Raw genomic sequence first — 246172 nt, 5'->3', positions numbered from 1 at the left:
AGTTTTCATTCAGTGATCATTGCAGAGCAAAGTTTTCATTCAGTGATTCATGATTATAGCATTTCACATTAAACATGGTTGGCATAATCTTGGTACTTAAACTTTCTGTGTTTCTATTCTTCAAGCATATGTCTCATACATAGGCCTTATTTGGGCTCGGCTGTCTGTTTGCTGGACATCTGTGCACTCTTAACTTAGCCTCAGTGCAGAAGCCACTTTTAGCGGGACTTGCCAGACTCACTGTCTTGTTCTGATCTAAAGTTGCACTTAGAACCCTTAGAGCAGCATCTTGCTCTGATCTAAAGTTGCACTTTGAGCAGCATGCCAGACCCTCTGTCTCTTTTCTGCAGCATACCAAACTTTTTTAGACTTTTAAAGCAAGACCTTTATTCAATGTGAAAGACATGTATATATTTTAATCATTGGTGCACATTAATTCCCTACAGTGTCATGATGGGTACTCTAAGAGTGACCCAATTATGCAGAACACCACTGACGGACACAGGAATAAAAGTTCAACAAGTTTATTTGGTCACAAGCACACTGATAATACTGGTTCTGGTTCGGGCCTGGATACTGGTTCACCGGAGTCTGCGTGAGAGACAGTTCAGTTAGCGATGCACGTTGGAGCTTGCTTTCTTGATAGTTACTGATTGTACCTTGAGGGTTCTTGTGGTTAGCTTTGGGAGGGTCTCTGTTGGATCTGGAGAGGAGTTGATCAGCAGAGTCCGTTTGCTGCTTCAGCGTCTCACTTCTAGTATTGGGCAGACCTTGGCTTTGGGTCTTCCAGCTCTTAGTCCAGAGCTGCATGGAAGTTCACTGAGGTTCTTCGGGTTTGGCTCTGAGGGTCGGCTCGGCAGGTTAGCTCTTCCTGAGCTCCACAGAGGAGAAACTGGTTTCCTGGAAGACAGAGACAACGGTTAGAATCCAGGCTGGATTCAAAGTCACAAAGATTCACTGAGAGTCTAGGCTTAGGCGCTGACCAACTGGATCAACACTGCGGCGTTGAGGCAAGGTCTGAAGACAGCTTATATAGTGGATCCTCTGATGATCTGATGGGCTGCAGCTGTGAAGGAGGCTCACTCAGAAGGATCCACGGCGGACTCTGCTGGAGAAAGGTGGAACTTCTCCAGCTCCCAACAGCTGGTAGGATAACCAGCACCTTCTCACACCGATCCCTTCATAGCAAAGCCTTTTATTAACAGTTTACAACATCAAACAGGCGGGCCTAAAACAGAAGAGCCAGTAATGATTGTCTGGGAGGATGCAGGTAACAAGATAGTGTGAATTGACCAACTGGCTGGATGGAAGTCACACAACCGTGTGATTCTGACTGGAGGTCATAAAAGTTTATGACCCTTCTGGTTGATTCACAGCATAGAAATGTAACATCCTCTTTCTTTCAATGTTTCATATGTCCACACAATAATTTTATAATTATCACTCTAACAGGTGGCTACCTCCCTCAGTCAATAATCAAGAAGTGCTGTGGTGCTTTCTAGCCTGTGAGGAAAAGCCAGAGTACCCAGAGAAACCCCATCTATAAACAGGAAGAACTCTCAAACTTCCATGGAGAGATGTTTTCTTGCCTCAAGGAAACAGGCCAGGGACCTTTTCCAGTCAGTGAAATAATATAACAATTGAACTTTATTGATCTCACATTGCAGAATGTTACCTTTAATTTAACCCATCCCATTGAGCAGCAGGGGGCTGCCATCGTGGGGTCCCTGGAGAGCAGAGTGTGGGGTTAAAGGTCTTGCTCAGAGAGCCGGTGTGGGTTTCAAACCCACGACCTCAGGATTCCAAGCTCTATGCCCTAACCACCAGGCCAACATTCCTAATAAGATGGTCAGATGTGGGATTAGGATGTATCTTACCAGTGGGAATTCCAATCTTGCACTGATAAATAAAACCAGTTGATAAAGTTTAGTTCTTCAGTATAATATAATATAAAAGTTTTTTTTACGTGAGACCTATTCTTCCCTTCCTGTTGAATCTAAGCCAGAGTGACGATTGGGCCAAACCGCCCCCTGGTTCTGGTTCGGGCCTGGATACTGGTTCACCGGAGTCTGCGTGAGAGGCAGTTCAGTTAGCGATGCACGTTGGAGCTTGCTTTCTTGATAGTTACTGATTGTACCTTGAGGGTTCTTGTGGTTAGCTTTGGGAGGGTCTCTGTTGGATCTGGAGAGGAGTTGATCAGCAGAGTCCGTTTGCTGCTTCAGCGTCTCACTTCTAGTGTTGGGCAGACCTTGGCTTTGGGTCTTCCAGCTCTTAGTCCAGAGCTGGATGGAAGTTCACTGAGGTTCTTCGGGTTTGGCTCTGAGGGTCGGCTCGGCAGGTTAGCTCTTCCTGAGCTCCACAGAGGAGAAACTGGTTTCCTGGAAGACAGAGACAACGGTTAGAATCCAGGCTGGATTCAAAGTCACAAAGATTCACTGAGAGTCTAGGCTTAGGCGCTGACCAACTGGATCAACACTGCGGCGTTGAGGCAAGGTCTGAAGACAGCTTATATAGTGGATCCTCTGATGATCTGATGGGCTGCAGCTGTGCAGGAGGCTCACTCAGAAGGATCCACGGCGGACTCTGCTGGAGAAAGGTGGAACTTCTCCAGCTCCCAACAGTACCCCCCCCTCAACGACCGCCCCTTGGCGGTGGGGAAGAGGTCGAAGGGCAGGAACGCTCGTACTCCTCGATTAGGGCAGGGTCGAGGATGTACGAGCCCGGAACCCACTGGCGATCCTCCGGTCCGTAGCCCTCCCAGTCGACGAGGTACTGCCAGCCACGACCTCGTCGACGGGAGTCCACGATGCGTCGAACGGTGAAGGCAGGGTGACCATCGACCTCCAGGGCGGGTGGTGGGGAGTCGGAAGGCGGGCACAGAGAACTCGAGATGACAGGTTTAACTTGGGAAACATGGAAGGTTGGGTGAATCCGGAGAGACTGAGGCAGTTGGAGACGGACGGCAGATGGATTGATGACTCGGGAAATCTTGTAGGGACCTATAAATTTGGGCGAGAGTTTTCGAGACATCCCCTTGAGGGGAATGTCTCGAGTGGACAGCCATACCTCCTGGCCTTCAGAGTACTCGGGGGCGGGACGTCTCCTGGAGTCAGCGAAGCGTTTGTTGATCTCAGAAGATCGGTTGAGGGTGGCGATGGTTTCTCTCCAGATCTTCTGGCAGCGTCTGATGTGGTGATTGACTGACTGGACTGAAATCTCTCTCTCGTCTGCGGGGAAAAGTGGAGGTTGATAACCGAGACTGACCTGAAAGGGAGATTGTCCAGTGGAAGCGGATTTGAGGGAGTTGTGTGCATATTCGATCCATGTAAGATATTGGCTCCAGTCGACGGGATTGTTGGATGTGAGGCAACGAAGGGTTGATTCAAGCTGCTGGTTCATCCTCTCTGTTTGTCCATTGGATTGAGGATGGTAACCTGAAGTCAGAGAGGGTTTACAGCCGAGTGCAGAACAGAATGCCTTCCAAACCTGGGATACGAACTGAGGACCCCGATCCGAGAGGATATCCTGGGGGATGCCATGTAGGCGGAAGACGTGCTTAACTAGGAGCTGGGCAGTCTGGAAGGCCGTAGGATTTTTCCTAAGGGGAATGAGATGGCAGGCCTTCGAAAAACGGTCAACAATGGTGAGGATAATGGACATACCTCGAGAAATAGGGAGGCCGGTGACGAAGTCAATCGCTATAAGGGACCATGGACGCGAGGGAACCGGAAGTGGCTGTAGCAGGCCAGAAGGTGGTTGATGTGAGGCCTTATTTCGGGCACATGTGGATCAAGCCAACACATACTCCTTGACATCTCTATGGAGGGTTGGCCACCAGAAGCGTCTTGAGATCAAGGCGACGGTTCTACTGACCCCCGGATGGGCAGAAAACTTGGCTGCATGCATCCATTGGATGAGACGGGACCTGACAGAAGATGGCACATAGGTTCGGTTAGCTGGACCGTTACCTGGATCGGGTTCAGTAGCCAGGGCGGAATTGATAAGATCAGTGATCTCCCAGTTAACCACTCCTACAGTGCAGGAAGCCGGAAGGACTGGTTCAGGTGTCTCAGGATGATCGACGGAGTAAAGACGAGAGAGAGAATCGGGTTTGACATTCTTGGATCCGGGTCTGTAGGAAATGATGAGATTAAACCGTGAGAAAAAGATGGACCACCTGGATTGACGGGGATTGGCTTGCTTGGTTGACTGGATGTAGGCCAGGTTCTTGTGATCAGTCCACACAAGAACCGGGTGCTCAGCTCCCTCAAGCCAATGTCTCCATTCCTCCAGCGCCAATTTGATTGCCAACAGCTCACGGTCTCCCACATCATAGTTCTGCTCTGCGGATGAAAGTCTACGGGAGAAAAAATGCGCATGGATGGATCTTTTGATCCGTGTCCAGTCTCTGGGATAGGACCGCTCCAACACCAGAATCTGAAGCGTCCACCTCGAGGATAAACTGTTTAGCAGGGTCAGGCTGCATTAACACTGGTGCTCTGGAAAATAAAGATTTCAATTTATCAAATGCAGATTGTGCCTCGGGAGTCCACTGAAAAGTGCGTTTGACAGTGGTCAGAGAAGTTAAGGGAAGGGCAGTTTGGCTATAGTTCCTGATGAACCGACGATAAAAATTTTCAAAGCCCAGGAATCTCTGTAGCTGTTTGCGGTTCTCTGGAACTGGCCATTCCAACACGGCTTTTATTTTGTCCTCAGATGGTTTTACCTGGCCGCCCTCGAGCACAAACCCCAAAAAGGTGACTGAAGACTGATGAAATTCGCACTTCTCTGCTTTAACGAACAGCTTGTTCTCCAGTAGTCTCTGTAACACAAGACGGACATGCCTTTTATGTTCAGAAAGGTTCCTCGAGTAGATGAGTATGTCGTCAATATAGACGAACACAAACACATTTAAAAAGTCTCTGAGGACATCGTTCACGAGGGCTTGGAAACAGGCTGGAGCGTTAGTTAAACCAAAAGGCAACACCAAATATTCGAATTGACCCAAGGGAGTTTTGAAGGCTGTTTTCCATTCATCTCCATCTCGGATCCTAAGAAGATAAGCATTCCTTAAGTCCAGTTTTGTGAAGACTGTGGCTCCTTGTACAGGTTCAAATGCTGAGGCGAGTAGAGGAAGTGGGTACTTATTCTTTATTGTGATTTGGTTCAAACCTCGGTAATCAATACATGGTCTCAAGAAATCCGTCTTTCTTACCAACAAAGAAGAACCCGGCGCCCAGTGGAGAGGAAGATGGGCGGATTATTCCAGCAGCTAAGGATTCCTTTATGTACTTCTCCATGGTCTCTCGTTCAGGTTTGGAAATGTTGTACAACCTGCTGCTAGGTAGTGGAGCTCCAGGTAATAGCTCAATGGCGCAGTCATATGGTCTGTGTGGAGGTAGGGACGTAGCACTGACCTTACTGAAGACAGGAGCCAGGTCATGGTACTCGGAAGGAACAGAAGAAAGGTCAGGAGAGTCCATCTCCCCCCCACCTCTAGGAGGCCCCACCAAGGGGGCAGCCGAACGGAGGCATGTTTCATGGCAAGCAGTAGACCATGATTCCAGGTGACGATCAGTCCAATTTATGTGTGGATTATGCTTCTCCAACCATTCGAAACCAAGCACCAGGGGAGAGCATGCAGAAGGAAAAACAAAAAATGTTATTGTCTCTCGGTGGTTACCTGAAAGAAGTAGCTTGAGGGGTTGAGTTTGATGGGTAACTTGGTGAAGTCTCTTCCCGTCAATGGCAGAAACACTAAGAGATTGAGTCAGAGGAATGGTTTCTATTTGAAGTTGTTGGACGAGATTCGAATCGATTAAGTTCCGTTCACAGCCTGAATCGATGAATGCAGAAAAGGAGAGGCTTTGGTTAGCACAAAACAACGTGGCAGGAAGCAACAATCGAGGAGATTTCTTAGTGTTAATTTGGCCCGCCAGACTCCTCAGATCCTCTGGCGGGCCCAGGCTTTTGATTTAGCCGGACAGGAAGCGATGAAGTGTCCACTCTCACCACAGTAAATGCATAATTTACTCAGAAAACGTCTTTGTCTTTCCTCAGGGGTGAGCCTGGTGTGTCCCACCTGCATGGGTTCGACATCTCTTTCACCAGAATGAGAGGCCTGAATAGGCAGAGGGTGAGACTGGGCCTTAGGTCTCTGTATGGGCAGCTGCTCTGTGGGGGAAGAACAAACAGTCACGTTGTGTGAGGCAGAGGAAAGTGTCCCCTGATTTCTCGATCTAGAATTGTTTCTGGCACGGATTCAATTATCCAATCTGATCGTCAAACGAATTAATTCTTCGAGGGTAGCAGGCTCATTGAGAGTTGCGAGTTCATCCTTAATGTGCTCATTTAGTGCCATAAAATAGGCTCCCTTCAAAGCATTTTGGTTCCATCCAGAAGCTGCCGCTTTAACCCGGAAGTTGATGGAAAATTCTGCCACAGAAGAATTTCCCTGCTTTAAATTGAAAAGAGCTCGAGAGTCAATAGTTTGATCTGTTTCTTGATTGAAAACCTGGGTAAATTCGGAGATGAAGTCAGACTAATAGCAATTAAGGCTATCGTCAGTGGCAAATCTTGCCTGAGCCCACCCCAAGGCTCTTCCTGCTGGCTGAGAAAGGATGAAGGTTATCTTTTTATAATCTGTGGAAAAGCTGCCTGGAGAGCTCTGGAAAATCAAACGACACTGAAATAAAAATCCTTTGCAATCTTTCATGTTACCAGAAAATCTCTCTGGAAGACTTGGGCGGAAATCAGATGACGTCACTGCTGGTGACCTCGGAGGTGGAACTGGACCCGGAAATGGTTGAGGAACCGGTGCTGCATTAGCGCTGTTCAAGTAGCTAGCGTAGCTCTGAAGCATATGATGATGAGTATCAACCAAGCGATATAACTCACGGAGCGTTTGGGTTTGTCCTTGAATTTGGGCATCCTGCTCCTCCAAGCGCCGGGTGAGGTGATCTGCTGGGCCTTGAGTTTGGCCGCAGTGTTCTGTCATGATGGGTACTCTAAGAGTGACCCAATTATGCAGAACACCACTGACGGACACAGGAATAAAAGTTCAACAAGTTTATTTGGTCACAAGCACACTGATAATACTGGTTCTGGTTCGGGCCTGGATACTGGTTCACCGGAGTCTGCGTGAGAGACAGTTCAGTTAGCGATGCACGTTGGAGCTTGCTTTCTTGATAGTTACTGATTGTACCTTGAGGGTTCTTGTGGTTAGCTTTGGGAGGGTCTCTGTTGGATCTGGAGAGGAGTTGATCAGCAGAGTCCGTTTGCTGCTTCAGCGTCTCACTTCTAGTATTGGGCAGACCTTGGCTTTGGGTCTTCCAGCTCTTAGTCCAGAGCTGCATGGAAGTTCACTGAGGTTCTTCGGGTTTGGCTCTGAGGGTCGGCTCGGCAGGTTAGCTCTTCCTGAGCTCCACAGAGGAGAAACTGGTTTCCTGGAAGACAGAGACAACGGTTAGAATCCAGGCTGGATTCAAAGTCACAAAGATTCACTGAGAGTCTAGGCTTAGGCGCTGACCAACTGGATCAACACTGCTGCGTTGAGGCAAGGTCTGAAGACAGCTTATATAGTGGATCCTCTGATGATCTGATGGGCTGCAGCTGTGAAGGAGGCTCACTCAGAAGGATCCACGGCGGACTCTGCTGGAGAAAGGTGGAACTTCTCCAGCTCCCAACAGCTGGTAGGATAACCAGCACCTTCTCACACCGATCCCTTCATAGCAAAGCCTTTTATTAACAGTTTACAACATCAAACAGGCGGGCCCAAAACAGAAGAGCCAGTAATGATTGTCTGGGAGGATGCAGGTAACAAGATAGTGTGAATTGACCAACTGGCTGGATGGAAGTCACACAACCGTGTGATTCTGACTGGAGGTCATAAAAGTTTATGACCCTTCTGGTTGATTCACAGCATAGAAATGTAACATCCTCTTTCTTTCAATGTTTCATATGTCCACACAATAATTTTATAATTAGCACTCTAACAGGTGGCTACCTCCCTCAGTCAATAATCAAGAAGTGCTGTGGTGCTTTCTAGCCTGTGAGGAAAAGCCAGAGTACCCAGAGAAAACCCATCTATAAACAGGAAGAACTCTCAAACTTCCATGGAGAGATGTTTTCTTGCCTCAAGGAAACAGGCCAGGGACCTTTTCCAGTCAGTGAAATAATATAACAATTGAACTTTATTGATCTCACATTGCAGAATGTTACCTTTAATTTAACCCATCCCATTGAGCAGCAGGGGGCTGCCATCGTGGGGTCCCTGGAGAGCAGAGTGTGGGGTTAAAGGTCTTGCTCAGAGAGCCGGTGTGGGTTTCAAACCCACGACCTCAGGATTCCAAGCTCTATGCCCTAACCACCAGGCCAACATTCCTAATAAGATGGTCAGATGTAGGATTAGGATGTATCTTACCAGTGGGAATTCCAATCTTGCACGGATAAATAAAACCAGTTGATAAAGTTTAGTTCTTCAGTATAATATAATATAAAAGTTTTTTTTACGTGAGACCTATTCTTCCCTTCCTGTTGAATCTAAGCCAGAGTGACGATTGGGCCAAACCGCCCCCTAAGCACTATCAAGTGTCACTCCCAATGAAGTCTTACTCCTAGCTGTGTAAGGGACCTTGATTAAAAGTGGGGGCTATATACAAAATGGGATGGCTTCTATCCCCCCATGGAAAAGTGAAGCAGTCCCCACTATGGCAACACAGTGTCGCCCCATGTGCATGGCTGTAGCTCTGTGGCTACATTTGCCGCTTTCTTAGAACAAACGAATACGGTCAAATAAAACTATTTCAGAGGAACTTCCATTTTGGAATTTGTTACGTTTTTTTTTCATCCACTAACTTGTGATTTTCTGTAAGTGTGACAAAGATGGAGCAAACTAGCGAAGTTAACATTTGGAGGAACGGGCTTCCTCCTCCATCAAGCCGCTGTTACACCTGCTGTAGAATTCTAGCAAGCCTGCAACTGACACAGGATCTGTTCGAATTCATGGGCTGCATCCTCCAAGGACGCGGCCTACCTGGACTGGATCCTTCCAGGTCCTTGAAAATAAGACCGGAAGAGTTTTGGCTGTGAATTCAGACAGGTCTACCCTTCAGTGGCTTTCACCACCTGTCGCTTAGCAACCATGACAGTTGACACAAAAAGCAGAAAAAAGAATGGATAACGAACTTTTGAAAACTGTTTCTTTTTCATTTTTTTTTTTATTGTAAAGTGAACAAAGTTTGCACTCATGTGAATCCAGAGTGGAATAAAGATGAAACCATCGTGAGCAGGAACAAATAAAAGCAAATGTAATGATAGAAACCTTAGTCAGTTAAATAACATGCTGCTGTCATTCTGCACATCTCTGATGTTTCTGCTATTTTCAAATGTCCATTACTGTAAAAATGTCCATAGCTGGATATTGGTTATTTATTCTCTAGGTGCACAATTTGATATTTTAAAAAAAAAACTTTACAGTACAGTATATTATTGTTTATTTTTCAACTCTTCACTATTATCTTATTCTTAAACATTTTTCTAAGGTCCACATTTGTGTGACCATTTTATTATATGATCTTTCTGCTGCTGTAAATTTGCCCATTGTGGGACAAGAAAGAAATTTTATATTCTATTCTATTCTATTCTACAAAAGGGGTAGAAGTATATATGTAAATCTAAACAACATATGTATAAAAAATATATCTGCAAAATATATTATATTCAACGACAAAAAATATTTTTAAGCAAATTGTGCAAAACAGCAATGGAAAAATAAAAATATCAGATTTATAGTCCCCATGCTGCAGATATATTAGAATCTGTCCTTAAATTACAGCCAAACTCATTTACACAGTAACTGATAAAAACCTTTAGATAAATTAAACATTACCGCCACATATCGGACTCAATACTATTAAGGAAACTATTCATACTTGTATTATATTAAATTGAACTTCCAATATTCACCACTGTTCGGCGTCAAGTATTATTTCCTCTGATCACGGAGCAGCCAGCTTGCTCGGTCTCGCAATGAATCCTATTATCAGTTCGCATGAAATCGTACGAAAAGTTATGCACACTATTTCGTACATTTTGGATGTTTTTCCTCAAAAAAACAGATCAGTGCGCATGCGCAGGCAGACAGACAATAAAGCAGATCCGCGGATGGACGTAAAACTGGGGAAAACAGTGCAATAATCACTTCATGTCTCTAACTACGTGGCTTGCTGTTTTAGATCGTAGGGTTAGGGTCAGGGTTAGGGTTAATTGTATATTAAATTCTATGTTCTTGAATGGTGCGTAAGATGCGCATGCACATATGACGAAAAAAACGTCCAAAACGTACGAAATTACGGTGCACAACTTTTCGTACGATTTCATACGAACTCATAACGAGAATACACTTATACTGGGATATCCACGGATAGCGAGGATACATCGGACCCGTCCTTGAAATTTATGAGGTTCCATTTGTGTCAAAAATAAGCAGATGTAAAATGTCTAGATGTTACTGTTGCTGCATACATATGCTGAATCTACATATGCAGCATCTACATATGCAACATACACATATGCAGAATCTACATATGCAGCATAGGCATATGCAGCATCTACATATGCAACAAATACATGTGAAACTTAGACATATGCAGACAACACATATGCAACAACAGCACAACATCTAGACATTTTACATCTGCTTATTTTTGACACAAATGGAACCTCATAGAAATTGGGCAAAAAGAAGGACGCATTTGTAGGGGGCATAACGAGAAGTCTTGGAATCTGACCAGACCTCGGCGCCGTGCTATTACGTAAACGTCCTTCGAATCTGGCCTTCGGAGGACGCAGCCCATGAATTTTAACAGAGCAACAGACTCACTATTTAAGGACTGAACTCACTACAGGGTTTGGGATGTCACTTAAAGGAATATTGTAGGATGTTCTTTTTATGGGTGGATCGTCAAAATAAGTGGTCCTCCTGATTGTCAATCATTCTGGCGATATGTTTATGTAAGGCCATCCTACACGTGTCTGACCTAGAAAAATTGCACATCTTCTTTTGGAGAGTAAGCTTGTGTGAGCGATGCAAACAGCAACTTTTAAATATAGCGTGCACCGGTAGAAATGTGTTTAATTAGGCGTTCCCTCTCAGGAGCAGGTACAGAGTTGTGAATGTGCATTTCTTTTTTCTTTAAGTGGAGAGCGCGTGTCTTTGCATAAAATCACGAAAAACCTCCACTATAATGAGGCGGACCCTCCGCGGGGACGCGCAAACGGGGGGTTGGCGTTTAGGGGTTGGTTTGGGATTGAGTCCTCTCTCACTCGGCTTCCTTTTGTGGTTGATCTTAGTCAGAGTGAGACCTCCTGTCAGATCCGCTTAGTGTCGGCGCTGCTCTCTGCTGCCCCCTTCTGGTAAAACTGAACATCTGAGGGAATTTCCACTGGGGAAGGAACTCCAATCTCTTAATTCTCGGTGTCACCTGGAGGATTCAGTTTTGCGTAGATTCGACTGGATTAAACATCTCAGTCCACTGTGACCAGCGATGGTTTCGTGGAGCTGAAATCAGTCTGTGAGAGTGAGTCTGCGGATTCTGCGTGTAGAGGAAATAATGACGGACATGCGTGAACTAAAGTGAAGCGGAACGAGCCCCAACTGTCACACTTCAAACTGACTTCCACCTGAGCGAGCTGACAAGGTAACATCATGTTTACTACACATTAACAACAGTGAGCAGACCAACCGGCTCTCTACTTTGTCAGAACCGCGCCTTGGACCGGACCGGACTGGTACAGCTCCGCTTGCTTTGTTGTGTTGCTTACTTCCTTATTAGCCAGGTAACTTTGACTGAGGACACAATGGGGTTCCTTTAATAAAACCCAGAAAATGATTACAACGCTCAACACAGCTCTAAAAACATTTTTTAAAGCTGTGATATTTGACATTTAATCCGGCTCGTATTTTAAGAAAATTAAGTATTTATTTTAGCCTAAACTCTGGAGTCTTAGTATGTGTGAAATCTGTCTTGTCCTTAGTGACAAATGAATTTATTAGTGAGAAAATAAGAAAATAAAAAATGCTGCTATCATTATAACTGCCAAATTGATGGGCTCCTTATTCTATTTATATTGGTGGTAGAAAACAATCTGCAGTCATTACGTATGAACTGGAATCGTGAGGTTTTTATAAATTGGGGTGATTTTTAAACGGAGTCTCGTAGGAACCTGAGGCGCGCTCCCGGTGGCAGCGGGCACAGGTAGCGTTAGCAACCGCGACAGGACCTTGAGGGACTCGGTTAGGCTCGAACACCAGAACCGAGAGCTTATTCGCGATGCTGCTGCTTCTGTGTCCGTTTTTAAAAGTGATTTACAATTTACCTCCGCGAAGCAACAGCAGTAGTACCACGGGTGGGATGTTAGCTTTTAGCTCGGAAGCTAACTGACAAGGAAGCGCGTTCACAGTGGATATGATGCGGGGACGTGCGCTGTTCCACAGCATCAGGTGTCAGGAGAGTAAAATATAAATAAAACAAATCAAACAATACTGTTGATTGGTAATTATGAAAGACTAGGGACACAGTGTAATTATGAAAGACCAGGGACAACAATAATTATTATTTACAATAATAATTATTGTTTTGAAAATAAATATTAAGTTTTTTATAATGTAAAAAATATGTGATCATAGAGCGTTTATTACATCTAAGATAGGTAATTGACAGCTTTGCTGCTAGAATAACTCAAATATATCGAAAAAACTAAAGTTTCTAACTGGTTTCTTTTTTTAAATGTATAGTAATTAGTTGTAGTGCATTTCTGCTGCAAACCAATGGCTTTAACAGCTGTGTCTGCATTTAATGTTGGGGAACCGCAACGCTCCATTCTTTGTCCCCTGATCTTCCTAGTGTATTTTCGTTTTCATTTAGACCCACTTTTGAGATGTATAGTATTGAATTTTATTCATCTGAAAATCCGGATGTACCAAGCAGACATTCTTTGTTCAATTTTCAGAGAAAGGCCATAACATGGATGGAGATGGACATCCTAAACAAAAGCAAAATGAATATTTTTAATTATCCTGGCGTTTTTTTATTTACCATTTGCACGAACATATCCCTGATTTTTCTGGTAATACATTTTTGCCTCTGCAGCTTTGTGACTTCCATTCCAGGTCTCGAAATCAAATGAATCTAATTAAATCGTTTTTATATCTTCTTTATAGTAGATATTTATTCAGAGCTGACAAAATTGCATAAAACTTTGCACAGATATTTTCTTTTTGTGCAACTAGACTTTGTATGGATATCTATCAGTAAAGATTCTCATAATGTTGTTAAAAATATGCATCTAGAATAAAATGTAGTTAAAACTGGAGTTGTTTTATATCAGCTGCTGTTACAGCCATTAATATCTGGAACATTTATGCTTAGGATTTAGTATTTTCAACCCTAACGGCAGTCAGTAATTACATGTAATAGGAAACACAAATCAGGGGAAGTTACAGATTGAATTTGTCCACAGACTTTTAAAAACATTATTGGTATTTTTTAACTTCACAATATTGGAGGATTTCTTTGATCAAAATCTTAACTTCAATGTTGATCAAGTTTTCATTTGTTTTTTTTTTTGTTTTTTCAAACTGTTAGTGTAACTGGGGCGCTTTGTGTGATATCTGCAGACACGATGGCTGCTGACGACCACTATCTTCATGCTACCAGCCAGGTGAGCTCACCTGTGTTCTGCTATACGATCCAGCTGGATGTTAAACAGCTGCCAGAAGCTTCCTGAACACAGAAATGATGAATTTAGATTTCTGGAAATACCCATTTTAAATTAAACCCTAAAAGCAGAGAGGTTTTAGAAGGGCCCAAACCACACTAAACAAATAACTATCCCATTTGTTTAATTTTTGTTTGTAATTCATCCATTCCTGAGTTGTTGTACTGCAGGACGTTGTGTTTGTGATAACTGTGAAAGCTGAAATCAGGTGTGTTCTCCATGGTGGAAGGACTTATAAGGTGATGGGAGAAAGAATAAGAGTTTTGCAGAGTATGAGCAATGTTCCCTCCAGGAGTGGAGAGACGCCTCAGGTAGAGAAGCTGGAGTGAGTGATGGAGCATCAGGAGGAACCAGCTGTGTCATCACAGCTGGTGTCTGCTTAGAGGTTTACATGTAGACAGAGACCTAATGGAGGGACTTTATATCCCTTCTTATTTGAAGCCACAGCTGGAGTAAGGCAGAAAATGGATTGGAGCAGACTCTATTGTTTTGTCTTCAAATGTCTGACAGGAATTGAATATAATGTTCTGCTATAAGCTCCTGGTGTTCCATTAGAACCCAGAGAGGTTCTGTCCTGCTGAAACACGAATGATGTTCCACAGCTTTTTGTCCGTTGCAGATTTTCGACACCATGTTGAACGACCCATCCTGGGAGCTCCCGCACTTTGCAGCGATGCCTCATACCCCATCCCTGCAGTCAGGTGAGTACTTTCACCTTCCTCACCTTCATGGATCTATTTGTGTTTGTTCTCCAGAGCTGCTCGGCGTGGCCACGGCCACCTACGAACCATCAGGTAGTTCAAGCAACAGGTTCTGATTATTTTCTTGCCTCGGGAAGACAGATAATTCTGTTGGTCCGAGGACAGGTTGGCTAGCAGAACCTTTTCTTTTGGTCTACCTTGGCGCTAACACTGCTACTCTTCTGTTAATTTGAGGTTTGGCTTCACTGTTTCCTGTTTGGATCCGCCCATCCACATGAAACTGCTCTGATGTTTGGGTTTTTGGTTGAACCTCACTCCCTGCTTGATATTCCCTCTTTCACAGAGTAGAACTTGTACAGGTTCTGGCTAAAGGCTGAGGAAGGGTGGTGAGGTCTTATGGTTCTGGTCATGATGGTTCTGGTTTAGCAGAGACTCTTAGGCTGAGCCCATAAAGACATTTGAAGTTTAATCACTTTAATAATAATCAGGTGTAGATTATAAACTAGAGGGTTCTAGTCCTGGTTCTAGTGTGGTAGAACATGTTTTCCTCTGAGCTCTGACAGTTACTGGTCTCACTAATGCTTCGTTGTTTTCTATGCAAACTAAGCTGCTTCCAATAGGGCCCATCCATGGAGCCCCAATGGTCCCAGATCTTTATCTTTTGGTCATTTAAGCTATCCAGAAAAGGATTAAAATATTAATGTTTCTAAAGTAATAAGAAGTTCGCAGAGTTTACATTTATTTATCTATCTTGTTTTTTTAACATAATATATTACATTTTATTAAGAATGTAGATTTATTATTGATTGATTGATTGCCTGACTATATTGATCTCACAGTGGAGAAATGTACTCGTTACATCAGCTCAATAGTCAAAAAGAGGAAGAATTTAATATGTTTAAAGTGTTTTCTTTATTTACATTTTAACTCAATTTATTTATCTGGACTTTTAATTGCACAATTTTCATTTCTTTTTTCAAAACGTTTCGGTTCTTATATATGCTAATAATTTTATAGTATATGCTAGTATTCACAGCATTCCAAGTATTGTATTTTTTTTGTATTTTTTTTCTATTTATCTTGGTTAAATAAAAAGTTAAATTTTTAACATTGGTATGTAACGTTTTTTTAATACCTTAAATAGTATTTATAATTAAATGTATGTCGTGGTTCTTTGTGCACGACAAATTGATAAAGCTTTTTATGTCTATTTTAGATATTTGTTTATCTACTTATAAGAGTATTTTAAAACTCTTAGTTTTCTTGAAATTTTAGTTTTTTTAGTTTAAGTAGAATAGAACAAACCAAATGAAGGTGCAGCCTACTACCACTCGTAAAGCTAATAGCCAATCACAGACAGGCAGCGCAAGGCTGCGTTTACATCCAAGCTGTTGGCAGATATGAAGGACAGAATACAGCACACATAAATCCAGGCCTCTAGGAGCGTTTGATCAAACCTGATCCGATCATTTATAACCCTCCTCCTCTTTCCTCTATTTGCTTTTTAAGCTCAGCTTGTAAAACAGGTAAATTTGGGGGTTCCCTGCAAACTTGAAGCATCAAATCAGATTTGCTTTAGAAGAAATTCTCTATATTTTTTGCTTGACTGAGGGTAAACCAACAAATCATAGAAATAAAGATTACTTATCATAATTTTCAGTTTGCGGTATGCTTGAAAGGTGTAGAATGGCCTGATTTGACTTGGTTACTTCAGACAACAGCAGCCCTTGTTAGTCCCACGAAGGAATGAATGAAATGTCTGTTCAGCTGATGGTTGGCTGTTAAAACACAAAAGAGCCAGCAATGGTCAAATGCATGAAGTAGGGATTGAAATCGATGTTTCTGCTTCACAGCTGTAGGGCAGGAAAGACTAACAGAGAGTTTCTGTTTGGATAAACGAAATAACAGGGGAAAGGAATGAAAGCAAAGTGAAAGGGTAGTTTCGTGACGCGCCGTCTCTGTTCTCGCTTCCTCTTTCCCGTGGCTGTGAAGTAAAGAAGAAGCAGCAGACCTAATCTGAAGCTCTTGGTGTTGAAACTTCTTTCTACTGTGTGCAGACGAGTCGTGGGAACATTTCCGAGGTTTTTGGGATCAAATCTATGAAGTTTCTGCTCGGAGCACACAGGAGTCTCACAGAAACAGACTTCTCCCCATTTTCCTGCCTTTCCTCACTGTGGTGCTGATGTACTCACACACACCTGCTTCTTACCTGCAGCTGAAGCTCTTACCTTATAAGTCTTTGTTGAGCAATAGTTTAATGCAGCTCATGAAGCTTTTCTTTGGAAAGAATTGTTGCTGAAAGACGGTCACTGCAGATTTGCTCATGTGTTGTAGCCTTGTTAGATTGATGGAGGAATGGCAGATGGACTCTGTTTACATATGTGACATCAGTGACTGGAATCCCGCAGTAATTTGACCACATATGGACTTTATGGTCGACAAAAAAATGTCACTTCTCAGATGATATGTTTAAAAATCAGCAGAAGAATCAGCAAAGCATGTCATTTTTAACAGTTAGAAATAGCAGCTGGGTAGTTAACACGAGGATATTTTAATATCCCTACTGTTTTCTCTTTCTTGTTACCATATTAGTTACGGTTTCTCACTGGGTTTTAAGGGTTTTTTTTCTATCATGAAATAAATATATCGTTTTAGAGATGACATCATGTTTATAGCTTATCTGAGCTAATGGAGATCCGTGCGGTTATTTTACTAAACTACTCTCTTCAGGAATAACCCCATGTATGCAAAATGAGTCCTATTTCCATTATGAATCAGCTAAAACGGAATGGGACTGACTCTGGTTCAGAGGGGAACAAAAAAGCCAAGGTGAAACTGTTTCCTTGTTGAGTTTTCTGTTCAATGTTGACACAACAGCTCATCCCGTGAGTATAGGGGCTTTTTTCTGCTTTCTAGTTGCCACATCGTGGCTGTTCTTCTCCAAAACTCATCAAGTTGTATCCTCTATGTCCTTTAATACAGACTCATTGTTATAGCTCTGCTTCTGATGGGATGTTGGAGGGTTCAGATTCAGGATAAAGAATTTACTGATAAGAAGAACTGTTTGGATGGGACTGTTCCATCTACATGTTGACAAAGCAGAAAACAAAGAGAAATAAAAAAAAAAATAGTAACATTTCAGGTCTGAAACTAAAAGAAAAATCTGACTCAGAACATGTTTTTGTTTCTTTTAGTGGACGCACCGTACTTGCAGATCTTGGAGCAGCCAAAGCAGGTGAAAACCCACCCAGTCATGCACCCTCTCATTTCACAGCCGTCATCCTTCAATCACAAACAGAAGACCTTAGAGAGAGAAAGGAAGTCGTCTGTTTGTGGTTCTGGTTGTTGTTTTTTTTTTTTTTGTTTGTTTGAGGAGGATTATTCTGCAGACACATCTTATGCTAGACTCAAATTTGAATGAATCCACCTTCTTTTAAAGATATTTAATTTGATCAAGCTATTTATAATCTGTGCTTATTCTGTCAATGTAAAGAGGTTCAGGTTAAGAAAGATGGGGAGACATCATCAGTGACTTTCTAGATGGAACCGTCTGAAACTAGGGTTAGACTGTCTGAAGTCCATCAGTTAAAGCATCACTGAAGCCATCAGAAAGGAGGAATGATTATCAGGACCACGGTTAGCTAAGCTAGTAGACCTCTGGGAAAGTATCCTCTGAGGGTGGAGACGTAGGACCATGATGGACTCAAACATGTTTGGAGGAAACCAGAAACAGCAGATCAGAACAAACACTCTACACCTATTATGAAGCACAGTGGTGGCGGGATGATGATTTGGGCCAGTATAAATATACATTGAGTAAACAACCTAGACCTAAATATTCCAGAAACAAATTTGACTCTATCTCTTTAGCAGATGACCCAAACAGGGTCATAGCAGCTCCATGATCCTAATGTTCTCCATTTGCGCTATAATATTTGTTATTTAGGAGGTCATGTAACAATGTTGACATGAAACTTTCCATTCAGTGTTGTTCTCTTCACTGTGTGGGTTTCTCTGTTTTGCAGCGCGGCTTCAGGTTCAGGTACGGCTGTGAAGGTCCGTCTCACGGCGGTCTACCAGGAGCCTCTAGTGAGAAGAACAGGAAGACATACCCGAGCGTGAAGGTAGCCCTAACGTCTGTCTGCTTTCTGTGTTTGAACTGGGTGAGCTTTGAATGGAGGACGGTGCAGACGGAGCCAATCTGGCTGCACCGAGCCTCACATGCAGCTAGAAGCTGTGAGCATGAGAGGAAACACTTCCTGAAAACACTGAGCTGACTTTATCTCTGCTCAGCGCCTCTGTGGTGTAAAGGTGTCGACAATGAGGTCTGCTCTCAGCGCAAAGTTTCGTATTCACAGATCACCAAAAATGATCCAACATAAAATATGAATGATAGGAAAATCAAGCACTTATTTACATTTTAAAGCAACTTCTTTACGTACTTTCACTTTTTGCATAAATGTTACCCTGACATTAACATGAAGAAGGCCAACAGCATGTTACCGTATTGGGAATTTTGTTAGCTTACGGTTCTGTATGAAACTTATTTCAGTCTGCCAACATCAAATATAAGCATATATATGATGAAATATTGTCTTTGCCACTGTGGAGTATTCCTATTATGAAAGTGTTTCTTCCAAACCAGAAGGAAGATGTTTGATCTATTGTGGCACTTCTGTCTGAAGGCTCTACTTTTGGAAGTCTTAACAAAGTCAGAGGGATCTCACGGCCATGAGATCAGCTATAAAAGAACAGTTGCTTCCCTGTGCATGCTAGCTGCTAAATTAGATCGTTTGTCTCAACTTAGGACAGAAATTATCATGCTCTGCCACACATCACCAGAGAAACCAGGGGTGTTGTTTACTGGTGTGAAGGTAGTACTTCCTGGAGGGGGAGGGTAATGACAGCTCTACGCAGACCTGTCTTGTTTTTCCAGGACAGGGAGGAGCAGAATTCATCAGGATTACTCAGACATTTTTAACTCCTTTCATGAAATAGACCCTTTAAAGTGAGGGGAACCTAATATAGGTGAAGCTAAACATTCTGCTAACAGTTTCCAACATTAAGCTTGAAAGTTAAACTGCTGAACGAGAACACTGCTATTAGCTGTTAGCGAACATGCAAAAGTGTGCTCAGCACTCTTCATCATTATAACTGAATGGCCTAAGGGTGTTTAGTGAGATGTTTTTGTTCTCATGGCGCCTATATGCTCTGCATGCTCTGTTTCTATGGTCGTAGTGAAGTATAACGGAACAGGAAACGTCCAGCAACTGGAGCTTCCTCCAGACATGATGAAGAGACATGCGGGCCCAGACCCAGGTCCAAAAAATCCTTCTGTCCTGCATGTTTTTCTTGCAATGTTCCAGTCAAGTTCTTAAACAGGGAGCTACAGAGGACTGGATAACAGAGTGGAAAGGTTCACTGTGCAGTTTTCATTGCACCAATTCTGTCTTCAGACATTTTGCCTCATTTGCTGCTTTAATCAAAGTATTTTTACATGAGATTTCTTTTTTAAGTGTCAACGGTTAATTTAATACCAATCAACGAGTCGCCTCCTCCAATATGGCCGCTCATCATGGCACCAGATGGCCATCTGAATCAAAAGAGCTTCAGTTTGGATTGTGATGGAACCAGGTTTCTGCAAATCCTTCATGTTTGAGTTTTATTTCCTCTTGAACAGAGCAGGTTAAATGGGTTTATTGTGTTTTTAATTTATCCTGGAGTGGGCGTGCTCACCTTATCCAGACAGCCAGTACCAGCCGGGCTTTCTGTACGGATGTTCTGAGGGATTGAACTTGGTTTTGTATGATGAAGAACAGAAATAACACCTTTAGGTGGCGCTATGCAGGGCTAAACATGTAATCTGTAAGGTTTTAAATCAAAACCGTCCATCTCTCCTCTGTTAGATCTTTGATGCCTTCTGGACCAAAATATTTCTGTTTTCTGCTGATGTTTGGACTCTGAAACTCCCACGTTTGGAGGAAATCCCCAGATTCCTGTTGCTGCCTCTTTTTGTTTTTTTTTTTCCTTTTACTGTAAAAATCCAAACGTTGTGTGATTAATGGGATCTACATGCCCCAACACACACTCCGCTCACCTGCCCGAACATCTGCTGATCAACACGGAACAGGCTCTGATCCAATGCAGGTCAGCTATTTTAAGGGAGGAAGTTCCTGGATCATCTGTCTCGTTTTTCCGGGCCGGGATTTGACTGAGGACTTGTCGGGATGATTCTCAGGTCTGTTTACAGAGACCTGTTTTTCAGGAACACTTGACCCTGTGGGGTGGTGTCAGGTCATGTTCTGCTCCTGTGTTTTCTGTTTTATCAAGAATGTGATGATGAAGTCACAGAACCAAAGCAGGAAGCGGTGTTCCTCTGCAGGCTGGTGCTGCTGAGGCGTGTTTGCATGCCAAGGCTGTGGAGCGGGAAAACCCCTGTGCCCCGTGGGACAGCAGTGCCGATGGTTCTTACTCGTCCCTTTTGTTTTCTCTTAGTTACATCTTCTCCTTATCAGCCCAGATTTTCAGCTTCTGCACTAAGTTTCCTTGACTTTTGGATTTTTAACTCATCTTGATCTTTTTCATTTCTTGTTTTCTGGGAATAATCTGGAGAAAAAAACATCATCTGCTGCTTCCTTGTATCAATGAGAACCCTGATCAGTTTTATTAATGCATGCAAGTTAAAGCATCTGGCAAACTTCATCCAAATAGTATCACTAAGCAGGTTCAGGATCAAAGCTGTCATCTTGTGGAGACGAGTTGGTCTCAAAGAACCATCTGAGCCTTAAGGAAGAATTTCCAAACCTGAGTTTTCTCAGTTCTGACTTGGTTGGGGAGCTATGCTGCTGAACGGAAGCAATGTTCCATGTGTTCCTGCAGTGCACCCTCTAGAACTAACAGAGGGTCTACTTACTTTTTACCTTTATTCACTAATCCATCCATCCATTTTCCGTCACACCTATCCCAAGCGGGGTCGTGAGGGGTGCTGGTGCCTATATCCAGCTGACTAAGAGTGATTAACAAATGTCTGAGAAAATAGATCTCAGGCAATGTCGCAGTCGCTGTAACACATACCTCTACAGGAGCCCTTTCCTGCCCACAGCCAGAACCAGCTACTCCTCATTCAGCAACATTTAATTATTATTAGATTACTTTTAAATTGCTTTTTGCTGCTGAGAGTCTGAACCAGTGTTTATGCTTCCATGATGACTTATGTCATCAGTTCACCTGAAGAACCTTCCAGAATGTTTCTCCGACTTTTCATCCTTACACCTTTTTTTTTTGTGTAGTCCAAAAAGACTGATCCCTCTGGAAGGTCAGAATCCTTTTCGGGCTCGCTGTCTGTCTGTCGCTCTCGGCAACCTCTGATCCGAACAGAGCTGGCCCGGACCTGTCCGACAAGGAGCCTGTTCTAAAACCGCACACGCCTCTGCAGCTTTCATGTCTGTCGGGAATTTCCTCCTCACGACACCCACCGCTAATTACAAGGAAGCAGCGCTGCGTCACAGACAGGAAAGGTGCAGAGTTTCAACTTTGAGGTGAGAGCGCGGTGTCAGTGCCGGCACCCACTCAGGCCCAGAAGCACTGACACAGTTAACCCCTCGCTCGTGCTGCAGTGGCTCGTCACACCAACAGATCATGGGCTTCAGCCAGGCCGGAAAACGTCCACATCTGAGTCCAACCTGCATCTACTTCACTCAGAGCTTCCATGCAAAGCTACCAACTACTTAAACACCAAAGAAGAGCAGAATTGCTGTTTGATTCTCAGCCATCATTCTTGTAGGAGCTGCCCGTTCTTTTCTTTTGTGTGTGTGTGTGTGTGCTCCGGTGTATTAGTAGAATAAAAGCACAAACGATCAGAATGCTGTTCAGCCTCCAAGAACTCCAACAACATGGCATTCTATTTAAAATGCTTCATGATGTCATGGAAAACCAGTTTCACAAGCTATTTTCAGCTGAGTGAAAAATCCCAGGCTGCTTCAGAGCCCAACATGGCTCTGGCTCAGCACCTTTAAAGGTTTTATCTACAGATATTTCAGCAGCGTTCTGTGCATTAGGGGACTTTAATCTTGGAACCCCAAATTCACCGATGGAGTCCCACAGGGACCTGTTCCTGGTTCGGTTGGCTTCTCTCTGATTCGGTTCAAGTTCAGACAATTATCTATCTAGCCATCAGAAGTAGGCTTTGAAGGTCCAATCCAACGGTTCTGATGGTAACATTGTCCTACTGAAGGACCCTTACTGCTCCAGTTAGTGCTGATCTTAACCTTTAGACACATTTTTAAAATGTCTTAAAGTTTTTCACAATCTGCACCAGTTGTTGATTTTTATGATCAGCGTCTACATCATAGGAACCAGACCACATCTGACATGTTTTCCTCGCCCTTCCTCTGCCTCCTGGTCCGTTTACGGTTGATTGTTTTATTAGATTTTGAAAGCTTTGAACTGAATTGCAGCTGGATTTCTGATTGCAGGCCAGGAGTCCAGGTGAGCAGAAGCTGCTGGATGTGTCAGAGGAGCAGATTGAAGCTCCTCAGGTTTCAATAATTATTAGTAGAACAAACATTTGTAAGGAAAGGATTAAGGAAGCAGGTTCTAAAAAGATGTAAAGATGGTGACATAATTTGGTAGAAGTTATTCAATACAGTATAAAACAAGCTGCAGAAGAGAAAGCTCATTAGAGATGTTATGTTAGCATAATTAAGAAATAAGCTGCTTTTTGGAATGAAACCAAAACAAAACCTAAACCAGAGTCAAAACTCAGGTCTGCTGATGTCAGATAGAACCAGATGCTCCTGACATGGCCACTCCCACCTCATCTAATGCACAGAATGTCTAAGCAGGTGGTTGTCGTCACATTTTGGATAAAACTGGTGATCCTGCAGGTTCTGCTCAGGAAACTGGCCCTTATAATCCTAATAGTAAACGTGTTACGTGGAAGTACAGTCTGTGCATTATTACCATTACTGGGAGGAGGATTAAGCAGGATTTTAGATATTTATCTTTGTTCTGCAAGGTAGATTTTTCATGAGCTGTGGTTTTAGTGAAGCTCAGACAGAAACAAAGGGAATGTGCATCATTTTTACATGTTTTTCTAGACTTGTGTAGCCATTCTTGGATCTAAGAGAGAGTTTCTAAAACCTTGTGTAGAGCAGGTCGGGGACTGAGAGCTTCTCTGTGGGTCATTAGTTCTTCAGCTTCCTGTTTAACAGTTTCAGGTCAGTCTGGGTCTTTTTTTTGACAAATTCAGGCGCGTCATTTCCCTTTCAGTCTCATAGTGTTTAAAACTACTCCGTATTGAATCTAGCAAAGTGAAACAGGCAAATGTTTTTGGCTCTAAATTGAAGGAGCGCTGTCCACCTCAGTTGGCTGAGTGGAATCATCCTCTTATTGAAGTCAGTCTATCACCAGAACCTTGTGTTGATGACTGGATTGCTTTAAATGCTCTCTAGAACACCCCACAGCTCTGTGTCCAACGGTCCCTGAACATCTCTGTGTCGGCCTGATGTTTTGGATGATGAAGTACAGATAAAAGGATCTTTAGATTCCAACACTGCCCCCTACAGGCTACACTTCCAGCACAACATGGAAGGAACATCATTTGGAGGTGGAACAGGATGAGTCAGAACCTCTGATCTCCTTCCATGCAGGACTAAACCATGGGTTTTAATCCTTTTCTGATCTGCAGCAGCTCCTCTTTACGTTAGAAATCTTAGAGCCTCCAACATTAATCATTGCTGTTAGTTTTAATGTCAACGTTCTTTATCTTGGTTTTTGTTCATTTGTTCTGTTCCTTCAACCCGATGAAACCATTGCAGATGTTTTAATGACTTTCTTCCTTTGAATCAACACCTGGAGAGAAAGAGAGCTCAAAGTGCAGCAGGTTAGATTCCAGCTTCTGTTTCGACCTGTAGCAGCTGTCAGGTAGCGCTGACTTACCATGTGAACAAGCCAGGAAACCCTCAAACTGCAGCTCTCGCTCTGATTCTAGGAACCACACTCGTCTGATTCTTCGCTTTGAGTGGCCGACAGAACCAGGAAGAGGAAGTGGGCTCGGCTTTATTTATTGCAGCAGTTGCAATGTTCCTGCAGGCAAATGTCTGCAGCGGCACGGCTGCTGACACACAGAGAGCAGAATCAGAAAGAGTTTCTCATGTGGTTGCACACAGAGATAACGAAAATTAACATCTGAGAAATCCCTGAAAGATAAAACAAAAGGAGCCTATCAGCATTTGTCTTTTTTTAGGGCCTTTAGTGTTAGATTGCCTGTGTGCTGGAAGAAAAAAATGATTTACTTGGTGTAGATCCCCAGTCATGCATGCCAATTCAGTCAAAAGTGTTTATCCAGTTACTCGCTCCGTGATGTTTTTTTTATTATCCTGGATTGGTAATTCCAGGTTCATGGAAAGGACTCGCGAATAAAACCGTTAAAGCCAGAGGAATCACTGGTCCACCTCCCAGTGAGATATCTCAGCCGTCTTCAGTCAAACCTACCCACCTTCTTACTGACGCAAGCATTTCCAACGGTTAGAATGCAAAGAATGGGAACTGTGATAGATCCTTGGGGATCAGCAGACTGGAGCATCTCTCTGTAAACACAATGCAGACCCTCTTCCCTGTGAACCAAACACCATCTCTGGAGTTCTTTCAAGAAAGCACTACAGATATTTCTCTTCGATTTAATTTATCACAGTGTGTAGAAATATTAACTGATAGTGGTTGTGATGAAATCCCATAAATATATATATTAACTATAAATATTATATTATATATAAAGTACTGGAAATGATCATGTTTGGCATTTCTTTAAAATCTCATGACCTATTATTCTAATCTCTGCTTTAAAGTTAGCATAAAATATACTCAAAATTCACATTTTAAACTGGTATTGTTCTCATTATTTGTAGATCCAAAAGAAATATGAAGTGTTTAGAAATAACGTCCAATAAAGCTACTGTTGGTTTTTTAAAAACTTTACCTTTATTCCTTCCATGTAGCTAACGCTGCTATCCTGCCTTGAGCCATTCTCCCACATGACAACTGATGCGGTTGCAAGTAGATGAAGGTTAAAAAAAAAGAAAGTTAAACAATATATTTTATGGTGAAAATAACAGTGATCGCTTGGGAAAGGTGTTTTTTTTTTACCCAAATTAAAATAAGATACAAATATATCTTTCAAGCACATTATTTTCCCTTAAAATAGGGAGTTAAACTGTTGAATCAAATTAGATTTTTGTTTCATGAGGGACAGAGAGTCCAAAACCTGGCCAAGGGACAAAGCTCATATTGCAAAATCCATCCATCCATCCATCCATCCATTTTCAGTAACACTTATACCTAGGGGGGTACCGAGGGGTGCTGGTGCCTAAACTCCAGCTGTCTACGGCAAGTTACGGAGAGTAGCCAATATAAAACCATATTTAATATAATGAAAATAGTAATTATATCTGGGCTCCCTAAGGGGAGCTGCTGCTTCTTGTCATAAAAGGGGGTCACCTTTGGTGGCTGATTTAATCAGAATGGCCTCTAAATGTGTGTCCTACCGGGAAGAGATCCCGAAGGTAGACATCTGAACTCTGTAGATTGAATGCATATCGCATCATGACTAAGAAAACCTCAGATTCTCTAAAAGGAACCAGAAAGAGTCACTGGGAGCTCCAGGATCTCTAGACTGTAGTCCTGGACCTGCAAGGGTTGATGGATAATATTTGGAAACCATGAAGTTGGAATATTAATTAACTCAGATTTTCCTCTTCATTTTCTCAATGTCTCTTTGATCCTCTCTAAGCTTCAGCATCTAGATGACTCAAATCTTTACCCGTGTGGGCAGAAAGGAAAGTCCATCTGACTGAGATGGTTGGCATGTAAATTTAAGAAGAAAGACTCTTTATGATTGCAGATTATAGACCTGGTTTAATGGGATTATTGCTCTGACTTCTTTTGAACACAGCCATCACTGCTCAGTCTGAAACTTTGCTCTGATCGTCTATCTGAATCACAAAACATCTGCTGATCTTTTTTCAAACTGTAAGAAAGGTGGACTGTTTTCAGCTCATCTTGCTTCACATCTGGGCGGCCTAAATTCATTACCTCAGATATCACTTATGTCAATGGAGGTAAGAAGTTTCAGTGAGTCATCTGTACCAGGAGAAAGTTTCTCTGAACCACCACAGATAGACTGAAAAAGTCCAAAGGTCTGAGTCTGTGTGACTCATCTGTGAAGCTCAGAAACCTCATTCTGTCTGATTTCACCACTCATCATCGAATATTTGCAGCCAGCAGCTTCCTCTTTCCACAGCGTCCTCCTCGTTTTTCTAATTCTCTGTTTTCCCTGAGGGCCCAGCCTGCGTTAACGCCGGCGTTCTGCTCTGTGTATTTCAGATCTGTCACTACCAGGGTCAAGCCCGGGTCGTGGTCCAGTTGGTGACGGCGCAGACCCAGCTGCCTCAGCTCCACGCACACAGTCTGGTGGGGAAGCAGTGCGATAAAGGCATCTGCATCGCTGACCTGCAGTCCAAAGACTCCATCATCAGGTCTGAACCCTGCATGTTTCTTAGGGGTGATGGTGTCACAACCTGATCCTTCCAGGAAGCACGATCCCTACCATCAGCTCGTTTGCGCATGCGCAAAAGATATGCATCCGGGCCCTCGATTTATTTATAGTTATTATTTAAAAATAATAACCGTACTAAACTATAATGTGTTATTTGTTAATTATATATTTACTGGGAAAATAAATGCCTTAAAATCCTGTTTTATCAGTCATCTGTGCCCGATCTGCACCGGAAATGGGATCCTATGCTACTTCCGGGAGCTAACTTCTTTGACTTTGGATTTAAACATAAATCTCGTCTTTTTGAGTTTTGTTTTCCTTTCGTGTTGCCATTAGGGTATATTGCACTTAATATAAAGAAAGAAACAACTAAAATGCAGATGAACATGGTTTAATCATATGTAGCTGGACTACACTAAGCATGCCTGATGATGACATCAGACAAGCTGTTTTAAAAAAGAAAATGTAAAAAGCATCAAAATTGTCTCAGAAAAATCCTAAAACATTTTTTTAAAGGTGTGTATTGGCATTCTTTAGTAAGTAGATTATTTTAGTACCATAATTAAATGAATTATGGAAACTGCGCAGAGCTGATGGTACGAATCGGGCTTCCTGGATGAATCGAATAGTGACAGGTGGGCTTGGAGTAACTCCGCCCACTTCACACATTCTGTTTTCTCAGTCAGACTTTAAATTGCTGATATAGAATAATCAGTTTAAAATTAACTTGATTGTTAACATCCTCCATAAAACATCTCAGCCTTTATTCTGACATCATTCAGATTAGACTCTTTACTTTAAACCAAAAGCCCAGATGATGTCACAGCTTTGTAAGCCTCTGATGAGTCCGTAACTCATGAGTTCTTCGGAGGATCACACCTACTGCTTCCTTGTTTGACATCCTGGAACCATCTACATAAATCAGCCCAAATTTTAGGAAGAGGAAGATGGACCTCCTCCAGTCATCATCAGTTCATCCTTCAGTCTGAATTCCTGATTGCTGAAAATTCCACCTTCATCTGTTCCAGTAGAACCATGATGGAATATCCAGCCATCAGCTGAACACCTTTTAAAGATGCTTATGAGGCATGGAGAGAGTCCTTGTCTGAGGTGAAACATGTCCAGAATAAACATGGACTGAAGGACCACTCAGAAATGAAGAAGCTGCTATCCCAACATCAGCATAAAAAGACTATATTAAGATTATATTTTGCGAAGGAACTCAGAGATTAAGAGCTACCTACTAGTAATCTGTGTTCTGATGATGGTAAAACCAAAAATGTTTGGATCTAATGGTCGTCTTTCAATTTGTAAAAAACCCCTAACATCCTCCCAGCTGTAATGTAGAGAGGTGGCAACCTCATGCTGTGGGGTTGTTTTCCTGCAGATTGTATCATGAGGGAACATAATTTTGTCAAATCATTTAAGCAAAATGTGAAGACTTCAGACAGGAAGCTGAAGCTTCGACTCAGACATGTTTTCTAGAAGGACGTTCCTTAGCCTACGATTACAGATGGGTTAGTTTACACATTAGTCTGCAGTATGAGTAAAATAAACTTAGAAATATTAGAAATATTAGACAAAGAAATGAGCACATTTACTGATGGAACTAAATCTGAGATAAGCTCAACGATTTTCTTTAATTTTTTTTTTTTTTCTGTGTTAACATTTTCTGCTGCAAGAAGTGAAGCAAGAAGAAGGCATCAGTTAGTGAGAGAAACAGGCTGGGTTTGGATCTGGTCTTCCTCAATAGGACAAATTCTTACTCTGCTTACTGCTTACTTTGCAGTTTTCCCAACCTGGGGATTCTCCACGTGACCAAGAAGAACGTGGCAAAGACCCTGGAGGAGCGGATGATCGAAGCCTTCAGGATGGGTTACAACTGCGGGATCTCCATCCACCCGGAGATTGACGCCCAGCAGGGAGAGGTCAGAGTCCCACGGGACCTTACAGGTCAGTGATCCTGATATATATAGTCTGAACGGACCCATCAGAACCAATCGGGGGTGTTTAATCTCTAATGTAAATATAGGACTAAAATGTGCTGCTAATCCAGTTTCCTTCTGGGATCCAGATCTTTTTATGATCACAGTAGTCCGGTTCTCCAAGTTTCTTTTCTTTTTTTTTTCACTAATTTTGAATCCTTTACCCGATCGTTTTCAAACATATGGAGCATTTTCAATTGAAAAAACCTTCCATCAATTATCAAAACTTATTTTACTGTCAGTTGATGTTTTTTATTGATTTTTATAATGAAAGTAAAACATTCTTGTCTGAAGATTTTATCATTCATCAGTGCAGTCATTGTTGGTATTTGTTTATAAACGTAAATGTTTTTTTTTCTTTTATGAAAAGCCTCTGTATGGGTTCTGAGGATGCGTTGGCTCTCCTCTCTCCATCCTGGTTCTTTTGTCAGCTTTCTTTGTCTTGTGTGTTCAGAGCACCAGCGTAGCGTAATAAGCAGCGCAGCAGCCAACCAGGCCAAGGAGATGGACCTCAGCGTGGTCCGCCTCATGTTCACCGCGTTCCTCCCTGACAGCGACGGCGGTTTCTCTAGACGACTGGAGCCGGTGGTGTCCGATCCCATCTACGACAGCAGTGAGTCCAAACGTCCACGTGCAAAAACATTTTAAGTGGCTTGAATTACAGATTCCTGTACCAATTTTTATTTTTATTTTTTTGAAGATGTAGCTCCTAAACCAGAACACAATTCACATTCTGCAGTCCTCTGTACAGAATAAAATAGATAGTATGTTGTTATTTTTGTACCAAACATATTCTAATAAAAGGTCATGCTTATTAACGGGGAAAGGTTATTTAACCTGTCTTTAGTAAACTTCACTGTTGTTTTATCAGTGCTATGAAACCTGACTGAACTTCAAACGTGTCATCACAGAGGAAACACTTAGAAACGGTTTGGATAACAACCGTCAGGGTGATTTTCACACCTGAGGTGTTGAGTCAGTTTAAAATGATCTCTGCGTGTTATGTGGTTGTGTTGATGTAAACATGGGTCTGGAACAAATCAACCTGTCTCAGCTAAAAGCTGTTTCCCCCTTTCTACTGTTGGGTGTGCATTGTATGGTGGGATGTCGTAGACCAAAGAAACACATGAAAAATGGTTGCTTGTCTTCTTCAAGCATGGATCTCCTTGCATCTTTCAGAACCATCAGGTCTGCTCCTCAGATCATCTTACCTGGAATCTTAGAACCCAAAAGGAAGCTGGTTGAAGCTGGTCTCTGCTTGTTTCCCGCTTCCTCTTGTTAAGTTAATATACAGCTGCTTGTTAGGTTCTCTTTGAATTTCTCTATTCAATCTGATGCTTTTTAGCTCTTCATTATGGAAACTAGAGGCGAGTTCATGTGTGGATGATGAAATCGGCTCTGCTGTCCTCAGCAAGGTTCACTGTTTCTCTTCTTTAGCGCCTCCTGCTCTCATTTCCTTCCCTATGATCAGGTTTCAGAACTCTGCAGCATTTCTCTGAGTTCCAAGCTTCTTAACCAAAACAGGGCTCAGATTGTCAGAATCACCAGTTCTCCTAAATCTTAACTCCACCGTTGTTGTCATTAATGGAGGTGTCCTACTGGGGGTCAGTCTTTCTCGGCTGGGAATCTGGGTTTTAAAATGAGCAGTTCTTCAGACCAGAATCTTAGAGTTTTCCTCCAATTTAAAATAGTATCTGAAAAAGATTCTCGGGTGACAAAAGAGATCTGGCGAGTTTGGATCTGCCTTTCCTGGTCCGGGAGTCATTGTTATCAGAGGGACCATCTTCCTCTCGATGTGGAGAAGCAGCAGCATCACTCCAGGCTTTCACTGCTTTTATCATTGCTGCCTTTATCCAGAGCATAGATGGAGCCGGAAACCCAGAGCTTCACCTTTTGTTTCAGCTGCCTTTCGTCCGGATGATCACAGCAGCTTGGTCGCCATGCTGGTGGACAGAAACGAGGACTTGGGTTCCCTTTTCTCTCCCTGAAGACCTTTTTAGTTTAAAATAAGGCTTCAACTAACAACTAGTTTTCTAATCGATTAAATTATCAAGTTTTTTTGTTTTTTTATTGATAATCGAATAGCAAAAGGTTCCTTTAAGAAGATTTTTTACAGAATTAAACCATATGAAACGAAAACTTTTCTATGTGAGGAGTTCTGGATAGAGCATATTTACAAAACAAAAATATATATATGTTTTAATTATGGTATAATTACTGCTCTATGTGGGTCGCTCTGTCACCTAAAGGCAAGTCTTAGAGTCTCTATTCTCCAGTTAACGATTAATCGATTACTAAATTAGCTGACAATTATTTCAATAAACCATTAATCCGAATAATTTTTTCAGCCCTAATGTAATTAAAAAGGGGAAAAAAATATATATTTTTTTCATTCAATATGTATTTAAAGAGTGTCCTTCTTTCCTCAGAGGCTCCCAACGCCTCAAACCTGAAGATTGTAAGGATGGACCGGACCGCTGGCTGTGTGACAGGAGGAGAGGAGGTCTACCTGCTCTGTGACAAAGTCCAAAAAGGTGAGCATGGTGGTTCTGATCAGTGGATTAACATTTATTTAGGAATAAATGCCCTGAAGTACAAACCTGCAGGCAGTTATTGAGGAGAGAGCAGCTGGAGGCTTTTCCTGGTTGGTTTTTACAGGTTTGTTGTGTTGGAGGAAGTCCAACTTCTGGGGTTTTCCCCTCTTATATGCAAATCCCAGATAGGGAAGAGGCTCCAGCTCTATGAGGCCCTTTTTCCTGCTTCAAACTTTGCTTTAGTTCGGCTCTTATTAATGTTCAGGACTCAGATCATTCATGGTGTGTGTGTGTGTGTTTGTAGATGATATCCAGGTACGGTTCTATGAGGAAGATGAGTCGGGGCTGATCTGGGAGGCTCTGGGAGATTTCTCCCCCACTGATGTCCACAGACAGGTCAGTGTTATCACTAACAGCGGCGGCTATCTCAACAACAGGCAAAGTCCAAACGGCAGGAACCGTTCCAGGGCTGTGCTTCCTGCTCTGGCGTGAACCTGGGGCTGTAAAGCTGCTGCAGGATCAGAGGGTCAGCAGATGACATCAGCCTCACCTGCTGCCCGTCTCACTGAACATCTGTGGTTCTGCAGCCGCTTAGCTTTTAGATTCGATTAGACCCGAACAACGCTTCAGCATTTCCCACAATGCTTTGTGAAGAAAATTTGACCTTAGGTTACGATGGTACTTTGAGTTCTTTTTTAACTTCATATCACTTTGATATTTTTTTCTTTTTTTTTTGCCATAATGTTGCCATGACGACAGTTTGCGATCGTCTTCAAGACCCCAAAGTATCGAGACCAGAACCTGCAGAAGCCGACATCTGTGTTTGTCCAGTTAAAGAGGAAGTCTGATAACGAGACCAGCGAGCCCAAACCCTTCACCTACCATCCTCAGATTATAGGTTTGTCACCTGACTCTGCACCCAAACCTGATTAGATTTGTTCTAGTTCTGTTCTAGGAGGCCCTCTGGATCCGGTTCAGGTAGTAAAAGACTAATTTTGTGTTTTCAGATAAAGAGGAGGTGCAGAGGAAGAGACAGAAGACGTTGCCCAACTTTCAGGACTTCAGTGGACATGGAGGAGGAGGAGGACTGTACCGAGGAGGTCCTGCGACAGGAGGAGGACCAGGCTCGGCAGGAGGAGGAGGTGAAGTCTAAGTATTTAACATAAAACATGTTGGAATATGTTCATTTGGGATTTTAGTTTAGAAAGTGTTTGTTGTCTTCTGCAGGATACTATCAGGGTTACACCTCCTACAACTATGGAGGAGGGGGAGGAGGTGGAGGATTCTCCACAGCTTACTCAACTGGACTTGGAGGAGGAGGCGGCATGAAGCACAGTGAGAAACACTGAAGATATATTGGTTGTCCATATTTAAGGATTCAAGCTGTTTATCTACAACTCCAGTGTTTCATGGATCTAGAAATAATAAAGCTGATCTGGGTTCCCAGGTTCTAAGATATTTAAATCCATCCTGAAAAAACAAACAACAGAACCAAACATGTTCAACACTCATTATTCACTGAGCTGTGAGACCCAGGAACCCAGTGTCCATTATGGTCAAACATCTCTATTACGATCTCACCTGTCCCATAAATCTTGTTCTTTAACCAGATGCAGCTTAACTAACCCAGGTCAATATGTAGAAAAAGAAGGAGTTCTCCCTCAACATGTCCAGAAAGACAGTCAGGTTCAGGAACATGACCTTTAAACTTTAACCTGCTAACTGAGACCTATGGAGTCTCAGGTGAGGCTCGTGGATTTCGAATCATTTCTCTGAGCTTCACGCTCTGATCTCTGACTGAATCTGCTGAGACGTCCACTACTGGAAGATGTGCAGCTGTGCGACACGTTCTCTCAGGAATAATCGTCTCTCTGCTAAATGATTGACTTCACATGGATTGGAAATGACCTCTGACCTTTCCCAGGTAGCCTGGGGGGCAGCAGTTTCTGCTCTAAGATCATTGCTGATGCTGTTCCATCCTGGCGTTGAGTGAACAAACACCTGGATGCTCAACGATCTGGTCAGCAGGTCCTGACGGTTACCGAAGTTCAGGAACCCTCTTAGGATGAGCTGGTTTTAACTCATGGCTTTGGTTCTGCTATTCCTAGCTAATGGATGGAGCACAGAACCTGGAAAGACTAGAGCTTTAATCACAAAGCAGATGACTGGAGTCTAGATTTTAACTGTTATTTTAATGTCACTACAGCTCAGTTAAATTTTTTTTTTTTTGTTTATGAAATAAGTTTTTTTTATATATATATATAGAAATATAAAAAAATCTAAAAGACGGAACCCTGAGATCCTGAGTGTGTTCTTATGGTTCATCAGTGTTCATCAGCTGCATGGCGACACAAAGCAGTTCAGGGGTAACTGGCTCAGACTGGTTTTTGTTTTAAAGCTTTGCAGGGTGGCGGTGTGGACGACAGCGATGACGACAGCGACCCAGACGATGACCCGACAGCCGGGGCTGTGCTGCTCGGCCCTGTCCAGTCAGAGGGCCCCGAGGACGGGGATAGGAGTAAGGATGGAGCGGTCAGCTTGAAGCCTGGAGCAGGTTTGTTTCTTACATGCAGACGACACCATGATGAGAGATTTCATCACTTCTGTTTCTGGTAACATTTCAACATCTTTGCTGCAGAAGATCTACTGATGGAGGCGACCCACAGGCAGCTCGACGCTCTCTTCCGATACTCTGTCACAGGCGATTCAGCATACCTGCTGGCTCCACAGCGCCCCCTGATGACGGCACAGGATGAGGATGGCGACACGTCAGTACAGACACATACAGACAGACGTGTGACCGTGACTGTTGCTCAATAATGCTCTGCTCTCTTGACAGGGGGCTGCATCTAGCAGTTCTCCACAGCCAGCAGGAGGCGCTGATGAGCCTGACGCAGGTAGTGTCTGCTCTCACTGGAGAGGAGGTGCTCAACATGAGGAACCACCTGCACCAGGTAATGGGGTTCTCCAGGAATCAGAGGTACCTGTAACCTGGATCCACTCTAATGGTCTGTTACCTTTACCAGACTCCTCTGCACCTGGCAGTTATCACCCAGCAGAAGAAGGCGGCAGAAGCGCTGCTGCTGGCTGGCGCTGACCCGACTTTGACGGATCGTCATGGCAACACAGTTCTTCACCTGGCAGCGCAGCAGGAAGGATGTGGGATGGTGGAGCTTTTGATGCAACACAAAGAGCTAAGAAAGCTGATGGAGTCCAGCAACACAGCAGGTTATGACACAAACACATATAATCGTCTTGCTATATGTAGTGAGGACCATGTGGTAACTCCCACTCATTCTAGTCATTATCAACCCTTTGTTTGCCCTAACCCTTACAATAAACCTAACATTACCAGTGCATACCAAACATTAAGCTTACCTCAGGTAACTTCTTTATCTTAATCGTAAACGTTAGAAAAAAAGAACCAGCAAAATGTCCTAGCTTTGATGGTAAAATTGGATAAACTGTCCTTACCCTGATGAAAACAGGAGCACACACAAACATCCTGCAGCTCACGCTCTCTGCCTCCACCTTCACAGGTCTGTGTGCCATACACCTGGCAGTTCTGGCAAATCGGCTGCAGGCTCTCAGAGAGCTGCTAGTAGGCGGAGCCAACGTCAACGCCCAGGAGTGTAGCTATGGGCGGACCGCCCTCCACCTCGCCACAGAGACTGACAACGTGTCGCTGGCCGGATGCCTGCTGCTGGAGGTAAGCAGCGATCAGTCAGAGAGGGGATGGACACCTGCAGCCATCTCTGTCAATTGCTACTAAGGCTGACATTTTTGTTCTTCTGTTGCCAGGGAAACGCCAAGGTGGACTGCTGTACCTTCAACGGCTCCACCCCTCTCCACATTGCTGCAGGGCGCGGCTCCGTCAAGCTGACAGCTCTCCTCATGGCTGCAGGTAGGGGTCGCCAGAATCAGGTGTTCATGCTTATTTTTCAGACCTGAACGTTGGTCCAGCTAAGAGTAAAGCACATGAAGAACCGGGACTATTCCTCCCCCCGATGGTGGGCGGCTTCCTGTGTGTTAACATGATCATCTGTTATTCCTATTTTCTTAGTCAGACCAACACAGACTGGGTCAGAAATGAGGCATATGCAATAAGATGTCAGTAGTAAAAGAAACAGCAAAAATGTTTTTTAGAAATGAAGATATAAAAAGTGAGGCGTGCTTCTGTGGTCAGCCGACCTGTCGCAGAACTCTTTAGAACCTCCTCTGGCTGCAGGTCCAGGTGTTCTGGAGTTTTTGAACATATACAGACTTTGTTTATTTATTCTATTCATTTCAAACTCCTTAGGTTTGATGGAGAACATCTGAGAACACCAGTTTTCTGATCGTGCCACAGATTCTCAGATTAAGGTCTGGACTTTGACTAGGCCATTCAAACCCATTATTCTGCTTGGGTCTAACCCGTCCTTTATATCTCTAGCATGATTTTCAGGATAGTTCTCCTGCTGGAAGATTAACTTTCACTTAAGTCTCCCCATAGATTTTCCCACAGCATGATGCTGTCACCACCATGCTTTACTTTGATCTCTGTTTACCTGTTTCTTCATGGTTTGTTTTAAACTTCAGAAATTATGCTTCAGTGAAGGTCAGATTGAAGTTGTCTGGATATCTTTCTAGTTTCTCTTACGTTTCCTGCCTTTTGTTTTAGGTGCTGACCCTCAGAGGGAGAACTTTGAGCCACTCTTCTTCTCCGAGGAGGAGGAGGAATGTGAAGAAGACAGGGAGGATGACGATGATGAAGGCTACGTACCCGGAACAACTCCAGTCAACATGGCCACCTCGTCTGAGGTACATCTACACCAACACGTGTGTGAAATCAGAACTGAACCAGAATCCTGACTGTGTGTGTGTGTGATCAGGTGCTGGACCTTCTCAACGGTAAAGAGTACGAATCAAAGAGCCAGCGAGCCTTTGTCGCTCCCCAGGGTGATCTGTCCAGCCTGGACGTGGAGGTGAAGCGTGCCGTCTGCGGAGCCCTGGAAACTGAAGGATGCTGGGAGAACCTGGCTCACAGCCTTGGCCTCGGCATCCTGAATACCGCCTTCAGGATGAGTCCTTTTCCGGCCAAAACCCTGCTGGACAGCTACGAGGTAACGCAGACCAGTTACCATGGTTATAAGCCAGCACATTGAGTCCTCGTCTCCATGTTCGGTCCTGTCCAAAGTGGTGAGGAGGACTTTTAAAGGGCTCTTCCTAGGTTCTCCAGGCTCCCTGAAGTCTTCCAGAGGTGGTTTATGGGTTCTGGCTGCGGCTCACGTTCCTACCTGAACATGACAGCAGTTTCTGCAAAGACCTGAAAAAAGAGCTGGGGGATCCCCCGTCATTCACTCTCATTGCAGCATAAACAAATAACTGGTTCACTTTTCTTGTGTTTGTGTATTTTAAGTCTGATATTTCTGGACTTTTTGGAGTCTGATGCTGAAGCTGTGAATGGTCACTGCTGCCACCCTCTGGTTTAGGGGGAAACTGTTTGCACTGCCATATAATGTTAAAGAATCCTTTAAAAATCACCTGTATCCAGATAACCATCGGGATCACACATTTTAATCAAAAAACCAAATTTGATGGATTGTTCCTTGTCATGAGGAGCACCTCTGACAAAACTGTCCTGCTAACAGACAAACAAGCAGCTTCTGGGTGGAGGTCATGACCTTTGAATTATCTTCTTTGAGCCTTTTTTTTTTTTATGATGGGAAAGGAAAGGCAGCAGAGAGGATGGCCTGGTGTAACACAAACTCCCTTTTCTTCACCTCCTTAGAAAATTAGTAGGAAAGTGGGAAAAAGTTATTTTCCTTATTAGAATTGGGTTCTGCCAGTTTCTTTGTCACATGGTTTGGTCCCTTTTTCTGATTGGCCTAATAAAGTAAATGTGACAACACTCACTGTTACCAGAACCAGGTATTTGATTGGCAGGACAGGATTCTTCATTTCTGGATTTAAATCAACCTGTTAGTTTTGGGCTGAGTTTTAGGTGACCTCAGCTGTTAACCCAGTCTGTTTCAATCAGCTGGTTCTGATCTCTTCTGTTTATTCCACAGGTTTCAGGGGGAACCATCTCTGATCTGCTGGCTGCTCTCAGGTCAGCGGGGGAGTGCAGGGCACTCCGCATCCTGGAGGAGGCGCTTTGTCAGAACCAGGAGCAGAGCGATGATCCGGCAGCTGAAGCTCTGTGCCCTCAGGTTCAGAACCTGAAGCTGGAAGCTCAGATTGACAGCGGGGTGTGTGACAGCGGGGTGGAGCTCTCCACAGCGTAGCCGTGTGATTGGTCCAGATTTCACCTCCTCATCATGACTCATCAAGGCTTAAAGTTTCTTAATATTTGAGCAGAACTGTTGATCCGATTGGACGACCAACCTCTGATTTTTACTGACAGGAAGAGAACCGGTGCTGCAGCTTCACTTCCAGTTTCTAAACAGCTCCCTGAAGCTCAAACATGAAGAGCAAGATGCACTAGGTCCTGATGAAGCTGAGGCATAATGGTGCTAGAGGTTCTGATCCGATACAAACAGGTCTGAATATTGGACATCTGTGGTCCCGGGAGTGGTTCTGCTCTGGATGAACAAAATATCAGTAGGAGAAAAATCACAACCTGTTCAGGACCTACTCAGACCCAAATATCAGAACTTTAACTGCTAATGGTTCACGGCAGATGATTGGGTCAGAACCATGTGATCAGCAGGAAGCAGCAGAACCTGTGGAAAACATTTGGACTCAGCCTCCAGGGAAGTCGATTCATTCAGATTAGGCCATAGTTGTCAGCAGAACATTTTGGACTCAGTTTTTCAAGCAGCCGCTGATGAACCCGGCAAGAGTGGATCTTAGCCGAACCGGGCCAGAACCAGCACCAGGCATTAGGTGGACTAAAGGCTGGACTGGTTACCGGTCCATCACAGGACAATTCAAACATTTATGTTGGACGTGGAAGCAGTTGTTAAAGGGCCTTGGTTCGTGACCCCAGAATGTTCTGCTGTAACGAGCTGAATGATCTCCGCTGTGTTGCTGTAATTCCAGATGTTTACAGGATTGGTACCCAGCAGCCTCCCTCCTTTTCCACCAGTACCTGAACCTTCTGCTCTCTGCAGGTTTAAATTTCTCTCATGAACTGAAATTTATGAGCTTGATGAGAAGATTGGTGCCTTCCAATACAAAGAAAGCCACAGAGGATTATGGGAACTGTACAGGTGCTGGTCATAAAATTAGAATATCATGAAAAAGTAGATTGATTTCAGTAATTCCATTTAAAAAGTGAAACTTGTATATTATATTCATACATTACATACAAACTCATATATTTCAGATGTTTATTTTGGTTTAATTTTGATGATTACAAATGACAACAAATGAAAATCTCAAATTCATCATATCAGAAAATTAGAATATTGTGAAAAGGTTCAAAATTGATGGCCCCTGGTGCCACACTCTAATCAGCTAATTAACTCAAACCACCTGCAAAAGCCTTTAAATGGTCTTTCAGTCTAGTTCTATAGGCTACACAATCATGGGGAAGACTGCTGACTTGACAGTTGTCCAAAAGACGACCATCGACACCTTGCACAAGGAGGGCAAGACACAAAAGGTCATCGCTAAAGAGGCTGGCTGTTCACAGAGCTCAGTGTCTAAGCACATTAATAGAGAGGCGAAGGGAAGGAAAAGATGTGGTCGAAAAAAGTGTACAAGCAAGAGAGATAACCGCACCCTGGAGAGGATTGTGAAACAAAACCCATTCAAAAATGTGGGGGAGATTCACAAAGAGTGGACTGCAGCTGGAGTGAGTGCTTCAAGAACCACCACACACAGACATATGAAAGACATGGGTTTCTGCTGTCGCATTCCTTGTGTCAAGCCACTCTTGAACCACAGACAGCGTCAGAAGCGTCTTGCCTGGGCTAAAGAGAAACAGGACTGGACTGCTGGTGAGTGGTCCAAAGTCATGTTCTCTGATGAAAGTAAATTTTGCATTTCCTTTGGAAATCAAGGTCCCAGAGTCTGGAGGAAAAGAAGAGAGGCACTTCATCCACGTTGCTTGAAGTCCAGTGTAAAGTTTCCACAGTCAGTGATGGTTTGGGGTGCCATGTCATCTGCTGGTGTTGGTCCATTGTGTTTTCTGAGGTCCAGGGTCAACGCAGCCACATACCAGGAAGTTTTAGAGCACTTCATGCTTCCTGCAGCTGACCAACTTTTTGGAGATGCAGATTTCATTTTCCAACAGGACTTGGCACCTGCACACAGTGCCAAAGCTACCAGTACCTGGTTGAAGGACCATGGTATCCCTGTTCTTAATTGGCCAGCAAACTCTCCTGACCTTAACCCCATAGAAAATCTATGGGGTATTGTGAAGAAGAAGATGCAATACACCAGACCCAACAATTCAGAAGAGCTAAAAGCCACTATTAGAGCAACCTGGGCTATCATAACACCTGAGCAGTGCCACAGACTGATCGACTCCATGCCACGCCGCATTGCTGCAGTAATACAGGCCAAAGGAGGCCCAACTAAATACTGAGTGCTGTACATGCTCATACTTTTCATGTTCATACTTTTCAGTTGGCCAACATTTCTATAAATCCTTTGTTTTTATTGGTCTTCAGTAATATTCTAATTTTCTGATATGATGAATTTGAGATTTTCATTTGTTGTCATTTGTAATCATCAAAATTAAACAAAATAAACATCTGAAATATATGAGTTTGTATGTAATGTATGAATATAATATACAAGTTTCACTTTTTAAATGGAATTACTGAAATCAATCTACTTTTTCATGATATTCTAATTTTATGACCAGCACCTGTAGTCCAGGCGCTGTTAGGCAACCATGTTTCACATATTTATGTCCTTCCTGCTCTGTACAGTTCATCTTTAACTGGTTGTTTTTTTTTTAATAAAGTCATTTTTATATTTTGAGACTCATGTTTATTTTTTAGCCCTTACTCTAACAGAGTAAGAGTTTGTATTAAACCATTCTGTTCTGGTTCAGAACCTGAACAGACCTGAGGATAGATCGTTCTCCGACTAAATGAAACCAAGACCAGCTTCCATTTGTTCATCTTTATTGAGAAAAACCATCACAGAGCGCTTAGTTGACCGGTCCGCCGCCGCAGGTCGGATCTTTTCCAGTGCAAAAACAGGAGAACGGAGTCGGATGATGGATGAACTAACGGCTCTCGTCTAAAATCGCAAAACAAACTACAAACTTAAACAGCTTTTCTCCTTTAAAACGTGGACACAGTTCAGAGCAGCACATGGACCAATCACTGACATGCATGAAGGAGCGAGTGGGTCCAGTTCGGCTCTGACGCCATGGTAACCAGCGGGCTCCGGTCTCCAGCAGACAGACAGACAGACGGGCTTTAACAGCATCACAGTTCAGAATGAGATGAATGAAAATGCCAACAGATTGCAGGGAAAGGGGGCGGGGCAAGGTGCAGCTCACGCAGTTCACATGGCGTATTTCTGGGTCCAGTCCTGAGCTGTCTTGTTGTACCTGCAGGAGAGAAAAATGACACGGCGAAGCATCAAAATCCAGGTTCAAACTGCAGGTGCTCCAAGCAGAACAGAACAGAACTCTCCTCATTGTCCACTACAGGCTAAATTCAGACGTCCTCTGACTCTAGCAGAGGGGGGAACAGATTCAGAGCAGAACTATTAAAGTTCTACTAGCTGGTTTTGTACTTCAAACAGATCTTTTTTTATTCCAACCTCGTAATGCTGATCATGTTTCTGCTTTCTTATCCTGTTTTTCAGAAGTGACTAGTCTTCATTTGAAAACTATAACACTTATTTTCAGCCACAGTAACAGAGAGCAGCTGTTAGCATTGAGCTAACAGCTACAGATCAGAATCTTCCATCTTCTGTTCATTATCTAGACTCCTGTCACACTCCAGCCTTTACAGATCCAAAGTCTGTGCCACGTTTTCACCTCCAACAGTTCAGCTTTTCTCCCAGAACCAGCTAGAGTCCAGTTCATCATCCTGGTTCCATTTCTGTGTGTGTCAAACTCACCTGACGGGATCTGTTTTGTAGATGCGGGCGATCTCTGGCACTAATGGGTCGTCAGGATTTGGGTCACATAACAGAGAACAAATGGACAAAAGGACTGTAGAGAGAAAATAGAGACCGGTTCAGAATCTGCTTTGGATCAGAACATGGATCATTTTAACCACTGGTTCCTCCATGTCTGCTGACCTAGTAGTATTCACAGTCTGAGGGTCAAGCTAACAGCACCAGCTATGGCTCAAATCATTAATAATCTTGAGTCTGACACTAAAATACTGTCCTGGTTCTTGGCAGCGGATCAGATCCGATATATCTGGGAAAATATATACATTTCTGAGCACATGTAAACCCTCCTGACTTCCTGCTCCTCTGATGATGAACACAGCATCTATTTTTGTGCAACTGAGTGATTATTAAAATCGTCTGTAGGACAAACATCACTTTATGTAGATGAAGGATTTTCAAGACCATCTGTTGGAACAATCGCTGACGATCCCATGCTCCGATAATTATCCCAAATATTAGAGCTTCACTGATTTTTAAGTTAAGCTAGTGCTTCTTTTTTACTCTTCAATAACAATCACATTCTTCTATAACTAATCTGACTTAAACTCTGAATGTTTATCATCTTAAGCCCCTGTCACACCTTTATGATTTATCCAGAGTATGCCTGACCCAGAATCTCCTAAAACGCTGGCATACGCTGAATTTTCTGTTTTTTCAATTTATGAGTCAAGAATTTATGTCCATCGACAGCCTAACTTATGCATAACGCACGGTAGAGTAATGCCCATGAAATGTTACAACCAGTGTCCTGAAAGGGGCAGCGATGCGCCTGGCCTGCTTAAAAAGATTTTTTTATTGCTGTATTAACCTAGCTGTTTACCACCTGCCAAATAAAAAAAGAATAATAAAGAAAGGTAGAAAGTAAGTTATGCACACGTTTCTCATAGGTTTTGGATAAGCTGGACACCATGACTTATGAGTAACTTACACTTAACGTATGTCGATGATCAAATAACTTACCTGCAACTTATGCCCCACGTATGAGCATACGCTGGCATACGTTGGGAAATTTTATGCACACTCAAAATTTCTCAACGTACTTGAAGTATGTCGACGTGTGCCAGCGTGTTTCAGCGCGCTCATAACTTATACAAAACTGACCCATAACTTATCCAACGTATCCCAGCGTTTTTGACAGATTTTTCAGGCATATGCTCATCTAAATGGTCAAGGTGTGACAGGGACTTTAGAAAGGAAAATATTACCTTTCACTTTGAAAAATAACAGTTAATTATTTTCCATTTTTTTCCAAATCCATTTATTTCAGTTTAATGAACACATGTACTAATATCAGCTACATTTGTTTAATGAAAAAAAAACTACTACAGCAAAAACAAAAGTTGATGAAGCAAAACAATTTGACACTTTGATTTTTATTTTGAAAGGCTTAAATTAATTTGTCTGTATGGATTTGTGAGGGTCCCTTATGGCCCCCCCAAGCTTCACAATGGAGACACCCTTGGTTCATCAAACATTCTAGAGTAAATCTGTCAATGCATGGTAGATCTACTTCAGAACCCTGAAGGTTACAAATTCTACCTTTCTTCAACTCTAAAAGCTAAATAAAAACCAGCATGCAGCTGGTTCTGGTCGGACCTGGTTACCTTTAGAGATGGTTAACGCTGGAGACCACTGAGACCGTAAAATATCCAGACAGATGCTGCCGTTACTGTTAATGTTAGGGTGATAAATTCTGGTTGTGAAGGCGACCTGAACACAGAAACAGCATCAACAGATCAGAACAGAGGCCATACTGCGATCTGGACCGGGAATGTTTCAGAACGTCACTGACCTTGGGTGGCTTGAATGGATAATCAGTGGGAAAATGAATAGTGAGGAAGAACACACCGCCCTGATACGGACTGTCGGGCTAAAACAGAAACAGAAGGATTCAGGTTAGACAAAGATTATTTTGGATCAGGACCATTTCTAGAATCACACGGATCGGAACGGTTCAGCTGATGAAAGCAGGTCCATGTTCTGTTTGTGGTAGTCATTTCAACCTCAGAACGTTTAGAAGTGTTCACACGCCATAAAGGTCTCTACATTTGGCCCGATCTGACTCGACGGACCAATGTAGCATGAGCTGTGAAGCAGAGGGCAAATCATAGATGGCTTTCCTCTGTAGGAGCTGCTCTGGTTCTACGCCGAGGTGTTTGTCTCCTCCAGCTTTTAATGTCTGCTAACGTTTTTTTTTTTTTATATATATATAAATAAAAAACCCAGCTCAGTTCATCTGGACGGAGAACAGCTGAAAACATCAGTTTTCAAATCTCTCACAGATTCTTCATTGGATTCAGATCTGGGCTTTGACTAGGCCATTCTAACTCATCAATCAGCTCTAAACCATCCGCTGTACCTCCAGCTGGGTGTGCAAGGTGGTTCTCCTGCTGGAAGGTCATCCTCCACACAAACAGGTTTTTCCTCAGTATGGTTATAGATTTAGCTCCATCTATTTATGCACAGCATGACACTACCACCACCATGCTTCACAGTTGTGACACTGTCCAGACTTAGGCTACGTTCACACTGCAGGCCTTGATGCTCAATTCCGATTTTTTTTTTTTTTTGTGAAATCCAGTTTTTTTTTGCTTTGCTGTTCACATTTCCAATTATATGCGACTTGTATGTGATCTCCTGTGTGAAGTGCAGTCATACAACGTAAGTGTCCCGCATGCGCAGTAGAGGACGCAATGAGATCACAGGCCAGCGTGCTCTGTGTTTACGGAAGTAAACATGGATGTTAGTGCTGAAGCGCATCTATTGATCTTTCCCAACCATAAAAAGACAATCTTTTCAATTGGTTAAACATAAATACTGCTCTCTACATCATCGTCTGCCATGGTTGTTGTTTTTCTTGTCGCTTTTGCGTAGCAAGACGCAGAATAGTGACCTTTGTCAGGTATTAATGACGTTCAGGTCGGATGAATGCGACCTGGCCGTTCACACACAGGTCGCATTTGAAAAGATCAGATTTATATCGGATTCAGGACCACATAGCCAAGTGGTCTGGGTCACATTGGAAGAAAAATCGGATCTCTGTTGTTCAGACTGCCATGAAAAGATCAGATCCAGGTCGCATAAGGGCCAAAAAATCGAATCTGGGTCACTTCAGGCTGCTGTGTGAACGTAGCCTTAGAGTTTGTATTTAGGCCCAAACTTTGGTTATATCAGAGTTAACCATCTGCATGGTTTCCAACTCTTGACTATTGCGAATGCGATATTTTGTCTTGACTGGTCTTTCATTGGATCGGGTCAAAACCTAGAGAACATCAAAGGGTGTGAATACTTTAATTAAAGTACAGAACATTCTGGGTTTCTGCCTCAGACTCTGCTGGTTTGGATAAGGTGATGTGGTTCTGGTGCAGCTTGGTACTTACCGGACCCATTATCGTTGCCTGCCAATGAAACACTGGAAAACAACAGAGATAGTTAGCAAAGTTGGCTGCTACCTGGATGCATGTAAAGAAAATCAAAGGGTCATCTTACTGTCTTCTCCGACAGGTCCGGCCGAGCACTGAGCCGGTGGGTCCCTGGAAAGGTCTGTTAGTTCCTAGAGGAAGCAGAAGCAGAGGTCAGAGATTGGGGGCAGAGTTCTTTCTCTCAGTATCGCTCTCTAACGGTCAGTAGGGATTCATAGGACCGTAGTCACATACATAACTTTTGTCTTCAGTCACAACCTGCTGTTGCAAATCTAACAGGCTGACTTACATGCTTATTTCAAAACTCCCAAAACAAATGATTTGTCTTTGGCTTTTAACTCAATCTGATCAACTGTTTTAATATTTTATTTGATCCATCTTGTATTTGTTTTATTGTTCTGTGTTTTAATCAGTTTTCATCAAACAGCATTCTGGTTGACGGTGTTGTTTTTAATGTTTGTTTTTTTTTAATACGGTTGTGTTTTTTTTTATATTGGTGATTTCTATTATTTTAAAGTTCAATAAAAATCATCCATTTTCCCTTCTCCGAACAGTGACGGTGTGCCGGACACAAACTCCAAGCCAGAATTTTGTGGGAACCCAACAGTAAGAGTTTGTTCCTGTAAATCAGAGGATTCAAACAGAACCCAAGATCAGCAAACCCATGATGAGCAGCTAGTCAGGCTTCAGGACCATTACAGTTTCTATGGTTTCTGGAGGTTCTGGAGCCTCAGAACCTGGCCTGTGGGTGGAACTGATGAAGTCATGAAGGAGGTTTTTCTGTCCATCTTGTTTTTCTATATTTCCAGTGTTTAGAACATCTGCTTAGGGTTGTAAATTAAAGAGAAAAATTAAATTCTGTGTGGGAAAAAAAAGGTGTTGGACAGTCAGTCCTAAGGACCGGCCCACTAGAGCAGGGTTCCTCCATTCCTGTCCTCAAAGTTCAATGTCCTGCTCCTATTACATGCGTCTCTGCTTCTGCACACCTGAGTCAAAAGCAGAACTTTGGAGAACTGGACTGCAGACCGAGGAGGTTATTTAACCATTTAGTTCAGGTATGTAAAAGCAGAGATATCTAGAATTTCGGGGGGGGGGGGGGGGGGGGACTAAATATGGAGAAGCAGCACCCCGGTTTACAAATATATGGTTTAAAACATAATTTTACATTATAGGTATACATTTTATAGCAGGTAGACACCACAGAGAGCTCCTAATCCAGAGGTTTGGCTGTTTTAATTTAACCATTAAGGGGTCTGAGATACCACAGCCAGTGCCAAGCACAGCTCTGCCTGCTGATTTGGACGGCATTGTAAACGGTGCTTTGCATGGACCAATTATGGCTGAATGTGGGCGTATAGCAGCCGAACATGAGGTGGAGCCTTCTGCACAAACTCTGGGGTACAGCTGTGATCTATAAACGGTAATTACTTGGTTTCGTGTGTGAGCATGGTTTGTAAATACCATTGTGTTTTGTTTTGTTTTTTTCTTCATACATACTCTTTTAGTAAGCATCCTACATAATGTTTTTATAAATGAGACCCCAGAACCATAACTCCATGTTCTGTAACTCATGCAAACTTAAAACCTGGAAGTTCTGCTCCATCTGAACTTTAGGAACCATACAGTCGGTACTGATGTGTAAGCAGAGAGGCTATTTTAAGGGTCTAGACAGAAGGGGCCGGACCAGGACAGAGCAGCGGTGTCAGACACATGGCTGCTTATAGAACCGGGTGGGGTGGGGGGTTGGATTTCCAGCATGAAGCTAAAGTGCCTCGGAGTGTGTGTGTGTGTGTGTGTGTGTGTGGTTGTCGGTATGTGACACACAGGACCAGAACATGCAGCTCATCTTTCAGGTTGGACTGAGTTTAGGAGGGAAAGATCCAGTTAAGTGGGAAGGGGACTTTCCCCTCAGGAATCTCTGAACATCTCAGCTGAATATTCTCTCAAATTCTGCTGAGGACTAAATCTGACTGAACAGTTTTAAACATGTTGGTTCAAATGTATAGAAAAGGCCAGACTCGGCTGGAATGAGACGTGTTTTAGCCAATCCTAAAATGTCCCGATTCCTTTCCCAGCCATATGAATCCAGCTCTACATATTCGGACTGATCCATTATCACTGTCTAGGTTCTTTAGCTCCTCTGAGAACAAGCTGCAGGTTCTCAAGTCCTCCAGGAGGATCCTGAGCTGTTCTCAACCCAGAAAGGGTATTTAGTTCCTCCAAATGGTTCTGGATCGATCCCATGATGTCCTCCCAGTGGGGATCTCGTATCTCCTGCTTTCCATCTCAAACCATACAGGAGGGTTGGAGTGTCAATGGAGCAAAACAAAGACCTTGTTCCAGCAGATGACCATGGCCTCAGGTGCAGATGAGGGTCTCAGCTTGAAGAGTCCCAAAAAAACCTCAAACCCTGTGGGTTTCTGCAAAGCTAAATGTTGCTCTTGTTTGAGTTCCACCAGAAACTGAGCGTGTGGTCATGAGGTTTGTCCCTGGGTTTACTTGTTCCCTTTAGTTTCTATTAACCTGTTACACCTGCTAAGGAACTCATCTCTGATTGGTGCATTGATCCAAACACCAGAAAGTGGGCGGACCAAAAAGAACCATGACTGTAGATCAAATGCAGATGTTTCCTATAGTCCACTAAATCACTGAGGGAAAACCGAACGGGGCCAAGGCTTGAAATAATGAAACGTTTAAAGAATAAAGGCTATTTATTGAATTGGGACATTATCAGAACAGTTGAGGTAGATCAGGATGAACAGAACCACCGAACCCTTAACTCCAATACAGATGTGGTCCAGATTTGGACCTCTCCAGGGGAGGCCGGTTGGAAGAGCAAGCTCACATCAGATAAAGACCTGAAACCGAACAGGAGGAATCTGCTAACAGCAGCTATGAGAGCTTAGTGAAAGAGTCTGAAGTTCGTGTCTGATTCACCGCATCATTTAAAGGCGTATTCCGCCGTTTTTTAAAAAAACATTATGCAGTCCTGGTTCTGATTTCACTGAAACAAGTCAAACATAAATATTCTGACCTTCTTTAAACACAGTTATTAGTCTAGATGACATTATATCTGACTGAGAGATAAACAACAGACTGGGTCCTGTTCCACAGCTGAAGCAAATGCTTTTAGTCTTATGTTTGTATTTTGCATGAGGTCTACTGATCAGGTCCACAATACATTTGGTCAGATAACAGGATTGTTTTATGATAACATCACCCTTTAACGTGCAGGTTAGGATCTCTTAGTCAAATATTTTATTCAAGAGGATTTTCTTAAATGGCCAAATTAGATCCAAGGAAGTTTTCTTCTGTTTCTGTGAACTGATGATACATTAAACGACAAAAAACTACAACAAATCTATTTCTTCGTTTTCACCAGCAGGGTGAAGATGTAACAAAATGTGTTTTAAACATGTACAGTGTTGATTAGAGTGTTAAAGATCGGCCTGGACCTTTAAAAACTTGGGAATGGTCCTTTAGTGAAGCTGCGAATCAGAAGCTAGTTTCAACTGCTGACTCCGATGCTAATGATAAAGCTAAAACAAGCCGTGAGCGAGTTACCTTAGAAATCCGTTTTAAAGCCATTGTTTCTGTCAGGAGGGACCAGCTGTCGAGGAGGAGGTGGCGGAGGAGGAGAAGGAGGAGGAGGAAGAGGAGGGCAGGCCAGCTAGCTAACGCTAACTAACTAGCATCTAGATCTCTGCTAGCTCCCGGGATTCGTTGCACATCTGGCGGTTAGACTTCACCGTGTTTCCGTTAAATTGGATCCTGCTTTACCGACCAGCAGTCCGTTAGCCCCGAACTCAGAATGAGACCCCACAAACAAACCGGACCGACCCCAGCGGCTCAAAATGTCGTCCGTGACACACAAGGGCTGTGAGAGCACCTGGACAGGAGGTCTCACTCTGATTGAGATTCAGAGCACCGGGAACAGGAAGTCTCACCCTGACTGATTTACATCACAGAGAAGTCTGCCCTCTACAATAAGAGGAACGAGTCTGACTAATCCTGTCTTCTATTTCCTCCTTTTCCATCTACATAAGCATATTGCAAAATACAAACAAGAACCAAGAAAAGAAACATTAAATGATAGTGGCTAAGTAGATTAAATATGAAAAATCTTTATAGAGACATAAGTGGAAAATATTGGTACAGCCAAATGTTAAGTTTACAATAAAATCAAGAATGGAAATATTTATGAAAGTTAGTAAATGTATCACTCCAATAACAATCTGTAAAGTAGATTTATGGGGAGTGGTGGCCTATTGGTTACCCTTAGCAAAAATAGTTTATTCAAGTATACTAAAAGTGCACTACCGTAATTTCATACTTAAAATCAGGCAGTGCATTTAAAGTTTACTTATTCTAAACTATATTTCATATACTTAACAATACTATAGTCAAGTGTTCTTAACTATACTATTGTTTACTTTATTGTTTACTAAAGTATACTTTAAGTATGCTTTAGTAAACTTAGAAATGTCCCAATTTAGTTTGAAGAAGTATTACTTTAGTAATACTTCAAGTACACTAAAAGTACATTGTTCGGTATACTTTCTAAGCTTATACTTAAGTATTCTTAATAGAATTTACTTCAAATATACTACTTTTTGCTAAGGGTAGAGTAGAGCTTGGAATCCTGAGATTCTGAGTTCAAGCTCCACTCCCGCAGACTGCCACTTTGTCCCTGAGTGAGACTCTTAAACCCTGATTGCTCCCTGGGTGCTGCACAATGGCAGCCCACTGCTCCCCGAGAGTTTGGGTTAAATGCAGAGGTACATTCCCCTAATGTGAGATCAATAAAATTCAATTATTAGATTTACTTTTTATCTGGCTACTGTCCAGGGCTAGAGCTAGAAAACATGTAGCCAATCATTGGCCACCCCTACCATTTTTTCTCTCTAATACAGATGGTGGCAGCAGTAATACTCTCAAGTGGAATATTCAAAACATTTAAATGTTTTGTGGTTAATTATACACATCAATTTACTAACATCAAAGATTATAAATACAGATTTCATGCTCTTTTCAGAACTAGATTTTGTGTTTTATGGGGTAAAGAGAAAACGTGTCTCTAGTCATCTAGGAGACTTCAGGGAAATGATAGATAAATAACTATTTTAATAAAAACTTATCAAATAATCAATGTATAGATATTAGTGCTTGTAAATATCAATTTTATGCAGAATGTTTATTGATACAAGTAGGTAAGTAATGACGATGGAAAAGATTTACGCCCCAGATCTCAAAACTGAATTGTATCCACTATACCTTTTATTTAGAAAGCACAGATGTTGAAATATATGCATTTACTTGTTAGCAAAGGCTGTAGGAAAGTATAGTTTGTCTTTATTTAGAAAATATGGATGTTTTGCTTGTTAATTTTCCTGTTGGAACAGTTTAGATTGACCCTGAGGGTCTGGCACCTCTCCGCTTTCGGCCAACCCCTCAGTGTACATTGGTTATTGCCTGGCCACCCTTATAAAAATGTTCTGACTACGCCTCTGCTACTGTTCCAAAAACTGCTCTATCCTGCCACAGCTGGTTGGTCCAACCCATTCTTTGTTTCACCCACTTACTGAGGATTTGTTCATTCTGAGGGGTTCAAAGACAACCTGGACTTTGTTCCTGATCCTGAGGTCTCCAATGAGTTGAGGACAGACTCAACTCAAGGTCCTGATTCAGAATCTTTGGTCTCAAGCTCCAGCCCACTGATCATCAGGCCCATCTCCAAAGATTTATTGTTGGCCTCTTCTACCTTGTGACTGGGCTCCTGCTTTCCACAGTGGCCTCCACACTTTATCTCATGGCTCCTGTGAAGTTCTCCTTCCTAAGAGTTCTGTTGTGGGTTCCTGCATCCTCCTGGCTTCCCCCTGGGCAACCTTTCTGCAGAATGCAAAGCCCCTCAGCCCCCTCTCTCCTCTGATGGTGACCAGTCGGCCTACCACAATCCATCCATCAATGTTTCATCACAGTCACTTAATTTATCTGTGATAATAAATATTATGAAAGTACATATTCCAACATCCTGATCCCTTCATTGTTTTTCTGGAAGTCTGTCATCATTATTTAATATTTTAGTTACACTGCTGCTTCTGGTTTGTCTGTGCTTGAGTTAAAAAAGCAAAACTCTAATGACATTAACATATTTTAAAGAATGTGTTTCAATAAGGTTTTTCTTTCTAGAAAACATGAAAAAGCTGTCTGTTACTCTACTTCAAATTTAAGCGAAAGGCTGGAATACTGGAATTAACATTATGCTCTTAACATCAAGATTAATCCTACTTAATCTGGAAAATAAATTATATTTGAATAGGAAAATAATTCACAATTCTACAAAAGCACAATATTTGTTGTGGTGGAGGACTAGAATAATCTTAGGCTTATATTTAGTACATATACACCTGTCTATAACTTTCCATATGGATGTCGAACATGAACATTAGAGCAACCATTCAAGGGGACATATACATGTTTCTCCCTAGAAATGAGTGAAACATTCAGAGGAAAAAGATGTATTTATTGATTAAAAGATGCATGAAAAAGGTTTACAGAAAAATGAAAACTTAAAGACATTTCTAAAGCAGCATTTATCAAATAGGAGCACAGATGGCTGCATGTACTAGTGTACATGTTTGAATGCTAAAGGCTAAAAGCTACATTCCATCATAATCCACATGGGTGTGGTGACATTAAGGATGGCGTCATCTGAAAATGTTCTGATGAGGTCATCTTCAGCATGGTCCGTCCACTACGATCATAATGTCAGCGTTTTTTTCCCTGTAGAAAAAAAAAAAACATTTTTATTTCACTCTTATGTTAATAAGCTGTCATAATATTGTATTTCTCTGTAAGATCAGGACAATGATGCAATTGAAACTAAAATAAATCTTATCAAAGAACTTTTGATTGTTTTGATATAATTTGATCTTTATTCTGTTAAGGTTTTGTCTCTACTATAAATCTTTATTGTTCTAAATGTCTTTGAACATCTTTTTTTGTTCTCCTCTAATAGAGAAAATTATCTGTAACATGCTAAAATTTGTTTCTGCTTAAAGTTGAAGATCCTCCTCTGAACAGATCTATTAGCATCATCCTCTCCAAACTGCTCTCTGTGATCAGATTGTTTGGGATCAAAAACCAATCAGATTCATGAACACTTTGGGATCTGGATGGAAAATAATGAAGTAAAATTTTTTACTAGCGCCCCCTGTTGGACTGAATGTTTTTATTATATTTTTGCAGATATAATTAGATGTTCTATTATGTCCTCCAGTCTGTTATACAATGGAACCTGTCATAATTAAATATTAGACATGTTCATGGTTTACAAATTCGCTGACAACCATAGACAGAAATGTGCACATCCTCTGGTATTTCGTTTATCAGTAGATTTCTTTCAGCCTCATAATGGTAAACACTCCTCTTATGCAGACTAAAACTGTTTACTTTCACACAAATCAGTAAACTGCAGTTAACGTTCTCCTGTTAACCAGCAGGGTTGGAGTGTTGATGTTTGACTTATTAACTCAGACTACAGACAGTTGCTAGGTATGTTTATCCTGATTTGTGGTGCGGGTCCCTAGACCCTGGCTTTCTAACAAGCTGGATGTGTGAAAACATTTGAGTTTGGGGAAACTCTAGGTCTGTGTCCGAATGTCCAGCCTATTCATTATATAGGGCACCATATAGTGGTTACACCATTGAATGTTTGAACGTCTAGTGGATGAAAAAATTGTGGACTTGAAATTTCCTACAATGCACCTTGAAAAGTGTGAATTGTGCATTCCCACACTGCTCCCCCCGGCGCCACACAATGGCAGCCCGATGTTCCCCAAGGAGATGGGTCAAATGCAGAGTGAATTTCCCCATTGTGAGACAATAAAGGGATTTACAAAACATATTTAGATAAGAAAAGCAGCCAGTAATTTATTCACGTTTAGGACCCTTTTGCTGCAAGTTCCATTGAATTGGCTACAAAGAATATTTAAACTTCTACAGAATAAGGAAACATCTACACACTGCTCCTGTTTCACGAAGCTTCATGTACTCACAGTCGGTGGACGCACAGCGAGCATTCGTTGGGATAAGTGATGCCGTCGCTGCCACACACCGGGGAGTAATTCAGAGGACATGCCTGAGTGACGCTCATCCCCACACAGGAGGGCTGCAGGACAGACCATTCACAAGTTTACAAACTCACATTCACACCTGTTTTAACAGTTTTTAATATCATAAATCAGGAACTAAACTCAGGAGACTGTTTTAGAGACCACAGGATCAGTAGCCTATGTGTGACCCTGGAGGCAGGAGATCAAAAGGTCCAGGGTCCATGGTCTGTACACTATGAAGGGTATACGATTTTATTTTTTTCTAGTATGCACATTCATCTTTCCATCATCCATAAATATAATTTGAGTAAAATAGGAGATAGGGGTGGGGATTTCTATCTTTAGAAGGACAGGCCTCCCTGTGCTGCTCGCAAAGTTAACTCCAGGCTGCTCAATCAGGAGCCTCCAGAAGTGACAAAAAAAAAATCCTAGATTTCAAAATGTATTTATAAAAAATTAGTGATTTGCCTTATGTTTTTTGTACATAATGACATGATTCCAACTTTGAAGTATGGGGCGGAAGGATTATGCTGTTGGTTTTAATGCAGGAGCGGCAAGGAAAGGAAAAATATTAGCATATTATTTAAGCAACATCTCAGGACATCAAGCATGACATTTTTAGCTTTGGGAAAAATGGGTCCTCTAAATGGACTCTGTCCCTCAACACCTTTTAACCTCAGCAAAAAGGTGGCTTAAGGACAATGACATCCATCCGTTGAAGAGGCAGTCTAAAGTTCTGATCTAAAAGGTCTGGAAAAACGATGTGAGAGCAACCTGATCAATCACACAGTTTATAGCTACCAGTGAGGAAAGGCATACAAAGTTCAGAATCATAAAAAGATGATACAATTATTTCTGAAAAAATTCAGTTTGTCTCAGTTTTCTAAAATTGAACAAATAAAAACAGTTTTGATGAAGTCTTTTCTAAGTCATTGTCAGACTGAAAGAAATACACCGAATATACTGTATGTATTACGTGCATCTTTTTCTTCCTTTGGCACTTTCTTCTCCTTGGACTATTTGAGCTGATGTAACTAGTACATTTCTCCACTGTTAGATCAATAAAGGAAATCAATCAATTAACAAGGTGTATGTAAATGTCTGGTTTGATCTCTAAAGCCAGACAATAACAGGATGGAGGAAGCTGACAGAAAGTTACATGATGATGAAAACGCCTCACTCCAACTATGAAACTGCTTCCTGTAATTTTTAAACTTATTTTAAACTCTCTGATTTAGTTTTTTTAGCTTCTTACCCTCCTATAGAGTCTTGATTTGTCCTCAGCACCTGGAAAACATATTTGAAGAATGGATTAATTGCCACATTATGATAAATTAGTTTGCTTAATTTTATGAATAGAATTACCTGTGCAGAAGAAAAGGGTCAGGAAGATGAGCACTAGAGTCCTCAGAAACATCTTGGATGAAAGTTTCTCCTGAAATAAGCGAATATGTTGTCTCATTGCCTGCTTTGGTTTATCTGTGAGCAGGTCTGGCTGCTCCGGCCTTTTACGGGGTCCATGTTGTTGTGTGAAACAATGTGAGCTTCTGTTGTTGTGACGGCTGCTGCGGCCTTTTGTTCCAGACATAATCTGTGGATCAACATTCTGTCTGCGTTGAAATGTCGCTGACAAAGTGCAAAAATGTCCGAAGATTGGAGGAGTCACAGAAAAACAAGTCTGGCTCAAATCGGGACAGAAACTGGTGGAAAACTTTACTTTAAAAAACGTGAAATAAATATTTCTTCTTCAGGCTAATCAAAAAAAAAACATATATGCAAAGAAAACAACACTAAAATGTTATTTTCTTTTCTTTATACTACCGGTAACTAAGCTAAACTGGAGAAGAGAAGGTCAGTATGATCAGTGTTTATTGACATAAGGATATGCTTTAAAATGTTAACTTTTCCAATTGTATTTATTTTATCACCAGAAAAAGATGAGATCTGTGATAGTTTTTTTTTTTTACAGAATATATTAAAGACAAAAATATATACTATTAAGGTTTTTCAATTAAACATCCAGAATTAATTTTAGAGAGGTGAGCAGAAGACTCATAGATGTCCTCCTATTGTGAATACAGACAGGTTAGGGGTTTCCACCCTTCATGAAAAGCACATTGCTTTTCACAGACATCATTTTCTTGACTTTATTTTCATTTGTATATTTTTTGTTTTCATTTTAAACTTTCATTGATCACCTTGAAATTGGATTTTTATTGCTTTGATTGTGACTAATTGATCACATAATCATCAGATAAATTTATTGATAATCCAACTGTTTCAAGCACATGGCATCCTGTGGTGAGTGAAGCATCTGACTGCTGGAGATTAGTCATTTTATTATTGAGTTTTTCCTGCAATATTTGACTCTTGGTTGCATTGATTTTCTTGGAGTGATGCCCGTGTCCAGTGCACATAGTGTGCCGGGGTCAGCACTGTTTATCAGCTATGAATGCTACAGTGCTACACCTATTGGTTAGTGATGTCAGAGCCTTGTTTTTGCTGCCATGTCTTTCCTCATCACTCAACAAAACACCAATTTGCAACAATTTCAGCAGGAAGTAGCTAACAATCTGAGGTTCTAAATATTTACACAAACATCGTGACTCTGTTGATTTGACATTGGAGTTGTTTATTAATTGCACAAGGCAACAAAATTTAATCTAAATTAGTCTCAATATTAAAGCCCAACACATTTGTATAATGCATTGATTTCATTAATGTTCTCTGTTCTTTAAAAACATAAACTTAATACAGGCCAAACTTGAATGACAGAGGATTTTATCAAGACTTAGAAATGATTATGATTTGTACAGGTAGCCATAAACGTGCTTGCAGATGCGTGAAATAACCAAAACTGCTGGTGATGTTCAACAAAAGTGTAGAAAAATTGAAGTATAAAAAAAAGAACAAGAGAGAAAAACAGAGACATTATTTAAGTAAAAACTTCAGGACTAGATGGTAGCAGTACCAGAGCAGAATGTGGAGAGGTCACTATAAAGACAAATCAAAACAAGACAGAAGACAGCAAGAAACACAAGAACTGATTTAACTGCCTTCTGGAAGACACACTTTAACCATCTGACAGTTCATAACACAGGAGATAATGAGACAGTATTGGAATGGACCATTTTGGGGATCATAATAAATCAAAACTGTAGTTTGAAACCAGGTATAGGTCACATCAAGCTGAAGCTGGCAAGGAGTATTGGAATAGTAGGAGAAATAAAGCAAATTTTAAACCATAAAACCCAATCCAAAGAAACATCTTTAAAACTAAGCTTCAACTGTTTTACATTCTGTAAAAATATACGATTAGGATGATAAACCATGATATATTATACATGTTTACAATTTGTTTTGTAAATCAGGATTAATTAGTATAAACTGAAACTGTACACATTATATTTCCGTAAAAAGATCAGCATATGTACACAGAGATCGGCATATCTACACATTATAGCAAAGAACAAGTTACTCTCTGACAAACTCAGAGTATGTTTAAGGAAAGAGAGAAAATATCTGAGCTAAGAGGGAAATTTTACTTCAAATAACAAATCACAGCACTTCTGTTGTTAGACTTAAGAATTTCCGCAGTTTCCATTCTATTCTAATTTGTTTCTATGCTATTCTACTCTATACGTATTCTACGAGTTCCTGGTACACTGAAACCATAAACAGTTTAACTGAAATTAAAAATAAAAAGGAAGTTATATACAAAATGAAAAGCTTCAGCCTATCTTCTCAGCCTGTTTAATACTATTAAATCAAATAAGAATTAATGAATGTATTTGAATGTTAACTGATGTCTATCTACAATAATTTGTGAGGAATACCATAAAACTTTACCATCATCATCAGTGTTAACAACTACTCCAAGTACTTATTAACAAAGACAGAAAATAATGCAATATATAATGAGAATAATTTTTATAATACATTTCTTTGTAGTAATGGCATGAATATATTGTCCAATAAAATATCACCGGGGATATTTTAGAGCATCCTACTTATGCAATGTATTGCTTGAAACTGGCCTTTTCACAGGAAAAAAAAACAACTAAAAGAGTTAGAGCCTCCATTCAAATCTGGCAAAAGAAGGCACTTCACAAACTACCGAACTTTTTAGGAGATTTTATACTGATGTTTTTTAACCTAAAAGTATTTAAGTATAACTGAGAAGGGAACAGATATTTAATTCCTACTTGTGTTATTGCACTCTAGCAATCAAACCAAATGTACATGCAAAAAAAAAAGTTTGTTAAGTGGTTGGGATATTGTTAGATTTTGTGGTGGGGAGGCCCCAAATGTTTGTCAGTTCATAACTCAAACTATCAATTTGTAACGGTGAATAAGACCCTTATCCCAGAATGCTCTGTAAGCGCTGCCCAGCATGGCAGACAGCACATTGCTCCCTGAGGAGATGGGTTATATGCAGAGGACAATTTATCCCAATGTGAGAAATTCTAAGGATACCAGCATAAAATAATACATAAAAATAAATAAAAAGGAAAAGGCAGTAGATTGTGATTTTAAAGCATTTTCACTCCATATGAACTGAATATGCAAGAGGAATTCCACAGAGGTCTGTAATCAGGCTTATTTTTTATTGTTTTTATAACATTGATGACATAAAAATTTTATTAAAAAATGAACTGATAAAAAAACGTAATAAAAAAAAATAATAATAATAACTGTTATAGTAAACGGGCAGAGTTGAGCTGGATAATCCAGGCCCAGAAATACTGAAAAGCTTCTTCACGCATTGCGCCATCTGATCAGCAGGTGGCGCCATCGATGGTTAGAGGCTCCACTAAGAAGGTTTAGCTACTGAAGAAGAAGACGCCGCGCCAGCCGACGTGCCTGTATTGTCAGTTTAAAAGTGTAACAGGTTCGGTTCTGGATCACAGTTCGGGGGTCTTACTCTGAAAAGAAGCTGAAACATGTACGACCAGGACGAAGGTAAGCCCTCGAGAACCTATTGGAGCAGGAAGTGAACAAGACGTCAAAACAAACTTTTTTTTAAAACCATTAAGCTAGCTAATGCTAACGTTAGCATCAATGCGCAGGAAAATTAACCTGATTTACAAGATATCCTCATCACCAACTCTGATTAAACATGATCGTTTAGCACGAGAGTCTGTAGGGCTTTAATCTGTTGTCTTCTACGAGCTTAAAAAAATCTCATTGTAATTATTTGAAGCGAACCGCAGCTAATGCTAGAAGGGGCTAAGGAGAAGAAGAGGCTTTATTGTTTCTCTTACCGGGTAATTTTGTTTGGCATCATAATTCTTCAAACAAAACCAAATACTAACTGTGTTAATGAGGGTCACTGTAGATAGCAAACGCAAGCTAAGTCTAGTTCAGTACCAGATCATTACTACACTGCTGATTGATTGATTGACTGACTGACTTTATTGATCTCACACTGGAGAAATTTACTTCAGTAAATTAAACAGTCAATAGAGAAGAAGAAGGTGGCAAAGGAAGAATAAGGGGCATAGGCTATATACAGTATATACAGTGCCTCCACATATGACAGCTTTTTAATGTATTTATTTATTTATCATTATACAGGGTTATTGTACAGGGCATTTATATAGATGGATATTCATATATATAGTTATTACACTCGGTATCAGATATAGAGAAACAGGTTATTGCACAGGGTATTAAATAGTAATTGCACATTATACATTGCACAAGTTAATGTCCTTGTAGTGTCGCATTGTAGAGTCTGGTTGCAGCAGGGATGAATGATCTGCTTTAGGTCCTCTATAGTCTGATGCAGGCGGTGGAAGGTGTTATCCATGATGGATCTATGCTTGGACAGCATCATCCAATGGTGTCGTCGTATATATTTCATGTTTTTTATTCGGTGTGAACTGAAGAATGAATTGATGGATGTAATTACATTCTCTGGAAATGGTTGTTCTGCTTCCAAACCTCAAAAGGAACAGCCCTCTGAGCCTGACTGTAAAGTGGATACACAGGGCGACAGCTTAACGGCATCAACCAGTAATGAATGCTGAGAGCAAGTCAGGTTTTCGATTTGTTAATTAGATTTATATAATATATTGGATTTTACCATGTTCATAAAATGAAATTTTCTGTCTAAGGGGAATTCACCCCACATTTCATAATCTGAGATCCCCAGAAGTGTCCTGGGTGAAACTTAGGGAACCTAATTTTCATTTAATGCTTATATAACAATACTTATAAAAAAGCTACAACAACAAAAAGCTAATACTGGATAAAAATATCAGACACCTAATGGATCAGTTTATCTCTAGTCTGTATGTCCCTCACACATTGACAGTGAAAAAGATAGACACTTTCTGCTGCATCTATGTCTAGGTTATTTTTTTCCTGAACTTTTATGATAACGACATCAAAATGACAAAAGCTGCTCCCATTCCCCTGTACCGTGCCTCAAAGAGTCAAAGCTTACAGATATTTTCAGCTGTATATCCAGGGCCTCATGCATCAAAGTGCACAGCTTTCATTCTAAAGGTTATTGGAGAGGAGAAATCTTTAAACGTATATTGTCCGAAATCTTAGATCTATAAAACCGTGTGTGCAGACAGCTTCCTTCTGTACCATTGACAGCTTTCCTTCATGAGATGATTTCAGAAATGCTCTGTGCAGAATAACAGGCAACAGATTTTCCAAAGACCGAAGGACATACCCTGACAACAATAGATACTGATCACATGTTTTGTTCTTGATTTTCATTTTGCCAGATAACCAGTATGATGAAGATGATGATGAAATCACCCCTGATCTGTGGCAGGAAGCCTGTTGGATCGTCATCAGGTAACGTCCCCTGATTGTGTGATCATTTGTTACCATTGTGTATAGAAACATTAATGGTTAGTTAACGGAAATGGAAGTTCATTCTGGTTAAGCCACTGCAAAGGTTCTGTTTCAATCGAAGATTTGAAAGGACTCTTTAATCTTTCCTGCCTCTTATTTTGATCGCTCTCTCTTTTAGCTCTTATTTTGACGAGAAGGGCCTGGTGCGGCAGCAGCTGGATTCGTTCGATGAGTTCATCCAGATGTCTGTTCAGAGGATCGTGGAGGATGCTCCACCCATTGATCTCCAGGCTGAGGCCCAGCACACTTCAGGGGAGGTGGAGGAGCCGGTGAGTTGAGGACCAGAACCAGTTTCTGCGATCAGAACCTAGTTTAGGCGGGGCTGGGTTTTGGTATTTTTCAAGCTGTTTTATTTAGCTGTACAAAAACAAACCCTGGTCTGGACCAAACACCGTTCCAAGACCCACTTTATCACGTATTCTCAGTTCTCTTCCAAACAGACTCTGGTGTGGTTTTGGACTTAATAGATGCATAACAGACAAATCTATCTGGACCTAAAGCTCCATGATTGTAGTAAACATGACACTGAAATCTTCCTGATGTGCCATCTCTCATTTAGCAGTGCTGCTTCCTTTGACTTGTTGGAAATATTCTCCCACTCTGTTTCAAAATGAGACGTAAAAGGAGCAGAATAAGCTGCTTTTTAAGGTCTGAACACCCCGGTTGCGTAGGACTTTTTAATTTCCGATCCAGTTTTTTTCCATTTCACACTGACTGCTTATAGAGAGGCTCTGACTAGGCAGGGTGAGCTTTTCACTTCTGTCTCTGTGCTACACACAATTTAAAACAATTTTCCACATTTGACTTGGACAGATGAGGAAAAGTTATAAAAAAAAAATAATAAATAAATAAAACACTAGCACATTCTATAAAGCAAAGCCCCACTTAATGACTGTGCAGCACCTCAAACCAGAAAAGATAGAGAATGTTCCTATGCCTATATTAACAACATAATGAGATAAAAATACACAATAAACACCATGAGGCGGTTTATATACTGACTGAGGCAGAGAGGTGATTCTCAGAGAGAGATCTGAGAATTTTATTGGTTTTCTTTTTTTTTTTTTATAAATAGTGGAGAGATACGCCTGGTTTACCTCCTCTGTCTGCACCTTGTTATTTTATTTTTTTGAGAGGCTCAAAGACAACTTTACTAAATCAATTTTTTGATGAGATTGATAAATTGAGCTTCTCTCCCTCATTTTTGTGAGGCTCAGAGAGGATCACTACTTAATCCGTTTTCTGTCCTCCTAAGCTCCTATCATGAGAAAAGTATTATATTTATAGATGTTTTAATGAAAATCGTGTCAGGTGGGATCATCCCCGCTGACAATCATCATCACGTGACTGGTATTGTTCCAGGTTATAGTTCATTTTATAAAAATGTGAAAGGGCACCTTACAAATGTGGTCCAAACCAAAAAAGCTGACTTAGAGACTCCGGAGGTGAATTGACCCTGAGATGAGCTTCACTGAGGCGTCACTATGTGTGTTTCAGCCTCGGTACCTGCTGAAGTTTGAGCAGATCTACCTGTCCAAACCCACCCACTGGGAGAGGGATGGAGCTCCGTCTCCAATGATGCCCAACGAAGCTCGACTGAGGAACCTAACGTGAGTCTGACCTGGAGAAATATCACAAGCTGCTCTGCGCTGTCACATGGTTCTGACTCATCCATCCTCTGCGCCCCCCCCCCCCCCCCCCCCCCTCCTCCAGGTACTCTGCCCCACTTTATGTTGACATCACAAAGACCATAATAAAGGAGGGCGAGGACCAGCTGCAGACGCAGCACCAGAAAACTTTTATTGGTAAAATTCCCATCATGCTCCGCTCCACCTATTGCCTTCTGAGCGGCCTGACCGACAGAGACCTGTGTGAGCTCAACGAGTGTCCGCTGGACCCTGGAGGTTATTTCATCATCAACGGCTCTGAGAAGGTACTCCGACGTCTCTGCTCCCTGCTGATTCCCCTGATGCATTGCTGAGCAGCACCAGAACCTGAACTGTTGGTACTTTCAGGTGCTGATTGCGCAGGAGAAGATGGCCACCAATACAGTTTACGTTTTTGCCAAGAAGGACTCCAAGTACGCTTACACAGGCGAATGTCGGTCCTGCTTGGAGAACTCATCCCGTCCCACCAGCACCATCTGGGTCAGCATGATGGCCCGAGGAGGGCAGGTGAGTTCTGCTCCGGGTTGGACCCTTTGTTCTGCTGGTTGATCGCTGATTAGCGGCCTTTCCCTCTCAGGGAGTGAAGAAAAGCGCCATCGGGCAGAGGATCGTGTCCACGCTGCCGTACATCAGACAGGAGGTTCCCATCATCATCGTGTTTCGAGCGTTGGGCTTCGTGTCCGACAGAGACATCCTGGAACACATCATCTATGACTTTGACGACCCTGAGATGATGGAGATGGTAACAACATAATAGTTGGTTATCTTCCCCTCTGTCATCATGGTGAGCAGGTAGGGGGATATAAATCCACCCTCTCTGTTGCTATTGTGCTTCTAGGTGAAGCCATCTTTGGACGAAGCCTTCGTGATCCAGGAGCAGAATGTGGCGCTGAACTTCATCGGGTCCAGAGGAGCCAAACCTGGAGTGACGAAGGAGCGGCGAATCAAGTACGCCAAAGAAGTTCTGCAGAAAGAGATGCTGCCGCACGTCGGAGTCAGCGACTTCTGTGAGACCAAGAAGGCCTACTTCTTAGGGTGAGTCCATTACTAAGCTCTGCGTTTACAGTTGTGAGAGAGAGATCAGTTCTGACCAGTATGCTGCCATGTTGCAGGTACATGGTCCACCGGCTGCTCCTCGCTGCTCTTGGTCGGAGGGAGCTAGATGACAGGGATCACTATGGAAACAAGAGGCTGGATCTGGCCGGACCCCTGCTGGCCTTCCTGTTCAGAGGGTGGGCTACTCACCTCACCTCACTGTATCTGCTGGAGCCTGCACACGTGTACAGAGTACCCGCTCTCACAGATACAGACACTCCGAAGGGGTTTCTAGTGTGGTTCTGTGATACATAGACATGTTCTGAGTGGAACAGCGTCATATTTATTCTGGATTCTCTGATATATCCCCACTTAGCCCACTTCTTTCCTGTTCTTGAACTCTAATTTTTCTCTATGTAATGCAGTTTCCTTCTTTTTGTTCAGGATGTTTAAGAATCTGCTGAAAGAGATCCGCATCTATGCCCAGAAGTTCATCGATCGAGGGAAAGACTTTAACCTGGAACTCGCCATCAAAACTCGCATCATCTCCGATGGGCTAAAGTACTCTCTGGCCACTGGAAACTGGGGCGACGTGAAGAAAGCCCATCAGGCTCGAGCAGGCGTGTCCCAGGTTAGAGCTCCTGTTGATAATTTTCCCCTTCACAGTGACTGTAAGGCTCCCGGATAACACCGGAACTCACCTGGAGACCTCTTATTGTCCTGTTCCAGGTGTTGAACCGGCTCACCTTTGCCTCCACGCTGTCTCACCTTCGCAGAGTCAACTCGCCCATCGGCAGGGACGGAAAACTGGCCAAGCCTCGACAGCTGCACAACACCCTGTGGGGGATGGTGTGTCCTGCTGAGACCCCCGAGGTACAAACCAAACTGGATCGATGTTTGTTCAGATTCACTGATGAAGATTGATCTTTTAGTCTTATTGGTTTTATGTGACACTTGCAGGGCCATGCAGTGGGTCTGGTGAAGAACCTGGCCCTGATGGCCTACATCTCTGTGGGCTCACAGCCTTCTCCCATCCTGGAGTTTCTGGAGGAGTGGAGTATGGAGAACCTGGAGGAGATCTCCCCTGCTGCCATAGCAGAGTCAGTTACATTTTGCTTTAATTTGAACGCCTCTGTTCCCTTTATGTTTCTGATCCAAGTCTTAATTCATCATCTGGTTCTACTGTCTCAGTGCCACTAAGATCTTTGTCAACGGCTGCTGGGTTGGAATCCACAAAGATCCAGAACAGCTGATGAACACTTTGAGGAAACTCCGCAGACAGATGGACATCATCGTTTCAGAGGTGAGTTCCACCTTTCCCAGCAACCGCAGCATCTGAACCGACCGTTATGTCTCTGCCGATGGAAGGAACAAACTCTCTGAAGCATTGATTTGTCTCCGATGAAGATTTCATTCAGTGTAGAGAAGAGACGGGTCGTTGAGTGATCCTGTTGGTTCTGGTTGTTCCAGGTGTCAATGATCCGAGACATTAGAGAACGAGAGATCAGGATCTATACTGACGCTGGAAGGATCTGTAGACCGCTGCTTATTGTGGAGAAACAGAAACTCCTGCTGAAGAGGAGACACATCGACCAGTTAAAGGAGCGGGAATACAACAACTACAGGTGAGCCCAGTGAGATACTAGTAGGTGTGTAGATATTAGGATGTTTTGTTTGTTTTTGTTTTTTCCTGTTTCAGTATCAGCATATTCATCCATGCGTGCATTTTCCAATTAGATCAGGTGGCAGCACATATCGGCGATCAGTTTAACTGACTCACATCTAAATAATCAACATCGGCTTAATTTAAAAATAAAAAAACTTTTGGTGGATCTGTAGAGTGTACATTGGTCTAAACCAGGTAGTTTTTTTTGTTTTATTGTACCACTGAACTGTGATGTTCTCTCTGGCGTTCAGCTGGCAGGACCTGGTGGCGAGCGGCGTGGTGGAGTACATCGATACCCTGGAGGAGGAAACAGTCATGCTTGCCATGACTCCTGATGACCTTCAGGAAAAGGGTGTGGCCTACTGCTCTACATACACCCACTGTGAGATCCACCCATCCATGATCCTGGGAGTGTGTGCGTCTATCATCCCCTTCCCAGACCACAACCAGGTAGCCTGTGATACTAGAGGTTTCATGATTGTTATGTTATTTTTTTTACCTCAAACCTCCCAATCTGAATTGATTTTGTTTTTTGTCCTAAATTCAGAAGTTAATCGTTTTGTAAAGAGAGAAACTGTCTTCAATGACTTTCACACAATCAGATATTCCTGTTCCTTATACCCATTTACACTACGCTTTTGAAACCGTGTCTAGAGCGGTCTGAGCACGGTAACAGAGTAACTGTTGGGTATAAATGCCAAGCAAAACTGAACCGGACCACACCAGACACAACTGAACCGCGCTAAACTGATACTAGTTCATCAGTAGGGCTCGACACAGTTCAGTTCTGGCTCAGTTGTCAGATAACAAAGAGCGCATGAGCAGACCGCGTCATCCCCCTTATAGTCAGCCTCCGTAATCATTACATTTCATACATTCATAAAAATACTAGCTTCCCTACCTGCCACACAATTTCCAGGGATGATTCTGCTTAGTAGAATGTGATGAACCTCAAGGTCTGTCGTTGTTTCCTGTGTCTGTAAGCCCTGATTATCTGTCGTATTCACTTCCCAGAATCTGACTGTCAAGTAAATTCACCAAAGGCTGCCTTCTTCACCTGACTCTCCTCAAATAACATAATATCACAATTATAAGCAAACTTCCTGAATGTTACGGGCGCAGCCATGTTGATTTTTTTGATTCCCTCTAGAGGGTATCGTGGAGCGCCGATAGCAGGCGAGGTGCGTTATGTGTAAGCAGCCATAAGGAACCGAGCTCGGTACATTTAACTGATCCAAGCTCGGTCCAAACTCTGTTTCAGAGGAGTAGTGTAAATGGGGCTATAGTGATCCAACTTGGTTCTTTGAGAGATCACAAGTGTCTATTCATAATGAAATCTGATTTTTTGAAGGTTGTGTCGTTGGAACATTTTTTATCTTCTGAATTGTTCATCCTCTTCTTTAAGCAAGCCTGGTCTGGGGATTCTGAGATGTTCTGATCAGTTTTTCCATGTTTGGTTTTATTCCCCTCAGTCTCCCAGGAATACATACCAGTCTGCTATGGGAAAACAGGCCATGGGCGTCTACATCACCAACTTCCATGTGAGAATGGATACGCTGGCTCATGTCTTGTACTACCCTCAGAAACCGCTGGTAACCACCCGATCCATGGAGTACCTGCGCTTCCGGGAGCTGCCAGCAGGTGACGCTCTTACTCACTGATAGACAAGCTGTTTAAAGGCAGGAAATGTCCAGAAAAATTTGAATCAAACCTTCCTTCTGAAGCTTTGGAAGGTTCTTCTTTTAACAGAATGTCCAATTTCCTGAAACCTGCATTATTTGTTGAATGTTTGTCCTTCAGGTCCACAAACGCCTCTTAGCAGTTTTCTCCTTGTCTTTTCAGGAATCAACTCAATCGTTGCCATTGCCTCCTATACGGGGTACAACCAGGAGGACTCTGTGATCATGAACCGTTCAGCTGTGGACCGAGGCTTCTTCAGGTAAGGAACGAAGGGAAAAATCTCTGATTTGGTCCCAACGTTTGTTTCCTTTCTGAAGGATGCCTTTCCGCTCCAGGTCTGTGTTCTACCGCTCCTACAAGGAGCAGGAGTCCAAGAAGGGATTTGATCAGGAGGAAATCTTTGAGAAGCCGACCCGTGAGACGTGTCAGGGTGAGCACGTTTCCACACTCTGGAACATCTCAAACACATCTTTCAAAAGTTAATCCTGGGACTGACGGAACGATTTCCATCCATAGGTATGAGACACGCCATCTATGACAAGCTGGATGACGACGGACTCATTGCGCCTGGCGTCCGCGTGTCTGGAGAGGACGTGATTATTGGTAAGACGGTGACTCTGCCAGAAAACGAGGATGAGCTCGACAGCACCAACCGGCGCTACACCAAGAGGGACTGCAGCACCTTCCTGAGGACCAGCGAGACCGGCATTGTGGATCAGGTCATGGTGACGCTGAACCAGGAGGGCTACAAGTTCTGCAAGATCAGGGTGAGGGCAGCAGTGACCCGTGAGGGCCAAATGGATCATTATAAACGTGTTTTGGTTGAGACAAACCTAAATGTTAGTTCTCACTCAGCATATTGGTTATGGAAAAAAAAATGGTGATGCAAACTTTCCTGCACCATTTGCAAAAATGTAAACTTCACTACTTCCTTTAAAACCGTTAGCTGTAGACATTTAATTCATATGCAGTTTGCTATGGTGGCTGCAGGGGACAGTATAGCCCCGAGTCTCCAGTGATCGGTAAAAAACCCTGTCAAACAACTGCAGCTCTAAGCAGAGAGCAATAAGACTGAGAAGTTTTATCAATTCCACCTTTTTTGACATAAAATGAACTTCAGAATGTGGCATCAGATGGCATCAAAATGCTATCGTTCAGCATATTTCAGCTTCAGTTTCATTGGTCACCAAAATTAATGGTAGGGATCAAAGTGAAGCAGGCATAACAGGATAGTTTTATTTAACTTTAATATCTTGCTGGTGCCATCGAGATTTTATTTTAAATGAATAATTTGTTCAACTTTATTTTTTACTGTTATGTAGAAATTTGCCTAATTAAAAAGAACAGCAGAACATGTAGATATGCTGCACTTTGTTCACTATGATTAAAAAAATGGTGACTCACCTCAACTTTTCTGTACATAAACTTTATAAACCTTGTGCTTCAATATGTCACATATGTTTAGGCAGAACTTACTCTTTTACTGGCCCTACCCTAGTGTAATTTAGGAGTAAGTTATGGTTCTGACCCATGCTCTTGGACCAGAACGTCAGTCGATTCTAAACCTACTGCTCCTCAGCAGCTTGCAGTCCAAAGGTTACAGATGATAGAACCAGACCCACGCCATCACAATAGGTTACTATGGTGATTTAGCAGGTTAAACTTTTAATTTAGACACCATGATCCGTTATTAATCCTTGTGTCCTGCAGGTCCGCTCAGTTCGGATTCCTCAGATCGGAGACAAGTTCGCCAGCCGTCACGGACAGAAGGGAACCTGTGGGATCCAGTACAGGCAGGAGGTGAGCAGAACTCTTGTCAGCAAACTGTTCTCAGATCAGCTACAGCATGGTGTTCATTCATCAGCAGCCCGTTAGCTGCAACATTGATTTTATAGTATTAAAAAAAATTGAACTTTTGCTCAACACAGCTCTCAGTGATGCTACAGCTAAAAGATCCAGTTTTTTTTCCAGGAGAGTTTTCGGGATGATATACTCACAGTTTTCCCAGTAACAGCATGAAGAGCAGTGAAGAGAGAACTGAAGTAAAAACGACTGCAGCCTGAATGTGGCACTGCTAACTGAAATGCTAATCTGAGCTGATTAAAATCTAATTAAGACCTGAGCCAATGCAATAAAGTGAGTCTGAAATCAAATTGCTGATGGATCAGAAAACAGAGGAGCAGATAGTTTTCAGGACAGGGTTGGTGCAGCTGCAGGCAGGTGGGAGGTTCTGAACAATTGCTGCTCACAGAAGCTGGTCTGAGGTCAGTTTGTCTAGATACGAGTTCCTGTTTTAAGGGATCACAATGTAACGATCAAACTGTTTTGTTTTAAAGGACATGCCGTTCACCTGTGAAGGCATCACACCTGACATCATCATCAATCCTCACGCCATCCCGTCCAGAATGACTGTGGGCCATTTGATCGAGTGTCTGCAGGGCAAGGTGCACCTCTAATGACCTCACCGCTGTGTTCCTTACTGCTGAAGCTAATCAACAACCAATCAGTGAAATCATAGAACACATCTTTGGGTTTGAAGCCCTGAGTTTGGACTAACAGACTGTTATGTTTCTTTCAGGTGTCGGCCAACAAAGGCGAGATCGGCGATGCCACGCCGTTTAACGACGCTGTTAACGTGCAGAAAGTCTCCAACCTGCTGTCTGAGTACGGCTACCACCTAAGAGGAAATGAGGTCAGAGGGCCCAGCACTTCCTGGCTGTTGATCTGTTGCATTGTGGGATGTTGTTATCTAACATTTAACAGCTCAGTTCATGCTGAAGTTGTTGTGATGTCATTGTGACATCACGGTTACTAGCCAGATTATGATCAGCTATACAATTAAAAAGGGACATCATCATTACTGTTCCCTAGGGCTGGGTATTGTTCAAAAATTTTCGGTGCCGGTACCAATACCGATACCTTCACTTCGATACCGGTTACTGAACGATACTTTTTTCTATACCAGTTTTATATCAATTCAAAGAAAAAGAAAATTACTCAACATAATAAAGTACAAATCTTGAGTTTTATTTTAAGCTCTGATTTTTCCATTTACATTTTTCCTCTTACATAAAAAAAATTTTCAGTGAAGAACAGTTGCAAGCAAGTAAGTGTCTAATATTCACTGTTACATTTTGAGGACCTTTTTACTTAGCAGTTTTTCTTTAGAAAAATTAACATGTCTGCATTCTCAGGAGACAAACAAGCCTGTTGAATGGGATCCTACTGACAGCGCACCGCTGGTATGTGGGGTCTGAGCGGCTCCGACAGAGATAATATTGGAAGGCCGGATGGTAATCTGGATGAACTGACTACACTGATTAAGTTTTCAGGTGTATTTTCTCACTTAAAAACATAATAAAACTACTTTATTCCCACTGATCACAGCAAATATAGCTGCAAGGCAGAGAAAGGATAGAGTAGCTCCGCCCAACGCGCGTCAGAGAGCCAGAGCCGCAAAGCTGCTTCAGCCACACGTCAGAACCTGGTACAAGCAGCAAAAAGGAAGCAGCAAAAATGAAGCAGCAGACGTGTGAAAGCAGCATGATTCACTCCGCTCTGGCTTTGCTCTGCCCACGGGCTGCTGAGAGGAGGATGGTCGCGCCGGCTGCGGTCCGCTCTTCTTGCAGTCAAACACCGAGCAACTTTCTGCTCTTGAACTGTTTCCGTGCACGATGTATTGCATTGCGCACTATTGGCATCAGTCTTAATAAAGTGAAGCCACACTTTTGACCTGGGGGGCATTTTAAAGGGGTTCCATGACACTCGCAACCAGTTCACAACAGATACACATGAACCCCGGCTGTAGGCGTGACCACCTGTGTATTTTTCCTGGATGACGCAATCACGTTAAGTGTTACAGCCAATCACCGAAACTTGGCACCGAAAGACGAGGCATGTTTTGATACTCTGTAGAACCGAAGCATTTCGGTCGGTACCATAAAAGAACCGATGTTCGGTACCCAGCCCTACTGTTCCCTGACTAGTTATTTATCAGACAGAGCTTTGATCTGAGTACAGCGGTTAGTCGTTCAGTTGTCTGATTGTTGTTCTGTGGTCAGGTTCTGTACAACGGCTTCACTGGGAGGAAGCTGACATCTCAGATCTTCATTGGACCCACCTATTATCAGCGCCTGAAGCACATGGTGGATGATAAGATCCACTCCAGGGCCCGAGGCCCCGTACAGATCCTGAACCGGCAGCCCATGGAGGGACGTTCTCGGTGAGTGACACAACATGTCAGACTCACAGGCGTGATGGATTTGAGTTAAGGTAATGGTTGATCCAAACTGTCCCCATCAGTGATGGCGGCCTTCGTTTTGGAGAGATGGAGCGGGACTGTCAAATTGCTCATGGAGCGGCTCAGTTCCTCAGAGAGCGTCTGTTTGAGGCGTCAGACCCTTATCAGGTTCACGTCTGCAACCTGTGTGGACTGATGGCCATTGCCAACACCAGAACGCACACTTACGAGTGTCGGGGGTGTCGCAACAAGACACAGGTAAACACCATCCATAAGCGCCTGCTCATTATCATGCTGAAGTTCTAGACTGATTGATTTGTCTTTGGTTTGATCAGATCTCTCTGGTCCGGATGCCGTATGCCTGCAAGCTGCTTTTCCAGGAACTGATGTCCATGAGCATTGCTCCTCGTATGATGACATCATAAAATGGTCTAGTCAATCAGCTGCTAGCCTGCAAACCATGAAGTGACATCATCGTGCAGAGAAATTAGATCTGTTTATTTTGAATGTTTGTTTTTTTTTTGTGAATAAATGTTTTTTCCTAATGTTTGTGGTTCGTTCTGATTGGTTAAAACTGTATAAGCTTGATTTTGGTTCTGACCAGTTTCCTACCTCACAACCTGATAGTGGGTCTGGCCCAGGTACATCCGCTGTCTCAGAAAGATTTCATTCATAACAGGATTTCCAGTTTTTAGGTGTCTGTCTTTGAAGGCACGCACAGGACCAGTAGGAATGTCCGGTTAGTGTCAACGCTCCCCAATAGATTAGCAATTGCAAGTCTCGCTTCAAAGGAGGCCCGCCCTCTTTACACCTTTTTTTTGTTTTGTTTTTAAAGTTTTTGGTTATTAAATCATAGAGGTAAATTCACACCAAACACAATTTTTTTAGCTAGATTGGATAACTCCAATAGATTCCCACAGATATGGAGCGAAACAAAGCAGAGCGAGGAAAAGGTGATGATTTTAGGAAGCTGAATGACGCAATTGTGGCAAAATTTGATCAAATCTATCAATTGTCCACAGCTATTGATAATGAGAATGATTTGTGCTCCAGAGGACTATTTTTAAGATATAGAGCTAGAATTCTAAACCCTTAAAAACCTGCTAGTCTGCCTTCAAAATGTCCACCCCCACTCAATTATCCTAAATTAGATGCACCTGTTTGAGGTCGTCAGCTGCATAAAGACACCTGTCCTCCCCATACAATCAACTACCAACATGGCCAAGTCCAAAGAGCTGTCCAAAGATGCCAGAGACAAGATTGTACACCTCCACAAGGCTGGAGAGGGCTAAGGGTAAATTACCAAGCAGCTTGGTGAAAAAGGGTCCACTGCTGCAGCAGTCATTAGAAAATGGAAGAAGCTAAACATGACTGTCAAACTCACTCAGACTGCGGCTCCATGTAAGATATCACCTCATTGGGTCTCAATGATCCTAAAGAAATGTGAGAAATCAGCCCAGAACTTCACGGAAGGAGCTGGTCAATGACCTGAAAAGAGTTGGGACCACTCTTTTCAGGTCCAAACCAATGTTTTTTTGGAGGGGGACAGGGCCACTGCACTATATTTAGGAGAGGATGACCCCTCATGTCTGTCACAGTGGACATGCACCTACGATGACAATTTCAGACCCCTACATGATTTCTAAGCGGGATAACTTAAAAATAGCAGGGTTTCCCAATACTTATTTCTCACTTTGTAGTGATCTTTTGACCTTCAAAATTTAAAGAAGTTTATGGTGAATCGCATGTAGTTCCCACTTGTGTCACATTAGAGTATGACCAGTGATTAAATATTGTGTAACACCAGGATTGAGCAAGCCTGGTGCCATCATGGAATATGGTGAAACCGGCACCAGGATTGAGCAAGCCTGGCTGGTAATCTGGTCTAGAGAAGTTTAGCTGCTCAGAATAAATCACTTTGTTAACTTCTGTGTTACTGTTTTAATTAAACTGAGTTAAGGTTTAATTAAGCCAGGGTATTCAGACAAATCCAGACTGAGTTTTTGATCAATTGAAATAAAAGGTCTGTATTGATTATTTCTATAGATCATGAACTGGTAGAGACATTAGAAGTGAGTTTATGAATGAACTACTTGATTAATTTCTTCTGAAGGCTCAGCCTGAGGCAGGGCTGCTGACAGTCCTTTACAAGCTATTCCATGGTGCATAAGAAGGGCCAAGAGAGGATCATCATCACCGCCCAGAGGATCTTGAGGCACCAGCTATCCTATGAGGGACCTCTTCAGAACAAGCTCTCTAAAGAGGGCATGCAGCATTCAGAGGGACTTTCCTCACCCAGGAGGACCCTAGGGCAGGGGTCTGCAACCTGCGGCTCCAGAGCCACATATGGCTCTTTGGACCCTCTCCAGCGGCTCTTAATAGCGGCTAAAATGTACATAAAGAGCTAAATAATTTACTGTAATATATACCGGTATCAATAGCTTTAGCGTTTTTTATAAGATGGAAAAGAATGAGATTAAAAGAACCAGAAATATGTTTTAAGAGACATTTTTCTATGAATTAGCTTGAAAATTATACGTTTTAACATAAAAAATAGATGAATTGATTGTTTGAGATGGCAACAACTAATGTACTATACAAGATTTAAAAAAAAAAAAGGTTTTCTAGTTAAAGTCATGGTATATTTTGCCGCTCTAAACAGCTTTTATTTGGTCGTACTCTGGGCAAAACGGCTCTTTGGATATGAAAGGGTACAGACCCCTGCCCTAGGGGCTGGTTTCATAGTGCCCACTTACGAATAACTAAGACAACAGCGCTAAAACACTAATAATACACAACTTTCAGATTTATAGCCCTACTATTTATGCACTGTATTTTATTATTCACAGTGCTCCTCACACAGGTTGGTGGACCAATCTGTGCTGTGATACACATACCGGTAATTGGTAAAATGGTTTAGAAATAATATAATTAGTAAGAAACAAAACAAAACTGTTCTAGATTTAAAAGAAACCATTAACCTTTCAATTGCAACTCTAGCTTAAGGCTGATCCTAAGGCCCAGCTATGCTATAGCTATGCTATTAGAGGTTAACCCTTTTAAAATAAAATAACAAGCAAGCCCATCCTATATTAGCGATAACATCAGGGGTGGAGCTAGATGGGGGGCAAGGGGTGGCCATGGCCACCCTTAGCCAATCATTGACCACCCCTGCCATTTATTTCCCTCTAATACAGATGGTGGCAGAAGTAATACTCTAAAGTGGAATATTCAAAACATTTTATTTTTTTGTGGTTAATCATACACATCAATATACCAACATCAAAGATGATAAATACATAATTCATGCTCTTTTCAGAACTACATTTAGTCTTATATGGGGTAAAGAGAAAATGTGTCTCTGCAAGTCATCTAGGAGTCTTTCAGTGAAATCAAAGATAAATAACAATTTTGATAAAAACTTATCAAATAATCAATTGATGTAGATATACGTGCTTGTAAATATCAATTTTATGCAGAATGTTTATTGATACAAGTAGTTAAGTAATGACAATGATGATTGATTTACGCCCCAGAACTCAAAACTGAGTTTTATCCATCCATCCATCCATCCATCCATTATCTGACACGCTTGTCCCAATTGGCGTCGTGAGGGGTACTGGTTCCTATTTCCAGCTGTTAATGGGCGAGAGGTTGGGTACACCCTGGACGGGTCCCCAGTCCATCGCAGGAGTTTTATCCATTATACCTTTTATTCAGAAATTACGGATGTTTGAATATATGCGTCTATTTGTTAGCAAAGGCTGTAGGAAATTATAGTTAGTCTTTATTTAGAGAATAGTTAGTGTTTATTTAGAGAATTAATATGTTCTTTAATAAATTAAAGAACATGTTCATTTATTTTCTCAATTCAAGTGAAAAGATTTATTTGAGTTCATATTTCCAGTGTTCAAAACATTTATATATACAGGTTAAAATATGTGTACAGGATGATTAGCCTTTTATTGGTTGTTCACTGGGGATTCAGGTGTTCTTTGGCTTCATTCATACAGGGGAGTGGAACTACATTGTTTTTTTTAACCTCTTTCATTTTACTCTTCGTATTGTTTACTCTTTATTATGTAATTGATTTTTTAATGTTTGGAACTGCTGAACCTGACTGAAAAGACCAAGTTTTATTAATTTATTTTTGTTTTGTTTTTGCTTTTGTGGATATTAAGGGGATTGCAAGAGGATTGCAACACTTCCTCATTTGTGGTTTGATTGTGTCAGAGGACTTTCAACACTGATTTGAATTGTTGTATTCCAGGTTTTGTTGGTCAAATTCTGTTATGTATGATCTTTAGTTTTACTCAGGGCTGCTGCAACATGCAGACGGAGCTCCATAGTGTGAAGTACCAATGTCTGCTGCTCATTCTGATGGATTCTTAAAGGCCCTTTGAAGCAAATGTACACTCACCGGCCACTTTATTAGGTACCCCATGCTAGTAACAGGTTGGACCCCCTTTTGCCTTCAGAACTGCCTCAATTCTTCGTGGCATAGATTCAACAAGGTGCTGGAAGCATTCCTCAGGGAGTTTGGTCCATATTGACATGATGGCATCACACAGTTGCCGCAGATTTGTCAGCTGCACATCCATGATGCGAATCTCCCGTTCCACCACATCCCAAAGATGCTCTATTGGATTGAGATCTGGTGACTGTGGAGGCCATTTGAGTACAGTGAATTCATTGTCATGTTCAAGAAACCAGTCTGAGATGATTCCAGCTTTATGACATGGCGCATTATCCTGCTGAAAGTAGCCATCAGAAGTTGGGTACATTGTGGTAATAAAGGGATGGACATGGTCAGCAACAATACTCCGGTAGGCTGTGGCGTTGCAACGATGCTCAATTGGTACCAAGGGGCCCAAAGAGTGCCAAGAAAATGTTCCCCACACCATGACACCACCACCACCAGCCTGAACCGTTGATACAAGGCAGGATGGATCCAGGCTTTCATGTTGTAGGCGCCAAATTCTGACCCTACCATCCGAATGTCGCAGCAGAAATTGAGACTCATCAGACCAGGCAACGTTTTTCCAATCTTCTATTGTCCAATTTCGATGAGCTTGTGCAAATTGTAGCCTCAGTTTCCTGTTCTTAGCTGAAAGGAGTGGCACCCGGTGTGGTCTTCTGCTGCTGTAGCACATCTGCCTCAAAGTTCGACGTACTGTGCGTTCAGAGATGCTCTTCTGCCCACCTTGGTTGTAACAGGTGGTTATTTGAGTCACTGTTGCCCTTCTATCAGCTCAAACCAGTCTGGCCATTCTCCTCTGACCTCTGGCATCAACAAGGCATTTCCGCCCACAGAACTGCCGCTCACTGGATGTTTCTTCTTTTTCGGACCATTCTCTGTAAACCCTAGAGATGGTTTTGCGTGAAAATCCCAGTAGATCAGCAGTTTCTGAAATACTCAGACCAGCCCTTCTGGCACCAACAATCATGCCACGTTCAAAGTCACTCAAATCACCTTTCTTCCCCATACTGATGCTCGGTTTGAACTGCAGGAGATTGTCTTGACCATGTCTACATGCCTAAATGCACTGAGTTGCCGCCATGTGATTGGCTGCTTAGAAATTAAGTGTTAACGAGCAGTTGGACAGGTGTACCAAATAAAGTGGCCGGTGAGTGTATACCAAAGCAACCATGATACATGTTTAGGCCTGCAGCCTGTATGTAAAGAACATGCATACACACATTGGGCCTCATGCAAGAAGACACATTTTGTCTTAAATGGTTTTGCACAACTTATTTAATAGAAAATGCCACATGCACAACTATTTTTTTTTATCTTCTCAGGCACAAACAAATTTTACAAGTGCTCTAGACTTAATATAGGAGTCTTGCACAAACTGTCTGCTGTTATCCAAACCTGTTGTTTTTTTTTTTAAACAAAATTACAAAATGTGTTACATTTAGAAGCAATTGTCCAAGTTATATTGTGCAATTCTTCAATTATAAATTTTATTTTGAAATCGATGATGACAGAACTATCGGGTCACTACAACTGCAGCTAGCATGTCAGTATCCAGGGGACACTGGTTTAATTTTATGTAATTTCATCAAAAGAACAGTCAGTGAGCTCTTTATGGGATCAAACTACTATTGAAATCACATCTTGATCAGAAAATCTGGAAGTCGTAGCCATATATGGAATTAACAGGGCAGTAATTATGCAGATTTGCAATTCTCATAAAGCGCACTGAGTTTTGTACAGGCACCTGAAGATACCAGTTTGCTGAATATGATATGGGGCTCTTGAAGGAGCGCACAGTAGGAGAAAAAGTAAGAGAAATTTAGGAAAATACAAAAATGTTGTTGCAAGTTCTCCAATGTTTTTTATTGAGTTTTCTGTCTGAACATGTCTGCCTCAAATCATATTTGTTGATTTGTTAAAAGAAAAAAAAAAAAAATCTCACACGGTTATTTATTTAATTTCCCTTTGGGATTAATAAAGTATTTTTGGATTTGTGTTCCACTAACAGCATAACAGTTAGCCTTAGAGTTTTTGCAACAGTTTTCAGTTGATACATTCAGCAAAAATATAAAGGCAATGCTTTTGGTTTGCTCCCATTTCTCAAAGATCTAAATTTGCCTCAAGCAATGCAACACATCTCCTTCTCATAGAGTTGATCAGGTCGTCAAATGTGGCCTGTGGAATGTATGTCAACTCCTCGTCAATGGCTGTGCGAAGTCGCTGGATACTGGCAGTACATGCTGTCATATGAGCTGATCCAGAGAATCCCAAATATGCTCAATGGGTGATATGACATGTCCGGTGAATATGCCGGCCATGCAAGAACTGGGATGTTTCCAGCCAAGAATCGTGTACAGATCCTTGCAACATGGGGGTGTGCATTATCCTTCTGCAACGGGAGGTGATGTTCTTGGATGTATGGCACAAAAATGAGCCTCAGGATCTAGTTCATTTAAAATTCCATCAATGAAATGCACCTGTGTTCTTCATCCATAACAGATGCCTGCACATACCATGACCCCACCGCCACCAAGGGCCACTCAATCCACAACACTGACATCAGAAAACTGCTTACCCACACTACTCTGCACATGCTATCTGCCATCTGCCCTGAACAGTGTAAACGGAATTCATCCATGAAGGGAGCCCCTCTCCCACGTGCCAGATCGCAACGAATTTAAAGATTTGTCCACTGAAGTCAGGTACGACGACATACCAGAGTCAGGTGGCTGTCAGTGGCTGGAGGGGATAAACAGTTGTCATTATACACCTGAAGAAGGCGGGGACTGTGTTTTGAGATGGGAACTGTTCGCTGTTTTGCGTTTTCCAGGGTGAAAGTTTATACCTCAAAGCTGATGATGCATTGTGTGTCGAAATCATGTGTAATGCCCAATTTCCTTGATTATTCTTAGAAATGGAAGATTAAAATTCTTCAGAAATACACCCCCCCCCCCCCACCCCCCGTTTTACAAGTTTTAAAAGACGAACCAAACATCTTCCTGTTATGCAGAGACTGTTGGTAAAAGAAAAACCCCTGTTTCTGCTTCATATTCCTTTATAACAAGGTGTCACCTATTTCAGGTAAGGAAACTGATCTCTGTATCGACAGAGACAGACAGAGAAGAGAGGGACTGGTGGGGTTATTCTTTTTCTGGTTTCTTACTTTTAATTTGCATAAAGGCCTGAACTGACTGAAGCTACAAGTTCAGCTGATGAAAAAGCCCTTAGCCAGTTCAAACAGATGAAGTCTACCAGATGACATGAAGCAGAGATGATTTTACTGTTGAGGATATTTATGTGTGAATCATGGTATTTAAAACTTACTTTACAAATTTTCTCTGAGTTTACAGGTTTCGCCATCCTTTTTAATCCACTTCAGATTTCCTGTGCTGAGCTCAAGAACATAATCCACCTCCATCCATCTTCATAAAGCGTGAGCAGAATCAAGAGGATTTCCCCACTGTGTTTGTGGTTTCATAGCGAGCTAAGAGAGAATCTGAGAGAGATGGGTCCTCTGTTTGCTATTCCCATCCTTGCTGCAGTGAATGGCATCGCCGGCATTTGGGCCGTGTGAGTTTTTATCCTCTTCCTCATCCATTCATTTTTTTCCTCTAATCAGAAGTTTCAGATTTTACAGAAAATAAATTTTTTAGATATTTTTCACGATATAAAGGTTACAAAAATTAATGAGTTAATCTACGAATATACAGGTGCTGGTCATAAAATTAGAATATCATGAAAAAGTAGATTGATTTCAGTAATTCCATTTAAAAAGTGAAACTTGTATATTATATTCATACATTACATACAAACTCATATATTTCAGATGTTTATTTTGTTTAATTTTGATGATTACAAATGACAACAAATGAAAATCTCAAATTCATCATATCAGAAAATTAGAATATTGTGAAAAGGTTCAAAATTGATGGCCCCTGGTGCCACACTCTAATCAGCTAATTAACTCAAACCACCTGCAAAAGCCTTTAAATGGTCTTTCAGTCTAGTTCTATAGGCTACACAATCATGGGGAAGACTGCTGACTTGACAGTTGTCCAAAAGACGACCATCGACACCTTGCACAAGGAGGGCAAGACACAAAAGGTCATCGCTAAAGAGGCTGGCTGTTCACAGAGCTCAGTGTCCAAGCACATTAATAGAGAGGCGAAGGGAAGGAAAAGATGTGGTCGAAAAAAGTGTACAAGCAAGAGAGATAACCGCACCCTGGAGAGGATTGTGAAACAAAACCCATTCAAAAATGTGGGGGAGATTCACAAAGAGTGGACTGCAGCTGGAGTGAGTGCTTCAAGAACCACCACACACAGACGTATGAAAGACATGGGTTTCTGCTGTCGCATTCCTTGTGTCAAGCCACTCTTGAACCACAGACAGCGTCAGAAGCGTCTTGCCTGGGCTAAAGAGAAACAGGACTGGACTGCTGGTGAGTGGTCCAAAGTCATGTTCTCTGATGAAAGTAAATTTTGCATTTCCTTTGGAAATCAAGGTCCCAGAGTCTGGAGGAAAAGAAGAGAGGCACTTCATCCACGTTGCTTGAAGTCCAGTGTAAAGTTTCCACAGTCAGTGATGGTTTGGGGTGCCATGTCATCTGCTGGTGTTGGTCCATTGTGTTTTCTGAGGTCCAGGGTCAACGCAGCCACATACCAGGAAGTTTTAGAGCACTTCATGCTTCCTGCAGCTGACCAACTTTTTGGAGATGCAGATTTCATTTTCCAACAGGACTTGGCACCTGCACACAGTGCCAAAGCTACCAGTACCTGGTTGAAGGACCATGGTATCCCTGTTCTTAATTGGCCAGCAAACTCTCCTGACCTTAACCCCATAGAAAATCTATGGGGTATTGTGAAGAAGAAGATGCAATACACCAGACCCAACAATTCAGAAGAGCTAAAAGCCACTATTAGAGCAACCTGGGCTATCATAACACCTGAGCAGTGCCACAGACTGATCGACTCCATGCCACGCCGCATTGCTGCAGTAATACAGGCCAAAGGAGGCCCAACTAAATACTGAGTGCTGTACATGCTCATACTTTTCATGTTCATACTTTTCAGTTGGCCAACATTTCTATAAATCCTTTGTTTTTATTGGTCTTCAGTGATATTCTAATTTTCTGATATGATGAATTTGAGATTTTCATTTGTAATCATCAAAATTAAACAAAATAAACATCTGAAATATATGAGTTTGTATGTAATGTATGAATATAATATACAAGTTTCACTTTTTAAATGGAATTGCTGAAATCAATCTACTTTTTCATGATATTCTAATTTTATGACCAGCACCTGTAATGTCTCCTGTGAAAAACATCTCAGGAGACTTCCTGATCAAATAACTAAATAAGCAGTAAGAGTTTCCCAAATGATTGCTTTGCATTTTTCAGAGCTGGATTGTTATTCAGTTTGTTTATAAATCAAAATTAAAGCCAAATTTAGACCCCTTTCAAGAGAGAACGAGTCCAGTTCATTTCCAATTCATAAAATTAGTTTGGTTCTTTAATTAAATCTGATCAAATCAGATCATACAATGACCTTTAGATCCAATCCTCTCTCCATCTGTTCTATTGGCACAGATTTGATCTTTTTCTGGACATAAGCTGACGTTTCATTTAGTTCTATGATTAGTTTACAAATTCCCCCATTTCTTCTTTTGAGATCTCAACTGAGTTTCTTGGACCCAGACAGTTCAAAGATTTGAAAACACTTGTAGCTGAACCCTGATCCCAGCCTGCAGGAAAAGCAGTTAATTTTAATTATCAAAAGTCCCACAGTATTTTGACATGTGTATGTTGATATTGAGAATTAGGGGACACCTTTTCAACATCTGTTAATCTGCTGGATTTATGATGTGAGGTTTTGTTTTCATCCTACAGGTATGGAATAGCTTTGCATAATGGAACAGTAAATCTGACGGACCACTTTCCTTACATAAGGTCTGTAAGAAAACAAGATTTACTCTAAGAAAAGTTATGTTTATGGATTTAAATGAGTTAAATCTGACATCAATTCAACTAAAATCTGCTAGAAGAAGAGTCTGTGTTACAAAATAGATGATCAATGATGATGTCTGTTCCTTTTATCAGTCACTGTGGGGCAAAACCTCCAGCCAGCTGCTGGTTCTCTCAGGTCTGCAACAACGGCTGCATTCTAGGTAAGAAAGGCAGCTTTATGTATCTGCATCCAGTTAATAGAGAACACAGCCAAGATCACCTACATTAAGACTAATTCTGGCTGATTTATGTTTCAACAAGCAGTCTCAGGACACATTACCAAAAGAAGGTTAACAGGTGAAACCAGAGAATTTCCTCTTGATATGGTTTGTAAAAAAAAACAAAAAAAAAACAGCAGGTTGAATCCAACTACATGTAACCTTGAATGAGTTATTCAACCTCATCAGAAGACAAATAAAAAAAAAAAGGATAACCTTTATTCCCCATGAGCCTTCTGACTAAAAGTATTTCTTATGAGCGCCAGCACTTTCTCACGATGGGTAAAAGTTCTTCTTAATGTTCCCTAGACCTTCAGAGAGCTCTGAAAGTGAAAACAGTTGATTGTCTATCCCTTTAGTTTACCCATTTATTTTTGTATGTAAAATAAACTTTAAACTACCTCTAACGAGCGTTTATCCCTTTAGTCATGTACAAAGAAATCTATTTACTTTTTGGTGTTTTTTGAAAAGGATGATGATCTCACCTTAAATTGCTTTTTTTGTACATGATTGAAGGGATACACGCCAATTGAGGTAGTTTAAAGTCTATTTTTCGCACAAAACTAAAGGAATAAACGCAAATCTGATGACTTGCGCATGTTTATTGACTATGGGTATGCTGGTCTGATGGGTTATGCTCATCTGACAGAACACTGTCTCACCTACTCTCTGTTGTCCGGGTACACAAAGTATACCAATGTTAAAGTTGGTCCAAACGTTCTTAGCTTTGCTACGTGTAGGGCAGTATTGCTAGGTATACGGTAATTGGAATAGAATAGAATAGAATTAAACTTTTATCGTATATTCAACAATTATCGTATATATGCAACAATTTTGCTCTCTGTATGATCAATAATCCCAAAAAAGGGCTAAATGTAAGATAATTTGATTATTCCATAAGGGCCCGACGTCCTCTAGTGGGCCCTGTGCTCACTGCCCGGCACCGTGGAGTTCGATTGGCATTTGCAGCAGAACACCGGAATTGGCAAGTCTGCCACTGGCTCCCTGTGCTTTTCACAGATGAGAGCAGGTTCACCCTGAGCAGGTGTGACAGACGTGAAAGGGTCTGGAGAAGCCGTGGAGAACGTTATGCTGCCTGTAACATCGTTCAGTATGACCGGTTTGGTAGTGGGTCAGTGATGGTCTGGGGAGGCATATCCATGGAGGGACGCACAGACCTATACAGGCTAGAAAACTGCAACGACTTCCATTAGGTATCGGGACGAAATCCTTGCACCCTTTGTCAGACCCTATGCCGGTGCAGTGGGTCCTGGTTTCCTCCTTGTGCACGACATTGCCCGGCCTCATGTGGCGAGAGTATGCAGGCAGTTCCTGGAGGATGAAGGAATTGATACCATTGACTGGCCCCCACGCACGCCTGACCTAAATCCAATAGAACACCTCTGGAGCATTATGTTTCGATACATCCAACGCCGCCAGGTTGCATCTCAGACTGTCCAGGAGCCCAGTGATGCCCTGGTCCAGATCTGGGAGGAGATACTCCAGGACGCGATTGTCTCATTATGAGCATGGCCCGATGTTATCAGGCAGGCATACACGCACTTGGGGGTCATACAAAGTACTGAATACCATTTTGAGTTGCTGCAATGAAATTTCAGCAAAATCATTGTATTTGTATTTTTTCACTGTAATTTTTGGGGTGTCTTTGAATTCAGCCCTATGTAGGTTGATAATTTTCATTTCCATCAAATGATGTGGCATCCTTTTGTTCCTAACACATCACCCAGTCTATATCAGTATAATTAAACAGCATGATTTTTTCCCCCATTGAGATCTGATGTGTTTTCAAAGTGTTCCTTTAATTTTTTTGAGCAGTGTATTTAATTCTCTGTGAAATAGCGCTGACCATTCTTTAATAAGATCCTCCTCAAACGGACATCATATGTTTGTTTTTAAAACCTAATGTGTTTAACGAACCCAGAGAATGATATATATACATTTTTTCATGTACAAATCTACGACAAAAATTTAACTAACTCAGGAAATAAAACAGCGAGATCTGCTGTAAGGACCAGGTTAGATCTGGGGAGAATGTTACTACGGTGACTGAAACAGAGGTTGAGTTTTCCATAAACCTGCTTTGTGATGCTGACCCCAGATATAATAAACCCAAACCAGAACCAGAATTCCAAAAGCTACATTTGAAAAAAAAAACAACACTGATTGTGAATCATTGAATTTATTATATAGGTTCAAGGTTTGGGTAAAACCTTTTAGGCTTCTGTTAGAAAGTTGAAAGCTTCTAGCTGTGTTCTAGAAACTAATCCTACCCAGAACTATACAGTGGAACTAAAACCTTCTTTCTTTCTCCAACAGCTCTGATATTCGACACTGTGCGTTTCCTCGCTGTTAAAAACCATTCAAAAAACAGAGGGTATAACATTGCTAGCTTTGTACTGGGAATCTTCTCAGCTGTGGGGTTGTCCATCACCGGAAACTTCCAGGTAGCAGACACACTAGTAACCTATCAGAAACGTGCTTGGTTCTGATTAAAATCTACTTCTTATGTCTGTTCTGTTTCAGGTCTCAAACAATGTTTCTCTTCATTACATTGGTGCTGTTCTGGCATTCTTTGGGGGCCTGGTCTACCTCTGGTTTCAACTGTTTCTTATCAGCGACAAGATCGTGAAGTACATTGGGTATGTTGTGTGCTCCATCTGCACCATCCTGATCATCTGCAGTATCCTTTATAAACGGAATAACAGGTCATAGACAGCAGGTAAAATAAGTATTGAACACAGCACCATTTTTCTCAGTAAATATATTTCTAGAGGTGCTATTGACTTGACATTTTCAACAGAACAAGCCATGTAATCCACATATACAAAAAAAAATGTCCAGAAATTAAATTATTTGCAATAAAGTGAAATGGCACCGGGAAAAAGTATTGAACACTCTTGCTGAAATTTATATACGCATTTGTTCCAAAAGCCTCTGTTGTCAATGGCAGCTTCAAGATGCCTCCTGCATGGAGAAACTAGTTGTATGCATTGCTTATGTGTGATTTTGGCCCATTCTCCCAGACAGTCTTCAAGTCTTGAAGGTTCCGTGCGCCTCTTCTATGAACTCTGATCTTTAGTTATTTCCATAGATTTTCTATTTGGTTCAAGTCAGGTGATTGGCTGCACCGTTCTAGCAGCTTTATTTTTTCGTTCTCTGCAAACAATTTAGAGTTTCCTTAACTGTGTGTTTGGGGTCATTGCCTTGCTAAAATTTCCACCCACATCTTTGTCATCCTGGTAGCTGGCAGCAGATTTTTAGCAAGAAGGTCTTTGTATATTTTTCCATTCTTCCTTCCTCCAGTTATTTGAAGTTTGCCAGTACCCTATGCCATGTTGTTCTCACCTCCAAACTTCACTGTGGGTATTGTGTTTTTGGGTTGGTTTGCAGTGCCCTTTGACTTCCAAACATGGCAGTATTATTCAGTTCAACAATGGTCTCAACTGGCCAGATTATATTGTCCTAGTATTTCACAGGCTTGTATAAATATTGTCCAGCAAACTTTAAACAAGCTTCAACATACTTTTTCTTCAGCAATGGAGTCCTGCATGGTGAGCATGATTACAGGCCATGGCGTTTGAGTGAATTACTTATTGTTTTCTTTGAAACAATTGTTCCTGCTACTTCCAGGTCTTTCTGAAGCTCTCAAGTGTTTTTTGTCTCTTGGACAATTCCTCTTACCATTCTTTGCACTCTGTCATAAATTTTGCGAGGAGCACCTGGTCATGGTCAGTATATGGTAAAATCAAGTTCTTTCCACTTGGTCCCAACAGTGTTCACTAGAACATTCAGAAGTTTAGAAATCCTTCTGTAACCAATGCCATCATTATGATTTTCAACAATAAGGTTGTGTAGGTATTGGGAAAGCTCTTGCCCATCATGAGATGTTTCTCGTTTGATACCAGACACACCTTATTATAGGCCATCATTTGGGACTGAACCAGCTGATATTAATTTGCAATGACAAGAGGCAGGATTACTTTCTAATTACTGAGAGATTTCAGCTGGTGTCTTGCCTTTCCATTCCTTTTCGCTCTTTCCCGTCTTCACGTGATCAATACTTTTCCCCTTTGCCATTCCACATTATTACACATAACTTATTTCTGGACATCTATGGTTTGATTTCTTTGTATCTGTGGATTGCATGAATTGTTACCGACATCTATATAGCACCTCTAGAAATACGTGAACTGAGAACAATGATGGTGGGGCGTTCAATACTTATTTTAACTGCTGATGGAATTCCAGAGGCCACAGCCAACAAAAAAACCCTTAAAAAATCCAACAAAAAAACATAGCATCCTATCACATCTGCTTTATCAGAATCTGTGTCTTTAAAAGAAGAACAGCAAGAGCATTAAAAGCATAAGCTGTTGTGCTTTCTCATAGCCTCTACTGCCATTTAATTTGTTACCCAGATTGGCTAAAACCACACTTGGTTGGTCAGGTCACTTTGCCTAATCAACTCAAAAAGCTCTGCTGGATATCTCCCATTTCCCCAAACAGATTCGATGACAGCAGTCCCAGATTGATAATGTGTAGAACTAAACCTGAGAGCTAAACATTATCAGTCTAAATTGGCAGGTTAAGAAAAAGCCACATGGAGTATAAATGCTGCAAACACTGTGATAGAGGATTCATAAAGTATAAACCAGCCTTTACCTGACCAGGTGGAGCCAATGATCCAGGTGCTGAGATCAGACCTTAATTGAAGCACTGATTCATTGGTTGTTGCTGCACAGGTTCCTTTCTTTTTTTGTAAGTAGATTTTATATATTTACACCTATTCTTTTTATTTATATATATTATATCTATGTATGTCTATATCTATAATTTATATGATAGATAATGACATACAGTCATAAAATGTTATTAAAGAGTTGAGTTCAGTTATTTTAGTCAATCATAGAACTTACATTGAGACAGATCATGGGACAGGGATGTTCCTTTTTACTACTGTTTCTATGCTGTTACACTTGTTGTCCTTAACTATTCTCTCCTTCAGTGACTGTTTTCCATTTCTGTGAATTTCTTACTTATACTGCAATCTGTGAGTGGACCCTGGCCACATCATTCTTCCTGCTCTATCCTCTGTTTGTGTTTGAGTTTTCAGATATCGACCTCAAATTTACCATAAACACCAAAGGCTCCGCCTCTGCAAGCGGCGACCAACCACTTAAAGATTACTAGAGGTCACTCTGTTGTCACGGAGACAGATCAAAGCTGATGTTACTGCTGATGAATCTGAAACAAATAAAATCTCAGGAAAACTTCCTGGTTATTTGTATTACTAAGATCTTGTTGTCTGTGAAACTGGTTACTATGGTAGCAGTCTGAACCACTGTCCTGCTAAGTGTGGAAACTGGACTACAGCATCTTCAAAGCAAGTTCTGTTCAGAGGACCAGTTGTTCACAATGAGAAAAACCCAATCCAATCAAATCAAAATTTATTTAAAAAACTCTTTTAGAACAAACAGCTAGACCAAATTTATGTAGGGATTACATTTAGTTAAAAATAAAATGATACATATATAACCCATTATAAAACCTGCCAGAAAAGATGTAATTTGTTTATTTTATAAAAAAAAAGCTTTAAAACCAGCTGCCTAATGCAGGATCAACCTGTGGGACCAGAGTATTTTAGGAAATTTAATTTATCAGGAAAACTGATATCAGGTATCAGGACGTTATGGAGGTCTGTTTTAAAATTCTGGTAAATCTTTACCAGCAGGGCAGATATTTTAGTTTAAACAAAGCAACATTCTTGCCGAAAATCTTCTTCAAAGTTATTTTTTGTGTCTTATAAAGGAAAATATTTTGACTTATGGGAAATGGAGGACCATGAAGGTCTCCCTTCCCTCTACTTTGGCTTCATTTGTGTTTTGTTAAGTTGCCTTCAGATTATGAAGTTGCAAAAAATATAAAATATTACCATATAGAATAAACTTAAACTGACCATGGGTGTAGTTATGAGCCCAAACTGTTTGACATCTTCCTCATCTGCTAATGTCCCAAATTGGTGACGTAATTGCTTCTTTTTCATCTTTATACACAGTTGGTCAAAACAAGCAGGGCATCAAATTGGCACCCGCTCACACACCAAATGCCCGGTAACTTTTGTGATTGGCGGGTGAAACTATCAATCTGCTTTCCATATTGGTAGGCCGCCAAAAGTACACACACAAAAAAAAGTACACACACAACACTAAGCGTTGTATTGTATTGTTGACCAATCACCTACGCTATTGTTTTTTTTAAGAAAGCCCCACTTTTTTTTTTTTTTTTTACTAAATCGGGCACAAAACGGCAGCCGTTTAACCGCTACAACAGTTAAAATCGCTATCAGGATGCAGTAACTTCTTTTTCTGAGCTTTCTTTGAACGCACCATGGCCATACGTGCCTGTTTAAATTGTCATCCAGGTCATGGCAACCACAAAACCAGCCTAATTTGTAAGGCAACTGAACTTTGGCTCAATTTTGTCTGCTGGCTTGCACCTGACTCTTGTGGCAGTTGGCAGAATTAACAAAGAGTCCCGGAGAGGTGTTGAAAAATCTTCAAAAAAACTGAGCCAAAGTCCAATTACCTTCCAGTTTAAGCTTGTTTTGTGGTAGGTCTATTAAAACCTTTTCAGCTAATGGAGTACACCCTTTAGGACTGAACTCAACCAAACATAGGAAACTTCAATTGCAGATTTGTTTAGACAGTTAGAGCTAAATGTTTAGTCATAGAGCCTTAAAAGGACCTCTTGAACCTGCTCCACATTTTTAATCGTTAACAACACAAACTTCTATAGATACCTGTACGTTCGGTTCAATTTACATGCTTTTTAAGCCAAAACAAAGCTTTGTTTTTGGTCCACTCCATAAAACCTCGAACTCAATGCTATACATTTTGAATTGAAAAAGCTTCCTGGATGAGAAGCGAAACATCTTCAAACTTGGAAACAAAGTCCAGTGTTTTTTTTTACTTTTTTGGAATGATTATGACCTGGATGACTGAGAATCTTTACAAACATAGATTGTAGCTACTTGTTAATCCATCATTAAATACTGAATTATAAAAATGTTTTTTAAAATCCTCCCAGAGGAAAACTTTTTTGCTCAGGATAGTCTTTTCTTGATCTCTCAAGACAGTACGGAGATCTCAATTGAATATCTTTATGAGATTTCTTCAATCTGAATTGTGTATCTTTTTGAGATCACCTCAATCTGAATTATTGCTCCTAAACCCCCCCTTAGGAGCAAAATTGAGATATTGTGAGAATGACTTTTTGAGACTTGTAGGAGAAATGATAGTCATAGATAAGATCTCATCATTGCATCTTTTTTATTTCATTCATGTCTTGCTTATTGCTCCTAAAAAGCCGGTTGGAGCACTAAAGAGTTAAAATACAGATCTCAATTGCCTGTCTTCTTGAGATCACCTCAATCTGAATTATTGCTCCTAAATCACACCTTGGAGAAAAACTGAGATCATAGGAGATCTCAGGATTCCATCTTTATGATCTCATTCATGTCTTACTTATTGCTCCTAAAAAGCCAGGAGGAGCACTAAAGAGTTGTGAGATGGAGCTCAATTGCTTCTCTTCTTGAGATCACCTCAATCTGAATTATTGCTCCTAAACCCCTCCCCTTAGGAGAAAAACTGAGATAATGTCAGAATGACTTTGAGACTAAGGTAAGAGAAAATTAAGATTAAAATGGAAGAAATAAGAAACAACTGTGAATGAACTGCAGCATCATTTATTTTGCATTAATTCAACACGCATACCAGTGTGCATACCATTTTACAAGAGTGAACCAGGCCATACATTGTAAAAGTGACAGCAATCACATTATCCCAATTGACAACCACTGGTGTAACAACATGTCAATAAACGGTGAAAAAATTCACAATTGCTGAACAAGAGGGCACACTGGTGAACAAGGGGCTGTTGTAAACATTATGCCTGTAAAGCCAGTCACTGTACTGACCTGTGACAGCATTTATTTATGAGGGCCTTTTTAAGCTTGGCCTCCTCTACTGGTTTCCAGTTCTCCATCGTTGCGCACCGCCTCACATAGGCTGCAAAAAAAAAAAAAAAAAAAAAAAAAACGGAGAAAAGAGACTTAAATTAGTTTGATATTTTCCTAGCATATTTTAATACATTATTATGTTCATTCAACTATCTGTAAAATGACATTTCTATATAGCAATGGTTCCATCTAAGTGTATAATGTTTTTGATTATTAACATAAGAGGAAATAATGACTAGTGGCAAAGAAAACATTTAATATTAGGAATATTAAATGATGAAATAAATTGATTTTAAAAGATATGGCAAAGAAACACTCAGCTATGCATGACACAAGTACAGGTAATTTTTGGTCCATCTTGTGCATTAGAATGGGTTTGCAGTGCCAGTGTATCAAAGGGTTAAAATAAAGGACTGTTTATATCCATCTTAGCCTTCCTGTGCATCTCTCAACACACCAGGAGCTACATTCAGTATCATTCAATTTCTTATTTGACTTTTACGATGGCCGACAAGGGTCAAACGGACAGCAACGGCCCAATACGTCTCAGTTTGAGAAAACAGCTTCAAGTACAGAAACGATGCAAAATCACAAACTCAAACACAAGTCTAAACGAGGTACAAAACTTTAACTTCTAACAGGTACACTGCAAATGGAGAAACGATCTGTAAACCGACAAACGATCTGCAAACGAAAAACGCTGCATGCTCCAAACCTGCAGGGGGAGCCCTCAGCGTAACAGCTCAATAGAGAGATACACGGGATGGAGAGAGACAGAACAGCTGACTAAATCACAACAGTGTATGAAAATACAGCAGGAACGGTAATGTGACTTTTACTTGATTTTATATATATATGTATATACATGTTTGCATGTAGATTAGCCTACTTGATATAAAACACCCGCTTTAAAAATACATTAAAAAGCCCTCTTTTCACAGTCTCCCATACCTATATCAAGCAGGCTAATCTACATGCAAACATATATAAACATATATATAAAATCAAGTAAAAGTCATATTACCGTTCCTGCTGTACAGTGAAAACCGCTTATAGTGATCACGTTGGTCTGGAGTCAATATGATCACAATAAGCAGTTGATTACTATAACTGAATTTTTATTGTTTCACTTAATTTTTTATGCAGAACATCATCTAAATGCCATTCGTATCGTTTTTCAATGAGAAAAATGGAAATAGACAGCTTCAGCATTGACTGAATTTTATTCTGATTTTAAACTCAGTCGTTTCAAATGCTTCTTTTGAGAAGCATCATGCAAGTTTAATTACTTTTGCCTAACACCAAGTTCACTTCTTTTTCAAAACCATGTAAAAGGTCAAAGTTTTTAAAACCAACATGCAGGAGACCTTTAAAATGTGAACTGCATTCCTCAGCTCTGGATGGGACAGCTGCACTATGTCCTGCTGCGAGTAAAAAATTAAATACACGTAGTTTTAAAATAGTTTTTGCATGTTTTCATTCATAAAATTCCCAAAAATGAAACTATAAGTGGATTTCTTGATCACTATAACCAAATTATTTAAACAGCATTTGTATAGAAATGATTCTGTCCTCTGGATCCTAAAGCAGCTGATTACTATATCCGTGATCACTATAAGCGGTTCCTGCTATTCCTGCTATTTTCATACACCGTTGTGATTTAGTCAGCTGTTCTGTCTCTCTCCATCCCGTGTGTCTCTCTATTGAGCTGTTACGCTGAGGGCTCCCCCTGCAGGTTTGGAGCATGCAGCATTTTTCGTTTGCAGATCTTTTCTCGGTTTACAGATCGTTTCTCCATTTGCAGTGCGTTTGATGGTGATGCATTTTTGATGATGCGTTTTTTCATTTGCAACACGTTCCTCGTTTTGTACCTCGTTTAGACTTGTGTTTGATTTTGTGATTTTGCTTCGTTTCTGTACTTGAAGCTGTTTTCTCAAACTAAGACGTATTGGGTCGTTGCTGTCCGTTTGACCCTTGTCGGCCACTGTAGACTTTCATAATCTAATCATATTAAAAATATATTTACTCAAAAAAAACAACAACAATCAAGTAACTAGTGTACAACAAATCAAGCAAGCAAAATGCTAGAAAGTAGCTAGAACATTGCAGTCATTACACCAGAAAAACTACTCACTCAGAATTCCATCAACTTTGCTTTGGTCAAGCAGCTGCTTCCCCTCTGGTATCTTGCCATGTCGTCCGAAAGCCACTGCATTGGTGCACTCCTCTGCGGTGAAGAAGTGTTCAAAAAGGAGATGGAAAAGTCGAAGGCTGTCATGGTCACATTGGTGCATTATGGAGGCAAGCTTGAAGGATGACAGGAACAAGCCACTATTGGGAAAGAGCTCCTGAAGAGCCTTCTGTGACGGGTGGATCAAGGCTGCAGAGCTCTCCTGGTACAGAGCAACATTTTTAAGAAATCCTCGAGCCACTCTGATGTCTTCTGGCTCTGAAAAACAAAAAGGATAAAAGAAGTGTTGATGTATGTGCTTATCATATGATAATCATTTAGTAATGTGCATTTCACAATATGTAGTGTATTAGCCCGGGAACAGTAAATCTATATCTATTATAGTATTATTTATTTGTTGGTACTTGTTGTGGCCATTCCCCCCCCAATAATAATTTTCTGGTGCCGCTGCTGCTTGACAGTGAATTAAGACACATCTTGAGTCTAGCAGCTAAATATATATTATTATATATTAAATATATATATTAATTGATTGTGCAATTTTTAAAGTGTGAAAAGGTGCTGATACAATTTTAAGGATTTCTAACAAGACAATTTAATGTTTCTGTGGAAAGACCATAGTAGACTCAAATTATTATTCAAGTAGTTTATACTGTATACAGTTTAGCATGTAGGGGATCTTTAAAAATCAGCTATTCTACTTATACTTTCCTTTAATTACCAATTGATAAGTTAAAAGTAAAAAATAACAGTAAATAAATTAACAATAACTCACCAGCTGCCTCCTCTTCCTCTTCAGTTCCCAGCTGTACATGATCTTTCATTTTGGTTGAAGGTAACCTCTGTCTTTTTGAGTTGGAACCAGATGTCATTCTGTAAATGGCAGTTTAAAAAGCATGATGTTAGCAATCTAATGCTTTCATATATCACATACAAGATAAGAAATATGATTTCATGCAAAGTGCAGCAACAGTGAAAATTACAAACACTACATATACATACATTTACGTATATATATAGTCAGTCCACATTGGGTTTATTAAACTAAACATGTCTTCTTCAGATCATGTTTCCTCAAATAACTAAACTGTCTTTACTCATCAATAAAAGACTCTACTTCTAGATGTCTTGTGCTGTTGAACGTAACCGCTGTGAACCAATCATAAACTGACGTCTTATTGATCTGATTCACCGGCTTTCTTACAGTCACCGCTGTTAATGACCATGGTGAAGTTAGTTTCAGGTTGATTAGTCAGACATACTGTAGTCGCGTACAGTAGATTCAGCGGTGTCGAATATCCAACCTGAAACTGACTTCACCATGGTCACAAGCTTTTATACAGAACAGAGAAATGTATTATATTTTTTTCAGCGTGAAAAATCAAATACATGGCGTGGCGGGAGTGCGTGGCAAAAAGACAGAAAACTGGTGACGCAGCAGAGTCTCTATTTTCATATGACACCTTGTTTGTGTGGTTAGCATCATTTTGGTATGCTACATGTTAGCTTACTAGCTTCCTAATGATCGTCTATGCAGCAAGCATCTCACGCAGCCCTTTGTACAGTGGGCGCTCTTACTTAAAAGGTTAATTTATATGGACATTTTCACAAACACAACATTGATACCAACTTCCAAGTCTGCTAAAAATCAAAGGAAACCATGCTACTTGTAATGTTAGTAGCTAGCTTGATTTGAGACTGCATGGTCGTTCAAAATTCACCGCCCAAAATTAAAATAAATTGACTACTGATATCCGTGCATTTTTATCAAGTTATCAATGTATAATGCTGTCGACGGTTACAAAACTAACTTATATGTAAGAAGTTTAAAACTTACCTTCACTCCAGACAACTTCCACTGCACAATGTCAACAGGTGCCACTTCAGAGACTGCAGACCTAATTGGTCCCGACTGGACTGTCCCGCTCAAAGTGTCAGTTTGAAATTCAAACCTCCAATCAGCTGCTCTAGACGTCCGACCCATCCCGCTCTCGTCTTTGGCCCAGTGAATATTTTATTTCCATTATTACTACCTTACTTACAAATTATTTGAAATATAGTTCATTCTCACTGTATGTGCACTGAGGATTCATGTTTCTTAACCACATTTTTTTTTTCTTTTTTCTGTATGATTTCTGTACAGTACTGACATGCATCCTTAAAGAATTTGCATTAATCTCTAAATATAATACTGAAACGGTTGGTTGTCTAGTTATGTTGATTTTTATTATTTTATTAATAAATTGGAAAACTTGGAATTTAAAAGTGCATTATTTTCTGTCTTGTTTTCTTGTAAGTTACAAGGTAATGAACTTACAGTAATATAATACAATAATTACAATGCAGAATTTGAAATGTAGTATGTAGTATGTAAAATCAAAATACTCATGCAAGTAACTCTATTTATGAGATTTCATGGAGCTTCTCTTATCCATGTACGGGAGAATTAAATGAGACTTATTTAATACCATTTAGAGATCTCTTCTTTTGATCAGAGTAAGACACACTCTGGTTGTTTATTCTGAGGTCACTATGAGAAAACTGAGACATATTTGAGAAGAATAATGAGATCTTGGGAGTCATAGCTGAGTTTTCTTTGAGTTCTTTCTTTGATCTCATGGTCTCATGTTTAGGAGGCTGAAATTAGACATATTTCAGATCATATAGAGATCTCTTGTTTTGATCAAACATGAGATTATATGTGATTGTTTCTCCTGAGTTGAATTTGAGAAGCAGGAGAAAAAACCTTTGGTCTCACCTTAGTATCAAAAATAGCTCATTTGTGTCTAGGAGAAATGAAAGAAACAACAACGAGATCTCTTCTTGGATTTTGCTTTCCTATGGGCTATTTCTTAATGGAAATGTAAAAAACAAATTTATAAATCTGATTATAAATAGCTTTCCTAATAACAAATTTAAAAATGATTCCTTATTGAATTTATTTTTCATACTTGCATTTTAAAATCTTTTTGAAATTCCATTTACCTACCTATAACACAACGGAAAACAGTTGAACTTTTATTGGTTAAACTGCCAGACTTCATTAACAAAATCACCAATGAAGGAGCTGGTACCATCAGATGAGCAACTGTGATTGGTTAAACTGGTTTCCAGCATGCTCAAGTCACAGAAAAGATAAATGGAGCAGGTAAATACAGGTAAGTTTATTGATATCACATTGGAGAAATCTACCTCTGAATTTAACTCATCCCCTTGGAGAGCAGTGGGTTGCCCTTGTGCGGCGCCCGGGGAGCAGTGTGGGATTAAGCGTCTTGCTCAGGGGGTCAGAGTGCAGGCCGTGGGGATCGAACCAGGTACTTGCAACCCTTTCATAGCACAAGAACACTGCTCTCCCCTTGTGCACACAAACTTATATTGTGTAAACAAGTTAACTGCATACAGTTCAATTGAGAATTCATCATGCTGTTATTCATTTTATAAAGTCATCCTCCTTCAGCCACTTAATTATTACAGGATTTTGCTTGCATCCAACCAGCAGCATCATGGTCCCATCAAAATCAGACCTACAGAGGAAATAAAAGTTGCTACATCTGAGACTGTTAGGTAAACCCGTGTTCACAACTGAAGGCTTTGTGTTCACCAATCCAATCCTGTAGTTCAGTGTATGCAGCATGCATATAGATGCATTTGTCTAAATGCAACATGTTAAATGAAGTTGTTAATATCAGTGTAATGAAAGCACACTGTTGAGATTTTAGATACGTTTTCTTGGGTCTGTGCGCCGGTTGGATTTGAAACTCATGGCCTGAAAAATGTTCTCAGCAAAAAACTGATGGGAAGTTATTGCTGATGGATCTAAAATCTCAGAAGAAAACCTCCTGGTTATCTGTCCTAAGACCAGGTTCTCAATCTCAGACCCAACCGGGCTTGTTGTCTGTAAAAGAGGTTAATATGATAACAGTCTTAACCTCTGTCATGGTAAACTTGGAAAATGAACTGCAGCCTCTTCAAAGCAGATTCTGTTTTAAGCTGCAGTTGTTCCCAAAGAGAAAAGCCCCCAATCCTATCCAACTTTATTTACAATGCACTTTTAAAACAAAAACCTAGGACAAAGTGCTGTATGGATTACATTTACTTAAAATAAAATGATACACATATACAAACCTGCCAAACAATAGTCCTTTATTTATTTAAAAATCCTGAACACCAGCTCTCTGGTGTGCAGGATAAAGGAATGGGACCAGAGGTAGCCTTATGCCTGCATTGGCTGGCAAGGCTAGACCAGAAGAACAGGTGTTTATATTAAGCTCTGGTGCCCCCTGCTGGCCTCTAATGCAGACGTTAGTCTCTTTCTGCTGTTTAAAAAAAAAAGGAAATAATTCTAGTTAACATATCTAGAGAAAAACTGCAACTGGGGAAAGGTATAGAAACAGAGTCTGATTTGGCTACAATCTGATTTATACACTTTATTTTCTATATCAACAGGAAAGAAAAGTATCAGCTTTCAGAAAAAAAAAACATTTTTGATGAAAGATCATGTCTTGTTTTTATTTCACAACAGAAACGAATTTTCTCACAAAATGTTTTGCAGGAGAAGAAAGTTAAATGGGTGGAAAACAACCTCTCTTTAGACATACATCATAGCCCTTTAAGCAAAGAGTAAAAAAGGATTATAACATTTTTAATTCAAAGAAAAAAGATAAAAAGAAGAAACAGAAATGTGTTTTTTAGTTTCCTGTAATGTTTGTTGGACCCGCTGATCACAGCTCATCCTCCTTGAGCCCTGAAATAAAGAAGTCTCCAGTCAGAGATTTACACACTGATTGCACACAGCTTTCTGGATACAAGTACATGAACAGAAGGCATTGATGTGGAACATTAGAAGCCTAAGGAGAACACATGCAAAAGTAAAAATGGTTCAAAGAACTTTCAGTTCTGAGTTCCTCTCTGACCCGGTGTTCTAAGGCAGGGGTTCCCTACCTTTTCTGACTTCTGTACCCCCTTGATCATTTAATCATGTTGATTATTTTCCAAAAGTAGAAAGTAAAACTGATTTTAAAATGAAATAATTTTAATTAATTTCTTTAACTTGAACATTTAATGATCAGACATTTCATACTTTTCAATTAGAATAAAAATAACATAAATATGTTTCATGGAAATTTAATTAGTACTGAAATCCTTATAGAGCAAAACCCACCCCTATTTTGTTGTATTTATTTACCTGGAAAGTAAAATATTAAATATTTTGACATAACCCCTGCAATGCATGGCAGATTTCCAACCAGGGGTACTAGTACCCCTGGTTGGAAATCACTCTTCTAAGGTATCAGTTTCTGCTCTGAGAACAGCAGCTGAAGCACATAGAGCCATGTATGTGGCAGAAATCTATTTGTCTTAGCAACTGAGAAGTCCTGGTAGCTCTATTGCGTCTCCTTAATTCCATCAGTCCAGGTTAGACAGAATATTTGACTATTTAACAAATAAATGAGCCATGTTTTGTTCTCAGTGTGAGAAACAAACCTGTCGGATCATCACCCTGGTGATGGTGCTTTCTGAATTAGGAACTATATGTAGACCTTTTCTTCACGTCAGATCCTGTCAGAAGCTATTTGTCAGAGACATGTCTCTCCTCATTACTGTATCGCTATTTCCCTAAACACGGGAAATCTTCTCACAGTTCCTCATCCTGTCAGCACCAGGGAGGAGAGATCAGTAGATGACTCACTGATGACCTGAATCCATCTGACAGACACAGCTTCATGTCCTAATTATACCATCTCTCCAAGATAGTGGACTGGACACATAATCAAAATTGGATAAGCATTCTTTCTATTGTTTACTGTGCTTTCCTCAGAGGACTAGATATTACACCTGCCTCCAACATCTGACTGCTGCTCAGGACTTTCCTGATCCAGGACCTGTAGAAACAGGGATTTCGCCCTAGGGATACATGGGAATCCCTATGGTTTGTTTCTGGTTTCAACTCAACTTTGAGTTGAAACCAGTTAATGTCAGAATCAATGTTATGATTAAAAGTATAGTGGAGGATTTTTGCGAATTTGATAAGACCCGTCCTTTCCACTTAAAAAAAAAAAACACATGCAAGACCCTGTACCCGCTCCAGAGAGGGAACGCCTATTCAATACGTGCGAGAGCATGCATGAGCCCATTTGTGCTCGTGCACGATCTGTTTAAATGTGGCTGTTTGCATCGCTTATACAAGCTTTCTTTCCAAAAGATTTGCGATTTTTGTCAGACTCTCCACCGGTAAGGGAAAATGGGGACAAGCACGTAGGACTGCCTTACGTAAACATATTACCACAATGATTGACAATTAGGAGGACCACTTATTTTGATGATCCACCCGGAATTAGAATGAATGGGAGTATTAACCAATAAATGTAATTGTCAGAATTATCCAAAAAAGGATCGATGTTGTGAATAGCCAATAAAAGTTCGTCAACAAAAAGGGTTAGGGGGGCAATTAAAAGCAGGTTCATGCTTGTGTTCATCTGTGGATAATGATGTCAGAGTTTTTGTTACCCGTCTTGATGTTGTTGATGGATTCGACAAGGTGGATCTCCCCAATGGCCGATGCTTCACCTTTGGAGTTGAAGGCGTGACACTCATATGATCCATCTTCTTCTTCAGTCAGAGGGGAGATCTACAATAAGACCAGCACATCTGATTGGTACAGATATGAGCTCAAGAGATTACATAATTTGACAAGAACAGGACCGCCGTGCTGGCTACCCCTAAGCTGGTGTCAGGACCGACTTCTGAGTTTTTCTAGACGGCTTAGATTGAAAGAAACCACCAGCAGCTGAAAAGCTGTTAAATGGAAAAGTAGAAACCATTCCTCACCAGAACCCATCCGGTCACTTGATGCTTTTCTGGTCCTCCTCTGGTCTGGATTGCCAGGTTGTCTCGATCTCCAGGAAGAAGCGCCGCCTTTCTCTTTCCACCAAGGACCTGAGAAAGGTACCACCAGAAGCAAAATAATCAGATCAAAGAATATTTCTCATAATCTAATTGTGTGTTCGAACTCTAGCTGTCCCCTTATTGATCTTTTTTTTTTCAGGTTAAATCAAATGACAGATGGATTCACCTTCCTCCAGGTGAGGACAGGTGTGGGCACACCCACAGCCTCACAGCTCAGGAACACCTGGGAGCCGCTGACGTTGTACACCTGACCCGGTGGAGTGACAATGACAGGAGCTGGAGGCAGACAGACAGAGTTCAACTATACGGGATGGGATCAGGACAGAGCACGCCTCATCATGGAAACGCAGTGACCTGACAGGAATGTCTTCTGAGCATGCTCAGTCAGGTCTTTTCATCTAGAATGGAATGCTGTGTTTAGAAAAGGATGAAGGGAGATTATCAGAGACACCACAGTACATTCAGAGGGAGTTACTGTCCCAAAACCACTGAGGCAGATCACTACTGAGATATGGAGCAGACAGGTAAACCCACAGAGGAACATCCATCAGAAACCTGCATAATTCCTTGAACTGTGATAAAAATCATTAACATGCAGACCAGTTAAACACTCTGACAGGGAGAAACAGACCAACGAAATATAATTATCTTATTGATAATAATAATAATAAAACTGACAGGAGTGGGTGACTTTCCCTTAAGAAGCAATGTGTCAACAAGTTTCTGAGGGACTGAAAATGACTGCTGTGTTTGCAGCAGAACCAACAAGAACAACTGAAATGGTTGTAACTTCTGAGCATGGGGAAAGATCATCATCAAAAGGCTCCACGCAGAACATTCTCCACCAGAGGACTCTAGATGACGGGGATAAAAACTGAGCTGATACAATCTGCTGGAGAGCCTCTGGTCTCCTGGGAACCTATAGAGCAAAAATCTGTCCAGATTTTATGTGAACCTTTAAACTATAAACTCGGGGTTTATACTGAATCATCAGGTTATTTTAAATAACATTTAGTCATCCTCTCTCCTGAGGTGTGTCTCTCCCAAGGGTGTAAGTTTGATCTCAACTTTGGTAGGGACACTACTGGTCTTAAAATGAATTGGTCTGATGTCATTGGTCCTACTCATTATGCATGCTCCTATTTATTTTAATGCTCGATGTATCAGGGCGCATTTCATTTAAAGAGAAAACAGCATTTTTTTTTTATACATTTATACACATTTTATAAGCACTACACACACAACATGCTGTTTATGAATGTTTGAAGCATCAGTGGCTCAGAATAATGTAAAATTGGGACAACTTAACACTTTGGAAAGGGTTACATTTGAACTTACGAGTGACTAAGACAGAGGGTAAATAAGTGCGTGCCTTTCTAACCAAATATAGTCTAAATATGTCTGTTGTTTATGTATTTATCCAAGAAATAGTATTGTGCAGGTAAACAGGTAAAACCCACTCTTATTTATTTTATCTGATATGTTGATATTCTCTGTATTGTAAAACAAAGCAAAATAACATATTCAAGGGACTGCAAATAGATTTATTGTATTTACGTGGACGCGGGAACTATAAGAGGAACTGACACTGAGCATTTGAAATATTAACTTCAAAATACAAGTTGTGAGAAAAGAAGCGCCTGCTGCAACAGCACTGTATTGTAAATTATAAACACGTTATTCACATAGAATTATTGGTAGGGACATGTCCCTATGGTCCCTATGCAAACCTACGCCCATGGTCTCACCTGAAGCGCAGCGGCCTTTGTTTAGGACACTGATGGCCTCTTTGCCCTCCTTCTGCGCTGACAGGCTCGCGCTCCTCAGCGCGCAGCCGTTCTTGTACGTTGTTCCATCGGTGCCGCAGACCTCGTAGCTGTTCTTGCACGCGCACACGCCGCTCTTGCTCTTCTTGTCGTTGTCGCTTTTGACGCACTCCAGTCCGGTGCCGCAGCGGCGCGCTGTCGCGCGGCGTCCACCGCACGGCTCTCCCTCCGCAGCGGCGCAGACCCCACAGCACCCGCAGGAGTCCTGCAGGGAGCCTGCGGGACAGCCGTCAGAAGGGAGGGGGGCGCATTGAGTCGGGTCGCAGGGAGCACAGCCCGGTCCGGCCGCCAGAACCGGGACCAGGAACAGCAGCAAGACCGGGAGCAGAGAGAAGGAACAGGGCTTCATGGCGCTTAGATGAGATCTGGACTAAGACTGAGATGTGAGAACTGATCAGCCTGCTGACTCCGCCTCACTGCCAGAACTAATCCCGGATCAGAACAAGCAAAACCTCCTGCTTCACTTGTTTGTTTTTTTAAAACTTAAACAGGATTAAATGTCAAAGGATATAAGATTATTAATTAGAAGATTATAAATGTAATTAAATAATAGATGGTTCTGATTGGAACTTCTCTCTCCACATTCCTAACATTCAGATCCAAGTTTGTTCCGGACTCCCATTCTGGGAAAACAGGAAACATTCCAGCCAAAGCCTGTGAGTGTTTTCTTCCTGTTATTGTTTAATAAACGCCCACAGACCCACATAAACCCAGATTTTCTGACCAGAACATATTCAAATGGGGACAAATAAAATACAAAAACTTAAGAAATAATTCCTGGGTTCTAATTTATTTAATGTCCTCAGAGTCAAAACAGCAGAAGATTTAAAAAGAAAACCTTGTTGGACAGAACCAAAGAAATCATCAAGAAAAAATACAGATTTTTCTACAGAAGCTTGATATCAGAGCAGGTTTCTGATCATCAGAACATTTAAAAAGTTTCACGTCAAGCTTCTCCATTAGAGCACCATCAGAACCAAGAGCGATGAGGTTTTCCGTTGAATTCAAGATTGGTACTGAATGTAAAACAAAGTAGAACCCAGACTAGTCCTAAGCTGGGGGCAGGCTTTTCCTACTTCCAGTACTTTTTGATGAAGGATGACAGCAGGTCCCTATAGGGAGTTTCTGATCGTTGAGCTGGCAGTCTGAGGGTTCTGTGGACCGTAGGCGAGCGAAGCAGGAGGTTGTGACTGAAACCAACCAGACTAGAGCAGAGCCAGTAGAGTGCCATGGACTGGAACGATAGAAACAGGATGTTAGAGGAATAAAATAACTCAAATAAAAGATTGAACACAGCAGGTCAAACAGCTGATCCAGAGAAAATACATTGAACCTGTGGATCCATTCTGATCAATGAAAATGGACCCGACAGAGAACAAGCCCATATTCTGGACCTGGTTCTGATCCAGATCTCAATTAGAAGGCCTATGCTTGGATGACCCAGCCCAGATTTCCTCCAACCTGAATGGATGAGCTGTTCTGACCCGACGGCCTGAAGGCTCGATTACTCACAGATGGGACGGAGGCGGCGATGGGGATCATTAAAACTGAGAACCCTCTGAACCCATTCAGAACCAGTTTCTGGAAGCGCGACGCCCCGACTCTCTGCAGAGAAAACACCTAAAGAAAAAGAAGAACTGCTAACTCTCTCTGATGACATCACAGCTCTGGGTTTTCCAGCTCCGCCCAAAATCTACCTCCACAATGAGCAGGTTGGTGAGTCCCAGGCAAACTGGAAGGATCCAGGTGGAGTCCGGTAGGGTGAGGTCCGGGAACCAGAGAGTGCCCCCTGCTGCCAGCTCTCTTTGGAGGGCTGCACAAAAAAACAGGTTCAGCCCAGAACCGGGACCAATACAGAATCTGTTAGGCTCAGGTTCCTACCTGATTGTACCACGCTGAGGTTCCGAAGGGCCAGAGACAGACTGACCCAGAGAGGCAGCTGGACCCATACCAGCAAACTAGCTTTAAAGGGGTGACAGTTGTCCCGGATGTAGAGCTGAGAAACCAGACGGCGTAGGTTCTTCTTGAACTGGATCCTGTTTACAGAACCAGAACAGTTTCAGACACTGAAATGCTCCCACAGAAATAAAACTCAGTTCTGTGTTCTGACAGATGGGCCTTCTGCAATCCTTACCTACTAGGGCGTCAGCTATCTATAATTTTTTATATTAACTAATCAATAGATTACTTCTTAGATTAATTGATTAATTAAAAATATATGTACTTTCAGTAAATTAAAATTGCTTGATTAAAATGGTTTGGAATTTCAGAAAAGCCTCAAAACATACAAACAGTATAGGTACATATGTACACACGGAGCAAAAAAAGTATGTGCACTTTGTTTAATGAAAGAAAAACCCACAATGGTCACAGAGTTGCATATGACAACATTAAAATAAATAACAGAAAAATCTGTGAAAATGAACAAATGAAAGTCAGACATTGCTTTTCAACCATGTTTCAACAGTATGGTTTTAAATGAAAAAATTTATAATACAGGCCTGCAAAAAATAGTGGTACCCTTGAATTAATAGAAGCTTTGTGGTTTGTTAACAGTGTGACGTGGTCCATTTCACTATAGAGTGAATTTTGTTCCACTATTGTTATTTTCTAATTTTTCTTTAAATTACTCTTTTTCCGGTTGAGTTTTTTTAATAATATTCTTTTCAAATTGCATCTGCAGCACCGTCTCTTCACTTCAAGGCTGATGAAAATGCTAACTTTTAATGCGCCAATTGACCAATAAAAATACTCCTGCTATCGTTAAGCAGACCAGAGGAAATGTTCCTAGAAGTGAAGAGAATTTGATCTGGAAAAATCTATTTTTAAAAAATGCATGAAAGTTTAATAAAAAACAAACTAATGCCTGTAAAAATAAAAACATAAAAAACTTGAATGAAAAAAAAAAATACAAAATCTGTCCCAAAAAATTATGAAAAAATATATTTTAAAAAATAAATATATTTTAAAAAAAATCTGAGAAAATTGCAAAAAAAAAAAGTTTAATTTCTGGATTTCATTGTTTTTCTCTGAGCAAGACCATTAACCCCACACTGCTCCCTGGGCGCTGCATAATAGCAGCCCACCGTTCCCAAGGGGATGGGTTAAATGCAGAGGTAAATTTCTCTGATGTGAGATCAATAAAAAAATTCTATTATTATTATAATTTTTTATTCATTTATTTAATTTTACAAAAAGTTTTTTTTCCACATTTCTTTTTACAAAATGAGTGATTTGCATGCAATAACAATGGAACAAAATTCACTCCCATTGCTGAAGACAAATGTCTGGCAGAAGCAGGTCATCGTCAATGTTTTCATTTGTAACTGAAAAAGAGTTTAAGTTTCTTTTCATTAGACAAACCAGAAGGAACTACTTTATTTTTAATTTTGGTTCTGTTCATCCAGAGAGTGAAAAATATCCTGTATGCTTTGAGGAGGAACCTTGTGAGCAGTATGATCAGGACAATAATGTAGGAACTTTTCAAGAACTCAGAGCCTGGCTCATTCTAATTGTTCTGATTCAGACTTGACCCATTTCCATTCTACATGTGCCAACCAGTTGTCATAAAAAGTTGCATGTGTTCAGAATTTATGCATGGATCTTGGTGTAATTATTCCAGGAGAACCAATTTAGGAGCTGAACTTTGTAGGATTAAATGATTAAATTGTGAGTCAGTGATGGTGACCAAGGAGTACCTGCTTGTTTATTCCTCACCTGCTCTGTTTGTCCGTCCAGCCTCTTTCTCTGCCTCGGACTGAAACCTCATAGCGAAGCCTCTTGGCCAGTTCAGAGATCTCTGCCTGGAGGGCCTCCACCTGTCCATGGTGTAGAGGTTACTATGGTTACTCTGATTGGAAGGTCTATTAAAGTGAGTCCAGCTCGTCCAAACATTGAGTTTTGTGGATTTCAACATCAGTTCTATGGACTAAGCCGGGTTGTTCTTAATTCTGATGGTTCAGTTTAATATAAAGCCTTAGTTAAAGGTAAACCCACCTTGGCGATGATGATCAGCTGGTAGGCGGCCAGTGGCAGGGTGATGAAAGTCCTGATGGACACAGTTGCCATAGCGATGCTCAGCCACCATGGCAACCCGGTCCCTTGCTGCACGCTGACCAGGAAGTTCTCACACAGGTGAACCGGAGCAGAGTCTGCCAGGCCCCCATACCATCCACCGCTGGTTCCACTCACACTAGAGGCTGCCCTAACACGTGAATCAGCTGTACAGGTGAGGGCAGGGGAAGCCCACCTGCCGAGAAACTGGTGAACACGCGACTGCAGGACTCTGCACCTCACAAGCCCCACCACAACGATCATGGTGTCCTCGAGCCTTTCGCTTTGGCTGACAGGAGCGCGCGCGTGCGCGTCTCAGCCGCCCTTTAAAACGGGTATTTACTTATTCCTCACCTTCATCGGCATTTCGGTCCATTGCAGCCGAGACAAGCGTCACATAAATATGACGTCAATATGATAACTTCGGCGCTGGGGTATGACGTATTCTATGTTACAAAATAAAAATGAAATAAAAATGTTCAGCCTTTTTTTAATTTTAGATTCAAATCTGCTATTACAAACAATTTTCCACATTATAATAAAGAATGCAAACGTACATATTATGACTGAGCGGTAATAGAAATACTGAAGAACTAGAAAAAAATCTGACAGAAGAGTGTTAGAACAACAAAACAACTGTATTGCATTTACAGAAGAACTTTCATGTTATAATTAAATTATTTATATATTTTAACACCATTTGGGCTTTCGGATTGTAACAATGGTTTAAAGCGTCTTGAAATAAAAACATTCCACTAATAAAGATGTTGAAAGAAGAAGTGATTTAAAAATAGATATTAAAAACACAGAAGGATTACACTTATTACGTATAGTTCGTTTCTTTATCACCTGTTAGAAGACCAATCATTATTATATAAGAATTTTAAAAGAGGATTTAATTCAAAAACAGAGATATTCTGTCGTCTCAAATTTCTGACTCACAAAATGCACATGAATTCATCTTAAATTGTTTGTGCAAAAAGTCATGGCGAAGGTAGACATAATACATAATTTAGAAATTAATTTTTTTATAAAATACACAAAAAATAAAACAAAACAAAAAAATAGATAAAAAGCTAAAACAACAAATATAATAATGATAATAATAATAATAATTTTTTTTTATACTGTTTTTTTTTTTTTTTTTTTTACAATATTTTTAGCTGCAGCAACCTTTCTTCATAATAAAAATCTGTTTTTTTTTCCTGATGAGTGCAGGTGAGAATATAAAGTCATTATTTAAATAAGTAACCCAACAAAAGTTTAAATATAATGAATACACTCTGAAATGTGGTATAAGTTGCATCTTAAGCGAAATATCAACAGTAAAATGAAGAAATAATTATTCTGGTTATAGGTGACCCTTTAATATGATGAGATATGAAGAGGTTGTGTTGTAACCTTAATATAAAGAAAAAGAGCTTAATTTTCTGTTTCCTGCATCTCAGTAGGAAAAAAAGACAGACCCTTATCATAATTATTAAAAAGAAACTCTAATATTTTTAAAGAAATAAGACCCCTATATCTTTTCTTTTCCCACCAAAATGAATAAATAAATTTTCAAACTTATGCATGAAGTATAAAAAACATTAATACCAATTCCTGTTTTCTCTGTGACTCATATTAAAACCGCAGAACAAGCCTTTTCATTGTAATTTTTTAAATATTTTCTTGAGAGATATTTAAAGTTTTTTCCATTTAAAATGTTACTTTTACAACTTTGGTCTAACAGCGGGATGTACTAAAACAAAGCACGCTTTTATATTCATTTTTTTTTTTTGTAAAATGGTTTTATTCAAGAAAGTGGTAAGGGGTTGCAACAACATAAACGTCCAATGTTTATTTCAATACATCAATCATTTATATTGGAAACTTGGATTTCTTTCTCTCTTTTTTTAACACAGTTTGTTTTAAAACAAATAAACAAAACAAAAAAACATAACTATAAACTCAAGCTCAGTAAATAGCGATAATGGATTTTACGTTTAGGTGCCACCCGATAAAATATAAATCCAAGAAGAAGAAAACAGTCTTATCCCGATCCACACTCCATTCCAGTAGATGGCGGTAATGCACAGTTGCTTGCCTATCGCAATTAAAAAAGACAAAGAAGAAGAACCGGTCTTTAACGGAAGTGCACTGCCTCCTGAGGTTAACAGCCGCAATAATGGCGGAGTTCGGCTCGGGCGGGTTGCTCGCCGCTCTGCTGCTGTTCACGGCCCTGACCCTGCGGGATGTTTATGTGGGTCGGACGGACCGCAAAGGCGGATTATCTTTGGATGCTGAAACGGACTCAGAGTCCGGCAAAACCCCGAAAGCAGCCATGTACTCCGGTCCTGTGCTCCGGTTCCGTTACTGGTGAGTTAGCATACAGGCTAGCAATTAGCAGGACGACGTCACGCCGATTAATTAAACATGAGTTAATGTAAAAGATGGGCTTTACTTGAAATATACTTTCTCTTTTTGGAGGAAATTAATAAAAAACAAAACAAAGATGATTACATGGTGATCAAAGGCTCGGGTTCAGAAAATAAAGGATAAATTATACAGTTATCAAGTAGTTGTGACGTAAACAACAATCAAACAAGCCGATGAGAAATTAGTTTAGTGGCAAAACTGTTTTATAAGCTGTTATATCTGAGCTACGGTAAAATAGTTCTTAATTAAAGATGTTCTATCACGTTATCAAGGGCTGAATATGAAATAGTTATTATATCTGTTTTAAATCAAATAGCTTGGTATGTGAAATGTCTTTTTGAAAGGTTCTATTTAATTTGTGGAAACGTTTTCAATGCTGACATCACATGCTGGTTGATTTGTATGTATTTTCTAGTATCTCCTGAGGTTACACTAAAGTCTTCCAGGAATACTCCCAGGCCATCAGCCAGGTGTATCCGGACATTCGCATCCAGGGCGAGAACTACCCCCCGACCCCCTTGAACAGGTCAGTGTGACGTCACTTCAGAACAGGTGCAACTCCAGCTAACCTGAACCTTTGACTCAGAGCTAGTCCTGGTACTTTATTTAGACCTCCCAAAACTAAAATCAGAAGCTTGATCCGAAAACTCCTCCTCTTCCTTCACAGGTTTCTTGGTAACTTGATATCCTATCTTAAGCTTATCTCCATCCTCATTGTCGTCAGTGGTCAGAATCCCTTTCCACTCCTCGGCATTGACACACCGGCTGCTTGGACCTGGAGTCAGAACAACAAGGTACCAGAGCCTTGCTTCCGTTACCATAACAACAGATGGTTTAGATGGTGATGGTGGTGTTTTCCATTTGTCAGATCTTCTCGTGTTTGATGGCCTTCTTCGTCTGTAACATGATGGAGACTCACTTCCTGTCTACAGGAGCCTTTGAGGTCACTCTGAACGGTAAGTGCTGACAGGTGCACCCAACATGGGTTCCTACTAAAACATGAATTAGTAACTTGTCCAAGAATGGAGAAGGTTGTTCCAGGAATCGCTGCTGATGGATAAACTGGATGAGGGCAGTTTGAGTCATGTTACTGCTGTCCTCTGATGGAAAGAACACATGTTCTGTTTTTACCGAGTTTCAAATTGCGTAGTCCTTCCAAGTCTTCATGTTCAGGTGTTCTTCAGTCTAGTTTCCTCAAAGTTTGCCTTTAGGAGTTAAAACATTTGGTTTTAGGAGAGTGTTTTGCCTCAGTTTTTGAACAAAACCGAACAGCTTTAAGGGTATGTGACCTGCTGATACCAGACTAATGTCAGATCATTGTACTATATTGCTTAGATGAGATAAATTTGTATTTATCTGATTTTTGGGCCATGGCTTCATGTGAAAGTGTTCCTTGATGTTAATGTTTTCGCTCCTCAGTTGTACTTTTCCCCTCCTCCTTTTCTGAAAAAAGAAAAAAAAAACAGTTTCTCATCATCCATGGCTGATCAGTGATGATCAGTCTGTTCATGTCACAATTTGGCCACCCTATTCTACTTTATTGGGGCTTCCTTTCCCCAAATGAAGCCTGTCGAAAAGAGGGCATAAGAGATTTCATGTTGGGATGGGCCTATATGTCCATATAGCTCCTAAGCTATAGGAATCGCCCTGCTTCCTCTTCATACATTGTTTCCCACAATACTATTCTTATTGTACTTATCATGGCATCCAAATTTCCTACTTCCACTTTGGCTTAAGTCCATACTGATTTGATGACTCCCAATGGAACCCTGGTCTTCATTTAGGAGCCACTTCCTGGTGTAACACTGTTTTTTTTTTTTTTTTTTTTTTTCCCCCACAGACGTTCCTGTTTGGTCCAAGCTGCAGTCCGGTTACGTGCCTAATATCCAGGAGATGTTCCAGATCCTCGAAACACACCTGAAGATGAACCAAGCGGATCACATGACCTTCACCTCCACTTAAAGCTAACAGAGGGATGAACTTCTACTAGGCTGTGGATTGATTGTCATCATTCTGCTGTCTTCTCAGCTGTGCTGCGTTCAGGTGTCCCTGCTCAGTGGGACGTTCAGCTGTTGGCGTTCATGAAGGTGCTGCCTTAAAGCAGGTCTGCCGGGCTGCGCCTGATCCCACACCTGATTAACATCCCACAGTGCAGTTCACCTCCTGAGGCGAAGCCATGTGGACCATGCTAATATGCTCCTTTACATGGCTCATTTATCATCTGTGATGTCAGGTTGTTTACTTTGTGCTTACGGATCCAGGCTCCCATCCACTTCTGGTACCTCTAGACCTTACTTTAGAGATCCAGCGTAAGATCTAGTTTTATTGGATCGGTTATTTTCTTCCAACAATGACCTTTGTTTTAATTTAATGTTATGAGTTTTTATTGTAGCAGATCACCTCAACAATATTGATGAAATGACTGCAACTGAAATAAAATGTGACTATTAAAATTCCTGCTGCTCTCTCCATGTTCCGTTTCATGTTCTGGTTTGGATTTGTTACATTGAAGCTTTGATCTGATAAAATTCAGATTTTAGTTTAAATCTTAAGAGGACTTGCACCTAGACAAACTTTGTTGTCATTGCGTATACACGGTGTATATAAAACGAAGTTTATTTTATGCAGCTTTCTGACAGTGAATGAGTGAAAAAGAACATTTCCATTCATAAAGTGCAGCTGTGATCAAAATGTAAACATCTTGGGAGAGACATGGTGCAAAAAGGCATTTGTGTGGAAGCTTCAGAGCAGTGCAGCCCTGAGGGGAGCCTGGGCTTAGGGTGATGACATCAGAGGTGTTCTGTCCAACCCAGACTTGATAAGGTCTGCTTTGTGAGGAAGTCTAGCAGACCATGTCAGAGTAAGAATGGCTGCTGGAATGTTTGGAACTATAGTAAAGGTTTATCAACCATAGTTCTGGTTCCTCTAACGAAGCCACAGTCTGGTTCAGCTTTCTAAATAATTAACTGTGACTTGAAATTTAAATCAAAATGCACCTTCGAGATCGGGTGAGGAGCTCGGAGTAGAGTCGTTGCTCCTCCACGTCGAAAGGAGCCAGCTGAGGTGGTCGCCTTACTCAGGAGGTGTTCCTTCCATGTCCTATTGGGAGGAGGCCTCATGGAAGGCCCACGACACACTGGAGGGACCATGTCTCTGAGCTGGCCTGGTGTTGCCTCAGGGTCTCCAAGAGCAGCTGGAGGAAGTGTGTGTGGATCAGGAGGTCTGAACATCTTTGCTTAGACTGCTGCCTCCGCGACCCAGCCCTGGATAAGCAGAAGAAAATGGATGGATGGATGAATAAGGGTTTTTATTTCCAAAGACACCTATGTAATTGTATGTTGACATACTAGTCTAATATTATATTAATGCCATCCACAAGTAAACTCAGAGTTTGCAAACCCAAAAGGAAAATAAAAACATGTCAGATCTGATAACCCAGTTGTCCGATGACTGTCCTAAACGTAATTAAAAGATCCTGTGTTCCGATTACATGATAGTAAATACACATACGATTAAAAGTTCCTTACAAAAAACAACAACTAATTAACTGCTGCTGTTATCCTGCAGAGGCTGGCAACTGTACTAAAAGGAGAAGAAAAAAACAGCGCAGGTGTCTGAGTCCTGTTGAGGTTTATATAAAATTATTCAGCAGTACTTAGAAATAATGTATGAAAATATAACACAAATATATACAGATACATCAAAAGAGGAAAATGGTAAAACATTAGTAGCAGTCAATATTCCAAATATTTATTTATTTATTTATTTTAGAAAAAGAAGAATTACAGATAATTTATCTATTTTATTAATGAGAGATGTTGGCAATTATTTTGGCATTGGAATAGGTGCTGGAGCAGAAGCCTAGTAAAGTAGTTATCTTTTCAGATTCATTGTCTTGCCTGACCAAAATAAGGGGAAAATCTGAAAGCAGTCAATATATTGTAGAATAAGTTAGTTATTTGATATATGGTATAAAGCAACAACAACAAAAAAAATAAATAAGTATTCAATTAAGATGGGTTCCAGCACATCAAATAATTTTAGGTAATGGAAAAGTAGATAAATAAAAAGCAGTTAAGGCAAGAGTAATTGAATATGATGTCCCACTAAGTAGAGCAGAAATAAAAGTAATTATTAAAGATAAAATAATATCTGGCAGGAGAAATGGAATTTAGAAGAAAGAGGAGGGCATTTACATAAAATACAGAAGAAGATAATCATAAGAAATAATAGTATAATGAATAAGAGGAAATATGGATTAACAGGTTGAGGATTTGGCATACTAGTTTAAATAGTGGTTTAAAAATATTAGAGAAACATCCATCAGGCGATTGTTGTTATTGTGGGGAAACAGAAGGAGTAGAACGTGTGTTGATTTATTGTAGAAAATATACAAAATACAGGAAATAACTGGAAAGGGTAATGGCCAATTTATTAGGGAAGCACCAATCGCATTATTTAATTCAAGCACTTACAAAATATTTGAAAGATACAAAGTTAGCTGAGATGATTTAGTATGTTTGTGAGAATATAAATATATATATAATGTAGTTATTTGATTTAAATATATATAAGAAAAAATAATTTCCTAATTACATCTCCATCCAGTAGATGGCGGTATTACACAAAATTTGCGAACTGCCAGAAAAAGCTAAAGAAGAAGAAGGAGAAGGAGAAGAAGAAGAAGAGCAGGTCGCTGGTTGTTAGTGAGGTTTTGCAACGTAACAGTGCTCAGTTCAGTTCTCCTGGTCAGATATATCGCCTATCTGACTGCAATGATCCACTCTGAGAAGGATCTGTCTCCAGGTAAGGTTAATCCCTCTGGAACACACCTGGCGTAGCTGCTAATAGTGAGCCATAGAAGCTAACGGCTAGCCGCTGGGCGACAAATGATCCTGAGAGACTCTAACTCTTCTCACACGACTAAACCAGCTGCCAGGGCCACCACTGAGGGTCCAGGTCCAGAGCTGAGTCCGGTTCCGAAGCCGTATTTAGCCAGCTGCTGGTTACCCGATCAGAACCGAGTGTTCCACACATACATTGATATTTGAACTGTTGTGGCTTAGGTAGCTGAACAGGTGCCTGATCAAAAAGGCAGCGGGGATAATGTTTAATGATATATGTGGATAGAACAATAATTAAACCCAAACAGAACCAGTCAGCAAGAACCGTGCATTTTAGGAGTGGTCCCAATATAAATGGGCCTACAATATTAATGTATGCAGACTTGGTTCTGGCGAGAAGCACTTCTGTTTGGTTCCTTCAAGTTAGCTGGTTGGGAGGCGAGGAGGTTGAAGTAGAGCTGTGGTTTATGGGAAAGCTGAACTCTGCGGCTGCGAAGGAGTGGGATCCAAAAACACTAAGGCTGGATAAAGATTGGGTCATAAAAACAGTCTATTTTATTGTGTGTTATGTTTCTTGAAGATGTTGAGGGCTGAGTCAGAAAGACTGGATTCAAATGATGGAAGATGATGACTGGTCCACTTAAGCAAGGTTAGGATATTTAAATCCCTTTTTTTTTCCACAATGGGGAGATTCACACTCTGCATTTTGACCCATCCCCTTGGGGAGCAGTGGGCTGCCATTGTGTGGCGCCCTGGGAGCAATCAGCATGGAGGTTACCGTAGTTGTGTATGCTATAACCACTTGTTATTTTAGCAGCTCCTGTTTTGGAGAGTTTTGGGACAGTTCCAGTAGAATTTAGGAGTGGGAGATTAATTATTCATTGAAGGAAATGGGTACGATTTGACCAGATCTGCAGGAAGCACATGGAGCTGGGATGTTTAGGGTTTATAGATTAGATCTGAGGTTCTGGAAGCAACTGCAGGTTAGAAACTGGAATTAAGTAATCAGAACAGAGATCCTGCTGTGGATTAGTGCATTAGAGGTGAGGGGTCTTTATTCTGGTTTCATGGCCAAATAAATACATAAGATAAAATTAAAACAAAACAGGAAGAAGGAGATTTAAGGAGACAGAAATACCAATGTCTCCACTGCTTAGACTGGTATCAGATTGCACTATGTGTGGTGTCAGTAAGTGACAAGAGAATATCTTTGCTAGAAGCATTTATACTACAAATAAAGTTATACATTGACTTTTGTAAAACAGCATGTAAGGTTTTGACTCTTTCTGTGACAAACATCTCACCCGCACTACTCCATCCTGGACATTTCAAAAGTACCCGCAAAGCATCATTATAGGTGTATAGTTCTCGTTGGAACAGATTAAGTCAGATTAGTTTGATGCTTTGCTGCAATTCATAGGCAACAAGTCTGTTTCTTTCTACAGGATCCTTCAACCTGTCGATGTTTGACTTTCATAGAATTAAGTTTAGAGGGTAAACAAAACGTCTCTCAGACCAGTTAAAGCACAGAGCATCCTAGAGGTCCTGGTTAATTCCTTCACCTTCTGTTTAGCTGCTAGTGTCTGTTCTAGGTCCCAACTTCCTCTACTTCAATCTGTACTAATATGATTCAGGTTCCTCATATTCATTAAGGATGCAGAGCAGCGGGAATAAGAGCCCAGCCAGTTCTAGTCTGAAACTCCAGAGAAAGAGATTTAATACCTCTGGTCAACACAGATGGGAGGTTAGCTTAACAATTTTGCATAGAGCTCTATAAACTGACTGATTCTCAGCAGGTATTGATTATTGATCCTAATCTGGTTTATGGTCTATGAAGATCCAATTCCTAGTTCATCAGCTCCAATCCATTAGGGTTCAGATTCTCATCTAAATCCCTTTTTTTTTTTTGTTCAGTACAGTCCTCCTTAAAATTCATCTTTAGAGGCAGATCATCTTTTCAAGGATTAGTTTTGCAATTTATTTCCCAAATTGGTTTGGAGCTTCTGTGCTGTTGTGGATGCTGGTCCAGACCATCAGCTGGACAGAGACCCACTTTGAGGTGCGCTTCACTTCTGGTGTGAACATGAAGAGCCGCTGAGCAGATTTGAAATCATGCCTGATTCCCTTTTAGCTGCTTAACATTGCTCCTACCACAGTGCTGGGTCTCCTCTTTGATAGTGTTCTAAAATTAGAAGTAGAAGGCTGCTCTTGAAAATATGCATATCAGATGACAAGCATGGCTTCTATGATAGTTTTCCTCCATTTTTGGATCTGTGGCCTAATCATTTCTGTCCAGTGGGAGCAACGATTGTCAACCAGGCTTTTAAGTTTTTGTTCTATGGCAAAATGTACAATGTGAATGCAAATGGTCAAGACCTCACAACCACACCATGGAAACTTTCCTAGTGTGAAAACACCCTAAACTACTTGACGATAATTTCAATGATCCATCAATAATGAGTCATCTAATTGGTTCAGCCTGAATTTTAGATCAGAACCCATCAGAAATGTCTTTCATGTATGCACACTAAATCTGCAGAGTTTGGATAACCGGGATCCAGGAACTGCTTTGAGCTCAAGCCGCCCTTCCTGGAGCATCTCCTGACAGTCGCCTCGACATCCCCAGTGGCTCCCAGGACATGAGCAGCTCGGTGAGTCTTCAGTTTGATCTGGAACCAAATAGGATCAGTAACACTGATTGGAGATCAGATGAATGTGATTTTGGATAATTTGCTGATCAAAAATGAGAACCCTGATTGGCTCATCTCTGGGTTCCAATGGACTGAACCTTTATCCTTCATTCTGGGCAGCTGCACAGGTGGATAAAGCTCGGTCCACTGCTGACATTATGTCCTGTGTTTCAGGCTCAGAGAAAGAGGAGGGCAGCAGGAAGTTCTCAGGTCTCCAGAACCAAGACCAGCAGAGCAACCAACAGTCGGACCTCTGCCCGCAGGATGGCTGACAACAGCAACCCTAGCAGAGAACCCATCGATGTGATGGACGGTGCGGAGGATGGTCAGTGTCATCCACCCATAGCCAAATAATCCCACGAAGCTACAGCTGGTCTAGAACCAGGCCCATGGGCTGGTTCTGTTTACTCAAGGTTCTGCAGAATTTGGATTATTTTGTCTCATGATATTCTGCTATGTTCAGGTGTGGAGGAGGTGGTGGACCTGACCTGTGAGGGATCAGAGGGTGCTGTGGTCGACCTGACGACAAACGGCGACTCTGTGCTGGTAACTGTAACCATCTATCAAACATGAAGTTACACCTTAAAAGTAAAATAATTCTTACCTGTCTTTCTCCTGCTGCTGCGCTCCAGCTTGTGGATGAAGGTAAAACTCTGATCTGCAGAAAACGGACGTCTTTGGTTTCATATTGGAGCATTAATTGAGTTTTATATTTTTCTTTCTGGGACCTTCATCCATCAGGATCTCTGACTGAGGGAGTCCCTCCAGGTGAGAGCTATGTGCTCAGCAGCGATGAAGACGAAGACACACCAACTCTCCTTCATGGGGCCATTATATCCTCTGAACACCCATCCAGGTATTACACTGATCCCTGCTGATAGACAAACAATTATCACACTACTCCCTGCTATGGCCTGCTGCTACTTGTTTACTTGCCTTTGATTTATCATTTTTATTTCCACCATTCATTTCCTGCACATGTGCTTTTAATTGTACATTTATTTTTGTTGTTGTAATGAGTATTTTAAAACTAAGATTCCTTTTAGTCCGTCGTGCGATCAGATTACAGGTTCAGCAGAGGTGTTCCTCATCAGTGTTTGTTATTGTGGGTCGGGTTCACAGTCCAGCCAGTGCTGGGGTTGGGAGACTGTGTCCATAATGGCTCTAACCTGATCACTACAAATAACTCAGCTTTTTTTATTGGTTTATTGATCCTGCCTGAAATAGTGTTTCAAATCTGGTCTGAAACAAATTTATTTATTTTCCCTTTTCCCTCCTTGGTTGTCATGACTCAAACATTAATCTTGAAAAGGTTTCAAGATGGCACCTAGCATGCAGCAGCTCGCCACGTTGGCTCTTTCTTCTCTTTTCCTACTTTCTCTCTTTTTCCCGGACTCAGTGGTTTCCCAGGACGGCGTTAAACTCATCCGTGTGGACAGGACTTTGGCCGAGTGGGAAAAAAGAGAGGAGGCTTTGCAAGTGTGGCTCATGTTAGCGTGAAGGAGCAGTTGTGCTCCACAGATGTGGTGTTAGTTACAGTGGCTGTACTATCTCCAACTTGAGTTTGGACATGTGATCGTACACACTGCTAGCGAGCGGATCCACGGTGCTGTGAACAGGCTGCAGACACAGCAACCCGGCACTCTCCTGCTCATCACCGGAGACTTCAGCCAAGCTTCCCTTGGTTCCACCCTCCCCACGCTCACCTAGAGGTGGGCAATGTATCTATTATACTCGATGTATGTTGAGTTTCCACACGCACAATAGTTAAAATGACCATCTGCGTCTATTTTACTCAGTTTTTTTTTTTTTTATATTTCGAATGCATCATAAACCCCTCCTCTAAACTGGATTATTTTCTGTGCGGCACGCACACTGCAGCAACCGCCAAACAAAATATGGTGACAGCAGGTGTTTCAGTTGAGCATTATATGGCAGTGGTTTGGATATCACACCGAGGACGTTGAACAAAAGGCATTCATTTGAAAGACGTGCCGCAAAAGCATTGCTGCAAAACGTAGCAGTACAAATTTATTTCACCATTTAAAACATCATCTGCTGCAAAATGAAGAATGTTGTAAACTCTGTATGTCAGGGTCTCCCCGCACACCAATTAAAATGTTGAATAAATCAGCTGTGAAGGCGATGATTTGGCAGGACATGGAAACTGTGGAGAGTTTCAAATACCTGGGTTTTCACATCAATAATAAACCGGACTGGACTCCTAACACTGATGCCCTGTATAAGAAGGGCCAGAGCCACTTCCCCCTCCTGGGGAGGCTGAGGTCCGTTGGAGTGTGCAGGCCCCTGCTTAAATCCTTCGCTGTCTGCTGGGTCCGAGGCAGAGCAGAGCGGGACAGAATGAGATTCAACAGAGCCACTTCTGTCCTTCTGTCTGGACTCGCTGGAGGAAGTGGCTGAGAGGAGGGTGTTATCCAAGCTTACATCCATCATGGACAACACCTTTCATTCCCTGCATCAGACTTTACAGCAGCTCCATTAGAAACAGAGTTATACGCCTTGTGTGTAAAAAGGAGCGCTACCGCAGGTCATTCATCCCCGCTGCTATAAAACTTTACAATACCACTGTACTATACTGACTCGTACAAACAGAAGGGCTCATATTGCGCCGATGAAAAGCTCTTCATTGGATCCAGTCTAAAATCCTGCTGCTGACCTTCAAGGCCTTTCACAGTCAGGCTCCCTCCTATATTAGAGTTTTTTTGTGTCCTTATACCCCCTCTCGGAGGCTGAGGTCTCAGGACCAGAACCTGCTCTTGGTCCCTCGTACTCACTAGAGGACCACAGGACATCCCTCCATTCAGTTGGTCGCGCTGGCGCTCTGGAACGATCTTCCCCTCTCCTTGCGCTTACTTGACTCTGTTGATGTTTTTAAGAGTGAACTGAAAACCTATCTGGATAAGAAAGAATTTTAATTCTAATAAATTAAGGGTTATTTTATGACCATGTCTTTTGTGACTGTAAATGTATTTTTATTTGTATTGTAATTTTGTGAAGCACTTTTTGAGCTCTGTCTGTGGAAGGTGCTGTATTATTTTTTTTTAACTTAATTACTAAACCTGGTGTAATAACACTGCAATAACATACTATTTATCTATTTAACAGACCAGAAACCACACTTTACCTGCCACCACGTTACTGTACATAAGATACTGTATATATGTCACCTTAAATCTCTCCTTATTTTTTACCATCCACTGTATATATCTGGCACCTTTGTGCCCCTTCTGTTGTTTATAAGAGCCGATTTCACAAGTAAATTTCACTATTGAGAGATCAATAAAGTTCTATTCTATTCTTTAAGACCTTGTTTGGAAATAAAATTGACACATCCATGAATTTTTCTGATAAATGCTGACACATTTCTTACAGTGATTATTTTTTATTTTTTTATTTCATTTTTATTAACTCCTTAAATGTTTAGTCAGTCAGCAGAACCCAGTAAAACTCTTCAGTTTTCCTGTGTTTCAGGTCGACTCCGGGTCTGATCAGCTGCCCTGTCTGTTTGGATCTCTACTCTGAGGTGAGAGTCTTTCTTTGGAAGACATGCATCAGAGTCCGTTTAATGCAGTTTAACCAGGGTTTATGCTATAGGGGTTCTGTGGCCTTCCATTAGCCTCAGATAAGACTTTCTGAAAAACTCCTGGTTCCAGCTCCCATCTTTAATCTGGTTCCTTCTTTCCTGCTGCTGGAATAAGGAATGTTAGGAATCTTTTAAAAACTCAACACATTTCTAGAGAAGAGAATCTTTTAGATTCTTCCTTTGTCCTTCACATCGGGTTTAAGATTCCTCTAAACATGGGGAATCTTATGGTTATGACTGTTAGTGGGTGTGGATGCTTGAAAACGCATTCTACTTTCTGATTGGCTTGTTTCCTCCACAGATCGTTGGAAGTGGCCGATTGGTTGTTTCCACAAAGTGTGGTCATGTGTTCTGCAGCCAGTGTTTGAGAGACGCCCTGACATCATCACACACCTGTCCTACCTGTAGGAAGAAGCTCACCTCTCGCCAATACCACCCTCTTTACATCTGACACCACTTGAATTCCTCGGCTGTCTGCTATTGGCTGTCCTTATTGACATCATTACTGACATTAGAGGGATTATTGCTGCAGAAATGTTAATTGTATTTTTTTTTTTCTACTTCCAAATGGGAGATTGGAGGATGTAATTATTGCTTATATATTTTTTTTTTGTTGTTTTTTGGGAAATAAATATTAATGACAAACAGATGCTGTTTGATTGGTCAAATTGTATCAGGCCCTTCCCGTCAAGATGCTGCTCATAGGTTAGTAGACCGAAGAGGACACAGCTTGAATAAAAATAATTGTTTTAATTGTTTTTTTGTTTAAAAGAAAAACTATAGACAAATGAAAAACAGTAAAATAGACTGTCCAGCAGAGGGCGTAGTGGGACTAATTAGAAATGTAATAAGGGGAAAGCTTTTATAACCAGTGGCTGCTTTCAGGTTCTGAAGTGTTCTGCTGGTTTCTCTCTTTTAACTTGATCAGAATTTGGTTGAAATTGGGTCAGAATGAGTTCAGCTTCTGCTTCTGGTTAAATCTGACCACAGAAACAACTTTCTGTTTCAGACACCATCTTTATCTGTGGGATTTCTTTACTTGGACAGTTTTAGCTGTTATTGTCTCTTCATAGCTTTATTATTAAAATGTAATTATTTGGGGGGGGAAAAGCTGTCATTTAAAGTTTTCTATACTTGATGTCTCAAGCTGTGAGAAACCTTAAGTCCAAGTCCTTGTAAATGTTGGCAAATGACGGGGAGTGTTAGTCTAGTGGTTAGAGCTGTGCACTTATGCTCTGTTGCAAGTACCCGGTTTGACCCCACAGCCTGCACTTTGGGTTTCTGAGCAAATCCTTAACCCCACACTGCTCCCCCGGTGCTACACAATGGCAGCCCACTGCTCCAAAAGGGGATGGGTCAAATGCAGGGAGTGAATTTCCCCATTCTGGGACTATTAAGAGATTTACATTTATTTTCATAGAGTGGATTCTGGATTGTACCACGCCTCTAGCCCGTAGACAGCTGGAGATGGGCACCAGGACCCCTCGCGACCCCACTTGGGATAAGCGTGATAGAAAATGGATTTATGGATGGATTCTGAATTTATTTTATGACAAGCTAAAATCTAGTTGGAAGAATGATTCTTTGTGGAAGGAGGTTTTCTGGAGCCATTTGGGGTCAGAAAGGAACAATCTGGACATCTGGAGCAAAAAGGAACATTTATCTGATGTGAGGTGGATCAGGTTATGTTACGAAACATAACAAGTAGGCTTGCTGCTCCGTCCTGTGACTCTGAGTCATCATCTGACCCACTTCCTGGTTCTATTGCTAAAAGAACAGGCAATAAGTTGCAGGCTGAAAGCCTCCAGAAACCATGGAGCCCATGTTGAGCTTGACCCACATTACGGTTCTGCTGCCAGTGTTTGTTTTAATTTCAGCCTGACATTGAATAGAAATGTTTCTAGTTTTCAAGTTAGGTTAAGCCACTTAAATGATTCTAAAAAGAAACACAAACACGTTGGCTTTGGAGTTCTGCTGCTAGGTTTAAAATGTTCTGGTAAATAAATAAGCTAAAGTTTTTCACTTGCACACCCTGAAATAAACTCTCATTAAAATTAAGTCTGTCAGAATCAGAAAAGGCTTGATTGCATTATAGTTTTTTTTTACATGTACAAGAATTTGTATTTGTTATAGCTGACAACCAAACAGTAACAGTTCTGTTATGCAGGTAAGCTTCATTTGTGGTCGGGTTTTAATCAGAGGCCGAGCTAGATAGGGGGCCAGGGGTGGCCATGGCTATTCAAATAATTTTAATGTTTCATATATTAACAATTACTTGACAATAAAAACACTGCTAATTAAGCACATTAAAGATAAGTACAGAATTCAAGCACGAAAAGATTTTGTGTTTTATGGGGTAAAGAGAAAATTATGTCATCTAGGAGTCTTCAGTGAAATCGTAGATAAATAACTATTTGAATAAAAACTTAGTAAATAATCAATTTATGTAGATAATGGAACTAAATTTTATGCAGAATGATTATTGATAAAAGTAGGTAAGTAATGACGATGGAAAAAATGTTTGCCCAGAACTCAAACCTGAAAGAATTTTATCCACTATACCTTTTATATAGAAAGCATGGATGTTTAAATATATGTGTCTGTTTGTTTGGAAAGGCTTTAGGGAAGGATGGTTTGTCTTTATTTAGAAAATATGGATGTTTTGCTGGTTAATTTTCCCGATGGAACATTGTAGATTCACCATGAGGTTTTGGTGCCTATCCACTTTCAGCCCCCCCTCAGTGTACAGTGGTTAGTGCCTGGCCACCCTTATAAAAGTTTCTGGCTACGCCTCTGGTTTTAATCACATGCTCCAGGGTTCAGAAAGGTGAGAGTATTAGAGATATTTTGCATGTTTTTTTATGTCCCTTTACAGCTGGTGCTCAGGTATTCCATGTCATGCAGGCATCAGGTGATCAGATGGGTTTGTCCCTGCAGAAAGATTACCTCTTTGCCCGGTGAGTCTGCGCATGACAGATGACGTCACCCAACGTTGCTTGGTCACCATGACTGAGGTTTTTTATCCAGGTTCACTTGGAAAAGTCACCTGGTCAGGCGGCTCCATGGAAAGTCCCGCACTGAGTCATCCTGCAGGCTGCCATCAGTCAGGGCGGGGCTCCTCGCTGGCCAATAGGAGCCCTCGTACTTTGGGCCGCGGTGACGTCTGAGACGGAAGTAAACATAAAAAGGCTGAAGATTTCAAGCTGCGTCACAGACTTTCGCACTTTGTTGTGTTCGGACAAACTCAACTCGCACTCGGTTCAGTCGTGGACATGTCGGTGACAGTGAAGGCCTACCTGCTGGGGAAGGACGAGCAGGTGAAGGAGATCCGCAGGTTCGCGGTGGATCACGAGGTTTCCTGCAGCTTCGAGTACCTGAGCAAGAAGGTGTCTGCAGTGTTCTCCAACCTCAGCTCCTCCACCTTCAATCTGTTCTATAAAGGTGAGTGTTTTCTGATGTTTAAACGTAACGCATTAAGTTTAGCCACGTCAGCAGGTGAGCTTACAGATTGTTGTTTCATGGTGAAACTGGGCCCAGTAGAACTAATCCAACCTCAGATCATGTGACCATGTTTGTTTTAACTATTCATCTTTATTTATTCACTGGATTGCTGATAGGCCCTTTGTAGCACGGGGTGGAGTGAAGCCACCGGCCGCCATATTGGTACTCCCTAGTTAGACCGGTCGCAATGTAAACAACACGTGCGCTACAGCGTCGAACAACTATGATGTCATTTTAAGGAGGTCTTAAGACTTATAAAGATAACTTCATCACTTTGATAAACTCTTGCTGTTCTATAGCATCAGTAGATTACTGTAATTTATGGTAATAATAAAAAAATAGGCACATTGCATAGTCAGTCTCTAGACCATATAATATGACTAAATGAATGTGTTAATGGAGCATAATAATACAGATGTGCCAAAAGTGCTAAATTGATTATGCACGTTATAACATGTTGTTATGGCAATTACATATTACATAGAATTTCAAGTATGTCTGTTAATCCTATAGTATAGTTTTTATATTTGCAAATTTTGCATTCATGATGGCATATCCTTTTATGCTGTGTCTGTGCATTAGCCTGTAATTTTTAGTTTTTCGTCAATATAACATGCAATGTATTTCAGCACATGATTTTTTTTTTTTTAAACGACAGCCTCAGCCACTTAAGAATTACTACATTATCATTTCACAGTGAATTATTTTTTTCTATTTATTCTGCTTTCTATTTTTTGATGTTAGACACAATGTTGATGGCTACTCAGTTAATATCTTGTCGAGTCGGTCCAAGATAGCCTGACTAATCTTACGCTACATACTATACTATGGGAAACATAAGCGTATGTATGGATTTTGTTGGTTAGTACATCCACTGACTTTGAAATTACCTGTGAAGCGTCTTCCCACAGCCGGCAAACTGCTTGTTTTTGCAGCCAAATGCTACACAATAGCATTGGGAGTACCAATATGGTGCGCAATGGCTTCACTTTTTTTCTGGCTATCATCAATCCATTGATTAAATAGAGATCAGTGGTTTTTCCTCAGTGGTGGTAGCCACGCCCCTCAGCTGATTTACCTATTTAATTCTGTGGTGTCAACACCTTGTAACCATGGTAATTGGCTCCTTTAACCTTCTGGCAATAAGTTCTGATTCCTTTCAAACTTTGCTAAGTGTTTTTTTATGTTTTTCACCTTCGATTTGTACATGTTAAACTAGTTCTTAAACCTCAGAATTTTACCGGTGGGTGTGGCCATATGGCATTTAGGCCCTGTGATTGGTTAGATTTGTTCCAGTCCTTTTAAACTGTTGTTAAAGTCCTGATATGGTTATGAATCCTTGATGATTATGATGATGGTGTTTTAGATGAAGACGGCGACCTGGTGGCGTTTTCATCCGATGATGAGCTTATGATGGGCCTGACCTTCGTCAAGGATGCCACGTTCCGCCTCTACATCAAAGGTAAGCAGATAATGCGTGTTTGTGGTAGACGTAAACTGTGTTCACTGCTTCCATCTTAAGTTCTGTTGAACTCTTACAGAGAGGAAGGAGCACCGTCGGGACTTTCCTCTTCATGCCTTCCCACCCTTTGCCTTCGGGACCCCTCCTCCTCTTGGCCCTCCTCCTCCTCCTCCTCCTCATGGACCCCCTCACATGGGGCTGCCCCCCGTCCTTCACCCAAACGTGACCTGTGATGGCTGCGAATCCTCCATAGTAGGAACTCGCTTCAAGTGCTCTGTGTGTCCCGATTATGACCTGTGCTCCACCTGTCAGGCTCAGGGGAAGCACACAGAGCACGCCCTGCTGCCCATCTGGCACCCTATGCAGGTGAGCTTGGGATGGGGCAGTTGCTCAAAACAATGTTCTTGTCTGGTATGGATCAAAGTCCAGTAAGATCTCTCCTCCTGATTGGCTAGCTGATAAGCTCTGTCCACAGTCGATATGTTTTTTTTTGTTGTTTTTTTTTCGTTCAAACATGACGTGATGCTTTATTAAAAATGGATCCTCCCACAGCACTGGTTTCCTCGGGGGAGGTGGATGAAGAGGATGAAACACTGCATGTGGAACCAGCACCTGGCCCAGAGCCAGACCAAGGACCAGGCTCAGAACCAGAATCAGAACCAGGAGCAGGAGCAAGCTGGGCCTTCCAGACCTGCAGCGGAAAACGGTGCCCCCTCTGGTGAGTGATGTGAATAGAAATCTGTTTTTTTGCCCCTACTGAAAAGTCTATCATGAAGGTGACCGAACTCTGACCTCTGTGCAGCAGCGGCATCTCAGGCCAGTGTGGATTTCCTGAAGAACATCGGGGAGGGCGTGGCTGCCATGCTGAGTCCACTAGGTGAGTGACATCAGAGCAGTAACTTGTTTCAGCTGCATTTTAATTACCTGAAGCTGCAGCTTGAGTTTAGCTTCATGATGGTAAAAGAACTGGTTCTGACCAGGTCAATTTCACTTCCTCCATCAGAACAAGTGCTCTGTATTCTATCAGGCAGTAATGCAATGCAGTAACAGAAACGGCGTTCTGTTAGGACCTCCACAGCTCAGCCATTATTCACAGTGTGAACAAACCCGCAACATACCTTTGATTCCTTTTCTAATTTTTTCACAGTTATGGTTTGAACATTTGCTTTCTAGCTTTTAACACAGATCCTTTAGTTCATATTATCATGATGGTTCTGACCCAGTGAAATATTCTGAACCTTTTATAGCCACCGTTTAATCTTCACTCTGTATATCGGCCTAGTTTCTGCCCAGCCACTATTTCTACTGCTCTTTATGGTTTGGATTGAGCATTAGCTTACAAGGTCATTTTATGATGACAGCATTCTCAAGGTTTCTTACATGGCATGTGTCCCCCTCATGAGGTAAGACCTGAACAGGAAGTGATGTCATCTCTGTGCAGGTATCGATGTGGACATTGACGTGGAGCATGAAGGCCAGAGGACCAAGGTGACTCCACCCACTCAGAATGGAGCTGGAGAGGGTGATGTAGAGATGGATGGAGAGGGCGGAGCCAGCAGCGAGGGCGGAACCAACATGGAAACCAGCACCAGCCAAGGGTCAAAGGTCAGTTAGAAAAACCAGTTATCAGTAATGTAGGTCATCTGCAGGATTTCGATAACTGTGTTAACATTAAACTAAAGAACCCTTTAGGATTTTCCAGAGCTAACTGTGCAGCAACGTTTACCTCATGCTGCAGTTTAAAGTAATCTCACTAGCTACATTTATATGGACATAAGTTATCAAAACTATTTGACGATGAGATCAGAATCATAAGCCGACTGAGAGGGGTGATTTATGCCGATTGATAATGCAAATGCATGTCAGGATCGAGCTATTCTGCTTACAGTTAGCAGAGTTGAATAGATATGTGCAACCTATGCTAATGTGACGTAGCTGTTTTAGGCACTAGATGCTATGTAAGAATACGCCTACTGGCACGTTTACAACACTTTTCCTTCCTCCCCAAATGGCTGTTTTATTCCAATTATTTGAATTCCAAATATATTTCAATAGGATTATGAAATATTGTGTATGCAAAAGTAGCTCATGTTCAATTTAAGTATAGCGCAAATTCAATTTTAAATCTGAATAGAAATTGTCAAATCAGAATCAATAAAAAGAAATGTGTAAGTATATCTAATATCTTGACAACTGTGAGATTTGGCTCTGCTGGGGCCTGTAAGCTCTTCGTTAAATGTTTTACAAGCTTCAAAATGGCATCTGGTGACTAAAACAGAATTTTAATTTTCCTGGATTTTTAGACAGCCAAAATTTAAAAGCCATGCATCCTAATTTCAGCATTTTTTCCTGGTGTGGGATTAAAAGCCAAATTGACTAAATAGACACGACTGGTAATTCAGCAATTAACCAGCCAAAAGATTGCATGGCCTGATGCATGTTCCTTTAGTTAGGTACAGGAAACACTAGAGTTTGGGGATTAGCAGACAAAAATAATGACTTGACAGTCACATGTAGGAACTTTAAAACCTCAAAGGGGAGAAACAAAAAACAAATTTCATGGAATTAAATAAACCCATAAAAATTAGCAAGTATATGTCATTTTCTACACTCCTTCAGGGATTGAAATGCAAAGGAAATCATCTTCTAATCCTATAAAAATATATCACTTCACTATAGACTTGTGCCTTGTGGGTGAAAAAATTGATTGTTTTTATTTTGCATCGATGCAACTGGATCACTGTTTATCTAATTATGTCACATCCCAGTTATTAATAAACGGCTTATTTTGCAGGTGAGCAGAGACTCTGATGAAGAGTGGACTCATCTGAGCTCCAAAGAGGTGGATCCGTCTACAGGTGAGCTGCAGTCGCTGCAGCCAGAAGGGCAGGGGACCCCATCGCCAGGGCCCTCTCTGCAGGGGCCCACAGGCCTGCGGGAGGCGGCTCTTTATCCACACCTGCCTCAAGGTGAGTGCACAGATCTGTCCTCTGAGAAGCTGTTATGAAGACCTCTGCTGTCATTAAGCTCCTCCCTCTGCCTCTCCAGAAGCTGACCCACGTCTGGTGGAGTCTCTGTCCGCGATGCTGTCAATGGGGTTCAGTGATGAAGGAGGGTGGCTGACCCACCTCCTCCAAGCCAAAAACTGCGACATTGGAGCTGCCCTGGACGCCATTCAGTACGCCAAGCAGCCCCGCCCTCGCCAGTGACATCATCTCAGCCACAGTTTTCTTTTAACCTGAGATCGAATAACATTTATCGAATAACATTTAATCAACGGCTTTACTCTGAGGTCTCTTTAACATCTTTATTTGTTCCTGTTTCTAATCTTTCCTCATCTCCAATTTCTGATCAAATGATCAATAAAGACTTGCAAAGATAATCGTGTTTGTGTCCAAATAAACAGACATTGATATAAATAAAACATCTCAGATACGAATAAACCTTTTTGATACAAAAATAAAAAAAACAACTAAAAGTTCAGAAAGTCATCAAAGTCGACCTCTTCGCCGCTTTCAAACATGGAGGACACAGGAAATTTGGTAACGAAGTGATCACTGCAGGACTTGGTAGCAGCAGCTCCTGTTTGACTCCGCCCACTAACAGAGCACTCCGCCCCCCTGCTAGCATTGAGGAAGCGACCCAGCCTGGAGACAGAACCACCTTGATCGCAGCTGGCAGCCGATGTCACTGCTGGAAGAGTCTGCTGGATAGAAGAGGAAGGATTTTACTGTTTAAATCAGATATATGGAAAAGAACTACAAAAAAAGTTGTACAAACCTTTTCCACTAGAGTGACATCAGTAAATCACTTTCTCCTCATAACTGATAAACAAGCCCAGCTGTGTGCTACCACAAGCTGTAAACATTTAGTGTTTTATATTTACGCTTGTCCTGAAACATGGCGTTACAAGTATCTTTCACAGCTTTTTTTTCGCCTTAATTTAAGGTACTGATAGCAGTAAACGTCATTTTCATTAAGAAATCTAAGCGAGGGAAAAATATTGATACAACAAATTTTGTGGGAACAAAGAAATAAAATCAGATTAGATTTTTAAGCCTTGCAGCCCACTAGGAAGCATAGTGCTTGCTTCTTACATTTAGCGCTTGGCGCTATGGCAAAGACGCATTTTGCCAGTAATGTTTGAATCCAAAGTGCTCCCACACTGCAGCTCCTGGTTTGGCTTTGAAACCAGCTCCAGTTCTCCAGATCTCACCGAGTATTTCTCCCGCCACTTCTTATGCTACACTTGTTACGCTGGGGGAACCATAAGGGGAGAGGTGAGTGAAGACTGACGCACCAGAAGAAAATCTTTTGTAATCTAGGTTCTTGAGGAAAAAGACATGGGAACGTAAACTATTAAGCTCATTTCAATGCATCATACATCGTTGCGTTCGTTTCATTAGATTGTTTAATTAGTTATTGCGATAGGGCTAGTTTAGAAACATCCAGCACGCTTAGACTCAAGTGTTGATTAATCTCTTCTGGACTATCAGGTGTCGTTACTGCTGTTAGGACACAAAGCTCCATGCACAGGAGCTCAGGAAGGTATAATCACAGGGATGTCTGAGTGTAAAGATGAAACTTTCTGAGGCCGGAGGAGCTAGACAGGCTTATGCAACAATTGTTGTTTTTCTTAATATCTTTCTGACCAACTTATAACTTTAATGCCAACAACAGTTGTACCGACCCCTGAATGTTGGGAAAGTCTAATCAGCATGTGAATTCAAACTGAACTTCTTCTTCACTAGCTCAGAAATAACTTAGCTTTACAGATGAAAGACAAGTCTTCAGTCGAACTGTTTTGATTTTAAACAATGTTTGGATTCTAAGGGGAACACAAAGATGTTCAGGTCACGTGGCACAGAGTGCTGCTGAGTGATAGATCTACCTTGGCAGGTAAACATCCATCATCTTGTCTTGCATCTGCAGGCTCCTCTGGTCTCGGTCTCTTCCTGTTAGAAAGCAGAGCATTATAATGTTTGTTCTACACTCCGATCCAAAACAATGCCAGGTCACAAAAAGAGTCCAAGCTGCCGTTACAGGTCCAGTGGCACCAAAAGAACACAGCTAGAATGGACAACCTTATAAATCTAAAATAAATAGAAGGGTCAGCAGGGATTATCCTCTGAAGAAAGTCCATAGAATCTCAATGGGTCATGCTCTGGGGGAAGCCTCTACTTAGACACTCTGAAGAGACCATAAACCTTAAGAGATGACTGGGTTTACATTAAAATTAGGCAGAGCCTGAAGACGGTTAAACTCAGTCACCTGCTGTTGTTCCCATAGAGATCATCTCCCTCCACCAAGCTTTCTTCATCCTCAGGTGTGTCTAGGTACTTGCTCCATCGACTCACCTGAGTGGGTCTCACCTGCAGTCAGACACAGAGCGCTAAGAGATTAAAGTTTTCCTTCTAAAACAACCAAAACAAACAAACAGTCTCACCTGATCATCTGTACGCTCTTCCCCCTCATCATCCCCCTCCTCTTCCTCCTCTTCCTCCTCCTGCCCACTGTAACAATCGAAAATCAGGTGAACAAACCCCGGGTTAAATGGTTCTGTAAATAAAACCCAGGCAGTGAAACTGTCCTTCTGGAAAATCATGTTCTGTGTTGTCAGGTAAAAAACAAAACTAACACCAGTGATCACAAAAGGTTCAGGCCTAGTTATCTGATAAAGGGGTAACCAGCGAGGAGGAGGTAACCCTAAATAGTAATAAATAGGTAACCAGTAACAAACAGCTAACCAGAGTAACCAAGGCCAGGCTGATGCTTCCAGGTCGGAGTCCTGCAGAAGATCTATATTATAAATATCAATGATAATCTTGCTAAAATGAAAGAAAAGAATGTAAATCCATCCATTTAAACAGCAAATCTTTAGTATGGAAATATTTCACAAATTATAAAAATGCTTTAAGACAAATTATTTTGAAAGACCTTTAAGAGACTTTAAGTGAAGACTGCACCCAAATTCCTTTACTTTGGCTTGATGGCCGACTCCGAAAGTCTGACCTGCTGCCTGATCAGAGGGACCAAGATATCAGCTATGACCAGAAGACCGGTCTTCTCTAAGCTCAGTTTAATGTGGGCAGTTTTTGAAGACCTCATGATTCTTTACAGGGGAACATTACAGCTGAGTGCCCGGCTATGGAGAGTCCAATTTGGTTTCTTCAGAAAAGGTTTGATAGAAAGATTAAATTGACAGGACCACAGACAGTTTGAAGCAACAGATGAATATTCTTCACAATGAATATGAGAATCAAGACCAAACCTTTAAGAAATGTTTTATGGTTCAGGCTAGGACTTAGCTTATCAGCAACAAACCCTCAGTTTAGGACAATGTGACACTTAAGAAGCTGTCACAAAAAACACCTCATGTCCACTGTTCAGTACAGTGGAGGTTGTGTGATGCAATGGGCCTGTTTTCCTGGGAACCTTGTAGATCCCCAGATCAAAATCGTGTAGGAAAGACGGGGCTAAGCTGATGAGAATCAGCACCAGAACTCTGGACCGTCTAGAAAAGGATGATGAGCTGTTCAACCTTTGGAAAATGCTAGAAAAGACAGAGTGATGTCATCTTGGCTACAGATAGGGTTGGACACAGTGTTGACAGAATGGAGGATAACCTGTTCTGCTTGTTTAGTTAAACAATAGCTTGTTACCATAGTGACCATCTGGCAGCCTCCTGTTCTTCCATCATGGTTCCTCTCATGGCGTTCAGCTTTTGGACATGACGACGGCAATCTGCTCCGGATCCCCGGCCATATTCCTGCAGATCAAAGCTCTGAAAGCTGTAGTTGGAGTTCTGGATACATTTAATGAGAAGAAACTGAAGAACAATTCTAAACGTTCTCAGTGTTTCCGCACTCCTACAATTGGACCAGTGGTTAAGAAACTGTGACTAAATGTTTTTCAGATGTTGTACGTCGGATAAAAGAAACAGGAAAGTATTTTTTCTCTGTAATCGTTTGGGTTTAAACACTAGAACCTGTTAGCTACAGGTTCTGTTTAATAAGAGAGCAGAACATTGAGAGAACAATCCTGAGCATTTGTTTCAGAAGTCAGTTTGTCCATAATGTTCACTAGGACTGAACAGAACTATCAAATCTCAACACCTGGAAACAGTCCTGAGATCAGGACAGAGAACAATGTACCGAAGGGACACTTTTCTAAAGAGGCTTATCTTCAGGTTTGAACAGGAGCCCAGTAAGGTGGCGTTTAGACAACAGATGAAAAAGAGAATTAAGCACAAATATTATGACAACAGCCAACGCTCCACACATGTGCAATAAATTCAAAACTTCTCTTTAAAATATATTAATTATTAATAGGTATAATTAAATTCAAACTTAAATTGAATACAGTAACTAAACTTAGCTATTAAGGGTTTAACTATAACTACTAACTAAACTGATAGGATTAAGTAAAGCTAATAAACAATGTAAAAATAGTATTAAGGGGGAGACATTACAATGGTTATAACATTACCAATAAAATGATGGAGCGGTATCCGAGTTTGAATTAATTCATTGATGGAGAAGCAAAATATATCAAATTATTATTTATAATCAGGCCAAATTAGCCGAAACACTTTATTTAAAATACAATAAAACCTCAGATAGTAATAGAATTTAGTTAATTTGGTTCAAATGACAGCTCAGTCCTAGTCTAAAGGGAAAAAATAAAAGGATAAATTGATTTAGTCTGCTGCATATGTCGATGATCTGGTTCTGACCTTCAACAGCGACTGCTTTTCTCCACACAGCTTACAGCTCCATTTCTTTACCTTCTTCACCTGGGAGGGGGAAAAAAGCAGGTAAAACATTTAATTTGGGGCTGGATGCAACTCAGTTTTAAATCTAAGAGTGTTGGAACACAAATCTGGTCAGAACCTCTGAAGTCCTGATCACTGGAACTGAGGTCAGGGTGGCCAGGTTCTTGACTAGAGGTGCGTTAGGACAGGCATCCCCAAAGTCGGTCCTCAAGGACCGCTGTCCTGTAGGTTTAAGAGGTTCCACTGCTTTAGCACAGCTGATTATAATTATTGCAGTAGACCGAAAGCCTGTTAATCAGCTTTCAATTAAAATTAGGTGTGCTGGAGAAAGGATACCTCTAAAATCTGCAGGACTGTGGCCCTCGAGGACCGAGTTTGGGGATGCCTGCGCTAGGATATATACAGCAGGGGTTCTGCTGAGTTAGCAGGTTTTCATGGTAGTTATCTTGGTAAACTACAACAAACTGGAGATTGTCTCAGACTTATTTGTTTATTTTTTTTTGTAGTTGCATTTATGTCACTGCTTTTGGAAAAACCGACTACCTGAAAGCAGCTGCAGCGTTTCCTTCTTTTTATTTCATGAGTCATAACATCAGAACTCTCCCTGAATGTTTCAGTCTCATTTTATTGAAAACACAAAAAGAAAAGAAAAAAAAAGAATTCCACACACTTAAATTTTTTTTTAACTGCATAACATAGTGCAGACTAAATGAAAAGTTTAAACCATTGAGATCAGTGGTTACAATTGATTTTACATGCAAGGATCAGCTGATCATCAAATTACCAGAAATAGGAAAACCATGGCCAACAGGTTGGTAGTCCCCTACCTCTATATCTGGAGTCTCTAGTTTTGTAAATGGCTCTGTAGTGGCCCAGCTTTGACACAATAAAAGTAGAAATCCATAAAGGCCACAGATGCACCATGGACTAATGTTACACAGGCAAAAGAAAAAATGTTCCGGGTAAACTCCTTTAGTTTGATCAGTTTATTTTCTCCTCAGGCAAGCATACAGAAAAACACTAACATTGGTAAAAAAAAAAAAAAAAAAACATACGCCCACCCCGATGCATGCTGGTCCTACAATTGATTGCCTATTTATAAATATAATTCACCCAAATTAATCATAACAAACCAAAAACAAAGGAACATAACTAAATAACCAAAAAACATAATCTCATAACAGATATCAAACAATAAAGAGAAATAAACTTATCTAGTTTATGGACAAAAACAATAAACTTTATTTATCAACAAAAAATAATTGGCTCCAACAGGCTCTGTTCCACTTACTATATCAGACCATTTTGTTTTGTGTTCTGAGGCCCTGTGGAAATTTGGTCTAGAACCTCCACTGGAGAAGAACAAAACCTTTTGGTCCTGAACTTCAATAAAAGACAGGAAGCAGTTCAGGTGCATATCTACACCTGCTGCACCCGGAAGCTAAAGCCAGAGACCAGTTTAGACACTTTATATAAATGGAGACCAAAGAAAAAGTTATTAAAGAGACCAAATGGCCCCTGTGCTGAACTTTGACAACTATAGGTATCTGCACTGATAAGGTTTTCTACAGAAGAGGATTAGGGAAACTGTAAAAAAATAAAATAAAATAGATTTTTAAATATTATTTTAGTTTAATATGGGAAAAAGTCAGATTTCAGACTTTCATCTCAGAATTCTCACTTTAATCTCAGAATTTTGGATCTTAATGTAGATGGGCACCATGAAGGAAGGGATGTGTGAGCAGTCAGCCTTACTGACAAAGATGTGAGATGTTTGGGAGGGCCAGTAACACACTGGTGGAAAATGACGTAATTAGGCGACTTTTTACATGTCCGAGGGTTCCCTGGTGATGCTATTTCATTAATGGAGGAGCAGACGGTGATTAAAAGAGAGCTAGGTTAGTCTATAAAACTGACATGGCTACGGCTTTTTGCTAACATGTTTGTTAGCTCTTAGAATTCAGTGTGAACTCGAGGGGAAAAAAAGTCTGAAATCTCGAGGAAAAAAAAAGAAAGTCTGAAATCTCGAGGAAAAAAAAGAAAGTCTGAAATCTCGAGGAAAAAAAAGAAAGTCTGAAATCTCGAGGAAAAAAAAGAAAGTCCGAACTCTCCAGGAAAAAATAGAAAGTCCGAACTCTCGAGGAAAAAATAGAAAGTCCGAACTCTCGAGGAAAAAATAGAAAGTCCGAACTCTCGAGGAAAAAATAGAAAGTCCGAACTCTCGAGGAAAAAAAAGAAAGTCCGAACTCTCGAGGAAAAAATACAAAGTCCGAACTGTCGAGGAAAAAAAAAAGAGGCCTAACTCTCGGAAAAGAAGTCAGAATTCTGAGAAAATAAAGTCAGAATTCTGGGACTAAAGTCAGAGTTCTGAGGCTAAAGTCACTTTTTTTCATGACGACCAAGCCCTATTAGGGCAGCTCCTGAACCCATCCATTCATGAACTGCATATGAGACTCCAAGGACTTGTAGCTTGGGAACTGTTTTGAAGTATAGGTGCTCACTCATCGGTGCTCCACTCATTGTTTGGAACTTCATATGGATCCAAATGATTAATAATGCTGATTTTGTCAACATACCGGTCCCTGGCTTCTCTATTTAATGTGTCCCGGTAAATTCCAGATCCTTTTCGGGATTTTAACATCTTTTTTCTCTCTACTTCTCTCTCTTCTTTCAACAACAACGTTGTGTCAGAGCTATGTTTACGTTTGCGTAGCAGTCAGTATGGCTGCGACGTCCCACAATGCAACGTGGATCCCGAGCCCAGAAATAAAACTTAAAGTTCCGTTAACTTTTTTTATTTTTTTCATTGGCCCTAATCCTATTCCGTGGTTCGCCTTTAAAACCCACTGACATATGTCAACAATTTAATCTCAGTTCCTGACTCCAGGTATTCAGAACCAACCTGATGCATTGATAACCTAAAGAATTCAGAGCGATCCAACATACAGTAGCTGCGGCCATTGTTTTTATTTAGCTTTAATCTGAGTGGTTCTTCGCTTAGATTTTATCTTCTTGTTTGTTCTTGAGCGTCTTAAAGGAAATAACCGAACAGCTGATTCTATATTAGGTTCACATTCATTATTTTGCTCTTAAACTAATAAACTTCTGACCAGAAGTTAGTCGCCAGCTACGTGGACTCTTACCTGCTGCACCTGGAAGCTCAGGCAGCGGAAACACCGGACTACATGAAACTCCTGCACCATGACAGACCTGTGTTGCCATAGACCTGGAGCTGTGGCTCTGCTTTGAGCTTTGATAATATTCGCGGTTCATGACGTCTTTAGAGAGGCAAAGTGTAACAAAATAGGATGGTTGCGCCCCCTGCCGGAGGGAGGAATTCCTGTCCCTCCAGAATGGTTCAAAATAGCTCTCTCTATTCGGCTGGTGTTTATCACTGTACAAAGTCCTGTGCAGTGATAAACACTCACTCCTGAAAGGACTTTGTAGTCAGCGATGTTGTCAATAAAGGTTTTTTTTTTCTCTTTTATAATTGTTTGGTCAAGATTATTGTTTGTCTGCTTTTAACAAAATAGTTACAGCTACATTCGTATGCTGGTTTTTCAACGTTTCTGTTTTTCTGGCTTTCTGCTATTTTGATACACGGTACACTGACCAGCTCTATGCTGTACCTTTCACTGGTCCCAGTGATTAAAGATAAAACAGGAAAGATACCCAATATTGAAAACTATAGATACATTGCATTAGCATGTGTGCCATCTAAACCTTTACAAAGAACCCTCTAGATTCCAAAAATATGTATATACCACTGATGAGCAATTAAGTTTTAAAAATAAACATCTGATATTTGTTTCTATGCTTTGAAAGAGGTAGTACACAAATACAGAAAACAGAACTCTGCTATGTTTCTTTTTTATGCTTCTAAGGCATTTGACCACATGGATGATGGCATAATATGAAATTATTTGGCTCGGGTCTTAGGTGTTTTAGTAGGCAAACTAACCATTCAAGTTAGATTGGAGAAATAAAACATCTAATCCTTTCTTTGTGAAAAAACGATGATATGTACAAAGACAGTATTGGAAATTATATGCAAAAGCAAACATGGTGACACGTACATTTCACACGTGTTCTGATTACATCAAAGTTGCTTTGTTTAGAGTCTACTGTACTCATTGTACGCTGTGGGCTAGTAACAGTGGGGCTAAAATGCATGAATTACAAGAGCTGTAATGTTCCCAATTAAAATGCTGTGATCAGAAACCTTTTGTATAGATTTATAATACATTTTCAGGACTGAAAAAAAAAAACAAAAAACTATAAAGTTTCATGATACTGCCTCCATACTATGGCCTATAACACTTGCATTCAGACCAAAACTGCTGGCACTATGGTACTGTCTAATGGCTGCATTCACATAAGAAAAAGTGGCCTGAGGTGCAAATTGCCCCAGCGGTGCCATTTTGGGCCCTCCAGTAAAAAAAGGAGCAGTCAGTAAAGGCTGGGGGTTCTTGTGTTAAACTTCAGGTTCTGGTGCTCAGGTTCTAAGTCCAATTAGCCCCTTCTTGGACTGGATTATTGCAGCAACACCAGTTGAATCTGGATAAATACTTGCTGAGCATTCAGCCCAAGGCAGATCCTCCTCTGTGTGGAGTTTTGTTCAAATACAAGTGCACCCTCTAGAGGATTCTGCAGCTGCTGAGTCATGCAACCTCAATGGAGATCAAGCTGCTGTCAAAAGCTGATGTTTGCAACCACCTCTCATGTAATCTTAACATTCATACAAGCACCACAGAAGAAGAAGGATGGTCCTTTTAGGTTTATTAGAACAGATCAATAACCAATCAATACAACAGATTTAAAAGCAGGCAGATAAACAGATAAAAAAAAAATACTGTGAAGTCACTATGGACAGGAGGTACACTGGAAACAAAAAGAACAAAGCTAAGGCATAAGAGTATGAAAAAAATACAAACACTGAACTTATTTGCTTTCCTTCAGTCATTATTTTCTTAAAATCATCTTGCTGTGATATCGCCTCTATGAAATATTCACTACAGGGTTTTTACATGCCTGTGTGTTTTGGTTCTGTAGCAGATTCAGTAACCAATAAGAGATCAACGACCAACACTTTCTGCTTTTCTTTCACAATAAAAGCCCCACAATCCCCTTCCATAAAAGCTTTTACTATGACACACATAGGAATCACATGATGATGATGATATCATAGGTCTGTCAGTGACTTCCTTGTAAAATGACTGATAACTCCAGGTCACTATCATTGTGGGTGATTCTTAGAGTCGAATGGAGGCCGTGACTGATCAGGTGACCAATCGGGGGCCCAGATGGCCGCTCGGGGGGGGCCAGGAGACCAATCACTGGGCCAGGTGACCAATCAAGGGATCAGGTGACCAATCAAGGGGTCAGGTGATTGAGTAGTGATGTGATCGGTAAAGTGGTCAGACAGGTTATCAGGAAATTAGATGCTCAGGTCAGTAAGGTGCTCAGGTGAGTCAGGAGATATGCTGGTTGAGTTCATGGTCTGACGCAGAGCTTATCTGACGCTCCACAGCACGCTGAGCCTTACAAGCGGCTATTTTGACCTGGATGTCCGTCTTCCTCTCGAAATACTCAACAAGGGCTGGCTCCGTCAATAGTGAGGCCAGCACTTGCTCGAAAGTAATTGACCAATCCGCATCCAGCGTGCTGCCCCGCCTGTGCTCTCCGCTTACCAGCACGGTGTCATCAGCGATGTCCTCGCACTGCAGAGAACCGGAGCTCACCATCGAGTACGACGACACAGATGTGTCGTCTTTCGTTTCCTCGTCGGACGTCTGCGGTGCCGGCAGCTCCAGCTGGGCATCGGCCAGAGCACGGCAGATCTGAGCCTCAGCCGAAGTTCCTTCGCCGGGCCCCTCTTCCACCTGCTGGGCAGGAGGCGGGGCCTGAGCCTCACACTTTTTGGCCCCGTTGCCAAACTTCTTGCCGACCTCTCCTATCCGCAAAAGCAGGCTGGCAACAGTGGCGATGGCGTGGTAGAGCTCCTGCTCGGATGGCTCCTCGCTGAACATGTTGTACAGGGTCTTGCACAGCTCAATAAATTGTTCCTGTAAACGGGTTAACAGATGATCATTTCTGAACATTCTCACTGTCAGAGAATGCTCACCTGCATCAGGCCTCACCTGGTTCATCCTGGGCAAGTCTTTGATGGTTTCTCTCTTGGGCTCCTTCTCTTTAGCCCACATCCTCAAGTAATACCTGTAGTCCTTCACCTCTGAAACAAGAGGGCAGGCACGTAAGAACACAAGGTAGCAGGTCAGGACAAGAAGGAGGACATAAGCAAAGGGCAGAGCAGGAGCTGTGGTTAAATCTAAGGAGCATATTCACCTTTCTTTTCCTCTTCTTCTTCTCCAGCCTTTGGTTCCTCACCTGTTAGGATGAAAGCAGATATCACCATCATCATCATCTTTACTGCACTGTAAAGTAATGAGATTACACTGTGTTATGACACACCTATAACCCACACCCAATCAGTGATGTCACCCCTACTCTGCTCGGCGGTATTTATGTTGAGGCACTAAGGTTTCAACAGAGTGGTCCCGTATTGGGTCATGTGACCTGAAGCGATCAATCAGCTAAGATAGAATAAAGATGTTCCAGCACAGTAGGCGGAGCCAAGTTCCACAGAGAACATCTGGTGAAACATCTGTTTCAGCAACAGCTGCTGTTGTCAGCGTCACCAGGATGTTAAAAAGCAGCAAGACCATCTGGGTCAGTACCGTAAACAACCTAGACTGAACCACTGCTGATTTACAGCACAGGATGAAAAATGCACTGTGACATCACCTGCTGTGGGCGGGGCTAAAAAAAAGGGGGTTTTAAAAACTCAAACAAACCTGATGCCAATTCCTGCCTCCGCACAGAGTCCAGATCAGACAGGAAGGAAGATTCTGAAAGGAGACATGAGAGGGAAGAAGAAGAAGCAGGAGGAGGAATCATGGTGTTAGTCAGAGCTGAGAGTCACAGGAGGAAACAGAACCTGCTGCAGGTGAAAGACGGCTAACCCTCCACCTGTCCATCCATTTCTGTGTGAGGTCTGGACCCGTTTCTGTCTGTTGTCAGGTCCAGCTCCTTTAGCCGCTGGCCCAAACAAAAACGCTAATGAGACGGTGGTCCAACCCTTCCTGACCATAAGCCTAGAATACTGGGCTTTACTCTGGTGTCAGTGGGTCTTTAATCGTGCTGCGGCACATCTTTATCCAGCACATTTCACCGGCTCCAAGCTCCCTTCACTGACAGGGCGTCCATTTAGGTCTCGCTCCGTTCTACAGCCCTACATTTTACTCTCAGTACCAAGAAAAAGAAAGAAGCTAAGAGAGAACCAGCCCTTCTTATGGTTAAAAGCTTTTAATACTTAGCGGGCTGTGGCTCTTTCTGAGTTTTGCATTTTCTGTTTCTAAAAGCATTATGAAGATGCTGCTTTTATGTGCTCTGAACTTTATGAACAAAGAGTGTGCTCACCTGGTTGTTGGTCCTCGGTAAAGAAGTGAGTGGCCTCCAAAGCAGACTCCGCCTCCTCAGCACACAGAGCTGCAGCAAACAAACAAACATCTGTGAGCAGATTTTGTTGTAGGAAACATGGTGCAAGCAGACACTCTTACCCCATTTACACTATCCTTGAAAAACCGATCTATGCCGAGACCAGTCCGAGCTCGGATCAGTTAACCAGGCCGAGCTTGGTTCTGAAGACCGTTTACACATCACGCTATCTTGGTCTCTCGCCTCCTCGCCTCCTAGTGACGATCTGCGGTATTACTGCCAGTATCGAAGGAGGAAATCAAGCAGTTGGAGGTGGTAATGCACCAAAAGTTATTTGCCAAACGCCATAAAACACAAGAAGAAGAAGACGAAGGAGGAGGGAATCAAGCAAATCAAATTTTGCGTGGAGAAGATTTCGATTATGATAGTTGTTCTTCTTCTTCTGTTTTGTGTTGGTTGGCAAGCAACTTCCGGAGGGGCATTACCGCCAACTACTGGAATGGAGTGTGAATCGGAATGTGCAGCCAGACGGAGATGACGCGTTCTGCTCATGCGCTCTTGGTATCAGAGTACCGAACTAGGGAAAAACCAAGCCGAGCCCACCTCTGGAACTGGTCTGCAGTTATCTCGGTTCGGTTGTGTCTATCTCGGTTCAGTTCAATTTGCTTTCAGTTTACACACGATAAGTTATCTCAGTTACTGAGCTCGGACCGGTCTCGGCACGGTTCTCAAGGGTAGTGTAAATGGGGTATATGCGGGTATAAATGTATCTAAGCAGATTTTAGGCATCCTAGTTTATGTAGAATTTAGTGAAATGTGGGATTCTCCAGCATGTATAAATAAATGTTATTCCCAGGCGAAGCACGAATGGACATGGGACGAGCTCTAAGGAAGGCCAAGTGTCTGTAAGTGGAAAATCACACACCTGAGTGGATCCGAATAATAGTGTTTTCTCAATATGTAATACTTAAAATCAAGGTGGTAAAATTTATTATGCCAAAAACATTGGCATAATGATTTTTAAATAAAACAGTTCATGTGTCTCAAACCAGGAAACTTAATCAGAACAGCTCCCCTCTGCTCTCAGGATCAGAGTCTGTCCCATGCTTTTCTATCCCTTCCTCCAATCTCACTGCCACTGGTTTAGCCCCGCCCTCCCTGCCAGCTCTAGAGGTGAGAACATGGTCTGCCATCCAGGAGCTTCTCAGAGAACAGTCATCTACGGTTCATCCGAACCATCAGTAACTTTGGCCCGAATGACGCAGCACCATTTCAGATTCTGTCACAGAGGTGGTTCAGGTACAGAGGGTCTCCTTACCTGACCTACTTTGAAGGGAAACACTACATTGTAAAGTTTTAAACTACACTACATGCACATTTTAAAGTTCCTGTATTGTTGGATCCAGACACCGCACTTAGCTTTACGTCCTCTAATAGAACACCTAGGGCCGTCAAGGTGTTTGGACCACATCAGGTAGAACCCCTGCACGGTCAGCTGGTATAGTTCTGGTTCTCATCTGTGCTCTACAGAACAGGTCAGATCTTCCAGTTCTGATCTGTGCATCAGGTGAGCTGTGGGGCGGTACCTGGAGGGAGGTGGAGCTTGTAGAGAAGCTTCAGTTTCTCCATCATGTCTCCGTGATACATCCCACCTGCAGAGACACAAAAAACTGCATGAGACCAGATCTGACATGGAGGCGGCTATTCACCAGCTCTCAGGATCAGACTCACTGAGGCCAGTGCTAAACTCTTTAAAGTTGACCAGCCCATCCTGGTTCTGGTCCAGGAGCCTGAAGAGACGGGCCGATAGCATAGCAGTGTGGCTTCCACAGACCCAGGGCGAGAGGGCAGAGAAGAGCTGAGAGAACTGGATTGGGTCGATCCGGTACTGCTCCAGGTATGGCAGGCTAGGATCGTGGCGCTCCGCTGCTGAGCTGCTGGACCCCCAGTAACAGCTGGTCATATGTTTGGACTGAATCGGATCAGAGACAGACATGTTAGACAAAGAGGATCCGAGGAGGATATGTAGACCAGAATTCCAGGCATTTAATGTTTCTGACCTTAAAGAGACAGTAAAGCTCCTCCAACTCCTCGATGCTGAATTCAGACTCTGTCATCATCGCCCTCACCTGCAGAGACAAACCTGTGAGAAGGATGTCCTCAAATCATGACATCAAATGTTCAGCCACACCCACCACACTCCTCTGTGCTGTGTCCTCCAAAGACTGGATGACCTTTAACCTCTGCTTGAACCTCATCTGCTCAATGACATCAGACCGCAGGCTGCCAAACTTCTACATGAAGAAGAAGAAGGCAGATGATCTCCCTCTGATAATGTAGGACATTTCTATGTCACAGTAGAAGAAGGTTAGCTGAGTGCGTTTCGTAGTACAGCACATCATCACACATGGTTCTGTTTGCGGGTTTCTGGCTAACTTTGTTACATGGCTCCTGTTCAGAACAAAGGTTCTGAATGCATGCTTAGATCATATTTTCTCAATGACTGACGAAAAGCTACTGAACCTTCTGCAATGACTGACTTAACAGACAGGAAGTGACATCACTCTGACCTCATAGGATGCCTTGATGAGGTCAAAGACATCAATTTCTGGGGGAGGGTCATCTCCACTGGTCAGCAGGGCGTGAAGGTGAGGGATGGGCGGAGCCACGGTCTGTTTGTTCACAACGTTATCCAGGTACCTGCAGCACAGGTGGAACTCATGGTTTGTTAAGGTTTATAACTGAGCTTAGATCTGTTCCAGCATGGCCTGGATCAAAAATATAGTGAAACATTTTTGAATTTATTTAGTTATTATTTTATATAATTTTTTACAGATTTAATTAAATATTATATATTCATATATGCTTCATCCGGGACCGGGTCATGGGGTCACCAGTATCGGTAAAGACTCCCAGACATATTTCCTCCAGCGTGCCCAGGATTGTCCCCTGGGCCTCCTCCCAGGAAGTGCCTGGAATTACTCCAGAGTGCCACCTCAGCCACCTCTTTTTGATGTAGAAGAGAAGCGGCTATACTACGAGCCCCTGCTGAATGACCAAGCTCCTAACTCTACCTCTAAGGGAGAGCCCAGCCACCCGGCGTAGAGAACTAATTTCAGTCGCGGGTATCTGGGATTTCGTTCTTTCGGTCATGATGCAGTGTTCATGACCATAGGTGAAGGTAAGAACATAGACTGACCAGTAAATCAAGAGCTTTGCCTTTCTGCTCAGCTCTCTCTTCACCACTGCAAACCGTGCTGCACCTACAATAAAGCAGCAGCTGCACCGATCCATCTCTCAATCTCCCGCTCCATTCTCCCCTCACTTGTGAATGGGTCTCCAAACATTGTGTGTGAACAAATAGTGACTTGCACAGAAGTCCAATAATACATCACTTGGGTTAAGAGCTTGGGGTCCGTTACTCATGATCATGGGGCGTTGAAGTCCTCATGTCAAATGCTGGAGTCCTTGGAGGGGTTCTAGCTACCTTTCTTTGCACCACTTTTTTTTCTCCTTCCACTTTTTGGAATTCAAGTTTTACAACACTGATTAGAAGTGTTTTAATATTTTTAACTTATAATCAACAGAACGACAAGAATTCCAGGATTAAAGTATCTGATTTATCTATAAAACAGGTTAGTTTTACTTTCCAGGAAAGAGAAATACGGAACTTTTAAGCATATTCTAATTTCTTTATAGCTCTTACATGCAGATGTGGAGAGACCTGACCTAATCATAGTCTGAATCAGTTAGGAGCTCTTACCTGCCCAGGATGGTCATAGCCTCCCCCTCATCACTGCAGGCCAGTAGAGCATCCATGTTGTCATGAAGGACAGCCAGCGCAACCTGTGGACGGATCAGGCCAGAGGTCAAAGGACAGCTCGGCAGATAATTCAATACTCCTTATAATCTCCATCTACAGGCTGGCTAGAAACCTTGAAATAGTTTACAGCTTGAACAGACTTTTCTTTAGTCAGCAGAACTCTGAAACGGATCGTTCACACCAAACTGTGATCCTGTTTAGGTTGCATACATGAACTAATGGCTTAGCCGTACTCAGAGAAGCTCACTGCTCAAGGACTGTAGGTTTGCTGATGAAGATTCTCATCAGCAAACCTACTTTTACGGAATGACTGTAGATTTGCCGTTTGCTTTTCCTCTGTAAACCGGTGACCAGTAGTCAGCAGCTAACAGGGCCGTACCTGGAAAATGACCTTGATCCCTTCATAGAAGAAGCAGTCGACCAACAGGACAGCGCTGTCAAATGGCATCACAGACAGGAACAGGGTGAGGAACCAGGACAGGCTGATGGTGGTGATCACTCCCAGGTCCTGCATGTGTTCATAGAGCTGAGGCAGGAAGGCTTGCGTCAGATCTTCAAACACTCCTTGATCGACCAGAGCTCCTGCAGAGACAAAGACCCATTGAGACATGAGCATGCCACGTAGAGAAGACAACGGCCCACGGAACCAGGTGGCGGTTTCCACCCAGAAACCCAACCCAGTCTTCTCCTAGACCCCAGCTCTGCTGATGCGTGTGATGCTCTCCCAAACCTCACCATGGATTGTATGCACTCAACTTTTGTCACTTTAAGAGGGGAATCTTCTGGAGAGAGTAAACCACCTGTGATTGGCTACTTTTCAGGAAGTCTTAAACAGGATTGCTTCAAGAGGCAGGATTTCCTGAAAGGAGCCAATCAGAGACATTTTAATTTCTATGGTTGAATCTGTCATCTAAGTGGCAAAAGTTGAAAGAAGCACACAGAAACAAGTCCACACACAAGCACCACGAGCACAGGGCCATGAGCGCAGGAAGGGATCCTGTTCACGTGCTTGTAAAATTTGGGGGGCTCATGGTATTAAAACATAAAACATTTAAAATGTGGGTGGAGAAAAGTTTACATAAATTTTCTTTAAATACCACTGCCCGTTTGAGTATTTAGTATGCATGTGCAATCCAGGCAGAATTCTGACTTCATGGGACCGGCGTTACCTACCTACGACCCGAGTGTTGTAGTAGTCGGGCAGCATGCGCTCGCACAGCGCCACCAACAGCCAGAAGGCTTCTTCCTCGGTGCTGTAGAGCAGCAGGACAGAGGTGACGATGTTCATGGCCTGGAGGAGACAAGGACTCACAATGAAACAGAACATGGCAAGGACAGAATGGGCCATGCAGAACTCTTTCATTGAAACAAACTAAAGTTTGACAATGGCACTAATCAACAAGATCCAGGTTCTCTTCTGGTCAAATCATTCTGCCTTTGTAGCTCTTTTTTTTTTTTTTTACTGTGTACATTACTTTGGCCTCTAAAAATAGAGACAGTACGGTGAGACACAATGGTATTTTAAAAAGTCTGGAAAGTCCTGATTCCTTGTGCAGTGAGCAATAAATTCTGAGAGACATCCTGTCAAGTTTTTCAACAGAAATCTTTTCACTAGATGCTCCTCAACAGCATTATAAATATTCACTAACGTTATTATATTTTTTTACTAGAAGTAGAGTCAAAAACTGGTGTATCGAGCATATTTCTTTTGGATAATCCCTGTAGAAGGTTTTCATGACTGGAATGGGCCAACGCACCATCGAAGTTTAATAGTTCCAATTGTTCCGAACAGTTGTTCAGTAGCATACTTAGAAGCCAACTTATCAGTTTTGGAAGTTATCTTGTTTCTAGATTTATCTAGGCAGTAATCTAATAGTTTGAAGGATTTCTAATGTACCTAAAGTATTCGGTAGTTTTTGGAGGAACCCAACAGTAGTTTCAGGTGCGGTTTAGAACCCACGGTAATCTTGGGTTAGCCTCAGTGCACTCCAGCAGTTTTTGGTTCAGTACCTGGCAGTAACCAATGTTTGGGTTCCGGTGGGCGTAGGCTGTGAGTACCCGGCGCAGCGCAGCAATACCCATCTCATTCTGGAAGGCTCTGTGTTCAGGCATCGAGCGATGAAGGTCTCGTTCGATCTCTTCAGTAGCCAATGAGCACAGCCCCATGGCCTGTTCCACCAGGTCGCTGTAGTAACCAGGGTGGGATGCCATTTCATTCTGAGCTCCTGTAAGTTAAGGGTGACACAGGTGAAGATGGAGGAGAAGAGCATCTCTGAAGTATACAAACTATGAATTGAACACTGACCAGAGAACAGCAACCACAGCTCCCCCCTCAGGCTTTCTGGGATCCCATTGAGGACAAGTTCTCTGGTTCTGGAGGTTCTGTACATACAGACACCTCGACCAAACTCTGAAAAATGGATGTTCCAGGCCTCCTCCTTCATCCTCTCCTTCATCTGCACGAGGGAAGAGGTGAGGAACGACTGATCAGTGTCTCCTTACCATGCACCATTCCTTCATTGGGAACCATACTTACAGCTTTGGGACCAAGGTCCTCTGGACCATCTCGATGGTATAGCTGCAGCAGACTCTGTTTTGCAGTAGGCAGACCAGGGTGGTAATGGCGCCCCTTGTGGACGGAGTCAGATCCTGTTGAAGAGGACAGGAGGACGCTGGAGGACCCCTGGGTACAAGGAGACATTAGACTGAAACATAGGATTCTGACAGTAAAATATCTCCTGAACTAAATTTAACTCACCGAGGAACCAATCAGAGACAGCGGGCCAGTGTCCCCCCATGAGCTGTCAGGTGTTCGCTGCAGGAAGTCTGAGATTCGCTGCACCAGGAAGTCTCGGTCTTTGAGGTTGGCGAAGAGAAAATTCATCTTATTCTTGGTGCTGATTGAGACGGGACACGGTAAGACACTACTGCTGTCCGCCTTCTCCACAATGGTCACCTGAGGAGCAGATAATCATGTGTAAATACATGAACAAGGAGCATTAGCTGAAATTAGTCTCGGACAAATGTCCAAATCAGCGTCCTTTTAACAAGCACTTTACTGCTGAACTACAACCTTATTAAACCTTCTGGAAATGTACTTTTATTTAGAACAACATGACCAATCAATACTGTTGCCATGGGCAACAGCTGATTCATGGAGCTCTTAGTTAAAGAAACATCCCACTTCCCTTTTTATACAAAGCAATCTTGTGGTTTTATCAGAATATTGCATGATCACGAGACTTCTGCATCCATCAGCAATCAGTTTGAACACAGATGTTGAGGACGTACATCCTTGAGGAATACCAGCTGAGGGAGAATCATTAACCTTCACCTCTTGTGACCCATTTGCTGGAACCAATAAAACCAGTTAGGGGCAAAATGTCTAGCGTTCCTGTCAGCAATACATCAATAAGTAAATGAGAATAGATGACATTGATGTAGTCTACCAACAGAATTTGGGTACAGGTGGCTGGTGATCCATTAATTTCCCCCATAAGCTTGGTTTATACTCGCCACATCGCACAAGACACAAGGATGTGTGCTCCAAGGGTGTGCTAGGTTGCGCACCTCAGAATTTTTGTAACTTGGCAAAGTCTGTGCATACCAGCCTTGTTTCAAATGGAAGGATATAAAGTTGTTCTCCATAAACAAGTTTGCCTATACTGACATCAAATGGTGCAAAAGGTTGAAGTGGAGCAGTGTGGTTAAATGCAGTGTTGTTACTGGTTATTCAGTGATTGAAAACGGCATACGCCGAGTTTATTGGCCAAACTTGTGGTACAAACAAGGATTCCATCACATACCATACAAATAAAGTCTGAAACAACTACCCATAGTATACAATGCATTCAGCTTTTATTAAGTGAAACATTCTTTTATTTATTTCATTTAAAAAAAGGTCCGTATGGGCTTCACAGGGGGGAAATGGGTTGGTTTCCACATCGTCACATCTCTCTGTGTGCAGCAGGAAAACCTATTGTTGTATTCCACCATATATTTCTGTTTAGCACACCTAGGAATCTTCAATAATCATAAATTCTTAAATAAACAATACTGCACTCAGCCATTTTGGAAATGGGAGGTCAAGAGTTTCTTGCCTTTTTTTCTTGCCTTTCTGCTTGTTGCTGATGAAGGTTCTCAGTCATCCAGGTCATAGTCATTCCGTAAAAATTCAAAAAATATCCACTGGACTTGGTTTTCAAGATTTGAAGACGTTTCGCCACCTCTCCAGGAAGCTTTCTCAATTCAAATGTCTGGATCCGCAGTGAGTTTGAGTCTTATATAGACAACGCCTTGTATCGCTTGGAAACATGCAATGGAAACCGATGAATGGGTCGTTAGTTCCATCGTTAGCCTGTAATATCTGAACCTGTCTATGATTCTAGGGGTCGGTCGTTAAAGGGGGGATTGTCATTAAGGGGGGGATTGTCTCCTGTAATACCTGAAACCTGTCTATGATTGTTAAGCGTTGGTCGTTAAGGAGGTATTGTTCACCGGCTGGAGCGGGTAGGTCCCTCGTTCCTCTGTGATGGGGTGGGGGGTTTGGTGATATCTGGAAGGGATCATGTCTATGATTGAGTTGTATGTTTTTGGAAGCTGGAATCTGAGTCCACCACCTCTGTTTAAAGTTGGTTTTTCTCTCTTAACATAGATGGCTTCCTTCACGCCCCTCTCAAACCACCTATTTTCTCTATCCAGAATATGGACATTCTGGTCCTCAAAAGAATGTCCTTTGTCCACAAGGTGTAGGTGTACTGCGGAGTCTTGTCCAGAGGTGGCCGCTCTTCTGTGTTGGGCCATGCGTCTGTGGAGAGGTTGTTTGGTTTCTCCAATATAAAGATCAGAGCATTCCTCACTGCACTGAACGGCATATACCACTCCGCTCATATTCGGTCTGGGGGTTTTATCTTTCGGATGCACTAGCCTCTGTTTAAGGGTTTGGTTTGGCTTGAAATGTACTGGGATCTTGTGTTTGGAGAAAATCCTCTTGAGCTTTTCAGACACTCCAGCAACATAAGGGATTGTGATGTTTTTGCGTTTAATTTTCCCATCGCTGTCTTCTGTTGCGTGTCTTTTGGATTTCCTTGCTGATTTGATAAAAGCCCAGTTTGGATATCCACAGTTTCGGAGAGCATCTTTGATGTGTTTCTGTTCTTTTTGCTTCCCATCTGTTATAGTAGGGACATGTTCTGCCCGGTGTTGTAAGGTTCTGATGACTGAGAGTTTGTGTTCCAGTGGGTGGTGTGAGTCAAAAAGAAGATACTGGTCTGTGTGAGTAGGTTTCCTATAAACTTCAATGTTTAGGCTTCCATCTCCTTCCATGCTCACCAGGCAGTCCAGAAAGGGTAGTTTGTTATCCTTGGCATCCTCTCTGGTGAATTTGATGTTACGGTCAACAGAGTTGATGTGTTTGGTGAAAGCTTCCACTTCTTCTAGCTGGATTTTGACGAAAGTGTCATCCACGTATCTAAACCAGTGGCTTGGTGGTATTCCATTGAAAGTGTCTAAAGCTCTCTTTTCCATTTCTTCCATGTAAAGATTTGCTACAATTGGTGATACTGGAGATCCCATCGCGCAGCCATGTTTCTGTCTGTAAAAATTACCTCTGAATTTGAAATAGGTTGTGGAAAGACAAAGGCCCAGTAGTGTGCAGATCTGGTCCGGAGTGAAATTAGTCCTGTTGTTTAAATCACTATCTTGTTCAAGACGTGTCCTGACTATTTCCACTGCCTCTGTTATAGGTATGCATGTGAAAAGTGAAGTAACATCAAACGATACCAGGGTTTCTCCTGGAGCCATCCTTAAATGTTTGGCTTTGTTGGCAAAGTCTTTGGAGTTTTCTATGTGATGTGGTGTGTTCCCCACCAAGGGAGCTAAGATATTAGTAAGCTGTTTAGCAATGTTGTATGTTACTGAGTTAATGCTGCTGACAATGGGCCTGAGTGGTGCCCCTTCTTTGTGACACAGGGCAGAAGAGATTCTTAGGAATGCGCACAAAAAGCTGCTTAGTGAGAGGATTAGACAGACTCACTTCACAATTGAAGCTATCTCGCACAAAATAGATCAGACAAGGCAGAAGCTATCCAAACTTCTCCCCGAAACCTTGTTTGAAGAAGTTGCCATTTTGGTCAATAAAGTCAAGCTTTCACAACATCATAAAACAAAAGAAAGACAAAAAGCCAAATTCAAAAGATTACAACAGAAAGCAGCATTTAAACAAGAGAGCAACATGACTCAGGAGGATAACATCAAGGTTGAAGACAAGTGGGTAAAAAACCTATCTAGCAGACCACTGACAAAACCAGAGATGGATGTACTGAGTAAAGGCCTGAATTTTGCCATTGCTCCACAAGAAGTACCCATTGTGGAACTGATCACGGCCACTGAATCGGCCATCAGGAACAACAACCTGGCTGAAACGGAGGCAGAGCAACTCAGGAGCAAACTCCAAAGACTTTGCCAACAAAGCCAAACATTTAAGGATGGCTCCAGGAGAAACCCTGGTATCGTTTGATGTTACTTCACTTTTCACATGCATACCTATAACAGAGGCAGTGGAAATAGTCAGGACACGTCTTGAACAAGATAGTGATTTAAACAACAGGACTAATTTCACTCCGGACCAGATCTGCACACTACTGGGCCTTTGTCTTTCCACAACCTATTTCAAATTCAGAGGTAATTTTTACAGACAGAAACATGGCTGCGCGATGGGATCTCCAGTATCACCAATTGTAGCAAATCTTTACATGGAAGAAATGGAAAAGAGAGCTTTAGACACTTTCAATGGAATACCACCAAGCCACTGGTTTAGATACGTGGATGACACTTTCGTCAAAATCCAGCTAGAGGAAGTGGAAGCTTTCACCAAACACATCAACTCTGTTGACCGTAACATCAAATTCACCAGAGAGGATGCCAAGGATAACAAACTACCCTTTCTGGACTGCCTGGTGAGCATGGAAGGAGATGGAAGCCTAAACATTGAAGTTTATAGGAAACCTACTCACACAGACCAGTATCTTCTTTTTGACTCACACCACCCACTGGAACACAAACTCTCAGTCATCAGAACCTTACAACACCGGGCAGAACATGTCCCTACTATAACAGATGGGAAGCAAAAAGAACAGAAACACATCAAAGATGCTCTCCGAAACTGTGGATATCCAAACTGGGCTTTTATCAAATCAGCAAGGAAATCCAAAAGACACGCAACAGAAGACAGCGATGGGAAAATTAAACGCAAAAACATCACAATCCCTTATGTTGCTGGAGTGTCTGAAAAGCTCAAGAGGATTTTCTCCAAACACAAGATCCCAGTACATTTCAAGCCAAACCAAACCCTTAAACAGAGGCTAGTGCATCCGAAAGATAAAACCCCCAGACCGAATATGAGCGGAGTGGTATATGCCGTTCAGTGCAGTGAGGAATGCTCTGATCTTTATATTGGAGAAACCAAACAACCTCTCCACAGACGCATGGCCCAACACAGAAGAGCGGCCACCTCTGGACTAGACTCCGCAGTACACCTACACCTTGTGGACAAAGGACATTCTTTTGAGGACCAGAATGTCCATATTCTGGATAGAGAAAATAGGTGGTTTGAGAGGGGCGTGAAGGAAGCCATCTATGTTAAGAGAGAAAAACCAACTTTAAACAGAGGTGGTGGACTCAGATTCCAGCTTCCAAAAACATACAACTCAATCATAGACATGATCCCTTCCAGATATCACCAAACCCCCCACCCCATCACAGAGGAACGAGGGACCTACCCGCTCCAGCCGGTGAACAATACCTCCTTAACGACCAACCCTTAACAATCATAGACAGGTTTCAGGTATTACAGGAGACAATCCCCCCCTTAATGACAATCCCCCCTTTAACGACCGACCCCTAGAATCATAGACAGGTTCAGATATTACAGGCTAACGATGGAACTAACGACCCATTCATCGGTTTCCATTGCATGTTTCCAAGCGATACAAGGCGTTGTCTATATAAGACTCAAACTCACTGCGGATCCAGACATTTGAATTGAGAAAGCTTCCGGGAGAGGTGGCGAAACGTCTTCAAATCTTGAAAACCAAGTCCAGTGGATATTTTTTTAATTTTTACGGAACTTTCTGCTTGTTATGCTGACCACTGCCCCTCTGTGGTTTTTGCAAGGACTGCAACTACACCCACGTCACCTATAAAAGAGTACAGCGCATCTTTGGGCTTGCGCATGGCACACACGGACTGACCCAACAACCCAACGTGGGAGTATGTTTCAGTCTTAAGGGGTGTTACACAGATTCTGAAAGGTGGTCAAAGACGGACTGAAGTCATTGCTATTTTGGGTTTATAATCCATGAGCAGAAGTTTATTGTTAATCCCCTCTCCTTTGAGAATCAATGGGTCTTCTTCAAGTGTTCTGGTTCCATACCACAAGAACAGGTTTCCTTCAAATATCGACTGAGTATGCCCCAATGTGTGCACTAACAGACTGGGGATTTTAGCAGGTATAACAGTTCATGGCTGTGACCTTGAACAAGATACTGCAGGGACAAGCAGACAGGTTGACCAAGACCCAGAGGAGACCTGGGCTTGGTTTCAAGCTTTGGTCTCAGTTCTGTAGATTTTAGGACTTACCTCTCTGAGTGGGATAATTAGCTGACACAGGTCTTCTTCTCTGCTGCTGAAGCAGACGTAGCTGTTAGAGATGAAGAGCTGTCCCACCACATGCATTTTGGCGAACGGCGTCCACAGCGTGCAGTCTGTGTGTCCGTCCAGCCGCTCGTCCTGTGTAAGCCGGAACATGGAGCGGTACCGCTCGTTCTTAGCTCGGGCATCAAAGTCCCTGCAGACAGAAAACAGCTGTTGATGCTTTTGACTTGGAAGGATCATTATGACACAGATAATTTCACCCTGCCAGCCCTGATCAGACTCGGTTTAAATCAGAGCGAGACCTCTTTAGAGCAGAGACGTTTTTCAGTGTCTTGCAGGGTTTGGGCAGCGATCGGTCAGCAGCGAATCCCTCATTGTCGAGCAGCTGTCGCATGGCGATGTTAGCGAGCTGCTCCATGAGCTTGAAGGTGTCATTGATGTTCAAGAACATGGAGAAGAAATGTTCTGCGTTCCGGGTGCTCACACGCACACTCTCTGGAAATACCAGGGTAGCATTCTTCTCCAGCTGGGTCACCTCGGTCCATGGCACCACCAGAGTCACTATGCGAGCAAAGATAAGTTAGTAATCACTGCAGAGTGATTTGGTTCATGTTTGTGTGTAGTTGGTTGAGGATACCTTCTTTTCCCAGCAGGAAGGAGTAGAAGCACAGATGGTTGATGGACAGGTAGAGCCAGCCCTGCCGTGGCACTCGACCCTTCCAGTAACTGCACGAGTAATAGTTCACCAGCTTCTCCTCCTCAGGCATCCCAAAGAGCTTCCTCATCTTTAGCTCTGCCTCTCGAAACTTCCCGCTGTCCTCCTCCTGGTCATCACTCTGCTTCAGCCGGTTCTCTTCCGCAATTATGCCCTGCAAGAAGTGACATTACTTGTCATAAAGAAAAAAAAACCTGGGCAAACACGTATCGTCTTAGACCTACAGAGATTTTTCCTTTGACGAAGGTGATGACATCTTCATCATTATCAAATATGGAGATTGTCTGCAGCAGATTGGATTCCAGCCAATCCCAATGCTCCGTAATCTCCTTGCGGGATGACCCTGCAAAACAAATGAGGATAAACAGACCTAAAAAAAGACCAGCATCTGGATTAAGCTCATGTTTTTTCAGTTCTTCTGCTCACCACAAGCAATGTTCCAGTAGATCTGAGAGTCTGCAGTCTGCAACAGGATTCTGTAGGGGGCCACCCTGGCACTCGAGTCCAGAACCACATCTAGAGTCCCCACAAGAAGACCTGCAGGGATGCCGGGGAACCGGGCAACACAGGAGCCATGACATGCTTAGTTCCACAAGGATCAGCCCTTGAGATTGAATCAATATACATCTACAAACCCCTCCACCGTAATTATAACTATATGTACCACTTCATCTTTTAGCTCATCTGGTGACAGTTTAACTTGAGTTAAATGATTTTCTTTATTTCATTAATTCATTTGAATGCTGGCAGAAGAGATCACACTCTCCACAACAGACTTATAGAAGACATGAAGCATATTCCTCTAAACACTGAAGGAGCTAAGCTTCCCTTAAACGTACAGTCTGCTCTTTCCCTTTTTGTAGACAGCTTCACATTTGTGTTTCCAGTCAAGTCTCTCGTCCAGAACACTTAAGTATTTATACTTCTCTACCACCAATTCTTCTCCAATTACGGTAACAACTTATGACTTGTTCCACCTTCTTCTGAAATCTACAATAATTTCCACACCATGGCACAAAGCAATTAACAAGCTGCAGTAAGCATTGGTGTCAATCTCTGATGCCCCCCAATGACTGCAAAGTCATCCGAGTAGTTCTGCAGATGACAGGACTCTGTCTGCTACTGGAAGTCTCAGGTGAACAGAGTAAAACAGATTGGTGAGAGTACCTTACCCTGTGCAGCTGACAACCTGATGATCCTACAGACTCATAAACCATGGTCTATTTTTCAGGTAATCTTTGATCCAGGCAGTTACTGAGGCCTCCACCTGGGTCTTCTGGTCTTTCCAACAGGCTGCATCTTATTAAAAGCACTGGACAAATCAAAGAGCATGATCTCACAGTGCTCTGTGTCCTGTCTAAATGACAGCAGGGAACATTTAAGCAGGTGTATGAGGGCATCTCCAACCACAATGTCATGGGATTAAGCAGACTGCAGGTAGTCCAAATAGTTTGTTTGCTTAGTAAGGTGGATCAACAGGATTTTCACCAGGACCTCCATGATGTGGGACGTAAGGGACAATGACTATGGTCATTTAGGGCTGATGGCCAAGTATTTTTCAGTACCAGAACAAGGCAGCGGGTCTTCCACATCACTGGAACCGTCTCCTAGGTCAGGTTTAGGGTGAAGAGGTGCTGTAGATTCGCTTTATTCTCATTTAGTCTCTTACACTTGCAGCTCCATCTATGATTTGGTTGATGTTATGGAGTTGTATGCATTTATGTGATTCAATATTTAAATCATATAACTTTCAGACAGTCATATGTTGTTTTGGCAACAATATTTTTAGGGCAAGTTGTTGTGGATTTTTTTTACATGTGTGCAGAGTTAACCGTGTTGCCGTAATTTACCTTTAATTACACTTTTATCTCTTGTCCTAAAACATAGCCCCTTATGTTTATGTTAGTTTAACTGATCAATTCATTTACCTACAAAAAAATTAAGATAAGTTCCTTATTAAAATGTAAATCATGAAAAAAGAAAGTACCTGTTTAGGAAAGGGGGATCAGGACAAGGAACATTCAAGCAATGATTTTCAACATTTGGTTTTTTTACCCAATGAAGACTGATGGTTTACTTACTTGAATAACTAGATAAAATTACAAATCTAAAAAAGGTGCTCAGATTTAAAGTAATGAAGGTGTGTCACAGATCTAAATGTGCTTTTTTATGTTATATTTGTTATACGTTATATTTTTATAGGTGTTGTTCACATTCTTGTTTAAAAATTACGTTTGTTAAGCTGCTTTGCCTTGAAATTAGGGAAAGCTGCATTTCCCCTGAAGCTTTGGTTCAGACTTCAAAGACTGCAAAAGTGCAAACCACTCCCATCACCAAGGGTGAAAAAAAATCCAGTCCCAGCAAACTGTTAATACTAACATTTTTTACTACTAAGATTCTCATCGCCTCAGCGTAATCCACTTTGATGGAGTTTACCTTGAACTAAATTATCATATAAGGATTCTATAGGGTATTTGGTGCTGGTCCTTAAGGTCTCTAAATAGGGTGTGCAACACTGGTTGGGCTGAAAATGACATAGTTCTATGTTGTATGCTGTTCTATGAGCCCTAATGCAAGCCTGGTTAGAAGCCCTAGAATGAAACAACAGGTTTCTTCCTTTTATGGTATGATCATGAATATTTAGATGAGCTGTGCACTGATTGGTTGGTTCACAACGAGCGAAGCTGCTGCGCAAAGACGCATCATAGCAACAAGCACTCACTAGCTAAAAATCAAAATTGTTGATTATGGTAGGGTGACCAAACGTCCTCTCTTTACCGGACATTTCCAACTTTTGATACATAAAAAAAAAAAGTCCGGGGGGAGTTTCAAAATCATCTGGGATTTTGGTCACACCGAGCACTCGAACCAAACTGTCAGCTCTGGGGCTGGCCCAGGAACCCCGGTGGATGGGGGCAGGGAGCCAGCGGCACTGTGCTTCCCCCGGCCTGCCTTACTGGCCCCCCTTCTCCGGCTGAAGACAGGCGGCTCATGGCTCTCTATTGAGGCCAGGCCCAGTAAGCGGCCCAGCAGTCCACACTTCATACCCCTCCCTCCCTTGGGCCAGTGAACCATTGGGCTGGTCTGTATGTCAATTTCGGGGCGTGACAAAAGTACAGGCCAGAACCAAATAAGGCAGCATCCCCGAATTTACGTCAATTCAGGGCTTCGTTTGGATTCACCCGTTTTATTGTGGAAGTTTAGAATTGTGAGATTTGGACAGAAAGAAGGTGTTGATGGGGTGTGAACTTCTCTGTACGTCTATTTCACCAACTGAACTATCGTTATTCATCTATGACAATGGAAACTCTGTTTGCATTTTATGACCACTTTAAAGGAATTATTGTTAGACAGAAACAGAGAAATAGAATATCAAAAGCTTTACTTTCAGAACAGATTAATGAACCCAACTTTATATCTGGGCAATTTTCATATGCTTTAATGCTAATTTTTATAAATTTTTATTGTTTCACATTCAGTAATAATGATTTTTCACGATTCTCGCATTTTGCATGATTCTTGCAAAAATGTCTACATTTCTATTTTTCTTTTCTTTTTTTTTTGCACCATGTATTTTTTCCCACACTGTTTAAATTTGATCACTGCTGCGTTTTATGGAATGGAAACGTTCTGAAAGCTGTACAAAACGAAATTTCATTTTGCATACATGACAATAAAAGTTGTCTTAGTCTAAGTCTACAATACATTTACCACCTACAGAAATTTAAAAAAAGGACATCGCTAGAACAAGGCAGGTCTGCTTTACTAAAGAGAAGACAGACATGTTTAAAAAAATAATAAAATGTCATGCTATGATGTAGCAGCTTGTCCTATCTACTACTTGTACTTCATGCAATGACAGCTAAAGAGAGGAACTTACTCTTCAACAACACTGAAAGGAGAAAGTGGAAGGGTATAGAGGACGGATGGCTGGGTGGGACATATTCAAAATTCCTGCAAATAGTTTAAGTAATATTTTAGCTTTTAAGATTAACAAAACTCCCTATGGCTGCTTTGAGTATACTCTTCAACAAATTTGTGCGGTTTCAAAAAGCCACACAGCATCTAAAACCAGAAGAAAAAAAAAAACATCCAAAAAAAGAAGCATTGAGCCACAAATGGAGAAAAAATATATTAGATTTAAAGATGCACAAATGACCTATTCCAACTTACAACCAACTTTAACAGTGCAATTCTAAAATAATCCAAAAGGTTTCCTGTCAAAACACCTCCTAAAATTGTACATTCAGTATTGTACATTACTGCAATGGAGCCTTTAAAAGAATCTAACTTATCCAAAATATTGCAGCCATAGAGTCCTGACCAACAAAACTTCCTGCTTCAAGTCATGAGATAGGAAGAGAAGAGCCAATAAAAACTGGCATTTGGATACGACTTCCTGAAAAATGGAGACGTTACAGAAACTGTTGCAATGTGTATTTTCTGTCTATGCATCACTTTATATTGGGTTGTGAACCATTGGTGTCACTGGAAACCACTGAAACTTTATAGATATAAAAAAGGAGCAAAGAATTCAGATGAACTGAACTGCTAATGCAGATCATATAAATGGTGAATGGCCTGCACTTATGCGGTGCTAAATCAGGCCTGATCACCCCAACACACTTTATCATGAACCCTTTAATTCACCAATTCACATACATTCACAAGCTGATGGTGCTAAAAAACATTGAAGCCGCAGCTCCCTGTGGCAGACCAAAAGAAGTGAGGGAACCACACAACAAGCGCCACCATGCCCTCTAACCCCCTCCATCAGAGGTGGCAGCAGTAATACTCTCAAGCAGAATATTCAAAACATTAATATGTTTTTGTGGTTAATTATACACATCAATTTACTAACATCAAAGATGATAAATACAGATTTCATTCTCTTTTCAGAACTAGATTTTGTTTTATATGGGGTAAAGAGAAAACGTGTCTTCAGTGAAATCATAGATAAATAAAAATTTTAATAAAAACTTAGAAAATAATCAATTTATGTAAATATTAGTGCTTGTAAATATAAATTTTATGCAGAATGTTTATTGATAGAAGTAAATAAGTAATGACGATCTCAAAACTGAAAGATTTTTATCCGCTATATCTTTTATTTAGAAAGCACGGATGTTTAAATATATGCGTCTACTTGTTAGCAAAGGCTGTAGGAAAGTATAAATTGTTTTTATTTAGAAAATATGGAATGTTTTGCTCGTTAATTTTCCTCTTGGAACAGTGTAGATTGACCCTGAGGTTCTGGCGCCTATCCACTTTTGGCCACCCCTTAGTGTACGATGGTTATTGCCTGGCCACCCTTATAAAAATATTCTGCCTACGCCTCTGCAGCCGCCTGATGGTGAAGGTCTAAAAGCCACATAAGAGATACAAGAAAATCTGAAAGAGAGACAACGGGACCTGCAGTTTGGGTCACAACCTTCCATTCTGAGGTCAATGCGTAAAATATTAATAACTTCCAATGTGTTAAACATCCCAACATCCATTTCCTGTTGTGGTGCAGCCATGCATTTGTCCAACAAAGGTTTCCTGAGCCTGCAGAACGTCTTCGGGTCCAAATCTTGGAACCATCAGTGCTTGTAATGCATGATAGTTCAGATTAGTTCAATCTGTCTGTATGATTAGACTGAACTGCCTTAGTTAAGTAACATGTTGGGAATTGGGGCTATAAAGTAAATGAAATTAGTCAGATGATGTTCAGATCATTCCCAGCAGATATGTGTGCACAAGTTTCACCATCATTAGGAAGGTTTAAATAGGGAAGAAGTGAAAAAGGTTGCTGGTTCCAATCCCTCCTCTGGAAACTAATTGGTTTCGGACGACCACTTTCTGTTTCCTTTAACATTTTACTGGTCTGACCCCCAACGACACAGACCCACCCCCACCTAAACCCTTGCAGGTCTCTAAGACCTTCCCCATGATGCAAACATTAATCACCTGGTTCTTTATCAGGAAGTAAACAAAGTCAGCTGAGTCTTCATGGCGTCACTCCCCTCAGACCTGAGGCCAGCCACATTTTTACCTTATTCTGGGGTTCTAGTTTTGCATCCAATTATCCAGAACTAGTTGTTCTGTTCTCAGTTTACATAACCAGAGGTGACTGTTACTGAGGTTCTGCAAGAACTGTTTCCAAAAAACCTGAACTTAGCTGGATGACCAACACCCACAATTAACTGTTCAGACTGGACCAATTCACAGAGAGAGAACAGAACATCCAACTAAAAGAATGGAACAGTTCCTTCCTACAGAGCCGAACCGAACCGAGTGGACCGTCCACCCCTTCCGCCCACATAGAGCCCAACAGAGACCCCCTCCCCCCTTAAACTCGTCAAACACAAACCAAACAGACACATCAAATTGCTTATTCACTAGTCACCCAGAGACAGACCGGACCAGACCGAACAGAACCTACCGGACAGCCCCCCTCCGCGGCCGTGCCCCCTCCTCCTCTGCAGGATGAAGAACGGATTGGCCCGCTCTGACATCCACAGAGCTCCGGCAAGAAGCACCTCCTCCGGCTCGATCCACATGGCGGACAGCTGCACTGACCCTCAACCGGGTTAACTCTGGATAAAGCCCGGAATCAGGTTTCTTCTGGTCCCGTTTCTGTTGTTTTCTGCAGGTCTGATGACTCTACATCACTTCCGTGTATGACGCATTAGACCACGCCTCTGCGTGACGCGCGTGCTGGCGTCGCAATAAAGGCTTATATAAAAATATGTCCTAAATTAATTAATTTTCAAGACTTCATTTCCTGCTTTAAACAGCGAACACATTATTTAGGCGTCTTTTTGGCGACATAACACAACCATTATGTTTAAGTACATTCTCCTATTAAGCAGATAGGCCTATTTGTTTCATCTCCTCTCAAGTTTTCATGGAATGCAAGATCTCACCTCATGGGATCTCAATGATCCTAAGAAAGTTGAGAAATCAGCCCAGAGATGCACGGGAGGAGCTGGTCAATGACCTGAAAAGAACTGGGATCACTGTTTCCAAGGTTACCGGTTATACACTAAGACCTAATGGTTTGAAATCATGCATTGCATGGAAGCTTCCCCTGCTTAATCCAGCTCATGTCAAGGCCTGTCTTAAGTTTGCCAATGACCATTTGGAGTCCATAGGAGTCACGGGAGAAAGTCTTGTGGTCAGATGAGACCAAAATAGAACTTTTTGGTCATAATTCCACTAACAGTGTTTGGAGGAACAAGAATGGTGAAGAAGCATGGGGGTGGTAGATGGTGGTAGATGACTGGGGGCGGTGTATTGTGAGATTTTGGGGAACAACCTCCTTCCCTCAGTCAGAACACTGAAGATGGGTCGAGGCTGGAACTTCCAACATGACAATGACCGAAAGCACACACAGGATAACCAAGGAGTGACTCTGTAAGAAGAATATCAAGGTTCTGGTATGGCCTAGCCAGTCTCCAGACCTAAACCCAATAGAGAACTTTTTTTAGGGAGCTCAAACTATGCGTTTCTCGGCGACAGCCAAGAAACCTGACTCATCTAGAGAAGATCTGTGTGGAGGAGTGGGCCAAAATCCCTCCTGCAGTGTGTGCAAACCCAGTGAAAAACTTTTGGAAACGTTTGACCTCTGTAATTGTAAACAAAGGCTACTGTACCAAATATTAACATTGATTTTCTCAGGTGTTCAAATACTTATTAACAGCTGTATCATGCAAAAAACAGAAATTTTTTTTTCTTTAGAATATTTCTCTCACAGTGGGCATGCACCTACGATGACAATTTCAGACCCCTCCATGATTTCTAACTTAGTGAACTTGCAAAATAGCAGGGCGTTCAAATACTTATATTCCTCACTATCCAGAGGGTTGCTGGTTTGAAGCTTCAGTTGTTATTCTGGTTCAGGTTTGGAATAGTAGCTGTAGATTCAAACCAGCAACCTTGTTGATTTGCATTTCAAGAATATAATACAAGTTCTTCAAGAAACTTTGATGTTCCAAGCGTTTGGTGTGTACCACCCAAAACATTCACTTTGGTGCTGGTCCAAGGGTATCAGCTTTTGGTGTTCAACGAAGCATCAGAAGCAGGAGATGGTTCTTTCTTCTCATGTGAGACCAAGAGGACAAACTGCCAAAGACTGCACAGTTGATGCAGCAGACTCTTTAATGACATTTAATCAGACATGATGCTGCGGCAGTAAAGACACAAAGGACCCCTCCGAATCATCATCACCCTCATCTGTCACAAAGAGACAGACGTGTATAGAGATGGACAAAAACAAATAAAAAAAATGAAATCAGACAGACATGGACAGATGTGGACAGCAGCTGAGCTTCTTCAGGTCACTTATTACTGATGAATCAGTCAGATTATAGATTGTTTAATGCTGTTTATATACTGATTATTAGTATTAATATTATTACACACTGAGTAACTCAGAATAACTTTAGAGTAGCAGTCCATCACCTAAGGGACCATTGTAAGACAGCTTCATCTGGTCCCCTCCAGTAACACTGGGAATTTTCTAGAAAATGAAGGAAAATATCCTCTTAAACAGAGCTTGGGAATCCTGCTGGACCTACACCAATGCAACCAGAAGGCTTCATGGACTAGCAAAGACAGAATCAACGTCCAGTCCATGTAGCAGGTCCATCCACTGGACTCCAGGAGACTCACTAAGATGTTCATAGTCCTTGCTCCAACTTGTTCCAGGACATCCAATTTCAGAGGAAGCGCTGATCCAGGCCATCAAGCAGAGTCCAAACTCTGAGAGACGAAACCAAACAAAACTAATAAGATCCTCAACCAGCCACTCAGCATGGGAGGTTGCCAGTACCCGGAGAAACAATGATTATGTAAGAAATGGTTCTGGGATCTAGTTCTTGGACACTGCTATAGTTCTCCTCTGAATCACTTCCTGTTTTTATACCTGACACATTGATCTTTTTTACTCTGGAAAAACTGAGCAAAAATGACAGAACCTTTTCCAGCACCTTTGAAAGTACCTGGATGAGATCCCTAAGAGCACTAAAGTTGTATAAGGACACAGAAGTTTCCTGGAACTTTGAAATTATGGTGAAAATCCAGAAATTATTCAGTTGCTTGACCCAGAATTTCTGCAAGAAGGATTTTAGTAAGCTGAATCAAACAGAACTTCGTATCATATTGAGGATTAAGAGTGTTCCAAAGCTCTCAAAGCCTTGATGACGTTTAGCAGGAAACCGGACAAGCAGAAAGAACTATAGACTGATCCAGAAAACCACTCCAATGGAGCAGAACCAGGGCTCAGTATAAGGAAGCATTTTTTTTAAATAAGAATAAGAATAAAAACCCATATCACTTCAGGCACAAAAACATTCTCAGGAACCTTATAAGGAATCCTGAGGATTTTTACAAACACATTTTGGCTTTGTGGAGTCATTTAGGTTTCAGAACCAAGTGTGGAAACCCGTAACAGATCCCAAGGTTTCATCTCCGCAGACACTAACATTCAGAAGCTACTGTATCTTTGGAAACATTGTCGCTGATCCAGGAGTACTTGAAGAACTTTAAAGGAACCCAGTAACAGTGTTTAAAATCTTGTGATTGTTTAGAAACGTCAGTAAAGTCTTTCTGTGATCAAACATCCAGACGGTCAGTATTAGACATCCCAACTGCACATCGCAACAGAAACCCCTCTGCGAGGACTTTCTGGGTCCAGTTTGTTCAACCCTCAACAGGGGGAATAATTTGGATGTGCGGTTGTAACCATGCCGACTGGTCTCAGGACTTGTTGTCATCATAGAGATCGAGTGAGGCTTGGATGTCTGGCAGCTCCATCTCAGAGACGATGTTCCGAGGAGACATGGAGTTCCTGTTGAAGAAGTGTCCTCCACCTGCAAAGACATCAGAGCACGGGAGGGGGGAATGACGTGTGAATCAGTTCAGGGTCAGGGTCAGTCTACCCTAATCACTCTGTGCAGCTTGTAATTTATGTGATGCCTTCTGCAAGACTAATTTGCTTGTGAGGAAAAGCAAGTCAGTTTTAGCAGCTACATGGTGAAGCACAACATTACCCATGGCATTCAATGGTGTCTGATCACCAAACATTAAGACAAAGACAATGGGCATTTTTTCTCATCAAGACAGTAAAGTTGTGTTGAGGCATCAACAGACAAATCAACGTTAAAGCAACACACTTTCCACAGACAGAGGAGGAATAATTATGGATACGGCCATGTTGGCTGTGAAGGAAGTTATGTCCGATGCCTTTTTCAGTTACAAAAGTGGGTGAGTGATATGGTACATTATCGAGGAACGTGAAAATGAAGACTGGATTTATCACTCTAAATATAAGCAAACAATATGACAAAAAAAATATTGATTATAGTAAATGTGAAATGTCAATTTATAGTTAATATACTAAAATATTAGTTAGGACATTCATCCTGAGAGTGCCACTGCTGCCAGTCTTAAAGTTTGTGTCTGTCTTAAAGTTTAACTGCTTGCTCCAGAGTTGAATTACGTCCACATGGTAACAACAAATGACCAGGCGAGGCTGGCCACAGCGTCAGCAGATGATTGGATAAGCATTGAATCCAATGGCGACGCCTGGCCATCACCTAGCTCTGCCCCTCTATTGAGTTATAGGATAACCTCACTGTTGCCTGCAGTGCAACTATGTATTTCAATCAGTTTTTTTCCTTGCATCAAAAGTCAATAGACATGTCTTTGAAACCCTTATTACACATGAACCTTTTTTTTTTTCAATTCACAGCAGTCTCACAAACCGGTTTGTATGTAAAATTTCATTAGTGATCACTGTTGAGTTACTTAGTTTCAGCGTAAGGTTTTGGTGCTGATTACACTGTGTGCAATTATTAGGCGAGTATTTCGACCACATCATCCTTTTCATCCATGTTGTCCTACTTCAAGCTATATAGGCTTAAAAGCCAACTACCAATTAAGTAAATCAGGTGGTGTGCATCTTTGTAATGAGAAGGGGTGTGGCCTAATGACATCAACACCCTATATAAGGTGTGCTTAATTATTAGGCAACTTCCTTTCCTTTGGCAAAATGGGTCAGAAAAAGATTTGACAGACTCTAAAAAGTCAAAAGTTGTCAGATGTCTTTTAGAGGGGTGCAGCAGTTTGGAACTTGCCAAGCTTTTGAAGTGGGATCATTGCACAATCAAGCAGTTCATGGCAAATGGCCAACAGGGGCACAAGACACGTGTTGAGAAAAAAAGACGTAAAAAACTCCTTATGAATTGAGAAGGGGTGAAAGCGTGAAGCTGCCAGGAAGCCATTAGCCACCAGTTGTGCCATATTTCATAGCTGCAACATGTCTGGAGTGCCGAGAAGCACAAGGTGCTCAATACTCAGGGACCTGGCCAAGGTAAGGAAAGCCAAAAAAAGGCCACCTTTGAACAAGACACACAAGACAAAACGTCAATATTGGGCCAAGGAATATCTGAAGACTGATTTCTCCAAGGAGTTTTGGTCTGACGAAATGAGAGTGAGTCTTGATGGGCCAGATGGATGGGCACAAGGCCATCCATCCATCCATCCATCCATCCATCCATCTTCTAAATCACTTATCCCAAATAGGGTCGCAAGGGGTGCCGTTGCCTATTTCCAGCTTTCTGCGGGCAGGAGGCGGGGTACACCCTGGACAAACAACCATTTACACACACACTCACACTTAAGGGGACTTTAGAGAAGCCAATTAACCTAACAGTCATGTTTTTGGACTGTGGAAGGAATGTTCTCACAAGGGAGAACATGCAAACTCTATGCAGAAAGACCCCAGGCAGGGAATCAAACCCAGAACCTTCTTGCTGCAAGGCAGCAGTACTACCCACTGCGCCACTGAGCAGCCCTGGGCACGAGGCTGGATCAGTAAAATGCAGTAAGTTCCTTATAGACTCAGACGCCAGCAAGGTGGAGGTGGGGTACTGGTATGGGTTGGTATCATCAAAGATGAGCTTTTGGGACCTTTTCTGGTTGATGATGGAGTCAAGATCAACTCCCAGACCTACTGCCAGTTTCTGGAAGACACCTTCTTCAAGCGGTGGTAAATCGCCATCATTCAAGAAAAACATGATATTCATGCAGGACAATGCTCCGTCACACGCGTCAAAATACACCACAACGTGGCTGGCCAGAAAAAGTCTAAAAGGAGAAAAAATAATGACATAACATGGCCCCCTTGTTCACCTGATCTGAACCCCACGGAGAACCTGTGTTCCTTCGTGAAATGTGAGATCTAAAGGGAGGGAAAACAGTCCACCTCTCTGAACAGTGTCTGGGAGGCTGTGGTGGCTGCTGCACGCAATGTGGATCGCAAACAGATCAAGACACTGACAGAATCTATGGATGGAAGGCTTTTGAGCGTCATGGTGAAGAAAGTAGCTATATTGGTCACTGATTTGTTTTTGTTTTTTTTGTGTTTTTTTGAATATTGCAAATGTTTATTTCTGAATTTTGAGTTGTTATATTGGTTTATCTTGGTAAAATAAACAAGTGAGGTGGGTATATATTCTCATATATTCATATATTCTCATAAAATGGCCAAATCTAAAAAGAAACACATCAACTTCTAAAATTATGAAACTTTAATATTAAGGAGTCTTTTGGGTTGATTAAGAACACAATTGTGGCCCAAATAAAAATAATCCTCAAAAATACAACTTGCCTAATAATTCTGCACACAGTGTAGTCTTTGATGTCTGTTGGATTTCTTATAGATAAGTTATCTAAATCTAGTTAAAGTCACTGTAAATATGGTGCACATCAGCTTAAATTTGCTATAATTACTGTAACATTACATTTGAGTAAAAGTTGTTGCACTCCAAAAGAAAGTTTATATTGAAACATTCTAAACTCGATTTATATTTTTGTAAAGGTTTAGTGATTTGGTTTATAATAGTAGTAAAGAGTTAAGTTTCATTAGATGTATATTTCAGTTTGATAAACTTGCTCAATGTGTAATAGTGCTCACAAGCATTTTTTGTGCTAAGTTTCCATATTTACAACTGTTTTTCCAGCATGTTTTACTGCTTGTATTTAGTTGAACTTGTAACTAAGGTCAACTTCCAGAATACATGATTGAAATAATTGGAAGTTTTTTTCAAAAGTAATTTTGGTCATTTGTCATTTTCATCCAACAACAACAACAAAAAAATGTAATTTATCAGATTTGGTATAATAAAATTGGCAATTTCATCTTAAAGCCAAACTGATTTTGAAGTTGTGTTTAAATGTAGTTGTACTCCAGTGTAATGTTGTCTTTACTAAATGTTAAGTTGTTGAAAGTCATTGTTAAGTTATATGGAAGAATTTATTTGTTGTGCATTATGTGAAATTATATATATTTTTTCCTCCCTTTTTTCTCTCTTCTGTAAATGGTTGCACTGCAAGAAAATTATAATTATTAATAAAGCAATTCTGATATATATGTATACATTTACATACACTTGTGTGTGTATATATATATATATATATATATATATATATATACCGTAAATTCTCTAATATTGGCCTGTATTCCATTAGTGGCCGGGTCTCTAATAATGGCCTGTCTCGCTGATGGCGGAGGTAAATAATGTCCGGTCTCTTATACAGGCCGGGGCTATAAACATTTTTTCTGGGCATACCTCAACATTATACTTATGGTAGTAACATACAAGTACCACAGCCCTGCGCTGCTGGACGACAGGCCCTGACTGCTGCCCGTCTGCGCGAGGAAGAAAACAGACACGCAGCAAAACATGAGGAGGACGAAGAGGAACTGTATGAACTTGTGATAGAGACTGGCGCGAGTGATGAGGAGAATACAGGGAGAGATGAAGAGGAGGAGGAAACTGAGGAGGAGGAAACTGAGGAGGAGGATTAAACAGAGTTGGAGGATTTTTTTTTTTTACTTCACACCAAGCGAGACAATTTGAGTGAGCGAGGAGGTGTCTAAACCTGTAAGTTGCTTTTTGTTATAAAACAGCCTAATTATCACCATGTATGGTTAAGTGTTTACATTGCACTAATTGCACTACTGGTATGTTTGCTACGTTTTTTTCCACTGGAATTTAGCCTGAATTACAGGTAGGCTATTTGTTGTTAAATTTCTGTATACCGTTATGGTAACTGTTCTTGTTCAATAAATGAACCTAGTGTTTTATAGGATCAAATAGACACAAAATTTCATTTTTTATTCATTCCACTGGTAGTCTGTTTTGCTCAAATAGCAATAGAGGCCTGTCTCTAATTCTGGGCTCCTTCCAATAAAGGCCTGGACCGCGATGCACTTGAGTGAAATAAAGGCCCGGGCCTATATTAGAGAATTTACGGTATATATACACACAGTTATACAGATTCTTCAGAAGTGCCCCACTAACTTCAATAGACCCCAGCCTCCTTAGGGGCTTGAGTCTGCTCCAAGCCATCCTGTAAACAGATCTAATTCAAAGCCATCTTATTGGTTGTTGTATGTTAATATAAAGTGTGCTTCAGTGTATATCTGTTCAAATGTACAAAGCTACAGTAAAGCTGTTGTACTTCAAATTAAAGCTGCTGTACCTTAGTGTATTGTTGTATTAGTGTAAAGTCAATGTTTGCCACTTTGCTGTCTCTCCTGTGATCTTACTTGTAATTGCCACAGTGATGTCGGCAGGTGTTCTGGGTGTGGTCTCGGAGTGGGGGGGACTGAGTGGCTCCAGGCTAATGGACGGCTGGTTTTGGTCTCTCGGGGGCGCCCTCTGGCTACCAGATGTATGGCCACCCAGACGCTCCACATCCAGCACCACAGTGTCCACACAGGGAAAGCTGGTCTGAGCAAAGAGGACAAAGGGGACACTGTCATCCTTCACACCCTCCTTAAAGCTTTTGCTGTCGGTGTCGACTTACCATGATGCCTAGGGCTTTGAGGATGTTAAGTTTACACATGGGACAGGTGCAGTGCTCGTTTAGCCACGGGTCCACACACACTTTATGAAAGACGTGTCTGCAGGAAACCCACACAGGTTATCAGTTAGTCCTGACATAGATTCAGTGATGCAGATAGGAAAATATAAGTCAGGCATTAACAGTTTTCTCTGTGCTTCACAGGTTGATGTTTTATTGGTCTAATCCTGATCTCCAGCTGGAGTCCTACTGCTATCAGCTCAGCTCAGCGCCCAGACCAATACTGCTCTGAGCCACTCCAATATCAATTTTTACATTTGGATTTGTTTTTCTAAATGGATATTTTAAATATTTCAGTTTAGCTCCCTCCGGGATGTTCTGAAATGTTCTCAGAGTCCCTCCTGATCCTGTCACCTTGTAAACACATTCATTGAGACATAGTGTTAGATTCAGACTCACTTGCAAGGCAGAATTCGGACCACGTCGTTGAGCTGGTACGCTTCGATACACACAGCACAGTGGTTAAAGTCTGGATCCGTTTCCTTTAGAAGACATGGAAAACATCAGCCTATAGTGTTGTCTAAGGTTTCCTGTTCTGTAGTCAGACTCTTTCACAAGTCCCAATAATTTACATTCAAGGGTCAAACAAGAATTAGTTCCCTTTTCACATGGAATTCGTCTAGTAAATTACTGGGTCAGCTTTTATCACACTTTAAATGATGGGATGGCTGTACCAAATATCACCTTCAGGTGGCAGTAATACAAAGGATAGAGCTTTAACTGATCAAGTCAAACACAAAAGAAGAATTTCAGACAGAATTTTGTCAAATAGCTAATTAGTAATAACAAATAATGGCTTCGGCACCAGGGGTTCTTATAGTTTTTAGTGGCATTATGGAAACTAGTGAAGAACATAATTTCCAGTTTATTTTACAGACAGAGAAGCAAATGGCTGGAAGATCTAAACAAAGACTAGAGCATGTCCTTACAGTTAGTCAACATGATGAGGCCAGGCAGTGGCATTTGTCATAGATGCTGAGGTTAACAACATGTAGCAGGAGACAAAGCTGTTGTTAGGCATCACTACAGTGGAAGATCTAGAAAAATTTTAATGGGGCGGCAAACGAGGCACAAAATGTCTAGGCAGGGGGCATAGCTGAGCCTCTTCATCCAAATACATCAGAAATTTCTTAGATGTAAAATAAATATTGACAAAACAATGCAAGAAAAAAACTATTTTACATAGTTTTTGTGCCATTTAATCTTCTAAGAAACTTAAAAGACAACTTTAAAGTAGAAGCAAACCAATAAAAAAAATTTTTAGTGAAGATTATCAGACATCCAGGTCATATTCATTCCAAAAAAGTTTTTTTTTTAAATTCACTGGACTTTGTTTCCAAGTTTGAAAACATTTCACTTCCCATCCACGAAGATTTTTCCATTCAAAATGAATTGAATTGAAAAACAAAAAACAAAAGAAATGTTTCACAAAACAATTGAGGAAATACAGAAGACAAATTCAGAAAAATAACTCTAGTCATCATGATATCAGTCATCTGGGATAAAAACGACTCACCAAAAGAGCATAATCTAAAATATCTTCTCTGGAGTTTATATCAAGAATAATTACTTTACAGCTGATCCAGTTAGAGAGGCTGGATTCCCTGGCTTGACGCCTTCATTTTTGCCTTCAACTGTTTATAAGCATTAAAAATATTATGAGTTTTATTTTGTGTAATGTAAATACAAGGACAAAACTTAGAGCAGAAAGGCTCTGCAGGTTGAGAACGGGGCTCTGGCTGTCCCGCAAAAATTAAAAAAAAGTTTGAAGATTTGGATTCTGAATCAGGGATGACCTATCCTGTCTGCACCAATCAGAAAGGTTTACTCCGATCGGTGCAGACAGCAGAGGTTATACCTGACTCAGATGTTTAAAAAAGGAACTTTTCTCCACTTCTCTATATTATTTTTAGAAGCAAAATTAGAAAAAAAGTTTTCGTTGTTGGTTTCAAGCTGAAACACAAATGAAATCTAAAAATCTTGTACTAAGGGCAGCCATTTTTTTTCTTCCATTTTATATATATCACAAATATATATTATAGTATAAATTATATATACTCCCAACATCACAACCAGTATTTGCATAAAAACACAAATGCGTGTCTTATCCAGTAATGTAATGGCTTTATTTCCACTACAGTGGTCCCGGCAGATTAGCAGGTATGATACCTGACCCTTGATCTGGTAAATCAGTTCTGGCTTTACTCACATGCAACCCTGACCCAGTAAATTAGTAGCTAATGTTGTTAGGGTGAAAGAGGCTTTATTAAAGCCCTTTGTAACATTTAAAGCAGCAGTTCCTCTGCATTTAAACTAAACAGAACATGATAAGAGAACAAAGATGTTGGTTCTGTACAGATCATTAGTCATCAATCATATACAACTGACTGCTCATATTCTCCATTTTAGGTCCTCTGTGTGAGACTGACTTTTGGAACAACCAGAAGGGACAGAAAACATCTGAAGCTATTTACCTTGTCCCCTTTCTTCACCGTCCTCGTTGTCAGCTTCCCAATGGCTCTCTTGGCTGCATCCCCAAGACGGCGCTGGCAGGCAGAGACAACAGAGTTTAGCGTCCAAGACGAAGCCTCCCAGCTTGAAGTTACAGAAAGCTCCATCCACAGAAAATGAAAAGCCTCAGAGTCCCCCCCCCCCCAAACATCAAGTTACTGCACACTTCAAACTATTACGTTTTTGTCCCACTGTGCAGTTGTGTAGCTAAACTGGAAGTGTGTTAGAACAACAAATTTAAGTGGGAATTTGAGCTACAATCATGGTCAAACAGATAATTCTGCATATAATCAATTCTAAAAATAAAAATGTATTAACAAAAAGATTAATTCAGTTAAAAACTCTTGATTAAACTAGTGAAACTCAACTAACCTAAGTTACTGTGTACACAAAGACGATGGAAAAACATGGTTGAAAACCATAATCATATACAATATCAGTTAAACATGGATTTTATGTTTGAGAACCAAAGTTTACCTTGAAGAATTTGGAATGTGATCAATAGCTTTTGACTAATTTAGAGCAGTTGGAGTGTGTTCAAACCAATTCACGATGCAAATCCAAGAGGCGTATAAAACCTTCTTTTGCAAACGAACAAAAGCAGCATTCTGATGTTCACCTCCATCTGCCTTTAGACCCACTGTGTTCTGGTCCAGGATGGGAGGATCCCAATACTGCGTTCAGGTGCAATATTATGATACCTAAATCCTGTGCTTTCCTGAGCTTGGTGTTCGCAGTGCGTGCTTAGCTCACCTGGCTGCGGTCACGGCTGCTGCTGTAGCGGATCTTCTGGATGAAGTAAAAGATGAGCCAGGCGGAGGAGATGATCATGAGGACGATGAAGGAGATGGAGACGAAGACCAGCGAACCGCGGTTCATGTTTTTGGCGGGATTACGGTAGCTCAGAGATACCAAGACTGTCTGGTTCCGTTCGAGGTGAGCCAAGATCTCCTTACCATAAGCCTCAGTGATCATCACAGCAACAATGTCGCCGGTTCCTGCACCCAGAACCACAGTCAGAAAAAGAATCAGAACCGTCCTGAAAGAAGGCACCATTTCTGTTTCGGAGGAAGTCATTCTGTCCCCCTCCATTTACTGGTCTGATACTTTCTCCTGATCCTCAGGGATTCCAGAACCCTGCTCGGAAAGTCAGTGAGATCTGGTTAATTCTTAGTTCTGGATGCTGTGACCTTCCGATCTGTAATTGAGCTGGGCCTTCTCAGAGAGGTCACAGAGAAATCCATCCTGACTGGCTAAATTTACTCTCATCGATCGTCATTAAGCTGCTGAACCCACACAGATACAACCTGCAGATACTTATCTGTAGTGAAGATTCTGACCTGGTTTGAAACAGGGTCAAATATTATTCAGGACTAATTACCAAACTTGTTCTGGCCTTATTTAAGAAGAGGTTCAGAAATTATTATTCAAAGTTTACAAAACTGAGATCAAAGACTCTAAATGAAGGATCTGACCTTCATGGCCCATCTTGACAGTCTTGTCGGTGGAGTTGTTGTAGACGAGGACTGCTGAGGCATTGTAGGCGGCTGCCTTGAGGATCTTCTCTCTGAAGGTGCAGTTACCTCTCTGCAGCAGCGCCACCCAGTGGACGCTTCGGGGAGGAACCAGGAAACGAGTGTTTGGATCGCAGCCCTGCCTGTCCACCACTGTGAAGACACAACAATGTTACCATGGTAACTGACACATGATGAAGCATCCTTTATTTACACAATAGAAATAGTTAATTGTTGCAAATATTACAACAATAATAAGGGGTAGCATTGTTTGCATACACTGCAGTTAAGTACAAAAAGAAACCTTTGTATTTCAGTACATTCAGATTCATGCAGTGAAAGCTCCCCTTAATTTGGTTAGCTAAACATAACATTAAACCTTTAAGAGTTAAAAATGGTGTGTGGTAATATGAAGTGTAAGATATCTTAAAGCCACTAATGGTGTTCCTACTCAACATCTTTTAAACCATTGACATTTATAGATCCTAACAGGACAACAAAAGATTTGGCAAAATTGCTTGCTGTATAAAGTGCAAATGTAACTCTGGCCAGTAGGAATTGGATAATCCAGCCTGCTGTTAGCAGCTAACCCCTGTGATAGTAGGAGGATGTTTCATGGTATAGGCTGGGATCAACCCCTTTTCTCTGATGGCGACATTGATTCAGAAAAGTCCAGCAGAGATTCTAAAGCAACTTCTGCTTCCTTTAAACACTTCTCAAGAGATCTCCTTAGCGACAATGTTCAAAGTCCTGACTGGGAAACAGGAGGGAACAGACAATGAAGTGACCAGTCCATAACTGAGAATGTTGAACAGTCAATAACGAACACGCTTTTGCAGGAAAATGTAGAAAATCTGACCCATGGCACTCGTCATACGTTGTAATCCTGAGGAGTAGCACCTTAAAAGGTTTGGGAAAAAAGCAATAAAAAGGTGAACCAGAAAATATATTTGACTGACTGCAAGTCCAAATAAACAAATGAGTGATGTTTTATTTGATCCAACAAAACTGCATTTATTCCTGACTGAAAATCAGAGGCGATCTGAACATGTGCAGACAGTTATAGTGCCAGGCTGATCAAAGGAACAGGTACCGGGGATATATCTATTCCAGTTTTAAAATTTCCAGTAGTTCTTCACTTCCTGTCTGCAATAACAACATTCCCCAAGGGTTAAAGAGGAAATATTCCACAGCTCTGAGTTCCTGACTGAGTTATAACTTAATTTAACACCTCAACAGCTTAATCTCAGGATGGTCAGTGTGTGTAAAGCTACAGAGCTGCTGCTCCTTCCAGCAGATCTCTGCAGTGTCCTTGGAGCGCCTGACTGTAATCTGACACTTCAGAGCAAAGAGGCTCCGTCCTTCAGTAGCCTGAAAACCTCTGCAGTGTCTCAACTGGACACTCATATTCAGGTACTGCATCCTCCAGACAAAACACACAGCTGCAACACCATCTACAAGAAGAAAAAAACAACTCCCATACAGCGGCAGCAATGTCTATGAGACAAAAAGAAACAAAAACATGGTTGGAGTAACATCTGCTAAAAAAAAAATACATAAACATAGTAGCGCATGCAAAAAAACTAAAGCAAAAACAAAGAAACGCACAGCTACAGCAGAAAACAACAAGCTAGGTTGCTGTGACAACAGCAACGTTGGGAGCTGAGCTTGCCAGTTTTGAGGTAAAATGTCTGAAGGAATCAAATGTCAAGAGGTGTAACCGAGTGAAAGCAGTCAGCTTGTAACATATTAAGAAAAGCTCCTGAGAAAAAACTTCAGTGAAGAACTGCTGGTCCAAACCATTTCACGTGCTTTTAGGATTCAGAAGCTGTTCAGAATCACAATTCGTTCGCTCAAGAATCTGTTCAGTCAGAGAGGGACGACAGCGTGGGAGCTGTTGGCTGCTTCTGTCCAGCCAAGTTGGAAGTAAAATAACCAGAATCTTTTGACAGATGGAAAACATCTTCTATTCTTTATCAACAGGATCAGACTGACACCTATTTTCACAATAAAATCACAGTATGCACGCATTGCTAGGAGCTGATTAGTCATTGATTACCAAAGTCGACCCCTGAGGTGTGTGGAGGGGCCAAAATTAAATAAATATAACAATAAAAAAATGTATTAAGTTAATAAATGCACCATTAAATATTTAAATGTACAATTTATGTATTTATTAAATACATAATTGAATAAAATTATGAATTCTAAGATGTAATAATCATCTTAGTTGATATGCTTTACAAAAGATGGAGTTATATAATTGCTTATTTCAAACACATTTATTAAAGAATGGAAATCATTATCTTGTTTTTTTTAAATGTACTGTATTCACTAAATAAATTAATATATTGTAAAAAAAAATTTGAGGAGTTTGTCACTGTTAGGTTCTTTAGGTGGTCACAGACTGGACTTTTTGGAAAATCTTGGCTGAGAGCAGGCTGAGAAGGACAATGTTCAAGGAAGTGGTGAATTGGTGGGTAAAGCAGGAATCCCACATCCCAGGGCCCATGCTCACAGAGACCCTCATAGGGCTCTTATCTAAGCCTTAAAGGGTCCTTCTAAGGACCTTTTGCTTCAGTGTTATTCAGATAGCTGCTTAAAGTGCCTCTGAGCAAGGAGAAGACAGAAGCTCCTACCTTAGTGGGGTGGTTGGGTTTACCTTGTTGCTAGGTTGTGACACTAAAAACAATGTAGAGTAGGGGTGGGCATTTATAATATCGTTTATTATTATCATGATACATTTCTAGTCATGATAATACGGAGCCCCTAAAGGGACATGGAGGGAAAAAAGAAACTTTTGCAAGATCCTGCAATACTTTTGCGAGATCTCGCAAAAGTATTGCGGGATCTCGCAAAGTTTATTTTTTCCTCCAGGTCCCTTTAGGGGCCCCGTAGGATTACATACTGACATTGTCTCTCTTCATTCGTGTAATGTCGTCTTTTACGACTTCTCTAGAAATTAAGAACCTCTCCAAATCATCCTCCATGGTTGTAGCTGACAAATGGGCGTATTATCCTCCCATAGAAGTACACTTTGCGCCTCCGCTGTTGTGTGTCTGGTTTACTTCCGGTTCGCTGACATGGGAAAACCTTTTGCAACATTTCGCAAAACATTTTGCGAGATCTCACAAAAGTTTATTTTTTCCTCCATGTCCCTTTAGGGGCTCCGCATGATAACAATTTTGATGAATCGTCTAAACCAGGCATCCCCAAACTCGGTCCTCAAGGCCCCCTGTCCTGCAGGTTTTAGAGGTTTCTCTGCTTCAGCACAGCTGGTTATAATGATTGCAGTAGACCAAAAGCCTGTTAATCAGCTTTCAATTAAAATCAGCTGTGCTGGAGCAAGGAAACCTCTAAAACCTGAAGGACAGGGGGCCTTGAGGACTGAGTTTGGGGATGCCTGGTCTAAACAATAAATTAGAATTAGCAAAGGCAAAAAAAATCAAAACAATGTTTTAAATATTTTTCTTTTTTTCCTTAAATTTTCTTCCATAGAGGCAAAAATCAAATAATATGATGTAAATGTAGTTACTATGTTTAGTGATACAAATCACCAGTGATAAAAATCACACTTCTTTATGTAACTAGTGTCCCCCCACCCCCCCGTAATATTTGTAATTTTGAAGCTTTGATTGCTGCGGCAGGCAATAACAGCTATACATTTATCTAAGAATGACTGCAAAGAATTAATAAGGAGTGTTTTAATCATCAGTTTTATTGTTATCATGATAGTACCTCATTTGATCGTAATAAGCTTTAAAAGGCATATCGCCCTGCCCTAATGGAGGGACAGTAACCGTTTATAGAATTCAGGCATGGATTAAGAAATGTGTGTCATAATGAATAAACTAGAGATGTCCCAACATAAACTCTTTCAGTTCCGATACAATATTGATATTATAGCTTTGAGTATTGACAGAAAGCGATATTGACTCCATACAATATCAACATGAGTCATTAACACCTCTATTACTTATTGTTAAGTTTGGAATATTAGAAAAGTGTTGATCAAGTAAATTTACTCAAACACAGAATACTATTAAGCTACAACCGGTATGAGAACAACTGACCCATTTATTATTAGCCAATTGGTTACATTAACCTTAAGCAGAGGTAGTAGAAGCTGAGTTTTTCCATCAGGTTTCTGATTTTACAGTTTCATCTGTTGGATGTTATTGTGGACTAACCTGCATCAGCATTTCACTGAATGGCTGCTTGTTTATTTGATTTGATTTGATGACCAACATAACAGAGAAAAAACAGCGTCTGCTGTTGGTACGACGGATGATGGAGAATAGAGCGGCGCTGAAGATAAACTTGTCCGCTTTGTGAATGCCGACCGTGACGATGAGAAAAAAAATAAAACTTAGATGTTGAGATGGGAATAATGACTTTTTCTTTACAGTAGCTCAGTAAAGGACTTATCATCTAGCATCTGAGACGAGAGGCAGAAAGAGACAAACACCTTTCAGTTATTTGTTTATCCTGACATCCTCCAAATATAACCTAAGCTTTATTGTTCCCTTTTAATTTGTGCCTTTGCAGCCCGACTACTTAAACCTGGATCTTTATCACTCCTTAGACCTGGAACTTTCTGTGTCACAGCCTCCTAAGTGCGGAGAATGTTCCAAAGAGGAAAAGGCTGCACAGGAGCTCTGAAGGTGTTGCTAAAAAAAGTGAAACTGAAAGAATGTCTGAGTTCTGTTTACAAATGCTCTGATTAGAATAATGGGATGGTTCTCTGGTTTCTGATTGTCTGGGTGATTATGCCACAAGTAGATGCTGTGATTTGAGTACCTCCGTGATGCGGTGCAGGTGTGAGGACGATGCCGCGGGCGTCCATTCTGGGGGAGTCCTGACCATAGGTCCCGTCCTCACTACTCATCATGTGGACAGCAAAGCCACGGTCCATGACAGTAGCATTCACCGTGGCGTCCTCGATGGAGTTCCTATCAGAACGCCCTGTTGATACTGAGCGGGCCTGAACCGCAACCTGGACCAGGACCAGCATCATGACAGCGGAGAGAGGGAAACAGGTCCACCTGTGCAGGTTCATGGTCCAGGTTACATGCAATCTGTCAGGAAGTAAAAAAAACAAAGTACATACATCATTTTACATCCCAACATGTCCAACTATGACCCCCTTCTCTAGATCCAACTGTGACCACTACTGACTTTATCCCGCTGTGTCCCAGAGTCCTGGAGGACGTCCTAAATATTCAAGCTCCACATATTCAAATATATTTTGAGTTTTAGGTATCTGTTCTAATTTCAATGTTGACATTATAAACAACCTGTCTCCATTTGACCACCAGTTGTACCTGTGTGGTCCTGTCTCTATAAACTGGGCCAATAAAGATGTTTTTGAATATTGGAGCTACACAGGTTGTCCTGCAGGGAGTTTTTAAAATCCCCCTTACCTTGAATTGTTCTTCTTCGTCTCTGTGTCTTTCAAATGTTTTTTTCTTGTTAGTTTCTCTCAAAGGTGTCCTCCTGATATTTTTGTTCCTGTCTCGGGATTTCTTCCAGGTGTTCCACTCGTCTCTGGATGTCTCCTGTGTGTCCCACAGATGTTTTGTCTCTGAATGTCCTCCAGATGTTAACATAGGTCACTGGACGTTTTCAGAGTGTCCTCCAGATGTTACCCTGTCTTTGAATGTCTTCCAGATGTTAACATAGGTCACTGGACGTTTCCAGAGTGTCCTCCAGATGTTAACATAGGTCACTGGACGTTTCCAGAGTGTCCTCCAGATGTTACCCTGTCTCTGAATGTCCTCCAGATGTTAACATAGGTCACTGGACGTTTCCAAAGTGTCCTCCAGGTGTTACCCTGTCTCTGAATGTCCTCCAGATGTTAACATAGGTCACTAGACGTTTCAATAGTGTCCTCCAGGTGTTACCCCGTCTCTGAATGTCCTCCAGATGTTAACATAGGTCAGTAGTCGTTTCCAGAGAGTCCTCCAGGTGTTACCCTGTCTCTGAATTTCCTCCAGATGCTAATAGGTCAGTAGGCGTTTCCAGAGTGTCCTCCAGGTGTTACCCTGTCTCTGAATGTCCTCCTGGTATTACCCTGTCTCTGAATTTCCTCCAGATGCTAATAGGTCAGTAGGCGTTTCCAGAGTGTCCTCCAGGTGTTACCCTGTCTCTGAATGTCCTCCAGATTTTAACATAGGTTACCAGACGTTTCAAGAGTGTCCTCCAGATGTTACCCTGTCTCTGAATGTCCTCCAGGTGTTACCCTGTCCCTGAATGTCCTCCAGATGTTGACATAGGTCAGTAGACGTTTCCAGAGTGTCCTCCAGGTGTTACCCTGTCCCTGAATGTCCTCCAGATGTTGACATAGGTCAGTAGACGTTTCCAGAGTGTCCTCCAGGTGTTACCCTGCCTCTGAATGTCCCCTGGATGAGATCTTGTGCCCCTGGAAGTCTCCTGAGTGTCCTCCAGATGTTGTTGTTTACATAAGGGCTCAGGTTGACAGGTGAGATGGGGACATCAAGACATGCGTCCGTCTCATATGGTCCTCCTGCAGCTGAGCGTCTGTCTGGGTCTAATCTAGGTTTAATGAGGCTTCTGCAGTCATCCCAGCTTCAGTCTCTGCGCTTTGCTCTCGTCTACAGCTTTTGATTCGACCCGGCTCTGCTCCAACTCCTCTGAAGCCGGCCGACTCCGCTCCGTTCAATGACAGATTTCTGCAGGTTATATCGGATCGGATCAGGCCGGCTGTCGGTCTTTTGTTCGGTTCGGCTCCAGTGAGAGTTGCTCCTCGGCTGCGTTTCTGGAAGCGGCGCACTGCGCAAGCGCGAAGCATCAGAAAGGGAGGCCTCGGAGCGCGAGTGTGATTCACCTTCTTGTGAGGATGGTTCTCGTGAATGTCGCGATACATGCCGAGATTTCAGTCAGCTGTTTGTCTGTTGATCAGGTTACATATCGATCAGTGATCGGAGAGGAGGAGGCTGACACCTGCTGGGCGCCGTCTGGAAAGACAGCTGTAGGGTCAGCATTGACACAGAGACTACTTTAATAGACTGCTCCCTTAAAAAAACAAAAAACAAAAAAAACATATATAGACATATATATATATATATATATATATATATATATATATATATATATATATATATATATATATATATATATATATATATATATATATATATATATATATATATATATATATATATATATATATATATATACATATATATATGAAAGAGTTTGGGCACCCCTATTAATGATGCTTTTATTTCTAAATATTTGCAACAGCTGTTTCATGTTGATATATCTAATAACTGATGGACACAGTAATCTTTCAGTATTGAATTGAGATTTATTGGACTAACAGAAAATGTGCAATATGCATAAAAAAAAACGTGACAGGTGCAAAAATGTGGCTACTGTTAGACATGGTTGTAATTTTAACAATAATTTACCACACATCACACAGTACAAAGCCGCAAAATCATTGTTCTGGTAATTAACTGTAATTGCCATTGCATCATTGGAATTACGAATCACGTGACGCATTGTTTACAGTTCACTACCGCAGTATTTCAAATTGTTGTAAGTTACTATAATTAACGGTTAGATTTGTACGACGGAGTATTAGGGCCACACATGAAGAGAAAAAATATTTTTGCCATGACGAGATTAAACTCGACATGTCAACTTTAAAGTCGACATGTCGACATTAAACTCAACATTTCGAGAATAAAGTTGAAATGTCATGTTGAGTTTAATCTCTACGTGTCGACTTTAAACTCGCCCTGTCGACTTTAAACTCGCCATTTCGAGAATAAAGTTGATATATCGTGGCGACTTCAATCTCGACATTCCAAAGTTTGGAGAAAAGAGCAACCGCGCTCCACAGCTGCAGTCTGCTTTTTATGAGTGAAGGTAGTCTTTGACGTGCTGCAACTGTATAATCATCACAGGAAGCGGTGGCCTACCAATAATAACGTAACGTATTTCCCTATGCTTACCCAGGCTCGCAGTTCTGAATTTGAGAACATGTCAGTCATTTCAACTTTATTCTCGAAATGGCGAGTTTAAAGTCGACAGGGCGAGTTTAAAGTCGACATGTCGAGTTTAATCTCGTCATGGCAAAAATATTTTTTCTCTTCATGTGTGGCCCTAATACTCCGTCGTAGATTTGGCTCTGATCCTTCTTTCGTTTTAAATTCTAGTTACGCCATCTTTTTTTCATTTTATTTTGGCGCTTAGAATAACTAGAACCGCAGGAACAACGAACAGTTTGCCGAGTAAGGATTGTAGATTTTGGACGTTTTGGACGTTTTGTTAAGAATATTACATTTAGTCAGTGCATGAAAAATACTATATATATATATATATATATATATATATATATATATATATATATATATATATATATATGTATATGTATGTATGTATATATATATATATAGAGAGAGAGAAAGAAATACAATATTGTACTGTAAAGTAAGCATTTCTACAGTAGTGGTTCTGTATTTTAAATTTATAGTAACAACATTAGTTACTGTAAACTTGACATACAGTACCACTACTAATACTACTGTAAATAAAAATTACAGTAACTAACTGGCAACACGGTTGCCAGTAAGTTACTGTAATAAACCCATTGAAATGTCTAACAGTGTACCCTAATCCTTTAATTGATTTGAATACCCTTAACTACTTTCCACTGACTTACTGAAACACAAAATCTGTTTGGGAACTTCATTAAGATTTGAACTTTATGACCAGGCATATCAAATGCGTAACTATTGGTAAGCAGAGACTGTAGTTGCTTAGGGGCCCCCGACTTCTTAGGGGCCCCGTCACTGACTCCTGGTTGGCCCCTCATGCAATGGTGGACTAAGACGTCTCTTTGCAGTTTCAATGGTGCGAAAAATTTATATTAAACCCACCTGGTGCTAAATTGACTGACCAGACCTTATTTATTCCGCAACACATGCCAGATTTCAACATGATGGGGAGCCATTTAAACAGGACACCAATAGCAAAGCAGACAGTGGTACTTTTAATGGCTATGTTAATAAATGTATATAGTTCATTAGACGGTTGGTAAAAATACACTCATATAATATGTTTCTAACCACAATAAAGATCTTAATAGAATGATGTTTTTGAGTATTTTATTTTTTGCAATACGAATTGGAATTATGGGTATTCCAGAGCGTAGATTGGGTATTCTAGAGCGTAGATTACGTAGATTAGTTACATCAGGGATGGATATTTCAGCAAGACAATGATCCAAAACACTGTTCCAAATCTCCTCAGGCATTCATGCAGAGGAGCAATTACAATGTTCTAGAATGGCCATCCCAGTCCAAAGCCCTGAATATCACTGAACATCTGTGGGATGATTTGAAGCTGGCTGTCCATGCTCGGCGACCATCAAACTTAACTGAACTGGAATTATTTTGTAAAGAAGAATGGTTAAAAATCCCTTCATCCAGGATCCGGGAACTCATTAAAAGCGATTAGGGGCTGTTGTTTTTGCAAAAGGAGGATCTACTAAATATTAATGCCTCTTTTTTGCTGAGCTGTCCATATTTTTACACCTGTCAAATTTTGTACTTACTGCACCTTTTCTATTAGTCTAATAAACCTCAGTTCAATACTGAAATATTACTGTGTCCATCAGTTATTAGATATATCAAACTGAAATAGCTGTTGCAAACACCCAAATGTAAAAAAAAAAAAAATTAATGAAGATTAATAGGGGTGCCCAAACTTTTTCATATGACTGTATATTTTTGTAATTTACATATTTATTGTATTGTACCTTTACCTATTGAGGTAGGACCACAATTTTTATCTGCTGATTGGGGTTTCTAGAGCTGTGAGCGGCTTTTTGCCAAATCAAATTACCAACTATTGCCCTGTTTCATCTTTTTTTTTTTTTAATGCTTTATGCCCTCCTGACAAAACACTAGCCATGCGTAAAACTGGTCTAGAGCCACCCCTGGGCCCAGGAGAACAGTTTTGATTTTGGGTTTTATTTGTGTCCTTTCCCAGCTTTTGAGTTATTTTATTTTAGTTATAGCCTTATTATTTAGAAATTTGTGTCTGGCTCCTTAGTTGTTTGTTTTATTATGTTCTGCAAACAGAATTAATTTTGCACTATTCTTGGTTCTTCTTTAAATTTGTCCTTGATTTGACAGTTTATGTTTCACACATTAGCTCGATCCATCGATGTCCTTTCTCAGTCTCCCTGCTCTCCTCCTGGCTCAGCTGCTCCACACCTGCATTCTATATCAATCTGAAATCCTTCCTTAAATAAACTCACCCTTACTGGATTCTTTCATTATGCTGCCTGTTATTTTTCCCATGCTCAATACCCTTTATCAGGTGTGCAATGCCTGCAAGTTTACTAAGGGGTTAATACACTGCAAATACATACATGTTATGCAAATACAAAAAGTATTGCAAACACAAAAAATCAAGCAAAAATTAGACCAGCAAACAAAATAATTAGAAAAACACACAAAACTGATGTAAAGGCAAATTTACCAAGCAAAACCAATTGCAAGTTATTTGAAGCTGCAAACTAGCTCCGGATTACAAGTGAATAAGACCATGAAGGGGGGAGATGATCATCAGCTCTTGAAGGACATTACTATACACATTACAACAGAATATTGTAAAAAGACCTGACCTGATTTGCAGCATTTTTCCTTTGAAAGTGTTTTTTATGTTTATGTGTTAGTCTTTTTTTTGTGTGCATTTGCTGGTCTAAGTTCTGTTTTCGCAGCACTTATTATTTGCAGCATGTTTTCACCCCTTAGGCACCATAGGTCAGGCATAATTTCTTATGCAAGCAGTGAAAAAATAACAATTTATGGATGGAGATTCCAGCAGCTGGTTGATGATTTTGTTGAATTGGTTGCTAGTTCTCTGCGTACTGCCTTTGACATCTTAAAAAACTTAAAAAATAGGAAGCTGGCTCCCTGGTTTAATGCAGAGCTGTGCACTCTGAAGCAAAATGCTAGGAAACTGGAGAGAAAATGGCGCTCTACATGCCTACGGAATCCTACATAGTCTGTAAAAATAGTTTACTGTTGTTCAAGAGGACCCTTTGTAAAGCAAGGGCAGCCTATGTCTCCACCAGAGGTGTCAAGTAACGAAGTACAAATACTTTGTTATTGTGCTTAACTACACTTTTTAGGTATCTATACTTTACTCCATTACTTATTTTTCTTTTTACTTCTGACTTCTAATCATTACATTTTCACACAAGTATCTGTACTTTCTATTCCTTACATTTTTAAAACAATAGTCACTCGTCTCTCTTGGCTTCAGTTTTATGCTTATAAATATTCATTTCACGTCCTGTGCGCCATCCAATGCAGATCATCAAAGAAGAGAAAAAAAAAACATATGTCCCACTAGATATTTCAAATATAAATAGAATATCCCAAGAAATGGAAACTTGCAAGAAATGGTTTGGTCCTCAGGTCCTGCATGGTGCATCAGATCCTGCTGTCAGCACTCTGCCAGCAGGAGTTTGCTAGTACAGGGTCTTTAGTGCCCCACAGACATCATTACTGTCATTACTATCATTAAAGATAGAGACCACTAATAAAACAAATGAGCAAGAAAATGTGTAAATAAGCAGCAGTTGGTGAAAACGGTCCGTGGCTAAATAATGCAGTGCCCCACAAAAATCAAAGTCTGGTTTTCCAAAAGGAACAGAAAGAAAGGCCAAAGAGGAGAGATTGAGAAAGGTGTCCAATACCATGGCCCAGTTTTTCAAGAAAGATTTATTAAATGAATAGTTCAAATTATCCGTTAATTATTAACCTGTTGGGTAAAATAAGCTAGCTATCTGCTGGTTACAACTACTTAGTTAATCCTCCTAAAGGTTGGAGCAGAATCACATTGACCATGCTGGTCGGCCAGGTAGAACTTAAACAAAAAATATAAAAATTGCAATTTTTTGTTTCGTTTTTTTTTTCAAGAAAAAAATAAACAAGGATTAGCCCAGCATTTGTAATGAGCCTATAGTGTGTCCGTGCTAACACAGAAACCAAGTGGATAGCTCACAGAGCTGAGAATTTATATTTACAATCCAGACCAGTCAACAGGAAAAACCCTGATCCTTCAGAGAGTTAACATCACCTAAGCGCTCGTAAATGTTTAGCAGGATATTTATATTAAATAACTGTCATCCCTCCTTCATGTAAACAGATGACTCACCAGCAGCAGTCCCATCTGTTCAACCCCCCAACCATCTCCCAGCCCCAGTGAAAAAGGTGGGACTACATCATCTTTTTACCACTTAAAAAACCTAAAATGAAACTTTATATATTTATATATATATAAAAAGAAAAATCGAACACACTTTTTTTCTACGTGATAACTTTAAAATGAAATGTCCTGTAGTTGTTTGTACTGGATCCTGGAAAGTGAAAACATTGGATAGCTTCCAGCAGCCTGTATTAAAATCACCATCAATAGTGCAGTTAGATTTCTATATTTTGATTGAATTATAGCCACTGCGGGGGCAATATCGATGTCTTTAATGGGGCCCTAAATTCCTGGTGGCACCCCTGCCTATATCCAATCTTCCTTTCTTATCTAAAACTATTGAGAGAGTAGTTGCCAAACAAGTGTGCGACCACTTACACCATTAGGAACTTTTTGAAGAGCTTCAGTCTAGCTTTAGAGCTCATCATAGAACTGAAACTGTCATGATTGGTTTAAGCGATCAGACCCACATGCAGAGAACCACTCAGAGACCAGGGGAAAAAGTTTAACAGGTTTATTAAATGTAGATGAAATACAGAGGTTGGATCTGGAACTCAGTGGACTGGTGAACCGGAACTGGAAAGTCGGAAGGGGAGATCACAGTGATCAGTTCCGGGACCGTAGGAAATTTGACTGAGGCTTGAATATAACTGGAGAGGGACTCACTTTTGAGGGGGCTCTTGTCAATCCTTGAATCCAGCTTGTGGGGGTTAGCCCAGAGAAGGGGAAACGCGTTGGAGGGCGGACAGATAGACAAGCGTTGGACCCAGAGGAGTAAAGGAGCGGACTCTCACTTGGATTTCCGATGAGGACTTGAACGGATCATGTGGAGGTTTTCCCCTGCTCAGTGTGTACTCAGTTAATCCTTCCAGGGGGAGAAGGTCCAGGTATCTAGTTACTCAGGAAGGCTTCCCAAAACTGCCATATTAAAGAGGTTTCTAGAATTTCCTTCTTTTATCAGCGGAATATTGCAAAAAATAGAAATATCCTGTCCAGGGGTGATGCTGACAAACTAGTCATGCATTTGTTACTTCAAGGCTCCTTATGTTCCTAACCGAGCACATAACTCTGCCAGTTTACTTGTGGTTCCCAGAATTTCTAAAAGTAGAATGGGAGGCAGATATTTTAGTTAAAAGACTCCTCTCCTGTGGAACCATCTACCAATCTTAATTCTGTGAGGCAGACACCTTGTCTACTTTTAAGGCAAGGCTTAGATATTTCCTTTTTGATAAAGCTTATAGAGGCTCAGGTTATCCTAAGCCCGCGGTTCTCAAAGTGTGTGGCGCGACCCACTGGTGGGGAATTGAGACGTGACAGGTGGGGCGCGCCAAGTTCCGGTGTGTGTGTGTGTGTGTGTGTGTGACTATAAATGTAGAATGTGTGAGAGCAAACTGTCCTTATAGCTGTATGTTGCCGCTTTTTAGACCAATCAAACCCACAAAGTAATCATTACTAGCCTACATGCAGTCTAATTAAAAGAACATTAGATATGAGAAAAATTTCACCTGGAACTGAAGTGCCAAAATAATGATTGACGTGACGTCGGCATATTATTTGTAACGGAATAAACTTTCGCGCCCCAGTGTTGCCAACTCAGCGACTTTGTTGCTATATTTTAGACCCCTCCAGCGACTCTTTTTTTAAAAAGCGACTAGCGACAAATCTAGCGACTTTTGGAGACTCTTACGTGAAAGCACGTATCGTTCCTTTTCTTGTCCTCCAGCGGCAGGTGCTGCCGTGGGGCGCCTCCCCCGTCCCAACCCCGTTCTCCCCCGCTATCGCAGGAGTCCCTCTCAGCGCTGCAGAGACACAGCATGTTTACCCTCAGCGTCCAGACTGCAAATAAAGCGCACATGCGCCGGGATTGACGGCGCAGGTTGATCATAAATAACTGAATTTGAAATATTTTATCTTAAATAAATAGGACCAGTTTATTGAAATGACGTCTGACTCCACCCTGAGGCTCAGGTTTAATGCTCAGACTAATAGTGAATTCTGGTTTGGAGTGGAGAGGGAGTTTCCACTCATCGGGCAGAGAGCTGTGTGCATTCTTCTTCCCTTTGCTACATCATATCTCTGTGAGATGGGCTTTTCAACTGTTGCTTCACTGAAAACAAAATACAGATCTCAGCTGAACATTGAGCATGACTTGAGAGTGGCAGTATCAAGCCTGCAACCCCGTTTTGAGAAACTGTGCAATGCAAAACAGGCTCATTGCAGCCACTAATGCAGGGATAAATAGACCTGTCTTGCCAGATGGATTTCACTTCTTTTCTTTTATTAACAGATTGCAGAGTGGCACTTTAATTTTTTCTATCTTTGAGCTTGATACAAATTTTGACACAGCTGCATTTTTATTTTCTTTATTTTTGAGCTTGCTGTTATTTGATGTAGATAGTTTGTATTTAGATACTACTTGTTACTTCAATAAAATTGGAAAATTTTAAGATTGTTGCATATTTCATTAGCATTGTGTTGGGGCGATGGGGACAGGCGGGGCTTGAAAATTCCCCCTTGTCCAAAGTGGGGAATGACAGAAAAAGTTTGAGAACCACTGTCCTAAGCTATCTCTTTAGTTATGCTGCTATAGGCTTAGACCTCTGGAGGACATAGGGACCCTTTTCATAATTCTGCTTCATTCTATCTCTATTCTCCCATTCTGCAGTATTTCTTAGTTCAACCTCTATCTTTATGCTCTCTCTACTTTTTCTCACCATAGTAGCTTTAGCCAGTCTGTTCCTGTTTGGCTGTGACACCATTCTCGAGAGAAATATCAGCTATGCTGCTGCCACCAACACCTTTATTTATAGATGTTGGAGCTTTGTCTGTTTTTAAGTGTAGTCCTTTTTCTTTGACTGTGCTCTTTCATCCTCTGACATCGGAGCTGACTTGGAGCTCGTCTGCCTGGCTGTGTGTTTCCTGGACAGGGCCTCCTGTGGAGCTGGAACTTTAAAGTTGGCTTTTGTATCTCTGTGTCATGATGGGTTTCAGAAAAGCCCAGTATGCAGAACACCATGGAAACAGATAAAAAGTTTAACAAGTTTATTTGAACACAAGCACATGGAATTTACACAGGAACTGGTTCAGGCCTGGGGGCAGGTTCACTGGAGTCTGTGAGGATGACAGTTCAGTTAGCTTGGGAGCAGATGAGTTTGGATTTGAGAGTTTCTGATTTATACCTTGAGGAGTACGGGTTTGGCTTTGAGAGAGGAACTGTTGGGTCCAGAGACTGTTTAGTTCAGCAGAGTTCAGTAACCGCTTCAGCGTCTTGCTTCTAGCGTGAGAGCAGACCCTGACTTTGGGTTTCCAGCTCTTTGTCCAGAGCAGCATGGATATCCAGAGGAGAGTCTTCAGGTTTGGCTCAGAGGGCAGGCTAGGCAGGTTAAGCTCATCCAGAGCTTACAAGGGAAACAGGATTCCAAACTGGATAAACACTGCGGCGTTGAGGCAAGGTCTGAAGGCTGGTTAAATACTGTAGGATCCTCTGATGATGAGATGTTAAAAGGGAGTTTTCCCCCCTAGTGACGCTACAAGCATGCTCGGTGTGAGGGACTGTCTTTGAGTCGATGCAATCTACTGGTTTTCCTTAGATAAAAAACTTTGAATCAATCTGACTGTATGATCTGGTTGAATTGTCTCTGTATGTGCCTTGAGATGATGTGTTGTGAATTGCTAATGTAAGTAATAAGACAGATGGATTATCTAAAGAAGGTTGAGACAGGAGTTGTGAGGACAAATTTACTCTGCATCACACAGTTTTGTTAGCGGAAGAAAATTGATAAGGGTTTATTTTAAGAAGAATCTCTGTAGAGGAGGATACCAGGAGAGTACTTCACCCAAAGTCAGGGTTGATGTGTGGGCTTGAGCTGGTCTACTGGATTTGGTTCAGTTTCAGTAGGATGAGGTTTTAGTTTGGACTTTTCAGGTTTTAGTTTAGATTGCTTTAGGTTAGTTAGCTTTAATTTAGATTTAAGTTAGTTACCATAATGTGTGTGTGTATATGTTACTTAGTTTTACTAGCGCTAGGTAAGCTACTTTTAGGTTAATTAGTTAGTGCAATGTGACTTTGGGTCAGTTTTAACTGAAACATTTTAGCTGGGCTTGGAGATGCAGTACATATTCCTCTGTCATCTTGTTTTAGAAATCTAATCTGTGGAACCCAAAAAGTCTAGCTGAAACTTGTTTCCTGTTTTGAGCTGGGATTGGCTGTTTAGAGAGTAAGGGGTGGGGCTACAGTGAGATGATTTACTGCTAAATTAGTCAAGAAGGAAACAGGCTGACCCTCTGAATCATACACTTACACATAGCTGGCTGCTATGAGGAGCATTTGTGTAGAACTATAGAACTGAAAAGCAGCAGAACCAGGTCAGAGTGAGCAGGAACAAGGCGGTTAACTAGTTCTGAACCAAGTCCTTAACAAGTATGAGAGTGTGAATCAGACTGAGTCCTGGGTAAGAGGCTGAACCCCAAAAGTGGTCCTCACTAATGCACACATACCACCAACACACACACAGTCACACATCTGGATAATATAAGCAGAGGGGGTGGGTCAACAGCGACCGGGCCAGACTGTTGATTCCCTGAGTTCACACAGAACAACAGAGTGTCTAACTCCTCAGGTCCTCTTTAATTGTTCTGATGGTCTTTAACTCTACAGCTGTCTTAGAAGCGGAAAAGGAAGCATCTGCTGTGGATATAACGGAGACACAGACGTGTGGAGCATAAAAATGAAGCTTCTTGTTGGGACTCTACTCTTGGTCTCTGTCCTGCCCTCCTTTGGAAGCGTCTCTCCGTCTCCTTTTCAGGACAGGTCCACCCAGGACGAATGTGTCAGCATGTCGTTCCGTAAGTCTCCTCTTCCACTTTGCACTGACAGCTGGACATGTGTCTGTCTCACAGATAAGTCAGTACGTTTTAAAACAGGTTGCAGTTTTTTGATAACAGTGTAATCCTTTGATAAAATCACCAACTTTATGAGAGAACTGGATACTGCATAAAACCTGTTCAATCAAGTACAACAAAAACTTTGAGCTATGATTCTTTGAGGTGTTTGTATTTATATAAGGAAGTTTATATTCCTTTTATTCTTATTTTATTTTATATCTACTTTTATTATAGAATTATGTAATTTTGTTCTAAATTCTTTAACTGGTTTCCTGTCAGGAACTCTGTAAAGAACAGGAAATGATTAAACATAGAGATTGCTTCTGAAACTCAGAGGCCTTCAAAACAATTTCAAGAGTAGCTGCACAATTATCAGGTGTAAATGCAATATTTTTGTACCAATGTAAAGGAACAAGATAAAAGAGTATTTTTCCATTGGGAACACTAATTACACCTTTACTATGTTTCATTTGTTGTAATTAAAACAAAAATTTTGAGAGTCAGTTAAAACTTTTTTTAATTGATTTTTTAATGGAAAAAAAATGTAAGTCCTCATTAAAACTTATGAAACACCTCAAATTTTTATTAACATATTTATTATAACTGCAGCAAATTAGGACTGAGTCAGTTGAAACATGTTTGACTCAAAATGGTTTCATCTACTGTCTCTAGAGCAGTTCATAGAACAAACTGTGCATAACACAGGTGGGTTATAAAAACTACTTCTATTATAACCTTTGCTATTCACAGAAAATGCAACACCTGACAATAACGGCAAAAGATGTACTCTACAGGTTGTTGGAAAGACACAACTTTCTAGTTTTAAGGATACCAGCCATGAGTGGCGCAGGAAGAACAAGAGAAACATGGTGGTTGGTTGATAGACCCCTTAGATGCCATATTCTGTGTTTAAGGTGCAGGGAAGACCAAAGTACTGGGCCCACTTGATTTCAGGGTATCGTTAGTTAAATGTTGCTGGTGTTTCTGTAAGTCTACAGACTGACATATGTTGTGGTCTCTGCAGGTCTACGAGCCTTTCGGTTGGTGACAAATTGTAACTTTACCACTCTGAAAGAGAAACAAGTGAAGGAGATCCAGGCTCCAACAACCAACCTGTACCTGCCAATCATGTACCTGGTGGCCTTCTGTGTTGGTCTGCCCACCAACCTGTTAGCTCTGTGGGTTCTTGTTTTTCGGACCAAAAATCTACCATCAACCACACTGCTCATCAACCTGACTGTGGTGGACTGCTTGCTGTTGCTGGTTCTGCCATTTCGAATTGTTTACCATTTCCGAGGGAACCACTGGGACCTGGGTGAGCCTTTATGCCGGACGGTCATGGCCATGTTTTACGGAAACATGTATGGTTCAGTCTGGTGCCTAGCCCTAGTGGCTCTGGATCGATATATAGCTTTGGTTCACCCTTTTGATGCAAAGATTTTGCGCAGCCAGAGAATATCTCTATATATGTCCGGGGTGGTGTGGGTGGTGATTCTAGCTGCTATGTTGCCACTGCTGCTGTCACAACAGACCTACCCGCTGGACGACCCCAAAATCACCACCTGCCATGATGCTTTGCCCGAGAACGAACAAGAGAACTTCTTCCTTCCATACTTCGGCACGCTGTTTGTTTGCGGCTTCCTGCTGCCGTTCATTATCGTGCTGTACTGCCACAGCGCTGTGCTGCGCACCCTTCTGGCTAAAGGCAAGCGCTACAGTCATGCCATCAGGATTACAGCTCTGGTGATGGTGGTCTTCATTCTGTGTCTGCTGCCTAGTAACCTCCTCCTGCTCCTGACCTACAGTGACACCAGCCTGGCAGAAGATGATGACGACCTCTACGTCCCCTACATGATCAGCCTGGCGGTCAGCACCTTCAACAGTTGCATAGACCCCTTCATCTTCTACTTTGTGTCCCCAGAGTTCAGACAAAAGGCCAAAAGCACTCTGTGCTGTCTCAGTGAGGAAGAAGTCACAGCATCCTCTCAGTGGAACCATGGCACCTCGTCAGCAGAACAGAGATCAGAGGTCACCCTGGTTTCAATGACATGTAGAAAGGAGACCTCTGATGCAGCAGTTAGATGCAAACAGGAAGCAATAGTCGTCTGACTGCTGACGTCAACACTTGTCACACTCTTCACCATAAAGGCAGTATTAATTCCTGGGTGGTTCTGATCCGATCAGCTGATTGTTTAACATTTTATATGTTTGCTGTTATGTATTTTCTTTTTAAACGTTATAAACTTACAATGTTTATCTAATAAAACATAGAAAATGTGGACTGGTTCAGGATTCCACTGGTTTATTGTGCTGCATCATAAAGCAGCATCAGAACATGAAATAGTTTTAAATATTATCAGCAGTGGTTCAGTTTAACAAGTTTTGTTGGAAGCCCATCTGCTTGTATGACTCCAGATGAAGAGGATGGAGGTTAGTGGTTTCCATGAAGTCCTCAGGAAGTTTATCTTTTCAGTTAAAGAGACAGGAAGCTGCTGTCATTGGCAGCGGCGCTACTTTGTCAGAACCAACATGAGCTTTATATTCTTTTCAAATATGTCTCCCCGGTCGCCATCCGCCGTCTCTCAGTATTCACATTAGAGACCACTTATACAGAGTTTATTTTCATTAAAATTACCTTTGAGCTCAATTGGCCTTAATTCTGGAAGAGCTCTGATCCAAATCTCTCTGGAATTTTATCTGTGGAGACACGAAGTGACCTCTGTTCAACTTCTACAGCCACGGGTCATGTTTCCAAAACATAAAGGTTCCTGCATAATACCTTCAAAATCACCAACTAGTTGGTTTTTAAAATAAAGCTCCACATAAATTACATTTAGACCTAATTCATTATCAGTCCAACTTTATTTAAACTGCATATGAGAACCCAATTCACAGATGCTGTGGTTCATAATAATTTGGTTATTTTATAGTGTAAAAAAAGCAACATAGTGGGGGTGTTTTCTTATGATGTCAGCTGTTTAGGGTAATTCCAGTGTGTACTAGGGCCAAGCTAGAGATTCTTTTTTATTCAAGAATAAAGCCATATTTCCTCATGTCTCATAGTAACCTGTCTTATTATCATCTAACTTGAAGTTATATCAAGGCAGCATTAGCCAAAGAGCAGGTGGGTGAGATGAGCAATAATTAGAGACCAGCAGATGAATGAAATGAACAGTTAAGGTCAGCTATCAGGGCAGATCATGACATAATGAGAATGGAACGAAAGTTAGACTGACAAACCAATAATGCATAAAGAGCATAGTATAAACTCACTCTAAACAAATGCATTTTTCATCATGACTTAAAGCAACCTAGTGTTTCAGCAATTTTACAGCTTTCTAGGAGTTTCTCTAGCATAAGAACAAGTTATGCAAAGTAGATTAGAACCACCTAAGAAGTCAATTCAATTTCAATTCAGTTTATTTATATAGCGCCAAATTCACAACACACGTCATCTCAAGGCACTTTACAGTTCAACCAGATCATACAGTCAAATTGATACAAAGTTTTCTATCTAAGGAAAACCAGTTGATTGCATCGACTCAAATACAATCCCTCACACTAAGCATGCTTGTAGCGACAGTGGAGAGGAAAAACTCCCTTTTAACAGGAAGAAACCTCCAGCAGAACCAGGCTCAGTGTGAGCGGCCATCTGCCGAGGCCGACTGGGGTTCAAGGAGACAGAAGCAGAGATACAAAAAGCAGCTGTAAAAGGCGGCCCCGTCCAGGAAACACACAGCCAGGCAGACAAGTTCCAAGGCAGCTCCCATGCCAGAGGACGAAGAGAGCACATCCAGCCAGTCACGGTCAGAGAAACAGGACCACACTGGAAAACAGGCCGATCTCCAACATCTATAAACAAGGGTGTTGATAGAAGCAGCACAGCTGATGTTTCTTTCCAGGATGACGTCACAGCCAAACAGGAACAGACGAGGCAAAGCTACTCTGAGGAAAAGCAGAGAGAGCAGAAGGTTAGAGATTGAACTAACAGATTCTGCAGTTAGGAGAACAGAGAGAGAATGAAGCAGAATGATGAAATGGGGGTCCCTATGTCCTCCAAAAGTCTAAGCCTATAGCAGCATAACTATAGAGATAGCTCAGGATAACCTGAGCCACTCTAACTATAAGCGTTATCAAAAAGGAAAGTTTTAAGCCTAGCCTTAAAAGTAGACAGGGTGTCTGCCTCACGGACTAAAACTGGTAGTTGGTTCCAAAGGAGAGGAGCCTGATAACTAAAAGACCTGCCTCCCATTCTACTTTAAGAAATTCTAGGAACCACTAGTAAACCTGCAGATTGAGAGCGAAGTGCTCTGTTAGGAACATAAGGAACAATCAGATTTCTGATATAAGATGGAGCTTGGCCATTTAAGGCTTTATATGTGAGAAGGAGGATTTTAAATTCTATTCTTGATTTAACAGGAAGCCAATGAAGAGAAGCCAGGATAGGCGAGATTTGATCTCTCTTTTTAATTTTCATTAGAACTCTGGCTGCAGCATTTTGGATCAGCTGAAGGCTTTTAACTACAGTTTGTGGACTTCCTGATAGTAAAGAATTACTTCCAGCCTTGAAGTAACAAATGCATGGACTAGTTTCTCAGCATCACCCCTGGACAGGATATTTCTAATTTTTGCAATGTTCCTCAGATGAAAGAAGGAAATTCTAGAAACCTCTTTGATATGGGATTTAAATGACAGGTCCTGATCAAAAATAACACCAAGATTTTTTACTTTATTATCTGAAATCAGTTTAATCCCATCCAAATGAAGTGACTGGCTAATCAGTTTCTTTTTCAGAGACTCTGGTCCAAAGACTATAACTTCTGTTTGATCTGCATTCAGAAGCAGAAAGTTAAGAGTCATCCAGGTTTTTATGTCTTCAAGACATGCCTGTAATCTATGTAATGGGTTAGCTTCATCTGGATTTATAGACAGATATAGCTGGGTATCATCAGCATAACAGTGGAAATTAATCCCATGCTGTCTAATAACTCTACCAATTGGGAGCATGTATAAAGTAAAGAGAATTGGTCCTAGCACTGATCCCTGTGGTACTCCACAGGTAACCTTTGAGCGTGTTGAAGATCTATCATTAACATGAACAAACTGAATTCGATCAGATAGATAAGATTTAAACCAGTCTAGTGCTGTTCCTTTAATTCCAACAAAATATTCAAGTCTTTCTAAAAGAATATTATGGTCAACTGTATCAAATGCAGCACTAAGATCCAACAGGACGAGCACAGATACAAGTCCATTATCTGAGGCCATGAGAATATCATTAGTGACTTTCACCAGAGCTGTTTCAGTGCTATGATGAGCTCTAAAGCCAGACTGAAACTCTTCAAAAAGTTCATTATGGTGTAAGTGATCGCAAACTTGTTTGGCAACTACTTTCTCAAGAATTTTGGATAAGAAAGGAAGATTGGATATAGGTCTATAATTGACCAAGTCATCTGGATCAAGAGACGGTTTCTTAAGCAGAGGTTTAATTACAGCAACCTTAAAAGCTTTAGGTACATATCCCTGTAACAGAGATAGATTAATCACATCTAAAATGGAGGAGGAGATCAAAGGGAATACCTCCTTAAATAACCTGGTTGGAACTGGATCTAACATACAAGTTGAAGGCTTAGATGAAGACAATAATTTTGCTAATTCAGAAAGTTCAACTGGATCAAAGCAGTCTAAACCCGGTTCAGATTCCATGACTACCTCAGGTACAATCGCGGATAGAGGAGTGCTTATGATTTTATTTTTAATAAGATCAATCTTATTTATAAAGAATCCCATAAAATCATTGCTGCTAAGAGCAGGTGGAATGGACGGTTCAACAGAGCTATGGCTCTGGGTGAGTTTGGCAACTGTATTAAAAAGAAATCTAGGATTATTCTTATTCTTCTCTATTAATGAGGAGAAGTATGCTGCTCTTGCTTTACAAAGGGTCCTCTTATACAGCATTAAACCATTTTTCCAGACTAGGAAGGACTCCCGCAGGCCTGTGGAGCGATATTTTCTCTCCAGTTTCCTAGCATTTTGCTTCAAAGTACGCAGCTCTGCATTAAACCAAGGAGCAAGCTTTCTATTTTTAACGGTTTTCATTTTCAAAGGAGCTGCGTTGTCTAAGGCAATACGCAGAGAACTAGCAACCCCATCAACAAAATCATCAACCTGTGAAGGGGAATAAGCTATGCTTTTGCACTCTGAGGCACTGCTCAGCGACACAGAGGAGAGAGAAAGTGAAGCAGATTCTTTAAAATTTATAACTGCACTATCTGATAAAGATCTACTAAAATTGAACCTTCTTTTGGGGGAGGAGAACTCTGTTAAAGTAATCCTAAAGGTTATTAAAAAGTGGTCAGAGAGGGCAGAGTTGTGAGGAAATACTGTTATTTCTTCACATTCTATGCCGTATGTCAGCACAAGATCCAAAGTATGAAAATGAGAATGTGTGGGACTATTCACATTTTGAACAAAGCCAATAGTGTCTAAGATAGCATTAAAGGCTGCTCTTAAGCTATCGCCTTCAATGTCAGCATGGATGTTAAAATCTCCCACTATGATGACCCTGTCAGTATTTAATACCAAATCAGAAAGGAACTCTGAAAACTCATCTAAAAATTCAGAGTAAGGACCTGGTGGACGATACAAAGTTACAAAAAGAAGAGGTTTTCTTGCCTTGAAATTTGGATCAGGGAAATTAAGGGTTAAATGTTCAAAAGAGTTGTAGGTATTAACTGTTTTGGGAGTAATCAGTAAGTCAGACTGGAAGATTGTTGCTACTCCTCCTCCTCGCCCAGAACTTCTGGGTATGTGAAAATTTAAATAGCTTGAAGGAGTTGCCTCATTTATGCTCACATAATCCTCTTGCTGCAGCCAGGTTTCTGTAAGGCAAAACAAGTCAATGTGATTATCACAAATCAAGTCATTAACTAGTAGACTTTTAGAGGAAAGCGATCTTATGTTAAACAGACCGCATTTAATTGTTTTAACTTTTTCCCCAATTGGAGTTATTTTGATTTTAATTAGATTATCATGATTTACTCCTTTGGGAATCTTTGCTAATTTATTAGATTTTGGTCGTGGACAAGACACTGTCTGGATGGAGTAAAGAGTGGGTAACAGTAGAGAAGCTGCAGAGATGTGTGTTAAACTACAACTCTGCTTCCTGTTCTGCACCCTGGGTGATCAGGGTTTTGGAGGACTAATAAATGTGGCCAGATTCCTAGAAAGAAGAGCTGCACCATCCAAAGTGGGATGAATGCCGTCTCTCCGAATCAGACCAGGCTTTCCCCAAAAGGATTGCCAATTATTAATGTAGCCCACGTTGTTTTCAGGACACCACCTAGACAACCAGCGGTTGAATGACGACATGCGGCTAAACATGTCATCACTGGTCAGATCAGGGAGGGGACCAGAGAAAATTACGGAGTCCGACATTTTTTTGGCAAACTTACACACCGAAGCATCACAAATTTTAGTGACCTTCGATCGGCGTAACCGGGTGTCATTACCACCAGCGTGAATAACAATCTTACTGTATTTAACCTTATCCTTAGCCAGTAGTTTCAGGTAGGATTTGATGTCGCCCGTTCTGGCCCCCGGCAAACATTTGACTATGGTCCCTGGTGTCTCTAACGCCACGTTTCTGACTATGGAGCTGCCAATCACCAGAGTGGGCTTCTCAGTGGGTGTGTCACTGAGTGGGGAAAACCGGTTAGAAACGTGAACGGGTTGGTGGTGACCAGTGGGCAGAGATCCACGACTACGCTTTCTGCGTACAGTTACCCAATCGCCTGGCTGCTCAGGCACTTTTGGAGGACAGCTACGTGGGGGGCCTACTTTAACTCCTGGATGTTCAACAGCCTGAAGCCTGGATTCTAACTCTGACACCGTCGCCTCCAAAGCTACAAAAATACTGCACTTATTACACATCCCATTATCACTAAAGGAGGCAGAGGAATAACTGAACATCTGACACAGAGAGCAGGAGAGAGGAGAGGAAGAAGGAAGAGTTGGAAAAGAGTCAAGGGAGGGAGAGAGAGAAGCCATAGCAATGCTAAGCTAGCGCTAGCCTAGGCTAGCTACTCCTTGCTATCAGAAATAAAACCGTGTGAAACTGACAAGTGCTCAGTAGAAAAGTACAGCAGAAGGTGCTATGTTTTAAAGTAGTCAGTTAGAGTTACTTAGATACAGAGATATCACAGAGAAAATAACTTAACTTCAGATGGAGTTCCTCTGGACAGCTGCAACAGCTGCACACTCAGTTAATCCAAACAGGAAGTGAACATGTTTGGATTCCCATTAGAGCAGGAGCTGACGACTGCATGTCCGAGGGATTGAATCCCTGACAAGTCTGTAAAGTATTTTGGAGCTGGGCCATTCAGTGGTTTATATACTAATGTAAATATTATTTTAAAGTCTATTCTCTGAGATACAGAAGCTAGAAACACAAAGTTAGCACTGGTCATGTGCTCCACTCTCTTAGTTTTGGTGAGTATGCTGGCAGCAGCAATCTCGATCAACTGCAGCTGTCTGATTAACTTTTAGGCAGACCTTCGAAGACACTGTTGCAGTAATCAATTCTATAAAAGATGAGTGCATACCATTGTTTATTTAAATTCCTGCTGAGCAGTAGTGTATTGGTCCCTGGAGAAGTGGGTATAGTGCTGAGACATCAGTTCTTTAGTCCTGGAGTGCTTCTATAGGTGATTAAACAGCAACTTTGTTATTGTCTTGATCGGTTTTCTAAAGGTTCAGGTCTCGATTGGTGGTTACTAGCTGGATTAAGTAAAGCTGTTTCTATCATTTTTTTTTATAGTTTAGAGACTATTAAATCAGTCCGTCTTGATTCTGCTGAAGAGCATTCTGGTTCATCCATGCCTTGATTTCTTAAATGCATTTACCCAGTGTCTGAATGGGTTCAACTGAGTGTCACCTGCATAGTTATGGTAGCTTATGTTGTTGCTAATAAAGATTTGGGGAGCATGCAGTAATAGAAACGAAAGGCCCTAAGATAGACTCTTGAGCAAAACCACATGTGATTTTTGTGATCTCTGATGTACAGTTACCTATTGACAAAAAAGTCCCTGTCCCTCAGGTAGAATTTAAACCAGTCAAGTATAGACTCAGAAAGGCTGACCCAGTTCCCCAGGTGGTCTAATGTGAAATACAGTAATCAACAGTGTCAGATAATGCCCTAAGGTCCAATAATACCAGGACTGTTGTTCTGCAACAGTCTACATTTATCAGGATGTCATGGAACACCTGGAAAATGTGAATCTGTAGTGTGGTTAGCCCGGAAGCCTGACTGGAAGACATTGAAGCAATTGATCATTGATAAAAGATTTTTAATTGTTGAAACGCAGCTTTTTCAATAATCTTACTGATGAAGAGGAGAATTTATATGGGCCTGTAGTTCTACAGAAGTTAGTAAAAGAATTGTTTACTCTTAGGAGCTCAGTGAACTCCAGCATGGCTCTGTAATATAATGCACCCTCTGCCACCAGTCCAAAGAATATTTATTTAATGCTAAATGATCCACTGGATAAAGGTCAGTCAAAGTTTTTTGACACAGTCAAAGTAATTTGAAACAAAAGCAACTAAATCAGGAAGTGGTTTGACCACGTACTTAAACAGAGCAGGGTGAGTGTGTAATAGTTCTGTATAGTGTGCAGGTATCAATAGCTGCATGCAAGAGGTATCCATGCTCACACATCTTTGGGACCAGTTTGAACTGAGCCCTTTCCTCTTTCAATAAGGCTTTGTTACCATTGCACACTTGGATAAAGAGCAATTGTGTTATTTTTATGTGTTTTATTGCTGTTTATCGTTAAAAGACATGAGAGCAACAATGTGGGTCTAGTCGATGTTCTCCCACAGTGTATTTTAGAACACTTCATCTTCCCTTATACTGATTGACTTTGTGGAGATGTTGATTTGATTTTTCAGCAGAAACTGGTACCAGTATGCTCTGCTAAAGGTGCCAAAAGCTGGTTCAATTCAATTCAATTCAGTTTATTCACAACACAAGTCATCTCAAGGCACTTTACAGTTCAACCAGATCATACAGTCAAATTGATTTAAAGTGTTCTATCTAAGGAAAACCAGTTGATTGCATTGACTCATCGACTCAAATACAATACCTCACACTAAGCATGCTTGTTGCGACAGTGGAGAGGAAAAACTCCCTTTTAACAGGAAGAAACCTGCAGCAGAACCAGGCTCAGTGTGAGCGGCCATCTGCCAAGACCGACTGAGGTTCAAGGAGACAGAAGCAGAGACACAAAAAGCAGCTGCAAAAGGCGGCCCCGTCCAGGAAACACACAGCCAGGCAGACGAGCTCAGAGCCAGCTCCCATGCCAGAGTGATCACATCCAGCCAGTCACGGTCAGAGAAACAGGACTACACTGGAAAACAGGCTGATCTCCAACAACTATAAACAAGGGTGTTGATGGAAGCAGCACAGCTGATATTTCTCTCCAGGATGGTGTCACAGCTAAACAGGAACAGAGGAGGCAAAGCTACTCTAACATTAGAGACTGAACTAACAGATTCTGCAGTGTAGGAGAATAGAGAGAGAATGAAGCAGAATGATGGTTCAGTGGTCATAATGTGGTTAACTTTGGCTCTGCATTTCTGATCTAGAACTTATAAAATGAGAAAATAAATGTATTATTCAAATGTTCACAAATCACATTTATGATTTGCTGGTCACTGGTCTCCTGACACCCACCAGATTCCTGCAGCAGCTTGAGACCTGCAAAGGTGACACCTCCAGCTTATCTACAGACATTTATGATAGGGGATCAAATAAGGCTGGTAAATAATGTATTTATTAACACTTAGTCTTGCAAGTGCATGTGTTTAGATCAAGCAGGGAACATCCAAGGCCTCAGGAAGAGTTCCTCTCCTGTGTTTTTTGGTAGGCTCCTCTCAAGATTTAATGTCAGTTCTCTGTTAGTGTTTTAGTGAAAATATAATCTATAATGACTGTATGAAAAAAAAAAAAAACTTACAGATAAGCTTCACAGATTGTTTTCTTTTCCTGGTATTTGTTCAACAAACAGAAAATATCAGTGATAGTGAAGACTGACTGAGTAACTTTACATTACAGAAATTCAAAAGATGGAGGAACTGCTTAGCCTAACGAGGTCACTGCAGTCACTTCCTTCTGGTTTATATATCAGCACTTGACTGGAAATAAACAGATATTTCTCTCTGGTTTAGATGTGTTCTATGATGTCTGTTTTTTCTTTGGCAAACAGATCAGAACCTGAGGGCTTAAATGAGTTCAGATGTATTTGCTGGAAGGAGTAATGAATTCTTTCTATCGGCATTTCTCATTTGAAACCCCAGCTTGATCTTCCAGGCTTGATATTTTCATGGAAAGTTGCCCTTCTATAAGCTGTTTGTATGGTTTCCTTTGCTGATTACTTCAGACATTTCCTTTTAAGGCCTGGTGGCTCTAGAGCAGTACCAAACCAGAACCCAGCCTCTGCAGGAACACAGGAAACTTAAAAGAGAAGTCTAACAAACACACAGACTGTAATTGTGAATATGCCTTTGGCAGACCGTTATGACATTTATTAGAAGCCCCATCCTCTCTATTGTTCAATTTTTGTTGATTTCTAAAATAAGATACTTCCTAGCCAAAACTACATTCATACTAGCCAGAAATGTACATATAGATATTCTAAATTACATTGACATTTATTAGCTTAACTGAATATATATTTCAGATGTCTCAAATGCATTTCTGCCTATTCAAAATGAACATTTCAGATATCTAAAATAACATTCTTCCTATCTAAAATATACATTTCAGATATATGAAATGTAATTCTTACTAGTACATATAACTTCACGTTTCCCATTCATGCTTAATGGGCTTTCACTTCCAGATATCTAAAATAACATTCTTCCTATCTAAAAAAAAAACATTCTAAAACTGACTTCTGACGAGGATAAACTCTAATTTCAGATCTCAATGATAGAGTTAGTGTTACCGTAGTCATAATCATATCTAAAATATATTTCTACTATATTTAAATATATCAACTATTGATATATGACTAGTTAGATTGGAATTTCAGATTAGGTATGAAGAATTTTATTTTAGATATTCCTTTTGATGTTCATTTTGACTAAGAAGAACATCTGGATTACATATTCAGTCAAGCTAATAAATGTCAAAACAGCCTGCCATAACATATCTGAACTTGATTTTTTTCTGAGACAACAGCGCCTCCTGCTCAGTTCCTCGGCACTGCTGGCTTAAATGCCCTTTTAGTTCATTGGCTCGTTGTATTAAATGACGTGATTGGTTTAACTGGTTGTAGAGAAAGATAATCAGAAACCCACATCAGTATCAGTACTACCTCATAATTTCTTGTCAATTCTTTTGCAGAGTTTATTTCTGCATTTGATCAAGAAACTTGTGCAGACTAACGTGTAAAAGTCCCCAGATTCTAAACCTATTTACTAATTTTCTTCAGGGGTTGGAAGGACACAAAGGGAAAATAAATAAGAAGTTAGTAGAGAATATTTGCACTGTGGATTTAGGATTTATATTAATTCAAATTAATTATTAAAATGAATGCAAATGATATATCACTGAGAATATTTTTTTTTCAAGATTTTCAACAGAGATTAATGTTCATCAGTTGAATATGAGTAGAGCAAACATTTGAAACAACTATAGACAATGAGCACAAAAGTGCGTAAATAAGAGTTACAAGTGGTCCAAGAAACTTAAGTGCAGATACTATTGTTACAGGAAATGTTTAACTAGGTCCTCAGATTAGTGACTGTTAAGCATATTAATTCAATGAAATTTATTTATATAGCACCAATTCACAACAGATCTCATCTCAAGGCACTTTACAGAGACTATCCAGATGATACAGTTGGTTTTCTATCTGAGTAAACAAGCTGATTACATCGACTCCTTGACTCTTCAGCAATTCCTCACACCAAGCATGTTTGTAGGGACAAGCCTCTTTCTCTGGGAAGAGGCTTTGCAGCACCTGCTGCAGATCCAGCAGGTTCTTCAAAAACTTTTCCCCACTGCTATCAGACTGTTGAAATTCTGAACTCTAAAGTGGACACTGCATCACATTGTTTTGCACTACCAATGTTGCTGAACTTTTATAATCATTTTAAATAGGACACAACTCAATGTTTCAACTGCCTTCTGCACCATATTTATTCTTGCACTGCGTTTTTATATTAATGCTCTTTGCAGCATTATTTAAACTCGTTTATTTTTTTACCTACATTGTTTAAATTCTGATCACTGCTGCTCTTTATATTGGCAATGTTTATCTACTCCAACTGTAATATCATTACAACTCGTGTAAGCTGTAATCAACAAAATTCTGTTTTGTATGCACCCTGTGCATACAAAATGACAATAAAGTTTTTCTAAGTATAAGGTGACCCTGGCCAGGAAAGACACAGCCAGGCAGACGAGCTCCAAGCCAGCTCCCATTTCAGAGGATAAAAGAGTGCACATACAACTAGTCACAGTCAAAGAACCAGGACTACACTGACAAACAGCCCAAGCTCCAACATCTATAAACAAAGGCGTTGATGGCAGCAGCACAGCTGATATTTCTCTCGAGAATGGTGTCACAGCCAAACAGGAACAGACCAGATGAAAGTTAGAGGGTGAACAAATAAATACTCCAGAATAGAAGGAAGCAGAATGATGAAAAGTGGTAACTATGTCCTCCAGCAGTCTAACCCTATAGCAAGATAACTATAGATAAATCTCAGGGTAACCTGAGCCCCTTTAACTATGAGCTTCATGAAAGAGAAAAGTTTTAAGCCTAGTCTTAGAATAACACAGGGGTCTGCCTCACAGAATAAAACTTTTAGTTGGTTCCAAAGGAGAGGGACCTGGTAACTAAAAGATTTACCTCCCCTTCTACTTTTAGACATGCAAGGAACTACAACTAAAGCAGCAGATTATTCATTTTAGATGAAGGAAGATTATATATAGATCTATAACTGACCAATTCATCTAGTTTTTTTTTTCTCAAGTAAAGGTTTAATTACAGCTACCTAAATGGCCTGAGGTACAGGGATAGGTTAATCATATCTAAAACGGAGTAGGAAATAACAGGGAATATTGCCTTAAATGACTTGGTTGGGACTGGAACTAACATATAATTGAAGACTTAGAAGAAAACAGTTCTGCTCTGAACTCTGACAGTTTAACTAGATCAAAATAGTCTATAGCAATATTACATTTGGATTAAGACTAAGAGTTGTTTATTTGCATTATCTACAAGCTGTGTTAGTTGGTCTGGATGCTGAAAAAAGGCATCTGAATTTTTTAAGGTGGGAGCTGTTCAGAGTAATGATCAAATGTTGATCAATTATCACAAAACACCAAAAACTTTGTAGAACAGACTGAAATGTCTGAACAGAGGTGTTGAACTTTGGCTGGAATGAACCACAAGGCAGGGTTTCCATCAATCCCACTTTTTTCTGCATTTTCATACAAGGCTGCCCTGTGGGAGGGAGTCCTGCTGGAAGAATGTGTCTTGGAGATTTTGTTGTTTGGCAGGAGAACAAACAAAACAGCCTAAATATCCTCACCACACCAGTTGCTGGAGGCTAAAGGGACAAACCTTTTGGCATTGCTATCATCAGGCAGTCTTTAATAGGACAATACTAGTTTGTTGTCGGTAATGGCACTGAGAGGGAGTTGATCTACCAAATAGAAAAATTGCTGATATCTGCTTAGAGGGTTGCTGGCTGCAAAAAAAAAGAAAAAAAAAAAAAGAAAAAATAACTAACTAGAAATTGACTGAAAGAAAAAGCTCATAGTGCAAACAAGTGACTTGATATTTAGCTATTTATATTAAAGATGACACAGGTGGATGTCTTTGAACATTATTGGTCAAAATGTTTTTTTTAATTCAAAATGAGAGGCTTTAGTTGGTGCAAACTTCTTATATTATTCTCTTCTTTCTAAACTTGTTTGTTGCTGTTATTTGCATCTGTTCTTTTGTATGAAACTGAAAATGTAAAATATACAAAGAAAAAAAAACAGTAAATACAATCATAAGAATTATCGACCACATAACTCGTTCGGAAAACTCCTTTTTCTCTTTTCCTGAGGAAGGTTAATAATAATCATTTTTGGGTTATGTTTGATATGTTCCATTCCACTCTGTTGGATGACCTGTTTAGAAATCCGTAAAAACTAGGAACTGAGGAGGAAACCTTATTGTTGAACTTTAGGAAACTCTCCAAGGGATGAGATGATGACCGGGTTGGGTCTGTATTGGGAGTTTATTTTAATCAGAGGACAAATAACAACTAAAAAAAAACATGTCAGAGGACGGGTTCTGCACGGTTTGATCCACATATCAGGCAGAGAACCAATCTTAGACCATCCAATCCTCCATCAGCAGAACTCTGACACAACCGGTAGAGTTTATTTCACTTAATGATAAAACCATGGTTCACTTTGGCTTCTGGACTAAATGGACTATTGCACTGAAATATTTACACAGCTGGGAGCATCATCATCATCAGATTGCTCCTTCATCATTGCAGTCGCCAGGGAAACATAGGCCCAGCCTGCAAACTGGACCACCAGGGACAAAGTTAAATCAAACCCAACAGAAGCAGCTGATTGTCAAAGGCACTGAGGGGCGACACAATGAAAACAAAAATCAGGACCGTTTAAATCAACAGTTATTAAAACCAACAACAGTAGTTTGGACAGTTGGTGCTGGAGATCAGGAATTCATGCCATAGACACAAAGGCTGAGAATTTCATACTACTGGTACTGATGCTGAGGAGTTTGGATCAATGTAACCAATAGTCGGGAGTTCATAGTATCAGAACCGTTGGTCAGCGGTTCGAAACCTGGGCTCTGTAATATAACCATATATATAAGCACAAATATAAACATGAAGCCGGTTTATTTAGTTTTTTGGACCTGTAAAGAATCGGGTTCCGCTGAGTTCAGCACAAGCCCATCTGAACCACCAAAAGTAGTCCTAGATCACAAACCAGCTCTTGTCCATTGTCCCGGACCTCTGTAAACAGTCTGTTGCCATGGAGACAGGCTCATCTTGCTGCCCCAGGGTCCAGGTAGTACACGTTGACCAGGTGGCGGTTAAGGTGACGCCGGTACTGGGTCTCCAGTGGGAATGTGCGGTCACAGAAGATGCAGGTGTGACTCTTGAGTTCAGTGGGGGTGGGGATCTCTTCAGTTGGTGTTTCTGGATCGTTAGGCATCTTCCCTGAAGTGGCGCCGGTACCATTAAGGCCAGAGTCATCGCTGCCCTCAGAGGCACTGTCGCTGATGTCACTTCCACCTTCGTGGCTGCTGTGGATCCCCTCGTCATCCTCTGCCTCTGCTGGCTTGCTGCGCTGGCTGGGAAGAACCAGACGTGGTGGCAATGAAGGTTTGATGAATGTTGGATGGGACTCCTCCTTGATCCTCTCTGGCTGTGTGCTTGGAGAATCATCAGATTCTGGTGTGGATGGTCCATCTTTGGAGGAACCAACTTGACCAGCAGCAGTTTCACTTGAATGAACAGAATCTTCCAAATTCTCTGATGACAGACTTGTTTTAGAGTTTAAATCATCCGGTTTTGGACCCACTGCTGGTTGCAGACCTGAGGTCCTCCTGGTGGAGGTTCTGGTCTTTTTCTTCTTGGCTGGAGTCTCTCTGCTAGTCTTCTTAGTCAGACTGGGCATCACATCGGTAATATCTGAAGATGTCTTGGACAGCAGCTTCTCATCAGCTGGAGCCTTTAGACACTTCTTCTTGGAAGACTTCTGTGAAAGATCCAAAACCTGTCCTGCTTTCCTTTTGAGGGGTTTTTCTTTTATCCTCTTTCCTCTCTGACTTTTCTCAGGGCAGTTGGGTTTGTTGGTGTAAGTCTGTTCTGGGGTACTCTCTTTATTAGTGGGTTCTGGAGCGTTCTTGGTATCAGCTGGTTCTGGAGCCTTCTCGGTATAAGCGGGTTCTGGAGACTTCTTGGTATCAGCCGGCTCTAGAATCTTCTTGGTATCAGCGGGTTCTGGAATCTTCTCAGTATCAGTGAGTTCCGGAGCCTTCTTGGTGTCAGTGGGTTCTACAGCATTCTTGGTGTCAGTGGGTTCTGGAGTCTTATTGGACCACTTAGCTGCAGATTTCCTGCTTTTAAAAAGGCTTTTTGTCTTCTTGAGTGACGTCATCTTCAAGACTTTCTCAGACTTTCTGTCTGAAGACATCTGCTGCTCAGAACTTTTTACAGTGGGCTGTTCTTCCTGTGATGCAAGTTCCTCCAGTTGTTTTTCCAATGATGGAGATTTCCCTCTTTGGTTCTGAGAAACTGTTTTCTCAGTGAGAACCCTTCTGGCCCGTTTCTTCACTTTGTTTTCAGAAATCTCAGCACTGCTCTGGACTTCTTTCCCATCCACATTCTCCACAGGATTCTCCTTGACCTTCCTCTGCCTTATTGAGACTTTTTTCTCCTCCTTTGCCTTTGAGGGTTTCTCCTTCTCGGACGAGGTGTTGCGTTTCTTTGGAGCCTTGTCAGGAGCCTCGCTCTGTGGTGGGGGTTCGAGGCTGGGTCTGCTGCTCCTCCTGATGGACAGATTGATGGGGCTAGAGTCGTCTTCTTCATCCACATCCATGTCCTCCTCCAATGCAGGGGAGTCATCCATCTTGGCTGCTTTGGACTCCAACTTATCATCTGTACCTTCAGGACCAGGTTTCTTCACTCGAAGCTTGACTTTAGACACGTCCAGGTCCACGTTGCAGCCGGAGTGCCGGGACTTGATGTGGTACTGCAGGTTGCACTTCTTGGAGGCGGCGTACTTGCAGAGCGGGCAGAGGAACTGCCGCGGGTTCAAGTGCAGCTCTACATGCTTCTTAAAGTTGCTGCGGTCTGCCGTTTTGTACTCGCAGTATGGGCAGGACAGAGGCTTGGGACCGTTGTGGACCTGCCGGGCGTGGCGGGTCACCTCGTGCTGATTGGCGGCAAGGTAGCTGCAGCTCTCACACTTAAAAGGACGCTCACCTGCAGAGAGGAGAAGATGTCAGAGAGCCTCACCAGACCCAAATGCATTATTCCAAGAGGAGCTTCTAAGGCTACGTTCACACCGCAGCCTGAAGTGACCCAATTCCGATTTTTTTGCCCATATGTGACCTGTATCTGATCTTTTTATGACAGTCTGAACGACACAGATCGGATTTTTTCAAATGCGACCCAGGCCACTTGGATATGTGGTCCTGAATCCGATACGTATCTGATCTTTTCAAATGCGACCTGTGTCTGTACGGCCAGGTCGCATTCATCCGACCTACACGTCATTGATACTTGACAAATATTACTAAACGTTACTAATCTGCGTCCTACTAAGCGGAGGCGGGAAAAACTAACAACCATGGCGGAAGATAACACAGAGAGCAGTCAATGGAGAGAAAGTGAGGTTGCTGACTTAATTCATATTTAGAAAGCTCGATTCAGACCAAACTCGAAGGGTCTTACCGGAACCGGGGGAGGGTCTTTCTTTTTGATCTTCTTAAAAAGATTTCGTTCGTAATGTGCCTGCTCCTGTTGGAGAAGAACTTAAAGAACGCAATATACGCTGCGGTATTACGAGTCATGTTTACTTCCGCAAACACTGAGGACGCTTGCTACGTGTGACGTCATCGCGTCCTCGAGTGCGCATGCGGGACACTTCGGTTGGACGCATTCAGTTCACACAGTAGATCACATACAAGTCGCATATACTTGGAAGTGTGAACGGACACGCAAAAAAATCCGATTTCACAAAAAAATCGGAATTGAGCATTAAGGCCTGCAGTGTGAACGTAGCCTAAGAGATAATTTCCACTCTGTATTAACCAACATAAGAAACGGACTGACTATATTTAGCAGCCAGGTTCTGATAAACTCTGATTTGAATCTGATAAAGAACTTCCAGTGGACTTTGGTTCTACAAATTAAACCCTTCTGTGGATCGATGTAACTCACTTCCATATTTGTTTTAAACTTACTAAAGACTTTAAAACTGAAACAAGTGTGTTCATGCAAGGGTTCATGTCCAAAACTCATCAACCACACACACACCCACACACAGACCAGGCTGTTAAGTTACCGTGTTAATCCATCAGGGCAGCGTCAGTAAAAACAAAAAGATCAACAGTTAGTAACAGTAGAAACATCATTCTCACTGTTCACCTGCACGGCACGGGGTCTACTGGTGTTCCTACATTTTTCTGTTCAGATTCACCAAGAGTTAAACATCTTCATACCCATAGGACTTTTTTCTGAATAAGCAGACTCCAAACTTTCGCCTCCCAAGGACTGGACTTCCTCTCTCTGAGGCGTTAAAGGGCGGTCCGAATCCAACATTCAATCCTCTGGGTCGGCTCAAGTGCTTCCAGTTGAATATTTCTCAACTGTGTCACAAGAAGTGCCTTGATACTTTAATGGCTCACACTGGTTGGAAACATGAGGTACCAGATAAAACAGGGTCCAGTACCTGCCCGGGGCCCCGGTGGTCAGGAGCCACTACTTTAAAGTTGAAAGGTATAGAAAATTCCTTTTTCCCCCGCTCCAGATGCAGCTGGATCAATAAACCCTGAATGATATCACCCCCTAAGGGTGTGATGTTTTACAAAATTCAAATATTTAAAGTAATGTTGAGATCCAGCAGGAGGAGAGATCTACTTCAGTAACAATATGACTTGATCTCTTGGGCTAGCTTTCTTCCACATCTCATCCAGGTGTCACAATCTCATCCCAAACTATCTGAAGCAGATCTGATCATGTCCCAGTAGTCTGACAACCAAAACCTCCCATGGAGAGTATTGTTGAAGGAGGTAAGGAACCCGTCAGACGGTGCTCCCCATCATCATCTGTCCATTTCTGTCTCACACTCACCTGAGTGAGTCCTCATGTGACGGGTTAGGTGAGTCTTCTGGGAGCTCGAGTAGTCACAGTAAAGACACTGGAATGGACGTACACCTGTCAAACGGAAAGACAAACCATGACATGAAGCACCAGAGAGTAATACGGCACTAGGGGAACAAGAATGTGTTTCTAAAGAGGTGACTTTAGGACAGAGGGACGCAGGATAAATCATGGCTGAGAAACAGACGGACATGGGGACAGAGACAGAATGAGGAAGGTACCTGTGTGGGTACGAATGTGCTGTATGTAGTTGCTCTTGCGGTCGGAGAAGTAGGAGCACTGACTGCAGGTGTGCAGCTTGCTGGGGAAATGATTCCTCAGGTGTTTCCTCCAGTGGTACTGACTGACTGTGGTGTATGCACACAGCGTGCACTTAAACACCCTGCAGACACACACAGGTAAGCACTCATCACTGGGCATCAGGACTGATTTTCTGGTGGTGGTCACAGGTGTTCCTACCTGTGGTCGTCGCCCTCCTTGCTGTGGTGCTTCAGGTGAGAGATGTAGTGGTCGTAGCGGTTGGTGTTGTAGCCGCAGCGCTCGCACCTTATCAGCCCTTTGATGTCTCCTGCAACTTCGTCCCCTTTATGCTCCGCCTCTCCGCTTTGGTTTGCCTCCCTGCCTGACAAAACCTCCCCAGACTCCGCCTCTTTGGCTTTGCTCTTGCTCCGCCCCTCCACCTGGTTCACCACCACCATCTTACTTATACTATGCATACTCAGGTGCTTGACAAATTCCTGCTCATTCTGCCCCTGAAAGTGACACGGCTTGCAGCAAAATGGCTTCTTCTTCTGTGCGCTGTCAGCCAGGGTGGAGGGGCCGTCTTTAGCCTTCATCCCTGGCCGATTAGAGACAGTAGAGGAGCGAAGCTTAATGGAGGGGGGCTGGTTTTCAGCTGCGGGGTTCTCCTCATCCTCTTTGCCGTCTCCAGCGACAGCTGGCTGGACAGCTGAGTTTGGAGACTCTGGGTACTCCACGATGCACACCTCTCGCTGGTTCTGGTTATCATAGCTGTACCTGATGGGAAATGGATGAAAATTAAGAGTCGGGTAATTTGGAAATAGATGAAAGTGACATACACTTTCTCCTCACCTGATAACACCTTCGTCTTCGTCTTCACTGTCAGAGTAGCTGGACCCCACTGTCTTCAGTTCCATCATCTCCTTTTCTTCAGCCACGCTACTGTCTCCAACCTCTGGCGCCGTCACCGCCGCCACATTGGCCAGCATCACCAGTTGAGGAGCGGGCAGCATGTTTCGGGGCAGGTCGCTGAAACCTTGTCCGTCCTCTGCCAATGAGACGCCTACAGGGAACATCCCACTTGAGAATAAGGTCTGAGTCGCCATGGTGATCTCGGCCCCACCGACAGGCAGCTGCAGAAACCAAACAGCCATGGTTAAAGGGGGTGGCGGCATCTTTTAGATTCAAATCACCGGGCTAAAATAAACTCTCAATTTCTGTGAGAAGCTCAGCTGGAAAGCTTATGAAACTATGCCGCCGAATCTAAGATTGAGAGGTCTAAAGGGTCATCATTTCACCAACTGTGTCATCATCTAATATGATCCAACTGTGACTGTCCTATGGTATCTAGGTAGGTGGCCATTTTGAAGCTGGGCCACAATCAGCACCTCACAAAATGTAAGAGAAATCAGGGAAATGTTGTGTTATTTAGAAACTTCAATAACAAGATAAAGTTTCATCACGACAGTAACATTTAAAGAAATTGTGTTTAATAAGAAAAAAGCAAAATCCAAACAGAGCCCAAATTCTAAACAGAACTTTTCATCTGGGGCTGAAGTTGGTCTCTGATTCTAGGCCACTTTTAAGGGAAGTGGACGAAAAAGGAATCAGCCCTGGTTTTAACGGTTTACTAGACTGAATCACTGTAGATTGCAGTTTAAAAGGCCAGAGAGGTTTATTTATATAATAATAAGACATAGGGAGGTGATCGTAGCCTTTACTGGATCTTATCTTAGACCTTTCTCAAATGTGTTAAGAGTCAATTTTATGACCCAAAAGGTCCTAACGGACAGATGAGGACTGGATTAGATTAACATAATAGGAACTTTTGAAGTTCTACAATCTGCGCTAAAAACTCAGTCAAAGGACGTAACGGAAAAGTTGTTTGTATTTGTGCCAATCTACGGCCCGGTTCTGCTTTGGAGCGGTGTCAGAGGTCGGTAAAAGCTCCAATCAAACTCAGTGAAGCACTTTATTAACTGGACCAGCTGCTATAAATCACACGCTGACTTCAGTTTACACTTTCTATAAATTCGGAACCATAACAGAACTTTAACAAAGTTCAGTTCCCTGTTTTGTGAAGCTTTTGAAACGGGGTCCGGGTCTGATCCAGATGCTTGGGCCTTGCCCCGAGACTTGGAGTGTTAGCCATGGTCCTGATCAGCCCCGGACAGCGCCTCTGAGCTCCACCTCACCGACTCCATTTTCCCCGGACTGCTCTAACTTTCTGCGGCCGTAATCCCGAAAAACAACCGAAGCGAACCGCTCTCTGTCCTCCAGATCCCCCTGTTCACTCTCTCCTCCTCACCTCCGCACTTCAAGAGACTTTTCTGAAGATTTTCCTGCTTTCAAAAGCTTTCCCTTCGACGAAGAGGGCAGATTGAAAAGTAGGCAGAAGTTTCCGCACATTCCTCTACAGTGACGTTGTGTTTTGACGTCAGCGCGTCGCTCCGTACTTTTGTAGTTTTTCAGTGAAAATGTTGGCGTTTCATATTACAGAACAAGATGGAGGATTAGGGCCACTGAAAAAACAAAAAAAGTTAACTGATTTTTAAATTTAATTTCAGTATAATAGGAGAAAAAAGTCAGAATTCTGACTTTAATCTTAGGATTTTGACTTTTTTCTCAGAATTCTGACTTTAAACTCAGAATTCTTAAAATTTTCTCAGAATTCTGACTTTAATCTCAGAATTCTGACTGTTATCTCAGAATTCTGACTGTAATCTCAGAATTCCTACTTTAATCTCAGAATTCTGAAATCTTTCTTAGAATTCTTACTTTTTTCTCAGAATTCTGGCTTTAATCTCAGAATTCTGACTTTAATCTCAGAATTCTAACCTTTTTCTCAGAATTCTGATTTTAATTTCAAAATTATGACTATAATCTGATAATTCTGACTTTTTTCTCAGAATTCTGACATTTTACTTAGAATTCTGACTTTTTTTTCTCAGAATTCTGACTTTAATCCCAGAATTCTGACTTTTTTTTCTGAATTCTGACTTTTTTTTTTTACAGTATTTTGGATCTTAATGTAGATTGGCACCATGAAGGAAGAGATGTGGGAGCCCTCAGCTTCACTGACAAAGATGTGAGTTGTTTGGGAGGGCCAGTAACACATTGGTGGAAAATGACGAAATTAGGTTACTTTTAGTAGTAGGCAGAAGTTTCCACACATTCCTCTACAGTGAGGTTGTGTTTTGACGTCAGCGCGTCGCTCTGTTACTTTTGTAGTTTTTGAGTGAAAATGTAGGCGTTTCATATTACAGAACAAGATGGAGGATTAGGGCCACTGAAAAAAGAAAAAAAAGTTAACTGATTTTTAAATTTCATTTCAGTATAATTGGAGAAAAAAGACAGAATTCTGACTGTAATCTCAAAATTCCTACTTTAATCTCAGAATTCTGAAATCTTTCTTAGAATTCTGACTTTTTTCTCAGAATTCTGACTTTAATCTCAGAATTCTAAACTTTTTCTCAGAATTCTGACTTTAATCTCAGAATTCTAAACTTTTTCTCAGAATTCTGACCTTAAGTTCAGAATTCTGAGTTTAATCTCAGAATTTTAACCTTTTTTTCAGAATTTTGACTTTAATTTCAGAATTATGACTATAATTTGATAATTCTGACTTTTTTCTCAGAATTCTGAGATTTTTCTCAGAATTCTGACTGAAAAAGTCAGAATTCAGAGAAAAAAGTCAGAAAAATCTTAGAATTCTGAGATTTTTCTTAGAATTATGACTATAATCTGATAATTCTGACTTTTTTCTCAGAATTCTGACATTTTACTTAGAATTCTGACTTTTTTTCTCAGAATTCTGACTTTAATCTCAGAATTCTGACTTTTTTCTCTGAATTCTGACTTTTTTTTTACAGTATTTTGGATCTTAATGTAGATTGGCACCATGAAGGAAGAGATGTGGGAGCCCTCAGCTTCACTGACAAAGATGTGAGTTGTTTGGGAGGGCCAGTAACACATTGGTGGAAAATGACGAAATTAGGTTACTTTTAGTAGTAGGCAGAAGTTTCCACACATTCCTCTACAGTGAGGTTGTGTTTTGACGTCAGCGCGTCGCTCTGTTACTTTTGTAGTTTTTGAGTGAAAATGTAGGCGTTTCATATTACAGAACAAGATGGAGGATTAGGGCCACTGAAAAAAACAAAAAAAGTTAACTGATTTTTAAATTTCATTTCAGTATAATTGGAGAAAAAAGACAGAATTCTGACTTTAAGCTCAGAATTCTGACTGTAATCTCAGAATTCTGAAATCTTTCTCAGAATTCTGACTTTAATCTCAGAATTCTAAACTTTTTCTCAGAATTCTGAGATTAAGCTCAGAATTCTGAGTTTAATCTCAGAATTCTAACCTTTTTCTCAGAATTTTGACTTTAATTTCAGAATTCTGACTATAATTTCATAATTCTGACTTTTTTCTCAGAATTCTGAGATTTTTCTTAGAATTCTGACTTTAAACTCAGAATTCTGACTTTTTTCACAGTATTTTGGATCTTAATGTAGATTGGCACCATGAAGGAACAGATGTGGGTTGTTTGGGAGGGCCAGTAACACATTGGTGGAAAATGACGAAATTAGGCAAATTTTTACGTGTCAAAGGGGTCCCCGGTGATGCTATTTCATTAAAGGAAGAGCAGAAGGTGATTAAAACAAGAAAGCTAGTCTCTAAAACAGACATGTGTTAGCTGTCAGATTTTAGTCAGAATTCTGAGAAAAAAGTTGGAATTCTGAGATTCAAGTCAGAATTCTGACATCTTTTCCCATATTAAACTGAAATAATATTGAAAAATCAATTAACTTTTTTTTTTTTTCAGTGGCCCTAAACCTCTTCCATAGAACAATCAGACGTAGATGTATTAGAAATATAGATCTGGCTGTTAAAGACAGGCTCTGTGTATGCACCCTGATGCTCTATCTCTCAGGTTATTTTCCCTCAAAAGAGATCACTCGGGACAAACTCTTTAAATAACATTTCATAATTATATGTATTAAATAAACAGGAGATTCTGATAGAAATTGTAATCTTACTCAGATCAGAGAAATTGCTTAGAATGCAAAGAAGGCAGCTGCTCACCTCTGGGCTCTCCTCTCAGGAATTGGCCAGGATTAACAGTTAAAAATTTTATACATCTCCAGGCTGCCACATCATCTTATTTTACATCATACACATTAGCAGATGATTAGACATCCATGGCTCCAGCCTTATCAAAATATTACACTTAGCTGAAGGACACCGCTCTCATTCCATGTCCAAATCTTTGCCACATACAAAATAAAGATTACAACTGTATATCCAGAACAAGGAACTGTCCTAAGTAGATTAAAACATCAGTTCTGGCACGCAACATGCAGTCAATACCAAGGTCTAATAAACTCACACATCTTCAATGACAATTATACTAACAGGCTTTTGTTCTGTTCTGGCACAGTATGAACATACAAAGAACTTAGGACATAATCAATGGGATTCAAATGGGTTCTGTCTCAAATCTACTTATGGTTCTGAAAAAGTGTTAAACAGGTCTGCACAACAAAAAATTCAGGTTATTAAGTTGTACGTGATTTATTTCTTAGATATGAAGCCAAACTGTAAAACCTGTAGGTAGAAAACATGATCCATCAGCTTTTAGAACCTGCCTGTAGAACCTCATTTAGCACTAGCAGTGGTGTCAAGTAACGAAGTACAAATATTTTGTTACTGTACTTAAGTATTTAGGTATCTATACTTTACTCCATTACTTTTTTTCTCCTTACTTCCGACTTCTATCTGTACTTTCTATCCCTTAGATTTTATAAACAAACTTTACTCCTTACTCTTGGCTTTTGTTTAATGATTATAAATATTTATTTCACTTCATCCAATGCAGATAATTGGCGCCATCCACATCTAGTAAAAACTGTTGTAATTGGATGAGTCATATAACGCAAACACTCATTGGTTAGCTAAAGGAAATCATCAGAAGCAAGCAGGTGTTCTTCAAACTGCAAAGGTGAATTGTCTATGCCAGGCATCCCCAAACTCGTTATAATGATTGGAGTAGACCAAAAGCTTGTTAATCAGCTTTCAATTAAAATCAGCTGTGCTGGAGCAAGGAAACCTCTAAAACCTGCAGGACAGGGGGCCTTGAGGACCGAGTTTTGTTATGCCTGGTCTATGCCATGCTACAATGTCGGATTCAGAAAAGATGTTGAAATGTCTGAAAGGTCGGACACAGGTGAGAGCGTATCGGGAAATGGAGAACAACAAGACCTCCTTCATCCTTGGCCCTATCTCAAATAAATTTTCGAAATAGTCGAAAAATTGAGCTTGTGCTCTGAGAAGGTTGCAAGTACCCGGTTTGATAACCTGCATTCTGGGTTCCTGAGCAAGACTCTTAACCCCATACTGCTCCATGGGTGTCAACCATTGGCAGCCCACTGCTCCCCAAGTGGATGGGTTAAATGCAGTGAGTGAATTTCCAAATTTTGAGCCAATAAAAGATTTAACTTTCATCTCCTTTGTCCCAGACATTATCCTGAATAAATTTGCTGTAACATATGCTGCTATCTTGTTCTAGTCTTTATCTTGTTTTAGTGTTTATCTTGTTTTAGTCTTTAACCACTTAAACCTGACACACTGATTCTGTCTTTCCAGTATGCTTGTCATCACTGATAATCAGAAGATAGACGTTGTGTTTTATAGGAAAAGTAACATCTCCAGCTAGAATATGAACATTAGCATGGTATTCGGTAGGTATGCGGGCAGCATGTTTTCATGGGGGCACAGAAAAGCATGAAGGAAAACAACCAGGCAAGGTATTCAAATCAAATATATTAAAAGAGCTGCATGAATTGAAATTTCTTCAATTAGGTTTAATTGAAATCATATGTCTTCTAACTGAAAATATTCATTTTTGGCTCAAAAATGTTTATTTAAATTATCGTTAAAAGTAAAAACCCCTTAGCATAGCAAAAAAGCAACTCAAGAAATTGTAGCTATATGAATATATTTAAAAAACATAACGTAAAGCTATTTAGAATATTAGGTCAATATACATTCATCATTTATGAATTTTATATATTTTTAACTTAATTTAAGTTAAAATGATAGTTTTCTATAAAATTAGAAATAGAACTCAAGAAAAAACTGAGCAATTCAGCTGTAAAAGTATTTTTTTTATTTGTTTTGAAAAAAACAGATTAAAACTTGGATCCTATCTCAATATCAATGAAGCCATCACCTTATTGATTTTAAATAATTAGTAAAACAGAATTTTTTAAAGAAAAAAATTAAATAGATCAAATGACCTATCAGAAACCCTGTCTGCTCCAGCGCATATCATCATTAGAATTTATCTTAGTATTATCTGTTTACTACAGGGGCCACAACAGGGGCCAGGACATGATCTACAGGGGCACTGGCCCCCGTTGGCCCCTGTCTAGAACAGCCCATGTTAAAAAAAAGTATTCCATTTATTCATGTTAATGAATGAATGTTAATGTCACGCTGACTCTGTGACTGTAATCTCGCTGTCAATCAATGTGAATGAATTTCCACAGGAAGTGTGTTTTAAACTTTTTCAAAATAACATTATTCATTTAAATTCAAACAGCTTCCTTCAAAAAGTGACGCTAAATGTTTCTGGCTGCTGTGGTGTGCAGAATGGGGTGCAGAGGCAGCTCAGAGTTGTTAACACATATTTAAAGTAGTAAAGTTTCTGATTTAGAACGCCTTTGAACCATTTATATATCTGTTTGCTTTATAAATCTACTGATATAAACTGTAGAGATTTTGAAGGACATAAACACAAAGCGCATTGGACTTTACACGATCGCATAGTGTTATTTAACATTGTTTATATATTTATTTATTTTTTCTCTGCGATGGACTGGCGACCCCTGATCTCTATTATTCACTGGATTGATGATTGCCCGAAAAAAGTGAAGCCACCGTCCGCCATGTTGGTACTCCCCACTTCTACGGAGACACGCAGTAAAAGTGCCTACATGTGTAGCATTTGGCTGCAAAAACAAGCAGTTTCCTGGCTGTAGGAAGACTATCCACAGGTAATTTCACAGTCAGTGGATGTACTAACCAAGAAAATCTATATATACCCCGATGTATCTATACTATGTAGCGTAGCTGTTAGTCTGCTATCTTGGACTAAGACATAATGACTAAATTAGCCATTGACATGTCTAACGTTAAAAAAATAGTATAGTAAACAGAAAGTAATTCACTGTGAAATGTCAATATAGTAATTCTTTATTAAGTAAATGACGCTGTCGTTTTTGTGGTGTTTGTTGCATGGTTGTTTGTTGTATAGTCATGAAAAAGTCGTGCTGAAACATATTGCATGTTACATTGAAAAAAAAATAAACTCAAATATTTTATATATATATATATATATATATAATTGTCTAGAGCTGTTTTAAACGGAATTCATTTTTGTATACACAAGTGCAAATGTAAAAAAAATAATAAATACATGTAAATTACGTGTTCATTTAACACACATCTGTATTATTATGCTCCATTAACATACATTTTATTATGATTGATTTGTAAAATATGTATATATTACATAATCTATCGACTTCATTGACTTCATAATGACTATGCAATGTGATCTGCCTTTTTTTTTATTATAAGTTACTGTAATCTACTTATGCTATGGAACAGCAAGTGTGTGTCAAAGTGATTAATTTATTTTTATTTTAAAAATCTTAATTCCCCCTGAAACATCAAACTAGGGAGTACCAATATGGCGGCTGGTGGCTTCACTTCAACCCTGTACTACCAACGGGCGATCAGCAGTCCAGTGAATTAATAGAGATCAGTGACCAGCAACCCTCGCGGCCCCGCTTGAGATAAGTTTGAAGGAAAATAATCTTTTGATTATTTAAAGTTGCTCGATTCTTTGGATTTGGATTATATAAAAAAATGCTACAGACACAGAATACCATCCAGGGATTTATTCACATTATTGACTACTTTCTATGAGGTGCCCCCAGGGACATAAATCAGAATTAACTTGCATATACACATATTAAATTACACTCTTCCATATAATATACTGAAAACCTCACACAAACACTAGTAAAAAGCTCTCACATAAACTAATGAAAACATTTACCTCTTATATAATCTACTCAAAAGCTCTCATACAAAGTAGTGAGAACTGTTCATATAAACTGGTGAAAAGCTTTACCTTTCATACACACTACTAGAAAGCTTTCATATACACTATTAAAAAGCTCTCATATACACTATTAGAACGCTCTCATATACACTATTAGAACGCTCTCATATACACTATTAGAACGCTCTCATATACACTATTAGAAAGCTGTCATATACACTATTAGAACGCTCTCATATACACTATTAGAAAGCTCTCATATACACTATTAGAACGCTCTCATATACACTGTTAGAAATCTCTCATATACACTATTAGAACGCTCTCATATACACTTAGGACGCTCTCATATACACTACTAGAACGCTCTCATACACGCTACTAGAAAGCTCTCATACACACTACTAGAACGCTCTCATATACACAACTAGAACGCTCTCATACACACTACTAGAACGCTCTCATATACACTACTAGAACGCTCTCATATACACTACTAGAAAGCTTTCATACATACTACTGAAAAGCTATTAGCGGATTTCAGTTTCCCATTTCCCAGGCCTTTCGGATCATTTCTTGGTTTAAAAAAAAGTCGTAAAATTATACAAGGTTGAGACATTTAGTTTAATCAGCCGCTGTTGTTTACAAAATTGTAAAATAAAAAAAATTAATGCGGTTTTCTTATGCTGTTTTGTGTTGTTTTTTTAAACGCCAAGAGAATCAGTCTCTTTCCAAGTTTTTTCACTTCAGCCTGACAGAAATAAAAGTCAAGTCACCAAATACCAAATTTGTATTTATAATTTTTTATTACTGATATAAGATGATGGGAAGTGCCTGATAGCAGTTCCATAATATGGAAACAAATTAATTTAGCTGCAAATCTTAAACTGTGTTTATTCCTCTCTTCATCAACAACAAACCATCTGGATTCGGTGATATTTGAGCAATGTTTGCCTAAATTAAAGGAGGGGGACCATATATTTTAGCTTTCTAATAGTGTGTATGAAAGCTTTCCAGTAGTGTGTTTGAGAGCTTTCTAGTAGTGTATATGAGAGCGTTCTAGCAGTGTATATGAGAGCTTTCTAGTAGTGTATATGAGTGCGTTCTAGTAGTGTATATGAGAGCTTTCTAATAGTGTATATGAGAGCGTTCTAATAGTGTATATGAGAGCGTTCTAGTAGTGTATATGAGAGCGTTCTAATAGTGTATATGAGAGCGTTCTAATAGTGTATATGAGTGCGTTCTAGTAGTGTATATGAGAGCTTTCTAATAGTGTATATGAGAGCGTTCTAATAGTGTATATGAGAGCGTTCTAGTAGTGTATATGAGAGCGTTCTAATAGTGTATATGAGAGCGTTCTAATAGTGTATATGAGAGCTTTCTAATAGTGTATATGAGAGCGTTCTAATAGTGTATATGAGAGCTTTCTAATAGTGTATATGAGAGCGTTCTAATAGTGTATATGAGAGCTTTCTAATAGTGTATATGAGAGCGTTCTAATAGTGTATATGAGAGCTTTCTAGTAGTGTATATGAGAGCGTTCTAATAGTGTATATGAGAGCGTTCTAGTAGTCTATATAATAGCTTTCTAATAGTGTATATGAGAGCGTTCTAGTAGTGTATATGAGAGTTTTTTAATAGTGTATATGAAAGCTTTCTAGTAGTGTGTATGAAAGGTAAAGCTTTTCACCAGTTTATATGAACAGTTCTCACTACTTTGTATGAGAGCTTTTGAGTAGATTATATAAGAGGTAAATGTTTTCACTAGTTTATGTGAGAGCTTTTTACTAGTGTTTGTGTGAGGTTTTCAGTATATTATATGGAAGAGTGTAATTTAATATGTGTATATGCAAGTTAATTCTGATTTATGTCCCTGGGGGCACCTCATAACTTTCAGTTCATTTTTCGGCACTTCGTTCTTCCTTTCTCTACGTAGTTTACACAGCGCATTGTTTTGGGGAATTTAATCTGAAAATCCGACCGGAAGTGGTGCGCAAGACTTCGTCATAAGAACCTTCACAGTTGTCAGTGTCCAGTTAACTTAATATCGGTGGTTCCTGCTCGCCATCAGCGTCATTCTTCGGTTTCTTAGTGTTATTTGACACCTTTCTGGGTTTTACAAGCTTCTTTTAGTCTCAGTGAAGTTTTTCAGGGAGCTTTGGACTAAAGCCTGTCAGTTTTTAAGACTTTTTTTTTTTTTTTTTTTTTACATTTATACACGAACAAGCAAGAGGCTAACCCCGCTAGAGGATTTTCCGAATTTTTATCGACTTCCTGCCCATATTTCTGGGCTCTTCCTTAGTTTTTGTCCGAACTCTGTTGGAAAGCATGGAGTTCTGCCCTACAGACATGAAGGCGGAACGTGAGAGCAGATAGCGGTGAACCCAGACTATTCCAGGACTCAGAACCGAGCCGTTAGGATGGCAACAGACTTTAACTTGATCCACCGAACCTGTAAGTTGGTGGTGCTCCTCTGCTTCCTTCACATCTCTGTCACCGTCTTCTTCTACGTCCGATCTATGGACATTCGGTTCTCATTCGCCCAGAACCAGCAGTCCCACACTAACCTAAGCCGGTCCAGTCATGGCCTGCCCTCTGTTAGTAACTCTAGAACCGAACAGCCAGAAGCACCCACCCTAAAGGCAGAGGAGAACCAGCGGGGCGAACCGGATCAGAATCCAAAGGAGAAGCAACCTGAGAAATGTCCAGAAACATCACCTCTTCTGGGTGAGTTCGGTTAGAATACAATAGAAAATTCCTTTATTGGTTTTATTTCATTCCTCTGATGTGATCCAGTCTTTATTTCTGGTCCAGATGGGCTTTTACCAGAGATTTCCTTGGAATAATTATGATAATTAATAAATGATCCATTAAGATTCAGTAGAGGGAAAAGATAAGAATGTTATCTGGAAGTGAAATTCAGGACTGTTAGGCAATGGTGGTACTACTGTGTGTTTTTACTTCCACCAGGAGCTTCAGATTACTTCAAGAGTTATTAAAACTGTATGAAGGCCTGAAGTTAGATCCAGCAGGGTCCAGATCTCAAGCACTTCATTGTGGTCTTTGTTAGTTTAGGTCCCCCCCCCAAAGTGGGATAGTTTACGGACTTTAGCCAAATGACTCTTAGTTTTATTACACCATAAATGAGTAATTACAGCTGTTTATTGGTTGGTGTTAGTTTGGTCTTTCTCTCAAGCCTACTCCTGCTCCAGAATTGCTTTCTTCTGTACCTGTGTCACTTTTTACACACTAGTGGCTCTTATATTTAATTATTATTCCTGAAAGTATTCCAGGAAATTGGAGGGGAGGAAAGCATAACCCAATGGTAAACATTCCTTCCTTCCAAAGGAATGAGGTTTCTATAGAAATGTAGATAATGATGCAGACACACCGGTTCTACCTGTTCTGTGTGGGTTCATAAGAATAAGAATACGTTTAATTTTCAAATTCACATGCCTTTCACACACAAATGTCCCTCAGGACACGTCAGCCTCCAGTGTGTTGTTTCCATTCCTCCTTCAGGTGTGCTGAGCTGTGCCTCTGTCTGTCAAGGAAAAATGTTAGGGCTGGGTCAAATCAGAGACCCTGATGGATGAATGTTAAAAATCTCATGATCTAGTTGCTAGCATTTCCTGTCATTGTATCTGTGCACTGGCTCATTAATGTACAGTTCACTATGGGTTGGGACCATTTAGCGGACCAAAAAGTTTGCAAGTCTTGCTGAGGACAGCAGATAAATAAAGACAGGTTTTCTCTGCCTGCACGTCCACTCAGATTTGCATTTGGCTGCCATTTATTTTATTCCTAATTTACATAAAAAAGCCATTGGCTCTGCTTTAGTTAGTCCAAGAAGCAGATATAGATTGCCAAATAAAAACAGTACAAACGTCAAACTAACTGGAAAAAGAATGTAAAACATAGAAGATTAAACTGCCTAGCTTTTTGTTTTTATCCTTGTATAGTTTTGGTGTACATGCAAAAATGCTCTCAATGACCATAAGTGCAGAGACTGATGTGGTGTAAATTGGAGTTAACTGGATCAGAGTAGCTGAAATGAGCTTTCCATAATCACAGATTTTTTTCCCCCTATGCGTTTGTCCTGAGTCATGTTCTTGAACAGAACCCAAAGAGGATGTGATTTTTTTTTTCTCTGGTAGAGCAGATTTTATAGAATCGGGATGCTCAATAGGACACCTCGGGTTGGCTGTCAGCATGAACTGCAGGGGATCCTGGACCCAGGCTTAATCCATCTAGGAAAATCCTTACTGTTTGAGTCTGTGTAAGCATCAGACCTCTAGGTTTTTTGACATTTCAATAATTATACATATGTATAATCCTGCAGCTGCACAGGAGCCATGGTTGGCTGTGCATGAGCAGTTGGCACGGATAATAACAGTTGGTTTGCAGTTTCAGTCACACGTGTTGGAAACTACAGGAAATGTGGAGTTCTTGGTTCAGCACTTCATGGAGAAGCTGCAGGTACTGTCAGGAACCTTTATTCAGTTCTTAGAACCCTCAGAAAGCTGATAGAATTGTTGGATCAAAACATGGGACATTTTATGCTCTAGTAAGTTAAAGCTGAAGTCTGTAAGTTTTTAAAAATCACTTTTTTGTCATATTGGCTAAAACTGTCCCTATGCCCAGACAGCAGTACATGTGATATGTAACCTGTGAAAAAAACTGGTACCGCCTACTGCCTGTATTTCAATCTGGAAAAAATAATTCGGGACGAGTCAAAACAACCAATCACGGCCAGAGGAGCGTCTGATGGAGTGTCAATCACAGCTCACACACGCTGAATCCCGAGAGGGTGGGGGAGTGGCGTGAAACCTGTTTTTCTTCAAATTTTCAGTCGAAGTCTGCTCTCTTCTCAATGTTACAGACTGCAGCTTTAAATTAGTTTCTACTGCACACATCCAGATAATTTCTTTTAAGATCTGGTGTTTAAAAGAAACTTCAGCTTTAACGGTTTTTCAGAATATAAATGGTTGTATGTGAGAACGTATCTCTTTTTTTGTTTGGTTCTGGGTGCCCACATAGAAAAAGCTGAGCTTTGTCTGGAAGACTGCAGGTACAGGTGCTGGTCATAAAATTAGAATATCATGAAAAAGTAGATTGATTTCAGTAATTCCATTTAAAAAGTGAAACTTGTATATTATATTCATACATTACATACAAACTCATATATTTCAGATGTTTATTTTGTTTAATTTTGATGATTACAAATGACAACAAATGAAAATCTCAAATTCATCATATCAGAAAATTAGAATATTGTGAAAAGGTTCAAAATTGATGGCCCCTGGTGCCACACTCTAATCAGCTAATTAACTCAAACCACCTGCAAAAGCCTTTAAATGGTCTTTCAGTCTAGTTCTATAGGCTACACAATCATGGGGAAGACTGCTGACTTGACAGTTGTCCAAAAGACGACCATCGACACCTTGCACAAGGAGGGCAAGACACAAAAGGTCATCGCTAAAGAGGCTGGCTGTTCACAGAGCTCAGTGTCCAAGCACATTAATAGAGAGGCGAAGGGAAGGAAAAGATGTGGTCGAAAAAAGTGTACAAGCAAGAGAGATAACCGCACCCTGGAGAGGATTGTGAAACAAAACCCCTTCAAAAATGTGGGGGAGATTCACAAAGAGTGGACTGCAGCTGGAGTGAGTGCTTCAAGAACCACCACACACAGACGTATGAAAGACATGGGTTTCTGCTGTCGCATTCCTTGTGTCAAGCCACTCTTGAACCACAGACAGCGTCAGAAGCGTCTAAAGAGAAACAGGACTGGACTGCTGGTGAGTGGTCCAAAGTCATGTTCTCTGATGAAAGTAAATTTTGCATTTCCTTTGGAAATCAAGGTCCCAGAGTCTGGAGGAAAAGAAGAGAGGCACTTCATCCACGTTGCTTGAAGTCCAGTGTAAAGTTTCCACAGTCAGTGATGGTTTGGGGTGCCATGTCATCTGCTGGTGTTGGTCCATTGTGTTTTCTGAGGTCCAGGGTCAACGCAGCCACATACCAGGAAGTTTTAGAGCACTTCATGCTTCCTGCAGCTGACCAACTTTTTGGAGATGCAGATTTCATTTTCCAACAGGACTTGGCACCTGCACACAGTGCCAAAGCTACCAGTACCTGGTTGAAGGACCATGGTATCCCTGTTCTTAATTGGCCAGCAAACTCTCCTGACCTTAACCCCATAGAAAATCTATGGGGTATTGTGAAGAAGAAGATGCAATACACCAGACCCAACAATTCAGAAGAGCTAAAAGCCACTATTAGAGCAACCTGGGCTATCATAACACCTGAGCAGTGCCACAGACTGATCGACTCCATGCCACGCCGCATTGCTGCAGTAATACAGGCCAAAGGAGGCCCAACTAAATACTGAGTGCTGTACATGCTCATACTTTTCATGTTCATACTTTTCAGTTGGCCAACATTTCTATAAATCCTTTGTTTTTATTGGTCTTCAGTAATATTCTAATTTTCTGATATGATGAATTTGAGATTTTCATTTGTTGTCATTTGTAATCATCAAAATTAAACAAAATAAACATCTGAAATATATGAGTTTGTATGTAATGTATGAATATAATATACAAGTTTCACTTTTTAAATGGAATTACTGAAATCAATCTACTTTTTCATGATATTCTAATTTTATGACCAGCACCTGTATTTGCTCTAACAAATCATGTTATGAGTCAGGAAACTGTCCAGTCCTGCTGAGGAGTTTGGCACTGAAGCATTAGTCTAGAGGCAACGTTGCTTATTAATCTTCAGCAAATTCCAGCTAATACCCATCTTCAGTTGTTTTTACTCCTGTTCTGTTTCTAATCTGCTGCTTCAGAGATAACCAAACAGAGGGACATTCTCTGTTAAACTCTTAGATAAATAAAGGACAACTCACCCAAGAATAAACTTTTTTTGTGTGGGTATTGGATTGTCTTACTATGACGTCTATGTTCCAGGACATGTATGCTGCATTTGTGTCTAAAGCAGTCTGTTTTTTTGTCCTGTCACAATTAAACGGGTTTAATGTATCTGATCTTGAGTCGGTATCAGTGACTGCTCCCCTGATATTTTCAGCTAGAAAAGCTGACCTGAATAGCTCTGCCCTGTGGGGTATAAAGACAGCATTATCTCTGCTCGTCTCCATAGTGAGTTGGAGGAAGTTTTTACAGTTTACTCTAATCCACAATTTACCAAAAGCAGAAACTCTCCTCATGCTATGGTTGGATTATTTGAGAATATCTAGGGTCAGCGGCTCAAACATGGATAGCTCGGGTCCAGCACAGAATGAGTTGTTCTTTAAAGGGAGCCAGTCAGGTGCTATCACCTTACAAAGCCGCTGATCGGACCTGGCTTATTAGAAAATTAATTGCTTGTTTTTATTTATATATATATATATATATATATATATATATATATATATATGACTAGATGAGAAGATGGATATATGTATGTACATATATGCTTTACAAATCCTTGATTTGGACATTCATGTGTCTGATAGCACCTTATTAATTGCAGACACAACACATAAGAGATGCAATAAAATTATTTAAATTCTACAAAGATTCTAAACAAGGAGCACTTGGTTTCAAGAGCCCAGATGTTGGTTAATAATGATCCAGAGGCATCACCCACTCTGCCAAGGCCCTTTAAGAGTATTTACGTTGATCTCCCCATCTTCAACAACAGTGTGAAGACAGGGACCACTCAGCATTTCTTGGAATTCTTTTTTCCAGTAAGCTTTGTTACAGTTGTCCCAGTAATACTTATTAATTTCTTAACAATGAAGATGTTGCAGCTTTGATAGTCTCTCAAGATCAGCACAAATCACACCTACTTTTATTGATTAATTTGTAGTCTGTAATGTTTGAAATAGTTTGATCAAGTGATATTAGTGAGAGAATAATAGTCCTTTATAATAGATATGAGAACAACTGACCCATGTAATATTAACCAATGAGTTACAGAAGCAGACTGTTTCTATCAATGAAAAAATATGGGAGGTTTTAGATGCAGGCTGATATAATTCAATATAGGGCTGAAAAATTTAGCTAAAAATCTGAAATAAGATTACTTTCAACCAATACTGCAATTGCAGTCCTGGGCAGAAGCTGCTTAACCTTTTACCTTTAGGGCACTAATAGCAAAAAACAAACAGACACAGAGAGTTGTTTTCCCTCAGGCTGTCTCTCTTTTTGACTTAATGTCACTGCAAATTACTCACTCTAGAAACAAACAAAGCCTTTGTACTACTTAACCTTGAAGTCAGGTTTTTTGTTGGTGGATACATTTTTGTTTTTCTGTGATTGTTACTGTCCAACCAGGTTAGAGTTTTAAATCTCAGCCAGAGTTCAAGGTACCTACAGTGTAACAGAAGGGAGACAGTTTGTGTTTCGGTCCTGTTTTAGTTCATATTGGTTTTTAGATGCAAATTACTCTCTCCACATGACAAAATCTAGACCTCAGAGCTTTTTGCTGTGGTGACAGTCTCTGGTTTCGGGCTCTAATGATTCAATAATGTCTGATTTCTCTGACTGTCCTCGTCTGTTGCTTGCATCCTGCTGTAATCTCAGTTGACCTTCGTTCTGTGTCTCTGCATGTATTCGGTCACAGGTCGAGCAGCTGCAGTCTGTTTACAAAACGCCTGAAGAATCTTCTCGGATGGTTTAACTCCCCTGTTTTCTGTTTCCAGTGGGTCCTCTTAGGGTGGAGTTCAACATCCCTGTAAGCCTGGAGCAGGTCAAGAAAGACAACCCCAACATCCAGCCGGGCGGCCGCTTTAAACCCAAAGACTGCCTGGCCCTGCAGAAGGTCGCCATCATTATCCCTTTCCGCAAGCGAGATGAACACCTGAAGTACTGGCTGTACTACCTGCACCCCATTCTGCAAAGGCAGCAGCTGGACTACGGCGTGTATGTCATTAACCAGGTAGGTTACACCAGCGCAGCAAGGACTGACAGAACTGAACAGACCCACTGACTGAACCATAGAGCCACCTTGTAACCCACAGCCACCTGCCTGAAGTCGTTCTCCTTCAGTACCAGGACGTTAACTTGTGACTTGATTCGTCTTTAGTTCAGGTCGATGAGGGATTGACTTGTTTGTTTAAAAGGGGTAACGGTGAATCATAGTTCTGATTCAGCAGAACCTAGAGTGGCTTAGCTAAACCAGATCAGGTAAACCAGTTGATGAACTGAGTCAAAGCGGAATGATGGTAGACCCAGTACTGATCACAAAAGTCCTCAGAAAGTCACAGTTTGTCTAAATCGGATCATCCTGGTGACTTTTTGGTGATACTTTTCTGATTTTTAACACCAGGTTTTATTGGGATGGGCCCACCGAGACCCGATTAGTCCAGCTCTCTCTTTCAGCACACAGGCATGTCAGAGCAGGTGAGTTCAACATACAAAGCTCAAGTCTTGATCTCCGGTAGGAATGTTGTCAAGGGACTCAGTAAGGGGTTGGCTGGATTAGCGAGGAAGGAAACCTGGATTACATCGGGATCAAGCCAGGATTATCCAGATTCAACCAAAGAGACGTACAGATTTACTTCTAGGTGAAAACATGTCAGCTGAATGGATGTTATAAGAACATCTGCTGTTAATGATCCAACCTAAATTGCATATCAGAGTATCAGACTCGCTGATCTAATCCAGGTGTTTTCAGAGGAACCTGGTTACAGAAGGAAGCCTCAGGCGAAGAGGTGGGGCTTGTGTCCAGGTAACTGTCATTACTTGACTGGAGCCTGCTGGGAGTTGCTTTGCCTCTGCAGAGCTGCGAGCTCCTTCAGGCAAATGAAGGAGCTCGCAGCTCTGCAGCTACATGTTCTGGCAGGGTTGGAATCACTTTGAACCTGAGCGAAATTGTTTAGCAGAACCAGATGTCCCTCAGGTTCCCAGAGCTGGACTGCATGTGATGCTGACCTAAACAGTGATCCAGGTGCATGTTTGGTGTGTGCCAAACACTGACGGATTCAGATATTAAACACGGTTCGTGCAGTAACCATGTGTGTTCACTCTGCTGCTGTTCTGACTCACCATGTTCTTCTTCTTTCTGCTTCTTCTCCTTCTGCTCACCCTCCTCAGTTTAAGCTCCTCCCTTTCGCCTGCCCCTCCCCCTCTCTTTGCATGTCAGGCCTTTCTGACCAATGGCTGTGGAGCTGCTGAGACCCACCCCTACAGCGGGTGTTGCTAAGGGGGTCGCTACGGTAATTCAGCTTTCTTCTCTGTTTTTCCTGTCTGCTGCTGGTTTCTGTTTCAGCCATCAGAACACACCTAACAGGTAAACAATGAAGAAAAACCCGCAAAACAAGCTAGATCGGTTCTTTGATTTCAGATCGAATAAAAAATCCAGTTACAGTTTAGGTTTCGCTTTACCTCAGATTATCGCTTGAATTACACTTGCTATTAAAAAAACAAAACACAAATAATGATAATAATAATAATAAACATGTTACAGATATGAATCTGCTGAGCTGATGGATTACCTGTCCAGGTGAGACAAACAAAGAGCTTTGTACTAACACTTTTTTATCTGTAAACAGGAAGTGGTCATCTGATGTTACAGGAAGTTGTTTTAAGACAATAAAACATTTGAACCATTTATAATAATCTAAAAGCTGCAATCATGCCGTATGAAATAATGAACAATCTGCTGCATGACACTAATCACAGGTTACCATGGTAACCATGTTAACTTAAAATTTCAGCATTAGGACATGCAAGTGGAGCAGTGGTTAGTGCACACGACCCATATACCCACCTTAGTCCAGTACTCGCTTACTGTCCAAGGCCGTTTCTCAAGTTCTCGGCAAGTCCAGTCTTGGCAAGAACACAAGTAAGTATGGACTTGTGACATCAATACACGCTCGGCTCGTCTGGAGCTGCATTTCACCTCCTGTTGTTAATAGTCTCTAGATACTAATAAATTCTGACTTTTTTCATTTAGTGGGGGAATAATAATTAACACAGTCAGATAAATGCAAATCAAATGAACATTTAGCCAAATAAAACAAAAAAAATTGCCATCAGAGCCAGCGGTGATTCACACGCGGCTCTGCCGAGAGAGGGCCGCTGCAGACGGGCTGCGGTTAGCCATGGCTGTTGCTAGCTTTGGAGCTACTCTGGTTGCCGCAGTCCTCTCAACTTCAGAAATCTTTTTTTTTATTACGCATTAAATCAGTAAATGGATTATATAGTCATGTTTTAAGGTATAATATTCTCGCCTCAAAGGATCTTAAAACGTACTTTTATTGAACAACAGCAACAGAAAATAACTTTTAACTTTCATTATAGCGCTCCATTTAAAGCTGCTATTTCCGCAGTGCATGCTGGGACAGCTGCCAGTCTCGAGAACTGACAAGTCTGCTCTGATGCATACTCGATAAAGAGGGCGGGGCGAGAACAACATCCGGGGATTTGATGCGTTCTCGGTCTGATGACGTGTCACGAGCACACGAGAACGCTCAAGAACACATATTGAGAAATGGCCAATGAGCCATTAGTGCTGTAAAAACTCAAAACAAAAATTTATTATTGAACCAGTGATGAGCTGGGCGTCATTTGCAATGACCCACATGGATTTTCTGTTGAAACACAGATAACAGAGAAAGGTTTCTTTTATTCATTCCTAACCACTTGAGGGAGGGAAACCAGAGTCCTCCTGTTTAGATGTGCAGATCTCAAATAGTGCTTGAGAACAGGGCAACGCCCACAGGCAGCAACTTGAAGCAGCTCTTGAAAACTCTTCAAAATATGCTGCCCAGAAGACTACAAACTATGCATCAATCCTGTATCTCTGACCGCCAGCACCTGCTGCAGCTAATGATAACTAGTGTCTTTTCTTGGCTAAGTAAATACAGCCACTCTTGACTGCTTAAAAAGCTTCAGAGTGCTTCGAACAGACTCACACAGTGTAGCGGACCCATGGAGAATACCATGCCGGAAAAAGAGAAAGAGAAAAATGGTGTGCAAGGCTGCGAAAACGTGCTGCAGAGATGGGCTAACAGTAAAGCTAAAAACCAATTCCTACAGACTGCTGCTCCTTTCAGTCCTGCTCTCCAAAGCCCACTCACTGGAAAACAAAATGGATCATCTTCAACTCCAACGCTCTTCAAAGAAAGAGATAAGTAACTGCCGCCCCATCAAACTGACAGAGTCACGACGTAACTCATCAGTACCGGATAATGCCGTAAACCTGCAGGGGCTCTCACTATTCCGTGTCAATTTGAACTCTGAACTTAGCGGTAAGACCAGAGGAGGGGAGCTGTGCACTCACATAAACAACACCTAGTGTAAAAATGCTAGCTTGGTCACCATGTTGTACTCTCCCAACATCCAGATTTTGACTGTTAACTGCAGACCATTCTATCTGCCTAGCGAGTTCACTGTTGTTAGCATCACAGCTGTATATGTGCCCCCCATCGCTAATACTACAGAGGCCATGAGTGTTCTTGAGCAGACCATCTCCAAGCTTCAATCTGAACATACGGAGGGCTTTTTTTTCTCCTGGCTAATTTGAAGACTATTCTCCCTCATTTTTACCAACATGTGGACCAACATGTTTACCAACTCTGGGACAGAACACTCGGGACTTGGTCTACCTTAACATAAAAGATGCATTAGGAGCAGCCCTACCGCCACCTATCTGTCAGGCTAATTCCTGCATATAGGCTGCAGCTCCTCAGGGCTAAACCAACAGTGAAGCAGGTCAGGGTGTGGACTGAGGGGTTCATGGAGGCATTCCAGGGCTGTTCTGAATGCTCTGACTGGAAAATTTTCAAAGCTGCAGCAACTTATGATAACAAGATCAATATTGATGAGTATGCCATGACTGGAGAGGTTCGAAAATCGCTAAAAGCACAGAACTCTGCCTTCAAGCCTGGTGACAGAGAGGCACTGAGGACAGTGAGAGCCAACTTTAACCGTGCCATTAGGTCAGCGAAGCACAACCACAGCCAGAAAATCCAGTATCTCTTCCGCAAGTGCCAGCAACACCAGGAGAATGTGGCAAGGCATACACACACCCTTCCCCCGGTGGGTGTAGCTGATGCTGACTTCCTAAATGGACTAAACAATGTCTATGGAAGGTTTGAGGCACTAAACAGCACACAAGCAATAAAAGCTGTTCCCCATCAGGGAGAGGAGGCACTCTGCCTTAACACAGCTGATGTGTGGAAGACTGAGGAGAATCAACCCAAGGAAGGCCCCAGGCCCCGATAACCTATCTGGGCGTGTTTTCAAGGACTGTGCAGATCAGCTGGCTGGTCCTCAGACATCTTTAACACCTCGCTGGACCAATTCCATAGTGCCAGCATGCTTTAAGTCTGCAACCATCATTCTGGTCACAAAGAAGCCTCAGGTCATCTCACTCAGTGACTACAGGCCCCGTCGCACTGACTACCATCATGATGAAGTGCTTTGAAAGGCTGGTTAAAGAACACGTCGTCTCTAGTCTCCTCCCAAAGTTCATCCCATTCCAGTTTGCCTAGAAACGGAACCACTCCACTGAGGACACCATCTCCTCCGCTCTTCACCTGAGCCTGGTACACCTGGAGGAGAAGAACACCAGCGTGCGGATGCTGTTCCTGGACATCAGCTCAGCTTTCAACACCATCATCCCACAGCATCTGTTAGGAAAACTACTGGAACATCTGGGCTTCAGCACTACCCTCTGCAATTGGTTGATAGACTTCCTCACAAACAGACCTCACTCAGTCCGGGTTGGACAGAACCCCTCTAATGTCATATCACTAAGCACAGGCTCTCCTCAAGGCTGCGTCCTGAGCCCCCTGCTGTTCTCTTTGAAGACACACGACTTCGCCCCCAGGTTCACCATCAATCACATTGTGAAGTTTGCACATGACACCACGGCTGTTTGCCTCATCAGAGACGACAACGACCAGGACTACAGGGAGGAAGTGGAGCAGCTGGTGGGCTGGTGCAGAGATAACTGCCTTATCCTGAATGTGGAGAAAATGAAGGAGATCATCGTAGACTTCAGAAAAAAACCAGCATAACCACGCTCCACTGCTCATCAGCAGCTCAGCTGTAGAGGTGGCCAGCAGCACCAAAGTCCTGAGGGTGCACATCACAGACACCCTCACCTGGACTATAAACATCACCTCACTGGTCAAAAAGGCACAGAAGCGATTGTACTTCTTGGATGAGGATGTGGAGAGCCCACCTGCCCCCACACATCCTCACCACCTTCTGCAGAAGCACCAAAGATTGAGGCGCTGCAGCCTACACACCACACAGCTGGTCAGAACGCAGACTGGAAGAACGTCAGAAGAGTGGTGAGAACAGCAGAGAGGATCATCGGGGCTCCAATCCCCTCCAATAAAGACATTTCATCCCAGCACTGCGTGTCCTGAGCCCGTAACACAATCAATGACCCCTCACACCCCCACCATGGACTGTTGCCCTCTGGGAAGAGGCTTCACAGCTTTTGATGCAGGACCAGCAGATTCTGAAACAGCTTTTTCCCCACTGACATCACACTGTTCAACTGATCAAGTCACAAATCAGGACTGTGCATCACACTTGTACAAATCATATTTGCACTAAATAACGAATGTTCTGTTTCTAGTGCATTTGCACCATATTCTTCTGATTACTGCCGAAATGGAAAAGGTCATTTCACTGATGAAAGCTGCTCATTCACTGTTGAAAACCTGTATGCATCGAAATTTTGTTGACAATAAATGACAAAGTTTGTCTAAGATGGATTTAAAGTAATGTTATTCTACTGCCTATAAATCCATAGAGCTTAAACAGTGGCAATGAAAAAGAAATATGGCAAAGAAAAATCAAACATAAAAAAAAAAGATGTAACTGAATAAGAAATAGTGAAACGGAAAAAGTGACCTCTTATGCTGCACATTTTTTTCCAATGAGAGACGTTTCCAGCTGCCCTGCAGAGTTCTTGCAGTAATGATATAACTGCAAGCTGGCAGTGATTTGGCATTGAGGAGTGCTCCTTTCTCCCCTTAGCTACCTCAGTGATGGGGACGGTAGCTACTCAAGTATAAATAAGTCTTTCTGTTTATGTTATTGTAAGTAATATAAAGTGCTTATTTTAGCTAACTTGTCATTACAGGTGTGTCTAAATTCAGAGGTGCATCTTTTTGAAATAAGTATTTATTGGCTCATTTGTAGCAACTATGATCCACTTAGAAAACCTCTGCAGGCTGAGGTGGCTGTCTTCAGTTCGTCTGCACATATATGAAATTAACTAAGTAAAAAAAAAAAGTTAAAAATGAATTAAAACCAAGTAAAAATGATGGTTAATGACAATGACTATTGATAGAAATACCGATTGGTACAATTAAAACATCACAACTCTTATTATAAAGGATGGGTCTGAAGTTTCCTTTGTGGAGAGAGAAAAATCAGCAGTCACAGGGTACCGTCATGTATGCGGTCCACATTGGAAGGCCAGTCCAGTAATTAGTTAAGTGTTTTAAACTTTTCTTTAAATGATTTACTTAAATCATAAGGGAATTAAATACATGATGTCAAAAAGCTAGTGTTCAGCTTAGTTAAGGCCTTTATTATAACTGTGCACATTTCAGCTGAAATTATTATTTTTTTCTGAACTTTAATGTCCTATTGGAGAATGTATTAGAAAATGAATTGTTTGCTCATCTTTAACACATGCCTGCAACCATGGTACAACAGAAATATGGTCGGGATCTAGTTAGTATTACATTTTTTCATCAATGTTTTAATTTTAATGTTGGACTTAATAATCATAAACCCTCCTTGGTTTTGCCAAATACTACCTACAGAAATGCTAATTTGTTAATATTAAGCTCATACTCTTTTCCCAAATAACCATCTCTTTGAAACTCAAAACAAAAAACAAAATTTGATATGTCCTATTTGCCCAGGTAATAAATATATTAAGAACCTTCATCTTTATCCAAGTCAGGTAGTTATTGGTACTATTCATTGGACACATAATGTTGATGTGAAACCCTGACGGATGTAAACGAGGGGCAGAAGTTCATGTCATCTCAGTTCTTACAAGGCTGACTGCTTTAAGGAAATGATGGTGCCTTCCTATGTCAGATGATTATTACTGAAAGTAATGATGAGATGCGGAAACCAAAGCTTTGTCACTAATCAGTGATCATACTGATGATTTAGTCCAAAGCTGCTGTAAACGGTCACTTTTTCAGTCCTGCCCTAAAGAAGCCAACACGTTGTGAACAACTTGTGCAGTTTGTTTGAAACACTGTCTCCCTTTTAAAGACCTGAATGTTCTATATGGTTCTTACCTTACCTGCATCTCAGAAATGTCTTTCCTACCAAATCCATCCAGTGCTTTGGGGACCATTAACATAATTTATGTCTAGTCTTTGACCCTGATCAGTGATTGAAGAACTGGGTCTGACATGATCCATATTTCTGGCAAGGGACCCAATAGAAGCTGCTTCAGACTTGGTGAATGTTTAGACAGCAGCTGTTGTTCTACTTCCTGTTTTGACAGGAAGTCCGTTCTTCTGATGACGTTTTTAATCAGTGCATTCGGTCTCATATTGCAGATGGTTGTTCAGGCCCAAACATTCCTTTCTTCAGTACACTAGAGCTTCTGCTGATGGATCTGTGTGTGTATGTGTGTCAGGATGGGGATGAGATCTTCAACCGGGCCAAGCTGCTAAACGTGGGCTACACGGAGGCTCTGAAGGAGTATGACTACGACTGCTTTGTCTTCAGCGATGTGGACCTGATCCCCATGGATGACCGGAACATATACAAGTGCTTCAGTCAGCCCAGACACCTGTCTGTTTCCATGGACAAGTTTGGCTTCAGGTAAGATCAGTTACTGGAAAGCTGCAGTCTACAGGAAGGATTAGAGCCATTCATAGAACCTTTAAGGCTTGAACCCTCATTGTCTGCAGGTTTCGATTTCATTAGTCATAAAATGCAGCTCTGAACCATCACAGCTGAAAACGTTTAGATCTGTCCGCAGGCCAGGTTCTGCCGGCTGTTAGTGTTGGAACACAGCTTGGTGGAAGTCTGAAATGTTTAACATCAGGTGGTGTTGGGCCTAAATGTGCTGTTAACAGTGGACCATGACTGCGAGGAGAAACTAATCAGGTGGTGTTGGGCCTAAATGTGCCGTAAACAGTGGACCATGACTGAGGGGAGAAACTTCTCCTTAACGCTTGAGTTCACATTTAGGAAAGGAAAACCGATCTGGAGCAGGACAGAAGGAGTGAAACTTACGACATGGAAAAACATTAAATCTTTTTAACCTCTGTCTTATTGGAGCTGTTTATTTAGCTAAAAATGTGAGATTGTGCAGAGATCCAACTGATCTTAATCTTTATATCTTCTCAAGATCCAACCATGTTTTTAATTCACCATATTATACAACTCCCTCTTCTGTTGATCTCTGTGGTTTACCTCATAAACCTGCTGGAAAACCAGCAGAGACTCTAAACTGTGGTCTGAAGCATCTAGATAAAACTAGCTTGAGGTTGGGGGGGTTAGAAGGAACAGGAAGTGCTGACAGAGACACTACAGAGGAATATATGGTCTCTGAAGCAACACCATGTGCCCTGGCTCTAGCTTCCTGTTTCCTGTTTATGACAGTTCGCACTCTCACACACATCTGGGTACTTGCTGCAGGACATTTTTGGTGAATTTTACTAGAAAAGTGAGTTGGCTAAGTTAAGCAGCAGTGTGTTGCAGTGGGTTTGTCAAAGGTATGGCGCAGACATTTTTGATTTATGCTCAATATTGAAGCGTGGTCTGCGCTATGTTTATTCCACGCCACAAAGAAAAAGGGGAAAATCACAAACTAACTCTGGTTCTAGATACGGCCAGAGTAGGGGCAAGTTTGTCCCACAACGAAGGGAAATGAGGGCGAAATAGAGCAAGATCAAAAAAAGGTCCCAGCTTTCTCGCGCCGTAAACTCTTCTAGCTGGTCCAACTTCACGAGTCGTTTTCCGCATGGTCATACAAACAAAACAAGCCGGTAAGGTACCAAACAGGAGACTCATAGTGTAGAGCGGATGTAGATTTGACCAATCGGAGGCCTCCTGTCTGCGGTCACCTTCAATTTGGGAGAGATGTAGCAGAGCGTCTGCAGAGGGGGCGGGGACATCTCTGTCTTCACTGCAACAACTATGAAGGTGACGTAGTTTTGAAGTATAAATCAGCCTTAAGGCGTGATTTGGGTTTGGGTGAGGGAAAGTACCAGTAATGGGTATGTTAAGGGTTGTTATATTTAGGTTTTAGAAGGAGTAGAAAATGAATGCATGTCAATGGGAGTGTCCTCCCTTTGCATTTAAAATACATTTACACATAGGTCCAGTTTGAAGACATGATGGCCCAATCCCAAACCAGCCCCTAAACACTAACCCTCCGTTTGGGTGTTCCCACAGAGGGTCCGCGACGTAAGTGCCTTCCCAAAATACGTAGTGGGTAGGGAGAGTGGACCGTCCAGTCCTTAAATAGCGAGTCTGCAGCAGTTTCAGGAATTTGGCAGCAGGTGTAACAGCGGCCTGGCAAAGGAAACATTTTCCTCCAGATGCAGGAAAGGATCTTGCTGATCCTTTGCTGCATCTACATCACACTGACAGAAAATCACAAAGAAGCATATGAAAAAAAAAAGTAATTAATTCCAAAGGGGAAGGTCCTTTTTTAAGTGGTAGTTTTGTTTGACCGTATACATTTGCTTTAAGAAAGGGGAAAATGTTTAATGTTAAGTCAACCTGCGCCACAGAGCTACAGCCATGGGGTGTCACTGTGTTGCCATAGCAATGACTGCTTTCCTTTTGCGTTGGAGGTAGGAAGCCGTCCCATTCTCGTATGTACCCCCCACCTTCAATCAAGGCGCCTTCCACAGCTGCAAGTGAGACTACACAGGGATTGGCAGTCGTTAGGGGGCGGTTTGGGATTGGGCTGTGAACACCTCTCACTGTCACCGTGGTAACCTCGGCTTCATCTGATGTGTTTGAAACTGAACTGGTTAGAAAGCCCCTTACTTGCTTAATATATATATAAATGAGCTTAATGTCATTTGGAGTGAAGGACTTCTTTTTTTTTTTTTTTAGGGATCTCAGGAAAAAACTGCATCTGATAGAGCCACAGCTTTTCATCCTTTATAGCTGACAGGTTCTCCTTAGAGGTTCATGGTTATGCTTTTAGGTGAACTGATCCTCTGTTCTCCTGCAGGTTACCCTACCACCAGTACTTTGGAGGCGTTTCATCCATGAGCAAAGAGCAGTACCTAAAGATTAATGGGTTCCCGAACAACTACTGGGGCTGGGGCGGGGAGGACGACGACATCTATAATAGGTAAGCTCACCTGGGGGCTCGTCCTCAACACAGTCACCTCTGTCAGGGATCAGCCCACTGGTTATGATCCAAGCCGATGGATGGCTGATGTGACCGTGTTGGTTCTACTGCTACTTGGAGGATGATCTGTCATATCTAAGGCTACGTTCACACAGCAGCATGAAGTGACCTAAATACGATTTTTTGCCAATATGCTACCTGGATCTGATCTTTTCATGGCAGTCTGAACAACACAGATCCGATTTTTTCCAATCCGACCCAGGCCACTTGGCTATGTGGTCCTGAATTTGATCTTTTCAAATGTGACCTGTGTCTGAACGACCAGGTCGCATTCATCCGACCTGAATGTTATTAATACCCGATAAACGTCACTATTATGCGTCTTGCTATGCAGAAGCGGCAAGAAAAACAACTATATTAACAACAATATTAAAAAGATAGAGTTTTTATGGTTGGAAAAGATCGCTAGATGCGCGCCGGCGCTACCATTCATGTTTACTTCTGGAAAAAAAGAGCACGCAGGCCTGTGATGTCATTGCGTCCTCTACCGCGCATGCGGGACACTTGCGTTGTATCACTGCAGTTCACACAGGAGATCACATACAAGTCGCATATATTTGGAAATAGGAACGGCAACGTGACAAAATTGGATTTGCACAAAAAAATCGGAATTGAGCATCAAGGCCTGCAGTGTGAACGTAGCCATAGAGTGCTTGGCTGCAGCCAGGAGATGTGTCACGTGTCACAGCACTCGTCTGGTGAATTTAAACCACGTGCCACATTCTCTTACCTTTCCAAACAAACACTACATAAAATTATAACTTGTCTTATTTGGGATAATTAAATGTTGGTTTTGATTAATGTTTAAAAAAATAAGTGATTATTTAAGTTGTTTCTTTTTATGATCCACTGTAAAATAGGTTCAGGTATTTGTCCTGTAAAGTTATTAAGTACAGAGCAGACTGGTGATAAGAATCTTCAGCAGAACCTCCCTGAGTCACAATATGTGAAGGGTCACTGAATATGGTAACACCCAATGTTTTATCACCTGAAAAAACAATGTTATATTGCAAATGTAAGAGATCAGTAGCTGAAGTTCACCTGACCAGTGCAATGACACAGCAGGTCTATAGGCTGCAGCCATAGCCAAGTCACAACATTGAGTTTTTATGGTTTAAAATGGACTGGTTCTGGTGCGGTCCAGGAGTGAACATATTGTTATAGACTAGTAAACTGTAGTTTCCTACTAAGTAACAGATTCTGTCTCTCCAGGCTTGCTTCCAAAGGGATGAGCATCTCCAGACCCAGTGGAGAGGTCGGAAAATGCCGCATGATCCGACACATCCGGGACAAGCAGAACGAGCCAAACCCTCAGAGGTACAGACACTCTCAGGTTCTCTTTGTCCATAAACTGATGGAACTTCACGTTGAAACCCCTTTTCTTTAGTTTATTGGGTTCACAGAACCGGGCTTGCAGTAGAGATTTGCTCTCTGTCAGGAGTTGCCTTTGCGATCTGGGATTCTCCTGCTGATCCCAACGGCTTAATGCGGTTCTGTTCTTGTTCCAGGTTCGACCGGATCGCCCACACACGAGAGACAATGCACAAAGATGGGATCAACTCCCTGACCTACAACGTGATTCAGGTCGAGAAGCTTGACCTGTTCACTAAGATCACAGTGGACGTGGGAAAGCCCTGAGCGGGCTACTTTAGGACCCGTCGGGCCACGAGCCGGACCGGAGCCGGACCAATGCAGTAAAGACCATGCGCTGTTTATGACACTTGAAACTTTTAAACAGGGGTTCTGGTTCTGTTGAACCAGACCTGTTGGACTCATCTCATTGTTGCACAAACAAACTGAATGTTATTTTTCTCTGCCAGGCCTTAAGGACTTTCTGGTTGGAGCCAATCAGACGCTGCTGCAGCACATTATAAAAAATGCTCTTATTCTACAAACCTGAAATCCTGCAGGGTCACACAGGGAGGGGGATGTTACAGACTGGGCCGGGTTGATTCTGAACATAGCAGGAGCTTCTAGCTACTAATCAGATGAGAGCATATCGATGCAGGTTCTGTTTGGGATTTTTGTTTTCTGTGAGGCGGGGCTAAAAGCTGACAATTTGATTAGTCAGCTTATGTGATTCAATCGTACGAAATGAAAAGTCCAAAAGCTGTTGAACTTATGAGGTTCTGCTTGGTGAGAGATGCTAATGGTTCCGATTCACAACCAAAGACGCTCTGAAAGGAACCAGGTCGAACAATGGTTCAGCTTAGCCTGGGGAATGCACCAGTAAGGTTCTGGTGACAACCAAACAGAACCAGTCGTGGTTTTAATTGGACCAAACCCGTTTCTGTGGTCCCACCATGTTACTGAAGGTCAAGATACCACTTGGTGTCGAAACGATTCAGATTTAAAATCTGATAATTGAAACGAGACTAGGTTTAGAACCGGGTTCCAACTGCTGGTTAGTGTGATTGATAATCAGTTCTGATCGGGGCCAGAACTCGACCCATTGATTTAGGGATCTCTGTGTAAATGATCAGATATGTTGAGCATAAATGATTTAAGATTAATTTTGACTGAGGGATTCTTCCTGCAGCTGTTGGTACCAAAGACCTCGTTGATCCCTTAAACCGGGTCAGCTGACAGCTGGACTGGACCAGCTCTTATAATTGATTTATCAGTTCTTTGTGGGTGTGTGTTCGTGACTGCTTTTTCTTCCCGTTTGTGTGGAACAATCGCCTGTAATGTGCCTTAAACTGACCGGTGTCATGTCGACCCGTTAAACTGGTCCAGGTACCAGTATGTTGCTAATAAAAAAAGATGAAATCAATACGTTTTTCTTCAGTGTCCTGAATGAGAGCTTTAGTTAAAAACATCGGGTAGCTATCTTAAACCTGAACTGTTCTGGTGCTAAAGTTGCAACTAGGCGTTTCTAGTTGATCTGGATTAGTGCAGCAGAACTGCTCAAACAGGTTCCTTTGTTCAGAAAACATAACTCTTCCTTTAGGTTTACAGAACATTAAATAAAAACATAACATGGTTAGAAGGAAATGAACACCAGGAAAGATTTAACAAAAAGATTTTATTCAATGTGTGCCATTTGAGTCTAAAAAAAACAGCAATGGATAAAATAAAATTCAATTAGATCCAAAACAAACACAAGCTGCAGAACCACGGATGGATTAAAGCTGCTTTTACAGATTCCAACTAGAACAGCGCCCAATTTCATTCACACAAACACAGGGAGGTCTGATCCAATATGATCCCCAAGTCAGAACCAGCTGATCCTTTGGATTCTCATGTCAAACGGCTATGGGAAATCTCAAACAGAAATGCCTCTGAACACCACAGATCTGGCTGCTCATCTCCATGGTTACAGGCTCAGAGGCTGTTCATCAAAGTGAGTTTAAATAAACAGCGATACCAAATTCAAAATAGAAACTTTATTTTCAAATTTAGAAACATTTTTACAGTGAAAAAGGAATGCTGCCAGGAGACCAGATCCTCCGAGGGTTCCTGTCAGTGTTGCCATAGAGACGAGTCATCTATCACTGTTCGGTGGTTACCTGCTGTGAGGTTCCAATCAGACAGCTGGTCGATCCTTTTATCCAAGCAGTCCTCAAGGGTTAACTGAGCAGTAAACTAGTCCCAACATAACTGATCCACTCACTGAACCTTAAGCCACTAGCAGGACTGTGATTGGCTGACCGTCTGCCTGCTGAGCCATTTGGAGCTCGTTCTGAAACCAATCAGCAAAATAAATATCTGCTCAGCTCCTGAGTCTAGAGCCCCCCTTGCTGGACCCGCTTGAACAGCTGCTGCCTCTGTGACGGCGTCATAGTGTCGCAGCTCTGCAACAAGTTGGCCACAATCAGAGTCTGCTGGACGCTTGCTGCCCGGACCCAGACCCGGCCGTTCATCCCCACCACCAGCTCGCAGGGGAACAGTTTCTCCAGGTCGGCCCGCAGGTCGCTGTGGGGGGCCAAGAGCCTGCAGACACAGGAGAACAATTTCTCAGGACCGCAATAGAGAGTTTTGGAAGATTACTGTGATTCATCAGAACCCCCCCCAGCTGCATGTTCAGAGAGTTAATATGAATTCAGCATCAAGCAGAACCAAACAAATCAAAACCCTGCTAAAAGAACCCTGCACATCAGTGGAGCATATAGCAGCTGCAGGATCCAGCTTGCTGATCCGTTTGGGATTAACAGAACACTGCTTGGTTCTTTTAATCAGATTTCTATTGGTGTCTGATGCCTTCCAGATTGCAGTTTTTTTTTTTTTTTTGTGGTTTTCTGACTGGGACCGGCCCTGACCTTATCCCTAGTTTTTTGGGAACTGGGCTCAGACCAAAACCAGCTGGAAGCTCCAGTAACTGTTGGGAGGAGGAACACCTGAGGAGCTGTTGGGTGAGTTACCTTCTGACGAGGCCCAGAGACACTTTGATGAGGAGACCCCCAGCTCCGAACACACCCATCCCGTTGGCCCGGCCCGATCCGTCGATGCAAACCAGCTCCGGCTCCATGTCCTTATTAGCTACAACGAATTGAGCAAACACCAGATCGCCCACCTGTGGACCGAAAGAGAAATGAGGGCGATCAGGGTTAAATAAAGCCAGGACAGGTTCTGTAGAATTATGGGCCTTTAAACAGCCTGATCCAATCGCAGGAACCACTACGGATCGTCTGACAACAGAGACTGCACATCTAAATGTGTCACCTGGACATTGGGTCGGTTCCTTTTGGTGGCGCCCTCAAAGGCCAGGTAGGACAGAGATGCCTGCTCGCTTCCTCCAAAGTCCACCTTGAAGACATCTCCAGATTTAGCAGTCACAATGCCAATCACAGTCTCTCCTTTAGCTGGGACGTACTGAGGACAGAACGATAATGGAGAAATTCAGAGACTATCTGGTATGGTTCCAAACAATGGAAGCGGTTTGGTATCAGCAACCTGGTGCGTATCAACATAATGTCTAAGTATAAAATGTTAGTGAAAAGGTAAGGTTGACCTCAATGCTACTGCAGGTGATCAGAGCAGAAACCAAAACAAACAGAAACACAAATATGCTCCTAGTATCAATGGAAATTATTTCATTATAGAATTTAGAATGGATTAAAAAATGTGTTTAATTATAAAAATGTAAATTGTAACAGCATCCAAATGTTTAAGCATCTCTACATCATTACTTTGATTTACTCTCCAGGTTGTTCTTTTCACTACTTTATCCATTAAGCATCAACATGGACTCACCTGCTGCTTCTATAAAACTGTTTGATTCTAAGCAAAACCACCAGAAAATTTTATGAAATAAAGGTGGATAAAATTGAACTAGACAGAGGAGTGCTGAAAGGGAAACTGGTCCTGGGATCACTGTACCAAGAGGCTGGCTTTTCCTCTGTTTTAATGAACCAAAGCCTGCTGCCATCTGTGGATTACCATTTAGGTTATGAACACTGACATCATCATGAACAATAAAGCAGATCTCACCTCTTTTACATCCTATACAGAGTTTATTATTGTACATTATTTTGTTTGGATTATTTATTTTAAAATATTTTTTTCTACAATTCTGTATGCAATACGCTCATCAACTCCTTTCCATTTTATTAGCTTAAGGTGCTTTGGGAAAAACTTGCTGGATTGAAGTAGAATTCACAAAATTAATTTTCCTAAAATGAAATCCCTTTAATCCGTAGCATTCCCTGTGAAAACAGACCCTGAAGTTCTTCATCCAGCTGAGAGAAAGCATCCCTGCTAGTCTATTAGGGTGGATGTCCCTAATAATGATCATAACCTAAGAGCTCCCTCTCAGAGCCAACAGGCCAAAGTTAACAGGTCAAAGGTCATGGTGGGCTGAACTAGGCTGACTGTTCAGAAGGATTATAGGAGAAAGCTTCTTCTCTAGGAACGAGATGGCAGTAGGTTGACAGAGCTGCATCTGGATGAAGGGTAAGACTTATTGGACAATGTCCTTTGGACAAATGAAACCCAACTATTCAGCATGACAATCTATTCTAAAAATGCATCCATTCCGAAATATCAACTATTCGACCTGTTCTAGAAGTTTTATAAACTGATAAGATACAGCTCATAAAAAGAAAAACTTACATTCTCAGTTTCTGTCAGAACATCCGTTTGATTTCTAGTAGATTTTACACTAAACTGAGTTTATTCCTTCAGGATTAAGCTTCAGAGCATCGTAGATCCGTGTTTCTATGTTTGACTGATCTAGACAAAAGTTCGGCTGTAAGTTCGGAGCGGACCGGACTCACCCTCCTCTGCTGTGACTCGATCCAGAACTTGTTTGGCTCTTTGTGTCTTAGCACACCGCTCCGGCTCACCAGCAAACGGTCGCCGCTCTGCCGTATCCCAGGCCCGGCTACCAGGCGTTCCGGCTTCCCGCTTTCAGTCAGAGAAAGGGTTTCCTGAGGGCCACAGCAGAACTGATCTCCAGGTAGCAGGACATCTCCAACCCGCTCCTTTAAAACTGAGAACATCTTCACAGATACCGCGTTTCTCTACAGGAAATAGATAGGGACTTGATGAGCGGCCGCAGCGCCCCCTATCACCCTGGATGACTTTACACATGCGCAGCTTCTTCGAGTTTTACGGCGGTTGGCGACTACCGCCACCTACTGTCCCGGAATATGGGTCAGCCTGTGACCTCAAGTACATCCCGCTGCAGCCTGCGGGAACATACAGGTGCTGGTCATAAAATTAGAATATCATGAAAAAGTAGATTGATTTCAGTAATTCCATTTAAAAAGTGAAACTTGTATATTATATTCATACATTACATACAAACTCATATATTTCAGATGTTTATTTTGTTTAATTTTGATGATTACAAATGACAACAAATGAAAATCTCAAATTCATCATATCAGAAAATTAGAATATTACTGAAGACCAATAAAAACAAAGGATTTATAGAAATGTTGGCCAACTGAAAAGTATGAACATGAAAAGTATGAGCATGTACAGCACTCAGTATTTAGTTGGGCCTCCTTTGGCCTGTATTACTGCAGCAATGCGGCGTGGCATGGAGTCGATCAGTCTGTGGCACTGCTCAGGTGTTATGATAGCCCAGGTTGCTCTAATAGTGACTTTTAGCTCTTCTGAATTGTTGGGTCTGGTGTATTGCATCTTCTTCTTCACAATACCCCATAGATTTTCTATGGGGTTAAGGTCAGGAGAGTTTGCTGGCCAATTAAGAACAGGGATACCATGGTCCTTCAACCAGGTACTGGTAGCTTTGGCACTGTGTGCAGGTGCCAAGTCCTGTTGGAAAATGAAATCTGCATCTCCAAAAAGTTGGTCAGCTGCAGGAAGCATGAAGTGCTCTAAAACTTCCTGGTATGTGGCTGCGTTGACCCTGGACCTCAGAAAACACAATGGACCAACACCAGCAGATGACATGGCACCCCAAACCATCACTGACTGTGGAAACTTTACACTGGACTTCAAGCAACGTGGATGAAGTGCCTCTCTTCTTTTCCTCCAGACTCTGGGACCTTGATTTCCAAAGGAAATGCAAAATTTACTTTCATCAGAGAACATGACTTTGGACCACTCACCAGCAGTCCAGTCCTGTTTCTCTTTAGCCCAGGCAAGACGCTTCTGACGCTGTCTGTGGTTCAAGAGTGGCTTGACACAAGGAATGCGACAGCAGAAACCCATGTCTTTCATACGTCTGTGTGTGGTGGTTCTTGAAGCACTCACTCCAGCTGCAGTCCACTCTTTGTGAATCTCCCCCACATTTTTGAATGGGTTTTGTTTCACAATCCTCTCCAGGGTGCAGTTATCTCTCTTGCTTGTACACTTTTTTCGACCACATCTTTTCCTTCCCTTCGCCTCTCTATTAATGTGCTTGGACACTGAGCTCTGTGAACAGCCAGCCTCTTTAGCGATGACCTTTTGTGTCTTGCCCTCCTTGTGCAAGGTGTCGATGGTCGTCTTTTGGACAACTGTCAAGTCAGCAGTCTTCCCCATGATTGTGTAGCCTATAGAACTAGACTGAAAGACCATTTAAAGGCTTTTGCAGGTGGTTTGAGTTAATTAGCTGATTAGAGTGTGGCACCAGGGGCCATCAATTTTGAACCTTTTCACAATATTCTAATTTTCTGATATGATGAATTTGAGATTTTCATTTGTTGTCATTTGTAATCATCAAAATTAAACAAAATAAACATCTGAAATATATGAGTTTGTATGTAATGTATGAATATAATATACAAGTTTCACTTTTTAAATGGAATTACTGAAATCAATCTACTTTTTCATGATATTCTAATTTTATGACCAGCACCTGTAGATATATCTATGTGCGGGAAGGCGGGGAAAAACAAAACGAAACAGAAAAATGTTAACTAAGACTTAGACTCAAGCAAGATACCATTAAAGATAAAAAAATACGACAGACAATATAGAAAGAGTGTATAAAGTACCAAAAAAAGCATAAAGAAAAAAGTTGTAATGTCCTGGAATATGTATCCCTTAGATATAAAAACATCTTCACAGTAGAGAGCTTAGGGAAGACTACAAAGTAGGCTAGTTGACTTGGGTTATTGCACTTACACTGCAGAAATGTACTGACCTTATAAATAAGTGAAAATTAAACAAGCTACACAGTAGTTGGCCTTTATTATTGCACAGTGAGAGAGAAGAATATTGCATGAGTGACAATAGGTAATGTTTTGCATAAGATGTCCAAGGAGGGGTTGTGCTGACCCTCTTCCTATCACCTCCTCCTGCCCACAAGTGAGGAGTTGTACAGCTTGATGGCTTGGGGAACAAAGGAGTTCAGCAGTCTGTTGATCCTGCCTTTGGGGAGGAGCAATCTCTCACTGATCAGGCTCCTAACATGTGCTTTGCTTTCACAACCGAAGTCACTCTTTAATGTAAGCTCAGAATTCCTTCAATTTTTCACCCCAAAGTCTTGAAACCATGATCTGTCTCCTCTTCCTAGTAACCTTCCCATTTCCCTGTCTCATGTCTACCTATATTAGGATGAACACTGAAAACCTCCTCTCTCCTGTGCCGTCCCTGCACCTGGATTTTACTACCCAATTAAGAATGTTATGAAATATATGTTTAATTCTTTTCTTTAAGCCAAAGCTAATATTGGTAGTTTATTATTATAAAATGTGTTGCACAATAAATTGAAATATGTAATATGATCATTATCATTCTGCATATAACTATGCCTGTCTCTTAGGCCCAGTTGTCCAAAACACTTCAGTGTTGTCTCTTCCTTATGTGGTCATGCCATTTTATTTTTGAGGGTGAGACAAAGTAGTGTGATCTTTAATTAATATATAACTATCAATTTAGAAAAAACAAAAACAATAACAGTAAAATAGATATTGAAATCGATGTAAAACGTTTTTTTTTTTGTATTTTCAAAGTTAACCTCCTTATGGAGACCACAAAAGAGGGGGGTCAAATGAAAAAAAAAAAGTTAATAATTTCTCATAAAAAGAAACAATTTATCTAAGGTTTTTATACTGCATTAAAGAATGCATTTCAATGTATGTGAAGCTGTTTAAATATGCAGTTTAGTGACCCAGTTGATAAAAAGCACGTTAAAGACTCAAAATGTGCTATTTCTATTGAATGACACATAAGTGAACATGCAATATTACTTTACTTTAATTTGAAACCTTTCATTTGTATAATTTGAACTTGGTATGTAAAAAAAAAAATTAGACTTCTGAATCTAATCAAACTGCTTAAATTACTTTAAAAGTATTGTTGATTGTGTTTGGTGTCTTGTTCAGTTAATTGAAAAACATACTTAAAAAATATTCGTTCACTGGATCAATAAATAAAGACAGGTATACTATAAGAGATGCCATTTTAATGAAGTCACACAGTTAAGCATATGTATCCGTGTTTAAAGTACATCCTATAGAATATGGCAGACGTTTTGTTGTTCTTGGCTGACCCACTAGAGGGCGCATCGCAACATTTGGTTAGTTTATTGCTACAAGGTTACCTTCAGCAGCCATTCAGTCCAATACATCGTTTCCTCTCAATCATAACTTTCAAATTAGATTATGAACACTTTAAATATATTTAATTAAATATGAAAATGATTTTTAATGCTTTTTCTTAAAGAGAATAAAGCATTTCTAAGGGTGATTAAGAATAATTCAACTGCAAAAATCTAGATAGATAGATAGATAGATAGATAGATAGATAGATAGATAGATAGATAGTGCTTTAAATGTATTCTGTGCTAATATTCTGGCTCAGGAATGTTTTCAATGTTTAGGATTTTATGCATTTAAAAAGCTCCAAATCTTTTTAAGTCTGACCCGGACTATCAATTTTCTTGCCTGCCAATCAGATCATAATTAATGTGCTCCTTTAATATATTCTGGAGTTTATTACAAAAATATTTTCCATCCACTTGATGG

The 246172-nt window shown here is 41.2% G+C and overlaps 17 protein-coding genes and 1 long non-coding RNA gene across 23 annotated transcripts; 8 read left to right on the top strand and 10 right to left on the bottom strand.

Moving 5' to 3' along the window:
* The first annotated feature begins 11369 nt into the window (after positions 1-11369).
* nfkb1 (nuclear factor of kappa light polypeptide gene enhancer in B-cells 1) lies at positions 11370-37995 on the top strand. 4 transcript variants are annotated; one of them, XM_038286644.1, is made up of 22 exons: positions 11370-11699; positions 13679-13722; positions 14399-14480; positions 17675-17715; positions 18506-18604; positions 26862-27013; positions 28823-28986; positions 29473-29631; positions 31448-31552; positions 31857-31948; positions 32312-32450; positions 32560-32694; positions 32780-32887; positions 33951-34106; positions 34194-34320; positions 34392-34506; positions 34579-34780; positions 35092-35261; positions 35354-35456; positions 36213-36352; positions 36424-36654; positions 37603-37995. In XM_038286644.1, exons 2-22 carry the CDS (start codon positions 13684-13686, stop codon positions 37816-37818), a joined length of 2775 nt encoding a protein of 924 aa, XP_038142572.1. In that variant the 5' UTR covers positions 11370-11699; positions 13679-13683; the 3' UTR covers positions 37819-37995. The 4 variants fall into 4 exon arrangements, with proteins under 4 accessions (XP_038142572.1, XP_038142570.1, XP_038142569.1 ...); XM_038286642.1 differs by having other exon boundaries at positions 11371-11699; positions 13647-13722; positions 34191-34320; XM_038286641.1 differs by having other exon boundaries at positions 11372-11699; positions 34191-34320.
* A 2602-nt stretch (positions 37996-40597) lies between these two features.
* On the bottom strand, positions 40598-48948 carry LOC119784551 (ubiquitin-conjugating enzyme E2 2-like). The gene is made up of 7 exons (XM_038286645.1): positions 48613-48948; positions 45116-45179; positions 45007-45038; positions 43419-43496; positions 43231-43336; positions 41567-41660; positions 40598-41048 (listed from the first exon to the last, which is right to left on the bottom strand). Exons 1-7 carry the CDS (start codon positions 48634-48636, stop codon positions 41003-41005), a joined length of 444 nt encoding a protein of 147 aa, XP_038142573.1. The 5' UTR covers positions 48637-48948; the 3' UTR covers positions 40598-41002.
* A 2602-nt stretch (positions 48949-51550) lies between these two features.
* Positions 51551-54699, bottom strand: LOC119784575 (probable pancreatic secretory proteinase inhibitor). The gene is made up of 4 exons (XM_038286677.1): positions 54528-54699; positions 54418-54449; positions 53106-53218; positions 51551-51831 (listed from the first exon to the last, which is right to left on the bottom strand). The coding sequence occupies exons 1-4, from the start codon at positions 54622-54624 to the stop codon at positions 51786-51788; spliced, it is 288 nt and encodes a 95-aa protein (XP_038142605.1). The 5' UTR covers positions 54625-54699; the 3' UTR covers positions 51551-51785.
* Positions 54700-57972: 3273 nt separating this feature from the next.
* On the top strand, positions 57973-70872 carry polr2b (RNA polymerase II subunit B). Its single transcript, XM_038286668.1, has 25 exons — positions 57973-58124; positions 59906-59978; positions 60157-60307; positions 61536-61648; positions 61752-61971; positions 62054-62212; positions 62283-62447; positions 62544-62740; positions 62818-62937; positions 63185-63371; positions 63470-63613; positions 63701-63840; positions 63932-64043; positions 64211-64365; positions 64658-64856; positions 65879-66047; positions 66249-66345; positions 66422-66516; positions 66603-66853; positions 67797-67886; positions 68423-68530; positions 68665-68778; positions 70148-70308; positions 70389-70584; positions 70662-70872. The coding sequence occupies exons 1-25, from the start codon at positions 58106-58108 to the stop codon at positions 70749-70751; spliced, it is 3525 nt and encodes a 1174-aa protein (XP_038142596.1). The 5' UTR covers positions 57973-58105; the 3' UTR covers positions 70752-70872.
* Positions 70873-78145: 7273 nt separating this feature from the next.
* On the top strand, positions 78146-86280 carry tmem150b (transmembrane protein 150B). The gene is made up of 6 exons (XM_038286709.1): positions 78146-78376; positions 80700-80759; positions 80910-80977; positions 83372-83499; positions 83579-83735; positions 86061-86280. The coding sequence occupies exons 1-6, from the start codon at positions 78312-78314 to the stop codon at positions 86243-86245; spliced, it is 663 nt and encodes a 220-aa protein (XP_038142637.1). The 5' UTR covers positions 78146-78311; the 3' UTR covers positions 86246-86280.
* A 9389-nt stretch (positions 86281-95669) lies between these two features.
* igfbp7 (insulin-like growth factor binding protein 7) lies at positions 95670-100395 on the bottom strand. Its single transcript, XM_038286673.1, has 5 exons — positions 99918-100395; positions 98336-98445; positions 98092-98199; positions 97771-97891; positions 95670-96007 (listed from the first exon to the last, which is right to left on the bottom strand). Exons 1-5 carry the CDS (start codon positions 100342-100344, stop codon positions 95985-95987), a joined length of 789 nt encoding a protein of 262 aa, XP_038142601.1. The 5' UTR covers positions 100345-100395; the 3' UTR covers positions 95670-95984.
* A 363-nt stretch (positions 100396-100758) lies between these two features.
* LOC119784570 (cytochrome c oxidase assembly protein COX18, mitochondrial) lies at positions 100759-104468 on the bottom strand. The gene is made up of 6 exons (XM_038286671.1): positions 103992-104468; positions 103713-103813; positions 101877-102031; positions 101693-101808; positions 101508-101615; positions 100759-101229 (listed from the first exon to the last, which is right to left on the bottom strand). Exons 1-6 carry the CDS (start codon positions 104310-104312, stop codon positions 101068-101070), a joined length of 963 nt encoding a protein of 320 aa, XP_038142599.1. The 5' UTR covers positions 104313-104468; the 3' UTR covers positions 100759-101067.
* A 1709-nt stretch (positions 104469-106177) lies between these two features.
* selenot2 (selenoprotein T, 2) lies at positions 106178-108612 on the top strand. Its single transcript, XM_038286655.1, has 5 exons — positions 106178-106406; positions 106882-106992; positions 107134-107260; positions 107335-107422; positions 108307-108612. The coding sequence occupies exons 1-5, from the start codon at positions 106216-106218 to the stop codon at positions 108426-108428; spliced, it is 639 nt and encodes a 212-aa protein (XP_038142583.1). The 5' UTR covers positions 106178-106215; the 3' UTR covers positions 108429-108612.
* LOC119784559 lies at positions 107798-120764 on the bottom strand. The gene is made up of 3 exons (XR_005280944.1): positions 120551-120764; positions 109463-109729; positions 107798-107909 (listed from the first exon to the last, which is right to left on the bottom strand). It is a non-coding gene; the product is annotated as an uncharacterized LOC119784559 (long non-coding RNA).
* On the top strand, positions 111103-118253 carry rnf4 (ring finger protein 4). The gene is made up of 8 exons (XM_038286656.1): positions 111103-111272; positions 113850-113961; positions 114175-114325; positions 114464-114546; positions 114633-114645; positions 114742-114856; positions 117493-117544; positions 117906-118253. The coding sequence occupies exons 2-8, from the start codon at positions 113950-113952 to the stop codon at positions 118053-118055; spliced, it is 576 nt and encodes a 191-aa protein (XP_038142584.1). The 5' UTR covers positions 111103-111272; positions 113850-113949; the 3' UTR covers positions 118056-118253.
* A 75-nt stretch (positions 120765-120839) lies between the features above and the next one.
* Positions 120840-125949, top strand: sqstm1 (sequestosome 1). Of its 2 annotated transcripts, none has more exons than XM_038286652.1 (8): positions 120840-121045; positions 122472-122567; positions 122647-122933; positions 123120-123285; positions 123370-123444; positions 124009-124172; positions 125362-125536; positions 125616-125949. In XM_038286652.1, the coding sequence occupies exons 1-8, from the start codon at positions 120877-120879 to the stop codon at positions 125774-125776; spliced, it is 1293 nt and encodes a 430-aa protein (XP_038142580.1). In that variant the 5' UTR covers positions 120840-120876; the 3' UTR covers positions 125777-125949. The 2 variants fall into 2 exon arrangements, with proteins under 2 accessions (XP_038142580.1, XP_038142579.1); XM_038286651.1 differs by having other exon boundaries at positions 120877-121045; positions 123373-123444; positions 125616-125776.
* LOC119784555 (MRN complex interacting protein) lies at positions 125861-133612 on the bottom strand. Of its 2 annotated transcripts, none has more exons than XM_038286653.1 (7): positions 133485-133612; positions 130303-130362; positions 129230-129336; positions 128014-128080; positions 127839-127939; positions 127459-127522; positions 125861-126273 (listed from the first exon to the last, which is right to left on the bottom strand). In XM_038286653.1, the coding sequence occupies exons 1-7, from the start codon at positions 133542-133544 to the stop codon at positions 126040-126042; spliced, it is 693 nt and encodes a 230-aa protein (XP_038142581.1). In that variant the 5' UTR covers positions 133545-133612; the 3' UTR covers positions 125861-126039. The 2 variants fall into 2 exon arrangements, with proteins under 2 accessions (XP_038142581.1, XP_038142582.1); XM_038286654.1 differs by having other exon boundaries at positions 125861-126270.
* A 1488-nt stretch (positions 133613-135100) lies between these two features.
* LOC119784565 (TBC1 domain family member 9B) lies at positions 135101-157570 on the bottom strand. The gene is made up of 23 exons (XM_038286667.1): positions 157453-157570; positions 151455-151565; positions 151253-151371; positions 150951-151182; positions 150616-150874; positions 150299-150506; positions 144420-144617; positions 144198-144344; positions 143967-144117; positions 143672-143886; positions 142835-142952; positions 142041-142243; positions 141602-141684; positions 140409-140538; positions 140034-140132; positions 139899-139967; positions 139570-139810; positions 139425-139490; positions 137821-137889; positions 137196-137249; positions 136687-136728; positions 136482-136573; positions 135101-136406 (listed from the first exon to the last, which is right to left on the bottom strand). Exons 1-23 carry the CDS (start codon positions 157568-157570, stop codon positions 135813-135815), a joined length of 3618 nt encoding a protein of 1205 aa, XP_038142595.1. The 3' UTR covers positions 135101-135812.
* A 1751-nt stretch (positions 157571-159321) lies between these two features.
* Positions 159322-176830, bottom strand: rnf130 (ring finger protein 130). Its single transcript, XM_038286669.1, has 9 exons — positions 175393-176830; positions 174770-175047; positions 169931-170122; positions 169209-169453; positions 168419-168490; positions 166344-166426; positions 165888-165984; positions 165628-165811; positions 159322-160882 (listed from the first exon to the last, which is right to left on the bottom strand). Exons 2-9 carry the CDS (start codon positions 175026-175028, stop codon positions 160770-160772), a joined length of 1245 nt encoding a protein of 414 aa, XP_038142597.1. The 5' UTR covers positions 175029-175047; positions 175393-176830; the 3' UTR covers positions 159322-160769.
* A 9942-nt stretch (positions 176831-186772) lies between these two features.
* Positions 186773-189395, top strand: si:ch211-132p1.2 (proteinase-activated receptor 4). The gene is made up of 2 exons (XM_038286633.1): positions 186773-187069; positions 188133-189395. The coding sequence occupies exons 1-2, from the start codon at positions 186952-186954 to the stop codon at positions 189215-189217; spliced, it is 1203 nt and encodes a 400-aa protein (XP_038142561.1). The 5' UTR covers positions 186773-186951; the 3' UTR covers positions 189218-189395.
* A 12997-nt stretch (positions 189396-202392) lies between these two features.
* Positions 202393-209750, bottom strand: rest (RE1-silencing transcription factor). The gene is made up of 6 exons (XM_038286663.1): positions 209595-209750; positions 208139-208419; positions 207506-208063; positions 207268-207428; positions 207017-207100; positions 202393-205144 (listed from the first exon to the last, which is right to left on the bottom strand). Exons 2-6 carry the CDS (start codon positions 208390-208392, stop codon positions 203199-203201), a joined length of 3003 nt encoding a protein of 1000 aa, XP_038142591.1. The 5' UTR covers positions 208393-208419; positions 209595-209750; the 3' UTR covers positions 202393-203198.
* Positions 209751-218439: 8689 nt separating this feature from the next.
* On the top strand, positions 218440-238581 carry b4galt1l (DP-Gal:betaGlcNAc beta 1,4- galactosyltransferase, polypeptide 1, like). The gene is made up of 6 exons (XM_038286638.1): positions 218440-219146; positions 225127-225362; positions 233064-233251; positions 235626-235748; positions 237021-237125; positions 237317-238581. Exons 1-6 carry the CDS (start codon positions 218840-218842, stop codon positions 237444-237446), a joined length of 1089 nt encoding a protein of 362 aa, XP_038142566.1. The 5' UTR covers positions 218440-218839; the 3' UTR covers positions 237447-238581.
* Positions 238582-238814: 233 nt separating this feature from the next.
* exosc3 (exosome component 3) lies at positions 238815-242323 on the bottom strand. The gene is made up of 4 exons (XM_038286640.1): positions 242024-242323; positions 240471-240620; positions 240170-240321; positions 238815-239741 (listed from the first exon to the last, which is right to left on the bottom strand). Exons 1-4 carry the CDS (start codon positions 242246-242248, stop codon positions 239534-239536), a joined length of 735 nt encoding a protein of 244 aa, XP_038142568.1. The 5' UTR covers positions 242249-242323; the 3' UTR covers positions 238815-239533.
* Between the last annotated feature and the right edge of the window lie 3849 nt (positions 242324-246172).

Source organism: Cyprinodon tularosa, unplaced genomic scaffold (assembly GCF_016077235.1).
Source record: "Cyprinodon tularosa strain WSP-4 unplaced genomic scaffold, ASM1607723v1 ctg229, whole genome shotgun sequence".
NCBI classification, from domain to species: domain Eukaryota; kingdom Metazoa; phylum Chordata; class Actinopteri; order Cyprinodontiformes; family Cyprinodontidae; genus Cyprinodon; species Cyprinodon tularosa.
The sequence above is the reverse complement of the archived record's forward strand: the minus strand, read 5'-3'. Positions and strand labels throughout refer to the sequence as shown.

Excerpts from the sequence above, each read along its gene's own strand:
- nfkb1 (XM_038286642.1), top strand. The coding sequence starts at position 13,684 with ATGGCTGCTGACGACCACTATCTTCATGCTACCAGCCAG. Across the intron at positions 13,723-14,398 it reads ATCTTCATGCTACCAGCCAG|ATTTTCGACACCATGTTGAA; the intron begins GTGAGCTCACCT and ends TGTCCGTTGCAG. Across the intron at positions 34,507-34,578 it reads TGAGGAACCACCTGCACCAG|ACTCCTCTGCACCTGGCAGT; the intron begins GTAATGGGGTTC and ends TACCTTTACCAG.
- LOC119784551 (XM_038286645.1), bottom strand. The coding sequence starts at position 48,636 with ATGGCTTTAAAACGGATTTCTAAG. Across the intron at positions 43,497-45,006 it reads AGGCAACGATAATGGGTCCG|CCCGACAGTCCGTATCAGGG; the intron begins GTAAGTACCAAG and ends TTTCTGTTTTAG. Across the intron at positions 41,049-41,566 it reads TACAAAACAGATCCCGTCAG|GTACAACAAGACAGCTCAGG; the intron begins GTGAGTTTGACA and ends TCTCTCCTGCAG.
- LOC119784575 (XM_038286677.1), bottom strand. The coding sequence starts at position 54,624 with ATGAGACAACATATTCGCTTATTTCAGGAGAAACTTTCATCCAAGATG. Across the intron at positions 54,450-54,527 it reads GACCCTTTTCTTCTGCACAG|GTGCTGAGGACAAATCAAGA; the intron begins GTAATTCTATTC and ends TATGTTTTCCAG. Across the intron at positions 51,832-53,105 it reads TCGCTGTGCGTCCACCGACT|GGAAAAAAACGCTGACATTA; the intron begins GTGAGTACATGA and ends TTTTTTCTACAG.
- polr2b (XM_038286668.1), top strand. Across the intron at positions 62,213-62,282 it reads TGATGGCCCGAGGAGGGCAG|GGAGTGAAGAAAAGCGCCAT; the intron begins GTGAGTTCTGCT and ends TTTCCCTCTCAG. Across the intron at positions 66,048-66,248 it reads CTTCCGGGAGCTGCCAGCAG|GAATCAACTCAATCGTTGCC; the intron begins GTGACGCTCTTA and ends TTGTCTTTTCAG.
- tmem150b (XM_038286709.1), top strand. The coding sequence starts at position 78,312 with ATGGGTCCTCTGTTTGCTATTCCCATCCTTGCTGCAGTGAATGGCATC. Across the intron at positions 80,760-80,909 it reads GACCACTTTCCTTACATAAG|TCACTGTGGGGCAAAACCTC; the intron begins GTCTGTAAGAAA and ends TCCTTTTATCAG. Across the intron at positions 83,736-86,060 it reads CACCATCCTGATCATCTGCA|TGACTGTTTTCCATTTCTGT; the intron begins GTATCCTTTATA and ends TCTCTCCTTCAG.
- igfbp7 (XM_038286673.1), bottom strand. The coding sequence starts at position 100,344 with ATGAAGCCCTGTTCCTTCTCTCTGCTCCCGGTCTTGCTGCTGTTCCTG. Across the intron at positions 97,892-98,091 it reads AAGTGACCGGATGGGTTCTG|ATCTCCCCTCTGACTGAAGA; the intron begins GTGAGGAATGGT and ends GTCTTATTGTAG. Across the intron at positions 96,008-97,770 it reads CATCAACAACATCAAGACGG|GGCTCAAGGAGGATGAGCTG; the intron begins GTAACAAAAACT and ends TCTTTATTTCAG.
- LOC119784570 (XM_038286671.1), bottom strand. The coding sequence starts at position 104,312 with ATGATCGTTGTGGTGGGGCTTGTGAGGTGCAGAGTCCTGCAGTCGCGT. Across the intron at positions 101,616-101,692 it reads CCAACCTGCTCATTGTGGAG|GTGTTTTCTCTGCAGAGAGT; the intron begins GTAGATTTTGGG and ends CTTTTTCTTTAG. Across the intron at positions 101,230-101,507 it reads TCGCCGCCTCCGTCCCATCT|TCCATGGCACTCTACTGGCT; the intron begins GTGAGTAATCGA and ends CTATCGTTCCAG.
- rnf4 (XM_038286656.1), top strand. Across the intron at positions 114,326-114,463 it reads GATGGACGGTGCGGAGGATG|GTGTGGAGGAGGTGGTGGAC; the intron begins GTCAGTGTCATC and ends TGCTATGTTCAG. Across the intron at positions 114,857-117,492 it reads TCCTCTGAACACCCATCCAG|GTCGACTCCGGGTCTGATCA; the intron begins GTATTACACTGA and ends CCTGTGTTTCAG.
- sqstm1 (XM_038286652.1), top strand. The coding sequence starts at position 120,877 with ATGTCGGTGACAGTGAAGGCCTACCTGCTGGGGAAGGACGAGCAGGTG. Across the intron at positions 123,445-124,008 it reads TGCCATGCTGAGTCCACTAG|GTATCGATGTGGACATTGAC; the intron begins GTGAGTGACATC and ends ATCTCTGTGCAG. Across the intron at positions 125,537-125,615 it reads TTATCCACACCTGCCTCAAG|AAGCTGACCCACGTCTGGTG; the intron begins GTGAGTGCACAG and ends CTGCCTCTCCAG.
- LOC119784555 (XM_038286653.1), bottom strand. The coding sequence starts at position 133,544 with ATGGTGCAGGAGTTTCATGTAGTCCGGTGTTTCCGCTGCCTGAGCTTC. Across the intron at positions 130,363-133,484 it reads TGAGCTTCCAGGTGCAGCAG|GTGAAGAAGGTAAAGAAATG; the intron begins GTAAGAGTCCAC and ends TCCCCCTCCCAG. Across the intron at positions 126,274-127,458 it reads ATGGATGTTTACCTGCCAAG|CAGACTCTTCCAGCAGTGAC; the intron begins GTAGATCTATCA and ends TCTTCTATCCAG.
- LOC119784565 (XM_038286667.1), bottom strand. The coding sequence starts at position 157,570 with ATGTGGATCGAGCCGGAGGAGGTGCTTCTTGCCGGAGCTCTGTGGATG. Across the intron at positions 144,618-150,298 it reads TAATTATCCCACTCAGAGAG|GTGACCATTGTGGAGAAGGC; the intron begins GTAAGTCCTAAA and ends TCTGCTCCTCAG. Across the intron at positions 142,244-142,834 it reads CTACAACACTCGGGTCGTAG|GAGCTCTGGTCGATCAAGGA; the intron begins GTAGGTAACGCC and ends TTGTCTCTGCAG.
- rnf130 (XM_038286669.1), bottom strand. The coding sequence starts at position 175,028 with ATGAACCTGCACAGGTGGACCTGTTTCCCTCTCTCCGCTGTCATGATG. Across the intron at positions 166,427-168,418 it reads CGGTGAAGAAAGGGGACAAG|GAAACGGATCCAGACTTTAA; the intron begins GTAAATAGCTTC and ends TGTCTTCTAAAG. Across the intron at positions 165,985-166,343 it reads GTCCGAATTCTGCCTTGCAA|ACACGTCTTTCATAAAGTGT; the intron begins GTGAGTCTGAAT and ends GGTTTCCTGCAG.
- si:ch211-132p1.2 (XM_038286633.1), top strand. The coding sequence starts at position 186,952 with ATGAAGCTTCTTGTTGGGACTCTACTCTTGGTCTCTGTCCTGCCCTCC. Across the intron at positions 187,070-188,132 it reads ATGTGTCAGCATGTCGTTCC|GTCTACGAGCCTTTCGGTTG; the intron begins GTAAGTCTCCTC and ends TGGTCTCTGCAG.
- rest (XM_038286663.1), bottom strand. The coding sequence starts at position 208,392 with ATGGCGACTCAGACCTTATTCTCAAGTGGGATGTTCCCTGTAGGCGTC. Across the intron at positions 208,064-208,138 it reads GAAGACGAAGGTGTTATCAG|GTACAGCTATGATAACCAGA; the intron begins GTGAGGAGAAAG and ends ATTTCCCATCAG. Across the intron at positions 207,429-207,505 it reads AAGGAGGGCGACGACCACAG|GGTGTTTAAGTGCACGCTGT; the intron begins GTAGGAACACCT and ends GTGTGTCTGCAG.
- b4galt1l (XM_038286638.1), top strand. The coding sequence starts at position 218,840 with ATGGCAACAGACTTTAACTTGATCCACCGAACCTGTAAGTTGGTGGTG. Across the intron at positions 233,252-235,625 it reads ATGGACAAGTTTGGCTTCAG|GTTACCCTACCACCAGTACT; the intron begins GTAAGATCAGTT and ends GTTCTCCTGCAG. Across the intron at positions 235,749-237,020 it reads GACGACGACATCTATAATAG|GCTTGCTTCCAAAGGGATGA; the intron begins GTAAGCTCACCT and ends CTGTCTCTCCAG.
- exosc3 (XM_038286640.1), bottom strand. The coding sequence starts at position 242,248 with ATGTTCTCAGTTTTAAAGGAGCGGGTTGGAGATGTCCTGCTACCTGGA. Across the intron at positions 240,621-242,023 it reads TCGAGTCACAGCAGAGGAGG|TACGTCCCAGCTAAAGGAGA; the intron begins GTGAGTCCGGTC and ends TTCTGTCCTCAG. Across the intron at positions 239,742-240,169 it reads TCTCTGGGCCTCGTCAGAAG|GCTCTTGGCCCCCCACAGCG; the intron begins GTAACTCACCCA and ends CTGTGTCTGCAG.